The sequence below is a fragment of the Engystomops pustulosus genome, chromosome 6 (genome assembly GCF_040894005.1).
Source record: "Engystomops pustulosus chromosome 6, aEngPut4.maternal, whole genome shotgun sequence".
In the NCBI taxonomy this organism is placed as follows: Eukaryota; Metazoa; Chordata; class Amphibia; order Anura; family Leptodactylidae; genus Engystomops; species Engystomops pustulosus.
Window position 1 is genome coordinate 135,860,514 of NC_092416.1, and position 261,174 is coordinate 136,121,687.

General features: G+C 42.5%; 5 protein-coding genes and 2 long non-coding RNA genes across 19 annotated transcripts; 4 read left to right on the forward strand and 3 right to left on the reverse strand.

Moving 5' to 3' along the window:
- Nucleotides 1–38,018: 38,018 nt before the first annotated feature.
- On the reverse strand, nucleotides 38,019–72,479 carry LOC140064371 (uncharacterized). The gene is made up of 4 exons (XR_011847758.1): nucleotides 72,342–72,479; nucleotides 70,124–70,194; nucleotides 44,005–44,071; nucleotides 38,019–38,153 (listed from the first exon to the last, which is right to left on the reverse strand). It is a non-coding gene; the product is annotated as an uncharacterized lncRNA (long non-coding RNA).
- On the forward strand, nucleotides 46,718–69,766 carry MAP3K14 (mitogen-activated protein kinase kinase kinase 14). 2 transcript variants are annotated; one of them, XM_072111192.1, is made up of 16 exons: nucleotides 46,718–46,909; nucleotides 55,240–55,490; nucleotides 56,905–56,977; nucleotides 57,065–57,236; nucleotides 57,538–57,993; nucleotides 59,310–59,447; nucleotides 60,344–60,473; nucleotides 61,079–61,210; nucleotides 61,684–61,788; nucleotides 62,400–62,563; nucleotides 65,688–65,838; nucleotides 65,996–66,235; nucleotides 67,015–67,112; nucleotides 67,198–67,327; nucleotides 67,643–67,743; nucleotides 68,064–69,766. In XM_072111192.1, the coding sequence occupies exons 2-16, from the start codon at nucleotides 55,256–55,258 to the stop codon at nucleotides 68,280–68,282; spliced, it is 2,544 nt and encodes an 847-aa protein (XP_071967293.1). In that variant the 5' UTR covers nucleotides 46,718–46,909; nucleotides 55,240–55,255; the 3' UTR covers nucleotides 68,283–69,766. The 2 variants fall into 2 exon arrangements, with proteins under 2 accessions (XP_071967293.1, XP_071967294.1); XM_072111193.1 differs by lacking the exon at nucleotides 46,718–46,909 and adding an exon at nucleotides 53,788–53,858.
- On the forward strand, nucleotides 72,397–95,332 carry EFCAB3 (EF-hand calcium binding domain 3). 5 transcript variants are annotated; one of them, XM_072111187.1, is made up of 12 exons: nucleotides 72,397–72,502; nucleotides 77,435–77,514; nucleotides 78,829–80,296; nucleotides 81,094–81,194; nucleotides 84,364–84,620; nucleotides 85,743–85,886; nucleotides 86,549–86,620; nucleotides 88,428–88,551; nucleotides 89,402–89,556; nucleotides 89,645–89,826; nucleotides 91,007–91,126; nucleotides 95,166–95,332. In XM_072111187.1, exons 1-12 carry the CDS (start codon nucleotides 72,485–72,487, stop codon nucleotides 95,268–95,270), a joined length of 2,826 nt encoding a protein of 941 aa, XP_071967288.1. In that variant the 5' UTR covers nucleotides 72,397–72,484; the 3' UTR covers nucleotides 95,271–95,332. The 5 variants fall into 5 exon arrangements, with proteins under 5 accessions (XP_071967288.1, XP_071967290.1, XP_071967291.1 ...); XM_072111189.1 differs by having other exon boundaries at nucleotides 72,438–72,530; XM_072111190.1 differs by having other exon boundaries at nucleotides 72,464–72,521.
- Nucleotides 95,333–108,139: 12,807 nt separating this feature from the next.
- On the forward strand, nucleotides 108,140–153,420 carry LOC140064372 (myosin light chain kinase, smooth muscle-like). 7 transcript variants are annotated; one of them, XM_072111199.1, is made up of 19 exons: nucleotides 108,143–108,294; nucleotides 112,668–112,745; nucleotides 121,750–121,863; nucleotides 123,624–123,791; nucleotides 125,533–125,655; nucleotides 127,733–127,864; nucleotides 134,377–134,412; nucleotides 134,929–135,056; nucleotides 135,644–135,797; nucleotides 137,698–138,003; nucleotides 138,390–138,492; nucleotides 139,383–139,586; nucleotides 139,713–139,930; nucleotides 141,009–141,132; nucleotides 145,531–145,683; nucleotides 146,801–146,921; nucleotides 147,763–147,847; nucleotides 147,939–148,073; nucleotides 149,455–153,420. In XM_072111199.1, the coding sequence occupies exons 3-19, from the start codon at nucleotides 121,779–121,781 to the stop codon at nucleotides 149,703–149,705; spliced, it is 2,526 nt and encodes an 841-aa protein (XP_071967300.1). In that variant the 5' UTR covers nucleotides 108,143–108,294; nucleotides 112,668–112,745; nucleotides 121,750–121,778; the 3' UTR covers nucleotides 149,706–153,420. The 7 variants fall into 7 exon arrangements, with proteins under 7 accessions (XP_071967298.1, XP_071967300.1, XP_071967297.1 ...); XM_072111197.1 differs by lacking the exon at nucleotides 112,668–112,745 and having other exon boundaries at nucleotides 108,140–108,294; XM_072111196.1 differs by lacking the exons at nucleotides 108,143–108,294; nucleotides 112,668–112,745 and adding an exon at nucleotides 109,622–109,697.
- Nucleotides 153,421–154,602: 1,182 nt separating this feature from the next.
- FMNL1 (formin like 1) lies at nucleotides 154,603–208,861 on the forward strand. Of its 2 annotated transcripts, none has more exons than XM_072111204.1 (26): nucleotides 154,603–155,138; nucleotides 173,463–173,546; nucleotides 175,019–175,102; nucleotides 176,890–176,963; nucleotides 178,889–178,972; nucleotides 179,367–179,504; nucleotides 179,642–179,741; nucleotides 180,704–180,780; nucleotides 181,352–181,445; nucleotides 181,520–181,594; nucleotides 182,407–182,517; nucleotides 182,655–182,804; nucleotides 184,487–184,573; nucleotides 184,679–184,880; nucleotides 184,969–185,556; nucleotides 185,642–185,766; nucleotides 185,845–186,047; nucleotides 187,094–187,328; nucleotides 188,571–188,639; nucleotides 188,736–188,816; nucleotides 189,146–189,275; nucleotides 189,820–189,983; nucleotides 203,560–203,661; nucleotides 204,320–204,406; nucleotides 207,662–207,782; nucleotides 208,326–208,861. In XM_072111204.1, the coding sequence occupies exons 1-26, from the start codon at nucleotides 155,007–155,009 to the stop codon at nucleotides 208,424–208,426; spliced, it is 3,498 nt and encodes a 1,165-aa protein (XP_071967305.1). In that variant the 5' UTR covers nucleotides 154,603–155,006; the 3' UTR covers nucleotides 208,427–208,861. The 2 variants fall into 2 exon arrangements, with proteins under 2 accessions (XP_071967305.1, XP_071967304.1); XM_072111203.1 differs by having other exon boundaries at nucleotides 154,604–155,138; nucleotides 184,487–184,588.
- On the reverse strand, nucleotides 182,390–214,622 carry LOC140064375 (uncharacterized). Its single transcript, XR_011847759.1, has 3 exons — nucleotides 214,321–214,622; nucleotides 187,150–187,554; nucleotides 182,390–182,735 (listed from the first exon to the last, which is right to left on the reverse strand). It is a non-coding gene; the product is annotated as an uncharacterized lncRNA (long non-coding RNA).
- A 21,313-nt stretch (nucleotides 214,623–235,935) lies between these two features.
- Nucleotides 235,936–237,574, reverse strand: HEXIM1 (HEXIM P-TEFb complex subunit 1). The gene has a single exon (XM_072111202.1). The coding sequence runs from the start codon at nucleotides 237,159–237,161 to the stop codon at nucleotides 236,256–236,258; it is 906 nt and encodes a 301-aa protein (XP_071967303.1). The 5' UTR covers nucleotides 237,162–237,574; the 3' UTR covers nucleotides 235,936–236,255.
- Nucleotides 237,575–261,174: the final 23,600 nt, after the last annotated feature.

Here is a 261,174-nt window from a genome sequence, read left to right on the forward strand (position 1 = left end):
TTCCTGGAATGAATACGCTGAGAACCGAACAAAGAGAGGGGGACAAACACAAATCACAAGACGTACAAAGTTTTAGACAAATACAGAAAAAATGGAAAACATAGGGAAAAAAAAAAAAAAAGGGAGGGTACTATGGAGTGTATGCTATAGGATGGTAGGAAGGCTCCTGAATTTTCTCACTTCCCATGGCTAGGCTGTTACTGGATCTCAAGAGGATGTATGGAACTCTCACCAGAAACCTAATCCTCAAAGAGAGCCTTAAAGTCTGGAGAGTCCCTAAAGCTCATCCAAGGAGACCATACCAGGAGAAACTTTTCGTGGGCCTCCGGTGTTAATATGGCTAGCTCTTCCATGCGGAACAGGTGAGACATTTCCTTTGCCCATTCAACCATGGAAGGACACGCTGTGGTCCGCCAGTGGCGTGGTATTACCGCTCTAGCTGCAATCAGACAAAACCGTAGGATGTCCTTTTTTTGGGCTCCTATTTGACCCGGGAGAACTGAGAGAAGAGCTATGTCTGGGCATGCGGGCACCGATTTGCCCGAGATTCGCTGATACATGTCAAACACCTGATTCCAAAAAGATTTGAGGGCTTCACAGCTCCACCAGACATGCAACATATCCCCTTTATCGGATCCACAGCGCCAACATACGTCCGAAACCGAAGGAAAAGCCAGATGCAACACTGTCAGCACCCGGTACCACCGTGACACTATCTTATACCCCTTTTCCTGTGCTGCACAAGCAGAGGACATTTTGTGCGTAAAGAGGAACGATTTGTCCCACTCCTCCTGTGATAGCGCGGCACCCAACTCCCGTTCCCAACTTTTGACAAATGGGAGTTCTGGAACTTTAGAGTCACCCGTCAGGATGGTGTAGATTTGGGAAATGGCGTGTGGTGGGGCAGAGTCCAGTCGGAATAATCCCTCAAAGGCAGTAAGGGACTCAGCAAAGGCCGCCGTATCCCCCGACCCTACTATAAAGGACCGTAATTGTGAGTATTCAAACCATGAGCTGCCTGTGTGGCCCTGACGTGGGTTGAAATCCCCATGAAGGGGGAGCGGTGCTCCCTGCAGCAGATCGAACATCCCCAGCCCAGGAAGGATAATCTAGCCATTCCCGGTTGGAATCCCAGATTCCGAAAAATTGGAGTAAGAGGACTAAGCTCGCGGGATAGGGACTTCCTTGCTATCAACGACCTCCACAAACGCAACGCATCCCTAAGCAGGCTTGCCTGAGGAGAAGGAGCCGGGAAAGTTCCCGCAGGAACCCAAGGCAACAATTTAAGAAGTGCCGAGGAGCAACTTTGTTCCAGTGCAACCCATTGTTTAGACACTGTGTTGTATGTCCAGTCAAGCAGTCTGAGAATTATCGAGGCCTGGTGGTACAATCTAAGGTCCGGTAGTCCCGCCCCCCCACAGCCTTTGGTCTGATCAATGTTTTCCAAGCTATTCTCGGGCGCTTGGATCCCCAAATGAACCGCAACATGGCGGACCGTAGAGTACGAAAAAAGCCCAGAGGGGGGAGAATCGGCACGCCCTGAAAGATGTATAAGAAGCGCGGGAGTACGTCCATTTTTAGGACATTAATCCTACCAAACCATGAAAGGCGCTTGCGGTCATATGTTTGAAGGTCCTTCACTGTGCGATCTAGGAGGGGCGAATAATTGAGAGCATATAACTTCGACAGATCAGTTGGTACCATGACTCCCAGGTACTTAAGGGACTCCTGCCTCCACTGGAATGGGAAGTTATCCTTAATGTGACCCACCTCTGACGTGGAGAGGGATATGTTAAGAGCCTCCGTCTTCGAATAGTTAATTTTAAAATCACTAACCGCACTATATCTCTTGAACTCCTGGATGAGAGATGGGAAGGAGATCCTAGGTTGGGATACATACAACAACAGATCATCCGCATACAAAGCAGCCTTGCAATGTCTGGAGCCCATTGTAATCCCGTGGATGTTAGGATTTTTCCGAATGGCAGTAGCCAGGTGCTCCATCACTATGACATATAAAAGGGGGGAGAGAGGGCACCCCTGCCTAGTCCCATTTTTGATGGGGAAGGGCTTGGAGAGATTCCCATTAACCCTTACCCTTGCGGTAGGGTTGGAATATAGGGCCACGATCCTCCCCAAAAACTTAGGCCCCAACCCAATCTGTCGAAGTGCTGCCGCCATGAAACCCCAATGGACCCTGTCGAAGGCCTTCTCTGCGTCTACCGACAGTAAACAAGAGGGTATGCCGCGCGCCTGCGCATGGGACATTAGAAGGAAGGTTTTATTTAAGTTATCTCGCGCCTCTCTCCCAGGGATAAATCCCACCTGGTCTGTGTGTATTACTGTCGGGATGTGGGGAGCCAACCTTTCCGCCAAAACCTTCGAAAACAACTTCACATCCACGTTTATGAGGGATATGAGTCGATAGCTAGCCGGCAGCGAAGGGTCCTTACCCTGTTTGGGCAGCACACTAATGTGAGCCTCCATACCGCCGGGAGAAAAGCCTGAAACTGATGATACAGCCCCGTAAACTTTGGCCAGCAAAGGGGACAATAATTCTCTAAATTGTTTAAAAAAGGCCGGGGTGAACCCGTCAGGCCCGGGACTCTTCCCTGCAGGAGTGTCTTTAATTACAGCAGACACCTCTGCCGCCTCAATATCTTGCTCCAGATTGTCTGTAACCTCCGAGGGTAAGACTGGACGACTTGTCTCCGCTATGTATGAGTCTATGCGGGCGGCCTGGGAGGACAATAATGCAGACCCCTCCTTACCACTAATATCATACAACGAAGTATAAAAGGATGCGAAACTGTCACAGATCTCATCCGGGAGGAAAACCTCTGTTCCCCTGGACCCTTTGATCTTAGGGATGTAAGAGGCCTGAGAGCGGGGGTGTAGTAGTCGGGAAAGTGGTCTACCGCATTTGTCAGCATGATCATATAAGTAGCTCTGAAACCTAGCCCGATGTTGCAAGTGCTTTTGGTCTAATAGAGACCTTAAGGACTCCCTGGCTCCCGTCAGCTCCGCCAGATCGGAAGCGGTCAAGGAGGACTTGTGGCGCCACTCCAGAGTCTGAATCTGGGCCGTAAGGGCCACGATCCGTGCATTGTTATCCGATTTGAGGCGGGCCCCATTACGAACAAAGATATCCCGCAAGTCCCCCTTGAGCCGCTCCCACCGCTGCGGAGGGTGCGTTGGTTCATTCCACTCCGGGTCGTTTACAACTGATGCTAAATGCCCTCTAATCTCCTCTGCACACACGGGGTCCCTGAGGAGGTTGTCATTCAATCTCCACCTCCATGGACTGCGATTATGTCTCTGTAAGGACAGCGTCAAAAAAATGGGGGCATGGTCAGAAAAGAGAATGTTCCCAATTGAAGCTGTGGGATCCCATTTAAGTGCATCGTGACTCAAGAGAAATAAGTCAATTCTGCTGTATGAGCTATGCGCCGGGGAGAAGTAGGAATAGTCCCTATCCCGGGGATGTAGAACCCGCCAGATGTCGACCAGCTGCAAGGCGTGTATGTCTCTCCGTAGGCCGCGGAGGTGACTAAGCGGGACAGACCCCCGCCCCCTTGATGTGTCAACTGAAGGGTCCATAGGAAAGTTAAAGTCGCCCCCCACTATTAGGTGTCCTTCCGCAAAGTCCGACAATGTACTCAGCATTGTCCTACAAGCGGGAACAGGGCCGGTGTTGGGGAGGTACCAGGTGGCGAGAGTAAGCACCAGCCCGAAGGCTCTTACCTTCGCAAACACGTATCTGCCTTCGTCATCTACCTTTGTTTGCAGGACCTCCACTGGCAGTGATTTGTGGAAGGCTATCGACACTCCCCTCGATCTGGCTTCCGGATTGGCGCTGTGGATCCATTGTGTAAAATAATGATCCCGAATGTCGGGCATACTGGTGGTTCTGAAATGAGTCTCCTGTAAGAAAAGGACATTAACTCTCTGTTTATGCATATCATATAGGACCTGTGTCCTTTTCTGTGGGACATTCAGTCCCCTAACATTAAGGGACGCGATTCGTAGAGTATCCATCACGAGTCTAGGACCCTCCTAACCTCACTGAAGGGATAACGGACTATGTCAGGCCCCCTGGAGTTGTAGCAGGAGGAATGGGGAGGGGGGAAGAAAAGGGAAAGGGAAATAAACTAAAACACGACGTTGAGGGACACTACAAACACAAATTAGACTAACAACTGACAGACACACACAAAACCGTGGGGAGACAACACTTATAATACCGCAGACAGGCCCGCTGACTACAGAATCCCCGGTGGGTAGAGTGCTGACTACGGAAGGCTCCCCCTCCCCCCACCCGACAACCGCACCTTACACATTGAATCTGCAACAAAATATCAAACCAATTCCAGCTTCAAAAGAATAACCTGAACGCAAAGAGAAAACAGCATTTAAGTGGCAACACATCAATGAACATTGAACATTTGAGGGGTAGGGAGGACGACTCCAAAGGCACGGGCCCCCAACGGACCCACTGGGTTTTACTATCCATTTAAGCCTCTGGCTGTAATAATGATCTCTAACCTTAGGAGCCCAGTCGACCATCTATAACCCGTCCAGAGGAGCCGTCCCTCCACCCACTCTCATAACCCTGAGGTAGCAAGAATATCTTAAGGCAAACAGTTGAGCTTAATAATACTTAGTCATTCTGGGATCATGGCCCATCTGTGCTCCTCCTCTACCCCGACCCCGCCGGGCCCGGCGTCTAGGGGGTCTTCCTGGCGGGGGAGCAGCCCCATGCAAGGGAGGTAATGGCAGACCCGGCCACTCCGGTAAATCAGGAGCTGGAATATGTAACGCCGCTGCTACGGCGGGTACCTCCCCCGGGTGCCGGATAACAAATCTACGCTCCGCCTGTCGAATCTGGAGGCGAAACGGGAAGCCCCACGTGTAGGGTATGTTTCGTTGTCTCAATTCCTCCAGAAAGGGCTTCAGCGCTCTACGCTTTAGTAGTGTCAGCTTTGATAGATCCGGTAATAGCTGTATATGGGACCTTTGGAAAATAATGTCTCCCGATGTTCTTGCCTTGGACATAATTGCCTCTTTTAGTTGATACCGGTGAACCCGGCAGATAACATCTCTCGGCAGTTCAAGCGCAGCCGGTTTGGGTTGTAATGCTCGATGTGCCCTGTCCAGTTCCACTTGTGTATCTGCTGGCACCTCCAAAATGGAATTAAATAGCTGGCGTAGGGTATCATGGAGACCAGGGTTCTCCACTGTCTCGGGTAAGCCACGAACTCTGATATTGTTGCGCCTTCCCCTGTTCTCTGCATCATCCATTTGATCAGCCAAGAATTGAAGTTGAAAGGAGTGAGAGGCAATAGTAGCAGCTTGTGACTCCAGGCGGGCACTGAGATCATTCTGATTAACCTTTGTAGATGTTACGCGGTTCTCCAGCTGTTGTACTTACTCTCTCACTGTGTGAAGTTCAGCGGTATAAGAATGCTCTAGCCTAGCCACATAGCTTTCCATATCATCCCTGGTGGGTATGGTGCGAAGGTGGGAGCTTAGAGCACGTAATTCTGCCAATGCGCCAAATTCTTGTGACAACAGGACACTCTGAGACTCAAAGACTCCCTCCTGGGAAAGCTCCGTATTAGATGCAATATGGCCAGATAGGACAGTGGCCTGGTGAGGCCTAACTTGTGGCGACTGAGACATAGTCCACATTGGTGAGGGGCATGGAGTATGGGTCGCGGGAGTGGTTGGCCATTCTTCTCCTGACTCCGGCCACAGGACCGGAGAGTGGGGCGCAGATGGAATTGCCTTCCCTTCTCTCCCTCCCATCCCCTCTCTCACTTGTTGCAGGTCCACCTGCTCAGCCCAGGAAGGCTTGTCTCCGCGGGCGGGGGTCAGTGTATCTATCCTGGGCCTCCCAACAGGACGGGGGGTCTCCAGTAGGGCGTTTTCCTTCCCCTTAGCAAGTGATATGGAGACCATGCTTGGGAGCTCACAGAGCCTGGGTGACTGAGGTTGGGGCAGCCCCATCGCCCCCCTCCCAGGTGGGCTTTGTGGGGCCTCGTGTACCTGAGCTACCACCTGGATGGACCTAGATAACTCGCCCCCCGCTCTGGGCCCGACAGTACCTGGTTCGGCCGCCATCTTGACCGCATGGGGTTGCGGGGACATGTTCGTGCCGTTCCCCTGCATGTGGCCCTCTAACCTTCCGTCTGGTTGGCGTCCGGAGGTGACTGGTCCGAGGATGGCTCCCTGTACCTGCTCTCCTTCTGCGGCTGGTGGCCGGATGCTGTCCTGGGCCGCGGCGCTCACCTCTGTGTCGCCCACCGCCATCTTGGCCACGTGCCGCTGAGGGAGCGCAGCCTTCCCGGAGACCTCAGGCTCTGCCGCCTCGTCGTGGATCAGCGGCCGAGAATTCGCGGCAGGTAGGGAGACCGCCGATTCTTCTGCCTCCGGAGCTTCCCGCTGTTCCGGTCCCGGAGCTGCTGGGATGGTTGCCGCGGCTGCGGGCTGTGAGGCGGTCGCCGCCGCCATAAGGAACCGGCCGATTCCGCGGGCCGTGGGGTGCTGCTGGGGTCCGGGTACCCCCTCTCCTCTTTGCTCCCATTTACTGGTGGCTTGGATGCTGGAATTGGGGCTGTTTTGCGGTGTCACAGTAGGGTTCGGGCAGGAGAGGTTCTAGTGTGCGACCATCTCCGTCCGCAGTCAGGCCACGCCCCCCCGTCCCAAAAATTATAATAATGAAAACGCCATCAAAATTCGCAAAAAATGACACTATCCACAGCTCCGTACACCAAAGTATGAAAAAGTTATTTGCGCCAGAAGATGGCAAAATAAAAAAAAAATATTTTGTACAGGAGGTTTTAATTTTTTTAAATGTATGAAAACATTATAAAACCTATACAAATTTGGTATCCACGTGATCGTACCGACCTAAAGAATAAAGTAGACATGTCATTTGGGACGCAGAGTGAAAGCTGTAAAATCCAAGCCCACAAGAAAACGTCACAAATGTGGTTTTTCACCATTTTCACTGCATTTGGAATTTTTTTCCTGCTTCCCAGTACACGCCATAGAATATTAAATACCGTCACTATGAAGTGCAATTTGTTACGCAGAAAATAAGCCATCACACAGCTCTTTATGTGGAAAAATAAAAAAGTTATAGATTTTTGAAGTTGGTGAGTGAAAAATGGAAGTGAAAAAACTAAAAAAGGCCAAGTCGTTAAGGAGTTAATATGCATTTAGAAACTATAAAAGATGCACAAGTCCGTCTGTTTTCAGCACACAGCTGCATTACATGCCTTTTAGAGGATCAGTCCTCAAGGCCCATATCTTATCAGCAGTGGCGTAACAACCGCCGTAGCAGCCATAGCGGTTGTTACGGGGCCCGGGCATCTCAGGGGCCCGGGATGGACGCCGGAGAATTTATCAGTGTGTGCCGTTATCCCTGATGACCGATACAGCAAAGCAGTGACAGGCGCCCCGCTACCCACACTCTCATGGGGTCCTGCCTGCTGTGCTGACCAGGTCCGCCCACTTGTACAGACCGCCGCCCACAAACTTCTTCCGCCGCCGGAAGAGAAACCTTCCTTCCCTCGCGGCCGACAGTGCCGCCAGCGCTCTTCGGCAATTCCAACCGCCCGCGGCCCGCCCTCGCATCAGCCTGACGAAAGAACTACAGGCAATCCTCCCTACCCCAACACAGCTGCCGCCGTCGCTACGGATCCTCAAACTCCCGTCCAAGCCAGCAGTCCCGGCCAATCAAAACACCAGGTAACTTTTTGTATATCTATATCTGTCTATTTTTTGTGATCTATATGTGTATATATATATATATATATATATATATATATACCTGTTAGTATGTGTATATGTGTATATATATAGGCCTGTATGTATGTGTGTGTATATGTGTGTATATATATATATATGCCTGTATGTATGTGTATATATGCCTGTATGTATGTGTATATTTATGTCTGTATGTATGTGTATATGTGTGTGTGTGTATATAATACACTCACCGGCCACTTTATTAGGTACACCTGTCCAACTGCTCGTTAACACTTAATTTCTAATCAGCTAATCACATGGCGGCAACTCAGTGCATTTAGGCATGTAGACATGGTCAAGACAATCTCCTGCAGTTCAAAACGAGCATCAGTATGGGGAAGAAAGGTGATTTGAGTGCCCATCCCTTTATGACCACAATGTACCCAACATCTGATGGCTACTTTCAGCAGGATAATGCGCCATGTCATAAAGCTGGAATCATCTCAGACTGGTTTCTTGAACATGACAATGAGTTCACTGTACTCAAATGGCCTCCACAGTCACCAGATCTCAATCCACTAGAGCATCTTTGGGATGTTGTGGAACGGGAGATTCGCATCATGGATGTGCAGCCGACAAATCTGCGGCAACTGTGTGATGCCATCATGTCAAAATGGACCAAAATCTCTGAGGAATGCTTCCAGCACCTTGTTGAATCTATGCCACGAAGAATTGAGGCAGTTCTGAAGGCAAAAGGGGGTCCAACCCGTTACTAGCATGGTGTACCTAATAAAGTGGCCGGTGACTGTATATTATATATATGCATATATATGTATATGCTTGTATGTGTGTATATATGCCTGTATGTATGGATATGTGTGTATATATGCCTGTATGTATGTGTATATTTATGTCTGTATGTATGTGTGTATATGTATGCCTGTATGTATGTGTATATATTTGTGTGTATGTGTGTATATATATATATATATATATATATATATGTATGTTTGTGTATACATATGCTTATGCTGTATGAGTGTATGTATATGCTGTATATACTGTATTTATGTGGATTTCATTTCTGCATTTCCCCTTCAAAAATATATACATATTTGTACAGACATGATTATAAAATCACATGCATTTACGCAGTCATATATACACACATCATACACACACAGGGGCACATTTAATAAGGGCTGTGTGCCACTTTTCTGTCGGACTTTGCACATTCTTTCTAGTGAAAACTTCTTGCACGGGTATTTAAAAAGTGTCTGCACCACATTTGAGTTGCATGCGACCATTTTTGTGGCGCGGTGCACTAGTCTTCATGCGACACAAATTTCTGCACGGAAGGGGTGCTCAGTCATACAGAGTTCAAAAGAATTGTGTTGCATGTCCCATGTTAAAGGTGCACCAAAAAAGTGGTGCTTTCTGTCAGGGCAGTGCAGTGGGCGCCAGATTCATGAAGAACGTGCACCAGAAATCCTGAATCTGGCGCCCTCTGCACACTAAACAGGTAACTGCACATAGTACACGCTGCACTGTTCTTAGTAAATGTGCCCCTATGTGTGTATAATATATAAAAGTGTGTGTATATATGAGTGCGTAAATGCATGTGATTTTATAATCATGTCTATACAAATATGTATATATTTTTGAAGGAGAAGGGGGGCCCCATGCAGATATCCGCTATGGGGCCCAAGCTCTCCTAGTTACGCCCCTGCTTATCAGACCATGCAACCAATCCGTTACAAAGTAGAGCATGTCCTCTTTGTATTTTTCAAGGATCATTCATAGACTATAGTTTAAGAGGTTCCATGAAAAACTGAAGAAAGTATCAAAAGCAGTGCAAAATGGACTATGTGCAGAGGGTGTGAGATTCAGGAAATGTGTTGCACGTTCTACATGAATCTGGCGCTACTTACACTGCGCCAGCAGAATGCACCATCTTTTTATTGGTGCACCTTAAACATAGGGTGTGCTGCACAATTCTGTTGGACTCTGCTTGATAAATGTGGCACACACCAGAACGCCCATTTCATTGCAGAATTTTGTCTCATGTCGGGCATAGTGCAGCTGCGGAACTTTACAAATAAATGTTCAAGAAGTACATATACATTATAAACACATATAGTATATAAACATAATAGACTTGGACATACAGTACTTATACATACACATACAATATATATATATATATACACATACTGCATATACATACATACATGGGGCATATGCACATACATACAGTATATAGACATCATACATACATAAAGTATATACATACCATACATCATATAGACAAACATCATGCACGCATACATATAGACAGGGCCGCATCTGCCATGAGGGGAGATGAAAATCTCAACTCAGGCGGCAGATTGCAGAGCCCTTTGGGTAGCGTCAAAATTTGCTGCTCTAATGTGGACGATTCAGGTACCCGTTGCCGCCCCAATCGCCCACCAGATAGATAAATTGCACCGGTCTCTTTAAGACACAAGTGTGATTTAAATGTGGAGAGACACAGCACCTATCCGGCTGCCTGGGTCGCTCCATACTATGCAGGAACTGTGCGCTGAGCCGTGGGTGACATAAGAGCCGCGAGAAGAAGAAAGCCATGTGGCGTGGGAGCACACTGCCTGCAGGTGAGTATAAGTTTTGTTATTTTTGCAGCCCAAATATTGCTGTAAGTGAGAGGAAATTGATACAAACAGTATATAAATATGGGGGACAGATACTACTTACACTGGGGGGTAGGCTCTATATATAAATAAGCTTGCGAGGGGGAATATATATGGACTGGAAATAATTTAAATACATTGGAGAAGGCTATTTAGGGGGCTGTATAAAATTGATGTGGGTTGGGGGGGGGGGGCATCTGAATATAATATAACTGATTTGGGGAAATCGATATTTAGGGACCAGGTAGTAATTAAACTGATGGGGGAACTTTATGGGAGGCTGTATAAAATCAAACTGAGGAGGTGGGATATATATTGGGACCAGATAGTAATTCAACAGAGCTGGTGGACTATATTCAGGAGCTGGATTTTAATTAACTTTGTTGTTATCCAAATGATAATGGTGTAGTGGTATTTTTAGGGACGCCGGGTGGAGATGTGCTGCACAGAGCTGAAGATATCTGGCTGTGAATTCAGCATTGATATGTCATGGATGGAAGAAACCAAAATAAAGTATTTTCCATATGGAAGAGATTGTCATCTATAAGGCACTAGATGCAGCCAATGCCTCACACAGTGCCAGTGATCCAGCCTGTCAGAATGTTAACAATTGTTAGTAAAGCTTTCAGCATTTACTGAACAGGATGTGGACACCTTTAAAAGATTTATCAGATTTGTTCCTGTTCCCCTGCCAAATATAGCAGGGGAAAAGAGGTAGGCTACTGAAGGATTGGGCAGGGGGGGGTGGCATTTTAATTTTCGCCTCAGGGTAGTGGCATACATGCCGTTTTGGCTGCATTTGCAAACACAAACACAGACCAAGCCGCACCCACAGGGGCGGGCCGCGGCCCGATCGCATTTGCATTAAATTAACGCGGGGTGGGCGCGGCTTGGTCTGCGTTTGCAAACGCAGCCAAAACGGCACGTGTGCCGCCACCCTCAGGCAGCAAATGTGCTAGAACGGCGAGGCGACCCGAGATGCTGCTCTATCCTGACAGGAAGATAGGGGGGCATAAAATTAATAAACCACAGTCCCTTCTCCCCTGCATTGGGCCCCTGTAATGGACTTGTGTGTAGCGCCACAGTCAGGCCGGGAGCAATTATGGGAGCAATGATCAATTATGAATAGCCTGTGCACCACAGGCCCCTGGACCTTGCGGTCCCCACAGCAGACGCTACGGCTGTAGTTGCGCCCCTGGTCAGACAGGGGCACAAACACTTAAAGGGCACCTACCACCACAAATCTACCTATAAAGGTAGATTGGGTGGTAGGTGGATTAATGGGACGTGAGGATAGACCTTTTAAGGGCTAATCCTCACGTCCCTGCACTTTTTTAATAACTTTAATTTGGTATTTATTCAAATTTACTTATGCGGCTACCGGGGCGTGGAGTAGCCGCATATGAGATTACACGAGGCGGCTACTCCACGCCCCGGTAGCCATTTTACCACTCCTACTCACCCATCTTCGGCGCGCAGCTCCGCGTAGCTGCGCGCCCTCGTCCGGCGATCCTGCCGTCTGCGCATGCGCAGAAGAGCAGGCCCGCGCCTGCGCGGTCACAACTCCGAAACAGGCGCGGGCCTGCTCTTCTGCGCATGCGCAGACGGCAGGATCGCCGGACGAGGGCGCGCAGCTACACGGAGCTGCGCGCCGAAGATGGGTGAGTAGGAGTGGTAAAATGGCTACCGGGGCGTGGAGTAGCCGCCTCGTGTAATCTCATATGCGGCTACTCCACGCCCCGGTAGCCGCATAAGTAAATTTGAATAAATACCAAATTAAAGTTATTAAAAAAGTGCAGGGACGTGAGGATTAGCCCTTAAAAGGTCTATCCTCACGTCCCATTAATCCACCTACCACCCAATCTACCTTTATAGGTAGATTTGTGGTGGTAGGTTCCCTTTAAATAAATGTGGGCCAATGCCAGTTTTCCACAGCTGAGATTCGGCATGTATGTCTGCGGATAGCCTCAGTTTAAAGGAAATCTACCATAAAAATCAAGCATGATAAACCATGCCTTTAGTCATGTTTCATCTATTGTCCTGTGCATCTTGTAATATTATTTTCAGGTAATTGAATAGAGGCAGCAAGATTATGATGCTGCCAACAGCCAAAACTAAGCACATAACATGCCAAGAAGATAACAATGGAGGACATTCAGAAAGACTGCTAATATTTACTATATTCCAGAAGCTGGCAGGATGGAAAATTTCTACACAGGGCCAGGTTATTATTAAAGGGTTAATTGTAGCATTTGTACACCTTTCACACAGCGGTAATCATGTCAGCTTTTGCCCAGTTTCAGACACGCTTTACCGGTATTTAAAGGGATGTCATTTTCACTAAAGACAGGTTACAGTCCCATGGGTTTAGCTTTGGTTTGGATGCATTTCAAAAAACAACATGTGATGTCTGTGCTGCTCACTTCTCAGGTCTCAGCCCCCACTGTTGTGTTCCTCTACAGCTCCTCCCTCTCCCACTAATGTCAGCACACCAGACTGTGACCTATGTGTAGGAATAGGAGGGAGGAGCTGTACAGGAGAACAAAGGTGGGGGTGAGAGCTGAGCAGTCTGCAACACAAAAAAGTCACATGTTGTTTTTTGAAATGCATCCAAACCAAAGCCCAACCCCTGGGACTACACAGAAGATTCTGTCAGGGTGCAAGGTAAGTTATAACACACAACTATATTGTAATACAAATGCTTAGAGAAGGCAGAAAGGCATATTTGCACTGCAGCTGTAGTGGGCTTCTGCAACCTGTCTTTAGTGAAATTGAGGTCCCTGGTGACAGGTTCCCTTTATCTAGTCAATTCATACATTAATCATTGCAAAATCATTTTTTAATTATGTAAATGAGGCTGGTCACATGGTCACAGGCAGTAACCCCTGTTACCCCTCCCCTCTCCTCCCCCTGCACATGTCTGTGTGTAATGTATAGTAAAGCATTGCTATTGTCTGTGTTTTTCCTGCTGACATGTTCTCCCTCCTAATACACATGTGTGAGACACAGACATCAGCTACACATGTACCCAGGGTCGGACTGGGGTGCCTGGGGCCCACCAGAGAAATTGATTCTGGGGGCCCACCATACCGCTGCCTAGAAATATTTGTTATTTTGCAGGAGTTAACTATAACACTTCCACTCCTTTGTATGTTTTCTGCAGCACAAAAGAAGACAAGACACTGACATTATAGGAATAGTCTAGATAGTTAGTCAGTAATTACAGTTATCAGACTCAAAAGTGGATTCAGTACCTCAAGATGCAGGACGACTTCTCCCTTTTTTTTCTTATCACTTGAGAATTTTCTTCATCTCTGTGAGGCACATCTCCACACTGTGCAACTAAAAATATCACCGTCACTACAGCATAATGTCACCTGGATAACAATGTCCCACTCCTAAATAATATTTACCACTCACAACACAACTGACCGCACTGTGCCCCCCCCCCCCCACCAATACAAAATATATGCCCATAACAAGAAACATACTGTGCACTTTCCATAAATGAAATATTACATTGAGCTCCTTAGTGTATTACAATACACACCCCTGAGTAAATAATATGATAAACCTAATAAATTAAATTGGACATCATTCCCTTTAATTACATAATATATCATTTCCAATGGACACAGCACAGTACTACTACTCCTATCCTGTATATATTGGTACAGCACAGTACTACTACTCCTATCCTGTATATATTGGTACAGCACAGTACTACTACTCCTATCCTGTATGTATAGGGGCAGCACAGTACTACTACTCCTATCCTGTATATATGGACACAGCACAGTACTACTACTCCTATCCTGTATACATGGGCACAACACAGTACTACTACTCCTATCCTGTATATATGGGAACAGCACAGTACTACTACTCCTATCCTGTATATATGGGAACAGCACAGTACTACTAGTCATATCTTGAATACATGGGCACAGCACAGTACTACTACTCCTATCCTGTATATATGGACACAGCACAGTACTACTACTCCTATCCTGTATATATGGGCACAGCACAGTACTACTACTCCTATCCTGTATATATGGGCACAGCACTACTACTCCTATCCTGTATATATGGGCACAGCACAGTACTACTACTCCTATCCTGTATATATGGGCACATCACAGTACTACTACTCCTATCCTGTATATGTAGACACAGTACAGTACTACTACTCCTATCCTGTATATATGGACACAGCACAGTACTACTACTCCTATCCTGTATATATTGGTATAGTACAGTACTACTACTCCTATCCTGTATATATTATCACAGTACTACCACTCCTATCCTGTTTATATGGACACAGCACAGTACTACTACTCCTACCCTGTATATATGGACACTGCACAGTACTACTACTCATATCCTGTATATATGGGCCGAGTACTACCACTCCTACTCTGAATATATGGACACAGCACAGTACTACTACTCCTATCCTGTATATATGGACACAGTACTACCACTCCTATCCTGTTTATATGGACACTGCACAGTACTACTACTCCTATCCTGTATATATGGGCCCAGTACTACCACTCCTACCCTGAATATATGGACACAGAACAGTACTACTACTCCTATCCTGTATATATGGTCCCAGTACTACTACTCCTACCCTGTATATATGGACACAGCACAGTACTACTACTCCTATCCTGTATATATGGTCCCAGTACTACTACTCCTACCCTGTATATATGGGCACAGCACAGTACTACTACTCCTATCCTGTATATATGGTCCCAGTACTACTACTCCTACCCTGTATATATGGACACAGCACAGTACTACTACTCCTATCCTGTATATATAGGCACATCACAGTACTACTACTCCTATCCTGTATATATGGGCACAGCACAGTACTACTACTCCTATCCTGTATATATAGGCACATCACAGTACTACTACTCCTATCCTGTATATATAGGCACATCACAGTACTACTACTCCTATCCTGATATATATAGGCACATCACAGCACTACTACTCCTATCCTGTATGTATGGACACAACACATTACTACTCCTTTCCAGTATATAGGTGCAATGCCCTCCCCCCTTATAACATATGGTGCCCCCTTATTATACTGTATATATCTTCTAGTGGCCATTAATTATATTTATTACTTCAATGGGGTCACCTACTACTGTGCCCCCCTATAATAAATATAGTCTGCTAGTTAAAAATAATAAAATTCACTCACCTTTAGCAGCGCTCCCGCGTCCTCGGCGTCTCTTCTCCTGGACCCTGCGCCAGTGGAACTGTCAAGAAGAAGCCGCGCGGCAGCGTGAGTGCATCATCACGCTGCCGCGAATCAAGGGACACAGTGCGACGCGTGCCGGCAAAAAAACGGCCGCGTCGCGCGCACTATTAATAGATATAGTACTTGATGTGGCCGCTTACGGCCGCATCGAGTACCTTTACTGTCACTCACTGGCAGGGGCCTCCGATCGGGATGGAGGCCCCTGCCGTAGCGGAGGTATCGGAGGCCCACTGTGGGCCAGTGTGACCCGGCTGGCAGGGCCCCCAGATGGGGATGGAGGGCCCTGCCATAGCAGAGGTATCGGGGGCCCACCGGAGGATTCACCGGTGCTCCGGCGGGCCAGTCCGAGCCTGCATGTACCTGACATGTTCTGCTACAACATGGCTGCCTGGAGCTGCTGTATCTCTCCTATACACAGACACAGGCTGCAGGGGGCGCCAGCACCAGGAAGCACATCATTATACAGCCTCACATCATTATACAGGCTGTCAGTCATGCACTGGGGGTGTGGTTGTACCTCCCACTCAAGAATAAGCTGGACAGCTTGAATATGATAATGACTTATTGGACTCACAGGTAATTTGCATACAGCTTTAGGACCGCATTGCTTAAGTTAACAGGCAAGTAGAGAGACAATGAAGGGATCGAGGCAATGCTCTCTAATGGCAGCTCATGAAAATATATTTAGTTTAGGGGGTTAATTTGCCTGACGGGTTTTCTTTAAGGATGAGTGTTGCCTCCTGACTTCGGACTCAGAGCATCATAGGTATCTATGCACCGCTTATATGGTTATCTAAAATTCATCATATGATTGACAAAGAGATTTTTCCCAATGCACTTGGAAGAGGTGCAGCATGACTTCCTTGGCTACATCATGTACCTCTTACATCTTGTTTGGACCCCTGTACAGTCTCTATCCTCCCTATGTCCACGGTGCTTATTATTTGCTAATCAGAAGCTATTGTAACACCCATTTGTGTCAATAAAGAGTGAATAGTTAGTGATTACTGTAAAAATCATACCTGCTGATAAGATCAGGGCCCATTGTCTATACATGTTGTCACCAATGCACAATACACATAATGTATGATAATAATCCATACTTTAACCCCTTAGCGCTCCGCGCCGAAGCTGTACTGCGCAGCTTCCGACGATTAGCGCTCAGCGCAGTACAGCTATGGCGCAGAGCCGATGCCGGTTCAGCGCTGCATAGCAGCCGAACCGGCATCGTTAGCCGCAGGATTTCAGCGGTAATTTACCGCTGACATCCCCGGCTAACACCCGCGGTCGGAGTGGGCTCCGATTGCGGGTGTTTAACTTGCCTTTTGGGGGTCTTTACCCCACGATCGCCCCCCCCCCCGCACCGTTTTCGGGGGGGCCGATTGCTGTTTTGGCTCCTCTGGGGTCCGATCGGGACCCCAGAGAAGCCTGGAGGGTTTGCCTTTAAGATGGCGTCTGTGACGTCATCTTAAAGGCAAAGTGTCAGCCTATGCATCTGCATAGGCTGGCACTGATAATACCCTGCAATACATTAGTATTGCAGAGTATTATCAAGAACAAGCAATCAGATGATTGCTTGTTCATATCCCATGGTGGATCATGTAAAAAATGTACAAAATAATGTTTTTCAATAAAAAATTACTTTATAAATCACTAAAAATGCCCATAAGCCCCAAAACATATAAAGAGACATTTAACGCTCAAAAAAGTCTAAATCATAACACAAACCCCACATATATAGTATCACCGCGTCCGTAACAATCCGTAGAATAAAACTAAATAACTATTGAACCCATATGATGAACGCCGTAAAAAAAAAACGTCAAAAACCCGCCAAAAATTATGATTTTTACCTATTATATCCCACTAAAAATGCAATAAAAAGTGATCAACAAAACTTATGTACTCCAGAATGATATTATTGCAAAGAACAACATGTCCCGCAAAAAACAAGCCATCAACCAGCTCTGTAGCCAAAAACGTAACAATGTTATGCCACTTGGAAGACAGCGATGCAAAAATGATAGATTTTTCCCCACATTAGGGTTTTATTTGGCAAATTTAGTAAAACATAAGAAAAAATATTCATGTCTGGTATCCCCGTAATCGTATCGACCCATAGAATAAAGATAACAGGATTATTAGGATATACGGTGAACACGAAAAAAAAAAAAAGTAAAAAATCCAGTACAGAATTGATGCTTTTCTACTCATGACCTCAAAAAAAAGTTCCAAAATTTTCAACAATAGGCGATACCAACCCCAAAATGGTAACACTGGAAAAAGCATCTCGTCCCGCAAAAAAAATTTCGGCACATGGCCCCAATAACGGAAAAGCGAACATTTTATAGCCTTCAAAAGGGGGCAACCAGAAAACTAAAATCCTGGCAGCTGCAGGGTGCTCCTTCCCTTCTGCGCCTCGCTGTGCCCCCATAACACAAGTAATGTCCACATGTGGGGGGTCGCTGCACTCAGGGGAAATTGTAGAACAAATTTTATGGTGAGTTTTCTCTTTTTATCTTTTGGAAATGTGTAAATTTTAGGGCTAAATGAACGTATAACCGACAAAATTTGACCATTCTAAATTTCACCGCCATTTTGATTCAATTACTATGAAGATCTCAAGGGGTTAACAATTTTTGTAAGTGCTGTTTCTGATAGTTTGTGGGGTGCAGATTTGAAAATGGGTTGGTTATATAGGGGGTTTTGTTGCTAAATATGTAAAATTTGATTTCAAACAGTATTTATCCCCAAAATAGTCAATTCCGAAAATACGGAAAATCGCTATTCGATTTGTAGGCCGCGTGACGTCAAAATAAATTATCCAAACATTTCAAAAATTATGAAAATGAAAAGTAGACAAATGGGAAATGTTATTCTGCAAGTTATTTAGGTGGTAAATCTATCTGCCTGAAAACGCGGTGATTTTGAATTTCGAAAATGGCAAATTTTTCTAAAAATTCATCATTTTTTCCTTTTTTTTGTAAATAAACGCAAAACTTATCAGCCAAAATTTACCACTAAAATGAAGTACAACATGTGGGGAAAAAACAATCTCAGAATCGCTGCGAGCCTTAACCTGCAAACAGGCTGCGTCCTTAAGGGGTTAAACATATGATGCTTTACATGGCACAGTGCTTCACAAGTGTTTTTTTTTGTGGAAAACCCGTTTGTAAAAGTGGCAGAAAAAAATTGCACACTGGGGTACACATGATGCTAAAAAATGTAAAGAAGCATTAAAAAGTTGGAAAATGCTGCATGTGAATAGTTCTTACATACAGGGCATACAGTGGATCACTAACCTAGGTGAAATAAGCGCCAATGTCACTTTGAAAACACCACTGTGTTGCAAATGTTTGTCCACTAGAGGGTGCTAGTTTATTATTGAAATCCCCATGATCAGAGAAGAAATAAAATCTCAAACCTTATTTTTTTAATAAGTAATCCATATGATGGGTTTGTACTTGTTCAAATTTAGATATAATATATTATAATGTACTCTATGACAAAGCAAATGACGGGGTTTTACAGAGCTGCCAAAATTTTGCTACAAACTAAGGTGACCAATAGGTGTGACTTTTACACATACAGCAACTATATCATGCATATATATAATGTATGTTCAGACTACATTTATGCTTTCTGTACATGGAGGGTCATTATATACACTTCTCAAAAAAATAAAGGGAACACTTAAATAACTCTAAGTAAATCAAACTTTTGTGAAATCAAGAATAAAATGCAATCTGACCGGAGCTTACAAATCTTCCTTCAATTTTCTTTCTAATCCAATACACACATAAAATTTCATATAACTGGTGAAGATAATCCGACCAAAGACTTCATTGAGAATAAGATGCCATTCAGACACGAAACCACTGCAGTTTTTTCCTCCTCAAATATCCTCTATTGGCATCCTCGTGGATTTATTCATTATATGCATATTTCTATTATATTTATTTTCATTTTGTCACATTTTTATTTTGTCGGATTAGAAAGAAAATCAAAGAAACATTTGACTCCGGTCAGATTGCATTTCTATTCTTGAATATTGTATATTGGATGATTGTTGGATCCATTCAGGACCGTATGTGTAGCTCATGTACTTAAAAGGTGCAACATTCTTACCTTTTTCTTCTGTGAAATCAAATTGTCCACAATTTCACATGCTGTTGTGCAAATAGGAAAAATTGGATGAAAAATTGGTGGAAATTATTGGCAATTAGTAAGGTACACTCAATAAAGGAGTGGTTCTGCAGGTGGGGACCACAGACCACTTCTCAATACATATGCTTTTGTGGTAGCATAAAACATACTCTACGAACCACATAAGTGGCTCTGGTAGTGAAGCTCATCCATGATGGCACATCAATGCGAGCTGTGGCAAGATGGTTTGCTGTCTGTCAGCATAGTGTCCAGAGGCTGGAGGCGCAACCAGGAGACAGGCCGGTACACCAGGAGACGTGAAGGGAACCAAAGGAGGGCAGCAACCCAGCGGGAGGACCATTACCTTCGCTTTTGTGCAAGGAGGAACAGCAAAATGACCTCCAGCACGCCACAAATGTGACAGATGTGAGGCTGAAGAAGCTGTGGAGAGCGATCTGCTGCCTGCAACATCCTTCAGCATGACCAGTTTGCCAGTGGGTCAGTAATGGCGTGGGGTTGCATTTCTTTGGAGGGCCGCACAGACCTCCATGTGCTTGCCAGAGGTAGCCTGACTCCCATTATGTACCGACATGAGATCCTCAGTCCCTTGTAAGACCATATTCTGGTGCAGTAGGCCCAGGTTCCTCCTAATGCAGGACAATGCTAGACCTCATGTGGCTGGAGCGTGTCAGCAGTTCCAACAAGATGGACTGGCCCGCTCGTTCCTCAGACCTGAATCAGATTGTGGACATCTGGGACATTTTGTCTTGCTCCATCCACCAACGTCACGTTGCACCACAGACTGTCCAGGATTTGGCAGATGCTTTAGTCCAGGTCTGAAAGAAGATCACTCAGCAGCCCATCTGCAACCTCATCAGCAGCATCTCGGCGCGTTGCATGGAGGTTACACAGGCACATGGAGGCCACACACAATACTGAGCCTCATTTTTACTTGTTGGATTGCATCAAAGTTGGATCAGTCACTTTAATTTTGTGGGTGACTCCAAATCCAGGCCTGCATTGGTTAATAAATGTGATTTCCCTTGATAATTTTTTGTGATATTGTTGTCAGCACATATAACTTTGAAATATTCTCATTGAATACTTTGTACAATCATTCAGATTTTCTTGAGCAATACACAATTTGACTGCTTTCGCGTAGGCACATGTAGTATTATACACTTCTTTATGTATGAAGACACAAGAGAAGCTATAAACATAACATGTTCACCATTTTATTACTGTGACTGCAATAACTTGCATGTGTCCTTGTCTTTTAGGCATATTTTCCAACTTTTGGGCGAGAGAAAGAGGGAAAAAAGTCCCTCTTCCCCTTTTTCTAAACCAGGGTCATTGCCCTACCCACAAGCATAGTATAATATCGACCGTAATGGCCTCCACACAGTATAATGCCCCCTCACTATTGCCAACCCCCTATGGACCCATCTAATACCCCATAATGCAACTCGGCAACATATAAAACCGCTTTAATTTTATCCTCCCGTTACATTGGGTTTTCCACTTTTATTTTCTCCCCAAACTTATACAGGCAGTCCCCGGGTTACATACAAGATAGGTTCTGTAGGTTTGTTCTGTAAGTTGAATTTGTATGTAATTCGGAACTGTATATTTTATAATTGTGACCCCAGACAAATTTTTTTTTGGTTTCTGTGACAATTGGATTTTAAAAATGTTGGGTTGTCATACGAACCAGGATTAACAATGAAGCTTAATTGCAGACACCTTTGATAACTGTAAGGCTGCATTCACACACATGTATGGGGGATGTATATATGGCCGACGTATACACGGCCGATATACGCCCCCCATACACTTCTATGGACTCACGGCATTTTTACGGGAAAAGATAGGACATGTCCTATCTTTTCCCATATTACGGTGCTGTGGCCCATATGTTCCTATGGAGAGGGGCGGGGTGAGCTGCGCTCATCTCCTCCTCCTCTCCCCGCGCGCCGCCGTGCACGGTGCGGCGGGCAACGGTAGTGTGAGCTGTTTATTGTACAGTATCAAGGACAGTAATTTACCAACATTCATTTGTAACTAGGGGTCATCTGTAAGTCAGATGTACTTAAGTAGGGGACCGCCTGTACATAATAATATATGGTTTCCTACCCTCACCTTACATAGTGCGGCCCCTATTGGCCACCCCCCTTATATTGTGGCCTGTTCTCCATACCCTTCATACTGTGGCCTCTGGTCCTCCATCCTCCACATATTGTGGTTCCTTTCCTCCAGCTTCTCACACTGTGGCCTCCTGTCTTCCATCCATCCTCCTCATTCTGTGGCCTCCTGTCTTCCATCCATCCACCTCATACTGTGGCCTCCTGTCTTCCATCCACCTCATACTGTGGCCTCCTGTCTTCCATCCTCCTCATACTGTGGCCTCCTGTCTTCCATCCTCCTCATACTGTGGCCTCCTGTCTTCCATCCACCTCATACTGTGGCCTCCTGTCTTCCATCCTCCTCATACTGTGGCCTCCTGTCTTTCATCCTCCTCATACTGTGGCCTCCTGTCTTCCATCCACCTCATACTGTGGCCTCCTGTCTTCCATCCTCCTCATACTGTGGCCTCCTGTCTTTCATCCTCCTCATACTGTGGCCTCCTGTCTTCCATCCTCCTCATACTGTGGCCTCCTGTTTTCCATCCTCCTCATACTGTGGCCTCCTATCCTCCAACCTCCTCTTACTGTGCTCCCCTACTGTCCATCCTCCTCATATTGTAGCCTCCTGTCCTCCATCCTTCTCACATTGTGGCCTTCTGTCCTCCACCCTCCTCATACTGTGGCCTCCTGTCTTCCATCCTCCTCATACTGTGGCCTCCTGTCTTCCATCCTCCTCATACTGTGGCCTCCTGTCTTCCATCCTCCTCATACTGTGGCCTCCTGTCTTCCACCCTCCTCATACTGTGGCCTCCTATCCTCCAACCTCCTCTTACTGTGCTCCCCTGCTGTCCATCCTCCTCATATTGTAGCCTCCTGTCCTCCAACCTTCTCACAGTGGCCTCCTGTCCTCCTCATACTGTGGCCTCCTGTCATCCATGCTACTCATACTGTGGCCTCCTGTCTTCCATCCTCCTCATACTGAGGCCTCCTATCCTCCAACCTCCTCTTACTGTGCTCCCCTGCTGTCCATCCTCCTCATATTGTAGCCTCCTGTCCTCCAACCTTCTCACAGTGGCCTCCTGTCCTCCTCATACTGTGGCCTTCTGTCATCCATGCTACTCATACTGTGGCCTCCTGTCTTCCATCCTCCTCATACTGTGGCCTCCTATCCTTCAACCTCCTCATATTGTAGCCTCCTGTCCTCCATCATCCTCACACTGTGGCCTCCTGTTCTCCACCCTCCTCATACTGTGGCCTTCAGTTCCCTTAATGCAACTTATCATTCCACTGCTTGAATTTTATCTCCCCCTTTACCTTTGTTTCCCCATTTTTATTGTGGCCCCCTGTTCTCTCTCCTATTGTTGCCCCTTATTCTCATATTGTGGCTCCCTGTCCGCTTTCACACTGTGGCCCCGTGTCCTTTCTTACACTGTGGACCCCTGTCTCCTATCACACTATGGTTGTCCTCTCTCACACGTGGCCCCCTGTCCTGGGTATTAACCACTTAACAACCAAGGCCTTTGTTTTTGTGTTTTCATGTTTCATTAACCACCTTCAAAAATCCACTTTTTTATTTTTTCATGTAAAGAGCTATGTGATGGTTTGCTTTCTGTATAACAAATTTCATAGTGACGGCATTTAATATTTCATGTTGTATACTGGGAAGCGGAAAAAAATTCCAAAGTGAAATTGGTGGAAAACTGTATTTGCATCGTTTTCTTGTGGGCTTGAATTTTATGGCTCTCTGTGCGCCCCAAATGACATGTGTCCTTTATTCTTTGGGTCGGCATGATCACGGGGATACCAAATTTATATAGATTTTATAATGTTTACATACATTTACAAAATTTAAAACCTCCTGTACAAAAATGTTTTATAAATTTAGAAACTTAAGAATATTGTTGGGGGTTAAAATACATTCATTTAAGCCAAAAAATTCCATTTGTTTTAGTATAAACAACTTTTCAGAGGCATAACTTCTGTTTTTGTCGATAGAGCTGGTTGAGGGCTTATTTTTGTGGAAAGGGTTGTTCTTTTCAGTGGTACTATTTTGGGGCATGTAACTCCTTTTGACCGCTTTTTAGAACATTTTTTGTGAGGGTATTTGATGAAAAATTATATATTACAGGAAGTTTATGTGTATTTTTTTTTTTATTCCGTTCACCATGCGGGTTAAATATTACTTTAGATTTATTATACAGATTGATACAGACGTGGCGATACCAAATATGTATGTTTGTTTGTGTTTTATACACTTTATTTGCTTTTTATATGTAACTGGGGTAATTAGGGGATTTTAATTTTATTTATTTTTTATTATAAAATAATTTTAACTTTTTTTAACTTTAACTTATTACACACTTGGGCTTAAACAAGCCTTCGTCTGTTCGCGTGTTTAAGCCCTTACACCGTAATACACATGTATTGCAGTGTATAATGGGGTCATTAAGGGGTTAAACAAATAAAGACCTTACCTTTCCATTGTTTCCCTGCAGTCCTGTTCCTTCCTCACCCTGGGGCTCTGAGATGACTTGGAGAAAGGGGGCAGGGTCAGGCAGGCAAACAGTTGTCTCTACACATCTCTGCTGTAGAGCACAGTGAGACGAGTGTAAGTAGCAGTAGCTAATCCTGATCCTGCTCCTGAAGCCTCCCTAGTGTGTCAGGACTTGAGCCAGGTGGCGATACAACCCAGGACATGATAGGACATTCTCCCAACCGCCTGGGATGGTGGGAAAGCTCCAAAAAAACAGGACTGTCCTGACGAATCTGGGACAGTTGGGAGTTATGCATTCCTGGTGACAGGTTCGCTGGACAGGTGTGCTAGATATTTTTTTTTTGGGGTGAATGGGACACGGACATGAATTATGTGAGTAAATGATCTTTGTTGATGGCTGCTGCTTTACTTATTTGGTTATCAGTCACTTTTGGTCTTTAGCCCAACTGGAGAAATACAGACCTGAGCTCCAGGAGATGTTTTTCCAGGTCTTTCTTATCTGAACAGATACGGTTGTAGTGTATAGCCTGGCGGTATATGATAAACTGTCTGGTATGTTTGGGGTGGAAGCTGTTATTTCTCAGGTAGGCTGTTCTGTCTGTTGGTTTATGGAATATTGTTGTGGTTAAGCAGCTGTCTTTAATATGTATGGTGGTATCCAGAAAGTGTATCTCCTTATCTGAATAGCAGAATAGTTTCAGATTAATGGTGGGGTGAAAGTTGTTGTAGCCCTCATGAAATTGAATTAGGGCCTCCTCACCTGCAGTCCAAATGATCAGAATATCATCAATATAACGGAGGTAGATCATGGGTTTTGTGGTGCATGTGGATAAGTAAGCACCTTCCAGTTCAGCCATAAAAAGATTGGAATACTGTGGTGTACACCGTGAACCCATTGATGTTCCCATACACTGTCCCTATGTCCCTTCTGGGATGTTTCTTTCTTTTCCCCAGGATTTCAGTTTTCACTTTTTTTCTGAAGTGGTCAATGTACATATCCAGTGTTGAGTTGGTTCCAGATTTGGGGGTCCAGGTAGATCTTTTTGTCGGGTTGCTGTTGAACTGTCCTTTCTCCAAATCTGTGTTGTGAAGAAGAACCAATTGGGGAAGAAGTCTTTTTTGAGCCTAAGCAGCAATGCAGAGCAATGCACTGGCATCATTATGCCACAATTAGTGTGATCTATATAGAACAATTCAGAGTTTATTTTGGTGTTTTGTGGTGACCGGTTCCCTTTTACAAAAACTGTAAATAAAATGAAAGCATGAATGTAAACAGCACAATAAACACAAACTTTTAATATATTTTTTAAACATTTTTAAATATATTTAAAAAAATAACTGGACTGGCATTTCCCAGTTGACTGGGATGGGCACTTGCTGATTACGGGTTGCTAAGCCCTTCATAAAGGAAGACAGAGGTAGTCTACCAGGAGTGCCAGACTCCTTGTCCTGCAGACTCATCTGCAAATGAACCCACCCAAATGAAATACTTGATCAAAAAGCATTGCCCTTATCCCTAAATAGTTCCTTTCCTTGGCTGCAATGTTACAAAAATCAGTATGTAAACTTATATGCAACTCACCTGAAGTGAGTCCATTGCCACTACTTGAGTCCAATGATTCCCTGCATATTCATGAGTTACTTGCATTGCTAGTTACAGGGTAACATCATCTAAGGTCCTGTAGCATTTGCACAGTCTCCCCCACGTATGTATCTGATCACATGAAATCACAGTAGCCTCCATGGAGGATGGGTAGGAGTAGAAGTCCACAAAGGCATGCTGTAATAATGCCATGATGCTGCCATGTGATCAGATATATGCATGGTGTATAGTTTTCTTATGTCAGGAGGCTAAACAACCTTTGATGATATCACCCTGGTCACATGACATGCTGAGAAGAAGCATGTAATCGTGAAAATGTGGTGATATGTTCCCTTTAAGTTAGAACAATCCCACTATCTTAAATGATCCCCATAATTAGAGATGTATGGAGGAACCTATAGTCTGCATTATCCTTATTAGGGTACATTCACACTAATGTGTGCTCACCCAGCGGTAGGGCACTTTGTGCTCAACGTCCCGCTCCATAGACGTCATGCAGCTGGATATGTATCCCCACACAGCTTGTGTGAATGTCAATGGAAGACCTTTAGTCATAGCAATATCAAGCCTCTCCATACAGGGAGGAATAAGAGCCTTATTATACTGTATGTGTGTAATTCCACATGCTAGAGCATGGTGTCAGCACAAGTACATGTATAATAATGGATTTGATGAGACTATTCATAAGATGCAGCCCTGGTCAGCTACTGTATATGTGTTATAGAGGAGCAGGAAGTGTGGGTGGATAAAATGTAGACACATGATGTTACACGCAGACTAAACTTAAAACATATTTAGAATAATTGTATTTTTCCATCTAGATCAAATTTCACTTGAAAGGGAAACTTTGCAGTAAAACTTTTGCTCTGAGTGTCCCATGATATAAATTCCAATGTTGACAGCAGTGCAGTTTGCACTAGTTTTGATAAATGTGGCCCTATGACATACAGTCACATCAAGGTGCAGGAAGGGGTTAAACTACTAGCCTCTTAGGTAGGGTATGAAATGTCCTTTTTGATATCTTCTTTTAGGTGAAATCTCATCATTTTTCCTTTTCAATTTTTTTTCCAAAGCCATGAAAAAACATGAGCAGAGAAGAGTCATATTTTGTCTGCTAAGTTTAGAAGCTGCAGAACAAGTGTAACTTCAAACATCCCAATCTTCACTTCTGTAGCACTATAATATACCGTATATTCCGGCGTATAAGACGACTTTTGAAGACAGAAAAATCTTCTGTCTTCTCTGGGGTCGTCTTATACGCCGGTAATCGGGACCGCCCGGGTCGGGTTGCGCTGCATGGAGAGGGCTCACGGGCTGAGCCCTCTCCATAGCCGGTAAGTCTTTGCTGCATATTGCAGCAAAGGCTTACTGGTAACACCCGCGATCGGTGCTAGCCGCATGGGCGCCGCTATCTTACCTGGGATCGCCGCTCCCCGTGACGTCATCGGGGGCGGCGATCCATCTCCATGGTAGCCTCCGAAGACCCGAGGCTATTTCGTTTTAACCCCTTCATTACAATGTGCTGATAGCACATTGTAATGAATGAGGAAAATCCCCATATACTGCCATACTGTAGTATGACAGTATATGGTAGGATCGATCAGACAACCTAGGGTTAAAGTACCCTAGAGAGTCTGAAAAATAGTATAAATAAAAAAAAGTTAAAAAAAAAAAAATTATAATAAAAAAAACCTAAAATTTCAAATCACCCCCCTTTCCCTAGAACTGACATAAATATAAATAAACAGTAAAAATCATAAACACATCAGGTATCGACGCGTCCGAAAATGCCCAATCTATCAAAATATGATAACGGTTTTTCAATGCGTTTAACCCCGTAACGGAAAATAGCGCCCAAAGGCGAAAATGGTACTTTTTTGCCATTTTGAAAAATATAAAAAATCTATAAAAAGTGATCAAAAGGTCGTACAGTCCTAAAAATGATATAATTGAAAATATTATCAAATTTCGCAAAAAATGACACCACCCACAGCTCCATACACCAAAGTATAAAAAAGTTATTAGCGCCAGAAGTTGGCAAAATCAAAAAAATAATTTTTGTACAGGAGGTTTTCATTTTTGTAAATGTATGAAAACATTATAAAACCTATACAAATTTGGTATCCCCTTAATCGTACCGACCCAAAGAATAAAGTAGACATGTCATTTGGGGCGCTCAGTGAAAGACGTAATATCCAAGCCCACAAGAAAATGGCGCAAATGCGTTTTTTCACCATTTTCATTGCATTTGGAATTTTTTTCCCGCTTCTGAGTACATGGCATGGAATATTTAATAAAATAAAAATTTAAGGTACAGTATGGTAACATTTACAGTAAAATGGACGATGGTAATGTTGTTGTTGTATGCCTTATGTTTATGAGTGACAGTTTTCCTGCTATATACCTGCATGTCATAAGAATTTAAATTAAAAAAGGACCATGTTAAATTCAAATCTGTTTTTTTTTAAATTTTTACCGGTGTTTTGTATGCGTTGGAAAAGGGGTGGTCTTATACGGCGAATATATCTTAAACTCTATATTTTAAACAGGAAAGTAGGGGGGTCGTCTTATACACCAGGTCGTCTTATACGCCGGAATATACGGTACTTTTGCTGTAATATTAAAGATAAGAATCTCAAGCTACAGAATCGGGGATACAGGCCGTAAAAAAAAAGCGGCCATTGGATTTTGATCATCAGCTGGCATTTCCAATCAAGTCTTTAACTGCCTGTATTTCTGGTTATGTAGATCACATTTCTGGGGGCCCTACAATCGAAAATAGGGGCATTTGAAGTGACATTCCCCCTGCAGCCTCTAAACTTGACTTATCTATAAAAAGAAAATGACTCTTCTCTGCTAATTTTCGCATGACTTTGTAAAAGATCTTTTATAGGTAAACAGGCAAGTTTTCACACAAAAGAGGAAACTACATTTCACACCCTACCTGAGGCAGCTGGTAAAATTTGACAACAGAGAAATATATTTACAGGCGGTCCCCTACTTAAGAACACCTGACTTACATACGACCCCTAGTTACAAACGGACCTCTGGATATTGGTAATTTACTGTACTTTATCCTTAGGCTACAATATACAGCTGTAACAGTTATCACAGGTGTCTGTAATGAAGATTTATTGTTATCCTGGTTCTAATGACAATCCAACATTTTTAAAATCCAATTGTCACAGAGACCAAAAAATTTGGCTGGGGGTTACAATGATAAAGTATACAGTTCCGACTTACATACAAATTCAACTTAAGAACAAACCTACAGACCCTATCTTGTATGTAACCCGGGGACTGCCTGTATATAGTTTTCCTACTGTATAATGTGAAGAAGTACTCATGCATATAAAACCACATGATAAGAGCTGACTGCATAGGAGCAGCACAGGCCTCTGTAGCATTGCTTTAACTTTCTATAGTTACAGCAGTTAGTTACTTGTTCACTGCATTACTTCATGGACAAAGATCAGCCCACACAATGACCCTCCACAAAGTGATACTCCACAAAATCACATTGGGGGTCATTTACTAAGGGCCCGATTCGCCTTTTCCCGGCGTGTTACCCAAATATTTCCGATTTGCGCCGATTTTCCCTGTATTGCCCTGGCTTTTTGGCGCACGTGATCGGATTGTGGCGCATCGCGCCGACATGCAAGTGACGGAAATCGTGGGGCGTGGCTGAACGATAACCCAACGGATTCCGAGAAACCGGCGCATTTAAAAAAAAAAAAAAGTGTTACGGGACACGCGCTTATCTTCACCAAGTATAGGATGGTGCACTCCGGCTGACCTCAGGGAACTTCAGCGCAGCAGCGACATCTGGTGGACGTCGGAGGAACTGCCTTAGTGAATCGCCAGAAGACCCGAATCCACCGCACAGAACGCGCCGCTGGATCGCGAATGGGTTGGGTAAGTAAATCTGCCCCATTGTGTTATTGTATTATTACTTTTGTATTGCATAAATAGAACTTAATATATGGTACAGAACCCCTGTGTGTGCAATTACAGATGTCAGGCGTTTCCTTTAATTCTAGACTAAGTTTGCACACACTGCAGCAAGGATTTTGTCGCACTTCCCCTTATAGATCTTGGACATCTTTCAGGTATTGGGATTGTCACTATGCAACATTGGGTTTCACTTTCTGCCAAAGATTTTCAATTAGGGTTCGGGGCTGGGCCACTCCAGGATCTTGAAACACTCTTTAGCTACCCCGTGTGTTTCGGGTCATTGTCATCTTATGATACATGGCCCCATCCTTGACCCATAACCCCCATCATCCCTTCAATACTCTTTGCACACCCATGCTTCATGTTGGGGTGGTGTTCTTGGGATTGTAATCCTTCTCTTTCCTCCAAACATGGCGATTGGAATTGACTCAGCAAACTGTATACACTGTATATTTGAGATGGAGTACAACACAACTGTTACTGGATCTTTGTTATACAGTGTACAGACCATACTAGTGCCAATATACTTTTTTCATTTGTAACTGTCTTTTTCATTCAGAGGTACCCAGATGCCCCCTATATGTTTGACTCTCTAACGCTTAAAGGGGTATTCCCTTTTCAGCAAATTAATGTTATTATTTGTATTATAAAAAGTTATACAACTTTACAATATACTTTCTGTATCAATTTCTCACGGTTTTCTAGATCTCTGCTTGCTGTCATTCTTTAGAAAGCCTGCATAGTTACTTCCAGTGGACAGAAAACTGGTGCACGGCTCATTATAACCCACAGCTCTGATTACTCTCTGCGATACTAACGAGCTGTGCACCTGTGTGACCATGGAGAGATTTCTGTCCACTGGCAGTTAACATAGAAGCTTTCAATACTAGGACAGCAAGCAGAGATGTAGAAAACTGTGAGTAATTGATACAGAAAGTATATTGGAAAACTGTATAACTTTTTATCATAAAACAATTAACATTAATTTGCTGGGACCGTCCCTTTAAATACTTAAAGTATCCTGCGGGAGGAAACTGGATTACCCACATGAAGAACATCCATGCTCCATGATTTTTTTTTTCTCTGGTCAGATTCCAACCCAGAATATCAGTGGTGAATTGATGCTACCTTGCAGCCATAGTGATATTTTATAAGGCCACATATTGTTTCATACAAACAAATATAAACACAATAAGCAAGTGAAAGCATTCAACCTTGAAGGTGAGTTAACTGCATGGCTGACATTATGACTACTCCCCGTAACAACAGATGACTCACAATCCTGCAATGTAGACACATAATGCAACTAAGAAGTTAAACCCTCATAAACAAGGATTCAAGAAACAGGATCTATAATCTACAATCCGAGGGAGAATTGTAGCCTCCTTGTACATGAAGGAAATATAATAGAGAATTCAGCTATCCTACTTGACACAATAATATTGTAAATCAATACATAGTTCAACAATATAGTAAAGTTATTTCACTGTACTAAAATGTTTGGCTACTTGTAATTAATAATACATGTTAGGTCTTCCCTTCCAAGCAGCCCAGCTCTTTAAACAAAATCTACTATTTGTTTTTATGCATTGTGAACCAAACTTGAGAATGCTGTAGCGACACTGATGCAGAAACATATCTTGTTTAATCCCTGAACCGAATGGTTTTGCTAAAAAAACAATTATAAAATTATGATCATGAGCCTCTTACCCTAATTATGCACTCCTCCAGCATGCATAAGGGTGCCTCATCCCGCCATAAACCTCCCCAAGAGGTTGTGACATCATCCAGCTTTCCCAGTATCCTGCAAATCATTATACTGCAATGTCATTCAGGAACTTGGGAAAGCTGGGTGCAGGCTGGATGCCATACTTAAACACATTCATTTCACATACACTGAGCTGCCTGCACTGTCCAGGCAGGACTAATCAACCTGAGCTGGATGACTCATACACAGCAGCTGGGGGATGGTGCAGCGATTGATTACTTCTGCCTGTCAGGGACAACAAAGTGAATACAGTGTTCTCGGCTTATGCTGGGCGGGACAAGCTGTAGCAGTGCATAATTAGGGTAATAGGAGGGCACCCAGTGGCCACAGGAGTGCCAGAGCCTCATTATAATTTTATAATCTTTTTTTAACAAAACCACTCAGTTCAGGGAGTAAACAAGATATGTTTCTGCATCAGTGTAGCTACAGCATTCTCAAGATATGTGCAATGTGTTTACTACTGATCCATTGCCATAGAAAAGTTATCCACATCATCAATCTTTTTTCAAGTGCATTCACACTGAACAAATTCGGACTGAAAACGGATAGGACTTACTGTGCAGATGATAGAACAAGTGATTTTACTTTACCTTGCCAGAATGGTATTTAACATAAAACCTGTGGGACACTGTAGGCCCCCTACGTCTACCTAACCCGTGACCTTTCCCCATTCTCCGATGCGAATGCCATCAGATCAATAAACATGTGCGATGATATTCCAGAAAAATATACCACACTGTTATCATTAAGTGTTATGTATGTATATTTCTCTGGATTTGGGTTTGTGTACCCACTTCTTTGATGGAAAATGTAATTTTTAACTGACCCATCCCTGATCGAACTTTGATGAGACTCTGATTAAACATTGCAACACTTGTGTGGAAAGAGCCTAAGGGTGATGTCAGACGTGGCGCTTTGTCTGCGCTTGCAAACGCAGACAAAGCCGCGCCCCCGGGGCGCCCCGTGATCGGGAACGAGCGCCCGTTGTTTTACGTTAATTTAATGCAAAACTCGTTCCCGATCGCAGGCGTTTCCATAGAAACGCCAATGCGATCGGGCCGTGGGCCGCCCCGGTGCGTTTGCAAGCGCAGACAAAGCGCCACTTCTGACATCACCCTTAGGTTTGGGACCTGTTGATTTATATAAGAGAACCTGCAAAGATTTGGTGGATATTGTGGGTACATTGGAGCTTTCGTTGGACTTTCCTACGTTTTTTGGGGATTGCGCGACTTTGACAGATGTTAAACAGGGGTCTGCTCTCGGATTGTGTCAAACACGATCAGATTGTGGCGCAACTGCGCTGGCTTTCATGCAACAGAAATTGGGGGGCGTGGGATTTAACTTTCAAAATATATCGCAAGAAAATGTACTGCGAAGAAGAAAGTGAACTCTGTTGGACCTGATGGGGGAAGCGACACATGCAGTATATCGGGCGCTTGAACTGAATCACAGCAGAGTGCATTATCGTCGGACAATGCTTTTTCAGGGACCCGGTAGGTAAATGTGCCCCCTTATTTCAATTTCCCATTTGCAGTTAGACCAGGAATCCACAAAAGAAGAAGCTGGTAAACATTACTTAGCTAGTTCCTAAAAATTAAATATGAGTTTGAAGATATAAATGTCAGCACTTTTATATAGTAGTGACCTTTCTGAAGAAACTACTTAGCAGAAGAGAAAGACAGAAAGCTCAAACCTGCCATAATATACAGTATAACTTTCAGTATCGAAGTTACCCCACAAAAAAATAACAGTGGTAATTGGTTGTGCCTGGTATTGCAGTTCTGCTTCGTGAAGAAGATGAAGCTGTTACACCTCACACAATAGGGCTCATTTACTATGGGTCTGCGGAGTGCATTTTCGTTGTGTTTCCCAACGATCTCCGCTTTGCGCCACATTTAACAGGGGATTGTGACGCACGCGATCGGATTTTGGCGCATCGGCACCGGCTTGCACGCGACACAAATCGGGGGATGGGCCGTCTGAAAAACCGACGGATTCAGCAGGATTTAACATTTTGAATTGTGTCGCAAGCAGCAGGAAGACTTACAAGCACCAGGAAGAAGAAGGTGAACTCCGGTGGACCTCGGCCGGGAAGCGACGGATGAAAGAACTCGGGCGCGCGATCTATGTGAATCGCGCCGGACTTCATCTTCGTCAGACCATCCGGATCGGGGATCGCGACAGGACCAGGTAAGTAAATTTGCCCCAATTTGCGGACATACATGGCACTGGAGGAAAGCAGCAATACTTTTCTGATCGTGAACAACATGATCAAACACTTGTAGTCGTTCTGTGAAGAGTTGACCATGCCTGGCCAGATTTCACAGAGAGACCACAGTGCAGAGATGGGGCTCAGAGCATTAAAGTGATACATATCATGCAAGAATCTTCTTCTCTGCAATTGCCCAGCAGTGCCAAACTCTAATCATGTTAATAATAACAGTAGATTGTTATAAGTTATTGACTCCTGACACACACAATTTCTGACACACACAAAAAAATAAATTTAATTTCAATCCCTTTATGTGCTGGCCAGGAGGTGGACTGCATTCTGGAAGGTAAGTTAAGAGTTTCTTTGTTTGTGTGATGGGCTACCTATCTACTGGGGGGGCATGTGCAAGGCTACCTATGTACTGGTGGGCATGCGCAGTGGCTACCTTTCTACTGGGGGGGCATGTGCACGGGTTACTTATATACTGGGGGGCATGTGCAGGGAATACCTATATACTGGAGGTATGTCCTGGGGTTACCTATATAGTGGGGGCATTTACAGGGGTTACCTATTAACTGGGGTCATGTGCAGGGGCTAGCTATATACTGGGGACATGTGCAGGGGCTACCTAAAAACTGGGGACATGTGCAGGGGCTACCAATATACTGTGGGAATCTGCAGGGGCTACCTATATACTGGGTGTATGTTCGAGGGCTACCAATATACTGGAGACTTGTGGAGGGGCTACGTATATACTGGGGGCATGTCAGGAACTACTTTATACTGGGGGTATGTGCATGGGCTACCTATATATGGGGGAATGTACAGGGGTTACATATAAATTGGGGGCATGTGCAGGGTCTGCCTATATACTGGGGCATGTGCAGGGACTACCTGTATATAGGGGACATGTGCGGGGTTACCTTTCTACTGGGGGGCATGTGCAGGGGTTACTTATATACTGGGGGGGCATGTGCAGTGAATACCTATATCCTGGAGACATGAGCAGGGGTTACTTATACACTGGGGGAATGTGGGAATGGGGGCTACCTATATAGTGAGGGAATGTGCAGGGGCTACCTATATACTGAGGACATGTACTGGGCTACCTATGTACTGGGGGCATGCTCCAGGGCTACATATCTACTGGGGGGCATGTGCAGGGGCTACCTATATACTCCGGCATGTGCAGGGACTATCTATATATATAGGACATGGGTGGGGCTACCTATCTACTGGGGGAGTGTGCAGGGGCAACCTATGTACTGGGGGACATGTGCAGGGGTGAACCATTTCCTTCGGGCATGTGCAGGGAGTACCTATATACTTATGGCATGTCAGGGATTACCTATATACTGGTGGCATGAGCAGGGGTTATCTATACACTGGGGGCATGTGCAGGGGCTACCTATATACAGGGGACATGTGCAGAGGCTACCTATATACTGGGGGCATGTGCTGGGCTACCTATCTACTGGGGGCATGTGCAGGGGCAACCTATGTACTGGGGGACATGTGCAAGGGCTAACTATATCCTGGGGGTATGTGCAGGGACTACCTATATACTGGTGGCATTTACAGGGGCTACCTATAAACTGGGGGCATGTATTGGGGCTACTGATATACTGGGGGCTTGTGCAGGAGCTAACTATATACTTGGAAATGTACAGGGACTACCTATATACTGGGGATGTGCCTAGGCTACCTATATACTGGGGGCAAGTGCAGGGACTACCTATATACGGGGGACATGTGCTGGGCTCCCTATCTACTGGGGGGCATGTGCAGGGGTGAACTATATCCTGGGGACATGTTCAGGGGTGAACTATATCCTGGGGACATGTGCAGGGGTGAACTATATCCTGGGGGCATGTGCAGGGACTACCTATATACTGGAGACATGTTCAGGGGTTATCTATATACTGGGGGCATGTGTAGGGACTACCTATATACGGGGCGCGCTTCTGCAGGGCCTACCTATATACTGGGGGCATGTGCAGGGGCTACCTTTTATATCGGGGGCATGTGCAGGGGCCACCTTTATACTGGGAGCATGTGTGAGGACTACTTATATACTTGGGGCCATGTAATGTGACCTATGTGATCTATATACCTGGGGGCATGTGCTGTGCCACACATATACTGGGGGACATGTGCTGTGATTATCTGCTGGGGGGCATGTGCAGGGGCCTCTATCTACTGGGGGGCATAGGTATTTTGCACTTTACATACAGCACCCCCAAATGTATTAATTACGGGTGTGTTCATAAAATCAATTCAGTAAGTGCACTATATATAATAAATTTGGGGTGCTGTACTCGCTATAATTCATTTCAGGGAACCATATATATAAGATAATTATTTTATGAAGGGGGAGGGACCAAAATTCCTAGTGGTAGCCCTGGATGAGATACATAAACTTCATTTTAGTCTTGCCATTTGGCATTAGTATCACTGGCAATATTTATTGGTGAAGACTACAAAGTGTGTGACCCACTTGGATGGCTCATTCCAAGCTAATCATGCTAATAATACTGATTATTCTTGGACAATGCACTAGTCGAACTCCTGATACAGAACCAGTACATGTGGTCATATGACAAAGGCATCCAGTACTACAATGTAGTTATGTTAACATTTACAAAGAAAAACAAGGAACTTCCTACGTGAGTGAAAAAGAGAAGAGACTTGAAGAAAGCAAACGGTTGTCATCTCTTATTCACTGGGGCATTAAGACAAAGAGCTACATTTATTATGTAGTCACTGGGTTTTCCTCTACACTTCAATAACTCACAAGGATGAATATGTACCAGTTCTCCTAACTCACAACTTCACCAATTAGATACAAATTGTTCGACTACATACAATTTCCAAAGAAATCAGAAACTATGGGGGACGAACTATGGGGGACATTAATCATAGCTGCCGCTCGCTGCACATGGTGTATGATAATGGCCTCTCCTACCTGCCGAGGCAGATACATAAAGGGGCTTCACATCCATCCACACCCACAAGTGTAAATTAAACCTAACCCCCCACACACACACCAAAACACATGGTAGCATGAAGCGGGTAGTTCAGCAGAGTTTAGATGTCACCATGAAAATGAAGCGTAAAATACATTCAGTACTTGTTACACCCTTGGTTCGTACTGGAAGACTGAGGAAACATTGAAGTTCTAATTGCCTCACTTTCTTTGGCAGTGTGAACAGTGGTTTAGTTGCTGGGCTATATGAATTCACCACACCCATCTCTCCGCAACCTTGCTGTAGATCAGCAACAGTTAACACACAGTGACAGAATTCTGATCCAATCATCTGGGGTACAGTTCTGGCTGCCTATAAAGATCCTGTGTCCAGGTTCCGGATAAACTTTATCTTGGTCTGCTTTATACCTTGTGATAGAGACTTATGACTGTATTCCTGGCCTATTCTGATCTCGGCTTCTGTCTTCGACCATTCTCTTGTCTCTGTGACTCTGTACCTCATTTGCTATTTCTGTTCTGACCCGAATTGTTTACCACCCCTCATTCTATTTATCTATTTGTCTCGTTTTGTGTTTGGACTGTGGCATGGGGAGGCACTGTCATTGTGGTTGTCCCGTATCACCTAAGATATACTGGAGGAAACAGGCAGGGCTGAAGTTTTAGGATTCGCTGTCCTGTCTGTTGTCCCCAAGTCCAATGTCCCCATTACAGTATGTAATAAAACTGGTGGAGCTGAGCAGATTAATATTTATCGTTTTGTAAAGGAGGATTCTGTACATTTGCCATTCTGTTCTCAGAAGCTTTCATCTAGCCAAATCTCTGTATAAAAAGTCACACATGAAGATGACTAGTTGGCTAATTCATACATTCGGTATAGCTGAGTGACTCAGTAAAACCTAGAGTTCAAAGAATAAAATAACTATAGAATAAATAACAAGTTTAAAATATCAGCAATATTTAAGCATTGTTATGAGTTTCAGGAAATATACAAACAAGATAGTTGCTGGGCACCATCCAGTTCCTATAGAATTCCGGTAGTCATCTGCCTTCCAATAGTGCGTCCTAAGGTACGGTGCCCCAGTAGCCGGACATCATGGTGGTGCTCAGCTATCAGCAGGACAGTCCATATAAACTTGAAATGAAGAAAAGAAGAGCGGCACTCACCATAACGTGCAATAGTCCTTTATTATCGGTGCATAGTACAGGGAAGTAGCGGGGCCTGGCTTCAGGCTCACAATCTAAAGTCTTGTATAATTAGCAGCTTGGTGGACCTTCATGTACAGTAGATGAACGTAAGTTCCTTATCTAGTAATATAGTGTAATATTGTGGGGGAGTCCATACAATTAACACACAACCTCCTTGATTCATCCTATCCATACTGTCTATGTGCAAAATATTCAATGTAATCAGATGTTGCTTAAAATTCTACCTCTCTCCTGCTTGTAAGAGCTGGTGAGCAGTGGCGTAACTAGAAGCTGTTGGGCCCCAGTGCAAAGTCTGTGCCAGGCCCCATAATAAACCATAATAAACCATAATGTATGGTTTATAGTAATAGTCTTCTCATATGGGAAAGTGACACCATAAGGGCCCCCTAAACCTCTTGGCCCAGGTGCGATCGCAACCTCTGCACCCCCTAAAGTTACGCCCCTGCTGGTGAGGGAAACCTTTACCGAGCAGGAGGCATGGAAAAAGGTGTAAGCTGCATCATATATATAACAGCCATTTTTTGTAAATAATTTTTCAATCTTTTCCCTTATATATGATTCAGACAGGTTCAGACAAAAACTTGCATTTTTCTATCATTACACAAAAGACCATAGGCACAGCTCACGTTCATTCACTTGAAACACCAATAAGTTCTGCACAAGCTATAATGTTCATTATAAGTAATTATGCCCCCATTATCATAATGTTAATAATACAAGACCCTGCAAAGATATGGAGGCAGCAGAAGAGTAGATGCAGAGGGGGTAGGTAATATTTCATAAAGTTATTACAGTACTAATAAGACTATGACACATTAGGTCTAGTGAAGTGAGAGCAGTTCTGTCTTTCAACTGGTTAACAGGAAATGCTGTGAAATAAATGTCTCTACTGCAACACACTAAACTCCTGTTCCTCTTCTTAGTTTCTGTTGTTGGCTGCTCCTCCCTTATTCTCGTGCTGCCTCTCCTCCTTCAGCTGTCTTGTTTCCTCCAACCTCTTGCCCACTCTTTATCTTTCTTTCCAGATATCCACCTTCTCATGTAACATCCACCCACACAAGTGTACAGTCACAGAACACTTTTTCTGATCACAGTCCAACACTCCTTCCCTTTGTATTTATCTCCAGTATCTACCCCCCCCCCCCCTCCTATCAAAATGGAGAACAGACAGCTGTTAAGTGGAAGTCCTTTTTATGGGCATGTCTGTAGCTGTACTCCCACGACTGCTGACAATCAGCCAAAGCAAATGAACTGTTCCAGTCCACAGTCTTTGCTGGTGTCTACTTAAAGTGACCCTGTCACCATGAAAATACTGTGTATGTTATAGGGCAAAATGATACAAAGCTTTGTGGGAAAAGACTCACACAAACTTGCACTTAAAGCGGCAAATACGACTCACTCTATCTTTGAATGTTACCATGCATAATGTAAGTCAAAGGAGGCCGTGCGCTGCACAACCAAAATAAATGGTTGTCTGCCTAAGGGCTAATTCACACGACTTTGGGGGACATATATACGGGCGCTGTATATACGTCCCCCATAGGCCGGCAATGGGCACACAGCAACGTACAGAGCGGTACGGTACAGCCAGGGCCGAATTAAGGTTGGTGGGGGCCCCTGGGCACAAAATCTGGAGGGGGCCGCCAATGAGTGTAGTCCAAACAGGGAACAGCAATTGCTATATATTGCCCCCCAGCAATCACCATATACAGCCCCCAGTAATCACTATATACAGACCCCCAGTAATCACTATATATAGCCCCCCCCAGCAATCACTATATACAGCTCCCCCAGAAACCACTATATACAGCTCCCCCAGCAAACACTATGTACAGCTCCCCCAGTAATCACTATATACAGCTCCCCCAGCAATCACTATATACAGCTCCCCCAGCAATCACTATATACAGCTCCCCCAGCAATCACTATATACAGCTCCCCCAGCAATCACTATATACAGCTCCCCCAGCAATCACTATATACAGCTCCCCCAGCAATCACTATATACAGCTTCCCCAGCAATCACTATATACAGCTTCCCCAGCAATCACTATATACAGCTCCCCCTGCAATCACTATATATAGCTCCCCCAGCAATCACTATATACAGCCCCCCAGCAATCACTACATACAGTTGCCCCAGCAATCACTTTATACAGCTCCCACAGTAATCACTGTATACAGCCTACAGTAATCAGGGCCGGTTCTAGACAAAGTGGGGCCCTGGGCAAAACTAAAAGTGGGGCCCCAAAATTAAATTATTTTATGACCAGTCACAGTCAGCAAGAGGCTCCCTTTAGTATGGTAAAACAAACTGTAATTTTGGAGAATTTTATAGGAGATAGATAGCTGATAGGAAGATTGATGGGAAGCACGGTGGCTCAGTGGTTAGCACTACAGCCTTGCAGCGCTGGTCAACATCTGCAAAGAGTTTGTATGTTCTCTCTGTGTCTGCGTGGGTTTCCTCCGGGTCCTCCGGTTTCCGCCCACACTCCAAAAAATTACTGGTAGGCTGATTGGACTTGTGCAGCCCATTGGGAAGAGGGACCGATATTTTCTGAAAGCAGACACTTGCCCCATTTTCAAAATAGCATCAAAGAGTTTATAGACATAGGCGCCTTCATGCAACTTTTATTCGAAATGAAACATTTTACAAAAAAATACTTAAAATTTCACTTTGATGGCAAAAAATGTGCTCCAAACAGAAACTATTTACCTTCACATCTCCTAAATGTAATAGATGGACATGTGTAGAGTTCACAAATGTCCCATATTGATATGTTCACATAAATAAATCATCATAATATCACTAACACTGTAATAACTAGATATCTGCTTTTCAGCTACAAAATTCACACAGATCTATCATTGTATGTTCCTTACACAATGGTCACCCAAATAAATAACTATATATCCATAAACCAAGCTAATGAGATAATAAAGTCACTTTTAGATGTGCACCATTGTATTAGCCGCACAATAACAGAACCCTCCACGCATAAGAATGAGAGTGAGAACGTCATAACATAGGTGTAAATAATGGAGGATGATGGGAAATAAAAACTTTATTCCAGAACGTGTGTGTTTTTGGTGTTACATATAACTTTATGGACATGTTCTGGGTTTGAATGTTCATTGTATCAGTCAATTTTCCCAACAACAAAAAAACTATCACAAAATAAAAGGGAATAGGAGAGAAAGTGTGTTCTTAGATAGTTCTGCATAGAGAAGGGTTAAAAACATGAATATTAGTTGATATTATCCCTTCTCAGAATGTAGTAACATATAAAGTGATTATTTCCATTATCTGTGCGGTGCAGCAGCTCCTGTGTCCAGCAAATGCTCCCTGCAGCCTGATGGCTAAGAATCTGGATTGGGGGGGTTAATTTCAGGGGGCTGTATCTCTGGCTCTGTGACACATAGAACCTCACTTCTTTTTCCTATGAAAGAATAGAGTCTCCTATTTTATATGAATCTAAAATTGTGTTTCTAAGTTTTAGGAAAACGGAGATATTAACTGTTGAACTGCCGTTGGGAGTGATTTTTATATATAAAATGGCACCTGATATTCTCACTTTAAACCTGAATATCTCTGGATCCATGGCACCTAGAATCAAAATACAAGATTCATTTGAAAGAAGAGATTCTCCCCTTTCAGGGGGCCCTGGGCAATTGCCACCTTTGCCTACCCATAGCGCCGGCCCTGACAGTAATAAATATATACAGCCCCCCAGGAATCACTGTATACAGTCGCCCAGCAATAACTATATACAGCCCCCAAACATTACCTACCTACAGCCCCACAGCATTAAAGGAAACCTACAAACATGGATCTACCTATAAAAGGTAGATCAGGTGGTAGGTGCATCTATTAGACGTGAGGATAGCCCTTTTAAGGGTTAATCCTCACGTCCCCGCAATCTTTTAAAAATGTTTATTTCCCTAATATGCAGATTTTCTAAAAAGGCTACTGGGGCGTAGAGTAGCCGGAGAGGAGGCTACACAGTGCGGCTACTCCACGCCCCAGTAGCCTCTTTTATCCTCCTACCAGAAATCTTCGGCGCACGCTGTGTAGCCTCAGCACCGGCTACTCCACGCCCCAGTAGCCTCATTAGAAAATCTGCATAATAGGGAAATAAAAGTTTTAAAAAGATTGCAGGGACCTTAGCCCTTAAAAAGGCTATCCTCACGTCCAATAGCACCTACCACCCGTTTTTCCTTTAACTATATACAGCCCCCTATAACTATATACAGTACCCCTATAATAACTATATACAGTCCTAGGTAAAATAATAAAATTGTACTTAGCTTCCATTGTTCCCCCAAAGTGTACTGACATCCTTTCCTTTCCTCCCGGTGTCAGGATACTAGTGGATGTCGGAGGTGTACCAAAAGGGTGGCGCTCCTGCTGCAGTGACGTCACACGCTGCGCCAGCAGCAGCAGGGCGCTGCCATCATTGTTTACCTCCGATCGTCTATGGAAGAGCAGGGAACTTATTTTACCCTTGCTCTGCCATAGAGTCAAGTCAACTGGATACACCCAAATACACTGTGGGCGATTTGGACGGTTATTCGACCCCCCAAATCGCCCATATTTGGTGGGGGCCCCTTTAAGGGCAAAGTGGTGGGGTCCCCAGGGCACGTGCCCTGTGTGCTCCCCCTATAATCCGGCCCTGGATGCAGCACACGTCCGCCACCGTATCGTTCTGTGCCCGGGAAAAGATAGGACATGTCTTATCTTTTTCCGTAATATGGTGGCATGCGCCATATATCGCTATGGAGAGGAGAGGAGCGAGCAGCGCTCACTCCCTTCTCCTCTCCCGTGTGCAGACATTACGGCGGGCACCCATTTGTCTAAAAGCAGCCTAACGTATATTTTATATAGACATATATATGCCATTTCTAAATCATATCTGTGGATCATATCAGTGATTATCAGGCCTCCATTAATCCTGTGTACAATCTCTAATAGCATCAACTCCTCCTTATCATCTTAGCACAGACATTTAAATATTTAAATGTGGAAAATACTAGTCAGTTATATTTTCCTACAAAAACTATACCAATTTGCTAATTTCCTCCTGCTCTTTTACATGCTGCATTACACTGTAGTATCATGCCGACAGGCTCTCCTTAATTCCCATTTAGAGGCTTTCAAACAGATGTAGAGGAGATTTGCCTAATTACATTGTTGTCAACATTGCGTTTACAGAATGCAACCCTTAACACAGTGTTAACGCATGTGTTAACAAACAGTTAACAGATTCGTTTTGTAAACACAATGTTGACACCAATGTAATTAGGCAAATCTCCTCTTCATCTGTTTGAAAATGCATACGTTAGACGCAAACAAAATGCAATGCGTGACTGCAGCCTTAGGAGTATAGCAGGAGTGCACAGCATGCAGCCTGCAGGCCTCCTGTTATGACTCCTCGCGAGTCATCACCGCCGCTCTGCTCTTGGTCCTAACACCGGCACATCCAACCAGAGACGGGATCCAGGACGCAATGACATACAGATGTAAGAAAAATTTGGAGTGTGGCACTGACAGGAGAAGAGGACTGATGAGAGCGGAGTATTTCTTTTTGTATTAATTTCTTTATTTTTTTGGCTCTCCAATATTATTCTTGTCTGCTCTGGGGTCTCTCCATTATTATTGTCTGCTCTGGGATCTCCATCATTATGATCTAATCTGGGTTCTCCATTCTTATTATTGTATGATAATATCCAATATTGCATTAATGGTTTGCTCTGGTGTTTCTATTAATATTTCTTACCTGCTGTGGGGATAAGTTCTTATCTGAATAGCTGGTGCTTCTAGATTGCTGGTTACTAGTGCAGGCCCTTAAAATTAAAGAAAATCTATCAAAATCAAGCATCAATATTTGTTATCATACTTCCTTCTGAAATCACATCTTAGAATTATGCTTATGAGCCTGAGGGGCTCTGGTGGGTGTTTCCAGATCCCCTGTGTGATTTCTTTTAACTGGTCTCCCCTTCCCCTGCACTTTCCGCTGCTGGTAGCTTAGACAAGCAGAGGGGAGGAGAGAGAGAGCACGGGGAGGGGGAGACATGCTCTGCTTCTTGTAACAGCCTGTGAATCTACAGCAATAAGCGGCTCTGAAAACAACCTCAGAGCCTTTCAGGCTCATTAAAATAATGATAAAAGTAGATTTTTAGAAGGAAGAAGGCAGTGTATAACAAATATAAGAAAAGTTCCATAGTCACAGCACATGGATCTATCAGTAAGTGTTCCTGGTTCATCATGCTTTTTTTAAGCCAATGCAGCCCTCTAGCCAATAAACTTTGTGCACCCCTAGAGTATACAATGTAATGATGCTAACCTACATCTGGCCACATAGTAAACTTTAGAATTACAATGCATAAAGTAGTTTGTTGTGGAATATGTAGGAATTGTTACAGAGGAAGGGGTTTCACATCTTCAGTATCATGATGCCTCATTAGATCACTGTACTACTAGGTCACTGAAGCCCTTTGTTACTTTATAATTTTGAAAGCACATACACTACCACTGATTAATAACAGAATCTAACAATAACAATAACCCTCTGCAATTACTGCCTGTAAAGAACTGACCTTAAAGAGGTCATCATCTCCTCCATCTCTTTACATCACTTAAAGGAAAACTACCATTTGTTTTTGTGCATTGTGAACCAAACATACCTTGAGAATGTTGTAGCGACACTGATCTAGAAACAAATGTTATTTAATCACTGATGCTAGTGATTTAGCTCAATTATAAAATTCAGGACTTTGGGGAAGCTGGGTGCTGCTGGCTGGAGTACATAAACACATTACACAGAGATTCCTGCACTGTCCAGACAGGACTTATCACCCTGAGCTGGATGACTTATACTGTATACAGCAGCTGGGGGATGGTGCAGTGAATAAAATTATTATAATGAGGCTCTAATTGTTTTTTCAGAAAAAACACTGAGTTCAGGGATTAAACAAGATATGTTTCTGCATCAGTGTAGCTACAACATTCTAAAGGGATGTTTGTTTCATAATGCACAAAAGCAAATGCTAGATTTGCTTTAAAGGGAACCTGTCATCATTTTCACTAAAGACAGGTTATAGAAGTCCATTACTGCTGCATTGCAAATATGTATTTCTGTCTTCTCTAAGCGTTTGTATTACAATGTAATTGTGTGTTCTAACTTACCTTGCATCCTGACAGAATCCTCTGTGTAGTCCAAGGGGTTGGGCTTTGGTTTGGAGGCATTTCAAAAACACAACATGTGACTTGTCTGTGCTGCAAACTCCTCAGCTCTCAGCCCGCACCTTTGTGCTCCTGTACAGCTCCTCCTTCCTGCTCTTTCAGGTCACAGCCTGGTGAGATGACAGTGGGAGAGGGATGATCTATACAGGGGCACAAAGGAGGGGGCTGAGAGCTGAGCAGTCTGCAGCACAGGCAAGGCACATGTTGTTTTTTTAAATGCAGCCATGCCAAAGCCCAACCACTGGGACTACACAGACGATTCTGCCAGGGTGCAAAGTAAGTTACAACAAACAATTATATTGTAATGCAAATGCTTAGAGAAAGAAGAAAGTCATTCTTCAATAATGAACTTCTGCAACCTGTCTGTAGTAAAAATGAAGTCCCTGGTGACAGGTTCCCTTTAATAGGTGCAAATCTACAGATCTGCGGCTATTTAAAAAAAAAGTAAATTAAGGTACAGTGACAGCTCCTGGTCGACTTTTTAACATTCCTAGTAGAGCCACAAGTGTGGTGGTCATGGGCAAGCTGTAGCCAATGTGTGGCCTCAGTGGGCCCTGGAGGCATTATTGTTAAATGGCAACAGTACCTTCTTCTGTAACCACTGAAGCCATGAATCAGCTGTAGTGGCCCTATGACCAAAGATACAAATGTATCATCTAACCCACCAACAGCTTCAAAATGGGAGCAGGGTAAGCACACTTCATGTTTTCAAAGGTGGTATTGGAAGGTACGGATAGGCAAGAAAGAATGCGCATGATGATTTCGGAAAGTGAGTTTTTGGTCTATATAAATTATACAGGGGGTACTTCATACATTTTTTTTAAGCAAGGGGAGCAAAACCTGACTTTTGCTATATGACCTCATGTTTTCTATTTAATCTACATGTCTGCTCTGTGGAAAAATACAACAGATGTCTAGATGTAACAAATTGTAATCTTATTGCATCAAAAAATACATTCAGAACCTGTTTTTGTGGTTCCTCCAGTAAAATACTGTACAAGAATCTAGCTCTTGCATCACAAAAGCAGCATACTTATTATGAAGTCTGTCGGAAAAAAAGAATAGATAGCACAGGAGCTGACAGTGTTAGCCGCTAGGGGTGCAAAAGGCACAGAGACCTATTGGTTACTATCTTCTTGGAAGCTGAGCTTTGCCGGGAAATTCCATGAGGCAGTGGACCAATCAGAACACAGTAAGGTCACATCGGGGAGGGCAGGGGAGAGTGAGATCATCACATAGGAGAGGAGGAGGCAAAAGGACTGTGAATCTGTATATGTGACTGAGCGAGGAGAAGAAAAAAAAAGTCTACACTTAGGTTGTCTCCATACTTTTAAGGGGGTGTGAGCAAGAAGAGTATAGACAAGAGACATGTACAGAGTTTGAAGAGTCACAGACAGAAGCGAGTGTCAAGTTCAAAGGAAGAACTATAACAAAAACTGGTAGGTGCATGCAGAAGCTCTTGTGTGTTACGTAGGGGTGTGACTGCAGGTCTGGAGTGTGGGCATGAGAATCAGGGCATGCCAGCTACTTTGTACAGCCTAGGTGCAGTCACATGTAAAAAGTCCATTTTCAACTTTACGTAAGTCACGTTTGTCTGAGGTCTCATGCTCCAACATTACCAGGTAGACCTTGAGCTGCAAGGCGAGGTGAATACATTTGTAGATATTAAACACTGATCATGTCCTTCCAATTCAGTATGCATGCGTGTTCTTTAGTATACATGACCACTGACGTGGTAGCCTTCCCTTTTTAGCACATTAGTATTATGTATTTTTCTTCGCATTTGACATTTTTTGGTGGTATCTATAAGATTGCAATAGCATACATAGTGCTGGCGATGTGAATAGCCGAATTAATTTATGTGTTGTTATCGTCAACTTTTGTTTGGGCAGAATTTATTGAGACAATAGACCGTTTGCTTTTTTTGTTGTTGCAACCTGAGGCTACTTACAGGCTGTATTTTTCAGTGCATTTTTAAAAAAAAAAACGGTCTAGAAAGCTGAGTGACAACACTTTTTGATGTCTTATGTGATCGCTAAGTTTTCACAAACCTTAACAGTATGACCTGTATTCTATATTTATGTCTATTTGAAGGGCAATTGCTATATTAATGCATAATAAGAATTCAGGAATCTGGCAAAGTTGGGTGATCGTTTAAATAGTGCTGTGATTGTGGCTGCTAATTTCCCTGAGGTACAGTCATGTGAGAAAGCTAGTAAAGCCTATTGATATTAGTTTTACATATCAGGAAGTGATAATAAAATATTGGGTCCAATTTTTAACAAACATTAACAACATGTAAAATAAGTATGTGAAAAAGTTAAGTACACCCTCACTGGCCTAGAGCTTCAAGGCGGAAGGACATCAGCAACAATTAGAGAAACAATTAATGCTGCCTGTTCTTCTATGAAGAGTTATAAGGCCCTTTCTAAGAAAAGTCCATCATTAAACAGTGAAGAACAGTGAAAATCATTAAAAATACCTGACAACATTCCCAGGAATGGACATCCAAGCAAATTCACCCCAAGCTACGACCATGCAATGCTCAGAAAAATTACAACTTTTTGAGAGCTACCTCTTAGACACTACGGGCCTCAGATAGCAGGGTAAATGTTAAAGCTTATGAATGTAGCATTAGAAAAAGACTGAAATAGTATTCTTTTTTTGTTAGGGTTACAAGAAGTAAACCTTGTCTAAGTAAAAAACATGAAAACATACTGGCCCAAGATTTATCATTAGTGAGGCACATGTGCAGAGTGCTGCAGGTTATTAAAGACTGACACTCAGTGGCTCATTTACTAAGGGTTGCGGATGACACTTTCGTCAGACTGTTTGCCATTTTCGGCGATTACACGACTTTCACAGGTATTTTACAGGTGTCTGCGCTGGGATTGGGTCGCATGCAATCGTTTTTTGCCGCAACTACACTGGCTTACGTGCGACACAAACTGGAGGGGGGGGGGGGTTGTGCTGTCGGATGGTCCAAGCACGTAGATGCACCATGAAAAAGATGGTGAACTCTGTCGGACCTGAGCAGGGAAGCGACACATGCAGGATATCGGGCGCACGATCTTAGTGAATTGCGGCAATGTACATTATCTTTGGACAATGCATTTTTAGTGAACTTCCGTGGGAATGTAAGTAAATGTGCCCCACGGTCTTCAATACTCTGGTGCTCCCTGCACGCACCAATCGCACTTGAACTGAGTGCACCATTTTTTGGGTGCATCCAGTTTAGTGGGCGAGTGCCACAATTATGTTCGGCACTGGAACGCTTCTTCAGGTGCAGAGTTTTGTGTTTTGGCAAACACAGTGCAGCTTTGATACAACTGGCGCAAACACACCATAAATACATGTGCAAGCCAAAAGCCAGTTAGGATGTGAAAAGTGGAGACTGCAATCCCAGGAGACTTAAATGAAAGGTTTTGTTTACATATACCAGCATGTGCAGTACACTTGCAGGGTTCTGTTCTTCATAGCAGGACAGCCAGAGGCAGGATACAAAATAGGCTACAAAAGTAGTGCAGCAAATTATACAAGTGATCAAAAGATCCCATGTTCAAGATTCTCAACTGTAAAAAGAAAAAGATAAAACTTAAAAATAAGAAAGACTTAAGAGAAAATAAACATTGAGTATTGCCACATCTGTTCCAACCACTTGTGTAAGTGTACCATATTAAGACAAAAAAGCACAAAATGGACCCATTAAAAATTAAACACAACCCACAAAAACAAGCCTTTTTACAGAAATTTTGCAAGAAGTTATGGCTTTTTGAAGGTAATGGTGAGGACTTGTTTTGCAGCCCTTACAACCGTAGCACCTAGTAGTCATTGGGGGAGATTTCCCTGCCTTTCTGGTGTCTGGATACATCAAAAGGCTTAGGCCTCCCAATTAAGCCAGCGGGTGACTTTCCCGAAGGCCAAAACTACGCTACAGTCAAGACCTCAACCAAATGCTGTGACAGGTTAAGAGGGCTGTGCATAAATTGACATGAATAAATACACAAGTCAATCCTGACTATACCAGGTGCCTTCCTAATCTCAGCTCTCAAGCACCGCTCTGGAGTAAGCTACAGAAGACTGAGAGAGACCTACAGTCTGCACCTTTATATGCACCTGCTGCAAGTGGACCTGATTGGGTCCAAAAACCCAAGATGAACCAGGGAAACCTGCCTTCTCTTCACAATTTAGCTCCAGGACCCCTTTATTCTGGCTTTTTACAAGAAGGCAGCCCTGGAAAGTCTCCGATTTTAACTACACACAACATCCCTGGAGCCTAAGACACATAGGATAAAAATCTAAAAATCTAGGGGAACCATATCTGCCATAGATAACCTTCTCCATCACTATATATTAAGGTATAGACTTCATAGATTATAGCATATATATATATATATATATATATATATATATATATATATATTGCTATAACCTATGAAGCCTATACCGTAGTCCCATAAGAATAGAGAAGATGACATCTGCTTTTCATTAAGAAGACTGAATGGAGAAAAAGGTTCAGTCAGAGGCCCCGCCATTCTGAGTCAATTACTCATACGAAGCATATCCTGCTGTCCTGCTGACTAATCTCCATACCACTGGCCCTAGCAATCAAAAGAGATGGTCTACCTCATACTGTGGAGGTGGGATACAGTTACATGAAAGTAAAAAAAAAAACGAAGAGAAGTTTATGGGAAGCGTATATAAAGGCAATAATACCATACCTTATGTTTTCCAATGGTATTACTGCTTCTCTATACCATTCCCGTAAACTTACAACAAAGAGTTGCGCTTAGGACATATCATTGGCTGTATGTGTTTATTTACCTGTCCTCACCCCTAGAGTCACCCGATTTGGGTAAATGGGCCTGCATGGGTTGCCATGTTGCCCACTTTATGGTATGAGCTGCTGTGTAATACTTAGTTGTAAAGGTTCATGTGGACATTTTACAGAAGCTATATCTGCTATGTGATGGCCAGGGGCGGATAAAGACTGCCATGGGTCCTGGACTAAATGAAAATAATAGGCCCCCAGAAGTCTAATCTTTGATGCCCATATAGACACTATTAAAACGAAGTTTCCAGGGAAAGGAGGAGAGGGTCCCTTCTGCCTCCTTTCAGTTCTGCAGTTTAAAGGACATCTACCCCCAGGATAAAGGATAGTAAACCAGGAACACTGACATACAGGTGTGTACCCCTCTGGCAGGACCTGATCTTCTCCTAGCTTCTTATGGCCTCATTTAAAAAAAGGCTTTACAAGTTATGGTAATGAGCCTGAGGGGTTCAGGACCCAATTAACAGCTATGGAGCCCGGAGCCCCTCAAGTTTATTTGCATATATGTTAAAGTCTTTAAAGAAAAAAAAAAGAAAAAAAGGACATAAGATGCTAAAAGAAGATCAGATCCTACCAAATGGAGCACACACCAGTATGTCAGTGTGCTTGGTTTACAATCCTTCATCCTGGTGGTAGATTCCCTTTAAGGACCATTTGAGGACAAGTCCCTGCAAGTCCCTTTCTATTATGTCAGTACAGTATCAAAGTAGGTGGATGAATATCCACCCATATTATAATCCTCTACTGCTGATGCTGTATATGGGTTAAATGTTGTCACCTTGATTATTGCAAACTTTAAGAAGTCTTTAGATACAGTTTTATGAAGATCTTTTGGGTGAGAAAATCAGACTCAAGTAATATCACTATTCATGAAGCTTCACTGCCTCCTGCTTCCTGTTTACTACACAGATACTTTCCAGAATCACAGAAAACATTTCTCAAGAAATGGAGACCTAGCCTAGAAGGCAGAGAGAGGGGGAGGAGGGACGTTTTATGAGGCGTAGTTTAAGCATTTAGTTAACTTCTTCATGCCTCACTTCCAGACGTTACTTGGATAGTGATCGGTTTATATTGCCAAGAGATGTATCATTAGGTAGGCATTAGAGAGCGGATTAGATTTATTATAGTGGCTTTGACTTGTAGATAAATGTGTTAAGGTTTGATGTGTATTTGAAAAGTTAGGTGTAACTAGTTCTAAACTATTTCTCACGTCAGGGGGGACTGATGGGGATCTTGGCATAAATCTGATTGAACATCTGGATTGCTGTGGTAAATCTGATATAAGTAGGAAGAATTGTAAAGCGGAGTAGATAGGAAAAAGTCACACGAAAAGGCAGTGATGCAATATTTCTGCAACAACCAAACTTCAGAAAACTGGCTAAATTACAATGATACATTCACTCCACTGTATGTTAGACTATGGGCTTGCCTGTAGGAAATCTACCAGACGGATGCAGTTATTTTAACCTACACACACTTACATGCTGGCCCGCCCCCACTGAAAAAGGATCTCCTTCTTATTCAAAGGATTTCCGGGAAATAAATAAATATGTAAATTAGCCTTCGGGGCTCCTGTATACTTTATACGAGCCCCTTCTGCCGCCAAAAGCTGTTTCTGGCTTTTTGGCTGGGGAGAAGAGGGCATCTGCTCCAAATGTAGTAGTAATTAATTAGCAGCTGATGGAGCCAGAAGGAGCTCTTGCGACTTAATTAGGAGCCCCTGAGGCTCGTTTGCATATTTTTTAAAGTATTTTTCCCTTTGAAACAAAATCACTAGCTTCAAAATTAAGAGCGGATTGGATTCTTAAGTTAAAAGCACTGCATCCATCTAGTAAATTTCCTTTAAGCAAATTCCCACCTTTAGAGCCATTGAAATGGGGGTAGGGGGTGTAGACAAGCTATTAGCATGCACTTACCTATAGAATTGATCTGTTAAGGCAAAACTTCTTGTAACTCTAGGGTTTATTGCTCCATTGCCAAATTTAAAGAACAATAGGACACATGTATCATAAGTTTTTCTTTTTGGCCCTCATTTTTTTTGGCTTTTCTGCAGGTCAGTTATATATTAGCGGTTTTTCCTCATTGATATATGTGGCGTTTTGTCTTTAGTAAATTTGCAAATTTTAAAACAAATGTCACAGAAAGTTTACAAAAGTCACAATTTGCAACTTTCTCTACCAATAAGGGGCAGCTGTAGAATTGTGCAAAATTTGTAACTTGTTTTTAAAAAAGTTGCACATTTCACATCTGGATTCAGGTGATAACTCAGGCAACTATGACAAAACTAGACAAGGGCGATCTTTGAAGGGAGACTGTCTTATGCACAAAATAGGTCACAAAAGTGCACATATGCCATAAAAAGTCATAAAAGAGAACAAAAGAGCCAAGCAAAAAGTTTGCTACATCTGCCCCAATGTTTTCTTGGTGGCCTGCTATAGTTGACATGTGGGAAATGGATGTGTTCAAGACTGTGGGTACAGATGTCTCCTGCACAGAATAGTGCGGTACAAGATATGCCCTGTTCCCGAGCAGTCCCTCCATCCCAGTCTATCATTCTACAGAACTTTCTCTATCTCTCTGTACCTCATTCTACTCCCTTCCTCCACCTTGTCATCGGCTTGTCATCAGCCCTGTACAGGAAAGCTATTAACCCTTAGTTCTCACACAGCACAAGCTATAGACTTCAAGTAACTGGTTTACTTATGATTTCTTTCACTTATTACATGTTCTCTGCTCCTCCATGTGATGGAAGCTACCAGGCTGTTACCATATACATCCTGTATGTGAACTGTGCAGTACAGTGGATTTACTTGAGGGAAACTAAATGGATTTAATGCTAATTTACTTTGAGAGAGAACACAATGCATCATGGGATCCGTTGGCAAGCTAACTGGCCTCAGCTTGAGGGCATAGACTGACAGAAATTAGTCTCCGCCCACTAGGTAGGTATCGTTCTGTTTGTTTTAAAATAATTTGGTAAAATCCCTATAGCTTTACAGTTACGATTTAAGGCTTTGCTCCACACTGGGTGTTTGTGGATAGAATTGCTCATCTTTTTTTCCTGGAGCATACCCCAACCCTGACTATATGAGCAAGCCACCCATTTTCGGTAGACCCATGTAGTATCTTTAAATCAGTCTATAAACCTTAGCAGTGTTCAAATAAGATCCAGGACTGTGGGAACTTTGTATTTCACTCCACTTTTGAACTGTAATGCAGAACCTGAAAATGGAGACGTAAACCATATTGAAACAAACTGTTGATTTTCCAATATAATAAGTTATCCTGCAAGCAAAGCAAGTGTAGAATCAAAAGGATGGAGGGGTGTGGGGAAAACATAAAAAAGTATGAAAAATAATGGCAGCCAAGAGAGTAAGGGGGGAGGGCGAGAACTAACAGGAAAAGAAGGGGAAGAAAAGAGGAGGAGGTAGGCGAGCATGGAAGAGGGAGGACCTGTTACTGGCACACGTCAATGATATTCTGACAGAAACTGAAAGTAAACTAAACAGCTTTTTAACTCTAGTTTCAAGCACATGGAATAAGCAGACAGCTGCAGGGTAAGTGCATTTGTTTACACCATAAAGGGCTTTGGGCATGGAGGGGTTATCGGTGTCCATTTAAAGCAATTCTAAAAATCAGAAGATGAAAGTCTAATAGTCTATACACCACGTGCATGGTGGCGAGCATTCTTATGTTGTGACTGAGGTGGATAGTTTTTGGGCACCTAGTAGGTTGCATACTGGGGAAGGCGTTTTTTAAGCAACCATACCGCTAGCTATACTTGAGGTGTTATAATCGAAGTATATATAAAGTAGAAAGTATAGCTGTAATGGTAAAAATGGCATTGTGGCAAATGGCGCAAATGATTCTGCCTTAGAATACAATGTAATGCTGTTCCTCTTTTATTTCTCATTTATTAGGGGGGAGGGGATATAAAATGCATCAGAATTTTAGCATAATATTTTAAAAACTAACTTGTTCAGAGACACATTTTCTTAGTGTTTAAAATGCATTTCAAGGAACTTGCCCTCTGAACTTGATATTCAGCTACAAATTGTGAATCGCTGTCTGTATAGGAATTCATGTTGCTTTTGATTGGTCAAATAAAGTCACCTTCTTGAGATTTTCAATGGCTAAGTGAAATATAAGATGTTACAAACAAGCTGTCTATAAAGATAACATGAGATAATGGTTCATCAGAGACTCCAGATTCTTTAAATTAAGAAGCAATAAACCATCACACAGCCCAAGTAATCTAATTAAGGACCTGTTCTCTTATCTTTGTTATTGCTATTGTCCTTTTTTTAAATTTTGTTTGCATTTCTTCTCTGTCCATGGTGTATAAGATCTGTGGCACTTCAGAAAGACTGTCATGCCATGCCTGATGAAGGGATCATGGCTGTCCCGAAAGCTTGCTCATAACAGCTTACATTCCAGTTAGCCATAAAAAGGTATCACAATCTCAAGAAGGTGACTTTATGTAACCTATCAAAAGAAACAGGAATTTCTTCAACTGGCTAACATGGTACAAAATTTTTTTTCATCTGTATAGGAAACATTCATAAATAAAGTGAACACAGCTTATCTTCACACTCTTTGACAGAAGTAAACCCAATTTTGTTAAAACTAGTCCAGCCAGCTCTACCTCTCCATGCTTATTATAGCAATCCTTTCTTAACAACCCAAATTATAATTCTTCAATCTTCCCATAAACCCATGCTGCAACAGCAAAAATACTGAATGTACAGATTCTTGCCTAATTTGCATCAGGTAATTTTCATAATACCTCATATTTTGATTGGCAATTGGCTATTTCTGGACTTCCCTGCATTGTAAAGAGATAATGGGCATGACATAATCCAAGTCAAGTATACTGACACATGTATAAATTACTTGCCCAGAAAAATGCTGCATGACTACACTCTCATTTGTCTTCAGACTATAGATTGCAAAAATGGCTATAGACTGCTTCGAGGTACAAAACCCAATTTCCACCTCCACCCCTGTATACCCTCTCAAACTCTTGAAGCCCATTGAGTCATTAAAATCGACAAAAACAGAAGCCGGAATACCAAGTTCTTATATCCAAAGTACAAGTGGACACTGGGGCATAGTGGCTCTGAAGGGAACAGCCACAGAGACTAAAGAGAGCTCCTCCTTTGGAATCTCCATCATAGCACAACCTGAATGTAAGTATACAGTCTTTGATCCAAATCTCTCATGTCCCATATTACTTGTCACTTTTGAAAAGTTTATTTTTGAATTATTATTAAAGTCCATCACATATAACATCCCCTATATCTGGTCCTATAATTCCCATATAACATCTCTCTATATCTCCTCCTATTTGTCCATATAACATCTCCCTATATCTCCTCCTATTACTCCATATAACATCTCCCTATATCTGGTCCTATAATTCCCATATAACATCTCTCTATATCTCCTCCTATTTGTCCATATAACATCTCCCTATATCTCCTCCTATTACTCCATATAACATCTCCCTATATCTGGTCCTATAATTCCCATATAACATCTCTCTATATCTCCTCCTATTTGTCCATATAACATCTCCCTATATCTCCTCCTATTATTCCATATAACCTCTCCCTATATCTCCTCCTATTACTCCATATAACCTATCCCTATATCTCCTCCTATTATTCCATATAACCTATCCCTATATCTCCTCCTATTATTCCATATAACCTCTCCCTATATCTCCTCCTATTACTCCATATAACCTATCCCTATATCTCCTCCCATTACTCCATATAACATCTCCCTATATCTCCTCCCATTACTCCATATAACCTCTCCCTATATCTCCTCCTATTACTCCATATAACCTTGACCTATATCTCTTCCTATTACTCCATATAACCTATCCCTATATCTCCTCCTATTACTCCATATAACCTATCCCTATATCTCCTCCTATTACTCCATATAACTTCTCCCTATATCTCCTCCTATTACTCCATATAACATCTCCCTATATCTCCTCCTATTACTCCATATAACATCTCCCTATATCTCCTCCTATTACTCCATATAACCTTGACCTATATCTCTTCCTATTACTCCATATAACCTATCCCTATATCTCCTCCTATTACTCCATATAACTTCTCCCTATATCTCCTCCTATCACTCCATATAACCTCTCCCTATATCTCCTCCTATTACTCCATATAACCTCTCCCTATATCTCCTCCTATTACTCCATATAACATCTCCCTATATCTCCTCCTATTACTCCATATAACCTCTCCCTATATCTCCTCCTATTACTCCATATAACCTCTCCCTATATCTCCCCCTATTACTCCATATAACATCTCCCTATATCACCTCCTATTACTCCATATAACCTCTCCCTATATCTCCTCCTATTACTCCATATAACATCTCCCTATATCTCTTCCTATTACGCCATATAACCTCTCCTTATATATCCTCCTATTACTCTACTTTACTCTACTCTACTATCTCCTAAAATTACTGTTTGTGCATGCAGTTGTTTTCCTAAACCTTCCTATCAACCCCCAATCCATTATTACAGACACCTTAAAAAAGATGTTCTTGGTCTTATTTCAGGTGAGAATAACCAAGAAATTTGCCCAACTTCCCCGGAAGGTCCCCTGTATATAACAGATTCTAAGCAGTACAGGTAACAACACTTTTTTTTGCCTTTCAATTGAAACGTTGGGGAATATGCCTGGGAATTGCATCAAATTTTTATTGTATCTTTTTCCAGTTTAATTCAAAACAATGAACACATTCCAAATAATGTTGTAAATGCAACGGAAGGCAAATTAACACAGGCGCAAGGATTTCCAAAAAGCAAGAAGAAGAAACGGAAAAAAAGTCCTGGTAAAAGTAGCCAGACCACCCCAGCACAGGAGACCCGCATCCCAATACCTGTACAGGTAAAGTGTGACTGCCCCAAACTACTGATACTTACCGGTATATCTGAAGCACTAGAGCTGATATATAACAAGAGCGCCATCTTATGGGCATTAAATGCAGATAAATATTCATAATCAGCTTGAACATGCCATGCATTATATATATGTATTACACCCATGGCAATCATCATTTACGGTTTCCTTAAAAAAAAAAAAGTATGATGATTACTATAAGAATGGCTGCAATAAGCTAATTAGGAAAGCTCCACCAGCTAAACAAATTGCTTAATATTGTTTTTGGTGTTATTTTGCTTTGATGTAGGATGAAGAATCTCAGTTAAATGAGTGGCATACAAACAATTTCCAGAATTACAGCTCAATCCAACAAACCTATATACAATTCTCACCACCAAACACACCACCCAGTTGTGATGACATCCCAAAACGGCTCCAAAAGCTTATCAGTCCAAATCAATACTTTTGTCATTTGGGGGTCGGAAAGCTTCAGCCGCCAACCGATCAGTTTGGTGTTCCACATGTGAAAGATGTAGATACTTTTCAGAATTATGAAAAAATTACTCCACCATGGGGTCTCTTCAAGTTTAACAACTCCTTTACGGACTCAGAATCCCAATCTGTGGAAGATGGGATATTGTCTGCTCTGAAGGATAGCGTGAGCTTTGGAGAACCTCACAACTTGTGCATCATAGCCAAATCGTGGAAGAAAGGTGATGACCAGGGTGAAAAGGTGGATAATGAAGGCATCCTACTGAATAAGGTATAACAAATCATTAGACCCATCTTTGTATGAAGTATGTTTTTAATATCTAAACAGGGAATTCTAAAGTTCTCTATTGGGCAAATGGTGTCCCAGACAATATAAAGATATGTCATATGTTAAAGGAAATCTACCATTTTAAAAAAGTAAAAAAAACATCTACATATATTCACCTATGCTCCTCTTCATCTTAATCTGGGTGCTTATCTTCTCAAAGCTTGACACGATGGGATCACCTAGAAAAGAGTTATAAAAAGCAGCACAGAGCGCGTGGACAGCACTCAGGGCTGCTAATTATGCACGCCCCATTTGTGACGTCACCTCCCTCTCCAACATGGTATAAGGAGGCATCTATCACAATGGAGGCGAGTATCCAACCCTGTCACGTGACGTTGCCTCAATCTTCAGTGCTCCCAGCATAAAAGAGGGAGGTGGCAAGGGCGTGCATAATCAGCAGCCTGAAGCTGCGGATATCTTGTCCCTGCGCTCCGTGTTGCTTTTTATAGCTCTCTTTCCTAGGTGATCCCGGCGTGTCAAGCTTAGAGAAGACAAGCCCTGAGATCAAGATGGAGTGGAGCGTATATGAGTATCTGTAGATGTTTTTTACTTTTTTAAAATGGTAGATATTCTTTAAGCAAAGGGGTTAACTAACTATTAACAATGATGAAATCCTTAGTTAATCAACCAGAAATCTGGACCAGGAGAACTGAATAAACTGTTTAATTCATTAAAACAAAACTTTACTATCTCTGTACATGGATGTTTACACATATGGAAAAAATAAGCGACATGTCCTTTATTCTAGGCAGACACCACTGTATAATTTAAAGCAAAATCGGTTTTGAATTGAATTTCCCAATTGAGAAAAAAGTTGTATAAACTATCCAGAAAAAAGAAAACCTGGCAGAATTCCTGACTATTTTAATAAATACCATGTATCCATGTATTACAATAGTAATTCTAGAGCAGTGATGGCAAACTTATTTGAGAGCGATCGCCAAGCGAGCGCACTTATTTATTGTCAAGTGCCAGCACTGCAATTTAAGTAGTTACTTATTGCTGCCTGCGCTTCCATAACTTACTGTATTGGTACCCCAAGTCAACCAATACAGTTGAAAGAGGGAAGAGCAATTGAGATTATCATTGTAGCATCTCTCCATTGTCCCAAGGAAAGGAAGAATGGCGGGTCCTGGATTAGCAGCTCCAATGAGAATCCAATCCCATCCACACCATTTCACTCCCCCACTAGGCCCTGCAACCCATTACTGCTACTACATGGATAATTCCTGTTAATGATATTCCCTAATTCTCTTTAGCAACTTTGTATGGAAGATTATGAGTACAGGCAGGACAACCACTGGACAGCAAGTAAAGACCCACTGGGCCATGGATCCTTTGGAGATGTCTTTTTAGGAAAGGACAATAAAAGTGGATTTGAATTTGCAGCCAAACAAGTAAGTGTGGCCTCTTTAAGTGAGTCCAAAGTGTTAGAAATTCATATATCTGTACACTTTAGATAACTGTTGTCTGTATGCTTATTTACGCAGTCTTCCCCAATGCTCTCTAAGAATAAAATGATCAGGCTTATGTTCAACTTTGTGGGAGAGTGTTGGAAGCATCAAATATTTGCCTAATAAACCACTACCAGTTTATTGTTAAACATCTAGTTTTTATTTCTTTCCTGGTTCAGTGTGATGGCATCATCTAGAAAATCAACTTTGACGTGAGATATAAACTGGTTGTATGAAGACAAGGAGGCCGGAGAGTTTAACAATGAAGATAAGGTGGGGAGCTCGGAACGCTGCCTCCTCTGTGATTGACATCCATCATACATTGGACTTCAGGAGATCTGGCTAGTGATGCCTCTGGATGCAGGACCATCAATTGCAGTAAAGGGGCTTTCTGAGGAAGAGAGAGCTTGACTTCAGTGTTAAAATCTCTGCCTCCTTGATTTTATACAACCAGTTTACATCTCACTTCAAAATTGATTTTCTGGATGATGCCACCACACTGGGCCATAATAGAAACATGATCAGGAAGGTGTTCAGCTGCTTGGAAACATACTGGTAGTGTTATATTAGGTCAATTTCTGCTGACAGGTGCCATTTTAATAGTTGTCAGATTCCGATGAAATTACCAGATTTGGCTGTACTCTACTGTGTTCTTCCCACCTCATAGCCAAAGACCTGCTGTACATTTATCCTACCCTCAACAAGTCTTATCAAACACACATAGCATATAAGAGGTGAAAATACTTGAAATTCTAGACATACCAAACTGTAGATTTTTGCTTGTTTATTGAATTTAATTTCCAACATATGCAATTTTTCCCCTCCTCCTCTTTTTTCAGATACATGTGGATGTATTTCGATCGGAAGAACTGACATGCTGCCTGGCAGTGAAATCTGAAAACATAATTCCAGTGTATGGGGCAGTCCGTGAAGGACCCTGGATCACTGTGTTTATGAAGCACATGGATGGTAAGTTTTATGACTAGTGACACATTACAAGACCTGAAGAAAGTTAATTATTCTAATCAACTACCAGAAATGTAGTATTGTCTGGTTAGTGCTGTGTCTTTGTCAAGCTTTTCTACCAGTGGCCATGACCTCAATGATGCAATAAGGCCCAAGAGTAAAATGTAAACATTTTTTAAAATGTATATATACCTCTTTAATAAATAGTGCCCTACCATACACAATGCAATAACATATGTAAAAAATTTTACTTTTCTATTTTAGCCCTGTTTTGTCTGCAGTTTGAAAGTAAACAATTGCAGCTCAATAATATGAAGCTTCTATGTAGCTCAGCTTTAGCATATAAACCCGACAAAGATAAATGGTCATTGACTATCTGATTAGGTATTCTTTGGCGGATTACATGATGAATCACTGGTGAACACAGTGAATGAGTCAGAGGCCGAGATTAAAGTTTTTTTAAAGGGGCAGAATCAGACCTTTAGGGTTGTTAATATAGCCAGCTGAGTATGATCAGATTTATGCTCCTATATGATGTGGACTTATTTTATAATGATGTATTCTGCTGTAAACGGTTTTGCAAATCTGTAATAAATTATATTTTTCAGGAGGATCTCTGGGACAGCTGATCAGAACACGGGGCTATTTAGAAGAGGATTGGGCCCTACACTACACAGAGCAAGTTCTTCAAGGTCTAAAACATCTTCATGCTGAAAATATACTGCATGGAGACATTAAAGGTCAGTACCACAACATGTATATGGTGATCACTACGTTTTTCTACATTTTTAACATTAGAAATCAATGCCAGCTCATGACCTCTCATTACATATTTATCCTGTCTTGTCTTCAATGACATGTGAGCACATATACCAGTGAATTAGCTTTGAAAGGAGTTTTTCAAGATTGGATTAAATTTCCCTATTTAATAATTTATTCACCTTGTAAATTCCCTTGCTATTTGCTGTTCCTGGTTTTAGAGATATGTTGCTGAAGTTTAGCAGGGCACACCAGAACAGCAGTGCCTGAATTATAGGAGGATTTTTCAAGATTTCTCCATTGTAAAGAACAAGCCTGTAATGCATGTGATACATCCAAAGATTTGTTATGGTGAACCCCTAGTGAGACCAATTGGCAATTCTTAACTGTTATGTGATTTCTTATAAAATCCCATTTCTACACAATTTCTTCCATCTTTCTTTTTTCTTTATAGCGGAAAATGTTCTTCTGTCCGATAATGGGAAAACAGTTTACTTGTGTGATTTTGGGCACGCGGTACATCTCCCTGCTAGTGGTTGTAAGACACGGCTGTTGACAGGTGGGTTACAGAGTTAAAGACAAAGTATAAAATCAACAATTTATCTAATATGCCTGGCCTATTTCTTTGGACACCTACTGCAGCATCTATACTGCCATTATACACCCTATGCCTTCCCAAGCCAAAGGCCTCATGCACATGAATGTTGTTTTTGTATGTGTTCTAAGCCAACTAAGCCACACATTTTTGAGCAGGTACTATTCCTGTCTGTGTTAGCGGCTCGGGCATCGGTGCATGAGCGGATAAGCCGATAACATATGGGTGGCAGACAACAGACCATGGGTCTAATGCTGTACGTGTGCAGGTAGGCTAGAGGTAGAACATGTGGGAGAATTTAATTGGAGGGACAAAGTTTATTTTCAGAAAGTAAAGATTCTATGAAGGAATTCGTTAATGTTGGCGTTTAGTCTTAAAATACCCCCTCCGGCTGTCCGGTGCACAAATTCAGTGAATATGGCCAGAAGCTCCCCCAGAGAATGTAGTATGTGGTGGGCCTGGCATTCACGCCCCAGTGTGCTCTCTTGGGTGCATGGGACATAGAATAATAATGCCTGCTGAAATCATCAAATATCTAGATTGGTCTCTTATTGATCTCTTATTGTATCCCATAGGTGATCACATCCCAGGAACTGAAACACATATGGCACCTGAGATACTCCAAGGGGAACTTTTTGATACTAAAATAGATGTGTGGAGCGCATGTTGCATGCTTCTTCACATGCTGAATGGCTGGCATCCGTGGAGCCGTACACACAAAGGACCATTATATCTAAAGGTGAGTGTATCAGTAACAGGAAAGAAATCACAATAATCAGAATTTCCAGGACAGATATTTATATTAAAGTTAAATTAAAGTTTATTATGGGTGAAGATAGATTGAATTACTTATCTTGTACCAAACCTCTGTAGCCCAGAGCTGCATTCATAACTCTGCTGATTGTCCTTATAAGCACTTGACAAGCTTAGCTTAGCTGAAATTCAGTGATTCCTATAAAGGACCACTGTTTGATGACAACACTTCCAAGAATGCAAATCACCAGAGCAAAGTCTGAATAGACAGCAAAGAATGTGGGAAGTGCAAGTGTAGCTCCAGAGTACAATCAGGGCCAGTTTAAGACAAAGTGGGGCCCTGTGCAAAACTAAAAGTGGGGCCCCTAAATATCTTTTATTATGAACCTTAGGTAAGATGCTCCCTGCAGCCCTGCACAATAATAACACTTTGTGGTTACAAACAGTAGTATGGTAAGGAAATCTGTAATATGGGACTGTAGGAGAATGTTATTGGAGATAGATGATAGGGAGATTGATAATAGAAGATAAATATGAAAGATGATATAGATTTATAGATGCATAAATATAAAGTAGATTATATATAGATAGATGCTAGAAGATAGATAAATACAGTAGAGATGAGATAGAAGATCAATTGATAGATGGATACATAATAGATAACTGATGATAGAAGATATATAGATAAGAAATAAGACAAAGATAAGAGAAAGATAACTAGACAATACATCCTCTAAGCACAAAAGTCCACATCCAGCGGGCCCCTTTATGCCAGGAGGCCCTGGGCAAATGACCAGTTTGCCGCCCCTTAACACTGGCCCTGAGTACAATTCAGGTTATAAACCAGGATTAGCACTTAGGGGCACATTTAGTTACCTGGTCCCTGCGCGATTCCCAATCCGGACGAGGATGAACTCTGCCGTGATTCATGAAGATCGTGCTCCCGATTTCCTGCATGTGTCGATTCCCTGATCAGGTCCGCCGGAATTCACCTTCTTCTTCCTGGTGCATATACACTCACCGGCCACTTTATTAGGTACACCTGTCCAACTACTCGTTAACACTTAATTTCTAATCAGCCAACCACATGGCGGCAACTCAGTGCACTTAGGCATGTAGACATGGTCAAGACAATCTCCTGCAGTTCAAACCGAGCATCAGTATGGGGAAGAAAGGTGATTTGAGTGCCTTTGAACGTGGCATGGTTGTTGGTGCCAGAAGGGCTGGTCTGAGTATTTCAGAAACTGCTGATCTACTGGGATTTTCACCCACAACCATCTCTAGGGTTTACAGAGAATGGTCCGAAAAAGAAAAAACATCCAGTGAGCGGCAGTTCTGTGGGCGGAAATGCCTTGTTGATGCCAGAGGTCAGAGGAGAATGGGCAGACTGGTTTGAGCTGATAGAAAGGCAACAGTGACTCAAATCGCCACCCGTTACAACCAAGGTAGGCAGAAGAGCATCTCTGAACGCACAGTATGTCGAACTTTGAGGCAGATGGGCTACAGCAGCAGAAGACCACACTGGGTGCCACTCCTTTCAGCTAAGAACAGGAAACGGAGGCTACAATTTGCACAAGCTCATCGAAATTGGACAGTAGAAGATTGGAAAAACGTTGCCTGCTCTGATGAGTCTCGATTTCTGCTGCGACATTCGGATGGTAGGGTCAGAATTTGGCGTCAACAACATGAAAGCATGGATCCATCCTGCCTTGTATCAACGGTTCAGGCTGGTGGTGGTGGTGTCATGGTGTGGGGAATATTTTCTTGGCACTCTTTGGGGATCTTGGTACCAATTGAGCATCGTTGCAACGCCACAGCCTACCTGAGTATTGTTGCTGACCATGTCCATCCCTTTATGACCACAATGTACCCAACATCTGATGGCTACTTTCAGCAGGATAATGCGCCATGTCATAAAGCTGGAATCATCTCAGACTGGTTTCTTGAACATGACAATGAGTTCACTGTACTCAAATGGCCTCCACAGTCACCAGATCTCAATCTAATAGAGCATCTTTGGGATGTGGTGGAACTTGAGATTCGCATCATGGATGTGCAGCCGACAAATCTGCGGCAACTGTGTGATGCCATCATGTCAATATGGAACAAAATCTCTGAGGAATGCTTCCAGCACCTTGTTGAATCTATGCCACGAAGAATTGAGGCAGTTCTGAAGGCAAAAGGGGGTCCAACCCGTTACTAGCATGGTGTACCTAATAAAGTGGCCAGTGAGTGTAAGTGCTTGGATTGCGACATAAATTTAAATGTAAAATCCAGCATGTAGTCCGAATCCGTCGGATCGTCTGAAGGCCCCCCGGCGCAATCCCCGAAAAGTCAGAAAAACCAACGTAAATGCGGCTGCGGGACCCTTAGTAAATAAGCCCCTTACTATCTGATGCAGTGTCTTTAAAAACTTAAGCTGACCGTGAACATAAGATGATTATTATTAGCTGGAGTGTCCACATAGGGGCTTATTGACTCTCCCTTTACTGCAGATGTTGGGGAAAATAACTATTTGACATGTTGTTGATCCTAATGACCTGAGGTAGATAAGTTACCAGAAAGCAGACAGTAGCCTTCTTCCTTCTGTCACTTCTGGGTACATGGATGTCAGGATCAAGGGAATCAGGTTAGATACCTCAAGAAAAGCGTTCATATGATAATTATTTTTGTGTATGGTAGGCATTGCTAAGCTTTGTGTCTATATGAATCCTAAACATTTAAAAAGCTTCACAAAGTTGACCTTTCATCACTTCCAACCACTGTTAACAGGTGATAACAATGATTCCATCACAGTTGTAATTTCAATGTAACTACCACCATTTCCAAGAAACTGGTGGTCCAATATGGTAATTAGGCTCTCTACTGGCATTTGGGCGGTTACAGGCTATTTGAGCCAAAACAAAAAAGCATCATTAGTGTACTGGATGCAAAAACAAAGCACTAACTGCCCACGTATACAGGGGGCAACACAAAAATGCTCCTGTATCAGTGCAGCAATACCTAAGTACACAAAGAGGAGTTATTGGAGGCAGTGAAAGGTCTTCTATGAGATGGTTATTGCTTGAGTCATGGTTGTGGAAACAGTTGTGTCCCTCTTATGTTCTTAGATTGCCACAGAACCACCACCGTTGCAAGAAATTCCCCCTAACTGTAGCAATCTGACACACAGTCTCCTAGTGGATGGGCTACAGAAGGATCCTAAAAACAGAGCCGATGTAATGGATCTCATTCAAAAAGTGGGCGTTGCACTTGATAAAAGTAAGCACTGTATTAGTATCCAAAGGAATAGAACAGAGAGCACATGTGTACATGACATATCTGCTGAGAGGCACTATGTCTCTCCTCTCATGTTACTATACAGTACCAATGCCATATACACGGTAAGCATATATTAAATGCACAACTCTCTTTCCAGTTGGAGGTCTGAAATCCTCATATGACACAGAATTCAGAGAACCTCGGACATTTCCTCCAACCTTCAAAGAAGAGGTCCCAGTGGTCTCCAACTCTCAGTTGGAGACTTTTAATGAAAAGGTCAAGGCTGAGCACGGTTACAATTTGCAGCAAATAATAGAAGATGCTTGCTTAAAAAGTCATACAAGAATGGAACAAGCCAATATGCCATTCGAACTGGAGATTGAACGTCTAGAACTAGGTAATGTGTATCATATGGCTTTTTGCCTCCATGCAAAATAACTAAGTTAAAAGGTTTTCCCTTTATTAAAAAGGTATTCTGGGCATATGCACGTCTGATATAAAAAATCCATAGTTAGTAAGTCTTTGCTGTATATCGCAGCAAACATTTACTGATAACACCCGCGATCAGTGCTAGCACTGATCGCTTGTGTAAATCTGCACATTGCTGCCGGGAAAGCTGCCGTTGGCTTCAAAAAGATGTTGACACGTGGGCAATCCCCATGACGTCATCGGGGAGCAGCGATTAGTTGCCATGAAAGCCTCGGGTCTACAGAAGGCCCGAGGCTGTCTGGATTTAATCCATTCATTACTATGTGCTAATTGCACATTGTAATGAATGAGGATGAAAAGTATGGCAGCATATGATAGGATCAATCAGACAACCTAGGGTTAAAGTACCCTAGGCAGTCTGAAAAATACACAAAGGACATGTGGCCAGCGGCCATGTTCCATCCTGTGTCTGCTCCACTTGGACAAAAACGGACTGACTAAAGGGCCAGTGGCATTTTAATTTTTCATCGTCCACAGCATTTTTCACCTAAGGGGAGCAAAATTTTAAAAAACTAATTACATATTGGCTTATATTTTAATGACCCCCACTGATCTAGTATAGAAGGTCTATCCTAAGAAGATGTCATACGTTTCGAAGAACTGAATAACATAATCTATACAAAACTGTATATTGCATGAAGCTGTTGAAGAGCTTCATATACTAACACTTTACTTCTCTATCTACAGATCTCTACATGGAGAACCTCTCCCAACTTTTCCTTCCGGAGGAACATGAAAAAATGTTTCTTAGTGAGCCAAGCGTGGAGTCTTTACTCAGCCACAAGGTACTGATAAAAAAACTATGTTGTAAATACACCACTGGCTTCCAATCCTACCTTTCCATCAAAATCCTTCTTTTTACTCATACAGGATTCCATGACAATTTTAGACACTAAAAGTTCTGGGATCTATTCCCTGGACAGCCAGATGGAGCCCTGGAGTCTGCAAAGTGGTTCAATGTTCAATAGTGGAATTACAACTACACCTAGTTGGTTGACTGGTAAGTTGAAAGATTTCAAGACAATGAGGGGGTGATATACAGTACAACACCAGAGATTCTATAATTAACCAGTTATAGGACTAGCCTTTGGTTCTATCACTTAGGTTTATAAAAATGGTACAGTTGTGAGTGAACTTCAGCCAGTTTTGGACTTCTGTACCCCACATCTTGGCCACTATATATAAAACCAATTATACAACAATATAACAATAATACAGGGACCCAGAACAATACTGCAATGACCAGTTAGGACTGAACCAACTGTTTCACTTGTATACTATTTCGGTACAGCTAACTTTGTTTTACGGATTTCAGGGATAAAAGTTCATCTGAAGTCCTTTGGTGGGGAGACCCTGGATATCTGGGAGTCTGGCAGGACCAAGCTGGGAGACCTTGCGGTTGGAATCAGCAGTCAGGTAAAAAGCTTCATCAAACAACAATTGTGACACAAAACCGTACAGTTTGTGTAACTTAACATTACAGGGAGGGAGAAATATGACACGTTTTTGCACTTTGTAGGGTTATATGGTAGGATGTTCACCATAATGTGAATACAACCTTCATATGAATTACTATAGATACCTACGGGGTACTGTAGCATTGTATTTTACATGCAGGTAATCCACTATATAGAGATAGTAAAACATTTAAAACAAAGGACATAGAGTTACTTTTGACAATTCGTGCTGCTTTCATTCTTATTTTAACATTTCTGTTATATTAATTGGTTCTACAGATTCCTATGAAGTCATTCACAATAGTGAACTCAAACGGAACCCCTATCCCATGGGACACAGACATCGCAGACTGTGGAATTGAGCTACAGTGCTCTGTAGCTCCAGATCGAGGACGATGGCTCTGGAGAGTGAAAAAAGGGAAAATAGAGGAAGGGAATACAGGGGAGGTGTATACAGGTGGAGGGACAGATGCCCTGATATTGTGGACTCCAGAGTGATCTTCTATGCCTAGTGAGTGGCTACACTCCTTACCCACATTTGTGCCTTATAGACTGTCAAGTCTTGAGTCCTATCTGACCTCATAGCAACGCAACTGATCACCTTCTGATGTTCCAAAATGAAGAAACCATACAGCAATAAGAAAGTTTCCTCTACACTGCGAGAATTTGAGAATTGCACACAATGTAGGAAAAAAATGGCTATGAGTCAGTTTCTTGATATTTTGGGCATAATTTGTTTTGTTGAAAGACCGTCAGAGGTGTTGGTCAGGGGCACAAATTATGGCATTTTGCCATGGTTCCTTACCAAAATTTGTCTGTGTGAGAGGTTAAAGTTTAAACCAGCAGGTTATTTTGCAGCAGGTGTATAATAAAAACATCCTCTGCTATGCTGCCAATGAAATATTCTATGAGATAACAAGTGCCCCAGGCTAATGTAGGTGTCAGTGTAAATATAACCCATTTTCTGGCTTCAAAGAGACCAAACACAAATGTCCACATGGATTCTTTTACTTGTATGGTTTTCATGAGGCGGCTCAGGAAGAGCACTTTTTTGGGGTTGTGCATGCATTAATAGCACAAAGCACAGCCCAACCAGCCAGTGCATTAATGCCAATTCTATATTCATATTATACATTCTCCGAAGTAAGACATTTCCCCTGCACAAGTCACTTTTTTCTGTATGTTAATGGAGTTGTGTAAATGTCATGGAATAAGGTTAAGGTTAAAATGTTTCCTGGAAACTCCGGGGTTTTACTTAATAAAGAAGAGGAGGATATAAAGATTTGGACCTCCAGATCGTTTCACATGACTTGTGTGATACAAGATGATGGTTATTTTCTTGTTGTGCTAGACACCTCAGTAGAATATAAAACAAAAAAAGAGACCCCAAAAATGTAAATATGTAAAAATGTGGTGCCAGGGTTTTCCATCCAAGACAGAACGGTCTGTTGCTTCTTCCTCCTTCTATTGCCAAAAACCATCTTCCAATCCAAGTTTTTTCCACCATGCTATTCCTGCTTAGGAATTCTCCCCACTCATTTCACAATAGTACAGAGACACCCAGAGTCCTTATATAATAGTCTTCATAATGCCAATTAAATTGTGTACAAAATTGGAAATTTGTGTATTGAAAGGATTAGGCTTCTAAAAGTATCTATTTACATACAACTCCTAACAATCAAATGTATCAAATCACTGATGCCCATTACATGTACACAGGGGGTGGCTTTTGCTTATTACATTTCTGCTGGTTTCCACCGCAAGTGAATATGGGCAGAGTATTTGGAATGAAGATCAGCCCTCCCTTGGATCCCTCGAGTTGTACTTGCATTGTCCGGCCATTATGTATTAGTAACAGGTTTTATGCCGTGAGCTTTACTAACTGTTATCTGCAAAGTATCTGTAACAAATACAGAAAGACATAGCAATAACTGAATGAATGAATTTGATTGTTTATTTGTGGAACTTCAGCAAAATAAAAATCAAACTATCATGGAAATTCAAAAATAAAAATGTTGTGTATTTTTTACTTACATTTTCCATACATAGGGTAGGGGAAGCTGTTGCATTTCTCATTCTTTCACATAGAGCAGCATTGACATTGATGGGCAAAGCAGTACCGCGTGATATCAAATGCTAGTATTTCTATGCCTCCTCTCCCAGTGTTTCTGTAGGAAATATACATTTATCCACAGGCTGGATGTACATGGCTTCCAGAGATTCTGCTTCTGGCAGTGAGTCTGTACTACAAAGGATCTTCCAGTACATGACCCCTGTACTCCCTAATTTTAACCTATCACTTATGTACGTCTCATGAAGTCTATGTACCATCTACTTACTAGGACTAGGGGTCTCTATCCCCATCTGTGGAAGTGGTGGGTCAGGGCAATCATCCTCTTCACTCCTGTGTCTGTATAAAATGAATATATGCATGACATTTGTATATAAAAGACTTCACAGGTAGCCTTGTTGCTGCTTTCACACTTTTTGATCGAGGGCGCCGTCACACGGTGCTATTTGGTTGCGTTTTCATTGCGTTTCAAAACGCATGACAACAGCTATATAGAGGTGATTTGCCTAATTACATTACTGTTAACATTTGCATTTACAAAACGCAATGTAAATACGATGTTAACGCATGTGTTAACAATGCATTTACATTAGCATTTTGTTAATGCTTTGTTAATGCAGAGGTTTTTGAAAACGCATCAGTTATTGACCTATTTTAATTAAGACAGTTGGTAAAACCGGTCCAAAACGCATGCGTTTTTTAACCCCTTAAGGACGGAGGGTTTTTCGCCTCATTTCTCGCTCTCCAACTTCAAAAATCCATAACTTTTTCATTTTTCCGTGTACAGACCTGTGTGAGGGCTTATTTTGTGCGTAACAAATTTTACTTTCCCGTAATGTTATTTATTTTAACATGCCATGTACTGCAAAGCTGAAAAAAAATTCCAAATGTGGAATTGGACTTGTGGGCTCAGTTTTTACGACTTTCACTCTTCGCTCCAAATAACACGCCTACTTTATTCTTTGGTTCGGTGCGATCGCGGTGATACCAAATTTATACAGGTTTTATTGTGTTTTAATACATTTTCAAAAATTAAACGAATGTGTACAAAAAAGAAAAAAATTTTTTTGCCATCTTCTGATGCTAATAACTTTTTCATACTTTGGCGCACGGAGATGTGTGAGGGGTCATTTTTTGCGAAATGAGGCGACGTTTTCATTGCTACCATTTTGAGGTCTGTGCGACATTTTGATCATTTTTTATTTCATTTTTTATGTTATGTAAAAAGGTGTAAAAGTCGCATTTCGGACATTTGGGCGCCATTTCCCGCCTCGGAGGTCACCGCCGGCCGTAACCGTTTTTATATTTTGATAGATCGGGCATTTTGGGACGCGGCGATACCTAATATGTTTGTGATTTTTACTGTTTGTTATGTTTTATATCCGTTCTAGGGAAAGGGGGGTGATTTGAACTTTTAATATTTTATTAATTTTTTTTATTTTTTAAACTTTTTTTTTTCTTTTTTTTTTCACTATCTTTTAGACCATCTAGGGTACATTAACCCTAGATAGTCAGATCGCTGCTACCATATACTGCAATACTTCTGTATTGCAATATATGGCATTTTTGCAGCACATTCATTACAATGAGCCACTGGCTCATTGTAACGAATATGCAGCTGCCAGATAGCCTCGTGTCAAAAGAAGACACGAGGCTACCATGGCAACTGATCGCCGCCCCCCGATGACGTTCGGGGGCGTGGCGATCGAAAAAAAGATGGCGGCGCCCACGCGCCGCCGTCTTTTAAACGCCGCCGGCGACTTTGCCGGCGGCGTTTAGGGGGTTAATAGCCGCGATCGGTGCAAGCACCGACCGCGGTTATTAGCGGTGGGGGTTTTGTGCAAAATGCAAAAACCCCCACCTCTGTATGAAGAGGACTCAGCCAGTGAGCCCTCTTCATACATCCCTTATACCTCTGCGCCGTAGAGCTACGGCGCAGAGCGTTAAGGGGTTAACAGACTGCTTAAAAATGGCTCCAAAACGGGTTCAAAACGCCGCGCGTGCCACCGGTCTTAGGGTATTAAAAAATATACAGATGGCCTGGAAGGGCTTAAAAAAATAAGCTTGTACTTACCTTCTCCGCAGCTCCGGGGTCCGTCGCTGTCATGCCGTTGTTTGTTTACAGGGGCTCCGACGCCTGGCACGCCCACCCGTCCCACTAGTGCTGTATCAGGTGAGTGCACAGGGGACGGGTTTGACATGAAATACATGAAGTCATTGTAGTGCAAAAAGGCTCTCGGCATACAAGCCCAGCAGACATGATGTGGTAGGTCTAACTACGTTTTCTATTAGATTTTCTTTGTAAATACAGCCTGGCACATGGGGTAAGAGTATGTAACTTACACATGAGGCGATTCCTGCCAGTATAGTGCAAGTTACTATAAATTTGCCCAGTGCCTGGCACAGCTGCACGGCCCAGTCTCTATAAGCGCTGTGAGGTAGCAGTGGGATGACATTGGCTGTATACCGCCACAATATTCACTTACTATCTCTCGGGGAGAGGATGACTTGTCGCAGTCGAGGCGGGCGATCACGTGACGAGGATGTGCGGCGCGTCACCACACAGTGACCCGCACTACACATCTCCGGCCACCAGGGGCGCCGTGTAACGTCTGTATTACGGCGCCTGATGTACCCGAGGAGGAAGGTGGGCGCGGCCGTTCAAGGTTTAAACCGTAGGAAATCTTGCAGACCCTCAAAGTCAATCTTGAAACATAGGACTTGTCTGTAGCAGGGGATAAAACTCTAGTTATCGGCATAGTCTGCTGTGTGCAGTGTGTATATAGAAGTACAGGTTTTTTGAGGTTCTTATATCTCATTGTAAATAAATGCAGGATATAATGAGCCCCTCTTGTCTGCAGATCTGCTTCCTCCTCCATACTGCCTTCAGCTGCCAGGCTGGAGGGGAGCAGACTTCAGACAGCTAGATCTGAACCATGGCACCTAGGAACACAGGGATTATCAGGGTTTCAATGCCATTAAACTTTAATAGAAACCCTGTAATAATCGCAATTGCTAGCAAACCTTCCCGGTGTTTGCACAATCACTGCAGTTTGCGAGCTTTCATTAGTGAAAGTTCGAATTCTGCGTAAATTTCGACACCAGGTAGGTTTATATCACCTGAGCGCCCCCTTGCTCCAGGGGCTGATAATTTATTCAGTAGGTCCTGGCGTGGAAATAAACGCTGCGCAGACCGGCCACGAGAGGGGAGGAGATTCATCATAATCTAGTGCACACATCGATATAAGGGAGAATTTATCATACGTCGGTTCTCGTGTGTATGATAAAGGCCAGCATCTCTGTTGCAGGCAATACATTAAGAATCATAGGCATCTTGATGTATCTGTCAGGCAGCCATACCACTAGCTTAGTTTTATGTAAATACCTGTAAACAAGGTATGCCACATGCCAGTGTGGAGGCATCTTTTCTACAAAAATAATTGCAGTGAGCAAGAAATTGCGATTATTGCAATGCTGCTACTGGAAACTGGTGTAGAAGCACTGGTAAATGCCCACTATAGTTGTTTGTAACTATATATAATTTGTTTTATTTAAATGTACACAATAAAGATAATGTATAACAGAAGTAAGAAGCCAGATCATGTACGCTCAAAGGATCTACATTCTGGCCTTGACCGGCCTCCAGCCTATTTTGTGTTTTAAAGAGGACGTGTCACCAGATTTTGACCCCCTGACAAAGAATGCTTGCAGATAAAGGGTTACAAGTTGTCCCCAAATCACCTAAAATTAGCTGCCAGTGAGGTACTGCACCTTAATTACAGATTTCTGATATGCAGATTAGCTTTACTGACTCTTCAAATCATTGTCCTGCCTCCTTGTACTTAGGGACTGTCTGCTAATATTCAACTACAGACAGATAAAGCTCTATGTACAGATGGGAAATATTGTGTCATGTGACCAGAGTGCCATCATCACAGGTCCTTTAGCCTTCTAACTATAGCAAGTTGTACACCATGTATGTGATCACATGAAATCACAGCAGCCTCCATGGAGGATGAGGAGGAGTAGAAGTCCATGGAGGCTGCTGTGACTTAAAGTGATCAGATGTACAGTTTGCTAATGTTAAGAGGCTAAAAGGCCTGAGATGATGTCACCCTGGTCACGTGACATGAATTGCATGAACTGAATAGTAAGGAGGCATAAGGAGTAGATGGAAGGTGAGCAGGACACTTCTGATGCCAGGGAATATGAGATAAAATGTGATTTTATGTGGATGTAAGGGAAACAATATTAGCTAAAAGAAGGGTGTCAGCTAGTTAATTGGGCTCTATAGGAACCTGTCACTGGCTGTATATGTGAAAATGTGGTGATGGGTTCTCTTTAAAGAGATATGGCAAAATGAGAACCCAGTGACCCTGCAGGGCCGCCAAAAAGGGTCCTCTAGACAAATTGGTAAGGAATAGTTGTTTGTAACTAGAGCTTATTTTCAGAGTAGGTCTTAATTTCAGAGAAACATGGTAGCTGCACATGACTGCTGATTTTGGGTGATTTAGGACACTATACCACAGGTTCATTAGGGTGTATGGATGGTGTGTTCCATATTCACCTAATAGGACCAGAGGTCGCATTAACGCCTCACCACGCGTCTATGACGCATGGTGAGGCACTATTACCCCCCAAAATAATCGCCATGCGTAAAATTACGCTTGGCGATTATCCTCTGTAGCGCGCGGGTCGAGAGGTCCGATGCGCTCATTTGCAGGATTGCGAATCGTGATCATAATGAAGATTGAAACTGCACACCGCTCATCAGTGCGCACAAGACCAATAACAAAGCTCCTTTCACGCTGCTGATGTTAAGCAGCGTCTATGGGGCTTTGTTATTGGCTGCCCGCGTGCCACTCTATTTTATATGACCGCGGGCCCCTCCTGACTGAGCACAGACTGTGGGCGGAGCTTGGAGACGACAGGAGGGACATGTGGAGGAATTGGTTTACGGGGCACAGCAGCTGTAAGGGGGCAGTGGACTGCATAATATTGGCACATGCATCACACTACCTGACAAACTACATCCTGGTGCCTTCTCAGGATATCAAAATGTTGTACAAGAAGATGACATATGTAAAACAATATTTAATTGGCCGTGGACTACTTCTGATGCTTACATTCCCATTGCAGGTAATATAAGAGATGGGCTGAGTCTATTGCTATGCAGCAAGTTATGATGCACTGTATATTCCTAATGTTTTTCATTTCACCACACAAAACTCATCTTAAACACAACTATTTTAACCTCTTGAACCGATATATCAGACGCAGCGCTGATGCCGGTTCAGCTCAAGATCTGAGCCGAACCGGCATCGGGATATATGGGGGTGCTGGCTATAACTAATAGCCAACACCCCAGTGTAACACCCGCGGTCGGAGTGGACTCTGATCGCGGGTGTTTAGCCCATTAAATACCGCAGTCAGCGCGACCGCAGCATTTAACCTGCCTTTGGGGGTCTTTTCCCCACGATCACCCACCCCCCTCACGTTGTCATGACAGCCGTGGGGTCCGATCAGGACCTGTAGGCACTGCCTGAAAGATGGCGTCTATGACCTCATCTTAAAGGCACAGTGTCAGCCTATTCATGTGCATAGGCTGACACTGCTAATACCCTGCAATACATCAGATGATTGCTTGTTTATGTCCAATGGTGGAAAAAGTAAAAAAAAAGTTTATCAATAAAAAATAAAGTAATAAATCATTAAAAATGCCCGTAATCCCATAACATATAAAGAGAAATAACACTAAAAAAAGTCTAAATCATAACACAAACCCCACATATAGTATCACCGCGTCTGTAACAATCCGTAGAATAAAAGTAATTAATTATTGAACCCACACACTGAACGCCGTTAAAAACACGCCAAAAAGTATGATTTATACCCATTGAATCCCACAAAAAATGCAATAAAAAGTGATTTAAAAAAACACATGTACTCCAGAATTATATTAGTGCAAAGTACAACATGTCCCTCAAAAAACAAGCCATCAACCAGCACAATAGCCAAAAAAGTAAAAATGTTATGCCACTTGGAAGACGACAATGGAAAAAATGATAGATTTTTTTTCCCCACTTTAGGTTTTATTTGGCAAAGTTAGTAAAATGTAAGAAAAAATATTCAAGTCTGGTCCCCGTAATCGTATCGACCCATACAATAAAGATAACAATTAAAAAATCCAGTACAGAATTAATGCTTTTCTACTCCTGACCTCAAAATATATTCCAAAATTTTCAACAATAGGGGATACCAACCCCAAAATGGTAACACTGGAAAAAGCATCTCATCCCGCAAAGAAAATGACATCACAAGGCCCCAATAACGAAAAAATGAATTAAATAAATTAAGCAGTGTCAGTCCTGGCCCACTCTGTAGGGGTTTGGGGAATCAACCCACTCTGTGGGTGGCTCTGGGACCAGTGTTGGCGCCGACCCACACTGTGGGGGTTTCTGGGGCCGACATCAGCCCCAGATATTACTATAATTTTCTAAAGTAGCTACAAAAACAGGGGCTGTAACAATTTTCTTCTATAAATAGACGTCTATAATAATGATAATCATATATCATAATTCCGTAGCGCTTTACATATCATAGGGGATATTTACAAATAAAATATAATTATATGGAACAATAGTCTATTAACACTATATACGACTAGGAGTTATATATTTGTATTACTGAAAATTTCGTACTCCTCCTCGGCTGAAATTACTCCTCAAAAATGGTGAGAGGAGTATTATTACCCTTCTGGAGAAATGTAAGTGCGACCTCTGAATAGGACCAATTTGAAGGACATCTGCCATAAGATATACTGATGGTAAACTCCATTGGTTGCCCTCTCTTTTTTATTAAACACTTTATATTACTTTTCATCACAGATGCATTGCTAAAATAAAGAGTTATATTAAATATTGGGGCGGCTCGGTGGCTGAGTGAGTAGCACTTCTGCCTTGCAGCACTGGGGCCCTGGGTTCTCTCCGTGTTTGCGTGCGTTTCCTCCGGTTTTCTCCCACACTCCAAAACATACTGTTAGGTTGTTTAGATTGTGAGCCCCATGGGGACAGGGAACAATTTGACTCGCTTGTGCAGCGCTGCGTAATCTGTGTGCACTACATAAATAAAGAATTATAAATATTCTAATGAGTCAGAGGCGCTTAGGTTTATGTCACCTGAGAGCCTCCTTTCTCCAGGGGCTATTCATTTATTTGCACCCCCTCTATTTTTATTTTAACTGGGTCCCAGCCAGGTATATTCAGACTGCCGGTGACATCACCCGGCAGTCTGAAAGTCTCGCACAAGCATGCCGAGGCTTCCCTTGTGCACCCGGCTCAATAGGAAAGTCTTTTTCCAGTCTATTAGCCCAGGAATGTTTTATGCCAAACTGACACTGCATAGAAAAGACAATGCTGTTATAAAACTATATGTGGTAATATAGTTGTACAGACAAACATTTTAAAGCATAAATCCAGAATATTATTTAATCGTGGGAAAATCAGAAATACATAACAAATGGAATGTGTTCATCTTAAAGGATATGCCGCTCAACATGTTGTGCCCTCTATTCTGGCAGGGTGAGGACATTCTGAAGGCTCCTAGAATTGCTTCTGCAATGGCAACAAGAGGCGCACAAGATACTACTAGTCTTTCAGAGTAAGTGTGTTACAGTGTTTCAGTAAATATTAAAAGATTTCTCTGGGGTTCAACATACAGATCCTCAACTGATCACCTGTTCATTCACATGCGCAGAGGTCACAATAACTTTAAATGCATAATAGATGCCCTTAGAGGGAATTTTGTCTCTAGAAAATAGATACCAATGAGGCCATCTTACATTTAAGGAGCACTGGCGTACAGCTGGAGCAGTGTCTGCTGCATCAAATGATCCTTTGCCCAGGAATGACTTTCTCATATGGCCACGGTCACACATTCCGCTAGGCGTCCGTTCATAACGGGACGCTAGCGTCGCATTATGAACAGACGCCTATAGGCAACGTGTGACCGCGGCCTATGAGTGCTATCCTAGTCTACATTGAACTCCACTCATGGAGAACTCTGACTCATTGATAGTCTATAGTGCTTTGCACGCATAAACTGTTTTTGATGCTCTGGTGATCCGATCCTATATGTGAAAAATGCAGCATGCACTACTCTGTTCTGAGTCATAGTTGAAGTCACTTAGTGTATGAAAATAAATGGACCTGATGTTTTCCTAGTTTGGTCAGTTTTCAATGTGATCTATTTCTTTAATTGCCCATATCCCCAGTTTTGTAGATCACAGAACCACAAGCCTGATGAGATGAGAATTTTGGGGCACATTTACTTACCCGGTCCTGTCACGATCCAGTGGCGCATTCTCTGTCAAGGATTCTGGTCTTCTGGTGATTCACTAAGGTAGTGCGCCTGATGTCCACCAGGTGTCGCTGCTGCGCCGAGGTCTGCTGGAGTTCACCAACCTATCCTGGGTGCATGTTTTTTTTTTTAAAAAAACGTGTTTTTTTTCGATTTCGTTGGGTTTTCCGACGGCCACCCCCCCCCCCCCATTTTTCTGTCGCATGCATGCCGGCGCCGATGCACCACAAAAACGTGCATGCGCCAAAAACCCGAGGCAATTCAGCGCAAACCGGTAATTTTCAGGAAACCCGATAAAAAAGAGCGATTCGGTGCCAGATTCAGAATCTGACCAAAATGTCACAACTTTGATCTGTTCATAATCTCTTCATATTGTGGCCCCCAAGCAGCTACTCTTCATACTGTTCTCCCCTATACTCTCTGCCAGGAAGTCACTTGAGGTCACCTAGGCCTACTTTAAATGTATATCTAAGCTCACAAGTGCTGGCCACAAAAATGTTATCATTAATGTCTGAATTTTTACACGGGATGTGGAGAACTGTATAAAAATACTGTTGTTGGTGGCTGGTTCATTGTGCATTTGTTTACTATGATCCGTTGTTTCTGGAAACATAGGGATACATCCTCCAAACCTCTGAAGCATTTCCTTGGACTATGTGTGCGCAAAACAAGAAAAGAGGAAGCTGAAAAAAATGACTCACTAAAACGAAAACCAAATAAAATCATGCAGTTTCTTTCTCACAAGATAGAGAAGAGAGACAGGGTAACTAAGAAAGTAGAAAAAGATAGCCCAATACATCCAAGTCATGAGGAAAACATCAGCAAAGCTCTTGCTGAGGAGAAACTAAAAAAAGGTCAGGAACTGCTTCATGCCTCCATCTATGAGACCACAGAAAGTCCTTTTATTGAGCAAGAACCTCCTATAGAGAAACATTTCACAGCAGAAAACACAGAAGTGGACACGAGACAAGACATACATTTCTATATAAATGAAAGTGAGTCAGAGACTAAGGACAATATATTATTTGAGAACATCAAAGTGCAAACTGAAGGGAGAAAGACATCAGTTTTAATGTATCAAGAGCAACAGGTAGAAATAACTCTTAAAGATATCCAAGATAACAGCAGCAATCAATTTGTCAGGACCAGTTCAGATAAAGGAATAGAGGCAGACATCTTGGTGAGCTTCACTGGGGACAGGGAACATATGTCCCAAGAGGTTACAAATGACGATTTGGAAGCCCACAATGAGGTCCAGCTAGACAATGGAACCCAGCTGGAAAACGATCCAGGTAAACCTACAGAAACCCAGACCGCAAAAGAGGACAAAAGACAAGACATACATATCTACATTAATGGAAGTGAGTCAGAAACTGAGGACGATATATTATTAGAGAACATCAAAGTGCAATCTGAAGGGAGAAAGACATCTCCATTAATGATCCAAGAGCAAAAGGAAGAAACGATTCTTAAAGATATCCCAGATATCAGCAGAGATCAATATCTAAGGACCAATCCAGATAAAGGCATAAAGGCAGACATGGTAAGCTTTACTGAGGATAGGGAACATATGTCCCAAGAGATTTCAGATAATGATAGGAAAGACCACAATGAGGTCCAGCCAAAAAGTGGAACCCAGATAGAAAATGATCCAAGCAAACCAATAGAAACCCAGAAGACACAAGACCTAGAAATACTAGAAGACCATGTGTTACATCAAGACTCTGAAGCTGGAAGTGAACTGATTCTAAATTCTCGGCCTGAACTGATTTTCGACGAAGACACAAGAATAGAACTTGTACATATTCCAGAGGAAGAACCTGAGCGGGAAAGCATAGAACCTGAAAATAGGGAGTCACATCCCAATATAACAGCTCATATTACAAAAATAGAAACACACATTAAAAAGACTCCGAATCGAGATCTAGAGAAAGGTGAAAGCTTATGGTTACAGCATAAAGAGATTTATATTAAAAATAATAAATTAGACCTGAAAAATGTTAAAGACAAAGACATAAAAGAACCGAAAACACAAGACCTAAAAACTGCACCTTCTGGAATGACTGCTGAAAAGGGAACACAGGTAAAAAAAAAAAAAAGAAAACAGAAACCATGTATAACTTCTTGCACCAGGTCTTTATAAGGCTCCTTATTGTATAGCTCTGTAATACAGCAACCATAGATTTAAGCGGGTTGACACCATATATCAAAGTTCCTTCAGTCCTACACAAGGGCACACAAAACAATTTTCTTAAAGTTTCTAATGCAACATGTAAATATTCCATCATATTCTGCACTACACAGCAATTCTCCTAACACATAATAAATATATTGCACAAGGCACACTTTTAAAAATGAGGAATGGGTACACAAAAAAAAAACAAAAAAAAAACTAGCACACACAACATAATAAATGTTGTCCCTGTTATAAAATTGTAGGTGCTCTGTGACCACTATGTTAACGACTGCAAGGGTGACCTGATTCAAACCGTAGTTGGGGTGGTCACAAGACCGGAAAGCACATTGAGAGGCAGAGAACCACTTCTGCTTCGACCATTCTATGAGATATTCATATTTTTATCTTTGGTAATTTCCTTTCATTCCTCTACAATTTTCTCTTTGACAACAAAATAACAAGACAGGACATAATAAAGAGTTGTAGAAGAATGCCTTCATTTTATATGTAGCATTTCAATAGCTTATTTGTTTTAAAGGAAATCAACCATTTCAAAATAAAAAACAAAAAAAACCTAGAATTACTCACCATCGCTCCTCTTCATCTTGATCTCAGTGCTGTTTTTTTGTTTTTGGAAATGGTTGATTTCCTTTAAGAATTAGAACATGTAAAATAAATGTAATACAAATTTTTATTCTGACAAGGTTAATGACATCATTCTGAGAAATCATAGGATCCCTTCACTGGCATCAGCTATAAGCACACAAGATACTGTTTGTCTTTTAGGAGAAAGAGAAGCAAAACCGTAAGTAAATGGAATTAAATCTGTGTAAGATGTAAAAATAAGTTATTAAGCACCATTTACACCACTACTTACAATTACAGTCCTTATGGTCCCTGACCCAGGCAATATCTGACTGGGGGAAAATGTGGGGAAAGAAAGGAAAAAGACCAACCCCCTAACTAAATAAAACAACACAGACAACTTCTTATAAGTTGGAAGGTGATTGGTCACAGCCTTTATTGAAAACGTGTTTAACAATCTGAAAGACACAAATACAATAATGTGCAAGTTAAAATGATGGAAGAGCAGAGTTCTTGACAACAGACCCAATAATTACCACCAATCCTCTAAACAAGAATTCAACAATTTTCTAGAGCCAAGAAGATGGCTTTCCTTTCTGAGCCCCCTATATATAACCCTCACTACCTCCTCCCCACAGTTTAAAACCACCTATCAACAATCACTTATAATCCACCACCCGCTACTACTCATTACATCATTTTCCTTTCCTCCCAGTCCTGCCTGTCATGGCCGCATCCCCTCACCTCCCATGCCACATGCTACCTCTACTTAGAATGGCGCTACAGCTATGGAAAACATCACACAGTTTAAGGATACCATAGTTGATATGCCCATCTGGCAGATGCAGCACTACCTCAGCTGGAGGAAATGGAAGGTGCACAAAGATGGCAGGATGCAGGTATCCGCTTGCCATCCGATATTTACACAGATATTAAAGTATCTGAAAATTGTATAAAGGACCTAGCACAACCTTCAATGTACACGATCTCTGTCGGCACATATATTACAATGCATAAATATAAAGAAAAGAAAATGTCCCATATGACAGTACAAATACATCTTTATTCAAAAGTCAACACACAAATCACCCAACATAGGGATGATGGACATTATAAAAACATTAAAAAATTTACCAAGTACATATCAGAGCATGCAGTTGTTGCTGCCAGGCAAGGCAGTCCAACAAACCATTTCCTCCACCGACAAAAAATGGGTATAAGAATCACCTCTGGTAGTGTGTTAATAAAAAAGACGGTATATATGTATGAACACAACACAGGCTCTAGTATAAGTATCACAAAAATATAAGTATCACAATGGTATAAGAGAGCAATGTGCTGTCCCTATTGTACTTAATAATAAGTCAAAGAGAGCATGTGTATCTGGTTCCCATACATTACAAGTCAGTGAGACGGGTCAGAAGACTATGTGAAGCGGAGTCCGGTACTGTCCAAAGTCAGGGTGATACAGTCAGTGGATTGGAAAGGGAGGGCTCCCTCACTTCAACCCCTGAGGAAGTCCCCGTCTGGGGACGAAACGCGCGGGGAGCCCTCCCTTTCCAATCCACCGACTGTATCACCCTGACTTTGGACAGTACCAGACTCCGCTTCACATAGACTTTTGACCCGTCTCACTGACTTGTAATGTATGGGAACCAGACACACATGCTCTCTTTGACTTATTATTAAGTACAATAGGGACAGCACATTGCTCTCTTATACCATTGTGATACTTATATTTTTGTGATACTGTGTTGTGTTCATACATATATACCGTCTTTTTTATTAACACACTACCAGAGGTGATTCTTATACCCATTTTTTGTCGGTGGAGGAAATGGTTTGTTGGACTGCCTTACGTGGCAGCACCAACTGCATGTTCTGATATGTACTTGGTACATTTTTAAATGTTTTTATAATGTCCATCATCCCTATGTTGGGTGATTTGTGTGTTGACTTTTGAATAAAGATGTATTTGTACTGTCATATGGCACATTTTCTTTTCTTTATATTTATAGATATTAAAGTATCCCCATCAAACAACAGGATGACACAACTTTACACCAGGCACCAGGCTTATCTAACCCCTATACGTTTACCGTTTACACAAAATGGGACGCACACCCAACGCAGCCTATTCGCGATGCAGCTCCCTGGAAGCCGACTTTTGGCACATGTACTGGTTGTAATCCCCTATTGCACTTTTCTGGGAAAGGGTAACAGTCTTTCTATCAGATTTGCTCTCACTTAAGACTCTTAAATACATTTAGGATAAAAAAATAACATATTCTCTAATTATATTAACAAAAATACAGCATTTCACAGATAAAATTCCTACCTATCCGTATCAGTCCTGGTGTTTGCAAATTGGTTGCCCCTGGATCAGACCGTGAATCTTCTGACTATGGTCGGATTCTTCCCATGAATAGCTTCTCTGGTCTGCATATGCAGTGCTCTTTGCCTCCTGCCCCTCCCCACTGCATTACAAGGCCGACTCTGACACTTCCTGCCAACAAGCAGCAGTGTGCAGAGACTAATTCCACAAGCTACAGGCAAGAAAAGGTCTTTAACCAAGGGAGTAGGATGGAGGCATATATCAGAGTTGACTCTGTGTGTGTTATAGGTGAGTTAGCAGAGCCGAGAGTGTCATTGTGTTTTATATCCATTGCATGGATTTCATCAGCTCTCATGTCTGATCTGTCTCATCTCTCTTTTTCTATGTGTCAGATACTAGTAGAATGTTCAGAAGCTAAATAAAAGTGTTTGAAAAACCTGTAGCCTGATAATCTAAGCAGATTGTCAGAACACAGGGATCATTGAGTGTCTTGTTAGACACACTCTGGAATTTTACACTGACCATCACTGAGTTATAGGAACTAAAAGAGCAATAAAACTAAGTAAAATTGTAATGGGTTAAAAATTATCTTTATTGTGTAAACATTACTAAGGGACTAAAATTTCTTTCATGGGCAAATCCTTTTAACCAGTGCAATAAAATGACTTATAGAAAGTAAAGTGAAGAATTTGTGTAAGTGTAATTACACATAGATCCGTGTTCTGAACATTTAGATTGTTAAAACTGTCTTTTTTACCCATAGAAGTCAATCACTCTACAGCTTTCAATTTTAATGATCTGAATAAAAAATTAAAAGCCCTGATCAGTTGAAATCGGCAAAAAATATAAACTTTTGCTTTCAGGCAATTCCCTTAGTTTTCCCGTAGACTTCTGTTAGCTCATACTGTACCGCCTCGGCCTCAATACAAAATCTGAGAAGTAGATTTCTTCCTGTCATTTTGTGGCATTGATTATACAGATTTTTTTCAGAAACTCTCCAAAGCACTAGAGCCCTTTGTTTTTTTTTAAAATTTGAGTACTATTTATTTTTTAGACGGGCAAAATCATCTTATAAGAACCATTCACAGCTTAGACTGTTGCGACGGATGCACCACGAAAAAACTTGCAACACGAAGGAGTCAACAAGAAGGTGGAAGTGGTGGGAAGTTTCACAGAACAAAAACAATGTGGTTACAGATCATAAAGTTTCAGGAGAACAGACTAGTGTTGCAAAGTCTCCATCTCGAAAGTCACCAGAAATGTTAAAAGAGATACTTCCCAATGTGAATTTGACTTCTGACCTAGTAGAAGGTGAACCTTTTTTTCCCAGTTTTGTGTCTATGTTTTGTTTTTAACTGGTGAATGCTATAGGGGGCCAACCACATTTTGATTAATACAGCTGCTGTATTGTTGTATTCAGTAGAAACTCTATAAATGTGCGGACTGTGGGGTCCCTCTAATGCAGGGGTTCTCAACCTGTGGGTCGCAACCCCCGCAGGGGTTGAACGACCAAAACACAGGGGTCGCCTAAAGCCATCGGAGCCTCGATTTTATCGTGTTTTGGGTGCAAATACAATATTCTTGTATATGGTTTGGGGTCACCACAACATGGGGAACTGTATTGCGGGGTCACAGTATTAGAAAGGTTGAGAACCACTGCTCTAATGGATGCTCCATTTAACAAATACAATATTGTGGATATTATCCTAATGTTCAAAGGTATTAAATTACCTTTAACAATGTAAACACATTAGAGTATTCTCATTTTTATTTCTGCTTGGAATTAAAAAAAAAAATGTTTTATTTAGCTAACGACATTTAGGCTATGTTATACTTTTTTTTACACGTCCAGTGGATATGTCAGGAAAGCTCCCGTCACGCACACAAAACATGTCCATTGACGTATACTGCCAGAGCATCCTTTTGGCCTTCATCTGGGTAGTAGGCGTTTTTACACCCTATTGGTGTATGTAAACAATGTATACATGCACCAAATTGTATTATAGCATATTGGAGATGTGTGCCTCCACGAAATGTACACCTTGGTTGTTCCCTCAGTAATGTGAATGTCCATATACCATATAGAGCTTTACGTCACAAATGAGAAACTCTGAGCACTGGCAAATTACTTCCTCCTGCTTTCAGAGATATGTTACAACCCTTTGTTGTATGTTGGGAATATTCTCAACATATACTTACAGTGGAGCAAAAAAATTAGATGTGACCGTCGCCTTAAAAGCAGTCACATAGATTACATACAAAATTATTGGTCTATATGTATTTTAAAATGTGTGCTATACAGTATAGATATTGACGTGAAATATATAAATAAATCGAAATAATGGTTAGAAAATATGTTTAATATAAAGATTGCTTTACAAAAAATTCATATTTATATTCCTTATTCCTTTTCCATTAACTTTACACGTAAAGCTTTTCAAGATGCATTTGAGTTGTTTCGTAAAGATAAAACAAAGAGGGTGAACATGAATGACCTGCAGTATACACTAAGCACTATGGGAATACATTTATCTCATCAGGACGCCTTTGAGGCATTGAAGAGTGCAGATATTGATGGTAAGTGCTTACTAGCAATATTATTCTAGATTCATTATTACTTGTCTAGTATAGATGACCATACTGGATGGTCGGGTTGGGAGTTCGGCCTGACACTGACATATTGTTGAATTGGCAGCCTAACAGCCAATTCCGCAAATTAGACCCCCCAGAAACCACCCCTGGCTATGATTGGCCAGGGGGATTTTGAGCACCCGAACAGCTAATCCGGCAATATGTTAGGGTCAGGCAACTGAACCCGAGCACCAAACCGGACCATCAGATCAGCTCATTTCTAATCTATAGTAAAATTTGACTGGACTGACTTTATTATGAGGCCTTGGTTGATTTGCAACTTGGTGTATGAACTATTATTTTGAATATTTGCGGACCACGGACTTCAGTAGATGTCAATTTGCCCACAAAAATAAACCATTGACGATGGCACAAAGTTGACATCTGCAACCAAACCAAAATCAGACATTGACACAATACCGACACAAAATGCAATGAAAACATATGCGTTCTATACAGAAGACGATAGATGTCCCTGATAGGTTCCCTTTAATTCTATAATTTGGATAAGGCTAGTTTTAATACTTCTATCTCAATTTTTATGTAGTTTCCAAATATTTATTGGATTGACAAAGAAGCCTGATGCCATTTTCTACTTCCCTCTGCAGGGGACGGGAAGGTGAATTTTTCCGATTTCCTTTTAGTTCTTACAGATGATCAGCGATTTTTTATAACGGTTGGTGAGTCTAAATATATATTGTATAAATATATCTATAAATCTACAGAGTATTGTGTGTAGAGGGAAGGTTGATTTTATTCTTTCAATTATTGATGTTGGAACGCTATCCTCTATCATAGATCTGTTGAGTTGAATTGATACAAATTACTCATCAGCCTGAATTAATTTATGTGTTTTTTATATAATTCATTTTTGTTGAATTACAAAGAAGGAGAACATTAGAAGCAATTAAATTTACAACATACTAACAGATCTGGTACAGGATAACCAATTACACGAATAGCTAAATGAGAAGAACAAGGGTCCGCCACAGTTGTGACCAAAGTTTAAAGGAAACCTACCACTTTGGATAGGGCTTCTAAGCAGCACATGATGTGCACCAGCTCAGGGTGAGCTGGTGCCGGCGCTTATCTTTGTTATGTTTTTAAACATTTTTAAAGCGTTTTAACACTTTATTAATCTTTCTATCCGAACTAGCATCCCCGCACCGTGGTCCACGCTCGGCGCCCCGAGCGCGGACCATGGTGCGGAAGGATTCGCAAGGATTGGCGTCCTCGTGGAGTTATTTGTGATATGCGCATTTTTTATCTACATATGTGAGTAGAACTGGAAATAAAAGTTTGAAAAGTTTGAAACTGTCTACACTATGTCTGGATATGTCTCTTATATACAGTGAGTGGAGGAGACTAGGACAGGAGTGAAAATATTGACGGTTTCTGGTCTGAATGGTGACTTATCCCTGAAAGTGATCCCTTGTGTTTGGTGCACAAATAAGGAGGAAACGTGCATGGATCGTCTTTTTCGTTTTTGAGCTCCGGTCACAAAAGAGTTTTTATTCTACAGTTTTATAGCTTCTATTATCAGCCAAACTGTTTTCAGCTGTGCTAGCATACTTGAACAAGCGTTTTCTAAACATCCTAAAAATCCTAAAAATTGTAGATCCAGACAAAAAAATTTTTGGCCCCAGTGACAATTGCAGTTAAAACATTTTTGGCTGTAATGGGACCAAGGATTATCAATAAAGCTTCATTACAGACACCTTACAGCTGATTATTGCAGTCTGGGACTATAGTAAAGCATTCTGAAAGCTTCACCAGAGGTCAGAGGCGTCTGTCTGTAACTATGGGTTGTCTGTAAGTCGGGTGGTCCTTAAGTAAGGGACCCCCTGTATAGGAAAAGAATAATGAAAATAAAGGAAACCTACCATTTGATTTGATGCATTATGAACCAAACATACCTTGAGAATGCTTGAGAATGCTGTAGCTACACTGATGCAGAATCATATCTTGTTTAATCCCTTTGCCGAGTGGTTTTACTGAAAAAACAATTATAAAATTATGATAATGAAGCTCTGTCACTTCTATGTCTGGGCTCAGCACTTTTCCTTTCACATTAGTTATGCACTGCACCAGAGAATGATGTAATCACTGTTCTCCCTGCCAGGCAGAATAATCAATTACTGCACCATCCCCCAGCAGCTGGTTGCTCAGGTTGATTAGTCATGTCTTGGTTGTTCAGAAAGCTTGTGTGTAATGTGGATCCAGATTTCCCAAGTCCTGAATTTTATAATTGTTTTTTCAACAAAACCACTCTGCACAGGTGTTAACCAAGATATGATCCTGCATCATTGTAGCCACAGCATTCTCAAGGCACGCTTGCTTCATAATACATCAAATCAAATGGTAGATTTTCTTTAAAACGGATATGTGATCTTGTTTGTTTTCATCATTTTGATCCTATAAAGAAACTTCAAGCACACATGTGAATTTGCTTTAGATAACTTTTACCAAAACTGGTTGTTTCTGCAGACAAAAGACGCCGAATGTTGCCAGTATCTGATCAGGAATACTTGGATACAGTTTTATTTGATGCTATCTCTAGACTCTTGAAAAAATGTCATCTTTCCAGAAAATCTGCAGAGCAAATATCAAAGTGAGTAGAAATCATTCAAGTGACTTCATGTGAGTTATGTATATTTATGCATTTATATGTGAAGACAATATAGGGTCACTTTTACTTACCCGTCCTGCGTGCTATCCCCGATCCGGACTGTCCGACGATCCTGCGTTGTGGTGCGATTCACGTAGCTCGTGTGTCCGATTTCCTGCATGTGTCGCTTCCCCGCTGAGGTGCGCCGGAGATCACCCTCTTCTTGCCGATGTAAGTGCTTGCATTGCGACACAATTTGAATTTTAAATCCGGCCCTTAGTCCGAATCAGTTGGGTTGTCCGACGGCAACGCCCCCGATTTGTGTCGCATGAAAGTCGCGTGCGCCAAAACCCCCTGTTAAATGCGGTGCAAATCTCTTTGTTAGCTCCTCTGTGATGAACTTCATCTTAAAGCCTTACAGGGGGTGTGCACAGAACTTATAGGGGCCCAAAGTAAAACGCAGATCCTGTCCACCATAATACATCTTTATTAGGGTTGAACCCTATCCAAGATACAGTTACATGCTAAAATCCTGGGAACACAAAGTTGCCAGTAGGGTAAGTTCATAGCATGTGCATTTTTCCGTATAATATAATGCCAAAATATGTATGCTACAAGTGCCCTCTAGTGGCATCAGGTGGATAACTCACCCTGGCATTTAGGTGCGTTACGTTAGCTTTGATTTTGGGACCATTATATCATGGTCTATAACACAGTGATGGCCAACATTTTGAGGATCTGGATCTGAAGTAATATAATATTGGAATAAATGTCATCTCCACGTGCATTGTAATTGAGTTAGGATTTAGCTACGGTGTCAGTGGCTAAACATTGTTTTCTTCACTCTAAACAGATACTACCAGGAAAAATTTGAAGCTATTCCACAGCTCCCAAAGTTACAGAGGTCAAAGTCTAGTGTAATGGTGGACTTTGCCCGTGGCACACGCATCATGGGCATGACTGACAGGCAGCTGGTGCTCTACCTAGAGGAGATCAAGGCAAATAAAGGTGATTACCTTGTGACAAGTTATTAAAACGCTGTCTGATTTTAGGCTTGAATGTAAATACCTAATAGAGTTCACTCCTTCATGTACAGGTTCATGTATTGGCAGTCCTTATGATGTCATACCTTGTGTACCACTGTGCACCAAGGCAGATAGGAAACTGTCTGGACAAACACATACCCCACGACGGGGGCATTTTTATAAGAGACATGGAGATTCCTCAGACTGGGACCTGCAGAGAGATGTTAGAGGAATGACCCACCGTGGCATTCAGGTGCGTTACCTTAGGTTTGAGTTTGGGACCATTATATCATGGTCTAACATAGTGATGGCCAACATTTTGAGCTTCGTGTGTCAAAATCCTTTAAAAAACGAGCATAACTCGGGTGTCACATTTTGTGATATTTGTAGCTCTAAGAACAAAAAGAGTTCTTCCCCCTGAATTTCTGAGTGGTAACTGTGGTGACTCTCCTATCCAGGGCCACTACTAGGAATTTTGGGGCCCCTGACTGGAAGATTTTTGTGCCCCGCCCCCACCCACTCCGCTCCCACATTGATACATAAAATTATACACATTTTTTTTTACCAAAACATTTTTGAGCCGTGACAAGCTAGACATGACTCTACTCTACTGCACGTGCCCACTCAGTATATAGACAGCCCCTGCACATGCCTACTCAGTATATAGATAGCCCCTGCACGTGCCCACTCAGTATATAGAGAGCCCCTGCACATGCCCACTCTGTATATAGATAGCCCCTGCACATGCCCACTCAGTATATAGAGAGCCCCTGCACATGCCCACTCTGTATATAGATAGCCCCTTCACGTGCCCACTCAGTATATATATATAGCCCATGCACGTGCCCACTCAGTATATATATATAGCCCCTGCACGTGCCCACTCAGTATATATATAGCCCCTGCACGTGCCCACTCAGTATATATATAGCCCCTGCACGTGCCCACTCAGTATATAGATAGTCCCTGCACATGCCCACTCAGTATATAGATAGCCCCTGCACGTGCCCACTCAGTATATAGATAGCCCCTGCACGTGCCCACTCAGTATATAGATAGCCCCTGCACGTGCCCACACAAAATAGTCATCCTAGGATACGACCACCCCAGCCAATAACATGCGTTATTGAACCCTGCCCCACCACCTGGATTCAGGATTCATTGCTACATGCGAGCTGTGGCACATGCAGTAACTCCTGGCCATTTCATATGCCAAAACTATTTGTTTCTTTTGCAATCACTCCAGTCAGTGACAAGATGAGAATTGCCTTTAAGTAATGTAATTCAGCACTTTGTTCACCTTTATTCAGTAGAAGAATTTAGAATTTAGAAATATTTTGGAGCTTTTTGAGGACATACGTGGGTTGAATTCATACATACAATAGGTTTTATCAACTCTGTATGTGTTGTGAATCTTTATCCCTTTTTTTCAGGTGGATATTTTTATTCCAGGATGTAAACATAAATTGAATCCCATTACAACAGACCTCAGTTTGTCCAGCAATAAATTACAAAGGCGAAGCATGAATGACCAGGTCTTTGTTGGACACAAGGTGAGTCACATTTGGGCTTCTACCATGCTAGTAGTATTGCTATTCAGAGAAGAGCTATAACACCAGAAATTTCCCATGGAGGCCCCTAAAAATAAAATGAAAAAAAAAAAAAAACGCAACTGCAGACCATACCAGGCCAGAATCTTCAGCTTCCAGTTTGGCTAAGGGTGAAAGCAGGGGCACGCTTACCATAATGCCAGCCAGCCAGGTCTCCGCAGCGCCAGATACATAAGGGCAGATTTATCAAGCTGTCTGAAAGTCAGAATATTTCTAGTATCCCATGGCAACCAATCACAGCTCAGCTTTATGTATTATATTGTATATGGCGGCACGCTGTATGTATTATATGGTATATTACGGCACACTGTATGTACTATATGGTATATGGCTGCACGCTGTATGTATTATATGGTATATGGCAGCATGCTGTATCTATTTTATACTATATGGCGGCGCACTGTATGTACTATATGGTATATAGCAGCACGCTGTATGTATTGTATACTATATGGCGGCATGCTGTATGTATTATATGGTATATGGCGGCATGCTGTATGTATTAAATGGTATATGGCGGCACGCTGTATGCATTATATGGTATACGGAGGCACGCTCTATGTATTATATGGTATATGGCAGCACGCTGTATCTATTATATGGTATATGGCGGCACACTGTATGTATTATATGGTATATGGGGGCACACTGTATGTATTATATAGTATATGGCGGCACGCTGTATGTATTATATGGTATATGGCGGCACGCTGTATGTATTATATGGTATATGGCGGCACGCTGTATCTATTATATGGTATATGACGGCACACTGTATGTATTATATGGTATGCGTAGGCAAACTGTACGTATTATATACTATGGTGGCACGCTGTATGTATTATATGGTATACGACGGCACGCTGTATGTATTATATGGTATGCGTAGGCAAACTGTACGTATTATATACTATGGTGGCACGCTGTATGTATTATATGGTATATGGCGGCACGCTGTATGTATTGTATGGTATATGGCGGCACGCTGTATGTATTATATGGTATATGGCGGCACGCTGTATGTATTATATGGTATACGGCGGCACGCTGTATGTATTATATGGTATATGGCGGCATGCTGTATGTATTAAATGGTATATGGCGGCACGCTGTATGTATTATATGGTATATGGCGGCACTCTGTATGTATTATATGGTGGCACGCTGTATGTATTATAGGGTATACAGCGGCATGCTGTATGTATTATATGGTATACGGAGGCACGCTGTATGTATTAAATGGTATATGGCGGCACGCTGTATGTATTATATGGTATCTGGCGACACTCTGTATGTATTATATGGTATCTGGCGGCACTCTGTATGTATTACATGGAGACACGCTGTATATATTATATGGTATATGGTGGCACACTGTATGTATAATATGATATATGGCGGCCCACTGTATGTATTACATGGTATATGGCAGCACACTGTATGTATTATATGGTATATGGCGGCCCACTGTATGTATTATATGGCAGCACGCTGTTTGTATTATATGTTATATGGTGGAACACTGTATGTATTATATGGTATATGGCGGCACGCTGTATGTATTATATGGTATATGGCGGCACTCTGTATGTATTATATGGTGGCACGCTGTATGTATTATAGGGTATACAGCGGCATGCTGTATGTATTATATGGTATACGGAGGCACGCTGTATGTATTAAATGGTATATGGCGGCACGCTGTATGTATTATATGGTATCTGGCGACACTCTGTATGTATTATATGGTATCTGGCGGCACTCTGTATGTATTACATGGAGACACGCTGTATATATTATATGGTATATGGTGGCACACTGTATGTATAATATGATATATGGCGGCCCACTGTATGTATTACATGGTATATGGCAGCACACTGTATGTATTATATGGTATATGGCGGCCCACTGTATGTATTATATGGCAGCACGCTGTTTGTATTATATGTTATATGGTGGAACACTGTATGTATTATATGGTATATGGCGGCACGCTGTATGTATTATATGGTATATGGCAGCACGCTGTATGTATTATATGGTGTATGGTGGCACGCTGTATGTATAATATGGTATATGGTGGCACGCTGTATGTATTATATGGTATATGGGGGCACGCTGTATGTATAATATGGTATACGGCGGCACGCTGTATGTAGTATACGGTATATGGCGGCACGCTGTATGTATTATATGGTGTATGGTGGCACACTGTATATATTATATGGTGGCACGCTGTTTGTATTATATGGTATACGGCGGCACGCTGTATGTATTATATGGTATATGGCGGCACTCTGTATGTATTAAATGGTATATGGCGGCACGCTGTATGTATTATATGGTATATGGCGGCACTCTGTATGTATTAAATGGTATATGGCGGCACGCTGTATGTATTATATGGTATATGGCGGCACTCTGTATGTATTATATGGTGGCACGCTGTATGTATTATATGGTATACAGCGGCATGCTGTATGTATTATATGGTATATGGAGGCACACTGTATGTATTAAATGGTATATGGCGGCACGCTGTATGTATTATATGGTATCTGGCGGCACTCTGTATGTATTATATGGTATATGGTGGCACACTGTATGTATAATATGATATATGGCGGCCCACTCTATGTATTATATGGTATATGGGGGCACACTGTATGTATTATATGGTATATGGTGGCACGCTGTATGTATAATATGGTATATGGTGGCACGCTGTATGTATTATATGGTATATGGTGGAACACTGTATGTATTATATGGTATATGGTGGCACGCTGTATGTATAATATGGTATATGGTGGCACGCTGTATGTATTATACGGTATATGGCGGCACGCTGTATGTATTATATGGTATATGGCAGAACGCTGTATGTATTATATGGTGTATGGTGGCACACTGTATATATTATATGGTGGCACGCTGTTTGTATTATATGGTATACGGCGGCACGCTGTATGTATTATATGGTATATGGCGGCATGCTGTATGTATTATATGGTATATGGCACCACGCTGTATGTATTATATGGTATATGGCGGCATGCTGTATGTATTAAATGGTATATGGTGGAACACTGTATGTATAATATGGTATATGGTGGCACGCTGTATGTATTATACGGTATATGGCGGCGCGCTGTATGTATTATATGGTGTATGGTGGCACACTGTATATATTATATGGTGGCACGCTGTTTGTATTATATGGTATATGGTGGCACGATGTATGTATTATATGGTATATAAGGGGCACGCTGTATGTAGTATGTACTATAAGGCGGCACGCTTTATGTATTGTATGGTATATGGCGGCACGCTGTATGTATTATGTGGTATATGGCGGCACACTGTATATATTCTATGGTATATGGCGGCACACTGTATATATTATATGATATATGGCGGCACGCTGTATGTATTATATGGTATATAAGGGGCACGCTGTATGTAGTATGTACTATATGGCGGCACACTTTATGTATTGTATGGTATATGGCGGCACGCTGTATGTATTATATAGTATATGGCGGCACACTGTATATATTCTATGGTATATGGCGGCACACTGTATATATTATATGATATATGGCGGCACACTGTATTGATTTTATATTATATGGCGGATTGCAGTATGCATTTTGTTCTTTGTGGTAGCTCACTTAGTTTATTATAATACATGGATTGATGCTCTATGTATATTACATTGCTTTATTTTCAAATCAAACCAATGTGATTGGGGCTGGTCCTGACACTTCTTGATATATTACATATTTGAAGTGGGAGGGGGGCGTCTTTCTATAGCTCGCCTCAGGAAGCAGAAAGGCTAGGTTCACCCCTGGGTGAAAGGAAAGTGGTGAGCAGCCCTGGGCGAGTGCCCCATGTGCCCACTCCTTAATTTGTCCCTGGCCACACCTATAGCTTCCGTTGGTTGTCCTGACAAATATCTCTCCTTCCTGATGTACAGGTGGATGAGCAGTGCACTGAAGTTATCCATGATTTTTCCAAGGACCTGCCAGAGAATCCAAATGAAGAGCAAGAAGCTGAGATAGAAGACTTAGCACATGAGTGAACAAACCAACCTTATATCTGCCTACAATTTCAGTTTAATAAAAAAGTGCAAACAACGAAAAATGTTAAGGTTTTCTCTGCATTAAGGTTTCAGAAGTCAATTATGTGGTTGTATACAGATATTGTTACCTTTAAAGGTTTATATTTAAATAAAAGCCCTGCTCCATGAGACCCTCCATCAGATGCTGAATGCACAAAGCCATCCTCCAATTAACCCCTTAAGGTCCAGTCTCCTCCACTTTTCCGTTTGCGTTTTCTCGCCACCTTCCAACAGTTCTCCTTTGCAACGGCTCCTTTTAATATTCTGTGCAATGTATTGGAAAGCTGGAAACAATATCCAAATGCAGTGCAATTGTGCCATTTTGTAGCAGGCTTTGCTTTTGTGGAGTACAGTGCAATCCATTATATTGTGTCAGGTTTAGGGGTAGTGGACCCACTGTACCACCTTGAGCAATGACGTAAACCGACACCTGGGAGCAGAGTCTAAGTGGCACCCAGTTTTTACCAGAGACTGCCGCAAAGCGGTTTGGTACTAGCAGGTCGCTCCTCAGACGCCACTTTGCTCACAGTGGTGGCCAAGGCGAAGTACAAAGTCGTTGAGCAGAATCATGGTCGGGGACAGACAGAAGATCACTTGTTCAAGCTAAGATGTCAGTAACTGTAAAAAAAGTAAAAAAAATAAATAAAGCTTTTTTTAAAATAAAAATAAATAATAAAAGAAAGTGAAAGTCCCCCCAAACACCACATTTCCCTGTACACAAGTAATAAAGTATAAAAAACACTAAATCACAAAAAAAAACCACTTATTTGGTATTGCTGCGTCCGTAACAATCTGTACAATAAATCCTAATCATAATTGGACCCGCTCGGTGAACGTGGTAAAAAAAAAACCCCAAAAACTTGCCAAAAATTTAAACTTTTTATCAAATTGCTTTACAAAAAATGTTCTAAAAAGGGATCCGAAAAAGTTACAATCACCAAAATGATACCAATGAAAAGAACATCTTGTCACGCAAAAAATAAGCTTACAACCAGCTCCGTCAACCAAAAAGTACTATAGTTATGCCGCTATAAGGATGGCAATACTAAAACAAATGCAATTTTTTCTATTCTAGTTTTCCTTCAATAAAATTGGACAAATATAAAATAAACTATATAAATGAGGTATCACCGTAATCGTAGTGATCCGTAGAATAAAGATAATATATTATTGCTATGCTACAGTGAACACCCCCCCCAAAAAAATGCTAAAAATCCAAAACAAGAATTAATGATTTTATTTTCCTCCACATGTAAAAAGTTAATAAAATTGCTTCAATAAGCTAAAAACCCACTAAAATGAAGTTTTTTTTACAGTGCATCTCATCTCGCAAAAAATAAGCCCTTATTTGTCTAAATTGCTTAAAAAATAAAGATTGTCCCGAGCCCCGCCCCCTGTGCGCAAGCGTCGTGTTATGAACGTGACGCTAGCGGAACGTGTGAACGCGCCCAGAGGGATCCTTGACCCGGGCATTACATTAACGCAAAACACCGGCGGCTCGTTCCCGATTGCAGGCGTTACCATAGAAACGCCACTGCAATCCTCCCGCGGCCCGCCCCTGTGGGTGCTGCTTTGTCTGCGTTTGCAACTACTAACATCACCCTTAGGGTGAAGACACACGTGGCATTTTTAGGCCGTTTTTCAGCCGTTTTTAGTTAGTGCGTTTTCAGATCGTAAAAAACGCATACGTTTTTTGAAAACGCATGTGTTTTTGACAGGTTTGACCAATTATCTTAATTCAAACTGGTCAAAAACGCATGCGTTTTCAAAAAACGCATGCATTTTTTAACGCATTCGTTTTTAACGATCTGAAAACGCACTAAAAACGGCCTAAAAACGCCATGTGTGTCTTCACCCTTAGGCTGGTGCCACACGTAGCAGGTTTGAAAACCCAGACAAAGCCGCGCCCACTGGCCGATCGCATCAGCGTTTCTATGGAAATGCCTGCGATGGGGAACGAGCCGCCGGTGTTTTGCGTTAAATTAACACAAAACACCGGCGGCTCGTTCCCCATCGCAGGGGTTTCCATAGAATCGCCGATGCGATCGGGCCGAGGCCTTAGGGCACGTTCACACGTTGCGTTTTGACCTGCGTTTTCATTGCGTTTGAAATGCATATACAACAGCTGAGGAGGGGTGATTTGCCTAATTACATCACTGTTAACATTTCGTTTACAAAACGCATCGTAAACGATGTTAACAACACGTTAACGCATGTGTTTTGTTAACACAGGCGTTAACATCGCGTTTACAAACGTAAACGGTACTGTAATTAGGCAAATCACCTCTCATCAGCTGTTGTATATGTGTTTGAAACGTAATGAAAACGCAACCAAAACGCGATGTGTGAACACGCCCTTAGGGTGATGCCACACATGGCGTTTTGAACCAGTTTTTGATCCGTTTTTAAGCAGTCCATTAAAAAACGCATGCGTTAAAAAAATGCATCAGTTTTAAAAACGCAGGTGTTTTTTGAAAACGCATCAATTTTTTACCATTTTTAATTAATGGCAAAACCTGTCAAAAACGGATGCATTTTCAAAAAACGCATGCGTTTTTACATCTAGGCGTCCGTTCATAACGCAAACAAGGGGGGGGGCGGTTCTCGGCCCAAACGCACATGCGATTCCAGAGAAATGCATGCGATCGGCTTATCAATCACATGTATTTCCCTGGATGCGTTTTGTAAACGGAAATGTTAACAGTGATGTAATTAGGCAAATCACCTCTCCTCAGCTGTTGTATATGCGTTAATTAAAACTGGTCAAAAATTAATGCATTTTTAACCCCTTCCCGACATTTGACGTAATAGTACTGCTTGGCGGGAGGTGCGTTCCCGCAAAATGCAGTACTATTGCGTCAAGCTTCTGGCACCGGCTCCTGAACGGAGCCGGCGCCAGAAGCTGCGGGTGTTGGCTATATATTATAGCCGACACCCGCCTCTAACACACGCTCCTCCGATCGCAGCCCCGGGACTGCCGGTGCCCGGGGCTGCGCGATCTTCATCCAGAAGCCGGGTCCCTGCCTTCTTGCAGGACCCGGCTGTAAGATACTGGGCATGCGCAGCATGCTCAGTGTCTTACATTACACAGTGCAATACATCTGTATTGCACTGTGTAACCTGTAAAAGAGCTTGAACAAGTGATCAGAAGATCACTTGTTCAAGCTAAGATGTCAGTAACTGTAAAAAAAAGTAAAAAAAATAAATAAAGCTTTTTTTAAAATAAAAATAAATAATAAAAGAAAGTGAAAGTCCCCCCAAACACCACATTTCCCTGTACACAAGTAATAAAGTATAAAAAACACTAAATCACAAAAAAAACCCACTTATTTGGTATTGCTGCGTCCGTAACAATCTGTACAATAAATCCTAATCAGAATTGGAACCGCTCGGTGAACGTGGTAAAAAAAAAAACCCCAAAACTTGCCAAAAATTTAAACTTTTTATCAAATTGCTTTACAAAAAATGTTCTAAAAAGGGATCCGAAAAAGTTACAATCACCAAAATGATACCAATGAAAAGAACATCTTGTCACGCAAAAAATAAGCTTACAACCAGCTCCGTCAACCAAAAAGTACTATAGTTATGCTGCTATAAGGATGGCAATACTAAAACAAATGCAATTTTTTCTATTCTAGTTTTCCTTCAATAAAATTGGACAAATATAAAATAAACTATATAAATGAGGTATCACCGTAATCGTGGTGATCCGTAGAATAAAGATAATATATTATTGCTATGCTACAGTGAACACCCCCCCCAAAAAAATGCTAAAAATCCAAAACAAGAATTAATGATTTGATTTTCCTCCACATGTAAAAAGTTAATAAAATTGCTTCAATAAGCTAAAAACCCACTAAAATGAAGTTTTTTTTACAGTGCATCTCATCTCGCAAAAAATAAGCCCTTATTTGTCTAAATTGCTTAAAAAATAAAGATTGTAGACACGGTGATCGGGGCAGGGTGGCGGCTGTTCCTGACAGCCACCAATTGTGCCTTGCGGGCCAGAGGGGTTTTGTTTCCCCCCTCTGTCCATGTTTGCCACTTTGGTCTATTTGGTCCAGCCAAAAGCAGCAGTATTCGTCACAATGGGCATCGCTAGGGTGAATAAGAGCAACACTTGGCGATAATTTCCTTACGAAAAACGAAGATTTGGTACAAAAGCGCTGGCCGTGCACATTGTACAGATTATGCTGTACAACTTTTACGTGCTGTTGAAATGTGCAGGTCCTGCCGTATCATTACTCCGTTTTCAAGAGAAACATATTAGGAAACTAATATTGGGACAAGAAGGACGGGGCCCCAGTGCCTCTGGATTAGATGTTCCTGTGTTTTGCCAGGACAGCATTTTCCCAGTGAATTCTGCTGCTTCTAATGGTAGGACTCAATAAAGAGCCTGTTCCAAAAGAGGAGTTAAGATGGACACGATATACTACTAAGAGACCTGCGACAACTCCAGAGTGACAAAAGTTTAGTTGGTCCCCTGGTATATTCTATGTTAGGATCAGTGGATCCTCTGGACCACCGCGGGAGATGTAACTAGCCAACACCCGGAACCGGAGCCTAGCGGCACCTGGTATTCACCAGAGCCCGTCATAAAGCGGGTTGGACTTGCTGCGGCAGGATACCACTAGGTCTTTCCCAGGTGTGACTAGTCCACGGTGGCAGCCGAGGTCGAGGTACCTTAGCGGATGACAATCTCATAGACAGGTCCAGGCACAGGGTCAGGGCAGGCGGCAGAGATGCAACGTCAGGTCCAAGTCCGGGGTCAGCAACAGGAGGTCCAGGCAGGTGGGAACGGGAACACAGGCACACGGAACACAGCAACACCGAGGAACTCAGGTAACACAGGACTCAGGAGCGGGAACATACTGGAATACACGGGAACGCAGGAATACTCGCTTGGAAGCTTTCTCTAAGGCTATGAGGCACAAAGATCCGGCAAGGAACACAGGAAGAGGCAGGATTCTTAAAGGTGAGGTGTTCAGCCAGTGCACCAATTAGCGGTGTGCTGGCCCTTTAAATTTTCGGCAGGGGACGCGCGCGAACGGAAGTCTGAGGAAGCGCAGGAGCCGGGAGAGGTAAGAGAGACCGGGCAGCAGCGGGGGAACATGAAGGAGCACAGATGCGCCCACGATCCGTGACAGGGATCGCGGGAGCACCCGTGACAGTACACCCCCCTTCAGCCTCCCTCTCTTCTTGGGCCTGAGAAAACGTTGGAGCAGGCTCTTGTCCAGGATGTTATCCTCTGGCTCCCAGGATCTCTCCTCAGGACCAAATCCTTTCCAGTCTACCAGAAACAACCGCCTACCTCTCACAGTCTTAGTATCCAGGATCTCTTTCACCTCGAAGACATCGGTGGAATCAGCTTGTGGTGCCGGAGGAGGAGTAATTTGTCGGTTGAAGCGGTTGAAGATGACTGGCTTAAGGAGAGAAACGTGGAAAGAATTAGGAATGCGCATGCTGGGAGGCAGACGCAACTTGTAAGCCACCGGGTTGATGCGGCCGAGAATTTCAAATGGACCCAAGAACCGGGGTCCCAATTTATAGCTCGGGATCTTCAGCCGAACATACTTGGCGGACAGCCAGACCCTGTCACCAGGAGCTAAAACAGGAAATGGTCGGCGTCTTTTGTCTGCTTGACGCTTGGTCTGGGCTGTTGCTCGGAGCAATGAGGTGTGGACTTGCTCCCAGATGGCTTTCAGATCACGTACCAGGTCCTCCACAGCAGGAACATCTGCAGACGTGGGTAACGGAAGAGGAGGCCGAGGATGCAGTCCGTAGTTAATAAAAAAGGGAGCAGAACCGGCAGAAGTGGAGTCCAGGGAATTGTAAGAGAACTCCGCCCATGGTAGAAGAGATGCCCAGTCGTCCTGACGGGCAGAGACGAAGTGGCGGAGATAGCAACCTAAAGTCTGATTCACCCTTTCCACTTGGCCGTTAGTCTGTGGGTGATAGGCGGAAGAGAAGTCCAAGTTCACCTGCAACTGGTTGCACAGAGATCTCCAGAATTTGGACACAAACTGAACTCCTCGATCCGAGACGATGTGCTGAGGGAGACCATGTAGCCGGAAAATATGCTGGAAGAAGAGGCTGGCGAGACGTGGAGCAGAAGGCAAACCTGGTAGAGGGACAAAGTGAGACATCTTCGAAAAGCAGTCAGTCACCACCCAGATAACGGTGTTGCCAGAAGATGGCGGTAGATCCGTAACAAAGTCCATAGCCACATGAGACCATGGGCTGGTAGGCACGGGTAACGGCAACAGAAGACTAGCAGGTTTTAGTCGTGAAGGCTTGTTGCGGGCACAAGAGGCACAGGAACCCACAAAATCCCGAACGTCCTTGACCAAATCAGGCCACCAGTAGAATCGGGAAATTAAGGCCACAGAGCGCTGCACCCCAGGGTGCCCAGCCACACGAGAAGAATGTCCCCAGGTCAGAATCCTCTTTCGGAGACCAGGTCGCACATAAGTCTTGCCGGGAGGCAGCTGCCGGAGGTCCACCGGCGCGGCAAGCACAAGTCTCTCTGGAGGAACAATATGCCTCGGAGCAGAGTCCTCCCCCATAACATCAGAAGCACGGGACAAGGCGTCAGCCTTGATGTTTTTCTCTGCAGGGCGAAAATGGATTCGGAATTCAAAGCGAGAAAAGAAGAGGGACCACCGGGCTTGACGTGGATTCAAACGCTGAGCCGTCTGAAGGTACTGAAGGTTTTTGTGGTCCGTGAAAATGCTGACTGGAAATCGGGCTCCCTCCAGCAGATGACGCCACTCTTCCAAAGCCAGCTTGATGGCTAGAAGCTCCCGAGCTCCAATGGAATAATTTCTCTCCGCGGAGGAGAAGGTTTTGGAGAAGAAACCACAAGTGAGTGTTCGTCCCCTGGGACCCTTCTGGGTAAGGACTGCCCCAGCACCCACGGAGGAGGCATCAACCTCCACCAGGAACGGCTTTTCAGTATCCGGTCGGGTAAGAACTGAAGCGGAGGAAAAAGCAGTTTTTAATTTCGTGAAGGCTTCTTCTGCTGCTGGTGGCCAGACACGGGGATTAGCACCCTTTTTCGTAAGCGCCACCATCGGCGCGACCAAAGATGAGAAGTGTGGGATAAATTGTCTATAATAATTAGCAAAGCCCAGAAATCTTTGTATAGCTCGCAGTCCCACTGGGCGTGGCCACTGAAGAACCGCAGATAACTTGGCAGGATCCATCTGCAAACCTTTATCAGAAATTATGTAGCCGAGGAATGGAAGGCTCCTCTGATGAAAGTGGCACTTCTCCAGCTTGGCATAGAGGTGGTTTGTCCTGAGGAGGCTGAGAACTTGCCGTACATGAGACTGGTGGGACTCCAGATTGGAAGAATACACAAGGATGTCATCCAGGTACACCACAACACAACTGTACAATAAGTCCCGGAAAATATCATTTACAAATTCCTGGAAAACGGCTGGCGCATTACAAAGTCCGAAGGGCATAACTAGATATTCAAAATGCCCATCACGGGTGTTAAAGGCGGTCTTCCACTCGTCACCCTTCCTGATGCGGATAAGGTTGTAGGCCCCACGAAGATCCAATTTGGATAAAATTCTTGCACCCCGCAGACGATCAAATAGCTCCGTGATAAGCGGCAGAGGATAGCGGTTCCTAACGGTGACCTTGTTAAGACCGTGATAGTCTATACAGGGGCGGAGAGAGCCATCCTTTTTTGTGACAAAAAAGAAACCAGCGCCAGCTGGCGAGGAGGATTTGCGGATGAAACCTCTTTGCAGATTTTCCTTAACATATTCCGACATAGCAGCAGTCTCAGGAACCGAGAGCGGATACACCCGACCCCGTGGTGGAGAAGATCCTGGCAGTAGGTCAATGGGGCAATCATAGGGACGATGTGGAGGAAGGATCTCGGCTTGTTTTTTAGAAAACACGTCTGCAAAGTCCCGGTACGAAGCTGGAAGTCCCTCCAGAGGCTTGGGAGACAAGGTAGCAGTCCTGACAGGGAGCGGATGTGGAACCGTCATGCAGCGTGAGGAGCAATCTGGACCCCAACGGAGAATCTCCCCAGAAGACCAGTCCAGAACAGGGGCATGATGCTGCAACCAGGGGAGACCCAGCAGGAGAGTGGAAGTGCACTGTGGCAGCACAAAAAAGGAGAGTCTCTCTTTATGTAATGCACCAACTTGAAGGAGCAGGGGTTCAGTGCGAAACCAGATAGGCACGGAGAGAATCTGGCCACTGACAGAGGCAATGGACAAGGGCTTCTCAAGACGAACCACCGGGAAGTGATGCAGGGCGACCAGTGCAGCATCTACAAAGTTTGCTGTGGAGCCCGAATCCAGGAAAGCGGAAACCTGGACCGGAGTACCGGTGCCAATGCTGAGGAGCACAGGGAGAATCAAGCGTGGAGAAGCTTTATTCACACCTAGGGACGCTTCTCCTTCGAACATCAATTCGAGTGGCCAAGGTGATGAGGTCACTCAGAGTAGATGGAAGGTCCCGAGCTGCCAGTGCGTCCTTAACCTGCGCAGAGAGCCCTTTCTTAAATGTAGCGATGAGGGCTGCATCGTTCCAAGCAAGTTCAGAAGCCAGGGTGCGGAATTGAACTGCGTACTCTCCCACCGATGAGTTGCCCTGACGCAAGTTCAACAATGCAGACTCCGCAGAGGAGGCTCGTGCTGGTTCCTCGAAGACTGACCGGAACTCTGACAGAAACGCAGTGAGGCTAGACACAACCGGGTCATCTCTGTCCCAAAGCGGGGTAGCCCAGGCCAGGGCTTTCCCGGAAAGAAGGCTGAGGACAAATGCCACCTTGGACCGCTCTGTGGCAAATTGCGACGGCATGAGTTCTATGTGCAAGGAGCACTGGGTTATGAAGCCCCTGTACATCTTGGCATCTCCATCATACTTGCCGGGCAAAGAGAGGCGTAGCCTGGGTTCAGCAGCAGGAAGATAAGCCGGGGTAGCAGGGGTCGCAGCGGCCGCTTCAGGAGACTGTTGCTGATGTTGGGTAGCTAGTAGTTGTTGTAGCATGGCGGTGCTTGCTCTAGCTGATTCCGCTGTGCTGCAATCTGCCGGGACTGGTGGATCACGATGGTGGCGAGATCAGGCTGACTGGGAGAAGGATCTTACTGTTAGGATCAGTGGATCCTCTGGACCACCGCGGGAGATGTAACTAGCCAACACCCGGAACCGGAGCCTAGCGGCACCTTGTATTCACCAGAGCCCGCCGCAAAGCGGGTTGGACTTGCTGCGGCAGGATACCACTAGGTCGTTCCCAGGTGTGACTAGTCCACGGTGGCAGCCGAGGTCGAGGTACCTTAGCGGATGACAATCTCATAGACAGGTCCAGGCACAGGGTCAGGGCAGGCGGCAGAGATGCAACGTCAGGTCCAAGTCCGGGGTCAGCAACAGGAGGTCCAGGCAGGTGGGAACGGGAACACAGGCACACGGAACACAGCAACACGGAGGAACTCAGGTAACACAGGACTCAGGAGCGGGAACACACGGGAACACAGGAATACGCTGGAATACACGGGAACGCAGGGATACTCGCTTGGAAGCTTTCTCTAAGGCTATGAGGCACAAAGATCCGGCAAGGAACACAGGAAGAGGCAGGATTCTTAAAGGTGAGGTGTTCAGCCAGTGCACCAATTAGCGGTGCGCTGGCCCTTTAAATTTTCGGCCGGAGCCGCGCGCACGGCAGTCCGAGGAAGCGCAGGAGCCGGGAGAGGTAAGAGAGACCGGGCAGCAGCGGGGGCACATGAAGGAGCACGGATGCGCCCGCGATCCGTGACAGGGATCGCGGGAGCACCCGTGACATTCTACCTCCTTATACGCAAGACATTCACAATTCACGTCCAACCTGTTGTGAATTCATTTCAGTAAAATGAATAATTGTAACAACTGTTATGTCCCGTTACTCCCTATACCCCTCCATTATTTCATAACGGGCGCCACATAATGGGCACTGAACTTTCCAAAAATAATTGCAATTTCCATCTTGGACTCCATTGCACATCATATTTGGAAACCACCTATATGTTCAAAATGCTCATTTCACCACATGTATTACCCTACACCACATATTACACCTTGCTAAATTCCCCAAGGGGTGTATATTAAACAATTAGGGTCACTTTTCGGGTTTTCCTTTGTTTTGGTACCACTACGGCTCTCCAAATGTATCCTGACACATGTGAAGGATTTCTGTCAAATTTGGCCTCTAAAAGACAAACATCCCTCTTTTCCTCTACTGTGCGCCCATAAAGTATTTTATTTGCACATGTGGGGTACTTCTACACTCGGGAGTAATTTAATATATTTTTACGGGGTTATTTAATATATTATCCCTTGTGGCTTACAAAAATTAGGGGTAAAGTGACATTTATAGGAAAATTTTCACCTTTTTAATGTTTAGGGCCTAATTGGATCATTTACCTGTAGGGGAAAATACATATATAACACATTGCAAAATTCTCTAAGGGGTGTGCATTCAAAAATTAGGGACACTTTTCGGATTCTAATCTGTTTTATACCACTAGGGTTCTCCAAATGCATGTCAAACATTTCTGTCAAATTTGGCTTCTAAAAGGCAAACATCCCCCTTTCCTTTTACTGTGCGCCCATACAACATTTTATATACACATGTGGGGTACTTCTACACTCGAGAGAAATAGTTTACACATTTTGGGGGGTTAGTACATTTTTTTTATCCCTTGTGGCTATAAAAAATTAGGAGTAAAATGACCTTTATAGGAAAATTTTTACCTTTTTCCTATTTAAGTCCTAATGAAATCAAACACCTTTACGGACAAATACACATATTACACCTTGCTAAATTCTCTAAGGGGTGTGCTTTCCAAAATGGTGATACTTGTTGGGGTTCCGCTCTGTTTTGGTACCACTACGGCTCTCTAAATGCATCCTGACACATGTAAAGGATGTCTGTCAAATTTGGCTTCTAAAAGGCCAACGCCCCTCTTTCCCTTCTGAGCTTCACTGCGTACCCATACAACATTTTATTTGCATGTGTGGGGCAATTTTATACTCGGGAGAAATGCTAGTACACATTTTTTGGGGTTGTTTCATCTTTAATGCCTTATGGGATACAAAAATTAGCCGTAAAAGTGACTTTTATGGGAAAATGTTCATCTTTTTCCTTTTAGGGACCTAATTGAAGCAAACACCTGTAGGGGAAAATACACATATTACACCTTGCTAAATTTTCCAAAGGGTGCACTTTCCAAAATGGTGACACTTGTTGGGGTTCCCCTCTGTTTTGGTACCACTAGGGCTTTCCAAATGCATCCTGACACATGTAAAGGATGATTGTCAAATCTGGCTTCTAAAAGGCCAACGCCCCTCTTTCCCTTCTGAGCTTCACTGCGTACCCATACAACACTTTATATGCAAAAGTGGTGCAGTTCTGTGCTTAGGAGAAATAGTTTTACACATTTATGGGGGGTGTTTCATCTTTTATCCCTTGTGGCTTACAAAAATTTGGGGTAAAAGTGACTTTTTTGAGAAAATTTTCACCTTTTTTCCCTTTTGGGGTCTAATTGAATCAAACACCTGTTGGGGCAAATACACAAATTACACCTTGCTAAACTTTCCAAGGGGTGTACTTTCCAAAATGGTGTCTCATGTTGGGGCTTTCCTCTGTTTTGGTACCATTAGGGCTCTCCAAATGCATCCTGACACATGTAAACTTTTTCAGCCATATTTGCCCTCCAAAAACGAAACAACGCTCTTTCCATTCCAAGTGCCCCCCTGTGCCCGTACAGCAGGGTACAGTGACAAAATGGGTATTGGCATGATCAGGAGGAATTTCCCTAAACATTGTAAAATGCATTTTCCTTTTTAACCCATTGTGAAGGTGCAAATTTTAGTGTTCAATGAATCTATAGTAAGATAAAATTACATTTCTGTAATTTCACTTTCATTTATCTTTCACCCTCATGAAACGCTCATAGGGTTAACAAAATTCCCAAAGGTTGTTTTGAATATTTTGATGGGTGTAGTTTCTAAAATGGTGTCATTTGTGGGGTTTTCCTGTCATGTGGGCCTTATAAAGTCACTTCTAACTAAATTGACCCTCCAAAAGTAGGTTTTGATGACTTTCGTGAAAATCTGAAAAATTGCACCTAAAGTTATAAGCCTCCTAACATCCTAAAAAAAGGAAAAGATGTTTGAAAAATGATGCCAAGTTAAAGCAGACATATGGAAAATGTTAGTTATCAAGTTATTTTAGTGATATGACCAACTTTCCAAAAAGTAGAAAATTTTGAATTTGGAAAACATTGTTTTTTTCAAAATTTTTGCCAAATTTCCATGTATTTCATAAATAAATACTAAACATATTGTTTAAATTTCTTAACCAACATGAAGTACAATGTGTCACGAAAAAACAATCTCAAAATCAACTGGATATGTTAAAGCGTTCCAAAGTTATAACCACTTAAATAGACACATGTCAGATTTTAAAAAATGGGCCGTGTCAGGAAGGTGAAAAGTGGCTTCAGCGTTAAGGGGTTAACGGACTGCTTAAAAACAGACTAAAAACGGGTTCAAAACGCCATGATGCCACCCTAAAGACTTTTCTCTGTTATCACTCAGGATTCAAAAAAATTCCTTCCAATATGGCGCCACCTCTGCCCATAGGTTGTACATGGTATTGCAGCTACATTGAAGTGAATAGCTGATCTGTAGTACCAGGCACTACCTGTATACAACTGTGTCATTGTTGGAGGAAGGCAGACATGTTTTTAAATCATAGACCACCCCTCTTCTACCTCAAAAATCAGGTGTGACATCAATTCAATTATACTTGGGGACTATTGCTATATACAAGGGGAGAGGTAACACACGTATACAGCAGCATAGTGACATTGTTCTCTTATTAGATACTTGCTCGTCTATTGGTCTCAGCTGGTTAGTCCTCTCATAGGTTTCCCTGTAGACAGATCTCAGGCCTATTCTCCCTGGGATTTCCATCCTGGTAAGTAGTTATCAGTTACATGGCTATGTACTTATTACTCTCATATTCACAGCAGGAACAAGCTATATGGCAGTGATGGCGAACCTATGACACGCATAGCCATTTTCAGTGACACGTGGCCACCAGAGGGTGAAGACACACACGGCGTTTTTGGGCAGTTTTTGGGCCGTTTTTACTAAGTGCGTTTTCAGATCGTTAAAAAACGCATCTGTTTTTAAAAAACGCATGCGTTTTTTAACACATGCGTTTTTAACGATCTAAAAATTGTCATTGCGCAATTTCGGAAAAACGGACAAAAACGGATGCGTTTTTAAAAACGCATGCGTTTTTAACGATCTGAAAACACACTTAGTAAAAACGGCCCAAAAACGGCCCAAAAACGCCATGTGTGTCTTCACCCTAAGGCCGGCACCACACGTGGCGCTTTGTCTGCGCTTGCAAACGCAGACAAAGTCGCGCCCACCGGGGCTGGCCTCGGCCCGATCGCATCGGCGTTTCTATGGAAACGCCTGCGATCGGGAATGAGCCGCCGGTGTTTCGCGCTAAATTAACGCAAAACACCGGCGGCTCGTTCCCGACTTTGTTTGCGTTTGCAAGCGCAGACAAAGCGCTACGTGTGGCACCGGCCTTAGCTGGTCCAAAACTTGCCATTTTGTCTGCGTTTGCAAACACAGACAAAGCCGCACCCACCGGGGCGGCCCGATCGCATTGGTGTTTCTATGGAAACGCCTGCGATTGGGAATGAACCCGTTTTTGGTCCGCTTTTAAGCGGTCCATTAAAAAAAGCATCCGTTTTTTTAAAACGCATCAGTTTTACCAATTATCTTAATTAAAACTGGTCAAAAACGGATGCGTTTAAAAAAACGGATGCGTTTTTTAACGGACTGCTTAAAAACGTCCCAAAAACGGGTTAAAAACGCTGTGTGTGCATTTAAGGGTGCGTTCATTGCGTTTTCAAATGCAACGCAAATCCCCAGGTTGGTCCTCGACCAAATCACATCAACGTTTCCAGTGAAATGCATGTGATCAGTAACCGACCCCGTCTTTTACATGTACACAATGCGCCATCCTCGACAATGAATTGGAAGCTGCACATGTGAATGCACCCTGATAGTAAAAAATAGGTTAAAAACTTTATTCAAGCGAAAAATGGTGCATATAAACGTATGTCACTGTATCCATGCCGTATCCGTTTAAAATGCTGTGGGCCACCTAATGGTGGCTGGCTGACTATTGGTTGGCTGACAGAATGCACCTCCCACTGGTTCTGGTAAATCCGTCCTGCACACGGAACTAACTCCTTTGTGAGCTGCCAGCCTAAACCCAAACCATGGATATGAAACCCGTGGAGCTGCCGGCTGTAACGCAATTATGACTTTCAGCATGTCCCATGAATCATCAGTGTATACATAGATATTATATAATACATCGATGCACTAGAACAAGTTACCTTTATTTGATGTGTTTAATATACTCATTGTTCAATTCTGGCTTTGTTTTTCAGTGGTGCTTTTAATGATGAAGCATCAACCTGAGAAAACAAATCTAAAAAGCTATAGTTGGCTATGAGAGTTGAATACACCTGCACAGAATAACACAGAACTCGTGTGTGGGCCTGATACTGGCGTGCGGGTATAATGTACTGATGACAATATTGTGCTAGGGACATGATGTGCTACCATGGTAGTTTTGTAAATGCAAAAAATGTTAACGGTAATGTAATTAGTAAAATCAGCTCCCCTCTGTAGAAATGAATTTTCATGCCAATGCATATGTGATTGTCCGCAGGCCGCCCCAGTATGTTTTTAATTCCGTTACAAAATAGGAACGTGTGGCATCACCCTTAGGCCGGCGACACGTGTGCCGCTGGTCGTAGGGTGATGCAACACATGGCATTTTTGGTCCGTTTTTAATCACATATTTTCAGTCTGTAAACGTTTACCATGCATTTGGCTGCTTACAACCTGTTTATCTATTAATATTATTGGGTAAAACGGTCAAATACACATGCGTTTTCAAAAATGCATTCGCTTTTAAACGGACTGGAAACACATTCTTAAAAACTGACTAAAACCACCATGTGTGCAGTCTGTTAAAAAAAATGCATTCTTTGAAAAACGTGTGTGTTTTTAAAACGCATCCTTTTTCTGAAAATGCAGTAGTTTTTCCAATTACCATAATTATCATAATTGGGGGAAAAACAGAAAAAAATTATGCGTTTTCAAAAAATGTATGAGTTATCAAAAATGCATGCGGTTTTTAACGGACTGCTTAAAAACGGCCCCAAAAAAGCTCCATATGTGCCCCTGGAGTTAGGGTTATGCCACACGTGGCGTTTTGAACACGTTTTTTGTTTTATTTTGCGGTGCAGCTGCACTAGCCATCATGCGACACAAATCGGGAGGTGTTCCGGCGCTCAGCACTTTTAGTGCAGTTTCCCACATTCTTGGTAAATGTGCCCCCATGTCTGTGAAATGTCAATCTCCCAACACCACTGGTTTTCTAAAATTCCAGCATTCCAAACATTGTTTTGGATTGGAATTCAATGTCCATCAAGAAATAGGTCCTGCTGAAAACTGCGGCTTCCCGTTTAAATTAACGAAAAGAAGGTTTAGGTGCATCACACTTATTTTGAAATGCAATTTAACATCTGTGTAGAGGAGATTTGCCTAAATACATTGTGATAATATTGCGTTCACATAAACACAATGCAGTTGGGCAAATCTCCTCCCGTCAGCTGTAGTAATGTGCTTCAAAACGTAATGTAAACAAAATCTGTGAACATGCCTGCGTTGCGTTTTTTAATGCGTTTTTGACGCATTCAAAGGGCTTCAGCCTTGATCACATGCTGACGTTACATTGCGTTTCCACTGCATCTTCTAAAAGACAATGTAAGTTTAGCATGTGATCAAGACTGAAGCCTTTTAAATGTGTCAAAAACGCATCAAAAAACAAGACGCAACGCATCGTGTGAAAGCGCCCTCAGTGTGCTTTACACGTTGTGTTTTCATTTTGTTTTGAAACGCATTGCAACAGCTGAGGAGCGGTAATTTACCTAATCACATTACTTTTAACATTTGTGTTTATATGTGTTAATGTGTGTGTATTAACATTGTGTTAACAAATGTAAACAGTAATGTAATCTCCTCAGCTGTTGTAATGCGTTTCAAACGCAATTAAAAAGCAGGCCAAAATGCTACGTGAACGCGTCCACGTGTGAACATGGCGTTTTGAACCTGTTTTTGGGCCGTTTTAAGCAGTCCGTTTAAAAAATGCATCCTTTTTTTTTTTTTTTTTTTTTCCGGTTTGTCAGTTTTTCCCAATTATGATAATTATGATAAGTGGGAAAAAACGCATGTTTTTTCCCTGGAAACGCATGTGCGTTCGGGCCAAGGACCGCCCCATATGTGCTAGCGTTGTGTTATGAACGGACGCCTAGAGGAACCTGTGGCCGCGGCCTAAGCAAGTTGAGAGGCAGGTTTTTAGCTCCTAGACAGTAAGGCTACATTCACACTACAGTATGGGGGACGTATATACGGCCGACGTATATGCGGCCGATATACGTCCCCCATACACTTCTATGGGCTCACGGCCCTGTACAGGAGCGGTACAGTGCAGCACATGTGCGGCACCGTACCGCTCCGTAGCCCGGGGAAAGATAGGACATGTCCTATCTTTCCCCGTATTACAGCGCCGTGCGCCATCACTTCCTATGGAGAGGGGCGGGGGTGAGCTGTGCTCGCCTCCTCCTCCTCTCCCCGCGCTGCCGTGAGCCCGCCGTGCTACGGTGCGGCGGGCTCACGTCAGTGTGAATGTAGCCGAAGGGTGATGCCACACATGGCGTTTTGAAACCGTTTTTGGTCCGTTTTTAAGCACTCCAATAAAAACGCATGCTGATATCCTGAAAAATGGATGTTTTCCATATCTATGATGACACACAGCCAGGATTGTATTTATACATATCTACTTGTCCCAGTAACCCTTTAGGCCGCAGGCACACATTCCGCTAGCGCCGTGTTCATAATGCGACACTAGCGGAGCGTGTGACTGTAGCCTAGCGCACAGGGGGCGTGCCTCTCCCCGATCACACATGCGGTTCCCGGGAAACGCGTGCGATTGATACATTTCCCCGATCACATTCGTTTCTCTGAAAAGGCATTTTCTCTGGAAACACATATGCGATCGAGCCGAGGCCTGCCCTCTGTGCGCTAGTGTTATGAAAGCAACGCTATCTGAATGTGTGACCGCGGCCTTAGTGGGCAGCTTCTCTACACGTTAGTTTATTTCTGGAGCTCTCTTTTGGGTGAAATTGCTTGTGTGCATTGATGTTATTCCCTTTTTTTTGTGTGTATTTGTTTGTTTCTTTTTCTTAGTGGTTGTGTAGTTCCATGCCTGGAGTTCATGGTATCAAAATATCCTCACTTTGATAAAGAGAGCAATTTAGAAAACAGGTAACTTAATGAGTGATGTTACATGATGCCAAACCATGTCCTTGTGCACCAGTACAGCAGGTGAGATATGCGCACACATGCCAGACTCAAGACCTGAATGCCACAGGTAAAAAATTAACAACTATTAGCTTTAAACTCTGTAACTAATGGGTTGTGTGTGTCTGTAGTCTAATACTGGTAAGAAGCGCTGCTAAAACGTGTCTCCATTTCACTCAGATCCATATCTGAATCAATTTCATTGTATTTGTACCAGTTCAAGCAATGGTATACTTTAAACTTTCCAAATTCCAAAGGGAAGCAATCCCAAAAATATAAACACAAATGTTTAGGTGACCACTAAACCCCAGCTGCGTGTAGTGACTGTGACCCAGCACATCATCTGCACCAAAAACAGAAGCCGGCTCTCGGCTGTTTTTTTTTGTGTTGCTTCCAGCAGCAGATTCTCTCTGGGACTCGCACTGATCTAATATTGGATATGATTACGTCATCAATATGTAAGTTGGAAACTCCAAAAGGGCTTTATGGCTATTTTAACTACTGAAGACCTATCCATAGTAGCTATTCAAAGGCTGTCTGGAGGAGCTTGGCCTGAGCAAATGGCACTGATCTCCATGCGTTTTGCTATATGTGGAAAGGGAAAACCTATACTGGCATGTTATTGGCAGTGGGCTAAATGGATTAGGAGTTGAAATCCAACTTCCACATCTTTATCTTTCCTTATGTGTATTGGATCCTCCTGCCTTTTACATAAGTCCTATCCACAGAAATCAGGATTTTTGGCTACAATATTTGTTATCTGCATGGCCAGCTATAATGCATGCGTCACATGCTAGAAGATGAGTAAATTTATCTCTAAATTATAAACCACATTTTTGATGGACTCCTGTCTTACAGGAGTCAGTAAGGAGAGAAGATAACAATAGAATAAAATGTATATATCCATAACAATCAGTCAGACCCGTGTAGTGCCAGGGTAGATGTGCCAACCGTAGAGATTCCCTGATTACATAGTGTTCAGCCCTGATTCCCATGCGAGTCTCGGTAGTGTAGGGTTTCTGGTCTCCTGGGGTAAATGAAACAGGAGTGCCCAGTTCTGCTTCTTCTTCAAAGCGTGCCCCTTTGTTATTGTTTGTGTTTGCTTTGAGAGTTGAGAGATGCAAATAAGCCCTCTGCAATGTAGAATGTAGCTTTTGAAGTCCATCTACTGCATTAATAATGTGGTTCAGTGATGGCTTTCCAAGAGCTACATGGACCTCCTGTGTACATATTGTAGCTGGAAGCCTCAGTGGTGCCATTGTGTTCTGATGCAGGGGCAGGATAGAAGGTGCCCCCTCCCTCCCTTCCCGGAGTGGGATAACATAGTGTACAGCAGACTGGTATCTGGTTCCTTTGACTACAGTAAAAATAAGGGGATGTAGCTGTTATCACTGTGACAATAGCTACTGTGGTATTTCCTTATTTGCTTCCCTACTTCATAAAAAGCCCCTAATAAGTAGTAATGAAATGGTCGTCTCTCCCTGTGAATGAGAGGCTTCACTTTAGTTTCTGTGTAGACCAGGTTCATGCACGCAGCCATATTATAGATCTGTAAGTATAGAAAACAGATGGATGGATCATGCCCACTCAGTAATGCTAGGTGGGTGCAAGGTATAACACCCCCTCAGTATAGGTGAGGGGTAGATTGGGAACAGATTCTAATTTGATATGATTTGCCATACATTGGTATTCGAGAGATTAGTCAAATAAAAATTATGGGGAAGATTTATCATTGTTCTGTGCAGGCTTTCTGGCGTGGAAGCGCTGAAATCATCACAATTTCTTGTGCACTGCAGGATAAATTTCGATAAAAGTACATTCTTGTGTATGTTGTCAATACAGGCAGTCCCAGGGTTATGTACAAGATAGGTTCTTAAGTTGAATTTGTATGTAAGGCGGAACTGTATATTTGATAATTGTACCACAAGCCAAATTTGTTTTGGTCTCGGTGACAATTGGATTTTAAAAATGTTGATTTGTCATAAGAACCAGGATTAACACTTAAAGGGGTATTCTCGTCTGGCCATTCACATTCAGTTTCATTAATCTTCCATGTATAAACATTTCTTCAATTGGATGTTATTAAAAAAAATGTTTCTGTATGAAGATAATTTCCCAAAAATGTAGTCATTCTGTCCCTTAGAAACAAGATGGCTTCCTCGGTTACGTCCACCCTACACTCTGGCAGCGGTGGCCAGACATGCGATATTTAGTCCTGCCTGACCTCCTGGATTAAACGCTCATTACTACAGTGAGGCTGTGGTACCTGCAGTAACTTCCGGATATTTTTTTATATACAAAAACTTTTTGTTTATTTGTGCAATCCCTCCAGCAGAGGTGGTCGTATCAGAGGAAGCTATCTCGTTTCTAAGGAACAATATGACTACATTTATGGGAAATTATCTTCACACAGGAACATTTTTTTTTTAATAAACTCTAATTGAAGAAATGTTTATATATGGCAGATTAATCAAACTGAATGTGAATGCCCAGACGAGAATACCCCGTTAAGTTTCATTACAGACTCCTGTGATAACTGTTACAGCTGTTTATTGTAGCCTAAGGCTAAAGTACAGTAAATTACCAATATCCAGAGGTCCGTTTGTAACCAGGGGGCGGGTTTAAGTCGGGTGTTCTTAAGTAGGGGACCGCCTGTATGGGTGACTGATGTTGCATAATGTACACTACAGACACAGTACAAAATAAAGCATGTGACCAAGATGAGAGGATAAAAGCACTAATCGGTGTCTTTGGACAGCAGGGTGCAGGCCACAACCCGGGGCTCTGTGGGTTGTTCACCAATCCTTTACCAAATAAAACATGATGTTGTTATCGGTGCACATCACCGTTCTTATCCCACCCGGATTAGTGCTGGTGGAGACGCACACAAATCGACACATGCAACTAAAACTCCACTTGTGAATGGCTAGGCCAGTGACACACGTGTCATTTTTTTTCGTTGCGTTTTTGCATCCTTGAAAAACGCATCATATTTGCATATTGGCTTTTTCAATGGGTTTTAGTGTCTTAACTTGGCGTTTCTTTCACCCGGCGTTTTGCATTGTGTTTGTTAACCGCTGGGGGCGGAAACGCACATGTGATCCAGTTGAACCCCGCCTCTGGGCGTTTGGCTTGCGTTTGTAAACACGTGGGAAGCATTTAAAAATGCAACCAAAAACGCCATGTGTTAATGCATTCTTGTTTTGTAATCACATGTGTGCGTTTTTTGATTTATTTGGTTTATTATTTGGCTTTGAACATGTGGCTGTAAATTGTGCCAAATAGAAATCGGTGTAATGTGTCACTCGTACAAGGTAGCCTGGCACTTGTGTGTGTACAAGGTTTAATCCATTAATGATTTTATAACCCTGTATAAAAGCTGCTGCATTTGTAGTATCCCAGAGGTTGGTGCTGGGCTATGACAACATGTGTAGCAGGGCTAGCCCCTGGGGATGAAGCTAGTGAGTAGCTCAGCCCAGTTTCAGCTGCTGTGTGTGCATTGATTGGTGGGGAGAGAGTTCCCAGTCACTGTGCCCACATAACTAGTTCCTAAGAGACTTGTAGTGACACTCCAGGCAGACAGGAGCTCTCTGCAAAATGAGTTATACATCCACACTGAGGATCCAGCTGGGGAAGCCTCCCTTACAGGTCAGCAAAGAGGGGCAGCCAAACCTGGCAGAGAATGGCTGTAGAGGTCTGCAGCACATAGGTATGTAGGAGAGGTTTTAAGAAGTGATGTAACGTAATAGTAGACTGCTGTAGATGGTTTTTTGCATCTGTCTCTCTTGGGAAAAAAAAATATGAGCTTATAATCACTATATTTAATGATAAAGCATGTCTTTATGTTGCCTTCACTTGTGGGACTTGGGTGATTGTAGCTACCAGATGTGCTCTGTGAGTTTATGAAATTCTCAACTTCTATTCTATTTTCATTCTATTTTTTTTTTTTGTTGTAATTATGCAGCGGTTCTCAAGGGATGTGTGAAAATTACAGTATCTGCAAACTGATTTGACAATGAAGGGGCATTGTCCCCAGACTGTTTTGAATATGGTGAATTGTGTATAGTAGTTTATCGAATATCCTAGAAGACTTACTTAAAAAAAAGCAAAAGCATTAAAAAGTGTGCTTTAAGTATTTATTTTTTTCCTATAAAGAATTTTAAGACCATAAAAAATGAAAACAATTGAGCAATGAAAAAAAATAATATGGAATCATAACGGGCACCAAACCAAAAGAATGTGAGACCTATAGACTTCAATGCATCCATTGCACAATATAGAGAACTTCGTTATCCGCAAAAACTTAGCACAAAAACGCTTGATTGACAGAAGCCTTAATGTCACATACGTATTTTCTAGTTGTAGAAAACATCTTTACCATTGTGAAGCAGATGTGTCTTGTAGCTGGGTTGTTTCTTTCCAGTTATATGTTAGCTGTGATTACCAGAATAACTATTTCACATTATTCTGTTGCCCTGGGGGTTGCGTTTATCTTGTACACAACAAATATTATAGTTTGAAACTGTCTAGCTTTGGTGTCAACCCCTCCCCCTTGTATCCTACATGTCCAGATGTGACAGAAAAGACCTAAAGTTTGAGTTCTTTGATAGAATTGCATTCTTGTGAGCTCTATGAAGTGCTTATATCTCATAATACCTCGGTGATGAACGGTTGCTTGTTTTGAAACTTGGGTTTGACAATTTTCTAGTCATTATATAAATACCACTGTAGCTGCCATAATGGCTGTTGTGGGGCCAAAATTGTCAGAGGGGCCTGGCAACCCAGAGTAGTCAGGACACAATAGTGAAAGGTTGTACAACATGAATGTATGTAGGACATCCTTCACAATCTTTTAGGGTGGTCTGGGAGACTCTTATGTAGATTTCCCCATACCTCCTTCTGGTGTCCGTACACACTGCATCCATGTGGAGGTAAAGACCTGTGGACTATCTCTGATTGCCCTGCGGCACCTATACTTTCTATAGTTTGCATGGCGGCTACGGCCTGACACTTGGTGGTAATTCCTATGAATTTTCCTCCACAAGGATGAGATGTGTGTAGCCACCCATAGGCTGCAGATATGCATGGATGTGCATTTCAGCTGTGATGTTAATGGAGGGGGGGGGGCCTAACTAGGAGATTTTTGCATGGGGGGGCCCCCAAACGCACCCATTTATGTGCTTGTATATAAATGTATACACTAATACAGTGATGGCTTACCTTTTAGAGCCTGAGTGCCCAAACTTCAACCAAAAGCCACTTATTTATTGCAAAGTGCCAGCACAGCAATTTAAGCAGTAATTTATTTCTCCTGGTTCATTGACAACTTTCAATCCTTCAGCCTCCCAAGGACACCAACACAAGTGAAAGTAGGAGGGCAAATTCACCTATCATTGTAGGAAGGTTCTGCAGGAAGATTCTTTGAGTTCTGTCTGGTGAACTTCATGCTTGGGTGATTGCCTGGGAGCCCACAGAGAGGGCTCCGAGTGCCGCCTCTGGCACCAATGCCATAGGTTCACCACCACTGCACTAATACATGGAGTATACAGGCAGTACAAGATAGGTTCCATAGGTTTGTTCTTAAGTTGAATTTGTATGCAAGTCAAAATTGTATATTTTATTATTGGAGTTTCAAAGTTTTTTGCTGTAATGGGACCAAGGATTATCAATAAAGCTTCATAATGGACACCTTACAGCTGATCATTGCAGTCTGGAACTAAAAAAAAAAAAAAACATCCAGAGAGCTTCACCAGATGTCACAGTGGGCAGAAGGGTCCTTCTTTTAACTAGGGGTCGGGTGTCCTTAAGTAGGGGACCGCTTGTATATAGTCGTACAGTATACACATACAGTTTGCATACACATTATATAAATACATAATGTGTATATGTGAATATAATCAAATACTTACAGTATACACACACATATATATATATATATATATATATATAATTTTACACTCGCACCATGTTCACATATTGCATTTACATATAGTGTATACAGCAAATACACATATACATACACCATATACACTCATACAGCATATACAAACACACATACAGCATGTTATATAGTGTGTATGTAGGGCTTGCAGGCCTTAGGTATTACCATCCAGGGGAAGCGGAGTAGATACAAGTATATAGTTTTAGGGCAACGATAAAATGTGTTTTCACAGGGACAGGTTTCCTTGCATTCTTTACCTTTGTGTAGCTCTTCAGAATATGTGGGCTTTATATTAACAGTAGAAAATACACATTACCGTATAACTTTTTTTTTTGAGGATAATGTTTCTGGGACAGACATGCAAATGAAACAATAGGCACAAATATTAAAAAAAAAAAACCTGTTTAACAGGCGGGTGACCCCCCCCCCCCCTTCCCTTCTTGAGTGACACCAGCCTGTAATTAAGGGGCTTCCTGCTGGTCCTTAGGGTTTCTCAGGAAACTTGTTATAAACTCCTCTTCCCAGTGATGAGGATCTGGGCAGTTTGTATGGAATGTTGAATCATTATTTTGACTGGAAAGGAATGCTTGAGCAGTTTCCCCCGAATATGATCCCACCATTAAAGGCATGAGGGCGCATTGGACATCGTGGCCACATGTATTTGCTTGTAAATAAAGATGTCTCTGTATTCTGGGACAGCTATTTAGTTTGTATAGAATTCTATAGTTTTTTTTTTTTTTTAAATGTAAAATTATAAGATCCATGGTTCAGTGCACTAACCGTATGTTTTTAGGGCTTCATGGTGGTTACGACAATGAGATGCCTCTCAACCTCCACTTTCAGCTAGTTAATATTTGTGGGCTGATGTTTTCTTTTCCTTTGATTTATTGCAGCTAACAAGGTATAGATAAATACAGTTCAGAGAACAAGAGATCTTTGATGTGCTGCTGTACACTGTACATTGTGTTCAGATGGTTTTGGTTGGGCAACTAATTCATATCTTAGAATGGAGACACAATGGATGAATGCACTGCAGTATGTCCATAAGATATTGAAAAACAGTGCCTGCTTGTGTCATTGCTGTCGGCCATAACTTGAGGTGCCGTCACACGGTGCATTCTTGAACCGCTTTTAAACGCACTGAAAATGCATGCGCTTTTGTATGTCTATCGTGAGTTTGGCTGGTTTTAATCCATTTCACAGCTACTTTCACTTCTAGAAATTAAGATAAATGGGTTCAAACCAGCCAAACACATGGTAAACATACAAAAAAGCATGCATTTTCTGTGCGTTTAAAAAAAGGTTCAAGAACTGTCCAAGAACGCACTGTGTGACGGCACCCTTACCTGAGGAATGGGAGAATGAAGTTCCGCACTAAGAATCTGCATCTTCATTCCTGGGATGGACCATGAATGCTCAAAGCACAGAACCTGAACCAATAATCAGTATAAAGGGTCAACATGGTTATTGAGGTTGGAATAAAGTACCAGCTCTACAGATATGCTTGCCTTGATGAGCCGCAGTCCAGGGGTAACTGAACATGTAGAGGAATGGCTACAGAATCTACCCAGTGACAACTCTGTAGCCATAGGAACTAGTTGCATGCACTGCTTTTTGATGCTTTTGTTTTATGGTGCCTCGTGCTGCGGCGGGGAAGTTTAATTCAACTTTTGACAATGCTAGTACTATATTATGCTGCAAATTTTCCATGTTAGAATCTGTGCATAACGGTGGTTTAAAATATACATGATGAACCCATGATCATTGATCATGCCGGGTCTATGACCATATTGCAGAGGACGGGATCCCTTGCATCATATATCTATGATGCAAGTAGTCCCTGCTTCCCCACTAAACTGCAGCACCAATAATTTTATTGATTACATTGTTGCTGCTGTTTAGTGGGGAAGCAGGGATTGAGCTATCCAATCCCCAAATGTGTGGCCTGTGATCAGGAGGTTGATCATGACCCACCCTTATAAACACCATATGAACACAGCCTAATGCTGCTATTTGGCTCTTGTCCCGCAGCTCTGATGGTTAACAAAAACTCATCTGATGGTCTAGTGTGAGTGAGTTAAGAGTAATCCCATCTCAGGCCATTAGAGGTGCGGCCATTCATGGTATCTTTTTCGATCCAACTCTGTGAGGGTTATGGAAATGGCTAGTTGGCTGCCACTTAACCTCTAAATATGTGATAAATATCTAAGATACTCGTCCTGGTGACTTGATGTATGTTTTTCTTTTGTAAAATCCTGTCCTTTACAGCTTGCTTTCAGAAACAGAAGAGTAAAGGAAGTTCTATTAGTATGTGCAACTAATATTCCTTTAATCCATGGAATGTTGCCATTTTCAGAGGGAGACAAAAAACTCTACTTGAGAGGAGGAAAAAAAATAACCATTCAGTGACTGGCCCTGTTTAAAAGTCAATGTCCAAGCACTTTTTGTCTTATTTTCATCCTCCCCTTCCAAGCCATAACTTTTTTTAAATAAAGCTTGTTTAAAGGAAATCTGCCATCAAAATAAAGCATGACCTCCTGCCTTCTAAAAATCAGCACTGCTCACCCCGCCCCTCTCCATAGGGACATATGACACAGGGCGCCGTATACCGAGAAAAGATAGGACATGTCCTATCTTTTCACGGCTACGGAACGGTATGGTACTGCTCTATACGGCACCGCGTGCCCATTGCCGCCCTATGGGGGATGTATAATATACGAAGTATATAATATAGAAGTTGTTCCTGGCTGATTGGATCTGTTATTTGAGTCATACGTCCTGTTTAACTTCTAGCGCTTTATTCTCTACTGAAACTGTTCTCACTCAGCATCTATCCTCACATTCTGAATATGGTCCTAAAATACTACTGTTCAATTTGTGCCTGTTACAATGTTGCAGCTCATCTTAACATAGGGTAATGACAGGTATAACCTATTGTGCATAAGTATATATTGTACTGCACTCCATGTATCAGTTATTTTTTTTGCAGATATTATTTTCATTTGTTTTTATTTTTTTTTTTTATAGATATCTTTTGCACAGAGAAATCCAAAAGCATGGTCTTGCCAGAAGAGCTGCACATGAAAATGGAAAAAAATTGGGAAAGTAATGTTGTAAAAACTGCCAATGACACTGGAAAAGGTATTGGATGGGTTAATCGGGAAAAATTGGTTAATATATTAAAAAAATCAGAGCTGCAGCTTATGTTTAAGTTTCTCTAACAGGGGAAAGAGGTTTAGGCTCTCATCACTCAAATTACAGAATCCCCAGACTTTTGAAGGTAAAGACAATGCCTAACCCTGCCCCAACACAATTTGTATCAATTTAGCAAGGGGGCAAAAGGTAAACTGCATAATAGTACTGCATGGTGGTAGGTGCATTCCCGCATTTTGCAGTACTATTACGTCAAGTTTATGGCGCGGGAGCCGGCTGTTTATTACATTTTATCCACTGAGAATGTGTACATTTTATGAAAAACACATTCATTTGGCCAAAAAAAAAATTTAATTGCATACGATTTTTTAAATTATTTTTTTTTTTGGTTTTTACCCCTGTAAAATAAAGGGTTAACAAACTTCATTAAAGTGATTTTGCGTACGATTAGGGGTGTAGTTTATGGGGTAATTTATGGGGTTTTACTGTTATTTAGGCCTCTTAAAGTGACTTGAAACCTGAGCCGGTCCCTCAATAGCAGGATTTTGCATTTTTTATGGAAAATCGCACATGACGTTCAAAGCCCCATAACATTTTACAAAAATGAGAGTATGCATAAAAAACATAGTAGACATTTGCTGTTATGACTATGTGTGGAAAAAGCAGAACATTTAGAATTTTGAAAATCGAGAAGTTTTCACAAAATATCTGATTTTCTTATATTTTTCAACTAACATGAAGTAGAAAGTGTCAAGAGAAAACAGTTTCAAAACCACTTGGATTTGGTAAAGCGTTTCAAAGTTATAACCACTAATAGCGAGACATGTCAGATTTTAAAAAATGGCCAGTGTCAGGAAGGTAGAAAAGTGGCTTCTGCGTTAAGGAGTTAAAGAGCATTGTCCTTCTCCCTAAATGGTCCCTTTCCATGACTGCAATGTTACAAAAATCATTTAAACTTCTATGCAAATCACCTGAGTGATGCACACTAATAGAGTCCAGCATATTAAAATTTAATTGTATTGCCCTGCCTCGTTCCAGATTTGACAGGCAATATATTCTGTTTGGACAGCTTATTGGGCACTTAGATGATGTCATACCGGTCACATGACTTTAAGGTCCTGTAACATTTACAATATCTACCCCTTGTATGTATAGCATGCCTCCATGGAGGATGGGGAGAGGTAGAAGTTCATGAAGGCCGTTATTTCATGTGATCATGCTTAGTGTACAGTTTACTAATGTTAGGAAGCTAAAGGACCTGTGACAATGTCACCATGGTCACATGACATGCTGAGAATAGATGTGTAGATGGGAGGGGCTGGTGGAGCAGGACAAGCCTTCTCTGATGCCAGGGAATATAACATAAATTTGATTTTTGGGGATCTGAGGGAAACAATTTTTTAGCTAAAAGAAGGATGTCCGTTAATAGGAACTTGTCACTAGCTGTATATGTGAGAACGTGTTGACCGGTTCTCTGACTTCTGTGCTTGCCAGCAAGGATTTTGCCAACAGGTATTTTCAAATACTTATTTCTGACTGCAGAATTTAAGTTATAATTTATTTATACAATATAAGGTAGGTTAATTTTAATATTGAGAGGTAGTAATATCAAAAATAAAATCCAGAAAATCAAACACTGCACTTGTTTTTGTCAGTGGGCAAACGTACAAAATCAGCGAGAGATCAAATAATGATTCCCTTCGCCATGTGCAGAAACGTGTCTGAACTACCTGCCATCTTATTTTCAGTGTCTGACATGAACATGACCTCAGGAAAGATACCCTGTAACCTCCAAGTGGTGAAAACCTCTGACAAATTCCTGACTGTCATGTTTGAGCTTTGCCCTCAGAATGGAGGAGAATTATGTGTACGACGGGTCAAGTCTCCAGTGCCAATTCTTACCTCTTCCCCCAATGGTGAGAATATAGTCAGACATTTTTTCAAACAGTTCATTCTAAGGTGTGATGCAGAGTTTTGTTTACTTGTTACCAGTCAATGATGGTTAGTTTCCGTGTATGTTTTGATAAAGAGATCTTTAAAGGAAACCTGCCACCACGGATCTACCTATTAAGGTAAATCCGGTGCCAGGTTCCTCTAATGTAGAGTAGTATAGCCCTTTTTAGGGCTATTTCTTTTGTGGCCCGTAACTTTAGTAAAGTTTTTAAGTCACCCAATATGCAAATATTCTAAAGAGGCTACTGGGGCGTGGAGTAGCCGGAGCTGAGGGTACACGGTGCAGCTACTCCACTCCCCAGTGGCCTCTTGCGTTCCGCCTACCCTGACATCTTCAGTGCGGGTCGTCTTCAGTGGGGTCGGCTCCAGGTTTCAGTAGGTCCCTGGGTGACAAAGCCTCAGTGGGCCCCTTTGCAGTGGAGGCATTAAAAATTCTGAAACTAAAACAGTCTCCTGTTCCCTTAAATATTCCCTATTTTATCATCCCAAACAGCCCCCTCATGGTTATTTTATGTACAGCCCCCCCCCCCACTCATGGTTATTTTATGTACAGCCCCCCCCCCCTCATGGTTATTTTATGTACAGCCCCCCCCCCCACTCATATTTACTAAGAACATCTTCCAAATTGTGTTTGTGTAACTGTTTTTCTGAATACCTTTAAATGGCCCAGAAAAGGTTGACCACATTAATCTCTTCTTTACTTTAAAAATGTTGTCCATTGAAAAGCCTGTCTGTTTTCTTCCAAATAACAGCCCCTTTCTGAAAATGGGTAGTGCATGGTATTGCAATTAAAGGAAATCTACCATCAAATCAAGCATGCTAAACCAAGGATAGATCCATGCACTGTGACAGTGGAAATCTTTTTCTATTTATTATCCATGGCCTCCTTCCTTCTAAAATCACCTTTTAAAATCATGCTAATGAGTCAGAAGGGCTCCCGGGGCTATTGCCAATGACCCTCTGTGCTGCAGCTTCAATAGTTGTCAGATGTAATCTTTCTGCAGCAGAAGACAAAGCACATGTGAGTGTGCTCTTTGCACACTGCAACACCTGTGAATCTGCAGCACGGAGGGGCTCCGGTAACAACCCCAGGAGCCTAATTTTAAAAGTTGATTTTAGAAGGAAGGAGGCCATCGATAACAAATATGAGAAATCATAGTGCCTGGATCTACGAGTAAGTGTCCCTGTTTTATCATGATCGATATTGAAGGAAGATTTCCTTTGTTTCATTTCTATACATCTGGGCTGCAGTACCGGCACAAACTATCATCTGGTGTAGAAATGTTTTTGGAAGTAAGTAGTCATGTTTTTAAATTCTTTTAATGATCTTTCTCGCCATATTATGGGAAATGTGAAGTACACAAATAGCAGAACGTTTTATTTGAGCTTTCTCCATATGTTTGATTCTTTTATAATAACTACCGGAATGAAAAACGGAACCTCACGTGGTTTCTTATTGTTATAGAGACTTTGACCTCACCAGCAAGTTATGTCACTTGCTTTATAGTTACTGTTTGCTTTTCTTCTCTCCTTACTAACCCCCCCACCCTTAAGAATTTCCTTTTTTTCGGGACATGCAGGTTAGTTGCATGTACTAACCCATGAGGGCAGATGCATATTAGTGTCAATCCCTTGTACTTGACTGGGTGCACCACACTTTACCCTTTGAACTCCCAGAATCTGACTTCTAGTGGTTTTGTGCAGCTACTAAAAGACTGGTTAAAGACGGACCGCTCCCCACTGTTAAAGAGGCATCTGAACCAGAAAGCTGCTGCTCTGCTACTACCACCCCTGAGATTGAAAGGGTTAAAGCCACAACTACAAAAGGTAATGTTTTTAAGTCGGTGTTTTCTTTCTTCATTGCATCTATATATCTCACCATAAGCTTTTATGCGTTTATAATAAACCACCTTTACTGCCTTATAATCCTAATAATAACCTAAGATCTAGATTTTATATGGTAATAACCATTGCTGATATGTTTATCTCTTGTAGTTCTAGGTTGTAAGACATCCATGCTGCATCCCTATGTAAAATTATTTATGTAGTGTGAAGGTATTAGAGAGATTGTCACCACTCACACCCTGTGACTGACTTTATTGGGGGACAGATTTTTATTTCCATCTCAACACTTACTCTAGGAATCCAAGTGAGCTATACATGGAGTAAGGAAACCGAGCAGCAAGAGGATGGAACATAAACTTCATGTTATATTTCATCTCAGTACTCCAGTACTGCCTGGACCCTGTCCTAACCACTGAGCCGCCTTGCTATGCTTTCTATTGATATCCACCCAAATTGTATGTGTCAAAGTGCACACACTACATATTAGAGTAATACAGGGAAGGACTTTTATAGGGTCAGGAAGTAAGAGTTCTCCTTTATAGAGAGTTTACCAATTAAGGCCGCCTTCTAGGCGTGTGGAGGCTTATAGCCATTGATGCTCAACTAGGGGATTCTGGGAATTATGCAAGTTTGTTTTCCAAGGTGGGAAAAGGAAAACAATGCCTCTTTGCTACCTTGAAAAGCAGCTTCCTTAAGGGGGTTTTCCAACGAAAGAAGTTTGGCCGTATCCATAGGATAGTGCCTTATTTGCTGATTGGTGGAAAAGATCAGGAGAAAGAGGGGGAGGATGGGTTCCCAGGTACTTCCATCGGACTACTCGTCGCTCCCTGAGATTAATGGAGCAGAAGGCCGTGCAAGACCACTCGCCCTTCATTGATCTCTACGGAGCTGACGGAGATCACAAGAATGTGAATTCTTGTTCATGGGGAAAATAAGACCTCCCCTGAGAATAAGGCCTAGTGCCTTAGCGATAATTAATATAAGACACTGTCTTATTTTCGGGGAAACATGGTAAGTGTCGGTATAGATTTTGCTGCATCTGTACTTAAAGGAAACCTACCATTTAGAATGGCAGGGGTAAGCTGTAAGTACCGAGCACCAGCCCAGGGTGAGCTGGTGCCGGTACTTACTTTCCTTAGTGTTATAAACCGCGGTATCGCGGTTTCAACACTTTTTAAACTTTAGAGCAGGAGAGGCTTCGGCGCTGCGCGCGACCGTGCGCGCGCAGCATTTCCGCTATTTCCTATGTAGGTGTGCGCACGATCGTGTGCACGCAACGCCGAAGCCTGTTCTGGTCTAGAGTTTAAAAAGTGTTGATACCGCAGTTTATAACACTAACGAAAGTAAGTACCGGCACCAGCTCACCCTGAGCTGGTTCTCGGTACTTACAGCTTACCCCTGCCATTCTAAGTGGTAGGTTTCCTTTAACGCATAGGTTTTCTTTATGGAACCAAACATATATTGAGAATGCTGTATCTACACTGATGCAGAATCCTACATTGTATAATTCCTGAGCTCAGTGCTCAGGAAAATGAGGTAATCGCTGCCAGGCAGAAGTAATCAATCGCTGCACCATCACCCAGCTGCTATGTATTAGTGATACAGCTCAGGTTGATTAGTCCTGTCTGGAACAGTGCAGACAGCTCCTGTGTAATGTGTTTATGTACTGCAAGAAGCATGCAATCCAGCTTTCCCAAGGTCTTGATTGTCATAATTGTTTTTAAAGAGAAACCACTGCTGTTGCATCAGTAAAGCTACAGCATTCTCAAGGTATGTTTGGTTTATAATGCATGAAATCAAATGGTAGATTTCCTATAAATTGTTCTAATTAACGTAAAATATTGCAATCTCCCGTTTCAGACTGGTATTTTTGGGAATTCACATGGCTGTTTGAGAATTTTAGGTGCTTGAGGTATTTAATGTACTTGTACCGTTTGCTTTGCATTTACAGTGATGTGAAAGGTCTGTTACCAGCCTCAAATAATAGACGATTCTTGTACACTATACATAAGGACACTATGTTTTATCGCTTGTCTATTGACTTTCTTTGTTTTCATAGTTTGGGAGAACCGAGAACGTGAAGGAAAGAGATTGTCTTCTACTTCACTTGAATCCCCTCATAAAAAGTGCAGTCTTGGTAATTCTCGGTCGGTGTCCTTCAGCTCTGAGCCCCCTCTCAGCAGTCCTAAAGGTAACTGCTTATAGTAAAAATACAGTTTATTAGGCATGTGGTATTTACCTTCACTAAGGGAAAGGTTTACAATAAACTGCATAGACTGAAAGAAATAACCGTTTTATGAAGCAGGGTGTATCTCTGTTGAAATGAAAATAAATTCCATAGAACTAAAGAAACTCTCAAATAAACTTGGAAAAAGGTAAATGAGGTAAATTGGATGAATTGATCAAGGGCCTTTACTTTTAGGCCTTTTATCAAGACAAAGTCTAATGGGTATGTTAATACAGAAAGTCATTCTGAACTGTAGTTCGGATTGACACTGCCTCTATTTCGGGTACTGTACCAGCCTGTATTACTTTTATCTAGCAGTGTACCCTTTATGATTCTCTTGGATCAGCTGTGTTGTAAAGATCTATTTTCTTTGTAGTCTGTTCTATTGCCACTTCTGTTGTATTTTATGGAGAATTAATAAATCTGCCCAACCTAAGCATCTCAACACTTCCAAAGCTACCCCTTTTACTGAGAAGCTCATTTATATAGTGTACTAAACGGTGATTTAGCCTTCTTTTAGAAACCTATATTACGCCCCAAAAATATTTGTGTGTGTATATAATAGGTAGGATGAGCAAGTAAGCGGGACAGCAGAGGCTACTGGGACATGGAGTAGGTTTTTGCTCCCACAGCGCAGACTATCTGCTACAAGGCCTAGTAGCCTCCTCTGACCATTTGCACATTAAGTAAAAGTTTGGGCGGAAGGAAGAAACTACCATTTGATTTGCCTTTTAATAGGTAGATTCCTGAAGTTAGGTTTCCTTAAAAACATAAATAAATAAGATTGGTAGAAAATGTCCTGCAGTTTTAAATGAACCATGTGGAGATCTATTCCTATTGCCGCCCTCTGAGGAGCAATCAGATCCCCTACCTGACACACAGGGTCTAAAGTGTAGAAAGGAAGTAATTTTTTTTTCATTCACTTTGAAGCTCTTAGGATTCAATAGTGAACGTGACCTCCTGTTAACACAATGGGTTGGGGGGAATGTAACAATGTGTCTCAGGTTCCGTCATTCTGTAGCTTTGATGATGAATTATGGTTCACTAGAATTGTGGCGCAAATTCGTTAATTCCCCCCCATTCTGTGAACTTCTGTGAACCAATTGCTTCTCATATGACAAAGTGGGAAACAGTTTATAAATCAGTTTTACAATTAAATGAATGATCAATTGGAAACATAGTATAGACAGAGCTATAGCAATAGCCCCACCAAGTAATTTTGTAGGCAAGACTTATCTGCAAAATCAAAAGACCTCTAGGTGCCACCGGATGATGTGGTCATGGACGCATGCAGATGTCGCATTGTCTGACGGTAAGGTTATAGCCTACGTATGAAAATTTGTAAAAATTAGTAACAACAGAGAATCCAGTGGCTACGGGTGGAGAGCATTGATTCATAAAGAACTGCTCTGGAGGTTGCATTGAAAGTTTCCATGCTGTCTGCTGGGTACTCGTACACCATTCCCACGTTTTCGCATAGCCCTTCGTCGTATTTATAATAAACATTTAGTCCCCTTAGGGCTGTAAGGCTGCCATGTTTGTTATGTGACATGTTTTCATTTAATTACAGAATACTTATTTATTTGGGAGTTAATTATATTGTTTTAGGGTGTCGCACCCTGATAAAGAACAATAAACACTTCTCATGCAGAGATACAATGATGTCATATTCTCTTCTCCGTATAAGATTTGCGGCTCATTTAGCATGTAGTTATTATTCAAAGACCAACATCTAATCATTATACTGAGAGATTTCTTCAATAAACACACTGGAATGTGGGCTGATGCCATATCACTGCTTAATTACAGGTTAGATGGATTCTTTACAAATGTCTGTCTAAAAGGACTAAGAGGGAACCTGTCATCAAAAATTGGCCTAATTAACCACTACCATTATGTTAAGCAGCTGAGCAGCTTCTATATGATGTTTCCTTTATGGCCTAGTGTAGTTGCATCATCCAGAGAATCAACTTTGAAGCGAGATGTAAATTGGCTTTATAAAGTCAAGGAGGCGGAAGGTTTAACACTGAAGTGAAGCTTTCCCTGCCTTAGAACTCCTCCTTTACTGTAATTAAAGGTTCTGTGTCCAGGGACATCATTTACTGGACTTCATTAGAGCAATGATGTCAATAATGTGGGAAGAGGTGTTCAGAGGCAGGGAGAGCTTTCTGGATGATGTCACCAAGCTGGGCCATGAAAGAAACCTGATCTAGAAGATGTTCAACTTCTTGACAACATACTGGTTGTGGTTTATTAGGTCATTTTCTAATGACAGGTTCTCTTTAAAAGCCTATTTTTACCCAACTATTTTATACAAAATCTGTCCAATTTACTTAAATCAATCAAATTATATCTGAGCTGCATGTAAAATTCTTGTTTCTACTTGAATCTGTGGGAGGGAGTCAAAATCGATGGTTCTGAACATGTTTTTTTCTTTGAACTATATGTTTGCTTTAGCTATCCTCGGATTCCAATGCAATCTGCTTTAGCATGTTGTAGATTTACTTGTTCACATCATTCTTTATCGTGTAAACACACTTGTCTGAATGTAAATCTGCAGAACATGCTCTACATGGATACTTAACACAAGGGTTTCTAGGGCAAGTCAGGTAAATATCTTGTAAAATGGTGATGACCAATAGTTGGAAAATGTTCTACTTATCCCAGGTATAATAAAAGAAGTCTTGAGGAACTTCTTACTAGGAGACATATACCATAACTACACTGATGGTAGGGTCCTTTAAAAAGCTGGCAGGAAATTATCTTCTAAATAATGTTCGGGATGCAAAAGCAATCTGTGGCAAAAAGTTAAAGTGAACCGGTCAGCAGAAATTGACCTAATAATCCTCTACCGGCGTGTTGCCAAGCAGCTTAAAACCTTTCAGATTTTGTTTCTTTCATGGCCCAGTGCAGTGGAATCATCCAAAAAATCTACATTGAAGTCCAATGTAAATTGATTGTATAAAGTCAAGAAGGTGCAGAAAGCCGCCTATGCTGTAATTGATGGACCTGCATCCAGAGACCTCACTAACCAGATCTCCTGAAGTTCGATGCATGATGTCAATCACAGAGGAGGCGGCATTCGGAGCTCCCCACCTTGACTTCGGTGTTAAACTCTCCTCCTCTTTGATTTTATACAACCAATTTGCATTTCCCTTCAAAGTTAATTTTCTATATGATGCCATCACTCTGGACATTGAAAGAAACAAAAACTAGAAGATGTTGCACTGTTTGACAATATATAGTCATGGCCATAAGTTTTGAGTGACACAAATATTATATTTTCACATGATCTGTTGCCCTCTGGATTTTATGTGTGTTTGTCAGATGTTACAAAGAGTTAATGCAGCAAGTCAATATTTGCAGCGTTGACCCTTCTTCTTCAGGACCTCTGCAATTCTCCCTGGTAGCTCTCAATCAACTTGTGGACCAAATCCTGACTGATAGCCGTCCATTCTTGCACAATCAATGCTTGCATTTTGTCACAATTCGTTGGTTTTTGTTTGTCCACCCGTCTCTTGATGATTGACTATAAGTTCTCAATGGGTTTAAGATCTGGGGAGTTTCCAGGCCATGGACCCAAAATCTGTTTAGTTCCCTGAGCCATTAAGTTATCACCTTTGCTTTATGGCAAGGTGCTCCATCATGCTGGAAAAGGCATTGTTGATCACCAAACTGCTCTTGGACGGTTGGGAGAAGTTGCTCTTGGAGGAAATTCTGGTACCATTCTTTATTCATGGAGGTGTTTTTAGGCAAGACTGTGAGAGAGCCGATTCCCTTGGCTGAGAAGCCGCCCCACACATGGATGTTTGCAGGATGCTTTACAGTTTGCATGAGACAAGACTGGTGGTATCACTCACCTTTTCTTCTCCGAACAAGCTGTTTTCCAGATGTTCCAAACAATCGGAAAGGGGATTCATCAGAGAAAATGACTTTACCCCAGTCCTCAGCGGTCCGCTCCCTGTACCTTTTGCAGAATATCAGTCTGTCACTGATGTTTTTCTGTGAGAAGTGGCTTCCTGGCTGCCCTCCTTGACACCAGGCCTTGCTCCAAGAGTCTCCGCAGTCTCACAGCGCAGGTCACACCTGCCTGCTGCCATTCCTGAGCAAGCTCTGCACTGCTGGTAGCCCAATAGAGAAGCTGAAACACTTTTAAGAGATGGCTCTGGTGCTTTCTGGTCCTTCTTGGGCGCCCTGAAGCCTTTTTGGCAACAATGGAACCTCTCTCCTTGAATTCCTTGAGGATGCGATAGATTGTTGACTGAGGTGCAATCTTTCTAGCAGCTGCACAAAACTGTTAGGCCAGTTTTGTGCAGTGCAATGATGACTGCACATGTTTCTTTAGAGATGACCATGGTTAACAGAAGAGAAACAAGCACCAGCCTCCTTTTAAAGTGTCCAGTGGTGTGATTCTTACTTGATAAGGACAGCGCTGGAGATCAATCTGTCATGATTAACACCCACACCTGTGTTAATGGATCAATCACTGAAACCATGTTAGCTGCTCCTTTTAAGGCAGGCCCGCATTGAAGTTGAAATGTGTTTTGGGGGGAAAAAGTTCATTTTCTAGGCAAATGTTGACTTTGCAATTAATTGCTGTTAAGCTGATCACTCTTTATAACATTTCTGGAGTATATACAAATTGCCATTATAAAACCTGATGCAGTAGACTGCATTAACATTTGTATCATTCTCAAAACTTTTATGGCCATGACTGTACTGGTAGTGGTTTTATTAGGTTCCCTTTAAGGTCCTTTTTGTTTGCAAATATCTTGCATTGTATGTCCCAATAGTAAAAAAAATATGCTGCACAGTTTGGGGTCAAGTCTATGGCTATTTGAAAGCAACCTAACCGTGAAAACATTGCACTATAGCCAAACCTATGCTTGATAATGGTCATCATATTTTTTTTCTGCATGGAGTAGATGGTGACCTGCTTCCCATCGGAAAAGACTTGAGTTTTGTCAATCATACCAATAGTTACCTTTCGCCACTAGTCCCTGGACAACTATAAAGAGACATTTGCCCACATTTATTAAAGCATTTGCGTCCGTTAACTGCAAACTGCTTTCACATGTAGTTATAAAGTGTCTGTGCCAGTGTTGTGTTGCGGCTGCATTGTGTCCAAAAAAAAAAATTTTCACCTGAAGGGGTGTGTTCGTGCTTGATCGGAGTTTGCGACACATTTATTATTGACCATGCGCCACAATTCTGTCTGAAGTGCACCACAAAACTGCAGCATGAAGAAATTGGACCAAAAAAGAGCAGCGCAGGAGGTGCCAGATTCATGGAGAATCTGGTGCACTCTGTACTATGTGCAGTTTGCCTGTAAATTGTGGAGACGGCTTTAGTTTTAATAAATGCGAGCCATTGACCCAGCTATATGAAACTGGTGCAATTTCCCTCACTAATTTGCACTTTGAGCCCCAATTTAACGTGTTGTATTCTCTTAATAAATCTGGTCTGTTTTCAGGATGTGCACAAAGTTGCTCTTACCCCCCCCCCCCCCACCTCCCCTTTATTAGTGCACTTTTAATCAAATCCGTGTGACACAATTGTAGACATAAATGTGTCTCAAACTAGGAATAAGCAATACCATGGCCCTTTAGGGAAATAGAGGGGCAGATTTATCAAGCTGTCTGAAGGTCAAAATATTCCTAGTTGCCCATGGCAGCTTAGCTTTCATTTTACCAGTGCTCATGAATATTTTAAAGGGGGCTGTGATTGGTTGCCATGGGCAACTGAGAATATACAGATTTTCTGACGGCTTGATAAATCTTCCTTAATGTATCAGACAAAATGCAACCTCGACACAGTTGTGCCGCAAACACATAATAAATACACGTGCAGGCCCCAAACGCAGACGTAAAGGCCCACATTCGTAACTCTGGCGCTCCATGAACACTCTGCAGGCACCTAGAGGAGTTTGCACTGTTTTTGATAAATGTGGGACAATAATATTTCTGGCCCATGGTTTCTTTTGGACTTTAAACTTTTTGGACTTTGAGCAATGAATGATTGATATGTTTGTTTCGAAATGACTGGTTTGTATTAACAGAAAGCAAAAATGTCCTTGTTGTCCAGTTATATTCGTACACAGATATTTTAAATAAAGGGTACAAACCACTCCTGTGTTCTTGACTTAAATCTTTACCTGTTCCTGATTTTTATGGAATGTAAGCGTTGGGTCACCTCTACCAAGTATTGCATGTAGATACAAGGTATGAGTATGATGAGAGGTTGGTAATCTAGGGATATTGAGGTGATCTTGCCAGTCAGAACCCTGGGATCGTACACTTATATCATTACCTAAGGCTGATTGACCTGTCATTTCATTCTGTATTAATTTGCGAAGATGAATGGAAAGATCTGCATGATGACTAAAGATATCAGCTCACATTGAGTCCTCATCTGGTTACTTTTTGTTCTGTGTTTGTTGCTGCTTTAAAATAACTTTTTTGTTTTTTCCTTTTTAGAGCCAGTATCTCCAAAGAAAAAGCCTCACAGATCTGGTAAGGTCCCATTTAGTGTAATGGTGGCATAGTATTACCATTATAATAACTCCTACACACAATCTAGAAATTCACATGTCCCTGCATACTTATTTCATACAGAAAGCATAGTGGTAGCATCACATGCTCTTCAGCTATTAAGTAGCATCACATTCCTCATACAGGACAGATCTTATCTAAGAGGAAGGTCTAGGTGTCCTAACAATCCTGGTTCACTAGTCATTTTGGTGAAAAGCCTTTTTTAAAAAAAAAAAAAAATACAGTCAAATAGTTTGGATGGAGAAAAGTTTTTGATGCCTCCCCTTTACTATGGTCTTTAAAATTTCATAAACAGAAGGAAAATCACATGATAAATATATTTAAAAAAAAAAAAAAGTTTATGAAGGGTTGTGATGATGGGAATGTATGTGTTTATGTTGGGAAAGGTGGAGTAAATATAATACCATCCTCCACAGTAAACACTAGATACAATTGTTATACACATAGTCCTAAACCTAATGTCTGTATCTTTTACAGGTGATAGTCTGAGGATCCTGGATGGGCTGTCCAATGTAGAAGTTAAAAAAGGAGAACAGGCAGAATTGCGCTGTTCAATCCAGGGAACACCCCCACTGGCAGCCTCATGGGTACGGAATAAGAAACCGGTATGTATAGCTGAAGGTGTGATTTGGCTCTAAACTATAGAGGACTTTACATAACATAAGTATTCCGGTGACAATGGAACATATTCTTTAATATGAGAACCCCTTTAAGGGCCAGTTATATGGATAATAATTGGCCAAATGTTTTTGAACATTGCCCAGGAGCTGGAGCTGTGTGACTAGAGATCATAAGGATTGAGTTCTGTTTCATTTCGACATTTTTTTTTAATGAAATACCATAGATCACTTTTTTAAGGGATTTCTCTGTGAGAATGGTCTTTACATGATTGATTTTATGTTTTCCTTGGTATTGTGGACTGCACTTGTCTGTTTAATAAAATTGGACTGGTCAGTCATTTCATATATTTAATTCTATTCCTGTAATTGTAATTATTTCTTTATGCTCTAAATATTTTCTTTACATCAAAACTGTGATGAGCTCTTCAAGGGAAATGACACTTGGCAGAAGTGTTAATCTGCTTTCCTCTCTCACATACACACAGGACATTGTGTATAGCTAGATTAGGGAAGCTCAAAGATAAGTCTGCACAGTTTTCTATTCTCATAAGACTTTACTTTGAATTTTTGAGGTCGTTGATGGCGCTCGAATTTCTGTACGGACATCGGAGACTGAGAGCTGCCTGATGATACGACAAGTATCAGAAGAAGACAGCGGAAGTTACACCCTGTGTGTTCAAGATCAGACTGGGAGTATACAGCATCACAGTAGCCTCGCAGTGGTGGGTAAGTAGGCGGTGGGGCAGCATCAGAAGACCTACTGTAGACATACTCTTGATGTCCCTAAAACAGGTCCATAAAATCTAAGATTCGTTCCAGTATATTTCAAAGAGGTATAGCAGTTCAGACAAAAATAATGGAATGGGGTGTGGGGGTTACTCCCTCTAGCTGCCACAGGTTTTATATTTCATTTTAATGATTTCTTTAATGAAAATGTTAGGGATTTTTATGCAGGGCCCCAACAGCCCTCTTGACTTTTGTAAGGTGAGTCCTAATTAACCCTTTCATGATTGAACATAAGACCAAGACATACGTCAATCTCTTAGTCAAGATCTTCTACCGTTTAATAATCAAAATGCATAATATATATCAGACAGAAGAGTCATCAAAGGGGTGTGAATAGTATACTGCAAAGCTATTGGACATCAGCATATTCTGGGAAAAAAAGTGAATTAATTGTGCTCAGTTCTCAGAGACCTTGTACACAGATATTGTTTATACTAGTTTGCTGAGAAGGAGATGATAAGTGGCTCCAGAATCACAATATAATGCAGCTTCGAGGACAGACTGGCTTCTCATTAAATGTCAAAGGGTATTAGCTGACAGGCAAGCAAACAGGTTACATAAAATGAAGTTTGAATCATGACATTAACTTGACAATGGTCAGGGAACATGGCCGCTGTATCTAAGATGGCGGACAGTAGTCAAGGTGGCGTCCGAAACCAGTGCGACCTCCTTAACAAAAAAGACACATACCATGGAACATTATAAACAAGGCTTAAAGGTTCAAAGGTAAACCCTGCAATTTCAGGACAGTTGGACAAACTATCTTTCTGTATGGTAATTCTCAATTGTCGCCCAGAGGCAGATATTTTGGGAAAAGGAGATATCTGTCTGTTGTAATTTAACATGGTTGATCCTTTAGATTTTAAACATTCTAACATGGTTAGCTTCTGTATGGATGGCTTGGAAAAATAAGTTTTATGTTTTAGTAAGGCACAAAAATTTTGTGAGGCTATGGTTGATGTTTCTGGGAGGAGATCCCTGCCTGTGGGGCATTGTGAGGTGTGAGTTGTGGTGATGATGGTTGATCAAAGGTTTTACAATGCACTTCTAAATGACTCCTTTGTATCAGTCTTTTACTATCTCACCACCATGGTTTGCTTTTATGTTTACACCTCTGCAGACTGATGATATATATTGCCGCCTCCTCACATTCCTTTCAGGTTCTTGTTTATTGCCTCACTTTTTATCTGATGGATTGCACATCAATTTTTATCAAACACTGTCATAAAAGTGTTTATAAACGTCAATTTCTTAGAACCTCAAACTATGCATGGGTTTATTGTAAATTGCCATTCAGACACATATACGGATATTACATTAGTAATTAGCGGTGGCTAATATACTCATATAGACAAGTATAAACGCCCTATAAGGACCTATGCGAGGCTTAGTCTCCCAAACCAAATCCAAGATGCAGCTGGTAGAAGTCAGATATGCACTGTTCATACTAAAGACAGGAAGTGTGTATGAGCACAGAGACTGTATAGTGGAATATTGGTACACCTGGGTTGGGGGGGCACTTGGGTTGGCTTGTACCCCCTATGTTTGGCCCCTAGTTTCTCCGCTTGGTCGAACCCCCTTAGAGAATATGGGTCTCCTGATCCACAATTTTCTGTGGGTCACGGTGAGCACACTGCTGTTTTGAAAACTCACTTCTTGTAGAGAGAATTCACAAATATACCTCCTGCGTTCTGTCCACAAATAGGGATTGTGGGTTCCACAATGTTGACAAGTGTAGTGGTCCCATAGGTAAGACCTTCACCATACTTAGATTTTTCAACACTTTTAATTGTTCTCATTCGACTAAGTTTAAGCTAAAGTTTTATTTTTTTTCATGCAGATCATCCATCTCCACCCTCTGGGAAACCCCTTGTCTCGGCCGTGGTGCAGTCTTCTCTCACCCTTTCCTGGTCAGGGCCCTGTTATGATGGTGGTAGTGCAGTTCTGAGATACAGTATAGAAGTAAAGCCTGTTGGACGAGACAGTTGGAAGCTACTGACAGATACTTGTACTAGCACCTCTTTTCATGTGAAGGAAGGACTTGTGCCAGGAGAACAGTACCAGTTTCGAGTGAGAGCCACCAATGCTTATGGAGTAAGTGAACCTGGTGCAGAATCTGACATTGTTGTCATGGCTTCTAGTAGAGGTGAGTTAATGACAAACTTCAAGGCTATAGGCACAGATTGCTCTTCCATTAAGTATGTTGGGCTAAAATTGACCCTGAATATGTCTTTAAAGAGGATGGCCACTTATGCTAAACTTTAACAGGGTAATTAAAGCCCCTAACAGGGTCACCCATATTGTACTTACCGTCTTTAAAAATTTCCAGGAGCCAATGTCAGTGGTTGGAGTGGCATGCCACGGACATCCACACGCCACTTTGGAATTGGTTATGCAAGTTTTTCATTTATATGTGCATTTGTGGCAGTTTTGTAATATTAAATATATATAATATATGTAATATTTTGCAATTGTAAACTAGCAGTGCTTGCTTGACTGTTACAATGATCTGCATGTCATATCTCTTCACAGATGAAGACCCCGAGTGTGAGGAACCTGTTGAATATACAGAAGTCACTGTAAACACCACTGATCGAGTGGATAACTTGTATATTAAACTGGAGAAGTTAGGAATGTGAGTGAACGCTTATCATTTGTGATACAGATTTGATACCAATTCCCCTTATAAGTTGGAATGTCCTTATTGGGAGCTGCAGGGTTCAAGTTACAACAATGACTTGGTACTGGAGTCAAACCAACAGCCACACTGCTTTTTTTTTTTTTTTCAAGAAGTCTCCTGTCATGGGTATTTTTATGTGGTCTTGAAGGGGGTCTAAAATTAACACACCCATTAAGGAACCCATACTTTCCTATCTCTCTCTCCGGTGCTGCTCCGGTCCAGCCCAGTGTTGTCCATCATCATCATCTCAATGGAAGCGTTACTCTGATGGCGATGGTCTTTGTTAGATTTTTATTTTTTTAATAAAAAAGAGCACCTAACACCCAACCAAACTATTAGTAATATAACATATTAGTGTTTTCCTCCAAAACATAACCTACCGAATTCTTTAAAATTATTGTAAACCACCTCAGCGAGCCATTTACACTCCATACATTGACCTTTCCAACATTTGTCAATATAGCGGTAGGGTGTCATTTATGTTTTATGGTAGTCCCCAACCATATTCAGTGGACTACACTATACCCATCCTATGCTGCATTAGTGTCCTGTAGTGTTGATGCATAAAGCACACAGTCTCATTTCTGCATTAGACACCTATATTTTACAGGCCCGGGAACATATAATGTGGGTTTATGACAAATATTGTTGTTTTTTTTCGTGCTGTACATTCTGTAGATGTGCGTTTTGACACCAGTGATTATGCACAAGAAAAGTGTCCAAAGACAGTTGTCCTGTAACCCCCCTAGTGCCTATATGTCAGGCTTAGAACTGTTCATTGTATTTTGCTATATTACAGTACTATGTTGTTTCTTTACTTTCTTATTCTCCTACATGTGTTTCAGGGGGAAATTTGGCCAAGTCTACAAGCTACAGGAAAAGAGAACTGGAAAAATCCGCGCTGGGAAGTTCTCCAAGGCACGGCTACAAAAAGATATAGCAAATGCTCGGTCAGAAGTTGAGTTGATGAATAAACTCCATCACCCACGTCTGGTGCACTGTGTAGCTGCTTTCCAAGAACCTGGCTGGGTGATCCTGGTGCTAGAGTAGTAAGTCCTATCCCATTGGTCCTAAGGAGGATTTATGTAACTACTCATTAGTACAATGTATTATTATTTTTGTCTTCCCTTTTTTATGTCCTTCCCAATTTTTAAGCTGTATTGTTTGTCTTCCAGTATTGCAGGCGGCGAGCTATTTGAGAGGATTGTAGCAGATGACTTTGAGCACACAGAGATAACAAGTGTTGACTATATGTCACAGATTCTCAGCGGAGTGGGATACATGCACCAACAGGGCATTGTCCACCTGGACCTTAAACCTGAGAACATTGTCTGTGTAAGCAAAGTCGACACACGTGTCAAAATCATTGACTTTGGTCTGGCCAGGAAACTAGGTGAGATTTGGACACTATGTGAACCTACAAAATATCACACACATTCATTTCATTAGTAGATACTGATTGTATCTAAGTTCAGCTATTCTCATGTGATCATCCGCACAGACATCATTAAAGACTTGGAGGAAGTTGCTTCTAATTGGTTTGTCATTATGTATGACCGACCATAACAGGTGCAAGTCTTTCCACATGTTAAACACATGTTCCATTGTAACTCATGCCTAAGATCTATGGCGGCCTACAACTTATGTGGTGGTTATTGACCATCTTGTTGGTCATCAATCAGAAGGGCTCCAGATATACTAGCTTATTTGTGGGATGTTATATATCATGATCTACAGTACTGACTCAAACCACATATGTGAACAAAATTCCATGTTTATTGTGTAACTTGTAACAGTAATTTGTTGGCACTTTCTTCACCAGTCTTGTTTTTTTATGTTTTGTAATCTTTTGCCTTCCAATAAATCATATTATGAAAAAAAAAATGAATTGGCCGAATACAAATATTATATATATAGTTTATCTCTATCGCTAGAACCAGGTCCGTACAGAAATGCACCACCAGAACTTGGCAACTTGCGTAAATACACCACCAGAACTGGAATTAAACCAGTGCAATTGGGTTACCTACAGAAATAAAACACCAGAACAAAGCACAGTACATACTGTACATATCTAGTATCCCAAAAGTGTTAAATGTGTCCAGATAGGCTGCTAGTAACCCACTGTGCTTATCTGGTAGAGCGTGGTTTGCTGTTCTTGGTATTGAAGCTCAGCTTCATTCACCTGAATGGGACCAAACTACAAACTGGGCATGTGATGAATAGATGTGATTAATTTGTGAAGTTGCAGCTATTAAATGCTACGACTGCTTCAAACAGCTTATCGTGAGGGTGTCAGAGCCTCGTCATTTTAAATTGTATGACCTATCCCATAAATAGCTGATCAAAATATTCCTGTATACCCATTTTAACATTTAGAAACAAACTTCCATATCCAGCTTTTGTTTGAATTGATAAAATGGATACATTGCTTGTTGGATGTTCTGAATATACTGTATTTGTGCTTTTAGAACCTGGAGTGCCAGTGAAGGTGTTGCAAGGCACAGCAGAGTTTGTGGCACCTGAAGTTATCGCATATGAACCAGTTGGGTTTACCACTGATATGTGGAGTCTTGGAGTAATATGCTTCATCTTGTAAGTGCATGTCATTTATCCATATTTCACTCAATCTTTTCAATGGCTTTTATTTGATGTGTTGGGCAAACACAATGGGAAAGGTGCTCCAAAAACAGTAGGTTTTTGCATTAAAATAGATTCATGATTCAAAAGGACCTACGCGTTTTGGACATCACAAATTCTGTTACTACTCGTGGTCTACCATGAGTCTACCATAGCTCAAAAAATTTTTTGTATACTAATTGGAGAGGTCCCCCATCTAATGCAGGGGTCCCCAAACTACCCCCCTTGGGCCACATGCGGCATAGCCCCCGCGGCCTTCGGCAGTCGGACAGGAGCCTCCGTCCGAACAGGAAGCTCCTGCCCGTCACTGTATAGTGCTCGATGCGGCCGGAAACGGCTGCTCGAGCACTATGTATTATGGTAGGTGGAGCGATGTGGACGTAAGACAATCCCGGTGCACATAGTCTTTGAACTTGGGTACACGGCCGCGTGATGATGTCATCATGCGGCCGTGCAACCCTTCCTATCTGGCAGCAGCCAAAAGAAAGAAGACGTGGGAGCCACTGCCAGAGGTGGCCCAATTCATTAATCGGGCCAATATATAAAATCATTTACAAGGGGGTGCAGTATATTAAATAATTAATTTTTAAACTTTAGCCCGGGCCCCCAAGGGTCTGAGAGGGACAGTGAATGGCCCCCTATGTAAATAGTTTGGGGACCCCTGATCTAATGTCTATAGCAAGGGAAGGCTTTCCAGTGTTCCCTTGTGGTAGAGTTTGATGCATTTAGGTTAATTAAATGTGCAACACCCCTGCCAATGTATAGGCAAGGGAGTAGTACCGAATAGAGCCCTCTACCTGTTAGGATCCATCTGGTGAACCTGCGCAACTCACCCAAGGAATAATGCAAGGAAGTCTCAATGTGGGGGTAAGTTATTGACCAATTATGTTGCTGCAATGTAAACTGGAGTGTTATTGGAGAGGTTCTACCACCTGCCCAGGAGCATAAAACCCCTGAGCAGGGAGGATTATGGCCTCTTGGACCTCATGCTCCTTCTCAGGAGTCTGCTTTTAGACTATGCAGTCTAGAGGCCGTAGTCTGTCTACAGAGTGAACAGAAAGAGACAGTGGGGCTGATTTACTTACCCGGTTCTGTCGCGATCCCGGAGGTGCGTTCTCCGATGAGGATGAAGTCCGGCGCAATTCTTCAAGTTTGTGCGTCCATTTTCCTGCATGTGTCGCTTCCCTGCTTGGGTCCGCCGGAGTTCACCTTCTTCTTCATGGTGTATGTGAGTGCTTTGTCTTGCGACACAATTTTGAATTGTAAATCCTGCGCTTAGTCGGGTCGTCCGTCGGCCACGACCCCGATTTGTAAGTTAGCACGATTGTGTCAAAATCTGATCGCGTGCGCCAAAAACCACACTTAAATGCGGTGCAAATCAGAAATAGTCGGGGAACCCGATGAAAATGCACCACGTGGACCCTTAGTAAATGTGCCCCACTGTGTATTACACCTTCAGTACTGACACTTAACCTAATTCCAGGACCAGAATCGGGAGACTCAAATCCAGAGCTGCAGCTTCCACAGCTTGGACACAGCTCCATCCCAGCCTGCATCTATTACCAGTCTGGTGCAGTATACCCAGGGCCGATTCTAGCATATTTGCTGCCTGAGGCGAATATTAAAATGCTGCCAAGCCTCCCCCCCCCCCCCCCTGGTTCCCGGTTTAGTAAATGCTGAAAACTACTAACAATCAACATCCCCACAGGAAGCTTACTGACACTGTGTGACAGACAACAGCCATTAGTGGCATCTAGTACCTTATAGAGGACAATCTCTTCCATCAGGAGGTCTTTATTCCTGCTTCTCTGACGTATCACTGCTGAATTCACGGCCAGATATCTTCGGCTCCGTGCAGCATCTCCACCCTGCGTCCCTAAAAATATCAGTCACTTACAGTATAAAGTCTCCTGGATAACAACACTGTGCTCCTAAATAATATATACCCCTCACAACACAACTGACCACACTCTCCTCCACATATAAAACATCCCTTCATAATATATATATATATTATAAATAATGAATTCTACAGGAATTCTAGCATGCACATCAATCTATATACAACACTCCCAATTTATTAATACAGACCCCCCCCCCCCAACATTTGTTTAACATGATGCAAAGTAATCAATCCTATCACTAATATATCCCACCCTGTTATTATGTTACATATGATTTTACATACAGTGCTCAGTGCTCCCCTGACCAATGTAAATATATAGCACACCATAATGAATATATATATATACAGTGTGTGTAATATAAATATATATATATGCAGTCCCCAGGTTACATACCAGATAGGTTCTGTAGGTTTGTTCTTAAGTTGAATTTGTATGTAAGTCGGAACTGTATATTTTATAACGGTAAGCCCAGCCAAATTTATTTTTGTCCCTGTGACAATTGTATTTTAAAAATGTTGGATTGTCATAAGAACCAGGATTAACAATAAAACCTAATTACAGACACCCGTGATAACTGTTATGACCAATTATTGTAGTCTAGCACTAAAGTACAGTAAATTACCAATTACTACCAGGGGACCATTTGTAACTAGGGGAACTAGGGGTCGTCTGTAAGTCTTATGTAGGGGTGTTCTTATGTAGGGGACTAATATATATATATATATATATATATATATATATATATATATATATATATATATATATATATATATATATATATATATATATACTCGAGTATAAGCCGAGGCCCCTAATTGTACCACAAAAACCTGGTGAAACTTATATTTTTTTACTCGAGTATAAGCCGAGTTTGGGTTTTCAGCATATTTTTTTTGTGCTGAAAAACTAGGCTTATACTGGAGTATATATGGTATATATATATTTAAAGTCCTTGTTATTCAACCCCCCCCCCCCCAATTAAATCATATACGGCTCACATATACATCTTAAATAAAATCTGGCCCCACATATACAGCCCCCAGCTTAGTAATATACTGTATCCCATATACAGCTCCCTCCCAGCTTGGTAATATACTGTATCCCATATACAGCCACCCCCCCAGCTTAGTAATATATTGTATACCCCCAGCTGAAATCTGGACCCATATAATATATACAGTCCCCCCCCAAAGTATAAAACGATTCTGGCCCCTTATGGAATAAACAGCACCCCACCCCCCAGTATAAAATGATATATAAAATACACAGCACCCCAGCACCCCCCTACCCCCACCATATAAAAGGATTCTGGCCCCTTATAGAATACACAGCACCCCCCCCCCCATTATAGAGGGATTCTGGCCCCTTATAGAATATGCAGCAAGACATCCCTCCCCCCCCCCCCCCCAGTATAAAGCGTTCCGGCCAAAATAATATAAATATATACAGGTGCATTCCCACCCTACCCTGTTATATTAGTATTTGCCCCTAATAAGCAATATTTTATAAAGAGGTGTACATAAAAAAAATAATAATCCTACTCGCCTGCAGGCATGGTGCTCCCGCGGCGTTCGGCTCCCGTCTCCTCTCTGCACCTCACAGTGACACAGGCGGCGTGACGTCATCATCCGCCCCTGTGTCGCTGCATAGTACGGAGCGACGCCAGCAGCCAGATAGGCGATGCATGCCTCCGCATATAAATTGCGTCTGTCTTAAAGAGACAGGCACGATTTTATGAAGCTAGTGGGCGATTCGGGCATTAACGGGCGCCCAAATCGCCCAAATTGGAGCTGCAAATTTCGCCGCTCTTTAAGAGGCTCCGCATTCTGCCGCCTGAGGCAAGATTTTCATCTCGCCTCATGGCAGATGCGGCCCTGAGGACCCCTACCACGATCACTCCAGTATCAGATTCTGCTGTTGACCGTTTAGGCCTGTTGCCTGCTACCTGTACAATAAAGAACCGTGAGTTAATTTGCACAACGTTGCCTCAGTCTGATCCCTGGATACGCCTGTCTACCACCACAGGCTTCCCCATCCATTACCCAGGGACTTATCTTACAGATACTCAGGGGTTGCCCCAGGGAGAACCAGTACATCAGCCTCTCCCTCCTTATTTCTTGCACATACGACCTGCTGGAGACATCAGCGTGCCCTAGGCCACACTAGCCAGCCACACCGGTATTCTGGGCCCCCGGCTGCCTCAGGCCCCAAGAAAAGGCTAGGCCCCGGTGGGGGATGCTGCAAGTGTACCAATCCGATCCTTTAGTTTTTGGGGAGAATCTGTTAACAACATCCTTTCCATACTTCAGCCCGCACAGCAAAGTGTGAATGTGTGTAGGAAGTGGCAGATTAGTAGTAAATATTGACAGAACATCTGCAAAGATGCTGGTTGGTTTTCATTGGACTAGAAAACGTTCTGACTTTTATATTTGGTCTCTCACTGCAGGTTGAGTGGAGAGTCTCCTTTCCAGGGTGAGAATGACACAGAGACCTTGCAGAACATAACGTCTGGGAACTGGGAATTTGATGAGGAAACGGATGCTGTATTGTCTGACTCAGCCAAAGACTTCATCCGACGACTACTGCAGAAGAACATGAAGTAGGCAATGTTGTCATATCACTTGGATAAGAGATGGGGATAACAGCAGTAAGGCCAAAACTTGGTACATAAAGAAAATATAGATCTCTGTACTGATGGGTCAAAATGCAGGTCTTGAAATGGCATAACCAGTCTAAGGTTGTATGATGCCCAGTGTAGTATCTTGGTGCTTCTCAACCTCTTCTATAGCACCCAAATGATACTGTACTCAAAACCTCATACTTTACAGCAGTGATGGCGAACCTTTTAGAGACCGAGTGCCCAAACTACAACTGAAATCCACTTATTTACTGTGAAGTGCCAACATGAAATTTTAAGCAGTAACTTACTGCTACCTGTACTTTCACATCTTTCAATTATATTGGTGGTTTGAGGCCAACAATTAAAAGGAGGGCAAATTCAGATTATCATTGTAGCATCTTTCCAGGGTCTCTCTGTAGAGGAAGAATGGACGTGTCCAGAGGACCTCCAAAGATAATGCAGTTCTGTCAAAACCTTCTCTCTTTTCCCGCAGTTCCAAACAGCCAATAAAGTGTCGAAAAGCACTGAGAGCAGCATGTCTTAATTTGCCTGGGACTGCAGGAAAATTCAGTGTTTGGTGAACTCTGTCCTGGAGTGATGGCCTAAGTGCCCATAGAGGGCTCTGAGTGCCACCTCTGGCACCCGTGCCATAGGTTCGCCACCACTGCTCTACAGTGATGAAAGACGAAGATAAGTTTCTTTAGTCTGGCAACTAACAATCTGTTAGGAATTAGATACATTAGCTGAAGGTCCATATGCTGAGATGCCATGTATTTGAAGTTATAAAGATGCCCTCAAATCCTGCTTGTGCATGAAACTCCATAGCGTATGTTTGAACAGTACTCCTTTCACTTTAATGGAGTTGTAGGGAAGGAGATCTTGCCCCATAGAAGTAAATTGAGTGCCAGTTACAAGTACACACTTTCACATGTTAACTTTTGCTCTCCTATTTTTGTGCTCATTAGGGGCTCCAGTGCTTAGATTACCAGCAATCCTAACAGACTAGGGGCTTAGGTGTCTTTTTATAGAAAAACTTTTTTTTTCTTTGGTACACGATATTATATTATTATAATATTCATTTTGTGACGTTCTCTAGGTCTCGTCTTACAGCTGAACAAGCCGTAAATCACCCATGGATCAAAGACAAAGCTATTTCCAGCACAAAGACCTTGTCAAAGGAAAAAATTAAGAAGTTTTTGGCCCGGCAAAAATGGCAGGTAGGAAGTACCAATGACTAAGCGCAGGTAATCATGGAAGAGAAACATGAGTGAAACATGAGCCTTGTGTGTAATTATAATGTTGCTTAACTTTTAACACCCTGTATGCAGGTAGTTCTGATGATAATATGTGCAATATTCCACAAAAAGATGTATATTCTATTATTGAAAGTATTAATTTTAACAAAACAATGACCACATATATAGTCCTCTTTAAAGCTGTAATATATATATAAACTTTAAATGGATGGCATTGCAGCTTTTGTACTGAACTTGGGTTACAACCTATACAACACTGTATTCACTTATTCTGTATTTTAGGCCCATATAATCCACTACAATTCTGCTTCCACAATGTACTCACTATGGCAAATTTACATATGGATAATTATTTGTAGTATGCCACTTCTTCCTAATTACTCTGCTTAGAAAAGCTGTAGATTAGCTATATGTGTATTCTTTTGTTTTTGCACATATATGCAAAAACAAGTAATTGCAGCTGATGTCCCACAGCAACGTCCAGTCTATGCATAGGGGAGGAGAAATCTATAAATCTCATTCAGATCCTGCATTAAAGTTCCACGGTGTAAAATGATTTTAGGTTGCTGGTTTTGAAACCATAGAATATCCGTTATTACTCTGAAATGCAAAGGTTTCACATCACTGCAGGCGCCCATTCCCCATTGTCTTCTGCTTTTTGCCTTGGCCAGAATTGATGTATGTAGTCCACAGCAGATATTTGTGTCTCCAGTCTAACGCTGAGCAATGATAGTCCTGTTTCCGCATGTGGCGTTGTAGCATTTCCATGATTTGTGAATACAGGTTTTTTTTTGTCCTTTAGAAAACTGGTAAAGCCGTCCTGGCTCTGAAGAGGATGGCAATGCTTAGTCACAAATCCGATTCTAACTCCTCCCCAACCACAGACAGTAAGTTTTTTTGATCACAGTCAAGAGTATGTAACATTGTCTCGCTGTTTTTGGTGGGTTTTTTTCATCAATACCTCTAATGCTTGTATAGCAGATGACTCTGAAAGTAAGAAAGTGTTCAGCTTCCTGCAGGAACAGCTCCAAAGGCCTCCCGTCTTTTCTTCTCCCCTAAAGGACCAAGCAGAGGTTTCAGGAAGTTCAGCGCGGTTTCATTGTCATATTGAAGGCAAGTTGAAGGCTGCTGGGTGTAAAAAATAAAAAACCAGAATGGCTATGGACTCTATGTGTATCTCACACCTGTAATAGTTTAAACCCTTTCCTATATCTCCATACCATGGCAGTTCAATTTTTCCAGTACCATGCAACCTTGCTTTACTGCACTGCAGTACTGTATTGCATTTTTAGATGATTAGGTCCTGAGCAACACATACAGTTGCAAATTATTTATTAATGGTTCACATAATCGGCAAAGATTTTAAGATTTTTATCCAAATGTCTGCTTTGCTCCAATGGCCACAAAATACACCATAAAGCATCTAAATAATGCCACCATACATTGCCAGCATACATAAGAGGTTAATGTTGGGTCAGAAGGAAGTCGCCCCCTAAAAATGGCTATCTTTATTGGTTAGTATTTATTTTACAGAAATAGTAGGTCATTTGGTGTGTGTTTTTTTTAATCAAGTCACTGATTTTCAAGTCTTATTTACACTTTAGACATTTATGGAATATCAATATAATACACCATAAATATCTTGAGGATGCAGGTCCCTGCATATATCTCTAGGTCCGAGGCCCCTGAACCCACCCTGCTACATCCAGGCCTGTATTCCTGCGGGTGGGATGATTTTTGAAACCCAACAATTTCTTTTAGCAATGCAGATCCTGTAAGGTTACATACATTCCATGTTTTTGCCTCTGTGCCGGGTGGATCCCTATAGTGTCCTTAAAACTGGGGAAAACAGAGGGCTCTGCTATATACATGGTCCTGCTCCTCCCCCTCCTCCTAGAAAGCAGCAGGATGAGGAGTGAATAATTGCTGGCTGCTGCCAATGTTCAGGGACAAATGATGTCACTATGGGCAGTGACCTCACTGGGGACCTCCCAGAGTATACTCTGTGGAGGCTGGGGAGGGATGCAATACTTTACACCCATCTCACTTTGCCCCCAGTGACCTCGGCCTAGCGTACACCTCCCTCAGCAGGAGGGAGCAGAATGGAAATACATAGCCTAACACACATTTTAAATACCTTGTATTTCTGACCAGTATACATTGCATACTGTGGGGAAACCATCAGCTAAAAGGATTCCCCTGTCTACCAGTATATGTCAGTATATGTCTATATGTCTATGGATATGTTTAGAATATATACCAGGAGCTTTCCTTGTGTATATAAGCTGAGTGTATCCTAAAAACATGATGGATGTAGCCTAACTCTTGATAAGCGGGTTGGCGTTCTATGTGCTGCTGATTTTGTAATTCCCAAGCCCTGATGCAAATTGGACCAACCTCCTACAGTATAGCATACTCACCGTATCTATTGATCTATGCTTCCATTTTTTTTTCTTGTCCACTATGTCATCTTTTCTCTTTTGCTTTCATTTAGGTTTCCCAGATCCTGAAGTCTTATGGTTTTTCTCTGGTTCCCCAATCCAGGAATCTAAGCGATTTGAAATTGAGTATGAGGATTCGGGCAGCTGTACCCTTATTATATCTGATGTTTTGCCCAGTGATGCTGGGGTATACATGTGTCAGGCCTCAAATTCCCATGGACAGGCAGAAACATCAGCAAGATTGACTGTCCACTGTCTACGAGCGGAGCGTTCAATAAGGGATGGGACTGTAAAGACTGTCTGATGGGACTGTAGGAACTGCTGGATGACACATGCATATTGGAACCAACGGTCTAGCTACTATCTGGGTCTGACCCAAATACTGGGCACTAGGAGGTTAATGCTCATATGTATTTAGGTAAAACCTTTACAAAGACTTATTCAATAGGTATGCTTTAATTTGTATCCCGCAGGTATCTCGGGGCATTGCTGTGCACTGCATATAAAAAGCACTCATTCCATAATGTTATATGATGGTTTTTCTACACAGTTTCTTTGTTAAATGTATGTTGAACAATGTATATATTTAAATGTCTACATTAATACTTCCAGACTGCTCTTCTCTGTAGCCCAAGACTCTGCAGGAGAAATAAGAGGAGCCTGGAATGTCCTGTATACTTCTTCTTCTTTTTCTTTTTTTTTCTCCATTAATCTTGTCCGTGTACTCTGTATGGTTTAGCAACCACTTGCCACTTCAATGGAGACAAGTGGCAATAAAGACAGAGCCCATGGATAGGAGTGGCACATCTGAGGGTAGAGAAGGGGTCTTGGGTATAATTTCTGCAGTTCCTTCGAAGTAACAAAATGTGCCAAATGTTTTGTCATCATTTGTGAGCAGTTGTGTGATTTCTAACTGAACGGGCAATATTAGTTTTGTGTGGACTATCTGTTGCGTTTCCTGTAGTATGAATGTTTATGACAGTGGTGGCGAACCTATGGCATGGGTGCCAGAGGTGGCACTCAGAGCCCTCTCCATGGGCACCCTCGCCATCACCCCAGGGCAGGGTTCACCAGACAGAACTCAAGATCTCTTGCAGTCCCAGGCAGCCCAGGACCCTAGAAGGAAGCTACAATGATAACCAAAGCTTTTTCTCCTTCTTTCTACTGTATTGGTGTCCTCAGGTGCCTATACAATTTAAACATGTGACAGAGCAGGGAGTAATAAGTTACTGCTTAAATTGTCGCATCGGCACTTTGCAAAAAATATGTGGGTTTTGTATGTAGTTTGGGCACTCGGCGGCTAAAAGGTTTGCCATCACTGGTCTATGATTTTAAAGTATTTTAAGTCACAGTAACATTTACTTAATAAAACTAACCATTGAAATGTGTTTTTTTTTTTTCTTCTCACCAATGAAAGCAGATTCTCTACATTGATGACTACATACCATTGGCCCTATAATGCTCTTTATTATAATATTATAATTATTATAATATTATATTATTATAATGCTACATTTATTATTCTACCTCAGATTGCCATACAATACTCCACACATATATTTCTACTAAATCCTAATAATGTAATGCTCCTGCCCTCTAGTGGTAAGGATGTGCAAGGGTCATGAAACCACTCAGACTATCTGTATGTTGGATAGCAAGTAAGCAGAATCTGGGATGCCAAAAATAACAATTTCAAAATATGGAGCACACAAAAATATTTGCCACAATAGGTGGTTCCTTATTCTGGTAGTTGCACATACGTGATAACATTAAAAAATTGAAACAAACTGTTAGCCTAAGGGCCACCACTTGGCCAGTAATGTATCTGTACATGTTGCGGAGTGTCATGTGGAATAACCTCATGAAAATCTGTGGTTTTTATGTGTGGATTTGTCTAATTGTGTTTGAGTATTTAAATGCAGATTTTCCTCATGCATTTTTTTTTATGTTATGTGTCTCCTGGTGTGAAAAATATGCATCAAATCCACATCATGTGGATTTACAATACAATAATAACGATAACAAACTTTATTCTTTTGTACAGTGTGTTCAGGCATAGTGTTTCATACATTGAAGGATAGGTTACAGTAGCATACATACTTTGTAAGAGGCAGTTGACTTATTACTAGTTACATGGGTACAACATGATACATTACATACAGTTACCAATTACAGTACATGAACATGGGACGAGGAAGGAAATGCGGTTTGACAAAATACAATGGATGCAAGCTACTCAAATATGTTACGTGCCAGCTACCTACACTAGATATGGCGCTGCAGCTAACAGTGTTGTGGATGGGCAGTGGTGCACTACTGCTGGTTTCAGCGGGATGGAAACTGAACGCAACTCAGATGGCGTTCGGTACCAGCACTTGAGAAGCCAGGTACCTATTGCCAGCAAGCCCAGATACTATGTTCCCTCCGATTTTTGTTGCAAGATGGTTGCTGTGACTGGCGCTCTTGGCTGCCTGGATCCGGCACTCTGTACCTAGTGAAGCAACATGGAGTTGCCCGCGGTAGGTGATGTGCAATGGAATCACTGCTTGTTTGTGTTTGCAGGGTTTGGGGGGAGGGGGGTCTGTGTGGTTCTCCGGGGCTCTCTACGGTGGTGGTCAGGCCTGTATTTTGTCTGATCTGAGGCAAATTTGTTGCAGATTTTCACTTTCCCAGAGACTTCAATGTTAAAAATACGAATGCAAAATCTGTGAGGACACACAAGAAAAGTAACTTGATCATTATTTTAATTTCTGCAATGAGCAACACATTGTATACATTAAATTTTCCAAATCGCATTCACTTTAATTCTAGTGCATTACGTGGCAGATTTTCCACATTAAAATCTGTGTGTAAAATCTATGCAGAATCCCTAACGTGCAGATAGTCTTAGGCTACACAGAACTGTGTGCTAAAAACCAGTGGAAGTTTGCGTCCAGTTTGGGGTTTGGTGGAGATTGGGGGGGTTGAGTGCTTCTTACCCATTCAATATCTTTCAACTTTGGGCAGGAATAGGACCTTCTCTATGCACTGTGACTGAGCAGGGAGGATGTGCCAGTGATATGCAGTATGCTTACAGTACTATGATCATGTATAGAAGTCAACGGCGGCCATCAACTAGGCTAGGTCGTGGCAGCCATTTATGGTCGTGTGCATGAGGTTTAAGTATAAAGCCTCCTGAAATTTTGTTATGAAAGATATAATACCATGCTTATGATGCTTTGTTGAATGCTAAAAATAATAAGTGTTTAAACCTTTTGGCCCACATTTATCACTGTGCGGTTTGGATGAATCTGGCACACCCTGCACATTATTGAAGCAAACTACCACATAGTCTTCCTAAAACTGGCGCCCCCTGCTCTGGAATTGTACACTTTTTTTTTCTGGTTCCTACAACCGTGTCTTTGTGTGACACAGAAAAGGTGAACCAATGGACTCTACATGCCGGGTTCTCACCTCAAAAAAAGGAGGAGGGGTGATGGTGTCAGGTTGATTTGCTGGTGACAGCATGGTTACCACAGCATCTCGCAGTGGCATGCTATTCCATTCGGTTTGCGTTTAGTTGGACCATCATTTATTTTTCAACAGGACAATGATCCCAAACACACCTTCAGGCTGTGTAAGGGTGATTTGACCAAGGAGAGTGATGGGGTGCTATGCCAGATGACCTGGCCTCCACAGTCGCCAGACCTGACCCCATCGAGATGGTTTGGGGTGAACTGGACTGCAGAGTAAAGGAGAAAGTGTTAACAAGTACTAAGCATCTCTGGGAACTCCTTCAAGACCATTTCAGGGAACTACCTCTTGAAGTTCATCAAGAGAATGCCAAGAGTGTGCAAAGCAGTAATCGAAGCAGAAGGTGGCTACCTTGAAGAACATAGCATATAAGACATATTTTCAGCTTTTTCACTCTTTTTGTTAAGTATATAATTCCACATGTGTTAATTCATTGTTTTGATGCCTTCAGTGTGAATCTACAATTGTTATAGTCTGGAAAATACAATAAACTCTTTGAATGAGAAGGTGTGTCCAATCTTTTGGTTTGTTCTGTATGTTACTTGTAAACCAGTACAAAAGACACAACTAAAGTGAACTGATACAAGTTTAAGAAGGACCTTGCCCAATAGATCCCCCCCCCCCCACATGAAGTGGGTTTACTGTGTATTGTAAACAGTTTTATTTCAATATTTTCTAATTTCCCAGCATGTATTACCTAATGGATGTATATGTGAGAAACCTATGTGTTTGTTAAAAAGAGCATTTATTACATGTCCACTGTGTCAAATGGCACTGCAACAAGGTCATTTTTTTTGCTGAAGTCCCAGTGATGCCGTTGATCGAGTCGTGTTCTGTCAGCATGATAATCCCACTGGGATCCTATGCTCAGTTTTTGTTCCAGAAATAGCCATTGTATGTCCATGAGCAAACTGTGTGCACTGCCTCTCTCTGTACCCCTCTGAGCATCCACATCTGGGTCCTCCAAGATGAGTGACTGCATCACGACATTCATAAACCACTTCCCTCACAAACACTTCCATTGGGCCTACTCTTCTTGGTATGGTGTACATGAAAAAAGCCAAGTTTTGTTTCTCACTAGTGACAGATGATGTTTACATCTTCTTCATCCTTGTCAGGTAAAGTGTTCAATTGCAGAACACGGTTACTCTGCAATTTTCTATATTTGGACCTATAATATATATGACTGGTATTGAATTTTTTTAAAATTATTATTATTATTATATTCATGTTTCTCCCAATGTTAATGACCCCCAAACTTTGTCTTGTTGTGACGCAGACTCTGTGATGGTCTCAATTTTTGTTGTACTACATTGTTAGTTTCGCATAGCTAAGGCCTTGATTAAAAATGTGCCTGAATAATATGAGACCTCAAGCTTTTCTAGCAGTTCAGCTTGTAGGGTTAACAGATCCTGAATATTAAAGGTACAGGGATCCTATAACATGTGGAGGTATTTGGTTTCAGCACAAGCACCTTGCCTCTCTATCATTGTATACACAATTCTGTGTTTCCACCTCACTAACTATGAGAAACCTCTCCTCCTGTATACAACCATTCCAATACAATTCTTAGACGGCATCCATTACACTTAGAAGGTCTAGGAAGGCTTTGCTATCTCCTCCTCCTTCTGAACATCTACATCTGATTTTGAAACTTTACTTCCTTCTGCCTTGTGGTCTACTGCATTGTACGTCTTCCCACTACACGTCCAATGAAGCACGAGCAAAGAGCAGCAAGAGCAAATTCTAGCAACTGGACAAGAAGTGAATCTTGAAGCTAGTGCACATCAGGAGAAAGGAGAAGAGAGATACTTAGGATGTTATTTCTGCTCTAGTGTAAATCATTCTTTTTTACGTGTACATATGTATTGCCACACCTTCCTTCCTTCTGCGTGTACCCCTTGGTTGCTGTGGCAAGCATGTGATGTATAGAACAAGACCACGTAATCGGAAATTGGGTGTGTCTCCATCAAACCTTACTTTTGAAGTAAGTTTTGCATCTTCACGGCTTGAAGTCTTCATTGCCCCCCCACCCCAACCATAAATATCAAGCCTGGATCAAGGAGTATTGAAACGTGGAACAGCTTGGATTATGGGGAACGCAGCCGGCTCCCTGGATATGTTCCAGGGCCGGGATTCAAGGATACAACCAAAAAATGGGACATCATCTAAGCCTCAGAGACCAAATTCATGTGAATTGGAGGAAAGATTTAATGTAGTACTGGTGAGTAGATCGTAAGTTACAGCTTATTGCATGCATAGATTTAGAACTGGTGACATTATATGTAGTATGCTGGCCTTGGAGTATCTGTGGCATCATATTTACTGAGTGTCAGTTTAAATCTCCATCTATGTTACAGTATAACTATATGAAGCATTTTTATTCTGAAAGCATGATTACATCTGTGATCTACTCAATGGGGCACACATACATTTGTTTCGGGTTTGCTTTTTCTTCTTTTTATGCAATTTATTGTAACGTATGTTACATTTGCAACTTTTTTTTGTGCCCAAGACAACTTTGCGGTTGTCTAGTTTTTGTTTTTGGGGGGTTTTTTTTGCAGTATTTTCTGAGTTGTGTTAAAGTTGCTACTTTTTGTAAAAATCACTAAAAACCGTAACTCCTAAGACCAGCAGAAAACGAAGAAAAAAAAGCCAGGAATACGAAGCCAAAAACATAGATACATGTGGCCCAATGTGTTCTCATGTTTCTGTACATGAGAATGGCACAATGTTATGGTTTCTCAACTTCCACCCATTGTCACATCCTGCTGCTTATTTTCACAATAGTTGCTGTGTGATATACATTGCACCATCTTGTCTAGATCTTGGAGGGACTTTTATAGGATCAATTTTACCATTAATGTTCCAGAACTGTGGTCTTCAACATGTGACTCTCTGTGTGACTCTTGTTGGAGAGGAATGTTCTAAAGGTGTCCATACACCAGCTGTCACATACAGTTATTCTTAAGTCTGTGCGTATTTTAAGTCGAGGGGGAGAGAAAAGGATCACTATTTGGGTATTCTGATAAGCCTGGTACTCCTTTCCTTTGTATACCACAAATTCAGGACATCACAGTAAATAAGTGCCTCTGTATCAAATACAGTTGTGGCATAGGAAATGTCCTCATAGGTCAGTTATGATTTGGACTAGGTGGCTGGAGATCCCCTTGTAGAAGCACCTGTGTGAGGGGGATAGTAATTGGGATAACTGAGGACACCAAGTTATAATTTGTCAATTGGATATTTATCTACTCCAATGTATGTGAAACCACTAATATTCTAGTTTTCTTTATCCATATAACCTACTGCCATACTGTTTTTTTTCTGTGGTTCTTGTTTATTGTTCAATTTTCTTGAATGAAATGGAATTAATCATCAAGAAACGGTTTGCAGTCAGTTTTGATGGAAACTGTGTTGACTTCAGAATGCGCCAAATTTATTTTATATTTGATAGATATATCAAATATTAAATAAATATGGCCCATTTGGAAGTCAACCCAATTTCCATGGCTGACTCCAAACAGTTGCTTTATGATAAATTTAATCTTTACAGAATAAATAAACCTTTTTAATTTATATGTTTCTTTTTATTTCATAAGTGAATAGTGCAGGTCATAATACTAAACTTTTTTAAGGTACTTCATTAAAAAAAAAGCTTCGCTGTCCCATTTTGCTCTTGCAGTGAGCAGTGTTTCTGAAAGCCTTCTTAAAGGGAAACTGATTCCACATTTTAACCCATTAAACTTCTAACCCCTCCACTCCCCTGTACGAAATTAAATACAGGCAGTCCCCATAGGTTTGTTCTTAAATTGAATTTGTATGTAAGTCGAAACTGTATATTTTATAATTGTAGATACAGACAAAATGTTTTTTTTTTCCCCAGTGACAATTGGAGTTTCAAATTTTTTTTTTTGCTTTTTTTTGGACCAAGGATTAGCAATAAAGCTTCATTACAGACACCTTGCAGCTGATTATTGTAGTCTGGGACTATAAACACCTACTCAATTTGTATAAAGAAAATAAGATACCTAAAAGTAACAAAATTCAACATACTTTAGTAGATGACTAAAGCTTCCCGTAGGGATAAAAATGGATAACACAAGGACAACAACAGACTAACATACAATGCACAAAACCCGGATATAAAACATTATTATCAATGGTATTATCACTAAAAATTAATCTATGCTGTAAACGGAGACCTTAGTCAGTAAAAAATATTTCATCACACCAAACCTCATAATGGAGTATAGCAACATCCTATGCCCTAGATGCCCCAATTGTCTGAGGAACTAACAGGGATAAAATAATGATGTCAATGGATAAACCACTAGTGTAAAATATACAGACCACGTGGTTTATCCATTGACATCATTATTTTATCCCTATTAATTCCTCAATTGGGGAATCTAGGGCATAGGATGTTGCTATACTCCATTATGAGGTTTGGTGTGATGAAATATTTTTTACTGACTAAGGTCTCCGTTTACAGCATAGATTAATTTTTAGTGATAATACCATTGATAATAATGTTTTATATCCGGGTTTTGTGCACTGTATGTTAGGCTAAATTCACACTGCCGTGAGCCCGCCGCACCGTAGCACGGCGGGCACACGGCAGCGCGGGGAGAGGAGGAGGAGGTGAGCGCAGCTCACCCCCGCCCCTCTCCATAGGAATTAATGGCGCACGTGTGCTGCACCGTACCGCTCCCGTACAGGGCCGTGAGCCTATAGAAGTGTATGGGGGATGTATATCGGCCGTATATACGTCCCCCATACTGTAGTGTGAATGTAGCCTGTTGTTGTCCTTGTGTTGTCCTTGTGTTATCCAATTTTATCCCTACGGGAAGCTTTAGTCATCTAATAAAGTATATTGAATTTTGTTACTTTTTGGTATCTTATTTTCTTTATACAAATTGAGTAGGTGTTCATATTCAAGGAAGCGGGGTGGTTGGTTTTGCCCAAATAACCATCTCCACATATTTTTGGTGTATTAGTCTGGGACTATAGTAACTTCCAGAGAGCTTCACCAGAGGTCACAGTGGGCAGAGGGGTCCATCTGTAACTAGGGGCCGTCTGTAAGTCGGGTGTCCTCAAGTAGGGGACCACCTGTATCCTAGAATATTCTAGAAATATTTAGAATTCCCTCTTTTATATACATTCCCTACTTACCTATAAACAAATATCAAATCATGTGAAAATGAGGAAAGAGTCATATTTTGCATGAGATGAGTATAGTTTAAAGGCTGTAAAGGGAATGTCTGTCTCCTATCTTTAGGTTCTTTAGCACCTGGAAACATGTTTTTAGTGTCATGTTAAGAATCTCATATTTCTGTATAGGACAAAGTATGTCTTTAACTGTCTGTATATGAAATATGATATTCTTATATTATGCCACCATATTTGGTGGTATAGAACCAAAAATAGGGGCATTTTAAGTAATACTTCCCCTGCAGCTTCTAAACTCATATCAGGTAATTGTGACATTTCTCTGCTCTTTTTCACATGACATTGGTGGAGAATTTTTGGGGTCATGAGCTGGACATACAAACGTACAGTTCACTGCCCCCATAAACTTGCATTGTACACAGGCACAGTGCACAGACATATACTATTACTGTGCTGGGGTACATGGCAACAAATATAGAAAATGTCCTACTCCCACCTGCATTGTGGCTTTGCCACTCACTTCCTATGGACATCCACGGGGGTAGCATTTCCTTCCCCACCAATGTCCACCGGTTGAATGGACATCCACGGGGGTAGCATTTCCTTCCCCACCAATGTCCACCGGCTGAAACCACCAAAGTCTGTACACAGAAGACTGATAAGAAGAATATTTTAAAGCTGAACTCTTTACACATCAACAGAATATTTAATTGATAATTCAGTTCTGTCAGGTCATTCTCCAAGCTCCACAACAGTCCTAACACATAAAGATGGAGCGTCATCAATAACCGCCACCTAGACCCCCCCACCATTCCCCCATATGTATCCCATGCAAGAACCATGATAGTCGAGTACATTCCTCCTGCCCATCACATGCTAGGGGTGAGAGGAGGATTTTAATACTGGGGCTGGTCTGGTGAGAAGAGAATGGTACTGCCAATGGGGGGAAATGGGGTAGAGGAGGATACTGCCTGTGGGAGGAAACATTACATGGATAAAAAGGAAATGTTACGGCCACTGAAGTGGGGTTTCAGTTGAGAGGAGAGTGTAATCTTATAGTAACAGTCAGACCAATGAAGACCACCATACGTTTGATGTGGCCCCTGGTGAAAATGAGTTTGACAACCATATGTTAGATTACAATCAATGTATAGGTTTAAGTCATAAACTTTACCAGATCAGCTGTCTGTATAAGTAACATAACGATAACATAACATAGTGATAAAAACAGAAATAAATTCCCTGCCTAGTGTCCTAGCTCAGAATGAACCCTATTGTGGCCTTTAGCGACCCACATACAACAACACTGTGACATTAAAGGGGTATGATATGATCCAAAATCATGACTGCTTGCTGATGGCGTCTTCCTCACACACAATTTTTTACCTACGTTACCATGTTACCTTACGGAATTACAATCTCTTGGGATATAAAGTTTACATGACTAAGACTGAGACCCGTCCTCTAAAGGTGCCTGCTGACTCTAGTCGCAGGATTTCTAATGCCACTGACAGCCAAGGTCACTGAAATATCTGGGGGTTTGCCCTCTTCTGCATAGTCCCTACAGATGAAAATAATTTTCCTTCTCTCTTTTAGACCTTAGAAAATTGATTGACAGATTTTACTGTAAAAGTTACGCTTTAAGTGTGTCCTGAGATGTTACTTGACATACAACGCCCTCTTTACTGAAGTGAGATAGCAGCAGTTTTTCATGGTTTTTACATTTCCCAGCCTTGTTTTACAACTGGAATGAGTGGTATAAACATGCAGAAATTTGCAGCAAAAGTGAGCTCAAAAAGCAAAAATTTTGCAACCTTTTGTTGCCAAAATTCTGGATTGCAAGAATACTAAATTCCCCTCCATTGTCCAAGGGGGAGTACCACTGTCAGGTTCAGAAGAAATGAGAAAATTGGTCACTAATCTGGTGTCAAGTATTCTTTAAGGCAGTCTTTGTACCTTGCATTGTCCTAGGGATAGCACCTTATTTTGTGTTTGACATGTTGTCATCATGATTGTTTTTGGCTGAACATGGAAACCACATATTTCATGGTGTTTGGACCATGTGATGTAAATCTACCCTCAAAACACTCACTCACTGACCAATTGGGTTTGCAAACACTTGTAAACATTTGGTTGTCTGTCAGAAGGTCCTAAAGAGGCACAAACCTTTTTTATGGGTCAGATACAGAAAGAAAGATACTTTTATATTTGTTATTGGTGTATCCTTCTTTATGAATACAAGAGAGTAGTTATTTAATGCCTTGATTTGTAGAACGCTACGGAATTTGATGGCGATATATGAAGATTATTATCATTATTTGTCTTATTTCTCCTTACAGACTACAAATCCTAATTTTTGATTTGCACTAGTTTACAATAATACCATGAGTTGTCTTAATTTCATCAATTTGTTTAAGAGATTTGAGGGTTGGTTTTGGCATCATAGCAGAAATACATAGTTACACAGACAATGGGTGTGACAATTGTTAACACCACAGACAGATTGTTATGTCAGCTGTGTGATATGTCATGCACCATATTGCAGCTGTTGTTGATCACTTTCCTGCCTGCTGGATACCACATGAGTGTTAATGATGCTAAATATCAGTAATAAGCCTAACTAATACATACATAGTTCCAGTGAAATATAAGGACACTTGATAAAGCATTGATTAAAACAAATCTAGAAACATCACAAACATTTCTATGATACTCCATACCTAAAACACTACACCAGCCAAAATGATTGGTGCTGAGTAATTGAAACCTTACCAAGAGTGAGATGTTTGACTCATGGACCTGCTCAAGGATGGCACAGGGACATGGTCAAACACATCAAGTTAACCAAACAGAACCTTAGTAATGTTTGTTTTATGAGGTTACACTATTTCTAATTTTGAACACTCACAAAGGCTTCACTTTGTTGTAGTACCGTCTTTCTCAGATGGCTCACTGCACCCCCATACCACATAGGATATTGGGGCACATTTACGAAGGGCCGCGCTGTGCACTTTAGCCGGACTGAGCACGTTCTCCATGGCTAAAACGTCTTGCACAAGTATTTAAGAAGTGTCTGCACTGCGATTTGTGTTGCTCATGACTCTTTTGTGGCTCAGCTGCTTCAGCTTCCATGCGACACAAATCAGGGAGCGTGCGGTCAGACAGTCCAACTGATTTGGACAGAACTCAATATTTAACTTTCAAATTGTGTCGCATGCCCTATGTTAAAGGTGCAACAACAAAAAAGATGGTGAACTCTAACGGACCTGTGCGGGGAAACGATACATTCATGATTTCTGGCGCATGGTTTTAGTGAATCGCCTCACCCAGCATTATACACAGACAATGCACTTTTAGTGAACTCCAGCGACCTTGTAGGTAAATGTGCCCCATTGTCTCTTATCAAGGGCACCCAGCAACTGATTTCTCAACAAGTAACACACCACTTTGGACTCTTCAGTATGTCACCAATAGATAACAAAGGTACAGGGGGAGGCAATACCCAGTACCTAATTCTACAAAAGTACCCCAATATAAAAGCGAAAGTGACCAATAAACCAAACCATAGTAAGAAAATAGAAATATTATACAAATATTTATTAATACAAATAAATACAAATAGAACACACACAAAGCATGATGTAGCAGGCAAAACTGGAGTTCATGCTTTGTTTCAAGTACAGGCGGTCCCCTACTTAAGAACACTCGACTTACATACGACCCCTAGTTACAAACGGACCTCTGGTAATTGGTAATTTTCTCTACTTTAGTCCTAGGCTACAATAAACAACTGTAACAGTTATCACATGTGTCTGTAATGAGGCTTTATTGTTAATCTTGATTCTTATGACAACCCAACATTTTTAAAATCCAATTGTCACAGAGACCAAAAAAAGTTCTGTTTGGGATTACAATGATAAAATATACAGTTCCGACTTACATACAAATTCAACTTAAGAACAAACCTACAGACCCTATCTTGTATGTAACCCGGGGACTGCCTGTACATCTGTTGCCACAGGACATCACTAGTCTCATACACTGCTCTGGTGTGATTTTGGTCCACTCTCCTTCCAGTGCCTTCAAGGGTTTCTTCTATTACTGTTGTGGGTTTCTTGGTCATAACTTTGTGACCAAGGATTTTCCAGAAGTTTTCTATTGGATTTAGATCAGGACTCTGGGCTGGTCTTTTTATTGTTTAATGTTTCCTGTTTCAAGGAAATGCTTTACCCGTTTTGCTATGTGACAGGGGGCATTGTCCAGAATGAAAAGTGCTGGCTGATTGAGTAAAGAACGCCAGAAAAGAAGCATGTGTTGTTGAAGAAGGTTCTGATATACACTTGCATTCACTCTATCATGGTTTTGTATGGGAGGTCCAACTCCTGCTCCAAAAACATTCCCCAAACCATGACACCTCCTCCACCACCTTTTAATTACTAGTTTACACACTTTGGGTACAGTCTTTCCCCAGTTTGTCAACGAACATAATGATTCAAATAAATCAAACTTGCCTTCATCACTAAAATGAGCTGTGGACCACTTCTCCTCCACACAACATGCTCCACAGTAAAGGTGAGTCTAGTCTTGTGATTTTTGCTGCTAATGACAGGTTTGGTCACTGCAGAATGGGCTTTCAGTCCAAATGCTCTTTAATGTCTAGACACTGTATGACAAGACAGATCCTTACCCTGCTCAGCGCTGAACTGGCAAGCAATTCCAGCTGCAGTGTTGAAACAATTAACCATGGAGATTCTCCGCATTATCTTGTCCGCTCTTGCATTTGTCTTTTGAGGGCAACCAACCTTCTTAGGGGACTTGAGTTTCTGATGTTTTAACCCCTTAAGGACCAGGCCCTTTTTCGTTTTTGCGTTTTTATTTTTCACTCCCCACCTTCAAAAATCTATAACTTTTTTATTTTTCCATGTGAAGAGCTGCGTGATAGCTTATTTTCTGCGTAACAAATTGCACTTCATAGTGATAGTATTAAATATTCCATGCCGTGTACTGGGAAGCGGGAAAAAAATTCTAAATGCAGTGAAAATGATGAAAAAACACATTTGCGCCATTTCTTGTGGGCTTGGTTTTTACAGCGCCCCAAATGACAGGTCTATTTCATTCATTGGGTCAATACGATCACGGGGATACCACATTGATATAGGTTTTATAATGTTTTCATACATTTACAAAAATTAAAACCTCCTGTACAGAAAAAAAATTCTTCATTTTGCCGTGTTCTTACGCTAATTACTTTTTCATACTTTAGTGTACTGAGCTGTGAGTGGTGTAATTTTTTTGCGACTTCTGATGACTTTTTCAGTGCTTTTATTTTTAGGACTGTGCGACCTTTTGATCACTTTTTATAGAATTTTTTCTATTTTTCAAAAAGGCAAAAAAATGCCATTTGCGACTTCAGGTGCTATTTTCCGCTACGGGGATAAACGCAGTGAAAAACGGTTATTATATTTTGATAGATCGGGCATTTTTGGACACGGCGATACCTAATGTGTTTATGATTTTTACTGTTTATTTATATTTATATCAGTTCTAGGGAAAGGGGGGTGATTCGAATTTTTATGTTTTTTTTTACATAATTTTTTTTTTCACTTTTTTTTTATTTATTTTTTTGCTAATGACAGGTCTGATTGATCCTACCATATACTGCCATACTACAGTATGGCTGTATATGGGGATTTTGCATACCATACCAGCAGATCGCACATTGTAATAGATAGCCTCGATCATGATAGCCTCGGACCTTTGTGTGATCCGAGGCTGTCATGACAACGCCACTCCCAGGTGACGTCACGGGGAGCGGCGATCGCAGCCAAGATGGCGGCGCCCACCCGCCGCCGGCTCTTTAATGCCGCTGGCGGCAAGCACCGATCGCTGGTGTTAGCGACGGGCGTTTGCTTCATTATGAAGCAAATGCCCGGTGAGTATGAAGAGGGCTCAGCCCGTGAGCCCTCTTCATACTCCCCCATGCGCAGCAAGACGTAAGGGTACGTCTTATTGCGCTATGGGGTTAAAGATACAATATTATGGACATCACAGAGTCGGAACATTGTGGTCATCACTTTGCCTTCATCTGGACAACCTGCTGCCAAAGTGTTTCAGTCCCTTTGGAACAGCACATAATTTTTTCAAAGTCGGTGAAAACTGGAATGTTAGCTGCCAGTTAAAAAGAATTTACAGGTACCTGAAAATGTTCTATAATTTTAATTAGTGTTCTTTTGCAATTATCTCATTTACATTTTTATTCTGTTCTTTAGAATAAATACAATTTATTAAATAAGCTTGAATACTTCTATTGTACTCATAGTCACATAGGACTACACAATCACCTTGACATTTAGAAAATTGTGTGGTGTTCTCTAATTTTGAGAGAATACGAATAATATCTAACCTGAGGCCTGATATTGCTCCTACTCAAAGCAGTAGGGAGGGGCTGTGCTGGGTTCAGTGAAGAGATCTCACACAATAGTGCACCCAGTCTGGCTACAATCCTAGAATATACATTTTATCATTGCCCTGCTGCTAATAAGAACACACACAAAGGAATGGTTTCTTAGATATTTGGGACCATAACCTAAAAATTAATAATAATTCCTTTATTTATAAAGCGCACATAGCTTACCCAGCGCTGCACAGAGCTTGCCAAATCAATCCCTGTCCCCATGGGGCTCACAATCTAATCAACCTACCAGTATGTTTTGGAGTGTGGGAGGAAACCGGAGGACCTGGAGGAAACCCAAGCAACCTTGGTTAAAACTGCTGGTAGTCTCCTTGAAGGGATTTAAAGGGCCAAGAAAGAGAGGGGGCAGGGGAAGTATTTTACAATGGGGTTCTAGGATCTTGAAGTTGTGCCTCTGTTGCTACAGACATTATTACAACATGACAGAGTTTCAGCAGTAACACTTCCTATAGAGGTTTGGCCTATGAACTGACACTAGATATGGAGGTTAGGGTGAGGTCACATAGAAATGGCCCATAAATAATTCATGCTGTCATTCATCTGCTGCTTTCTATTCTGCTGAGACTGGGGTGTGTACAGCATGTAGAAGGCAGGGTGTCCAGGCTTTACTGTGCTTAATACAATCTGCTATTCGCTTAATAGGCATGCTCTGCTATTGAGCAAGTCATGAAAACTAAAACCTGACGGCAGTCTGTATGCTGGTTGTTTCTAGACCAAAGGCGGCTATGAAATTAAAAATATTGTTTTACATTAGTTGGCTAGATTGCCAAATGTATTTGTTGTAAATTTTCAAGAAGTCTCCGAGAAGGGAACCTGTCAGCAGAAATTAACATTATATTACCGTAATCTTTATAAAGTGCCATCATATTCAGTGGCGCTTTATAAATCATATGGGTACCCTTCGGGCCCCTCTCATAATAAACCACTACCAAAATGCTGTAAAGCAGCTTAAAATGTAGCTGTCATTTTTCTAATATACTTCATTAACAAACTCTGCTTAGTTTGTAAAAATAGTCAAGCTAATCCCTCCCATAGAGATGCATATTCCAGCCTGTACAGTGAGTGTCTTTGCATGAGCTCACATCTAATCTCCCTGTGTCTGTTTAAACTGCGCTCGGCTTTCAGCTTAATGTTTGAATACAGTGCTCATAGCATACTACAACTTGAAAAAGAGCAACTCTGAAAACAATAGATGAAAGGAGAGAGACCCTCTTCAATCCTCTAGACCAGTGGTGGCGAACCTATGGCACTGGTGCCAGAGATGACACTCGGAGACCTCTCTGTGGGCACTCGGGCTGTCTCCCAGGCACAGAGTTTGCCAGACATGGCACTTTCCTGCAGTCTCAGGCAGTCCAAGTAGTGCCCTGATATTTTAAAGTGACCCATCCTGTGCTGCTTCGTCCTGTCCGAAGAGTGAGAAGGTGTGGACAGGGTGGAATTGGAGCTCAAAGATTCTGGTAGCAATAAGTTTGTTACTGCCTAAATTGCCGTGTTGGCACTTTGGGAAAAGCTGGTGTGTTTTGGGTCTTATTTTGGGCACTCGATCTCTAAAAGGTTCACCATCACTGCTCTAGACTAAGCGGCACTTAGCAGTCTCTTTACAGACTAAGAAGAATTTCTTAATAAAGTATATTGCCAAAATGTTCACACTCCCATCCTCACAATATCAAAAATCATCTGAAATGGTGGTTACACTTTAACAACTTCAAAATCATGATTCTTTAATGGCCTTTCATGGAGGCATAATCCAGAAATTTGACAGTGAAGTGAGGTGTAAAATGATTGTATAAAGGAAGAGGAGAGTTTAGCACTGAAGTCAAGTTTTCCCTGATCAAGAACGCCCAATATGCTCTAATTGAGGTCCCTGTGCCTAGGGACATCAGCTACCAGCACTGCTGACATCTGGGACATGATGCAAATCACAGCAGAGGGGGTGTTCTGAGGTGAGGAGAGCTTGACTTTAGCACTGCATCCTCCGCCTCCATAACTTTATACTACCAATTTACTTACTTCAAAGTTGATTTTCTGGGTGCTAGAACACTGGAAGTAACATGGTTTGTAGTGTGTTAAGCTGCTTGACAACAAACTGTTGATTTATTTTTTTACAATTTCTGATCACAAGTTTCTAAGAACTGAAAGGGAACCTATAAACACTCAGCTCACCGTTTGGTACCATGGATGGAAATTTGTCTCCAGAGATCTTGAATTAGATCTGTTTAATCTCGAGAATTTAGGGGTGGGCATGATTTATTTATTTATATAAATATAGATACATATGCAAATTATGGTGGAAAGTTGTTCCAGGTTAAATCACATCAAAAAACAAGGGACACTGTCTGTGTCTGGATAAAAAAAAGTTTAATCACTAGAAGAGATCAGGCTTCTTTACTGTAAGAACTGTGGATCTGTGGAATAGCCAAGCTGGTCAGCTGCAGAGAGTGTAGGGAGCTTCAAAAAGGGTCAAGATGCCTTCTTAAAGCAAAATAACAAAGGGGGTTGTATGATTATAAAGAATTGTATGTGAAGTATAATAGAATGGTTACAATGTATATGTATTATTTTAAATATGACTGGGAAATGTGTTCATGGCTAATGGCTCATATGCTCGGCAATAAATGCTCCTCGTAGCCGGTCCAGGTATCTAATCTCAGCAAACATCTCCAAGGGCCATAGCAGAAGAGGGGACAGAAAGCTTTGTTGGCCCTGGTGCCACAGGCCCTTTAGGCCCAAGGTCAGCTACACCCTGTGCCTCAATACTGCAGTTACAATGGTTATATTGCTATATATTTTTGCTATATATATTCTTTTTACCCATTTGACTTACTTAGAGATTCCCAAATATAACTTTCCTGATACTCTCTCACAGCAGCTGGAGAGTCGCAGGTAGTGGACATCTGACCTACAGACACATAACATCTAGATGGGCATTATACATTACCTTGCAGCAATGTAATTGCATACACATCTATAGGAGGTCATAGGACATGGCTAAGAAAGAGACAGAAACTGTCTACATGCGAATTGGACAACATTTCCTTCCTGTTTTAGTGACTCATTAAATCTTGCGCCAGGCACTGAATCTCAAGATTAAATTAAACAGAGATCATTGAACAACTCGTGAATATAGATGATATGTAATATAGAGATGTGGGTAGAGCAATGTTATATCTCACCATATAGAGTAAGCAAAATAGGAGAAGAAATATCCTCCTATAAGTCAATTGTACAAAATATATTGTAATTAAAACAGATCAGACAAGATCAGTTATGGATCAGTGGCTGCGCTCCTATATAATATATATAGTGTACGGCCCATGGACATGTTTCACCAGATGTTCTGCTCCATAAGCTGCAGTACCAAGTTTTTCTACTTCTGGACATTCGTGGTTAAATCCCTTTAAGGCTTTTTTGCCATTGTATATGTGTACAGGCGGTCCCCTACTTAAGGACACCCGACTTACAGACAACCCCTAGTTACAGACGGATCCCTCTGCCCACTGTGACCTCTGGTGAAATCTCTGGATGTTACTATAGTCCCAGACTGCAATGATCAGCTGTAAGGTGTCTGTGATGAAGCTTTATTGATAATCCTTGGTCCCATTACAGCAAAAAATTTTGAAACTCCAATTGTCACTGTGGCAAAAAAAAATTTGTCTGGAACTACAATTATAAAATACACAGTTTCAACTTACATACAAATTCAATTTAAGAACAAACCTATAGACGCTATCTTGTACGTAACCCGGGGACTGCCTGTATACATATATTATACATTTATGTCAAAGTTGCTTGTATCTTCAGTTTCTGCTGTATCGGTGACCAGCCTTTCCCTTTCCTGTTGAGTATGTGTTGGGTTTGTGCTTCCATAAAGCAATTAATCAGAGCAGGGCCAGAATATCTTGCCTTATCTTGGCCACTACTGTTCTTACTAATAATGAGAGGGACAGCTGCCCATTATGGATATCGGCGTAGAGCTCAGCCCCTGGAAGCTGCTTCTTTTGTTGACATTCTTCTATTTTCTGCATTTCACTACTTACACTTCAGCCCTTCCCCTTTCACATTGCTCAGCCACAGGAAGATGATGCTTTTAGGCTATGAAGCAGGAAACCCACAAGGCGGAGACTTCAACTGACACCTGCTTCAGAAAACTCTGCTAAAAATGACCTGAAATAAAACCTGTGCAAAGTACTAAGACCCTTCTATAGACTAGCACAATAGGCAGTCATCTCTATATGCAGTGGCATTACTAAAGTCCTGTGGGCCCCGGGGCAATGTTTATAACTGGGCCCGCCACCATAGACTTGCATACTTTGCATTCTTTGGCTATAATAGTAATAATAAAAGTCTGTGTTTTTACATTATAATAGTGAAAGAATGACAAAAGGGACTCTTCAATGCATATACGTCTATTGTAAATGATGGCTAATGGAAGTGCTTCCATTTAACAAAAGTATTTGATTTCTGCTATTCTCCCTCAGTTCAAGAGAATAATCAAAATCAAAAAGGGAGAGTTGTACTGTGTCTAGATGCTGCTAGTCTGTCCTACCCCACCCATCAGAGTGCACAATACAAATTACCATTGTACTGCTCTTATAATCAGAGGTGCCGATTCCTAGCGGTGCCGTTTCATTTAATATAATATTAAAGGTGGCGCCGCTTCAGTATTCTAGTACTCCACGCGGCCTGTTCTGGCCACATGGTGTACTACAATGACGGGTCTCGGCGCTGAGGTGAGGGAGCCCTGGATTGAGCCCCCGTTTCTTAGTGCTGTGACCAGAGACCGCACAGGAAGAGTGCCAATGCAGGTCCTCCCCCCAACGGGCCTGGTCGCACCATCCGGGACTGCAATTGTTTCACCCCTGTCTATATGTCCCCTACCCACACTCAAGTCCCACCATGAAACATACTGTACATGTAGCCAAAACAGAAAGCACAGATTCTGCTCTTTATCAAGAGTGATCGATGACCACTGTGCTTATGATGCACTGAAACTATGATATAAATTAGGATAATAGTCTAACTTAAAGGGAACCTGTCACCAGGAGACCCATTTTTAGCACTCCCCCAGTCCCCACAGAGCATAGTACATACACTGCCAAAGTGTTTTTGTATTAAAAATTGGTTTTACAGAAAAAAAGATATGTTATATTGTACCTTTCATTAGCATCTGCTGTGTGACTAGGCAGTTGCCAATTGGGAGGGGCTGGAAAGGAGCAGTTCCCCCCCCCCACCCTTGGGGAACAGCTTCTCCATGTGACCTTTTCAAATATATGAAAACACCCATCACTGGGCTAAGCGATGCCCCCTGCTCCTCTACAGCCAATCCCGAGTGTTGGGAGTTATTCATATATTTGAAAAGGTCACATGTTTACCAAGGGTGGGGGGGAAACTGCTCCTTTCCAGCTCCTCCCAAAAGGCAACTGCCTAGTCACACAGCAGATGCTAATGAAAGGTACAATATAACATATTTTTTTTCTGTAAAAACCAATTTTTAATACAAAAACACTTTGGCAGAGTATGTACTATGCTCTGTGGGGACTGGGAGGTGTTAAAAATGGCTCTCCTGGTGACAGGTTCCCTTTAAACTTTTAAGCATTATTCTTATAATTGCAAAAATTAAAGGGGTATTCCGGAAATATGAACATCTGATACAAAAATCCATGATCCTATAAATAAATGAATTTAACAAAACTAAATGTTAATAGTCACAAAATGGAGCTTAAAGAGAACCTGTCATGCAAAATAACCCCCCTAAACTAAATATATTTTCATAAACTGCCATTAGAGAGCATTGCCTCTATCCCTTCATTGTCCCTCTATATGGCTGTAAACCTAAGCAATGAGGTCCTAAAGCTGTATGCAAATGACCTGTGAAATGTCCAATGAAGCATTAGCATATTCAAGCTGTCCACTCTATTCATGGGTGGGAGCACAGCCACACCCCCAGTGCTTGACTGACAGCCTGTATAATGATGTGAGGCTGTATAATGATGTGAGGCTGTATAATGATGTGAGGCTGTATAATGATGTGCTTCCTGGTGCTGGTGGCCACGCCCCCTGTAGCCTGTGTGTGTGTATAGGAGAGATACAGCAGCTCCATGCAGCCATGTTATAGCAGAACATGTCAGATTCATGTGTAGCTGATGTCTGTGTCTCTCACCTGTATATTAGGAGGATGCAGCATGTCAGCAGATGCAGCACACACACTAGCCATGCTTTACTATACATTACACACAGACATGAGCAGGGGGAGGAGAGGGGAGGGGGAACAGGGGTGACATCACTGCCTCTGACCATGTGACCAGCCTCATTTATATGATAAAGAATAGATGATTTTACAATAATTAAATGTATGAAATGACTAGATAAAGGCTGGGATGGGATCCTTGTGAGCTGCTCTAACAGGTAGAGGTGACAGGACTAGTGGCAGAGACCTGATGACAGGTGTCCTTTAAATAGTTTGATTTTGTCATTCAAACTTTTATGGTCTTTCTAAAGTATCACCAAGATAACTGCCAGTGGAAACTACAAGTCCCATGATCCTTTAGTGCTCAGTTACTCCTCCTTCCTCTTATGCTCTGCTCCCAGTGATGATACAACAGGTCTCGTTGCTCTGTTACCATAGTAATGATGTGTAACTGCCATCACCAAAACACTGGCCATACTGGATGCACTGCAACCAACCAACTACAGCCAAACATAGTGGTGATCACAGGACCTGCGCAGGCAGGTGCAGGACATGTGATGTGGTCATGTAACCAGCAGCCATCTTCTTTCCTGTGTCTTCTCCGCACGGAGGAAATTAACTAACTGATTAAAGGGCCAGTAGCATTTGAATAATTCATTATAGTCTATGCCAACAGCATTTTCTGCTAAGGAGAGCAACCAATTGCATATAAGCTTTAATAAAGCAGTTGATCATAGTATTATAGACTTCATTCTATACTTTATTAAGTAATTAACCTTTTTCTGCTTATTTCTCCTGCACTGAGCAGTAGATCTAAAGCCTTCTGATGTCTTCCTCAGACATGTAAGGAGACTAATGATATTCTCTAAATTTGGAAAGAGATTATTTCTCCTTATTGACACTTTGCCAATAAAGGCCACCCTGCATGCGTGTGGTGACTTAATGCCATTAATGCTCCACTATGGGATTCCAGGAAACATGCAAATAAGTTTTCCAGGATGGGATAAGAAAAACAGTGCCTTCAGAAAGCCTAATGACATTATGCAGGATTAGTCAAACCAGTATACCTATTCCAGAAGGAACATATTCCCAAGTGTAAACAGTACTGTGGATGCATCTCTTTAGTACATGGTAGGGAACTGGTTTAGCTGTGATACTAGGGTCGGGAAGTAAGAGATTTCCTTACAGATACTTTGCCAATTAAGGCTGTCCTGCTGGCGTGTGGAGTATTATAGCCATTGATGCTCCTCTAGGGGATTCTGGGAAATATGTATGTCTGTTTTCCAGGATGACATGGAAAACATTGGGGCACATTTACGGAGGCGTTCTTTTAGGTGCAAACTGCTTGCACAGGTATTTGTGGCGCAGCTGCACTAGCCACCATGCAACACAAATTAGGGGGCTTTCTGATGCCCAGTGATGTACTCTACTGCAGTAGTGCAGGGGGCGCCAGATTCATGAAGAACGTGTGCCAGAAATCCTGAATAAGGTGCAGCCTGCACTATACACTTAACTGCTTAAACTGCTTTATTAAACTACTTAAATAAAGAAGAAAGGCACGGAGAAAAAAGGACACAGGAACATATTTCTTTAATAAAGTATATTACAATGTTTACTATTATCAGCTACACTATTGTTTTATTCAATTTTGTTGATGGTTGAGTTCATGTTAAGCTTTCAATGGAACTCCATAAAATTTTACCTCATTAAACTACTAGCCCTCTCAGTAAGAAGATGATATATCCATTCTAGAATTCCCTCTTTTATTTGAAATGTCAGCCATTTACATACAAAAAAATCTCCTCTAAAGTCAAGTGAAAATGAACAGAGAAGAGTCATATTTTGCCTGAAATATGTTTAGAGGCTGCAGGAGGGGTGTCACTTCAGACTTCCCTATATTCCGTTCAATATTACCTTTAAACATCAAAGGCTTCCACCAGATAACAGTACTTCTATGGCCTGTCCAGTCCCAATATTTATCACCAAACAAGTATTCATGGGACTAACTGGGAAACTAGATGCAACAATCTATATGAATTTGCTGGATCTATAGGTCCCCATGAAACATCTTTGGGCAACTGAGATGCAGGATACCATACAGTGTATGGTCTTCCACAATAATCAGTCATTCATTCTTATATTGTAATCGCTTACAGGGGCGTAACTTGAGGTGGTGCAGAGGGTGCGATCGCAACCGGGCCCAGGAGGTTTAGGGGACACTTTCCAATATGAGAAGACTACTACTATAAACCATACATTATAGTCGGGGGGCCTGGCACAGACTTTGCACTGGGGCCCATCAGCTTCAAGTTACACCACTGATCGCTTATATATATCATCGTCAATTCCACAACCCCTTCTTAGTGCATTTATTTTTTTTTGCCAATGTGTGTATATATGTAATGTTCCTGGCTCTTTACAACTAAAATAAATGTCATTTACTAATGTTGCCATAGCTGGCAATGTACAGTAGTTTTCACAAGAATTATATGATGGTTAGAATATATCTGACCTTTTGGAAAAATTATTTGACACCCTGTGGCACACGCCGGGACTTTAGGATTGCATTGAAGACATGTTGGACTTGTAATAGGTACTACACAGGGTACAGTCATAGCATTTGGGTAAATAGGCTGATAAAATAAGCCACACTGGATAACAACCTTTCTTCTTTGTGTTGGATGCATGTGTCTAAAATTTCTGTTCCCTTTATGCAGAACGCCATGAACCTTCCACCAGATAAGATAAGTGTACTCCGGCAATATGACCAAGACAAGAAATGGGAGTTGGTATGTGATCAGGTGAGTAAAGTATTGAATCAGGGGATACTGAACCAATATAAATTAAGAAGACTTGTACTGTCATGCAGTGTAATCCACCAACTTCTACCATCCTTTAAAAGGTATCTCACCATTAATACTTGGAGTTTCGTTTTCTTGGAGTCCTAGAAAACTCTCTGGTGTGCGTAGCCTCCGTTTTTTAGAGTTGTGGCTGTGTTTTTTAGCTTAGCTTTACATGTGACGGTTCATTGTCTTCTAAGGCCACAGATTGACGTGCGTTGCATGTCCTCCAGCACTTCCAGCTGAGCTGTCAGTGCTGATGACCACAGCGATGCCGGGACCAGTTGCCAGAGTGGGTCAGTACACTTTCTTTTTTAGTCACCTCTACAAGGGATTTGCCTGGATTCCTAGAAAAGGTCACAGGCTCTTCTGAAGCATCAGTCATACACTAATTTACAAACAAATATTTGTCCCACCCATATGATAACTAGTACAGACAAACAACAGCCATAAATCTTCCTTTACCCGTCACATTTATCAACTGATTTCTTAAAACTGAATTCCACAAAGGAAGAGTGAGTAGTGAATTCACTAAGCCCAATAGCTACACTGTGTTCTCCTGTCACGTAATGCAAGCCAATACTCTACAAATGCATTTGGTGACACCTATACTAGCAGCTAGTGGGGGTCATTTACTAAGGGTCCGATTCGCACATTTTTGTCGGGTTTCCCGTATTTTTCCGATTTGTGGCGTCTTTCCCTGAATTGCCCCAGGATTTTAGCGCACGTGATCGGATTGTGACGCATCGGCGCCAGCTTTCACGCGACAGAAATTGGGGGGGGTGTGGCCGTCGGAAAACCCGATGGATTTGGCAAAGCCGTGGAATTAAAAAAAAAAAGTGTCACTTGACACGCGCTTACCTACACCCAGGATAGGAATGTGAACTCCTGCAAACTCCAGCGCAGCAGCGACACCTAGTGGACATCGGGCGCACTACCTTAGTGAATCACCGAAAGACCCAAATCATCGACAGAGAACGTGCCACTGGATCGCGACAGGACCGGGTAAGTAAATCTGCCCCAATGTGTCCCAGGTGCATCATTTTCTTTTAATTGAAAGAAAATCAAGTCTTTTTACTTTTTTAAAACATTTTTAAGAGGTGCAAATCCTTTATAAATCACTTACAAGAGATGTTTCATTTTTTAGGGAAAAATTTTGTAAAAATATGGTGGACACATGAGCATCTGGTAGCTACTTATATAGAATCTGCCATCTACAAGAGAACCAGATCTCTATGTCTATAGATTCTTAGACTGATCAGACAATTTGTATGGACATAGCCTATTTACAAGGAATATGGTTATACCTAGTTGTCAATTTATTTACACTAAAATGACAGAGGATCAGGAAAAAACTGATCTAATTATATTCCATATTTCCAGTTCATATCAATTATGGTCTTAAAGTAATTCTCCAATGTTCTCTCTTTCAGGAGAAATTCCAGGTGAAGAACCCGCCAACTACTTATACACATAAACTGAGAACTTATGCGGATCGAGGAGGGATCAGTGTGAAGGTATGATACAGGCCATCACACAATGATCAGTATAATCCAATTTTATCTGTAGATCTTAACCAGCAGAAGAGGTACAAATCTTTCTATTACAATTTTCATTGTCGGATCCTAGTCCTGACCATGTGGAAGTGGTGTTATATATAGGCCTCTTGCCTATACCACGAACCTTATTGAAAATCGTTTGACTTGAATCAGTAAAAATTGTGCAATTTTGATTAGATTTTGGTCGGAGTGTCTTCAGAGTTTTTCATCGTTCAGTCCGGATGCAATGCAACAATGTGTTTTTTTTTGTAGCACAAAATCACCTTTGCCCTGTGTCAGATTCTCTCTCCTCTCCTACTACTTCTATGACACTAGTTAGATCCTAAGGCCTCTTGCACACTAGCGTTGCGTTTCACGTCAGGGTGCAATGCGTGAAAAACTGACGTTTTGGCTGCGTTTTTGTTCCATTTTTCCTTGGAGTAATTTGCGTTTTTTTTGCGTTTTCGGCGCATTTTTGACGCGCGATTCAATGGGAGACTCGAGCATATTTCAAAGGGACCATGGTTTGGGATTAAAATGTGTTATTTAATTGAAAAATAATGTCTTCTGATAATTTGCAAACATCGGCGATCTATTCTTCACTGTTCCGCGCGTATATTATCTCCCGACAATTTAGCAGATGTGAAGAACAGTGAAGAATAGAATAAAAACATTGTACACAGTGAACACAGTGAACACAGGATCATTTAAGATAAAAACACAGTGCAGAACACAGTGCAGAATAGATTACAGATGTTCGGCACATCTGCTTACTTGTCGGGAGATACGCGCGGAACGGCGCGAACAAAATAGCATGTGAAGAACAATATATATGTGTGTGAAGAACAAATTGCAGATGTTTAAATACATCTGCAATGTGTTCTTCACACATATATATTGTTCTTCACATGCTATTTTGTTCGCACCGTTCCGCGCGTATCTCCCGACAAGTAAGCAGATGTGCCGAACATCTGTAATCTATTCTGCACTGTGTTCTGCACTGTGTTTTTATCTTAAATGATCCTGTGGTCACTGTGTTCACTGTGTACAATGATTTTATTCTATTCTTCACTGTTCTTCATTGTGTTTTTTTAATTAAATGCTCGATCGCGAGCAGGGGAAATAATGTTATTCTGGTCACCTAGCAACCCTTACGTTTAAAACGCATTGCACTCGCATTGCACTTGCAATGATTGCGAGTGCAATGCGTTCTTGATGCATCTCCATAGACTTGAATGGGGCGTGAAAAACGCGCGTGACCCGCAAAAATAGAGCATGCTGCGATTTTGACGCGCGTGCAAACGAACGCAAGCACGCGCGTTAAAAACCACGCTAATGGAGAAAGACCCATTGAATACAATGGGACAGAGTGCAATGCGAGTTCTGAGCGTCAAATGCACGCGCAGAACTCGCGCGTGAAAAACGCCAGTGGAGAAGGGGCCTAATGCTGTTTTTTTTCACGGACCCATAAACTTCAATGGGTGTTTTTTTTTCATCTAACTCACATCAAAGCTGAACATGTCCTAATTTTGACGCATCACAATAGAGATGCACATTAAGAAAAAAACGAATATGTGAAAAAATTGAACAGCTACGTGTCAGAGTTTAGTGCATCACATTAGATCACATTGGATTTACACAAGACAAACACTTGTGAGCAAGGTGCCTTAAAGGCGCTAGAGAGAGGGTCTTTTTTTGTAATTATTTTAGAATAAAACATCATACTTCATACAGGTACTATATAATTATACATCTCTTTATTAAAGCTTAGGAAGCGGGACCAGGAAACCACCACAGTTCTCAGAGAACTGGAGATCTCCCTAAGGACCAATCACATTGGGTAAGTTTTATTGTGATAAAGAAGTTTCAGCTTGTTCTTTGGTCATTTTTCCCATAAAGGGGTTATCCAAGGGTATAGAAAAACACATTGGTGGCCGGGATGGGGTGGCAGCGCAGCTTCCGTGCCCCTGTCTGTTTACATGGGACACGGGCTGTAGAGATCGCACGGTTGGATAGCCCCTTTAACAAACAGGGACACACTTGTCTTCTTATTGCACAGAAAGCATATTTGGTGCTCATAATGAGTGACTGAAACAAAATGGACATTTCCTTTAAGGAAGTGGGTCTATTTAACACTGTGGAACTAGCACAGGTATACACTGTTTTGAGGATGTAAGTAAAGTGGAAATAAGTAATTTTAGAAATTGCCTAGGTTACTACTATTTTTAGAAATTCACCTCACTAGGTTATCATGCTCACATCCTTTTAGTGTGTATAAAATCAACTAAAATGAAGACTCTAAGAACCTTAAAAACCAAAGGGGAGGGCAATAGAAATGTGGCCTGGGATCTGTAAAATGTGAATTCAGTGTGCTTAATAACTGGAATCTATCATTGCCTCACATTATATCTCAGATGTATTTTAGTCTGCACTGAGGGGATCCATTATCTTATTTTTCTTACTAAGGAGCCTTTCGGAGCCTTCTTCTTAGTACATTTTGTAGTTGGGTTTGTATAAACATTCTGTCTCTCTGAGAACAAGGCCTCTGGGAGAAATGGTGCATAGTTCATCAACATTTTGGGAAAATGGCTTTAAGAGGAGCTTCTGGTATATTCAAGATAACTTACAGTATTTTATCACCTTTTCACGCCGTGTGTAAAGCTTTTTTCTGTTTCTATATACATAACTGCTCAAGAATAAAGGCATTGATTTGAGTACATCTTTTGACTGTGTATGTTGTCATCCTCTGTGCCCATATCCCAGCGCTGGAAACAAAGATTACCTTACAATTGTAGAAGGGCTGTTTGAGCGCTAGATAAAATTCATTAACAGGCATCTGCCACAAAATTTCTGACAATACACTAAGTAAAGGTCAGTCCACCTCAACGAAAATGTGCTTAGAACAGCAATGAGACCTACTGAAAACCCTCATTCTGGAAATCAGTGGTGACCAAGGATACACGTGGAAATCCATCTTACTTTAATTTCCATTTGGGTAGACAAAGGATTAAAATTTTAGATCAAACGAAATACAATTTAAAGGAATGAACCGTTTGTTTTTTTACAAAAAATACACTTCTTTTCTATGCTGTGTAAATACCATGTGATGATATTGTGTAACTTAGAAAACTACAGTCACATGGGGATAACACACATTGCATGCTGTAATCTTTAAGGAATGAATCAGTGTACTATGGTTCAGAGAACTATGAACTACACTATGGAGAAGTGTACTATGGTTCAGAGAAGGCTTTACATCATTTATATGTGTATAGTTATATGTATATGCTAAATACAAAACTTAGAAACTATGTAAATAAATTTTATTACATATCTGTTTGATTTGCTTTTATTTACTTCTTTTATATAGTTTTCTCTAAAATGTGTCCCTAGTGTATCAAAATTATTTTTGGTTTATTGGAAGGCAGAACGCAAATAGAAAATAACTATAAACATTTAGAAATAGATGGGTAATAAACGGTAAGAATCAGCTGCAGCATGGAGGTGCTCCTGTAACACCCATGAGAGCCCTTTTTGCTCATTAGCACAAGTTTATATTAGAAAGAAGGAGGCCATGGATAACAAATATAAGAAGATTACCACAATCACAGTGCCTGGATCTATCCTTGGTTTGCCATGCTTGATTTTGATTGTAGCTTTCCTTTAACAGTGAAAATATGCTGTAAGTAAGAGTAAGTGAGATGCAAATAAGTTGTAGGACAATTTTCTATATATAAATTGTAAAAATTGTGTTCCTGTTCATAGGTGGGTAGAAGAATTTCTCAGCAAAAGTGTTGGTGGTCTGGATGCTCTTGTGGAATACCTATCCTACGCACAGGGCTCCTTTCCGTAAGTTACAAACATTGTGAACTGTATTTGCATTCTGAGTGTATTTATTTTGGATGAAGTAATACTGATCTTGATTTGGAAAACATTGTCTCTTTTGGCTACTTGTAAGGCAGCTCCCTTACCATCAAGCACGTTTAGCAGTTTCTCTGGCGTCTCCTGACTGCGTCCCCAGCTCTGACTCCCAGCTAGTAGTGACATCTAGTGGTCACAAGTTACATTGCAGTAAAATAGAAATACAATATTAAAGAATCCATAAATACAATGAAAATGGGAAAACCAACTCTAGGGGGTAGGGAGGTATTGTGTGGCAGGTATACACAATCCTTAAAAGTATATGAATATTTGGATGTAGCATTTAAGTTACCAATTGTTTATAAGCCTTTTACTCTTTTAGGTGCAACATGGATAACTCTGATAACGGAACACCTGAGAAACCCAAAACCTTACAGGGATCCCTGGAGGATATTAACAAGGGAAGCACATCTTCTTCCCCTTCAACCACTCCTTCAAGAGCACGAAATCTGACTTCCAAGTAATGCTTATTGCCATACAATTATTTTGCTAAATTACACTGCTAGGATGGTTTGCTCTCATACTTTACCAGATATAGTTGTCTATGATCAATAATGCTGTAATATTATCCCTCATTAGTAATTTATGACCCAACAGGTATAACTTCCGCGCCACAATAAGAAATTCCAAACATCCGAATATGACGGATGATGTGCATGTATGCATCATGTGTTTGCGAGCAATCATGAACTACCAGGTAAGAACTATTTATATACAGTGGTGGTTGTACGGAGGGGTGAATGAAAAATTATTGGGTTTATTTACACAAAAAAGTTTTCACTTTATTTTTTTCTGTTGTGGTGATTGGGGTTAGCTTGGCGTTCTTATAAACAGGCACATCCTGCTGCTCCATTCACTACTATAGAAGTGCAAGAAATTGCACAGGGTTTGACTATTTTCGCCCTTTTCATATACTATCTATGTGAGTGTCAGAGATAGTAGAGCTCTGTGATCAGATACATCCATAGTATTGAATGGAGCACCAGGAAGTTTACTTCAACTGCAGCTTCATTCAGTCAGTGAGAACGGTTCTAGTGAATTGTGGTATCATCTTGTGGCTAGGCAATAACAACAATACTTGGTGTAATCCCCTTAAAGGGAGTCTACATCCTACCCAGCTATATACAACTACCAGTACTATATAAATAGATTCCCCTACATCCCAAACATACGTTTCTTACTTGTAGATAGTCCAGCCATTAATGAGAAATATACGTTTGTAGCTATATGTACAGTAAATTACCTAGTTCTTGCACCAAAAGTTGACAGGAACAGAAAACTGGCGGACAAGACTTAGTAAATGCTCCCCTTTGTCTCTAGCTTTCATAATCCTCTCTGATCTGCTAGGTGGAGACTTTGCTTCTCTGACTCCATGCTCCCCTCTCCTTCAGAGTGTTTCTATGTTATGTCACACCTCTGTGAATTATTGTCTTGCTTGCATGCAGCGTGGATTTCAGCTTAGGTGGAGGAAAGAAAAGCCAAAATAAGTGGAGTAGGAAGAAATTTGCTCTGATAAGATTTATTACAAAATGTGTTGTAGTAATTTGCACTACTGATTTGTGGGTAATTTTATTTGTGCAAATAAAGAGATTGAAAAATCAGTCTCTTAGTTATATTGTAACAAATTGGCCTCATAGCCTCATTCTTCTTCATTTACAGTTAGGATTCAGCATGGTTATGTCACATTCATCCTGTGTCAACCAGATTACCCTCAGCCTTACAAACAAGAATGCTCGGTGAGTACAGTCAAAAACTACTTAGCTCAATTCCTATACAGTAGGTGTAGCTTTGACTTTTAAATCGAGGGACACATCTAAGGACACTGTCATTAGCTTTTACCCCACTTAACTACAGTACTAGCAATCTCAGGCAGCGTATTAACTCCTCTGGGATCAAGCTTATTGTAGAATGGAGGATGTGTATTTTCTGCCTGCATTCAATTTGCGATTTTGGGACCTTTGAACAACCTACAAAGGTCCCAAAATGACATTGTGTACATGTGTATTGAGAGCAAGAACAGATATACAAAGATTCATGGGTGAAGGTCCTTATCAGCATAAAATTTGGGGGGTCTCCTTGAAGGCTTGGGCCCCAGCCTACTGTCCAAACAACACATATTATAATCCATTACTGCTCATTGAGCTTTTAAATATTTTAAAATATGTTTTTTTGGCCAGCATGTATGTTCTTCCGAATTTTTGTTCTGCATTTTGGCCCAAACATAGTATAGAACATAGAACAACGTATACTACATATAAATATCATGTTCTGTTACTACCAAATGACCACGATCTGTTTTGGTTATAGTACTAAGGCTCTGGTTTTGGAGCTGCTGGCTGCAGTGTGTCTAGTCCGTGGGGGACATGAGTTAATCCTCTCGGCTTTCAATTACTTCAAGGAGGTAGGAAACAGAGACACTGTACTCCCACAATGTAATATCTTCTGTACAGCACATTTATATATTTGTGTGTGCAGGTATGTGGGGAAAGCTCCAGATTTGAAAAGTTGATGGAATATTTCCGCACGGAAGACAGCAACATTGATTTCATGGTGAGATTGAATTCTCCATAGTAAAAATAAAATTATGCTTTTCCAAAGTGATTGTGTCCCATCCCTTGAGTACATTTTAAATTGTTGCAGATGTGGAGAGCACATTACTGGGCAGGTTATCATCAAGAATAAAAAATGGCAAGACTGCCTTCATATTCCTCACCCCACAACCAGTGTTGCGCCCTTTATTAACTTATAAAGCTAATAAATAATATTTTATCTTTATTCTCTGGTTCACAAGGATTGTGGGGATACCTTACTTATATAGTTTTTCTTATATTTTCTTAATTTTACTGAGCAAAACCAATATTGGAGAAAATCGCATTGTTTTTACTATCAACAACTTTTCAGGGCCATAACTGCGCATGCTCAGTTACTTACAGCCAGGTCCTTCCAGGATGCGAAACCCAGCGAGAAGAGGAGCCAGCAGCCACGGGGCACTCGCGTCAGAAGAAGTACCCTTAATGACCGCCGTAAAAAGCCAATAGGGCGGTCATTAAGGGGTTAAACACTTACAACAAATAACTTCTACTCATAGAGTAACACTGTTAAATCTTAAACAGATAAACATGAGCACCTGTATGCCAGTCTTTTAGAGGACACAAACCCGTTCAAAAACTGTGAGCTGTGACATTAGATACAAATTACAAAAAAAGGGAGGGCAGGAAGATTCCCAGGAAAGAGGGTAAGCTCCCCCCACCAACCCATTTTTAACTATGTTAGCCCACACCCTGGGCCCTGAGCATATGCAATAGATGTGATTTAAATGTAGCCAAAGAAGTTTTGTTTCAGACATTTTATTATTTTTTCAGGTGGCCTGCATGCAGTTTATTAACATTGTGGTGCATTCTGTGAAAAACATGAATTTTCGGGTTTTCCTGCAGTATGAATTCACACTGCTTGGACTGGATGAGTACCTTGAGGTAGGTTCCTGTGTATCTAAAGGCAAATAACTACATCCACTGCATATATAAAAATTGATATCAGTTGTATACAGGAATAAGGAAAGGAGATTTGTCTGGAAAATCCTTATTAATTTCATCTTCTGGTGCTCCTTAAGGTTCTGAAGCATACTGAGAGTGAAAGGCTCCAGGTCCAAATCCAGGCTTATCTTGATAATATATTTGATGTGAACAACCTCCTGGAAGATACAGAGAACAAACATGAGATGTTGGAGCATGTAGAGGACCTCCAGGGACATTTAGTACATGTAAGTAATTTTAATAAAAACATACACTCAGTGGGGGACATTTATCATATTATGTTAGCCCTGCCCTCAGGAGGCTCCAACCTGGCAGGACAATACTACACCAGGTTCTCCCAGGCATAGAATTGTGCTATAGCCTGCAAACTTACAGGCCTAAATGTTGACAGGCTATAGCTAGAGTGCAGATGTGAGGCACTAATGCCCTGCACTGCCCCACTCTGCCACCGGCCTTACCCACTTACGCCATTCCATGCCCACATGAAGAAATAATTGCAATCACCGGGGCTATGGGCTTAACTAATAGAGCTGGGCCCCATAGCATATTCCTGCATGGGGCTGCCCTTCCCCTTAAAAAATATAGACATATTTGTACACACACATCTATTTATAAAATCACACACATTTATACACTCTTGCACACATACGCACATGTACACACTCATGACCACACATTTCTGCACTCATTTATACATTTAAACACTCATCATATATACACAGGGGAAGATTAATCAGAAGTTTCTCAGGTAAAACTGTTTTAGTTGCCCATTGCGCCAGGCAAGAATTTGCGATTAAGGTAGCGACTATGCCACCTCCATGACATGTGGGCGTGAAGGGGGCATAGAAGGGCACGGCAGCCATCAGACTAGGCGGGCACGGGGAGTTCTGACACTTGCCTGTGTCATTTTGAAAAACCTTTGAACTTTCGTTCACTTGTTTTTAGGCAAAACTACGCGAAATTGGACCTGCCTTAGTCTTGCCTGGCGGCCAGGCCGCCCTCTGGGTTCATCAAGAGGCCTAAGTTCCTTGATGAATCCAGCGTGACATAGGGGCATGACCGCTATCACGGGGGTGTGGCCGCTATGATAAATCTCCCCCATATTATACATATAGTATATATAAACATATACAGCTTATACACACATACAGCATTTACAAACATATACAGCATACACACACAGCATTGACATAAACATATAAATCCAACATATTCACACATACAGCATATACACTCATCATATACACACACACAGACAGTATATAAACAGCATACACACATATACAGCATATAAACACATACATACAGTATATGCAGTATATAGACACATATACACTCTTATAAAGCATATGCAAACAAGTTCAGCATACACATCATAAAAACACATACAGCATAAATACACACATATACATTTATACACTCATACAAACATCCCAGGGTCCATGCTGACCACATGTGGGAAGTAGATGGCTGGAAGTCCCCGTCCCTCTACCCCGACATTTTGTATCTGAGCTGTGTACTGAGGAAGATGTGCACTGCTATATAAATGTTATGCTGTACATTGTACAATATAATATGTATTTAACAGTTCACCTCCTCCAATTCTTTCAACTGGCAGTTCAGGGGCCGGGCCCCCTGACACTCTGGGCCTCCTAGTAGATGCTATTGCTGCTCCCCCTGTTATTCTGCACCTGACTGGGGGAAAAACTGGCATACAAGTCCTGATAAATGTGCCCCAGTAAGAACATATGCAGTGAAAACAAAACTTTATTATTCAGCATGGAGATGAACTAAAATTCTAGACACTAACCACGGACAATGTAGAACTATTTTACATTTTACACTTTCATTCACAAACCATAAGCATTCATGTGGTGTCAATGGTCAATATCTTCTCCTCCAACTATAGCTGACAGAGAAGTTACAGCAAACAGAAAATGAGTACATGAGAAGAGTGGCAGAGCTTGAGAAACAATTGGACCAGACTCGAAAGGAGGTGAATACAATAAAGGTACCTGTAGATATTACTCCAGAATGGTCATATGAGTTCATCTGGAAGACTAGGCCATCAAATGTAAGATGACGCCTCTGTTTTTTCTAGGAGAAGTCTATATCACAACCCTCACATATAATCCATCAAAACCTCCCAAACGGCCAAGGAGTAGTCTGGGTAGAACCTGTAGGGGACACTTGCACAGAGGAACTTTTTTCTGTCGATGGATACATAGAATCTCCTTCTAGTGTCACTAATGTCCGCCCAGCTTCACCATCAGCCATCAATCTGTCTATAGTATCAGAACCAGGTAACTCATAAGTATGACACATGCATTGTTAGCATTCATATTTTTCAAAACAAGATGTGAGTTGATAACGGCATGTGTTCTGTTGCAGATATCTCTACTCATGAAACAGACATATCACCTGACACTCATGCATCTGAATTACCTCTATTGTCAATACTTGATTCAAATATCCAAACTGTGCCACCTGCTCCTCTGCTTCAAGGACCAGAGGGTAATATTATCTCAGCTTCACAGCCACATAAAGTATCATGGTCTACTACAAAACCTGATGACTCTCTACTCCCTGGAACTAAGAATGATCATAGTATATGCAATCAACTGGAATCAGTGCTACCCCAGGTTGAGCAGTCTGGTGAATCTTGTATTCCTTCTCCACCTCCTCCTCCACCACTTCCACCTCTTGATCTTCAAGGCTCACTAGCACCATCACCACCATGTGGACCTCCTGCTCCACCTCCACTACCAGGTGCCCCACCTGCTCCACCTCCACCACCAGGTGCCCCACCTGCTCCACTTCCACCACCAGGTGCCCCACCTGCTCCACCTCCACCACCTGGTGCCCCTCCACCCCTTGGTGGCCCTCCTGCTCCACCACCACCCCCAGGTGGTCCTCCTGCTCCACCACCACCAGGTGGTCCTTTTGTACCACCACCACCTGGCTCCACTGCACCATCTGGTAAGCATAAGAAGAGATATTATTTCTCATATTTTCAATACAAATCACAGTATCATGTCTCTTATGTTCCTTTGTTATTCTTAAGGAGTCAGCATAAAAAAGACAATCCAGCCAAAATACAGAATGCCTGTTCTCAACTGGGTAGCTCTGAAACCCACACAGATCACTGGAACAGTATTCACACAGCTGAATGATGAGAAGGTGCTTCAGGTACTGGAACTTCTAAAAGCCATATTTTGATACAAAGAAGCTATAAAAGATCATTGCAGTCACTTTTCCCCCTAACAGGAACTTGACATGAGTGAGTTTGAGAACCAGTTTAAAACCAAAGCCCAAGATCAAGGCCAAAGCAAGTTTTTCAAAAAAGTGGGTTCTTCACAAAACCAGCCAAGCAAAGTTTCTCTGATTGATCCAAATCGAGCCAAGAACCTTGCTATTACTCTTAAGAAAGGAGGTCTGACTCCAGAAGCCATTACTGCTGCCATCCAGTCGTAAGTAGTGATAAAAAGATGCAGCAAATGTTTGCGCAAAAGGGATATGTCAAGACCTTTTTTATTTGATCATGTATCTTTACAATTAGTCATCAATGTCAGAATGGCAGGGCCCATAACCTGGCAACTCCACTATTTAAAGGAAACCTACCACCAAGATAAAGGATTGTAAACCAAGCACACTGACATACGCGTCCCCTCTGTCAGGATCTGCTCTTCTATTACCATCTTATGCGCTTGTTTTAACAAAAAAAAGGCTTTAATAATCATGCAAATTATCCTGAGGGGCTTTGGGTTCTATAGTTAATTGAGCCAAGAGCCCCTCTGCCTCATTTGCATCATTTTGAAAGCCTTTTTTCATAAAAACAAGGGCATAAGGAGCTAAAAGAAGAGCAGATCCTGCCAGAGGGTGCGCACACCAGAAAGTAAGTATGCTTGTCTTACAATCCTTGATCCTCATGGTAGATTTCCTTTAAAGCATTGGCAGAACTCTAGTGAGTAACCTGTTTTTAGATCAGACCAACTCAATTGAATTGGGCTGAGCTACAATACCAAGCACAGCCACATTACAATGTACAGAGCTGTGTTTTGTAAACTGAGAAGAAGCAGCATTTTTCCGGGACACTTACTTAAAGATCCAGGCACTGTGACTGTGGTAATCTTCTTATATTTGTTATTTATGTTATTCCTTCCTTCAAAAATCAACTTATAACATTATGCTAATGAGTATGTTATCAGAACCCCTCTGTGCTGCAGATTCTCAGGCTGTTACTGCTAATTATGCAGTGTAACAACAGCTTGGGAAGCTACAGCCAAGAGGGTTTCTATAACATACCCATAGCCCTTTGCGCTAATTAGCATAAAAGTTATGGATAACAAAAAGAAGATTACCACAGTCACAGGGCCTGGATCTATGAGTTCCCAGGTTTAGCAGACTTGACTTTGATGGTATATTTTTTTAAGGATAATTGACCAACAAACACAAAATACTGAAATACAACTTTAACATTTTCCTACTTTTTAAATGAATATTCCTTTTATTGCAGTTATGATATGGAGGCCCTAAATGTGGACTTTCTGGAGCTCCTTTCCAGGTTCTTACCAACAGATTGGGATAGACAGCAAATTTCTCGATACTTGAAGGACCAGAAGCCCCTTGACCAATTGGGTGCAGAAGACAGATTCATGGTTCATCTTTGCTCCATACATAGGCTCTCAGAGAAAGTTAACACTATGATCTTTATCTCCAGTTTTCCTGAAACCACTGCTCGCCTTACGCCAGTGAGTTCATACATGTGTTACTATGTAGAAGAATATTTTGTTGAATGTGATATCCGGTTTATGCTTCTAATAAGACTGTCCATAGAAAATAAGCTCTTTCTAGGCTAGTTCAGATGGCAGATTTTGCTGCAGATTTTCTGTTGGAAAAATATGAGGTAAAATCCCTCTTCCATTGAAATCAATGGGACACTGGCAAGACCATTCTCTGCGATAATGGATGATGCTCCTGTAAAAAAAGAAGAAACATAGAAACTGTTGGTATAAAGGACATGTCAGTCAGATATGAACACTATGATGGCTAAAATTGAGAGGTGCTACCTATAGTTATGTCTTTAGTCTTAGGCAAGGACAGCTCTGTGCAATATGCTGATGTGATACCACACAAAAATGCATATCTATTCAGCTCCTCCTGCTCTATAACATGCTGGCTAAAGATAGGGCACTATGTACAATCTGCTGATATCCACCTGCTCTATGACATGCTGCCTGCACATAGGACATTATGTACAATCTTCTGATATCCACCTGCTCTATGACATGCTGCCTGCACATAGGAAATTATGTACAATCTGCTAAGATCCTCCTGCGCTATAGCATGCTGCCTGCATATAGGACAATATGTACAATCTACTCAGCTCCTCCTGCTCTATAACCTGTTGCCTGAAGATAGAATACTAAGTGCTATCTATCCAGCTCATCCTGCTATATAACATGCTGCCGGAAAATTGGGAATTATGTACAATCTGCTCAGTTCCTCCTGCTATATAACATGCTGCCTGAAAATAGAATACTAGGTGCTATCTACCCAGCTCCTCCTGATATATAACATGCTGCCTGAAGATTGGGCACTATGTACAATCTGTTCATATCCTCCTGCTCTGTAAGATGTTGTCTGCGCATAGGAAATTATGTACAATCTGCTCAGTTCCTCCTGCTCTATAACATTCTGCATGAAGATAGGACACTGTACAATCTGCTCACCTCCTCCTGCTCAAGAACATGCTGCCTGCACATAGGATATTATGTACAACATACTCAGCTCCTCCTACTCTATATTATGCTGCTTGCACATAGGATATTATGTACAATCTGCTCAGCATTTCCTACTCTATATTATGCTGCCTGCAGATTAAACGCCATGTTGTACGTGATATGTTCCTTTATTGGCTCACAGCTTTACACCTGTAGAAATGTCTATGTTAAAATAAGATTTATGAGGTTCAAATTTTGCTTTTTTTCTAGCAATTAAATGCCCTGATTGCTGCATCAATTTCAGTAAAATCTTCAGAGAAATTAAAAGGGATCCTGGAGGTAACAATTTTTATATTCCTGTCACCTTTACAAGTCAATACTTAGACTTATTAATATTTCTTCATTAATAACTGTGTCCTATTACTTTTTGGGCAGCTGGTTCTGGCATTTGGCAATTTCATGAACAGCAGTAAGAGAGGTGCAGCGTATGGATTCCGGCTCCAGTCTCTGGATGTGGTGGGTACTTATACTAGTTAGCAATTCTTACAATTATGCTGTATGAACATTTCTGTCTTTTGGGCAATGTCATATGGGAATAATGCCAATGACAACATTTAAGCCATCCTTATGTTTTTGTGGATGAGGAATGAAAATAGTGACAAAATAGGTGCAAAACACAATAAAAAAATGGACAAAACCCCTGTTAGTATGAAAGGGGCTTAATAGTAGCATCCTTGGATTGACATTGAGAATATAAAGTGCCGAAAAGTTTCCCTTGTTAAGATAACTTATTAATTTAATGGGTTATATTCATGACTAAAATATCTTTCTCCTTCTCTGGCCAGCTTCTAGAAACCAAATCCACGGATAGAAAGCAGACATTGCTGCATTACCTGGTGCGAACGATCAGTGAGAAATACCCAAATTTGGCCGATTTTCAGTCAGAATTGCACTTTTTGGAAAAGGCTGCCACAGGTATCTAAGATAAAAAGTTCCTGAAGATCTGGTGCTATAAACTTATTACTGTCATCCAAAGACCATACGTATGTCACTTTGCTTATTGTTACATGTTCATTTTAGGCATGTATTTATAGGTAATATTTTGGGGCTATATGGTATATTTTTTCAGCTAAGATCAAGGAAACATTTTCTTTCTGTGGCAGCAAGAGATTCTGGTGCGTCCCACGCGTCCTTGACATCTTGCTGCATTAGTGGCTGTGCAGCCAATGCAGCAAATTGACCCCCCTAACTACTGGTCATGGCTGTGATTGGCTAGGTGTGTTCCACTGACCAATCACAGCTATGGCAAGTAGCTCAAGACCTCAGATTGCCGGATTGGAGGCACGGCCACCAATAAGGCAAAATGTCCAGGACAAGCGGGGCACACGTGCACCCTGGACCCAAACTTAAAGTTCGTATCTGCTCTTCTATAGTGGCAGCCATTTGAATAGTCAAGTGTGTATCTGGAAGATATCCAAAGCACGTCCAGCCAACCTCTAACTATGTGTTCATTCCTTAGTCTCTCTAGATGCAGTATTGTCCGATGTCCGCTCACTCCAGACTGGGATGGAACAGGCCCAGAAAGAATTTACAAAACAGGATGATAGTGTCACCCTCAAGGAGTTTCTAAAATCCAGTATGGATGTCATGACAAGGCTTGCAGCTGATGCCAAGACTGCACAGGTGACTTTTCAGGCTATTTCTCTGCTCACACATTTGATGATAGCAATAATAATTGCAATAATAAATTCTATAGCGCCATCAGAATGCACAATGCATAACAAATCCTCGGGACGTATACAATCAAAATAAGACTTTAAAGGGGCCGACCTGAGCGCAGAGTCCATGCCCCTGTAAACAAATAGGGGCACAGACCAGGTGAGGCGGTGGCGCGGGACATCAGAGGGACCACAGAGGTAAGTAGAGGTTTGGTTTTTTAAGCAGCCCCCTCTCAGCCACAAAGAAGTCTCAGTGTCTTTGAAAAGTCTCAGTGAAACTTTTGGAACAGTCTCAGAGATATCTTGGTCATATGAAACAAAATGAGTGAGGGCCTTGCTTGCAAGGGCTTACAATCTATGAGGGAGAAGGGGTAATTGAATATAAGGGTATGACTTATTATAGATAGAGAACATAAAGCCCTAAAGAGACAGAGGGCATGGCTGTACTTGGTGAGAACCTGTGCTGCACTCATGATTTACTACACTGTTGAAGGTCATGGGTGTGAAGGGAAAATAAACCTAACAAATAAAGCCAAATCTATTCCTTTAACAATATGCAATTACAATATCCTAGCCTCAAGGTAAATAAGACAAAAGCAAAGGACTAGCCACTTGAAACTAAACTTTTACTAGTATAAATAATTTAAAAATCATCACTTCCAGAAGTCATCTATAAACACAAGCATAAACCAAATTTAAAATTAAAAAATGGAGCACTCTTGCCAGGTCGGGTGTCAGGCTTCAGGATGTGTATTCCTGTGATGGACCTGGGAGGGGGATATTTGTATATACTCGCCCTCAACACTGTACGGTCCCTACAAACATTTTTGAGTGATACACCTGGTTAGTGAGTGGGCTCTCTAGCCAGGTATATCAATTAGAAATGGATAAATCTAATTTACTCTGGGGGAACAACCATGGAAGGCCTGTGTGTGACCTTAATACAGGATTCTAAAGTTTTCTCAGTTATGTTTGTTTTTTTCTCCCTCCTTGGATTTCTTCTAGTCCTAACTAGTCCCCTGATGATTCACCTCGACTGGTGATGAAACGCATAGGGAAGGGAAGGATTGGGAGCACTCTTTTGATATACTCAAAGGGCAATCCAGTGCACTTGTCTAGGGATGACATGGGTACTGTCCTTGTCAGGACGGGAGCAGTTGGGGCTGTAGGGACCGTATAGTGTTGAGGGCAAGTATATACAAATATCCCCCTCCTAGGTCCATCACAGGAATACACATCCTAAAGCTTAACAACCGACCTGGTAAGACTGCTCCATTTTTTAATTTTAAATTTGGTTTATGCTCGTGTTTATAGATGACTTCAGGAAAATAAACCTTTGACCAAAATTTCCTTGGTGGCCCTCATATGCAAGTAGGTAATAAAGGTTCATGGCTATGCTACAACCAGTTGTCCAAATTGTGTTATGCTCTGTTCTGGCATTGTGTAAATACAGCAGCAGGACCTTTTGAGGTTACTTGACCCTCATGAAATTTCAGATAATGTTAATGTCAGCTGAGAGGACCCATCCTTTGCAGTTCTCCACGAGGAAGAAGATGAACATAAGAGTGAGATGGGGCTCTCAGCATTATGAAACAATGTTGTATGTATTTATTTGCATTCTATATCCACATGCTTGTAATTTGAGTAATCCTACTTGCAGCATCTTGCAGAAGAAAGAATCATTTATTACATACAGTTTTCTTGTCTCTGGGTGTTATCACCACTGCCCCACATCCTCACAATAACGCTATTGTATATGTACCGCATGCTGAGACAATCATATACTTCCTACTTTCAGCTCATACAAGAATTGCAAGAAAGTTAGCAGAAATGCATGATAGGCTCTGCGTTGCCCACAATTTTATTTTTAACAGACTCATGAGAATTTATATATGTGATATTTTTGTAACGGATAACACAAATAAGCAACATATTAGCTACATTTCCTGTAAACTATAAAAAAATAAGCGCTCTTCACACTACCCTTCGCGCTGCAGCAGTCACAGCACTGCACCTCATCCTTATTTCTCATATACCTAGCAATCCGTGCCTGATGAAGGTTTGAATTAAGACCGAAACGTTGCACAAACTGTTATTGGATTGCTTTTCTCGTTAAACACTGGAATGAAAATAAAATAAGAATTTCCTATTTTACCAAAAACAAGGAGTGCCAAGTTTTTCTTTACCTATCCTATGGATAGGGCCTAACTTGTTTTTTGGGGAAAACCCCTTTAAACTCTCATGAAAAAGAAATGCACCTACCAAGAGACCTGACTTTAAAAAAAAAAACTTTCCATTAATTTTACAGTATGACAGGTTTTTTTTTTTGTAGGCAAAGTTGCGGTGTTTAACTGTGTAGTACACTTATCTCACTGATTTACTTTTAAAAACTGTTTCCCGAGGTAATAAAAAATAACAGAAATTTTAATATTGACTTTTTGCAATTTAAATATGATACTATTCACATTGTTGCTTAAAAGCATAATGAAGTCCATGTGACAATGGCAAATATAATTTTTTTTTTTTTTTTACAGTAAAAAAAGTTTTTTTCATTTTTTTTGTGCATTGTTGCTTTTCAAGACCTCAAGACCACAATTTTTAGAATATATTCATGAATTTTAAAAATATTTTTCACAGTAAACTGCCGGCAGACTTGGGGGCTTCCATGTCATAACACTTACCCCCCTCACATTCACATTTGTGGGGTGCAAAATCTATACAGAGGGTCCCCCTTCCCTCCAATACACGTTAGATGCCATGATCAATTCTTCCCCTTGTAAAGACCTGTGTTTCATTAGGGTACATTCATACAGCCTCATGCCCGCCTGGCCGCAGCCGGGTGCGCAAACAACTGTGTGCTGGGGAGAAGGAGGAGGTGACCCCTCCGTCCTCCATAGAAAAAAGTGTAGCACGGCCGCAGACACAGGGAAAGATAGAGCATGCTCTATCTTTTCCTTGTGTGCAGTACGGATCGGCACCGTACCGTCACTGGGCCGACACTGCCGTCTATGGGGATGGCGTATATGCGATGAGTACATACTTAAAGGGGTATTCCCACAAAGACAATATTTATAAATATACTCAGGATAACAAATTAACCCATTGGGGTAGATTTATCAAGCTGTCAGAAAAGTCAGAATATTTCTAGTTGCCCATGGCAACCAATTACAGCTCAGCTTTTATTTTACCAGTGCTCATGAATATTTTAAAGGGGAGCTGTGATTGGTTGCCATGGGCAACTAGAAATATTCTGACTTTCAGACAGCTTGATAAATCTACCCCATTCTCTGTTATTAATAAAAAATACAGCATTTCACAGTTATACAGTGCCTCGCGAAAGTATTTGACCCCCTTGAACTTTTCTACCTTTTGCCACATCTCAGGCTTCAAACAAAGATATGAAATTTTTAAAATTTTTCGGGTGAAGAATCAACAAGTGGGCCACAATTATGAAGTGGGATGAAAATAATAAACTTAAAAGTGGGGGGTGCAATATTATTCGGTCCCCTTAAGTTAATACCAGCTGTGTAGGCAAATAATATTACCCAAGGGGCTGTCCTTTTTCAATTACTTGCCTTAGTGAGCTTCGAAAATTAGCATCTTGCAATAGTAGACTCTTAAAATATATGTAATACACACAACAAACACACAAAAAGCGATGGTGGTTAGTTACTAATACAGTCAGCCATCCCAATAGACATGTAAGTAGAGATGAGCGAGCACTAAAATGCTCGGGTACTCGTTATTCGAGACGAACTTTTCCCGATGCTCGAGTGCTCGTTTCGAGTAACGAGCCCCATTGAAGTCAATGGGAGACTCGAGCATTTTTCAAGGGGACCAAGGCTCTGCACAGGGAAGCTTGGCCAAACACCTGGGAACCTCAGAAAAGGATGGAAACACCACGGAAATGGACAGGAAACAGCAGGGGCAGCATGCATGGATGCCTCTGAGGCTGCTTAATCGCACCATTATGCCAAAATTATGGGCAACAGCATGGCCATGACAGAGTGACCGAATGAGGCTAGATAGCATCTAAAACATCCAATAATTGACCCTGACACTATAGGGGATGGCATGCAGAGGCAGCGGCAGCAGCGGCAGGCTAGAGAGTGTCATGGCAACATACCCTAAATGGACTCAGGCTTCAAACCAATGGGTGGCAGAGAGGAACCAAAGGAGGTGAGCAAGAAGCGCTCAAATAATATCGGTACATGATAAAAGTTTGCCAGTATATTTTGTGGATTACACAGCAGGGTGGCGACAAAGTTAACATGGAAGCCATGAAAACAATCCAAAATTCTGCCTGACACAGCTCGTTTGATAAGGGGAACATGTATGGAGGCAGTGAACTAGTAGTAGATTAAAGGTGCTGCAGTTAAAACTATGTTAGTTGGACCTTGGCATGGAGCTGGCGCTCCGCTGCCAGGCAAGCTTTCGCCAATCCAAGCCCCTGTCTCTAGGCTACTCCCCAAACAGCACTTCTAAGAACCTTTTGTATAAGATCAAGTGTAGTAGCGTTCTTATAAGTTTGGGATATGGAGGGTGAGGGGAATGTAAACAGATGCGCAAGAAGCGCTGAAATAATATCGGTAAATGATAAAAGTTTGCCAGTATATTTTGTGGATTACACAGCAGGGTGGCGACAAAGTTAACAAGTTTGATGTGGAATGCCCTGTAATAGCTCTTGGGCGGTGTGCCTTTTATCGCCTAGGCTCAGCAGTTTGAGCACCGCCTGCTGTCGCTTAGCGACGGCACTGCTGCTGTGCCTAGAGCTACCGACTGATGGCGCCATGCCCACGGATGGTAATTCGGAGGAGGAGGAGGAGGTGGAGGAGGGGTGGGAGGAGGAAGAGGTATAGTAGGCCTTTTTTAGACCTGGACCGAGGTAGGCCCCGCAATCCTCTGCGTCGGCAGTATATGACCAGCCCCAGGGTCAGACTCGGTCCCAGCCTGCACCAAGTTAAGTGTAGTAGCGTTCTTATAAGTTTGGGATATGGCGGGTGAAGGGAATGTAAACAGATGCGCAAGAAGCGCATGATGCGCATGGAGCTGGCGCTCCGCTGCCAGGCGAGCTTTCGCCAATCCAAGCCCCTGTCTCTAGGCTACTCCCCAAACAGCACTTCTAAGAACCTTTTGTATAAGATCAAGTGTAGTAGCGTTCTTATAAGTTTGGGATATGGCGGTGAGGGGAATGTAAACAGATGCGCAAGAAGCGCATGATGCGCATGGAGCTGGCGCTCCGCTGCCAGGCGAGCTTTCGCCAATCCAAGCCCCTGTCTCTAGGCTACTCCCCAAACAGCACTTCTAAGAACCTTTTGTATAAGATCAAGTGTAGTAGCGTTCTTATAAGTTTGGGATATGGCGGTGAGGGGAATGTAAACAGATGCGCAAGAAGCGCATGATGCGCATGGAGCTGGCGCTCCGCTGCCAGGCGAGCTTTCGCCAATCCAAGCCCCTGTCTCTAGGCTACTCCCCAAACAGCACTTCTAAGAACCTTTTGTATAAGATCAAGTGTAGTAGCGTTCTTATAAGTTTGGGATATGGCGGGTGAGGGGAATGTAAACAGATGCGCAAGAAGCGCATGATGCGCATGGAGCTGGCGCTCCGCTGCCAGGCGAGCTTTCGCCAATCCAAGCCCCTGTCTCTAGGCTACTCCCCAAACAGCACTTCTAAGAACCTTTTGTATAAGATCAAGTGTAGTAGCGTTCTTATAAGTTTAGGATATGGCGGGTGAGGGGAATGTAAACAGATGCGCAAGAAGCGCATGATGCGCATGGAGCTGGCGCTCCGCTGCCAGGCGAGCTTTCGCCAATCCAAGCCCCTGTCTCTAGGCTACTCCCCAAACAGCACTTCTAAGAACCTTTTGTATAAGATCAAGTGTAGTAGCGTTCTTATAAGTTTAGGATATGGCGGGTGAGGGGAATGTAAACAGATGCGCAAGAAGCGCTGAAATAATATCCGTAAATGGTAAAAGTTTGCCAGTGTATTTTGTGGATAACACAGCAGGGTGGCGACAAGGTTAACAACTTTGATGTGGAATCCATGAAAACAACCCAAATTTCGGCCTGACACACCTCGTTTGATAAAGGGACGATGTATGGAGGCAGCTATATAAACGACTTTTGGAGGTAGCAATGGAGACAACGTGTGGAGGCTGCTATGGAGACAATTCAATTTGGATAGTGCCTGTATGTGGCAGTCCAAAAAAGTTTTCAAACCAGAGGAGCAGGTAGGTGGCCCTCCAGAAAAATGGAATAGATTGAGTGCCTGTATGTGGCAGTCCAAAAAAGTTTTCAAACCAGAGGAGCAGGTAGGTGGCCCTCCAGAAAAATGGAATAGATTGAGTGCCTGTATGTGGCAGTCCAAAAAAGTTTTCAAACCAGAGGAGCAGGTAGGTGACCCTCCAGAAAAATGGAATAGATTGAGTGCCTGTATGTGGCAGTCCAAAAAATTGTTTAAAACAGAGGACCGGGTCGGTGGCCCTCCAGAAAAATTAAATGCATAAAGTACTATAGGTAGAGCCAGTGGGCCCTGTCAAAAAATAGCCAGTTTCCTCTGCTTTACTGTACAAAGAGCAGGAGAAGGAGGAAAATGAGGAGGAGGAGGAGGAGTGGATAAATTATTCAGGTTGAGCTTCCTTCACCTGCTGGAGATTGGAAATTAGGAGAAATCCATGCTTTATTCATCTTGATAAGCATCAGCCTGTCAGCGCTGTCAGTCGACAGGCGTGTACGCTTATCGGTGATGATGCCACCAGCTGCACTGAAAACCCGCTCGGACAAGACGCTAGCGGCAGGGCAGGCAAGAACCTCCAAGGCGTACAGCGCCAGTTCGTGCCACATGTCCAGCTTTGAAACCCAGTAGTTGTAGGGAGCTGTGTGATCATTTAGGACGATGGTATGGTCAGCTACGTACTCCCTCACCATCTTTCTGTAAAGATCAGCCCTACTCTGCCGAGACTGGGGACAGGTGACAGTGTCTTGCTGGGGTGACATAAAGCTGGCAAAAGCCTTGTAAAGCGTACCCTTGCCAGTGCTGGACAAGCTGCCTGCTCGCCTACTCTCCCTCGCTACTTGTCCCGCAGCACTACGCACTCTGCCGCTAGCGCTGTCAGAAGGGAAATACTGTTTCAGCTTGAGCACCAGGGCCTGCTGGTATTCATGCATTCTCACACTCCTTTCCTCTCCAGGGATGAGAGTGGAAAGATTTTGCTTGTACCGTGGGTCCAGGAGAGTGAACACCCAGTAATCGGTGCTGGAATAAATTCTTTGAACGCGAGGGTCACGGGATAGGCAGCCTAGCATGAAATCTGCCATATGCGCCAGAGTACCAACGCGTAAGAATTCGCTCCCCTCACTGGCCTGACTGTCCATTTCCTCCTCCTCCAACTCCTCCAATTCCTCTTCTTCTGCCCATACACGCTCAACAGTGAAGGACTCAACAATGGTCCCCTCTTGTGTCTCGCCAACATTCTCCTCCTCTTCCTCCTCCACCTCCACCTCCTCCGATATGCGCTGAGAAACAGACCTAAGGGTGCTTTGGCTATCAACAAGGGAATCTTCTTCCCCCGTCTCTTGTGAGGAGCGCAAAGCTTCCAACTTCATGCTGACCAGAGAGTTTTTCAACAGGCCAAGCAGCGGGATGGTGAGGCTGATGATGGCGGCACCGCCACTGACCATCTGTGTTGACTCCTCAAAGTTACTCAGCACCTGACAGATATCAAACATCCACGTCCACTCCTCATTGTAGACTTGAGGAAGCTGACTGACCTGACTACCAGTTCTGGTGGAAGTTGACATCTGGCAGTCTACAATCGCTCGGCGCTGCTGGTAAACTCTGGATAACATGGTCAGTGTTGAATTCCACCTCGTGGGCACGTCGCACAACAGTCGGTGAGCGGGCAGTTGGAGGCGGCGCTGCGCTGCCCTGAGAGTGGCAGCATCTGTGCTGGACTTCCTGAAATGCGCACAGATGCGGCGCACCTTCGTGAGCAAATCAGACAGATTGGGGTATGTCTTGAGGAAACGCTGAACTATCAGATTTAACACATGGGCCAGGCATGGCACATGTGTCAGTCTGCCGAGTTGCAGAGCCGCCACCAGGTTACGGCCGTTGTCACACACAACCATGCCTGGCTTCAGGTTCAGCGGTGCCAGCCACAGATCAGTCTGCGCCGTGATGCCCTGTAATAGTTCTTGGGCGGTGTGCCTTTTATCGCCTAGGCTCAGCAGTTTGAGCACCGCCTGCTGTCGCTTAGCGACGGCACTGCTGCTGTGCCTAGAGCTACCGACTGATGGCGCCATGCCCACGGATGGTCGTTCGGAGGAGGAGGTGGATGAGGGGTGGGAGGAGGAGGAGGCATAGTAGGCCTCAAACACCTGGACCGAGGTAGGCCCCGCAATCCTCGGCGTCGGCAGTATATGACCAGCCGCAGGGTCACACTCGGTCCCAGCCTCCACCAAGTTAACCCAATGTGCCATCAGAGATATATAGTGGCCCTGCCCGGCAGCACTCGTCCACGTGTCCGTGGTCAGGTGGACCTTGTCAGAAACGGCGTTGGTCAGGGCACGGATTATGTTGTCTGACACGTGCTGGTGCAGGGCTGGGACGGCACATCGGGAAAAGTAGTGGCGGCTGGGGACCGAATACCGAGGGGCGGCCCCCGTCATGAGGCTGCGAAAGGCCTCGGTCTCTACTAGCCTATAGGGCAGCATCTCCAGGCTTAGCAATCTGGAGATGTGCACATTAAGGGCTTGGGCGTGCGGGTGGGTTGCACTATATTTGCGTTTCCGCTCCAGCGTCTGGGGTATGGAGAGCTGAACGCTGGTGGATGCTGTGGAGGATCGTGGAGGCGACGATGGGGTTTTTGTGGCAGGGTCCTGGGCAGGGGGCTGACTATCAGCTGACACAGGGGAAGGAGCAGTGGTGTGCACGGCCGGAGGTGAACGCGCTTGTTGCCACTGAGTGGGGTGTTTAGCATTCATATGCCTGCGCATACTGGTGGTAGTTAAGCTAGTAGTGGTGGAACCCCTGCTGATCCTGGTTTGGCAAATGTGGCACACCACAGTCCGTCGGTCATCCGGTGTTTCCTTAAAGAACCTCCAGACTTCTGAAAATCTAGCCCTCGCCGCAGGAGCCCTTGCCACGGGAGCTTCACTAGTTGACACATTTGGCGCTGATGCACCAGCTCTGGCCCTGCCTCTCCGTCTGGCCCCACCACTGCCTCTTCCAACCTGTTCTGGTCGAGGACTCTCCTCCGTCTCAGAAGCACTGTGTTCACCCGGCCTCTCAACCCAGCTTGGGTCTGTCACCTCATCATCCTCCGATCCCTCAGTCTGCTCCCCCCTCGGACTTCCTGCCCTGACAACAACTTCCCCACTGTCTGACAACCGTGTCTCCTCATCGTCGGACACCTCTTTACACACTTCTTCCAGTACGTCAACAAGGTCATCATCACCCACAGACTGCGACTGGTGGAAAACCTGGGCATCGGAAAATTGCTCATCAGCAACCGGACAAGTGGTTTGTGACTGTGGGAATGGTCCAGAAAACAGTTCCTCAGAGTATGCCGGTTCAAATGGCAAATTTTGCTGGGAGGGGGCAGACTGGGGGGGAGGAGGCTGAGGTGCAGGAGCTGGAGGAGTGCCGATTTCGGTGACATGGGTGGACTGCGTGGAAGACTGACTGGTGGACAAATTGCTCGAAGCATTGTCGGCAATCCACGACATCACCTGTTCGCACTGTTCTGGCCTCAACAGTGCTCTACCACGATTCCCAGTAACTTCAGACATGAACCTAGGGAGTGTAGCTCTGCGGCGTTCCCCTGCTCCCTCATAAGCAGGTGGTGTCTCACCCCGCCCAGGACCACGGCCTCTGACCCCTGCAGTAGTTGGACGCCCACGTCCCCGCCCTCGTCCTCTACCCCTAGTCCTCGGGTTAAACATTTTGAAAATGAGAGTTATAACTTCAATTTTTTTTTTAACTTTTTTTTTTTTTTTGTTTTTTTTTGTGTTTTTTAGTTTTTAAAAACCAAACGATGCTATCCTATTGCTATGGCTATTTTATAGCCAAGTATGAAAGCACACTGCTATGCCAGATGAGATGACGCTGAGTTATGAAAAAAATAAACGTAAAATAAAAAAGGAAATGGCAGACTGTGCCTAATTGAAATACAACCCCGGGCCCTAATAAATTTTCCCACTTCGGTCTTTGCGATGGATATGTGCGTCACTAAAACACAGTGGTCGCAAGTCTGACTCCAAATTGCTCACAATTTACTAGTAGATGCACTGCAACAACTACAGCCACCAGCAGATCAACCAGAAATCAAATATATATAACGCTACTGTAGGCGTAATTAAGCCGTTTGTATTCTCCTATGGCTATTTTCTAGCCAAGTATTACAGCACACTACTATGCCAGATGAGATGACGCTGAGTTATGAAAAAAATAAACGTAAAATAAAAAAGGAAATGGCAGACTGTGCCTAATTGAAATACAACCCCGGGCCCTAATAAATTTTCCCACTTCGGTCTTTGCGATGGATATGTGCGTCACTAAAACACAGTGGTCGCAAGTCTGACTCCAAATTGCTCACAATTTACTAGTAGATGCACTGCAACAACTACAGCCACCAGCAGATCAACCAGAAATCAAATATATATAACGCTACTGTAGGCGTAATTAAGCCGTTTGTATTCTCCTATGGCTATTTTCTAGCCAAGTATTACAGCACACTGCTATGCCAGATGAGATGACGCTGAGTTATGAAAAAAATAAACGTAAAATAAAAAAGGAAATGGCAGACTGTGCCTAATTGAAATACAACCCCGGGCCCTAATAAATTTTCCCACTTCGGTCTTTGCGATGGATATGTGCGTCACTAAAACACAGTGGTCGCAAGTCTGACTCCAAATTGCTCACAATTTACTAGTAGATGCACTGCAACAACTACAGCCACCAGCAGATCAACCAGAAATCAAATATATATAACGCTACTGTAGGCGTAATTAAGCCGTTTGTATTCTCCTATGGCTATTTTCTAGCCAAGTATTACAGCACACTACTATGCCAGATGAGATGACGCTGAGTTATGAAAAAAATAAACGTAAAATAAAAAAGGAAATGGCAGACTGTGCCTAATTGAAATACAACCCCGGGCCCTAATAAATTTTCCCACTTCGGTCTTTGCGATGGATATGTGCGTCACTAAAACACAGTGGTCGCAAGTCTGACTCCAAATTGCTCACAATTTACTAGTAGATGCACTGCAACAACTACAGCCACCAGCAGATCAACCAGAAATCAAATATATATAACGCTACTGTAGGCGTAATTAAGCCGTTTGTATTCTCCTATGGCTATTTTCTAGCCAAGTATTACAGCACACTACTATGCCAGATGAGATGACGCTGAGTTATGAAAAAAATAAACGTAAAATAAAAAAGGAAATGGCAGACTGTGCCTAATTGAAATACAACCCCGGGCCCTAATAAATTTTCCCACTTCGGTCTTTGCGATGGATATGTGCGTCACTAAAACACAGTGGTCGCAAGTCTGACTCCAAATTGCTCACAATTTACTAGTAGATGCACTGCAACAACTACAGCCACCAGCAGATCAACCAGAAATCAAATATATATAACGCTACTGTAGGCGTAATTAAGCCGTTTGTATTCTCCTATGGCTATTTTCTAGCCAAGTATTACAGCACACTACTATGCCAGATGAGATGACGCTGAGTTATGAAAAAAATAAACGTAAAATAAAAAAGGAAATGGCAGACTGTGCCTAATTGAAATACAACCCCGGGCCCTAATAAATTTTCCCACTTCGGTCTTTGCGATGGATATGTGCGTCACTAAAACACAGTGGTCGCAAGTCTGACTCCAAATTGCTCACAATTTACTAGTAGATGCACTGCAACAACTACAGCCACCAGCAGATCAACCAGAAAACAAATATATATAACGCTACTGTAGGCGTAATTAAGCCGTTTGTATTCTCCTATGGCTATTTTCTAGCCAAGTATTACAGCACACTACTATGCCAGATGAGATGACACTGAGTTATTAAAACAATAAACGTAAAATAAAAAGAAACTGGCAGACTGTGCCTAATTCTACTCAAACCCCTAATAAATTTTCCCACTTTGGTGTTTGAGGTGGATATGTGTGTCACTAAGAGCTAAACACAACGGTAGCAAGTCCCCCTGCTAATTCCTCACAATATGGTACTAGCTGCAAATAAAAAAAAAATAAAATTATAACGTTATTGTAGCCCTAAGAAGGGCTGTTGGGTTCTTTTAGAATCACTCCTGCCTAACAGTAAGCTAATAGAACACCCTAACGCTTTCCCTGACCAGCAGCAGCTCTCTCCCTAGCGGCATCCAGACAGAGAATGATCCGAGCAGCGCGGGCAGCGGCTAGTCTATCCCAGGGTCACCTGATCTGGCCAGCCAACCACTGCTATCTACGTGTAAGGGTACCACGTCATGCTGGGTGGAGTGCAGAGTCTCCTGGCTTGTGATTGGCTCTGTTTCTGGCCGCCAAAAAGCAAAACGGCGGGAGCTGCCATTTTCTCGAGCGGGCGAAATACTCGTCCGAGCAACGAGCAGTTACGAGTACACTAATGCTCGATCGAGCATCAAGCTCGGACGAGTATGTTCGCTCATCTCTACATGTAAGCGAATCTTAAGAGAGCACAGTGTGTATATATATATATATATATATATATATATACATACAGGAACCAAACAGTATCATTGCCCCTTTTTTTGGAGGCAATGATACTGTTTGGTTCCTGTGTGTATATATATATATATATATATGCAAGAATAGAAGGACGGATGGCACTCACCAAAGGTAGAAAAGTCTTCTTTATTGATTCAGGATAAAATACAGGGAGGCACGCAGTGCCGCTATGCCGACGGGCCGTTTAGCGCCGTTCGGCGCTTTCTCCAGGCAGTTTTGCATCTATTTGGACTGTTGTACCTTTTCGGATAAGAGCACCACTCCGGTGGAGTCAATGCCTTCACACCCCCTGTCCACTTCATCGTGCTGCCTTGTTTTGTATTAGGTGTCGGCTGTGCCCACACACTTCCTCTACTATCGTTCTATATATATATATATACAGTATATATACACACTGTGCTCTCTTAAGATTCGCTTACATGTCTATTGGGACGACTGACTGTATTATTAACTAACCACCATCGCTTTTTGTGTGTTTGTTGTGTGTTTTACGTGATGATTTTAAAATTTTTTGTCTTTTTGATTACCATGTGGATATAAAGATTAAAGGTTTTTTATTGTATTGGCTATTTGGCTGTGACTTCTATATTGTAGTCTTATATACTGTTATTGGTATTCATTTTGTAGATAGTATAGGGACTGGTTATTTGCTACTCTATTGTAGTGGTTATCTCTATTGGTATTCATTCTTAAAATATATGTGTAATATGCAATACAAAAATGGATTTACCGCAACATTCTTCACCTTTACTATTCAGTGTCCTTATTTAATCATCGTTTTGGTTTCAGGAAGCATATGAGACAGTTGTGGGGTATTTTGGCGAGAACAGCAAGACCACGGCTCCATCTGCTTTTTTCCCCATATTTGTGCGCTTTGGAAGAGCTTTTAAGGTAAGAATATTTTCTGTCTTGAAAACATTTGTAATATTATCTTGTCTATGGACCATGTCTGGTATTACAGCTCAGCTCTGATCAAGAAAATAGGGCAGAGCAGTGATACCGCATCCAGCCTACGGCCCAAAGTATTGGTGTTTAGTTTTGTAAAAATCCAGATAGTGATGCCAGATATTTGGGAAGTAGCTTTGTTGTATCTCTTTTGCTCCACTTTGAGCACATGTATCGTTTTGGCTTTGTCCGTCAGTTTTTTTTTCTTGGCTTTTCTGCAGGTCAGATGTATATTGCCAGTTTTTCTTTATTGATATATGAGGCATTCGACTTTTAGTGAATTTGCAACTTTTTAAAACAAAAGTCTCCAAAAGTCACAATCAGTTCTAATTACGCCTGGTCAGGGGCAGCCATAGACGTGCACCAAAAGTTGAGACTTTGTCACGTCTGGATTCTGTTAATGACTCAGGGAACACTAAGGAAAACGAGACAATGGCGAACTCTGAAAGAAGACGTTTTTAGGTGCAAAAAAAAGTAGCAAATAAGCACAAGCACCATGAAAAGTCTTAAAAATTAAAGAAAAAGGCAAGCCAAATGTTTGATACATGTGTCTCACTATCTCATGATAGCATATTTAATTTTCTAAATTTCTTTTTTTTATTAGAAAGCTGAACAGGATCTGGAGATGTGGAAGAAGGAGGAAGCAGCAGCCGCTGAAGAGAAGCCGCCATCTCTAGAAAAACCATCCCTGGTGTGTATTTCAATAGGTTCTAGATTAATCACTATATGTCACACTCATAAAGACTGTGGTCAGAGTGGCATACTTCCAATGAATGTATGCAGTCTATATACCTCCAACCTGTAGCTCTACATCCTTTATGTGACTACAACAAGCAGGTTATGAGCAGGGACATAACTAGGAGAGGCTGGGCAGACTTCTGCATCGGGCTACACTTCCCCTGTATAAAAAAAAGTCTTAACAATAACACACATTTATGCACTTTTACAAATATAAATACATGCATACGGTTATACGTACACATTTATACTATGTAGGGTTTGGGGGTAACTTAGCATCAAAGGTAGAAGCTTCGGGACCTTACAGGCGACTTTTGTGGTGCTGAGCACCAAAAACAATAACGTAGGAGCTTGTAGCAATCCAAAAGCTTTAAAACATTTACAGGAACAAAAATAACAAACAGCTTAGCCTCTACATACGGCACTACCTCACTTCTTGAACCCTAGCTCCCTTCTAGGTTCAAGGAACACTGCTGGGGTTCCTCCTCAGCGCTCTGGCTCTCAGTGAGCTCAAACAAATAATGCCCTTACTGAATTCCAGTCCTCTTGGGACAAACCACCTGTCTGTCTCCAACTGGTCCAAAGTCCTCCTGCTGACTGCAGGACACACAGCACTGGCTTGCTGTGAGCTCTGCCTCTGGAGTTGGCCAGGGATGGGAGTGGTCAAGGTCCTTTTCAACCTTGGTTGTGGTTCGCTCTCCAGAGCCTCCTAGGTTCACACTCTTACAACTCTTACATACAGTATATACGCATTGTATATATACTGTACAGACCAAATGTTTGGACAATCTTCTCATTCAGATTTTTCTATATTTTCCTGTCTATAACATTTTTAGATTCACACTAAAGGCATCAAAAATATGAATTAACACATGTGGAATGATATACTTAAAAAAGTGTGAAACAACTGAAAATATGACTTATATTCTAGGTTCTTCAAAGTAGCCATCTTTTGGTTTGATTACTGCTTTGCACACTCTCTGCATTCTGTGATGATCTTCAAGAGGTAGTCACCAAAAAAGGTTTTCAAGTTTAATAAGTGGGATTTCTTGCCTTATACATGGGGTTGGGACCATAAATTGTGCAGAAGTCAGATAGATACACAGCGTATAGTCCTACTGAATAGACCGTTAGAACTTGTAACAAGTGGCCATTACTCTAAGAAATAAAGATCAGTCACTGCAAAAAATTGGGAAAACTTTGAAAGTATCCCCAAGTGTAGTTATAAAAACCATTAAGCACTACAAGGAAAAAGCTCACTTAAGGACCCCCCAGGAAAGGAAAACCAAGAGTCACCTCTGAGTCACCAGCTTCAGAAATCGCAGGTTAACAGCAGCTCAGATTAGAGACCAGGTCACAGCCACACAGAGGTCTAGCAGCAGACACATCTCTACAACAACTATTAAGAGGAGACTGTGTGCAGCAGCCTTCATGGTAAAATAGCTGCTAGGAAACCACTGCTAAGGACAGGCAACAAGCACAAGAAAACACAAGGAATGGACATTAGACCAGTGGAAATCTTTGCCTTTGTCTGAAGAGTCCAAACTTGAGATCTATGATTCTAACCACAGTATCTTTGTGCGATGCAGAAAAGGTGAACAAATGGACTCTACATGCTGGTTCCAACCTTGAAGCATGGAGGAGGAGGTGTGATAATGTTTGGGGGGGGGGCTTTGCTGGTGACACTGTTGGGGATTTATTCAAAATTAAAGGTATACTGAACCAGCATGGTTACCACAGCATCTTGCAGTGGCATGCTATTCCATCAGGTTTGCGTTTAGTTGGACCATCATTTATTTTTCAACAGGACAATGACCCAAATCACACCTCCAGGGCTATTTGTCCAAGAAGGACAGTGATGGGGTGCTATGCCACCACAATCACCAGACCTAAACCCAATCGAGATGCTTAGGGATTTCTGGTGACTACCTCTTGAAGCACACCAAGAGTGTGCAAAGCAGTAATCAAAGCAAAAGGTGGCTACTTTGAAGAACCTACAATATAAGACATATTTTCAGTTGTTTCCCACTTTTTTTGTTAAGTATATAATTCCACATGTGTTAATTCATAGTTTTGAGGCCTTGTGTGATTCTACAATTTTTAGAGTCGTGAAAATACAGAAAACTCTTTGAATGAGAAGATGTGTCCAAACTTTTGTTGTGTACTGGTACACACCATATAAACACATACTGCATATAAATATAGCATAAACACCCATACATACTTACAGAATATACAGAATATGGGGGAGACTTAGGCATTAGGTATTAAATCACTGAAATAATCGCAAATTCAAGGCTGCCAGTGGAGTGGAGTTACTCTCGTGCCTGCACTCTTCTTATGCAAAACAATGTAGTTTTTCCTCAGCAGCCACACAGTCCAACAGATACTTCAAGAGGCCCAAGCCTCCTGATGTATCTTCTGGGACACGAGGTAACGTGGCCTTTATCATACGTCGGTGTATAATAAATTCTCCCCATATACACATACAGCATATACACACATACATATTATGTACACACACACATTTATTCACTTGTACACACTTGTACTGTCAGGCAGTCTTCTTTTCCTAGGGTTGTCAAAAGACATAGATCTGACTTTATGCAGCTCAGAAGCTTCTGACCACATGGAGGAAATCAGGGTCAGATTTCTACATGGGGCCACCCTTCCCCTTAAAAAAAAAATTTACATATTTAGGGTGCATTCACATAAACGTGCAGGATCTCATGCAAAAAAATGGAGCTTTACATATACACAACATACCTGACGTTTCATAGGCCTATATCAAGCACTAAAGAATGGCCCATGTGACGATTAGTAATTACAGTAGTTGGATTTTTTGCTTAAAATGCTGGCAGGGTATCTATTTTACTTTTATTTTCAGACTCATAATATGGAGCTTGGTTGTCTGTCATGAATCCAAGGGGAAGACCTCCTGAAGTTGGTGTAGCTGACCTTTTTTGACTTTGGTGCCTTACTATCATGACACCTGCATCCCGAGTTCACCCTGTGAGTGTCTAAAAGTACATTCACAGGGAAAACTTTGGGATGTTAGGGGGTAACATGGGAAAACCCCATTTTATTTAATTAGTACATCTGCCCCAATTTCACCAGCTGATCTTGAAAAGGAATTTTTTATGCCAACACTTTTGTAACAAAAAATATGACTTGCATTCTCCTATGTTATGAATGTTATGCATTGCAGTCTCCTCCAACCAAATCCATGAAACCACAGATCAATCTGATGGCAGAGCTCAACAAGAAGTTGCAGACAAAAGAGCCGCGAGTGTATGAGGAAAACTGGGCTATAGAAGATATTATAACAGGTGAATATATTGGGAGGTTATTATCCAGGCTTTTGAGTGTGGTTCTGTAATACAGCCAGGACCGCCACTAGAAAGTTCGGGGCCCCTGTGTCATCCTCCCCTGTGTACACAGTTAGTTCACTGCACCTGGAAAGGGAGGAGGGTTTGTGACTAAGGGCCTCTTCTTCTCCCTGAGGCCCCCTGAACAAAGTCACACTAAACACCCCCTGTTGGCTGCCCTAAATAGAACATCTGATGGACCAAGGTAAAATTCATTTGAATAGTTACAGTACAGTTATAAAAGTCATACATAACAAAAAGCCAAGAACCTGGGGGGAGATTTATTATGGCTCCCTGTCCCCACCACTTTTCGGGTTTCCTTGACATGCACACCACTATGGACTGCCAGTGGGTGGAATTTTAAGAATGGCGTTCTAAGCGCGTAGATGGTGTGTTACGGGCAGCTGAAGTGTGGTAGAGCGGCCAGTGTGGGCTACATACCATCTAGCTATTTAATAGTTTGGAGCTTTAATCCCGTTTCCACTCTTTTGCCTTTAAAAACAGATCTAAGAAATCAGCCGTACAGAAGAACAGACATTGCCCGAAGAAGTGGGAAGAAGCAAAACAGTGGGTCAGCAGTGACCACCGCAGACATACAAGTATAAGACTTTGGGGGCTTCCTCATTTTGGACAGACGTGCTTGGTGCATTTTTGTACCTTAACTCTTGGAACGTTTTAAACAGCCAAAATGATAATTTAGAAACACTGATCTGATGATATGGAACTTGTTACTTTAAGGATAAGCCAAAGCTAATCTATCAAAGTGGGAAAGGAGTAAGACATCTCTGGAACAAAGGGTTAGAAGAACAGCTGTCGGACACTGGTGCAATAGAGGGGGGTACTGGAGTGTCTGTTCTCTGGAACAGAGGGTTGCAGAAATAGGGAAACAGTTGGATCAATCAAAAAATGAATTGATGTTAATCTGGATTTCTGCACCTCAACCAGACTGTAAGGAAGGTCTGTTGACATATATAAAGCAATGTTTTTAACCAACTGAGAGCAATTTTAATCTTTAGAATAAAGTATTTTAAGATACAGTTTATTATGATCTACTCTATATAGCCAAGAATTGTTAAAGGACACCTGTCATCAGGTCTCTGTAACTAATTCCTTCACTTCTACCTGTTAGAGCAGCTCACAAGGATCCCATCCCAGCCTTTATCTAGTCAATTCATACATTAATCATTATAAAATCATCTTTTCTTTATTATGTAAATTAGGCAGGTCACATGGTCAGAGGCAGTGATGTCACACCTGTTACCCCTCCCCTTCCCTCTCCCTGCTCGTGTCTGTGTGTAATGTATAGTAAAGCATTGCTAGTGTCTGTGCTTTATCTGCTGACATGTTGCATCCTCCCATACACATGTGAGATACAGACATCAGCTACACAAGTACCTGACATGTTCTGCTATAACATGGCTGCCTGGAGCCTGTATCTCTCCTATACACACACAGGCTCTAGGGGCATAGCCGCCAGCACCAGGAAGCACATGGAGGAGACATTACACCATTATACCTCACATCATTATACAGGCTGTCGGTCAATCTGGGGGTGTGGCTGTGCCTCCCACTCATGAATACGCTGGACAGCTTAAATATGCTAATGACTCATTGGACACCTCACAGGTCATTTGCATAAATCTTTAGGACCTCATTGATTAAGTTTACAGGCATGTAGAGGGACAATGAAGGGATAGAGTCAATGCTCTCTAATGGCAGTTTATGAAAATATATTTAGACTAGGGGGTTAATTTGCCTGACGGGTTCCCTTTCAAGGACATCTATCACCAGATCAAGGATTGTAAACAAAGCACACCAACATACTGGTTTGCGCCCCAATGACCAGAAAAAAGTATTTAAAAACACCCCATTAAAAGAAATACACATAAAAAACAACAGACAGTGTGATAATATCTGGACTGGGAGTTATCATATATCAAATCTGTAACAAGGTTCTGGTAACACATCATAAATATCACAGCAGCAATTTCACATTTTAGAGACAGAAGGTTAAATACAGAGTCTAATACTCTAAATCACCCCAAATTATTTTAATCCAACTATGACACAACCATAATACCAACCAGAGGCCATACACAATGTGCCACAGAACCATTTAAAGACCATATACAGGTGGAGATAATTACCAGAAAGGGCTTGTTTTGTTGGGCATTCACACGATGCGTTGCGTAGCTTTGTGCGTTGCGTTTTTGATGCAATCCACTGGCTTTGGCCTTGATTACATGCTAAGGTTACACTGCGTTTTAGCAGATGCAGTGGAAACGCAATGTAACCTTAGCATGTGATCAAGGCTGAAGCCAGTGGAATGCGTCAAAAGACTCATTTTAACATATCCTTTATACCACACACAATGGGGGACATTTACTATGGCGTTTCCGCCAGTTTTGTGGCGCTCTCACCACATGTTCTGCTCTCCTACCTATTTATTAGCTGTCGGGGACAGAAAAAATTACTTTTTCCGTCTGCTCCGACTCTTCTCCGAAAAGGGGCGTGGCTTTGGCGGAGTGGAAACTCAGACAGAATTAATATGTGTCACAGTCATTTTTGGGCGCTGTAAACTGGCGGAAAGTAGACCAAAAGAAAACTGGTCTAGCAGGGACTGTTGGACACATTTCTGGTGCTTGGGACAGAAAATGGGCTCGGGGACAGAAAATGGGCTCGGGGACAGAAATGTCTCTGCACAGCTCTACAATATTAAATGTGTGTCTTCTTACCGAGAGCAGGTCGGTAACAAAGCCAATGCAGACACCGACACTCTAAGTAAATGTCCCCCAATTAGTTTCTTTTAACAAGGTAAATCAGGGTGACTCTTGTTGATGCAAGACACTTATAGCTGAAAACATATGATTTCACTATGTGAAGGTTCATATTATTATATCACCATTTCAAAAATAGACGCTGCAAACAGTAAATAAATGATATACACTCACCGGCCACTTTATTAGGTACACCATGCTAATAACGGGTTGGACCCCCTTTTGCCTTCAGAACTGCCTCAATTCTTCGTGGCATAGATTTAACAAGGTGCTGGAAGCATTCCTCATAGATATTGGTCCATATTGACATGATGGCATCACACAGTTGCCGCAGATTTGTCGGCTGCACATCCATGATGCGAATCTCCCGTTCCACCACATCCCAAAGATGCTCTATTGGATTGAGATCTGGTGACTGTGGAGGCCATTTCAGTCCAGTGACCTCATTGTCATGTTCAAGAAACCAGTCTGAGATGATTCCAGCTTTATGACATGGCGCATTATCCTGCTGAAAGTAGCCATCAGATGTTGGGTACATTGTGGTCATAAAGGGATGGACATGGTCAGAAACAATACTCAGGTAGGCTGTGGCATTGCAACAATGCTCAATTGGTACCAAGGGGCCCAAAGAGTGCCAAGAAAATATTCCCCACACCATGACACCACCACCACCAGCCTGAACCGTTGATACAAGGCAGGATTGATCCATGCTTTCATGTTGTTGATGCCAAATTCTGACCCTACCATCCGAATGTCGCAGCAGAAATCGAGACTCATCAGACCAGGCAACGTTTTTCCAATCTTCTACTGTCCAATTTCGATGAGCTTGTGCAAATTGTAGCCTCAGTTTCCTGTTCTTAGCTGAAAGGAGTGGCACCCGGTGTGGTCTTCTGCTGCTGTAGCCCATCTGCCTCAAAGTTCGACGTACTTTGCGTTCAGAGATGCTCTTCTGCCAACCTTGGTTGTAACGGGTGGCGATTTGAGTCACTGTTGCCTTTCTATCAGCTCAAACCAGTCTGCCCATTCTCCTCTGACCTCTGGCATCAACAAGGCATTTCCGACCACAGAACTGCCGCTCACTGGATGTTTTTTCTTTTTCGGACCATTCTCTGTAAACCCTAGAGATGGTTATGCGTGAAATTCCCAGTAGATCAGCAGTTTCTGAAATACTTAGACCAGCCCTTCTGGCACCAACAACCATGTCACGTTCAAAGGCACTCAAATCACCTTTCTTCCCCATACTGATGCTCGGTTTGAACTGCAGGAGATTGTCTTGACCATGTCTACATGCCTAAATGCACTGAGTTGCCGCCATGTGATTGGCTGATTAGAAATTAAGTGTTAACGAGCAGTTGGACAGGTGTACCTAATAAAGTGGCCGGTGAGTATACAAGAAAGTGTAAAAATATGAAAAAAGTGCTATGAGCCTAAAGTGCATTGTGCAAGGAAAAAAAAACTATTTCTTCTTTTTTTTTTTTTATTCTTCCCTTCCCTTTCCCTTTCTTTCCTTTCCTTTTTAAAGGGATATTGGTCCAATTGTAAGTGACTAATTCTATTATGGTTCACTCCTGTCATGGACTCGGCCCATTAGAGCGAACAAAAAATAAAGTTCTGCAAAAGTGAGACAAACACACACATCAAAACAAACACAGAAATGCACACACATGACAGTGTATAGTGTACACATAAACATCCACTGTAATATAGCGTGTATGCAGCAACAGACAAAACAAATAGATTAGTACTACAGCAAAAGGTCTCATTTAAGTTTAGTATCCTCCATGATAAATTTGATGCAGATTTAATCCAATATGAACCCGTCCGATGAGGTAGAATGGTATAATCTCAGACGTCTTTTTTATCATCACTACTAGAGTCACTCCAACGCCCTTTCTCAGATATAAGCCACCAAAACCTGTAACCTACAAAATGAATACAATATCGCAATTATGGTCCAATCAATAATCACAATATATAATACATCCATGGCACAATCAAAAAAAGGAGGAGTTAATGGAGCCTGGAGCCCCTCAGGCTCATTTGCATCATTTTTAAAGCCCCCTTTTTTCTTACAAGCTAAAAGAACAGCAGACCCTGCCAGAGTGGGCATAAACCAGTATGTCTGTATGTTCGGTTTACAATCCTTGATCTTCTATCTGATGATAGATGTCCTTTAAGTCTGATCTAATTTGTGATGGAGCCGCAGATCACATGATAATCCTCCACTTCTATAAAGGTTAACACATCTGATGGAAGTGTATTATGTATATATAGAACATTGGCCCATATTTGCATATTCTAACTCTGATCCTACAAGGTAATGATTGTAAACAACTAGTGGCTAGAGATTAACAGGTCAAACATTCCCAGTACAAGGTACAGTACATGACAAAATGAAACAGTTCCTTGTAGTGATAGGTTTAAAGGAGAGTGTGCTGCCTGCAATCACCAGCAGGGGACACCATAATGAAGTATTAAGAATAAATCGGCTCAGAGTTTTGTATTTGAATTGGATAAAGCAATGAAAGGGAACCTGTCACCAGGGACCTCATTTTCACTAAAGACAGGTTGCAGAAGTCCATTACAGCTGCAGTGCACATTTGCCTTTCTGCCTTTTCTTAGCATTTGTATCACAATATAATTGTGTGTTTTAACTTACCTTGCACACTGACAGAATACTGTTTTGGGTCCCAGGCTTGTTCTTGTTTTGATGCCTTAAAAAAAAACACATGACTTTTCTATGCTGCTCAATCACTACTCAGCTCTCAGCCCCCACCTTTGTGCTCCTGTACAGCTACTCCCTCCCCCACTGATGTCAGCTCACCAGGCTGTGACCTCTGTCCTTGTGTGAGTAAAGGTGCAGGAGGGACGAGTTGTACACGAGCACAGAGGCGGGGGCTGAGAGCTGAGAAGTGATTGAGCAGCACAGACAAGACAAGCACAAGATTCTTGCAGGGTGCAAGGTAAGTTAAAACACACAATTATATTTCATATGCAAAAATGATTTGTTTCTTTGCACGATCACTCCAGCAGGTTGTATCGAAGGACAGATATCCTCCACCTCTAAGGGACCATATGACTACATTTATGTGAAATTATCTTCATATAATCAAATTAAATGTGAATGTTCGGATGACAATACCCCTTTAAATATGTAACTTGGGGCAGGTAATAATAGTCTCTACTCAATATGCTATACACAAAGAAGCAGAGCCACACAGTATCATAATGGAAAGAGACTATCACACCGTTGTTGCAATCTCACATCCTGCCAGCAGGGCTACAAGTGATGGATTTCTGTTAGCAGTCTAGCATTTTGATGAGTGCACAAGTGAATCAAACTGCAGCATATGTGCTCTGATTCACCAAGCTCCTGATCTTTCCATTTGTCATGAAGATCAAGCCTGCTGTAAATCAGAGAGTGTGCATAATGGCTTATTCACATGATATCACTCGACTATACTTTTTAATGGATCAATCCATGCATGTGTCACTGTATAACAGGAGATATGGCACCTGCAATATACAAACAGCTTGGGAATCATAAATTTCAACACTCCTACTTATCAGTCAGGTCATGTAAAAGACCCTTTAAATTGACTAAACACCCTTCTAGGAAGCAGCTATCTGTATCCTCTGACACTTTTAGGTATAGGCCTTTTGCAGTTCTCTTTAAAGGGAACCTGTCACTAGCCGCACGGCTGTTAAACCCCCAAACATACCTTATAAATGTGTAGTAAATGTTGTCCAGGCATGACCTTATAATGATTGTGTGCCGGCCTCACCCTGAAATAACAACTTATATTCACAGACAGCTAGCAGTCAGCGGGGTGGGGTTCAAGGTAGAGAAGGCAAGCGTTCAACAATCCTCCAGGCAGCTTCGTCATGAAAACTCCTCCTACCTCCTGCCCTGCCTCCCGTGGCCTCCCCATCCTCTCGTTTGAAGTCTTTGACATGCACAGTGCGTTTATTATCTCCTCTCCGGCCCTGCCTGTATCCGGAGGTAGAAATGCTCAATGCGCATGCGACGCCGAAGTGCACAGCCGCCTGTGAATATAAGTTGATATTTCAGCGTGAGGTCGGCAAACAATCATTATAAAGACATGCCTTGACAACATTTACTACACCTTATTAGGTATGTTTGGGGGTTTAACAGTTGTGGCTGGTGACAGGTTCCCTTTAAGCTGCACTTGTAGCTGGACACACAAAGCTTTTATACCACTCACATCTGATGAACTCAATCCTGAATGGGATCTATGTACAGGCGGTCCCCTACTTAAGAACACCTGACTTACAGACGACGCCTAGTTACAAACAGACCTCTGGATGTTGGTAATTTACTTTACTTTAGCCCTAGTCTACAATGATCAGCTGTAACAATTATCAAAGGTGTCTGTAGTTAATCTTTATTGTTAATCCTTGTTCTGACAACCCAACATTTTTTAAATCCAATAGTCACAGAGACCAAAAAAATTTTGGCTGGGGTTACAATTATAAAATATACAGTTCTGACTTACATACAAGCTCAACTTAAGAACAAACATGCAGAACCTATCTTGTACGTAACCTGGTGACTGCCTGTAGTTTATTATTCCAATACCACCCATTATGCTTCAGCTTAAGAGTCATCTTCTACTTCTTGTATATCAGCTGCGTGTCACATATTATCTTTTGTACTGTGTAACATTCTCTATGTTAATACAATAAAAAAAATTGCAATTTAAAAGGAGGCATTATGAATAAAACCACAAGTGTAATACCTTCATTACTGTGGTCCTATTCTCAAGATGGAAAGTACAGGGTGGAAAAACTAAAAATTCCATTTTTATGTGATGACATCATCTATAAAGGCCAGAGGAAGGTGTGGGTGGTAGATCACAGGAGCCTGAAATTATGGTGTTACTCTGTCAATGCATATATAACGTCATGGAAGCATAAATCATACACAAAGGCAGCTCACTGCTGGGCAGGTTTATTACTGTAGATATTCTATTTATAATAGCAGGTGCAGGTTTTACAATGAAATTGTCATAATTGCAGTCCACTACCTACAAGGCTTCCATAGAGATGCATGAGCCCTCTACCTATGGAATCAGAGGCATACATGAGGAGAGCTTTGTTTAGTCGATTCAGGATAAATCCAACAGAAAATTTGATGGCATGCTCCATTAGATTCTTTGTATCACAATGCTGAAAATACTTGTAAGACTGCATGCATGACCATGTACCCCAGCCTTTACCAACCCCTTGTCCCCTTTAACTAAAAACACAGACACAGGTATTATATTTAAACTTGTGGAGTGACGTCAGGGAGTCCGCCACAGCTTTATTAAAATTATTAAACCATTTAACTCCTACTTATAGAGTAGCAACTTTATTAACTCTTCAACATTAAGAACAGATTAAGGGCACATGAAATGCCAGCCTCATTAGAGGGCATGTAGGTCCTTACCCACTTCTAGACAACCGCCACAGAGGACATGTATCCCTACTTGTCCCTCCGACCCCCACTAGAAGGGACATGGCCCTCTCAATCCCATCCTGAAGACCAGATAGGAAGATATCCAAGCCTATTTCTGTTAGATGGACATCATAGGGCAATAATAGGCCCTGATTGTCCCCTTCCAACTCCCTGTGCCTGACCACCACTCCACCCCTCGCACAAAGCAGGACACCTTGGTATTTAACGACCTTCTGCTTCTCTCGATGCCTGCCTCATCTCTGGCCCCCTTCCAAATTGCCCTGTGGATGATTTCAGACTAAACAAGTACAAACCTCAAGAAGAAGGAAGAGAACCTCTCCAGGTCGGACTAGATCAGTGGGATTAGTTCCGCCAAATGCACCGAACATAGGTCATTACCACCGAGATGTAAGACAAGTATCAAAGGTGACTCAGAGTAACGGCCGATGTCCGCCAGGTCTGGCAAAGCTTGCAGCCAACGCAAGCCCCTAATTCCTCGCCAATGGACATCAGCCCGCTGCTCGGCCCAGTAGATGAACGAATGTCCCAGGATCCATATTAATTAATAAGTAAATTGTGACTAATATAACCAGCAAAACATTCAGATCTCCAACGCCCATTTCTCTTCAGCATCAGGAAGACCCAGCTCGCTTGCAATGGTCGCCGCGCCTATCCTGAATATGAATGGGTGCCAAACTGGCCAGGAGGGAGGCCAGCAGCAGCCAGCGCTTTCTTAAAAATTACCGTAAATTGGAAACGAGTGAGCGGGGATCTATCAGCATGCACCAGAAATGTAACCCTACCCACCCTTATTGCCAAGTATCGCTCCACCACCAATACTGGGCACGCCAACCCTCCTACCAGACACAAGGACACCCAGCAGCCCCGCCCGAAGACATCTGTCTTTGAACGTTGAATCCGAAAACGCAGTCCCCCAGCTGACACAGAAACATCCTCAAACAGAAGCCCACCAGGTTTAGCTGCACTCAGAGGGACCAACTCAGAAATCCGAAGGGCCTCCTAAGAACACTAAGACGAAGGCTGCATGAAATAAGATGACCTTAAAATCATCCCGACACACAGTTTCCAAAAGAGGTAATAGGCACATCAGGACCGAGTAGGAAATGGGGCGACGGGACTCCCGCAGCACTGAATCCTTCTTTCAACCCCTAATAGCTTGCCTAATGAAAAAACTCTGTGTCACATCTGCCCACCCGTGGAGCTCGAAGAAAAAGGCTATTCCCGCCAACCGCCACTGAACCCACAACCTTGACACCCCTTGCTCCCTTAAGCCTCCCAGATGGCGCAGGTTAATATCCAATTATGCCAATTATAACGGAAAAGAGCATCAGTAACTCTGTTCTCGTGGCTCTGAAAGAAATATTAAACTGAAGACAACGCAACACAAAACGACGCAACAAACAGAGAACTGGGAGGGAAGAGGACGAAAGACTGTTCACGGCCTGCACCACACTCATATTGTCAGTCCAGAACACCACCGACTTATTCGCCATCCGACGATCCCATAGTTCCAATCACAATGGGAAAGAGCTCTAACAGCGTTAAGTTCCTACACCACGTTGAGCCCAGCAGCATGCCGAAACCCACCCCTCCAGCGGCATCAGAGAACAACTTCAAATCAGGACTAGCTATCTCAGCCTCCCGCAAACAGGTACGCCCATTATAATCCGACAAAAAGACATCCCAGACCCACAGGTCTTCTTTGATCCCTTTAGTTAAACCTATACGGTGATGGGGGCCCAGACTCCAGCAGTAGCCAAGGAGAGCCAGCGGAAAAGACCTGGCCTATGGGCATAATGCGAGATGCGAAGACCAACAACCCCAACAATGACTGAACCTGCTGTAGGGAAGCTTTCTGAACCACCAGGCAAGCCGCTAAAGCTATGCGCAACATGACTAGCTTCTCTAGCGGGAGCCGGAACTCCATCGCAACCGAGTCTATTTTTATTCCCATATTCCCAAGAAGGACAGAACAGTGCACAGAGGTACACAGAGGTACCTGCACAAGGAAACCAGCAAATAGGAACAGCGACCCGAATCCCAGGGCCCCACAAATAAAAAATGATCCAAATAATGCATTACCAGCAAGGAGGACATTTCATACTTGAGGACCCACTCCAAAAAGGTGCTGAACACCTTGAAATAATAGCAAGAAAAGGAACAGCACATTGGCAAACACTTGTCATAATAAGCCTAAAGGCAGACTTTATATCCGATTTGGTCATAAGGGCCCCCTGGCCAGCTGTCCAGACCAAAGGAAACATAAGAAACAGATACCAGATCTTTATTAAAGGGAACCTGTCACCAGGAGACCCATTTTTAGCATTCCCCCAGTCCCCACAGAGCATAGTACATACCCTGCCAAAGTGTTTTTGTATTAAAAATTGGTTTTACAGAAAAAAAGATATGTTATATTGTACCTTTCATTAGCATGTGCTGTGTGACTAGGCAGTTTCCAAATGGGAGGGTCTGGAAAGGAGCAGTCCCCCCCCACCCTTGGGTAACAGCTACTTCATGTGACCTTTTCAAATATATGAAAACACCCATCACTGGGCTTAGCGACGCCCCCTGCTCCTCTACAGCCAATCCCGTGTGTGGGGAGTTATTCATATATTTGAAAAGGTCACATGTTTCCAAAGGGTGGGGGGGAACTGCTCCTTTCCAGACCCTCCTATTGGGCAACTGCCTAGTCACACAGCAGATGCTAATGAAAGGTACAATATAACATATCTTTTTTTCTGTAAAAGCAATTTTTTTTATACAAAAACACTTTGTCAGTATATGTACTATGCTCTGTGGGGACAGGTTCCCTTTAATGCCATCATTTACTGACAATCCTTGTGGGTGGGACAAGTGATGAATGAGCCTGAATTTTCCCATTTTTAAATTTTTGCAAAAACAAGGAAGTCCCTGGGAATGATTGGGATAAAGAAACCAAACGAAAAACCTGTTCTAAGTAGCGCTGCCTCCACCCTCTTGGGCTACAGGGCGAGCCACGGCAGCATTGCTTGTACGCAAACCGGCATCCTCTGGCCTACCACCACCCTGAGGGCGGGGGAGAGTGACCGCAGGACGGGAACAGCGTCCCTCACAGTTGGAGCATTCACGTCTGAATTTACAGGCTCCATAGAAACGACAGTGGTCGTTATTACATATACAGCAAGTTTCCAACCTTCGGACCACCCCTGGCCCAGGGGAACCCGCTGGGGCTGAGGATGACGAGGAGGAGGCGGCCGCTGGAAAGGGCTTAGGGTTCATCATGATTCTGAGCCACACATTCGTGGCTTTAGTATCGCAACCAACTTGCGGCCTTTGAGGCAGTGGCCTCCTGAATTCCTCGTCATACCTCCACCAAGCGGTACCGCCATGAGACCGGAAAGCATTAAAAATGACATCCACATATACAAACAGCTGAGGCGCCTTGTCAGGTGACTTCTGCGTTCAGACGTAGCCCAGAAGATGTCTGAATCCAATTATGGAACATTTTTGCCACTTTCGGATTTCTTTCCACACCTCGTTGAAATCGCCTTTCCCTATTCACCGTCACCGAATCCACCAACACCAAATACCAGATATTCACATAATCATTGTGGAAAATCTTGTCCTTCGTGTCCTCGGAAAGATGAGAGCCGAGAGTGGAAACCCCGCAAAAATAGGTATCCCTAAAAGCGAGTACCGATGGGGTGAACATAGATGTGGATGCTTCTGCCGTGGCTTTTTCATGAGAGGTCAGCTGCTGGATAACAGGAACCGCCCCAGCCGTAAACCCCAATAGGGATCTAATAGATGTTAACAGGGCAGGATTTGGACCCCCCCATCCCAAGCCTGCAAGCAGGCAGACTCACTAACCGCTGGAGAAGGCTGAGGGATCGCTGTCATTGTCTCAGGCTTAGCCGCTGATGTCATTGCTGGAGGCGCAGGAGCCAATTCCCTGCGGGAGCAGTGGGAGCCGGACGAGCCCCACCGAGAGACCTGCTCCTGCCATGTTGCCGTTTCGGTAAAGGGGTCCTGGAGGAGTCTGAAGAGTCGCGAACGGAGGAGCGGGAGAACACCGGTCTGGATGAGGACTGATGATCTCAGGAACGACGCTGCTAGTCCCATCCAGACCGTGAGTGGGTGACCGCCCGACGCTTGAATGATGCGGAGCGTTGACTGTAGCTGGAACTGGCCTTGGACAGCATGGAAGAGGCCAGTAGGGAACCTTGGGTCAGCACATACCCAGGGCCAAGATCCTTGGCCATCATAGGGGCCACCAGGAGGGCCGGAATCACCAGTGTGTTTGGATCAAGCGGCGTGAGGTCGGCTCCCAGGAGTTCATCCTCTGAGGCGGCGGCAAAGTCAGCCATCCCTAGAGGAATGAGGGGGATTAAACTGTAAGGCAGCAGGGAGCTAGCCTGGAAGGAAGGTTAATGGCCATGGCTGGGAGCTGGGTAGGCGGTGGTAAACCAGCTGCCCGCAGGCCTGGCATGTTAACTAGGGCCGGGACTGAGGAGGAGGCGGGGCCGTGATACATCCTGTCTCTAGCTGCGGTGCTTGAAGCTATGCAGCTCGAGCCAGCAACGCGGGAGAGAGAGGAGTTAACCCCTCGTTTCCCAACACCTCGCCTCCTGACCGGGCCCGATGCTTACCAGAACAGCGCACGTCTGTTGCCTCTGGAGTGACCGACCGGGGGGGGGGGGGGGGGAGGGGTCTGGCTGGATGGTTATGTCATAGATTTAAAAAAAGCCCCACTGTTGCAACAAGGGCTGCTGTCTCTTCTATAGATAGGTTCACAGTACGGACAGACAAGACAGAAAACAAGGCAAGGTCAAACAAATGGGGTCTAAACCACGATAGAGAAGAGGTACTAAATCATGGGACAAGCAGTTGAGCTACAGACACAAGTCAAAATATCAGCAGAATATCGCAAAGAATCACAGAGGGCAAGTATACACAATGAGCGTGCAGTCATATGTTCTGCTTCTATTGCATTTTGAAACCCAATGCAACCAGGATGGGGAGGGGCTTGTGTCGATTGCAACTGCGTTTCCACTTTCTTGATATAAACTGTAAATTGAAACCTCCTGTCTTTTACCTCATCAGCCAGAAATTCCTGACCATAAAATGGCTGTAGGTGATCTCTGTCCATGAACAATCACCCTGATTATAGTATGCATGATATAAGATTAAGTTCCTGGCAGGGTGATTGTTCATGGATAGATAGAGATCACATGACCCTCCATCTGCAGCCATTTTATATTGGTAAATTACCGGATAGTCTGCTTCCCCCAATTATACAGACATTAGACAAATCATGAGGTAGTGTCAAACCCCTATAGGGGTTAAGCAACCTCTTGCCTATGCCTTCTCTGGACTGGAGGCTATTTGTGCAAAGATTTGCGACTTTTTCAGATGTGCAATCGGCCCGAGGCCTACCCCCATGCGATAGAGTTGCGTTTGTAAACATAGCACACATGAATGACACCATCACATCACTACACACAGCAGCACCAGAGTCATAGTGATAATGCAGAGAGCTGATGGACTGGGACAGCGGGACAGACCCTGAATTCAGGGACTGTTAGCTGGATTCGGGACGGTTGAGAGGAATGCATTGCGATTCCCTTTTACAAACACGATGGAAACGCAATGTTACCTCAGTAAGTGATCACAGGTGAAACCTATAGGCCGGCGGCACACGTGGCGTTTGAACGCGTTTTTGGGCCGTTTTAAAGCAGTCCGTCAAAAACCTCTTGTGTTTTTTGAAAACGCATCCGTGTTTGACAAGTTTGAATTAATATAATTGGTCAAATCTGTCAAAAACAGATGCGTTTTCAAAAACCGCATGCGTTTTTTGAAAATGCATCCGTTTTTGACCAGTTTGAATTAAGATAATCGGTCAAACCTGTCAAAAACGGATGCATTTTTTTGACGGACTGCTTAAAATGCAATCAATAGGCACTGCGTTCACATGTTGTGATGATTCTTTGGAAATTCATGCGTTAACGTAAACAAAACGCAACAGCTGAGATTTGCCTAAATATATTGCTGTCAACATTGTGTTAACAAAACGCATATGATAACACAATGTTGACAAATGCCTGTGTTTACATCTCGTTGACGTAAACGCAATGTTGACAGAAACGTAATTAAGCAAATCTCCTCTCTCTGATGCATTTGAAAACACATGCGTTAACGGACCATTTTTGACAAAGAAATTCGGCCTTAGGGTTCTTTTGTTTTTACACACCTCTTTCCTCATTCAAATCCTTTCTTGAAGAAAATAAATGGATAATGAGGTTATATAGACCTGTAAATAAATCCTTGCAGTCTTTGCTGCAGTGATCTGATTTCCACTAGGTGGCGCCAGACTATTACAAATGCTTTGATGCACAGCTGCTTCCACAAGGAGGGTCACATTTTTTGCCAGATATATCAGGGCCTTTTTATGCCAGTGTATTATTATACAGCTTATATTTTTAGGCTTACATGGCAGAGGGCTGAAAGGGGGGATTTGAGGACAGGTATACTAGAAAATAATAGGCGCACCCTTTGGGTGAGGAAACAAACAGGATCTGTATTGATAAAATAAAGTAGAATATTCTGTTTCATCCTATCGCAGTAGTCTGTAGAATCAGTATTCCGTGGCCGAGCTGTAACATGCAGTCTTTATGTTTAGTTTCCCTAATAGCAGAGATATCCTTTCATATCTACAACAAAAGGGATGTAAAATATATATTTAGTGGCTCCTTTAAAGGCGGGGGTTACTGGCTTTCAGAATATCTATGGGAAGGCTTCACTCAGCCTTCACATCATGTGTTGTGCTCCAGGGCTTTCAGATGTTCACAACATTGATGAAATAGGTAAAAGTGGTTCCATCTAGTGGCCAATTGCCAATATTACATTAACCCTGTCCTACACTTGATGGGTTGTACAGCTCAGCCACCATCATTTCCAATGATAAAGAAGACAGCTGAAGATATCGCTATTCATACTCAATGGTCAGGAACAGACTAGACAATTGTCAAAGATGACTTTCATAGAAAATTGTTCTCCTATCTGTAGCACACAAGGGCCTTTGTTACATGCTGTTGACTTGAGGCACTTGATCTCTCAGTGTGGGAACATGCACAGATAATGCAAAATATACAGTTCGCTGGGGGGGGGGGGATGTAGAATTGTAAAAATAAATGTTAACCTGCAATGGATTGGACTCAATTATCTAAATACCTGAGGCCGCGTTCACATGCAGTACATTGCAAGCACGATCAGTTGAAGGTTACATTGCGCTTACGTAACACAATTTAAAGGCACTGTAAATGCAACACAATAAGATGGGGAGCTGCTGGGGGACTAAATAGAAGGGGGTGCTGTTGGGAGGCAAATTAAAAGGGCAACTGCTGGGGGTGTATAGTATCAGAGGAGCTACAATGTGACAGGGAGCTAGGGGAAACAATGTTAGGGGGAGATTGGGGACACTAAGGGTGAAATTATAGTTCCTTGAAACAGAACCAATGAAATGGCCCACCCCAAATCCTAATCTAAACACAATACAAAACCTCTGGTGAAAAAGTTATGGCCAAGAAACCCACAACAGTCACAGAAATGTGGACGAGACTGGAAGATGAGTGGACCAAAATCCCGCCAGAACAGTGTGATGTCCTGTGGCTGCAGATGTCTTGGAAAGGCCTGTCCACATCCTACTGATTTGTGACCAAAAGGAATAGAATAAGCCAACTCCCCCCTTCCTTGCATCGATAATATGTACTCAATCCAGGTAACAGCCGGTGCTTGAAGACATCGTCTGAAGTCCACGGACCGACAATATTAGAAACGTGAAGGAAAATTAGCCACACTGAGATTTCAAACGTACAATCTTCTTCTTTATTCAATAAAAGCACATGCTGACAGATATGCAGGTACAATCAGATCAATGCATTTCAACACGGAATGCCTTACTCATAATTACTCAGAAAATGTCATAATAATCTATTTCTGTGCTACAGTCACTGCTGTTTAATTATGATCATCATAGCCTCCCAACTATAGCTATCCTAGCCTCCCAAACAGCTGATCGTCTCCCCTGTAGTGATCTACTACTAACTGTGTTTTTAAGTGACGGAGTGTGAAGAGGTTCTCCAGAGGCCACCTGGGTGGCAAATTCTGCAGAGTTAAGTCACAGCCTGGAGAAGTTTCCATGACGTCTCTACCTGATAGAAAAGGATTGGAACCGGACCAATACTGACATAGAAGGAGACAACATCAGCCTAACATTAAGTGATGCCTGTGCCCGATTGCAGCCCAGATGTGCAGTATATTAAATGCTGGTATATATTGATGTCTATAGCAAAGCAAATACATTTTTGGTCTATATTTAAAAGTGCAGTTGGCCACTTAGATTTCATTTTTCCCTTTAGGATCAGACCTAATTTGGGAAAGTGGGGGGGGCAATTTTGCATGCCTGGCTAGGGCAAGAAAAATGCCTCGTCACGGGCCTGAATCCACATGTTGATCAGTTTTCTGAAGAAAATCAAGTAGTCATACAGTGTATATTGTTACCCAATATGCTACCCCCATGCTTACACATGCATTACAAAAAAAATATGAGGTAAAGTGGCCAACAAATTTAACACAGAGAGTCCCTGGATAGTCTTATCTCCTTACAGAGATGGATTATCAAGTAAAACGTTCCTTATTTCTATTCTGTGTATGTGATTATAAATACACTGTCACTACAGGAGAAAAAAGCTGAAAAAAGGCAAAGAGAAGCTGCTTTACAGAGGTTGCATTATATGAAAATAGTAGTGGGGACTGAATATAATGAAAATGGGGAGGGTGGAATCTTTATATGGGGGTATGAAACTGGAGGGGGGATCTACATATGGAGGCTGTATATAATGAAACTGGGGGCATCTGTAAATGGAGAGCTGTTTATGTATGGAGTATGTATGGTGGTTGCATATTAATTAAACTAGGGGGGCTGTATATGGAGGGCTGTAGATAATTAAACTGAGGGAGCTGTATATTGAGACCTTTAAATAAATAAGAGGGGATTGTATATAAACAAGTAATTAAGTGAGAGGGCTGTATATATATTCATAAGTCAGGATGCTCATATATAACATCATTTGGAGGGCTGTATGTAAAATAATGGGGCTTAAAATATTATTAATGTTTCCCTAAGATGTTGCATTTGCATTGTGTACCTGATATTCTCCGTAGGTGAGAGATGGAAGATTTGGGTGACGCTCTTGAGGAATAGACTTCACCCGAGCCACATAAAAGGGTTAATGGGTTCTTTATTAATAAGCAATGCGTTTTATTAATAAAGAACCCGTTAACCCTTTTATGTGAATCAGGTGAAGTCTATTCCTCAACAACCCCATTCAAATCTTCCATCTCTCACCTACGGAGGAAATTAGGTATATTTATCTTCTAAACTATCCACCACATCCCCAGGACAAGGGAGCATACAGAACTAGAGGATCGTCCGCCAGGAATTTTACTATATGCCCGAACATTTGTGCAGTCAGGTGAGAGTCCACCTATATTTTATACACCTTTTTGAATAGTGACGACTGTACATCCCAAAGAGAGCGCATCCTTTCTCTGTCTTTTTTATCCTCTCCTATGCCGGAGGCTAGCATTTTGGAGCTGTTAGCTCCTCTGCCTCTTTTCCCTGGCTATTCATCATCATGTGAACACGAACTGTAGTGGAGCTCTATATTAATTAGGGGAAGCTGTATGCCCTCAGTTCAGGGCGCTGTACGTACTATTTATTCTTGGGGAATATAGGGGATAAAGTGGTCAGTTGTGTTGTGAGGGGCAGAGGTCGCGGTAAAGCCTGTACATGACAATCTATGACAATTATAACAGCAATTTTGCTCCTTAAAAAAGTCCAAATTTGGCTAGGTTTGCATCTTGTTTCACTAGGTATCCCACCGTAAGACTATGCCTCTGTCTGGGCACACTTACATTTCCATTGTAAATATCTGCACATGCCCTTAGACCGGGGACATCTAGGATATAATTGCAGCTGGTTGGAGTCAGACCTGCAGCAATATACAGTAATAGCACGCTTATGCTATCAACATGATACAGGAGAAATCTGCATTAGGAAATTATTTTTCTGAAGGTTTAAAATACTCAGCATGTTAAAGGATTTTTGCATTCAACTATTAATGACATGATCCACAGAATATGTGATAAGTACACAATAGGTGCAGGTCATACCTCTTGGACCCACACCTGTCTTGGGAATGGTGGCCCGCTGACCCATTCAGCCCACTCTCCATTCAGCCCTGCCTCAGAAAGGGGTCAGCCACCACCATTACCAAAAATGGTGTAGGTCCCAGAGGAAGACCTCCGGAAACAGATATAGGGGAGTACTGTAGTGAAGCACGGGTCTAGGCTTAATTAGGAGGTGAGAACAGAACAAAGGTGAGTATGAGTGTTTTTATTATTATACATTGTGAGGAGGAAGCACATTAAGGAGGCTGTGCGGACATAACTAACTGGGGGGCATCACTTGCTCGGGCTGTGGGTGACATTACTTGCGGAGGACAGTGGGGGCATTAGTTAGGCTTTGGGGGACATTATAAGCTGGAGGCTGTAAATGGACAGTACAATGTGTGGGAACATTACTTATTTAGTTTAGGGGCACTATTCAGAATGGGCTTATTTTTAGTGGGGAGGGAATTATTTAATGTGGCTATTATTAGATGGGTGGCATTATTCAGTGCAACTCACATGTTAGGCCACATTTGGGGGAACATTATTTAGCCTGTGTTTTATGTAGCTGAAAATGATAAGCACAGTTGTTTTTGATAGACTGTAAGCTCTTGTGAGCAGGGCCCTCGCGCCTATTGTTTCATAGGGCTGCTGGTACTCTGTAAGGTAGTATTTTATTTGTGTTTGTTCCCTATGATTTGTAAAGCGCTATGGAATATGATGCCGTGATATAAAGATTATTATTATTTTTGGAGCAAGCATGTGTCAGGGGGGTTATGTACAGGAGAGAACACAATGAAAATTTGGTACATTTGCACTGGGGCCCATGTTCTGGATCTACCCTGTCCACAGGATAGGCTTGCTACCTTAATTTCTGCAGGTTAATGTGAAATTCTTCCCCCAGACCCTACAGTGAAGAAAATAATTATTTGATCCTGGGTTTTATTTGTAAGTTTAATTTTAACACAGAGAGACAAAATATTAAAAGAATAGGGAAAAATTACATTTATTTCCATTTTGCTGAGAGAAGTAAGTATTTGGAGAAATGATGACTATGACCCAAAGATCACCATCCCCAATGTTAAGCATGGAGTTGGAAACATTAAGTTTTGGGGGTTGTTTCCCTACTACTGCACCGCATCAATGAAAGAATGGAGGGAGCTATGTACCGTAAAATCCTGAGTGACAACCTCCTTCCCTCCAGGATATTAAAATGGGTTGTGGCTGGGTTCTCCACCAAGACAATGACCCAAAACATACAGCCAAGACAACAAAGGAGTGGCTCAGAAAGAAGCTCATTAAGGTCATGAGGTGGCCTAGCCAGTCTCCATACGTTAATTCCACAGAAAACTTATGGAGGGAGCTGAAGCTCCGAGTAACCAAGCGAAAACCTCAAAATCTTGATTTAGAGATGATTTGCAAAGAGGAGTGTAGTGGAGGAGTTTTACCACCAAGTATTAAGTCTTGTTTGCCAGGATTATTAAATCCTTATTTCTCACTGCAAAATGCTAATAACAATAATCATCTTTATTTTTATAGGTCCATCAAATTCTGTAGCGCTTTACAGATTCCGGGGAAAATATTAACATAAAATAAGACATTATAGAGTAATAACAGTCATATGGAACTATGGGAGTGAGGGTCTTGCTCACAAGAGCTTACAGATGAGGGGGTAATACAAGAGGTAAAATGACTTATGTAATGCTCCAGCCATTTTTATAAGGGAATGGAATAAAAATAACTTGATAAATAAAAATGCTGCTGCTTGAACCAGCCATCAGCCGCCATCTTATATACAAAGTCCATAGTCAGTGGGACTGCAGAGAAGCAGACCGGGAGAGTACCCAGAATTGGCTGGGTAATAGTCTGATAGACTGGGGTAGGGCATTCCAGAAAATTGGTGCAGCTCTGGAAGAGTCCTGGAGACAGAGTGGGAAATTCGAGTTAAGGAAGAGAATAATCCAAGATCACTGGCGGATCGAGGAGCACGTGTTGGACGATTGACTGAGATGAGAGAGGAGAGGTAGATGGTGTAACATTATGAAGAGTCTTGTGGATGAAGGTAATTCAGAACCAACCAACCAATGCAGTGATTGGCAAAGACTGGAAGCATCTGTGTAGCATTTGTGCTGAAAGATAAGCCTGGCTGCTGTATTATTATAATAATAATAATTCTTTATTTATATAGCGCACACAGATTACGCAGCGCTGCACAAGCATGTCAAATTGGTCCCTGTCCCCATGGGGCTCACAATCTAATCAACCTATCAGTATGTTTTTGAAGTTTGGGAGGAAACCAGAGGACCAGGAGGAAACCCACGCAAACACGGAGAGAACAAACAAACTCTTTGCAGATGTTGACCTGGGTGGGTTTGTTGACCAAGGCAGACCAAGGCAGAAGTGCTACTCACTCAACCACCGTGCCACCCTATTATTGAGAATGTATTGTAGAGGAGAGAGTTTAGTAACTGGAAGACAGATTAGTACGGAGTTACAGTAGTCTAGAAGAGAATGAATCAGAGCGACAATTAGTGTTTTAGAGGTTTCAATTGTAAGAAATGGATGGATTCTGGAGATGTTTTTAAGGTGGATCTGACAAGAGCGAGCAAGAGATTTAATACACAGTGCAAAGGAGTGGTAGGTGTCCAGCACAACCCCAAGACAGTGGGCCTGCTGCCTTGGTGCTACAGTGATCCCAGTGACCGAGATGGAGAAATCATGGTTGGGTCGTATAGTAGACGGTAGGAAAGTCAAGAAATTCAGTTTTGTAATGATTATGTTTCAAGAAGGGAGAGGACATGATTTAAGAGACAGCAGAGAGAGAGTCAATGGTGTTCTACAGTAAGGCAGGAGTGATATTACGTGCAGACTTATATAGCTGGGTATCATCAACATAAAGATGATACTAAAAAAAACAAATCATCTGGTTTTTTTTTTCAATGGACGAGGACCTAGGACTGAGGAACACGGACAGGGAGAGGAAGAGGAGAAGAGAGAGATCCAAAGAAGGAGACACTGAACGTGTGGTCCTAGAGATAGGAAGAAAACCAGTGCAGTGTCCTTTAGGCCCATGGAGCAAAACATCCTGAGGATGACCTGGTGGTCCACAGTATCTAATAATAATAATAATAATCTTTATTTATATAGCGCCATCATATTACGTAGCGCTTTACAAATCATAGGAAACAAATACAAATATAATATAACATGACAGAGCATAACATTTGTATGGAACAACAGGAGTGAGGTCCCTGCTCGCCAGAGCTTACGGTTTATGAGGATGATGGGGTAACACGAGGTAAAAGAATATTTAATGGTCAAGCCATTCTTCTTAGGGAATAGAACAAAATATAATAAATGGAATTGCTGTCGCTTGACCCACTCAGCCGTCATCTTATATACCAGGTCCAGGGTGAATGGGACTGCAGAGAAGTCTGGTGCCTGTTGGTTGCTGGATAACAGATGGGAGGACGACACAGGACGGGTTAGTAGAAGAGTTAAAACTTCATGCAGTTAATGAGTGTTATAGGCTTGCCTAAAGAAATGGGTTTTAAGAGCACGTTTGAAACTTTGGAGGTTAGGTATTAGTCTGATAGTCCGGGGCAGAGCATTCCATAGAATTGGTGCAGCTCTAGAGAAGTCTTGGAGACGCGAGTGGGAGGTCCGCACTAGGGTAGAGGTTAATCTAAGATCACTGGCGGATCTAAGAGCACGGGTTGGGCGATAGACTGAGATAAGAGAGGAGAGGTAGGGGGGTGCAGCATTATACAGAGCTTTATGGATGAGGGTTATTATTTTAAACTGTAAGGCTGCCGAGAGAATTAGAAGAACAGAGAGAATAGTCACCTTTGGATTTAGCAGTGAGAAGATCATTGGAAACTTTAGAAAGAGCATGGAGTGGAGTGCATGGAGCGGAAACCAGATTGTAGGGGATCAGGGAAGGAGCTAGCTGAGAAATAGCGGCTTAGTTGAGGATAGACCAGGCGTTCCAGGAGTTTGGAGATGAAAGGGAGAGAGGCTGGATAGTTAGCAGCACTGGATGGTTTCAGGGAAGCTTTATGGGGTGACCAAAGGATGTTTGAAGGAAGAGGGAACAACACCAGAAGAGAGAGGTTGATGTGACACATTTATATAAATGTATACAATATGATTCTCTGGATTCTTTTTTTCAATATTCTCTCTATGTTAATTAACCTACACTTAAAATTTTAGAAAGCATCAAATAATTATTTCCTTTATTGTACATGTTATCCATTTGATTTACTATATATTTCTTACTCCCCCTCTGCTGTAAAATTAGTATTTTACTGTCAGAAACAATACATTCGATCTCTGGTGAGGGATATATATTATTTAAGAGCACAGTGTTGATATCCAGGTGAATTATTTTTACGGACACAGTGTGGAGATATGCTGCATGAAGCAGAAGAAATCTGGAGGTGAATTCTGGTGGTGTGACAAAGTCCTCCTCCTGATGGAGCTGATCATCATCTATAAGGCACTAGATGCTACTAAATAACTGTTTCTGTCTAATTTACTAATGTGAGCTCTCAGGATGTGTAGTGTCAGCGGTAAATAATAGGGGATCAAGGGTGGGCTTAAATTGTCCCTTTCTAATTACTGTCTGGCAACCAAAGATCCATGAGCCACCCTGCAATATCTTAGGCAATTTAAGAGAATGGGGTTGCATTGCATTGTATGTTCTCTCAGTATTTGCGTTGGTTTCCTCTGAGTTCTCCAGTTTCCTCCCACACTCCAAAACATACTGGTAGGGTGAGTAGATTGTGAGCCCCATTAGGAACAGGGACTAATTTGGCAAGTTCTGTGTAGCGCTAAGTAATCGGTGTGCGCTATATAAATAAAGGAATTATTATTACCTGCAAAGCTAAGCAAAATTAGCACGGAGTTCTTTCTGTGGACTCAATTCACTTGCATAATTTCAACTGTTGCAGAGACACACAACTAGCTTTGGTCATGTAACAGAATTCATGAACAAATTTACTAAGTAGTCCAAGGTCATGTTCACACAATGCACTTGGGGTGTCTTGCAACATGCTGAAAGCACATCATCTGAAACCCCTCCTCATACACATGTGTGTAACGGTGTTGGCGCTGCAGTTGATCCATCAGACAGGGAGCTCTTGCATCGTATTGTTGTGTGCTGAAAGGTCTGCCATCCTGTGCAATGTGCTCAGTCCGTGGGATCAGATCAGCACACGGTTATGTTTCCACAGGCTGCACATGTTTGTCTGCAAGGGCCTGGGGGTGTTGAGTGTTAGCAGCAGCCACCTTGAACAATCACAATATACTGTTGCTTGCCGAAGCAATGTGTAAGAGCACTTTCATTGTCCAGCAAATCAGTGGAACCAGAGTGTTTGCTGGCCATACAAAGCACAGCAAAATAGAAGAAAGATGCTGGAAGGATATCTTCTCAGAAGTGCTAGTCAATGGTGCTCAGATTTTCTTTCTTTACTCAATGTCAGTGAAGGGTAGCACATGTTAATATGGTAGAAACTTACTATGAACATGTAAACAAACACGCTGCCCTCTGCTGGGAGGATTTTGAGTACAGGCCACAACCTGCCATAAGAATTTCATTAGTGTCTGTACATCCTCTTGGAAGAGATTGGCATCTACACTATATTACTCCGCTCACATACAAGTTATTCAAGCCGAATCCCAGTTTTTAAATACTTGATGATGACCCATGCTCAGAATAGATGATTCATTTATGATTTGCAGGGTCCAACAAGCGCTGCCTCTGCTTCATAGACCAATGTCACATCTGTCACATCACCTGTGGGCAGCTCAGGCACATTCAAGTAAATGAGACTTATCTGCAACACTTTTCGCTCTACACTAACACAGCACGAGTGTTAATAAAAATCAGTCTCCTTTCCACGTTCTTTGATTCCTCCAGGCAACAGCTGATCACATGAGGTTCCATCATTTCCTATTAGGCTCTTCATCTTGCACGTCCCCTGTTTGACTGTTGCATAATAAGGGGAGGTTAAACCACTAGGGTCAACTACACAGATACCCGCCCATGTGTCTAATACCACAGGTTATCACCAAAATTGCTGGGCGTGAAGGAATCCCTAAAAAGCTCCAAGTTCTTATCCAGGTGGGAATTCTCTCCCCAGGTGCCAACCTACTTAAACCCCACAACCCCAGAAAGTGGACTTGGAAGTGGGTACACTTACTTCCCACCGATTTAACTCCAAACAGGTTTTTAGCGCTTTGGTTTTTTGGTGAACCTTCATAAATTTATTATTAAATGGTTAGAGTTTAGTGGAGGAGACCACACTAAAACTATACACTCCTAGGCACACAGTTTCTATACCCCCAAATTAACTGTGGTAGGTGACTGATGACTGATGTATATGCAGGGAAGATTTGTACAAGAGTGGCAGGTATTAAAGGGATATGCTGGACTCTTTTGGTTGAGGACATCCCAGCATTCTTCCCTTCAGACCAAGCAGTGTAATTCATGGTACCGCAACTCTGGGTTTTGAAGCTCAGCATCATTTACTTAAAGGGGTATTCTTGTCACTACAAGTTATCCTGTATCCACTGATTTCAGTGGCAAGACCCCAAAATGAATAGAGTATCTACACATGCCCTACAGCACAGAGGTAGACATGTCAGACAGTGAAAGGAGCGGCAGCAGCACTCACTCACCTTCTGCTCTGGGAGAACCTCCGGCTGGCCCCATGATTCTCTGTGTACAGAGGGACACTGAAAAGAGGCTACAATTATGCAAATTTTCCATCTTTTTTTCTTCTATGTTGGTGTTCTCAGGAGGCCAGTATGATTGGACGTTGTTGAAGAACAGGTTACAATAAGTTACTGCTTTATGGGGGGCTTTTGGGTTGCAGTTTGGGCACTGGGTCCCTAAAAGGTTCGCCATCACTGCCCTATGATTTGTAAAGTGCTATGGCATATGATGGCTTTTTATAAAGATTATTATCAACAAGGTCTGGTGTGTATGTATAAGAAGCACTTCATTTTAATAAAAGTTTGAGTATAAATAAAATAATCTTAAAGTTTTGCCACTTTATTAGAGTGATACACTAGGTTATTGCTAATCTTCACCGTTTTGCTTGTCCCATTCTGGAAAACATACCCGTATATACTAGAGTATAAGCCGAGGACCCTAATTTTACCACAAAATACTGGGAAAACATATTGACTCGAGTATAAGCCGAGGGTGGGAAATGCATTGGTCACAGCTTCCCCAGTATATAGCCAGCCAGCCCCTGCCCCAGTGTATATAGCCTGCCGCCACTGCCGAACAGATCGCACAGAAGATATACAGGGGTTGCCGGAAAGGTGAGTTTAGATATATTTATTTTTTTTGACTCGAGTATAAGCAGAGTTTGGGTTTTTCAGCACATTTTTTGTGCTGAAAAACTAGGCTTATATAAGGTATTTGCATATTGCTGCAACTGTCATCTTTTAAAGTTATATATATTATTTTTTAATACCGTACTTTTAACTAATTTATTTTAAAACAGTTTCTATGTATTGCTGATGTCTTCATTGATACCATTTTGGCATTTTTTTATTGCAAGGCCGTATGATAAATGGACATGAAGTCATGGTCCTGTAAAGCAGAACGCACTTATGCTCCACGACTGCTTCAAGCGGATGTGCAATGTGGTGGTTGTTGGGGCGGGGGGTAAGGGAGGTGCAGGTCAGACCTATACAAAAGTGATTATAGAATTCCTGGATGATCCCTTTATTTGTTTGAGGGGTCTCAGGTGATTGTTTGCCCAAGATGTAAATCAACAATAATAACAAACATTTCATCCCACATTCCTAAAAATGATAGAAATTAAAACTTCTCAGCAATTAAGTAATTAATATGCTTTTGAATATTTTAGCAACTCTGCTTGCTGTCAGATAGGACTTTCTCTACTTTCAAATCATCCTTAGCTAGACAATAGGGGATAATTTATTGACCGGTGTAGGGGTGATCACAAGAATGGGGTCCCTTACACCTCTATGTATAATTGTGTTGCTTGTCGTACATGCAAAGGTTGTCCCTTAAATATATAACAGGAATACACCTGCAATAGGAACACACTCATATTCCGAAAATATTTCCTCCCGTTCTCAAATTGTATCCAATCCAGACTGGCTTCTGTTACCAAAAAGGATATTATATTTCTATGCCCTGTCAGAAAGGGTAATACGTCTCCACCTAGAGCACACACACTGTATATTATCTAAACCAGATGTAATTGTAACAAACCCTCAACTGTTGAGCATTGATATGAACAAGAATATATTCATTTGCTGACACCTAGAAGAAACTATGACAATAAAGACGTACTTTGCTAAACTATATTACATTTTGTGGTGGAGGGGTTTATTTGCACAAAGCCCCAAATTAACACCTTTACCTATAGCTGCCGGAGTGTCTTAAAAAAAAAAACTTGCCCTCTCACCAAGTTAGGAGAATGGATACAAATCTATCCACGTATACAGGTTTACACAAGTAGCATCAACCTGTGGCTGCCGTCAGTCATACGAATAAGGAGTTGCAGTTTTGCAACAGCTGGAAAGCAACAGGCTGTAGATCCCGGATGTAAACAATACAGAACATTCATGAAATCCTTTGGACTTAAGAGTTGGTCCCACAGTTCAGGAGCAGAAGTCAGATCACCATGAAGACGCCTGAAAGCTGGCAGAGGAAGGAAACTATCTTTAGAGACAGGTCCGATGCTTGCAGCAACCTCACATTCATCTGCAGTAACATGTGGGCTATAGTATGTGATTAAATACATTAGGCAGCCATCTTGTATAAAGCTTCAGGTCTTTTTTGGATTGACCTGGAAGTCGACAAGTGAAGAGCAGCTGATGAAGCAGCCATTTTATATCTGTTTTCATCAAAATGTACACAACATGGCAAATATTAAGAGCCCCATAACAAGGGATTTTGTTGGGGGGGGGGGGGGTGCATTTATGAATTCAGTGTGGGCCATTTATCAAGTGTGTTGCACAAAAACTGTTGGCATTTGGCAAATTATATACGCTTAATTAATGATAAATTGACTAGGCCTAGCGAACCTTTCTACAAGATTTTAGACACATTTATCAATTACGCCTTCTTGAAATTGTGCAAAGCCAACAAAATTTGCCATAGTGTGACTTTTCTTAAAATTGGAGCAAAATCCTGTGTATTTGCACAAAATTAACACACACCTTTTCGATACCAACTACCAGAGCGCAACAATGGGTGACATGTAAAAAAATAAAACACAATAATTTAGAAATTCTGCAAGTTCTACCCGAGCTGTACAAGCCTAGTGGACAAAAATGGCATGGACTGTGTAAATTGATAGCATAGATAAACTTCAGAAGACCACCCTCTTACCTAGGTAAAATTTCTTGAGACATTCTTAATTTAGCCATATTATAAGCATAGTGAGACCGCCATACAACTATGTAATATAAGGTGCTGATTTTGCAAGGATTTCAATATAACACTAAAATCAGGTCCAGCATCTCATAACCTGTTAACCATTTATAGTCAACCACAGTTGCAAAACATATTTAAGTTACTTACCTCAATCATTACCACAAAAGATATTAAATAAAATGAACAAGTTTCTATCGATTTTAACATTTATTAAAAAAAAAAAAAAAAAAAATTTACAAGTAAGTTAGAAGAAGGCAAAAAGAAGAGGGGGGGGGATAAAAGACCGGAGTAATAAGGACACAAGATCTTTGTAACAAAAACATATAGAGCTATACAGACACCATAAAAGTCATAGTCTGTCACTGGCACTCGGTCAAACACCATAGTCTGGTGAACTGATCTACGAAGTCAAGTTGGGATGACACTGCCTTTATAACACCGGATCAAAAGGTTGGGAGTCTTTATGGCTCTCAAAAGATGGTCACAAGGAAAACAGTCAACACTGAAGTGCAGGTTCCTGCAATGGCATCTAGAGGGAATCAGAGTCCTGAAGGATCAGCCACCACCTGCTCCCTTTCCCGCAGTAGCCGATGGTTTTCCTCTTTAAGCTTCTCCACTTCCATCTCCAGTTCCCGGATTCTTGACTCCTGGGTGCCGGCCACTTGCATGGTGGTGATGTCTTTGAGCCTCAAGCGGTTGGTCTCCTCCTCCATACGACTCAAGCATTTCTCCAGCTCCAGGTACTCCCGGACAAGCTCCTGTTTGCTCATGTCCTGCAAGCTTTCTGCATGATATTTTTCATAAGTCTCTGAAAAGTCCTTTTGTAAAAACTCTGCCCCATCATCACTTCCCATGCCATCACTACCAGTCCCATCATCTTCTTCCTCCAAATCCTCCTCTGTGCTATCCTCTTTGGAGAAAGAATTGGCATGAAGGGATGGAAGTGATGCAACCCCTCGCCGTGGAGGGGGACACAAGTCTGGTTCCTCCTGATCATGATCCTCCATCAGGAACTGTGTGGTGTTATAAGGTGCCACCGGCTGCCCTTTGGCAAACATTTCAGCCCTCATTCTGGACGCCCTCTGGGACTCGCGCTCCTCCAGACGCTTCTTCTCCTCCCAGGTCAGCTTGTTGTAAGGCTTCCACCTCCTCTTCTTTTTGGATGGTCGCCTCCGATGCCTCTTCTTGCCCAGCTCCTTCCACTCTTCCTCCTGCTGCGATTTGCCACGGGCGAGCTGTCCGGGCTTATGATAGTCACCCACCTTGCCGTCGTGGTCCTCTTTTGCTGGGCAGGACAGGGTGGAGGGATCTGTCCTCTGGCACTCCCCTCCCTCCTCCTCTGCTATTGGTTGCCACCCACTATCTTCTTGGCTGGCCAGCAGGGATCCCCCACCTGCCAAACTTTTGCAGGGCAGGGTTGGCTCCTGAACTCCCACTTCAGCCATGGCACCCCAACAATAGCAATTTGGGGTGCAGCAAAGGATGGAAGCTAAGTGTCTCCTGGATGCAAGGATTTGCACTTAAGAGCTGCAAAGTTCACTGTCAAAATGAAAAGTGTCCATGGAGATCTAGGAGCAGAGAAATTAACTTGCCTGAAGGCTGCATCCACCTTGCATGACAGCTGCTGTGTCTTGATAGTAGCTCTGCTAGCAGCAATGTGTTCTTCCCACTTCACAGACAAGCGTGTTGACTAGAGGCTGCACTGGAATGCAGTGGTTGTGCACTGCCACCAACAGGCGGCTGCTGCTACGACACACAAGAGCAGCAGTCAAGCCCCCTCCTCCTCCCTTCTCTCCTTCGCCTTAACTCGCACACTCGCCAACCAACCTCCGACTGCTACTGCCCAGCCTGGGACGCCAGCTTTTATAAAGAACCCGGCCCCCTTTTCTTAGCGCATGCGCTTAATTCAGCATGCAGCTGAACCCTGGGAATTGTAGTCCAGGTTTATAGTCGCTGATAAGGGGTCAGCGTCTATTTGACTACCACTCCCACAAGACCTCTGATGTCACTTACCCGCCGACCAATGAACGCTGCCAAAGCCACAGCGGCTTATTCTGTGAAGCGATTGGCTAAGAGTTGGACGGGCTGTTGCTAAGCTATAACAAAAATACTATTGGCCTACCTTGCTGTCCATCAAGGATTTTTAACCAAATCGGAGAGGGTGGGCCGTACCATTTGGACGAGTGAGTGGGTGTAATCTGATATTTTTGTAGTGTAGACTTTTTTTAGTCAGTAGTATATGAGTTGCGTGCACATTTTAACATTTTTAATACAAAAAGAGCTGACTCAAATGTGAAATATATTAACTTATTTGAAATATATACAGTTAAATATTATACGCCCCCTCCACATAAAGCAAACCGAACAGCTGGGAGCAAAATAGTTCCTTAGCAAAACGTGATTGTTGGACCTCCTCAGTGGAGGACGAAAGGAACAATTGTGGCCGTAATTTACTCGGTATCCGAGAATACAATGATGAAGCACTGGAATGGGCTCAGGCGGGTTTTATTTTAGCTAGCAATCGAGTATAAGCGGAGCAATACATGCAACCAGTCTGTAACAATGAGTGTGTGTATCACTCCGCAGAGGTCCGTGTAAACATACGCTGCATATAGGTCCGTCTTAAAGCGGAAATGACTCTTAGAGTCTCCAACAGGAAGTGTTTGTTTTGCCCTGCACATGGTTATGAATACTATGAGACCATGTCACTTTATGTCAGGCTCATAACAGTTATGACCAACTTGTGCAAAATGAAATCCACAAGATATAGAAGTACAAGTGTAGGATTCAAGGAATGTTTATACATAGTAGGTTTGCTGCTGACTTTGTACTGTAGAACTGACTGCATAAAATATGCAGCTTATTACAGTATTAGGAAAGTGACTGAGGTTTAATGAAATATAAAATCAAAGTGTTTGCCTTCTCAGCATAACCACTTTACCAACCTATCCCAGGAATATGTAATAAGATTAATAGAAAATCCCTTTAAGGCCAGTTATCATCAAGTAGTACGATTATGGTCAGTGAAAATCATATACTTATTTCAGTCCTATAATGATCTCTGTTTGTCTGCTATGTGTCTGCTCCACGTAGAGAAAAGCAATGGACTGATTAAAGGGCCAGTAACATTTTAATTCTTCATTACACTCTGTTTGTATCTCAAAAGGACAGGAAAACTGAAGGAACATTATGTACATATTATTGGATTTACAATTGTGATAGCAGACGAGGCTCTTCAGAATTCTTCATCCACCGGGCGCCGGTCCTCCATCTGCCTATACCACGGGATTACGCACGTCTATTTATATAGCACCATTGTATTCTGTAGCGCTTTATAAATCATAGGGGACACATACAAATGTAAAATTAGATTACAGAGTATACACAGTCATATGGAACAATAGGAGTGAGGGCCCTGCTCACACTGGATTCTTGACGTGTCCTTAAAACGTATGACTAGGATGTATCCCACTGTATGCTCATATGCCACTATGCCCCCTCCAACCCCCTGAATGTGGGAGGAGGAGTGAATATAGGCAGCACCATTGACCATTTACAGGGCATTAATCTAGTGATGTCACTGTCCTTACATGGACAGGGACATCACTAGGGGACCTAACTGAGCATACTCTCAGCGGAGGTCAGGGGATGATGAACAGCTGGATGGAAAACATAGCTTTCTGAGTATTTCTATCCTGCTTATTGAACAGAATGGGATAAACAATGCTAGTGTCTGCCTCTATAAACCTATGTATATGCCAGGGGTATACGCCAGGAGCTTTCATGGTATATATACTTAGCATATGCATAAAATGTGGGTCACCCTAGCCTTATTTCTCCTCTGACCCTTCAGGCCCAGACAAGGGTGTCAACAAGGAAAGGTGGAACAAGTTAAAAACTTATTTTATTTGGACTTTCCCCTTTTTCAGACACCATTAGAGGTTTTCAGAAGGCTCCTACTGGCCCACCATTTACCGGTCAATCCACAGAATCCACCTCTGCTGTTTGAAGCATAAGCTGTAATATTATGACGTAAAGGTGTGTAAAGCTTATAAAAAGTGGAGGAGGAGAGGGGGCTAGAGTATGAGGGTAGCTGGGGGAGGCACAACATGAGGGGGTAATGGGGGCCACAATGTGGGAGAGAGAAGGTACACAAAGGGAGGGCAGTTTAAAGGAAATAAAAGTATGATAAACCTGGGACACTTACTCATATCTCCAGGCACAGTGACTGTGGTAATCTTCTTATATTTGTTATCCATGGCCTCCTTCCTTCTAAACTCAACTTAACATTATGCTAATGAACCTGAGTGGCAGTGGCGTAACTAGGAATGAGTGGGCCCCACAGCAAACTTTTGCCTGGGGCCACCCTCCCAAATATATACACGTGGGTGTATGTATATAAATATATATACGTGGGTATGTGTGTGTATGTATGTATATAAATATTAGTGTGTGTGTCAATGCTGCAGACCTCTCCTGATTTGGTGGACTACATCCATGGCCTGGATAATTTTCTTTTAACGCAAAACTCGCCTTACACCCATTACTAGGACTGTGGCCTAGTGTGGCCATATGTGTGGCAATGTACCGCTGCCAGGCTGCATTGCCATCTATGGCGAAATATGTGAACGTACACATATATGTATGTATGTATATATATATATAAATATATATATATATATACACACACACACACACACATACATGCAGCATATAAATATATATACATATATCTACATGCACACATCATGTATATATACATATACACACACACATATATATATAAATATACATACACACATATATGTATACACACCTTACCCAGAGAAGTTGAGTTTGGCTTCTTAAAAATGGTGGCGGGAGCATACAGGTCCTCTAGGCTCCAAGCGCGCCGGGTCACGTCACGTGACCAGAAGGTAGCCATAAGACTGGATGTGGGCGCACATGGAAGACGTCGTTGGAGGAGTTGGAGGAGGAGGGCGGGCGGACAGAAGTCTTGTGCCTGGACATCACATTGCCGTCTTTGGCACGGGGGGGGGGGCGTGGCTGTGATGCGGCCGTTCAAAGCGACGGCAGTGAACCCCATGGGCGGGGTTTTGACATCGGCGGTTGTGTAACGGGAAGGTGGGTCTGGAGTGGTCTGGGCATTACTAGAGCTCCTCTTTGCAGTAACTTCACAGGTTATACTGTGCAGGAGCACCCAGCTCTCTGTGTCTGCTGTAAATTCACACCTTAAAGGGGTTTTCCCACGAAAGAAAATTCACAAATCTCAATACCCAAGTGATGTTTACACAATAAAGATCATTTTAACCCCCTTACTTTACAATTTTGACTCAGTTTTATTGCTGTTTTAGCTCCTATCACTCCCTAGGCTGGTCAGTGTAAGATTCCAGAGTGTGGAGTCTGACATTATACTAACACACTGACACATAGAGAGAGATGAGACAGATCAGAGATGATAAGATGCCTAGTACACAGAGGCATGACAGACAGAGGCTGACAGACTTTTAGACTGTCAGCTCTGCTACCTCTCTGATCTCACAGATATGTGCCTGCCTTTCCCTGGATAACTTATCTTCTTGTAGTTTACATCTTCTCTTTCCTCACAATGGGAACCAATTGCAGCTCAGCTTTCATTTTACCAGTGCTCATGAATATTTCAAAGGAGAGCTGTGATTGGTTGCCATGGGCAACTAGAAATATTCTGACTTTCAGACAGCTTGATAAATCTGCCCCAATGTGTTTGCTGGCAGAAAGTGAGGGAGTGTCAGTCTGCACTCCGTGCTGTACTGCAGGGGGACGGGGCTAGAGGCAGAGAGAGAAACTCAGAAGCACGGAGTCACACAGGAATCCAAGATGGCAGCCCGAAACTAAGTCAGAAGTTACAGGGTCCTGTCTAGAGGCAACTAAAATTGTGTACCAGCAGGACTGATAGATTTGGATTTATGTCTGTGAAATGCTGGATTTTTGTTAATAACTGAGTGGATTAGACAATGTGTTATTTTGTTATCCTGAGTCTTTGTGGTAATACCCCTTTAAGAGGAGGGAAGTGCTCCTGCACACTGTAACAGTCTTTGACGCTACAGCACAGAGGGACTCTGATTACATTGTTTTTTTGTACATATCCAAAATACCGTAATATGCAGACTATTGACAGTATGCGGACATACAACTCACTGATGGATTACACACTGATGACACACGGACCAGATATCTCATAGAGTGTAAGCTCTTGGGAGCAGGGCCCTCATTCCTTTATATATGAGCATGTTATTGCACTAAAATGTTATTTTGTTTCTTTCAGTACCCAACAATCTATAAAGCACTGCCAAACATGATGGCACTAAAAATAAAAATATATTATTACTGCAAACATTTTTTTGCTGCAGGTATAGGGAAGAATTTGACAGACAATCTGTGTGAACAAGGCCTCAGTACACATTCCAGCTTCATCAACCCTTGGAAAATGAGGCACCTGATAAGCTGCTATGAACAAGTCTCCACTTTTTTTTCCACAAAAGTTCTGATAAATCTTTCAACATTCACTTTCGGCATTGTCTTTTTTTTTTACTAACAAACTGCCCTTACCCACACTTGAGAGTTTTTTTTTACAGCTATAACAGCTTGACATATTCTTCAGAGCTCAGTAGATCTGCAGCATGAATCTCCTTTAGTGGTAGATTGCTACAGTGTATCAATGTAGGCTCTTACTGGGGTCCAATGTGCAATTTTGTTATCTTTGTACAGCGCCATGGAATCCCGTGCACAAGGTACAGATAATGTGGATCCATTCCGCATCCAAATACAGATGTAAATCTTATGTGAATTGACATGTAATTGGGGGGCGTATATATATGAGGAAAACTACTGCCATATAGCAAGGAACAATACCCACATACAGTGAGGGACACTACCGCCATAAACTGAGGAACACTACCCCCATACAGTGAGGGACACTACCGCCATAAACTGAGGAACACTACCCCCATACAGTGAGGAACACTACCCCCATACAGTGAGGAATACTACCGCCATAAACTGAGGAACACTACCCCCATACAGTGAGGAACACTACTGCCATACAGTGCGGAACACTACCGCCATACAGTGAGGAGCACTACCCCCATACAGTGAGGAATACTACCGCCATAAACTGAGGAACACTACCCCCATACAGTGAGGAACACTACTGCCATACAGTGCGGAACACTACCGCCATACAGTGAGGAACACTACCCCCATACAGTGAGGAACACTACCTCCATACAGTGAGGAACACTACCTCCATACAGTGAGGAACACTACCTCCATACAGTGAGGGACACTGCCGCCATACAGTGAGGAACACTACCTCCATACAGTGAGGAGACTACCTCCATCCAGTGAGGAACACTACCCCCATCCAGTGAGGAACACTACTGCCATACAGTAAGGAAAACTACCCCCATACAGTGCTGAACACTACCTCCATACAGTGAGGAACACTACCTCCATACAGTAAGGAAAACTACCCCCATACAGTGCTGAACACTACCTCCATACAGTGAGGAACACTACCTCCATACAGTGAGGAACACTACCTCCATCCAGTGAGGAACACTACCCCCATCCAGTGAGGAACACTACCCCCATCCAGTGAGGAACACTACTGCCATACAGTGAGGAACACTACCCCCATACAGTGAGGAACACTGCTGCCATACAGTGAGGAACACTACCCCCATACAGTGAGGAACACTACCTCCATACAGTGAGGAACACTACCCCCATACAGTGAGGAATACTACCGCCATACAGTGAGGGACACTACCCCCATACAGTGCGGAACACTACCCCCATACAGTGAGGAATACTACCGCCATACAGTGAGGAACACTACCGCCATACAGTGAGGAACACTACCCCCATACAGTGCGGAACACTACCCCCATACAGTGAGGAACACTACCACCATACAGTGAGGAACATTACCTCCATACAGTGAGGAACACTACCTCCATACAGTGAGGAACACTACCGCCATACAGCGAGAAACACTACCACCATACAGTGAGGAACACTACCTCCATACAGTGAGGAACAATACCGCCATACAGCGAGGAACACCCCCCCCCCATACAGTGAGGAACACTACCACCATACAGTGTGGAACACTACCCCTATACAGTGAGGAACACTACCGCCATACAGTGAGGAACACTACCGCCATACAGTGAGGAACAATACCCCCATACAGTGAGGAACACTACCACCATACAGTGAGGAACACTACCCCCATACAGTGAGGAACACTACCTCCATACAGTGAGGAACAATACCGCCATACAGCGAGGAACACCACCCCCATACAGTGAGGAACACTACCACCATACAGTGTGGAACACTACCCCCATACAGTGAGGAACACTACCGCCATACAGTGAGGAACACTACCTCCATACAGTGAGGAACAATACCCCCATACAGTGAGGGACGCTACCGCCATACAGTGAGGAATACTACCCTCATACAGTGAGGAACACTACCCCCATACAGTGAGGAACACCACCCCCATACAGTGAGGAACACTACCTCCATACAGTGAGGAACACCACCCCATACAGTGAGGAACACTACCTCCATACAGTGAGGAACACTTCCCCCATACAGTGAGGAACACTACCTCCATACAGTGAGGAACACCACCCCCATACAGTGAGGAACACTACCGCCATACAGTGAGGCACACTACCCCCATACAGTGAGGAACACTACCTCCATACAGTGAGGAACACTACCCCCATACAGTGAGGAACACTACCCCCATACAGTGAGGAACACTACCCCCATCCAGTGAGGGACACTACCGCCATACAGTGAGGAACACTACCGCCATACAGTGAGGAACACTACCGCCATACAGCGAGGAACACTGCAGCCATACACTGAGGAACACTACCGCCATACAGTGAGGAACAATACCCCCATACACTGAGGAACACTACCGCCATACAGTGAGGGATACTACCGCCACACAGTGAGGAACACTACCGCCATACAGTGAGGGATACTACCGCCACACAGTGAGGAACAATACCCCTATACAGTGAGGAACAATACCCCCATACAGTGAGGAACACTACCCGCATACAGTGAGGAACACTACCTCCATACAGTGAGGAATAATACCCCCATACAGTGAGGAACAATACCGCCATACACTGAGGAACACTACCCCCATACAGTGAGGAACACAACCCCCATACAGTGAGGAACACTACCGCCATACAGTGAGGAACACTACCTCCATGCAGTGAGGGACACTACCGCCACACAGTGAGGGACACTACCGCCACACAGTGCGGAACACTACCTCCATACAGTGAGGAACACTACCGCCATACAGTGTGGAACACTACCGCCATACAGTGTGGAACACTACCCCCATACAGTGAGGGACATTACCGCCATACAGTGAGGGACACTACCGCCATACAGTGAGGAACACTGCCACCATACAGTGAGGGACACTACCCCCACACAGTGGGGAACACTACCCCCATACAGTGAGGAACACTACCTCCATACAGTGAGGAACACTGCCACCATACAGTGCGGAACACTACCCCCATACAGTGCGGAACACTACCTCCATACAGTGTGGAACACTACCCCCATACAGTGAGGAACACTACCCCCATACAGTGAGGAACACTACCTCCATACAGTGAGGAACACTGCCACCATACAGTGAGGAACACTACCCCCATACAGTGCGGAACACTACCTCCATACAGTGAGGAACACTACCGCCATACAGTGAGGAACACTACCCCCATACAGTGAGGAACACTACCTCCATACAGTGAGGAACACTGCCACCATACAGTGAGAAACACTACCCCCATACAGTGCGGAACACTACCGCCATACAGTGAGGAACACTACCACCACACAGTGAGGAACACTACCACCATACAGTGAGGAACACTACCTCCATACAGTGAGGAACACTACCGCCATACAGTGAGGAACACTACCTCCATACAGTGAGGAACACTACCGCCATACAGTGTGGAACACTACCGCCATACAGTGTGGAACACTACTGCCATACAGTGGGGAACACTACCTCCATGTTCCTCCATGTTCCTTTCTTCCTCCCAGAGTTCTCTGCCCCATGTAACACGTTGTGTTCGTGGCCATTTTGTTAATAAATCTTCGGATTTGTGACAAAGTAGAGTTTTCCTGAAATTCTAAACGAATTTAGAATTGTTAGAATCGATTTACCCATCTCTAAAACACATGTTAACAGCAATGTAATTAGGCAAATCTGCTCTCCTCAGCTGTTGGATTGCATTTCAAAATGCAATGTAAACGCCACATGTGAATGCAGCCTCAGGCAGCATTCATATCATGCGCTTAGATTGCACTTTGAAAAGCATTGCAAACCCATCGGTTAAAAGACCTCCTCAGACATAAATGTATTTTGACCAAAATGATGACGTTGAGTACCGTATATACTTGAGTAAAAGCCCAGTTTTTCCGCCCAAAAAAATGTTATATACTGGGGACGGGCTTGCTAGCTATATACTGGAGGCTGTGACCAATGCATTTAAAGTTTTTTAATCATGTGCTATAAGGCTACATGCACACAAATGTACATGAACGCTTTAACCCCCTCTCCTCTGTGCAAGTCTTCTGTCTCATTTTGGCATGACACAAAGGGGGGAATTTATTAATAACTTTATGCCAGTTTCAGGTGGTGGCACACGTGTTGTTTTGAACTCGTTTTTGGGCCGTTTTTTTTTTAAACACATCAGTTTTTTACTGTTTTTCCCAATTACCGTAATTATCATAATTAGGGAAAAACAGACAAAAACGGATGTGTTTTAAAAAAACGCATGCGTTTTTTAACGGACTGCTTATAAACGGCCCAGAAACAGGTTCAAAACACCACGTGTGCTGCCCGCCTTTTTGTTTGTTTTTTTTTTCCTTACTGCTTCTTGTGCGGCACATTTTTGAAGTGTCGGGGCAGAATATCGCTGCTATTCCGGCACTCACACATTTTCACGTTTGCTCAATTTGGGCACAAATTTGGAATTCCAACACTCAATTGCTCAATTTTTGCCGATAAATTAGACAAGCTAAAAACTGGTCTACCAAGTTCTATTTTACCTTCATGAATGTGGAGTCAGTTAGAACCTTTTCAGCCATGCACCAATTTATTAATCCCTTGCACCACAATTTGGTCGCCAAAAAAAAAAATCTGCCACCACAATTTATCAATGGATGGCATTTATTTTTGGTTTTGTGCCAGTCTAATGGGGGATATTTTATTTTTGTTACTGCGCCTTAAGCACCATATTTTTAATATGTTGGTGCCACATTTTTGTTTCTTTTCTGACAGTCACACCTTTTCCTTTGCACAAAATTAGACCAACAAAAAAGAAGCGTACCAACTTCTAAACCCCTTCTTGAATGTGGTTTGACATTTCTGATGCTCATTTGTTCTTCTTACGTTACATCATAGTGCAAATCACTGCTAAAATAGGGCGCCAAAAAAATACTAGTGCCAAAAATAATGAATGTCCACCAATGTCTGCTGACCATATATGACTTCCCTCTCGCTTTAGAACCAACTGATGAAATGTACCTCTGTGGTCCTTTACTGTCCCCACAGATGGTGTCACACTTTTATGTATAAATTTCACCTTCTTCTCTCTCTTCAGATACAGATAATGCATATCTTTTAACTTTTATGTTGTAGAAAGAGGCACAAAAAGTGTGGTGTGCGCAAAACACTTTTTCATAAGCCATGCCCCTTACCAACTCCCTAGTGTTCCCATACGGTATTAGGCTGGTTGTACACAGATATGTGTTGGCTGTGGAAACTGTTGGTCTGATCCCTCGGTCGGCGCACATCGCACAGGACTGGAGTCCTTGTATCATACAGAAATATGGCGCAAGGGGTTCCTGGTTGCCAGCTGAACTGCAACACCAGTACTATAAGAATTGTTACAGTGCTGATGCTGCAGTTCGATCTGCAGACTGGGAGTCCTTGCATCATATTCCTGTATAATACAAGGACTCCTGTCCTATGATGTGCGCAGACCATGGGATTGAACCAACATGCATGCAGGTAGCCTAATACCCAGGTTAGTGGCCCCGGCACTACTCCCCTATGATAATTTCATAAAGCTGTAGGTGCCCACTTGTCCTATTCCTATAGAGCACACTGTCATCCTTCTCTGGCTCCCATAGACTTATGTGGTTAGTCCCGGAATCATGTGTGGTTCCCGATGTGCAACTTGTTTTTTTGGCCTTTGACCAATTAGTGGAAGGAAGTGACATCCCGGGGTCCACTGATTGGGCAAAGTAGGTATCATGACCACTAAGAACAGGAGGGCAGTTGCAACACTGAAACTGGGGACAGGAACACAGCACAGGGACAATCCTGAAAAGTACCTAATTCTGTTGCACTGGTCTCTATCTTTTCACTCTTTGTAAAGAAGGGTTTTCGAATATGTTGATTCCACCATACACATTATTCTGCTTGCATGGGATTTAGCACTCGTCTCTGTTTTGCTCTGCTTATAATAACCGCCATTATTTACTTCTCCCCTTTACGTAATCTTTCACCAACTGAACCCATTATACAGTTTACTTAGCATCAGCATAAATTCTTGTAAAATCCGGTGACTGTCTCATGCAGATTTACTTATAATATTGATTAGAAAATGGCTGGAATATTTGACAAACTCTGTCACCTCGTGTGAACCCCTTCTTCTATGAAGATTGTAAGCAGGACCCTCATTTCATATGCCCATGACAATGTATTGTCTTGTTTTGTTTGTATGTGTACCCCGTATCAATAAAGCTTCATTATTATTATTATTATTATTATTTTGTGATAGTAAAACGATGAGTGCCACCTGTAAACCATTATACTGTATAATCTGTGTCACGCTCCACTAATCAGAACCGATATCCCATTGTCCCCGTGCTGACACAACACATGTGCCTATTATGTTCCAGGCTGAACATGATAGTGATAATATATGGGAGTGTCCTGTTTATCTGATTTGTGCTTGTTAGGAAGTGGAATCGCCCTTTTAAATTCCTCTCAATTCTTCCTGTAGTATGGCACATGATAAGGGGCAGAACTAAACAGTCTGCAAGTGATTGACAACTCCCTGGGCCAGTCACCACTGCTTCAGTTGCTTCATGTGTACTTAACCTTTCATGTGCCACATAGGCCTTTATTGTCAGCCGAGCTGTACACAGAGATGGCCACATTGCACGTATTAAGTATCCGTCTATTAAAGGGGTTGTCCGAAGGGAAATGTTCTAAAAAGAAAAAAAAGGGATAAATCCACAATTGCTCTAATGTAAACAATCTGGACGGTGCTTCTTTTTTTTAGTCATTTCCCTCCAGTGACATGTAGTGTATGTGTCCTACATTAATATGACTGCTCAGCAGTCTCATGCCGTACCTGCTAGTATTTCTGCAAATCCAGTTATTTTCTGTAATGGGCGCGTGGATATGAGATACGTCATTGATCCTGGAAAGTGAAGAATTTTCAGGGTTTTGTTTCCAGTGGCTTCCATCATTGTCTTTCGAGCCCCCTGTCCACTGCATAGTTCTGTAGGACAGCAGTTCAGTTTGGCACGGTTTGATTTATATATTGGGGCTCATTTACTAAGGGTCCGGGGAGCGCATTTTCGTTGGTTTTACCGACGATTTCCATTTCGCGCCGCATTTAATAGGGGATTTTGGCGCATGAAACGCACTTACAAGCACCGGGAAGAAGAAGGTAAACTCCGGCGGACCTCAGCGGGGTAGCGACGGATGCAGGAACTCAGGTGCATGAGCTTCGTGAATCGGACTTCATCTTCGACGGGCCGTCCGGATAGGGGATCGCCACATGACCGGGTAAGTAAATTTGCCCCATTGAGTCCACCATTCCACTGCAGAAAGCACCCGTGTCTCTCTTTGAGGACAAAGTGTTAAACATGTGAAATGAGGATGTGTGACACAATATTAACACTGGGTAATAGAAGAGCCCTGTTTATAGTTTATGATACTTTTTGGCAGTGAAAAATCGACCAAAGTAGTTAGAAATTAACCAAATCACGAGTCCTAATAAAATGGACTAACTCTGACTCAACAAACATATAATGGTTTATAACATTTTTGAAATTTACTTTAAAGGGAACCTGTCAGGAGGAGAGCCATTTTTAGCACTCCCCCCCCCCCCTATTTTTGTATAAAAAATAGGTTTTACAGAAAAAAAGATCTGTTATATTGTACCTTTCATTAGCATCTGCTGTGTGACTAGGCAGTTGCCCAATGGGAGGGGCTGGAAAGGAGCAGTCCCCCCCCCCCCCCCCACTGGCTCTGGCATGTTAATCACTCCCACCAGATGAAGCCTATCGTGCGAAACACGTGTCGGGGTGGTACACACGCTCTTGGTCTGTATTGCATATTTGTTTTCCCTATGCCTCCACTTTGTATTTATGTTATTTTACTGCGGATTTAGGTGTGGGTGACGTTATTTGTGTCCACCATTTACTTTCCGTAGCCATACTTACCTGGGAACACTTAGTGTCTATTGTTACCTTGATTGAACTGTGTGTACTCTTTTTTGTCTGTCTGTCCCTTTACACTGCCTGCAGATTTACTGTATTTTATGTAACATTGATTATCAGTAATAAAGTTTACCATGTTTTATTGTATATTTTTATTCTGATTTATTGGCTTTGCGGATGAAGTCATTAGGTGTTTGGGCTGTTAATCTGTTAATAGAACCTTGAGCACTTCAGGCTCATTTGCATAATGGAAGCTTTTTAATGTAAAGAAAAGGGCATAAGAAACTAATAGAAGAGCAGATCCTGTCCTGCCAGGGGGGCACACACCAGTATGTCCGTGTGCTTGGTTTACAATCCTTCATCGTGGTAGATACAATCACCTCCTCCGTTAATGTTATTTAGTTTACCAGCATGTGGGAATGTTGTGTATTTATATGTAAATGCACACGTCACACCTAAGGAATCCTTTCTGGATAAAACAGAATTCAAACGGTTTAATATCTGTGTAAAGACTAAGAGACAGAATAGTGCCTTTTTTTTTTTTTTTTAGACACACAGCGTACATTATTAATTTTTAAAATTTTACCAAATGTAGGCTCTACTTCAGGCATAGGCAAATGTCTATAAACAATATCATTCCCCAGTTTTCGTGAAACCCAAAAATGTAATAAACAAAAACAAATCTCACTATTTCTACAAGATGTAAAGCAAACCATAAAGAAATATGTGATATTGTATAAAGACATTTCTAACAGAAGGTAGAAAAAGAAGGTTTCTCCTGCACTCCAATACACTTAAAAATTCTATGTTTTATTGATTATATTAAAAACAGCATAATCTCAAAAAAGTGCATGGATGGTACACAGACCAACGCGTTTCGAACATATAAAATATCTCTCGGTTCTAAGTCATGGCCCAGACCACGACTAAGACCATGACTGAACTGAGAGATATTTTATATGTGCGAAATGCGTTGGCCTGTGTACCATCCATGCACTTTTTTGAGATGCTGTTTTTAATGTAATCAATAAAACATAGAATTTTTAAGTGGATTGGAGTGCCGGAGAAACCTTCTTTTTCTACCCTCTGTTACCATTGTCATTGGCCAATACCGACACGGCTTTGATGGATCCAGGAATGCTCGCATTCATTTTCCTCCCTCTCCTGAGCACCGAAGGCTACATGGTGGTTACTATACATTAGGTGAACTGACCATTTTTTTTTTTTTTTGCTGGGTATCATAAAGACACTTAGTGTCTATTGTTAAAGTAGACCCTACATATAATGTACATATAATGTATGCTATGTCTCTAAAAAAGACAATCGGTAATATTCCGCCTCCTGCACTGTATGGAGAAAAGAAACAGAATAAAATCTGGTTCGCCCAGAAAGGATTTTCTCCATGTAATGGTAACAGGTGTAACATAAGTGTGTTTACACATAAATACACAACATTCACACATGATGTTAACTTAAATGACATTTACTAAACTGTGAAGGGTCTACAGTCATGGCCAAAAGTTTTGAGAATGATACAAATGTTAATTTTTACAAAGTCTACTGCGTCAGGTTTTATAATGGAAATTTGCATATACTCCAGAATGTTATAAACAGTGATCAGCTTAATAGCAATTAATTGCAAAGTCAATATTTGCCTAGAAAATTAACTTTTTCCCCAAAAACATTTCAACCTCATTGCAGGCCTGCCTTAACCCCTTACCAACATGTGACCTAATAGTACATCACATGTCGGGTCCCGATGCATGGAGAGGGCTCGCGGGCCGAGCCCTCTCCATAGCCGGTAAGTCTTTGCTACATATTGCAGCAAAGGCTTACCGGTAACACCCGCGATCAGTGTCGGCACCGTGGGCACCGCCATCTTTCTGAGGATCGTCGCTCCCCGTGACGTCATCGGGGAGCGGCGATCCGTCGCTATGGTAGCTTCGGGTCTCACGAAGACCCGAAGCTACTTCGGGTTAACCCATTTATTACAATGTGCTATCAGCAGAGTAGTAAAATACACATATACTGCCATACTGTGGTATGGCAGTATATGATAGTATCGTACAGACACCCTAGGGTTAAAGTACCCTAGGGAGTCTGAAAAATAGTAAAAATTAAAAAAAAGTTAAAAAAAAAGAATTATAATAAAAAAAACCCTAAAAATTCAAATCACCCCCCTTTCCCTAGAAAGTCAAAATATGATAACGGTTTTTCACTGCGTTTAACCCCGTAACGGAAAATCGCGCCCAAAGTCGAAAATGGCACTTTTTTGCCATTAAAAAAAGTAAAAAATTCTATAAAAAGTGATCAAAAGGTCGTACAATCCTAAAAATGATAACATTGTAAACGTCATCAAAATCCGCAAAAAATGGCCCCACCCACAGCTCCATACACCAAAATATGAAAAAGTTATTTCCCCCAAAAAAATTTTGTACAGGAGGTTTTAATTTTTTTAAATGTATGAAAACATTATAAAACCTATACAAATTTGGTATCCCCGTAATCGTACCGACCCAAAGAATAAAGTACACATGTCATTTGGGGCGCACAGTGAAATCTGTAAAATCCAAGCCCACAAGAATACGGCAAAAATGCGTTTTTTTTACCAATTTCACTGCATTTGGAATTTTTTTCCCGCTTCCCAGTACACGGCATGGAATATTAAATAGTGTAAATATTGAAGTGTAATTTGTTACGCAGAAAATAAGCCGTCACACAGCTCTGTACATGGAAAAATAAAAAAGTTACAGATTTTTGAATGTGGGGAGTGAAAAATGAAAAAGCAAAAACGAAAAAGGGCTGCGGTGGGAAGGGGTTAAAAGTAGCAACTAACATCGTTTCAGTGATTGCTCCAGTAACACAGGTGTGGGTGTTGATGAGGACAGGGCTGGAGATCAATCTGTCATGATTAAGAATCACACCACTGGACACTTTAAAAGGAGGCTGGTGCTTGGCATCATTGTTTTTGTTAAGGCTTGAGAAAGCGTGTGCGAATCGGCCCATCGCCTTGGGGATGCAGCTCCTCACACTGTCCTGTCACCTCTGCCACAATAAAAAGAAGTTTGTCCTACATTACTCCGGTGAGTGCCGCATTTTCCTTTTTTTCTGCTCCGTTGCTTAAAAGGGTTTCAGCTTGGGGATCGGGCTGCCAGCAGTGCAGAGCTTGCTCAGGAATGGCAGCAGGCAGGTGTGAGTGCATCTGCACACACTGTGAGACTGCGGAGACTCTTGGAACAAGGCCTGGTGTCAAGGAGGGCAGCAAAGAAGCCACTTCTCTCCAGAACAAACATCAGGGACAGACTGATATTCTGCAAAAGGTACAGGGAGTGGACTGCTGAGGACTGGGGTAAAGTCATTTTCTCTGATGAATCCCCTTTCCGATTGTTTGGAACATCTGGAAAACAGCTTGTTCGGAGAAGACAAGGTGAGCGATACCACCAGGGCTGGATTAAGGTTGGTGGGGGCCCCTGGGCACAAGATCTGGTGGAGGCCCCCACTGAGTGTAGCGTACATACACATCCTGCTGCTCACTATCCCTGCAGTAACACTGCTACATACAGCCGCCTCGCCCCCAGTAACACCGCTACATACAACCGCCTCACCCCCAGTAACACCGCTATATACAGCCGCCTCGCCCCCAGTAACACCGCTACATACAACCGCCTCACCCCCAGTAACACCGCTATATACAGCCACCTCGCCCCCAGTAACACCGCTATATACAGCCGCCTCTCCCCCAGTAACACAGTTACATACAGCCGCCTCACCCCCAGTAACACATCTACATACAGCCGCCTCGCCCGCAGTAACACATCTACATACAGCCGCCTCATCCCCAGTAACACATCTACATACAGCCACCTCTCCCCCAGTAACACATCTACATACAGCCACCTCTCCCCCAGTAACACAGCTACGTACAGCCGCCTCGCCCCCAGTAACACATCTACATACAGCCGCCTCGCCCCCAGTAACACATCTACATACAGCCGCCTCATCCCCAGTAACACAGCTACATACAGCCACCTCTCCCCCAGTAACACATCTACATACAGCCACCTCTCCCCCAGTAACACAGCTACATACAGCCGCCTCGCCCCCAGTAACACATCTACATACAGCCACCTCTCCCCCAGTAACACAGCTACATACAGCCGCCTCGCCCCCAGTAACACATCTACATACAGCCGCCTCGCCCCCAGTAACACATCTACATACAGCCGCCTCCCCCCCAGTAACACATCTACATACAGCCACCTCTCCCCCAGTAACACCGCTACATACAACCGCCTCACCCCCAGTAACACCGCTATATACAGCCGCCTCGCCCCCAGTAACACATCTACATACAGCCACCTCACCCCCAGTAACACAGCTACATACAGCCGCCTCCCCCTCAGTAACACAGCTACATACAGCCCCCTCGCCCCCAGTAACACAGCCCCCTCGCTCCCAGTAACACAGCTACATACCGCGGCCTCATCACCAGTAACACAGCTACATACAGCCGCCTCGCCCCCAGTAACACATCTACATACAGCCACCTCTCCCCCAGTAACACAGCTACATACAGCCGCCTCGTCCCCCAGTAACACAGCTACATACAGCCGCCTCACCCCCAGTAACACCGCTACATACAGCCGCCTCACCCCCAGTAACACTGCTACATACAGCCGCCTCATCCCCAGTAACACAGCTACATACAGCCGCCTCACCCCCAGTAACACAGCTACATACAGCCGCAACGCCCCCAGTAACACCGCTACATACAGCCGCCTCGCCCCCAGTAACACAGCTTCATACAGCCGCCCCCCCCCCCCAGTAACACAGCTACATACCGCGGCCTCATCACCAGTAACACAGCTACATACAGCCGCCTCGCCCCCAGTAACACAGCTATATACAGCCGCCTCATCCCCAGTAACACAGCTACATACCGCGGCCTCATCCCCAGTAACACAGCTACATACCGCGGCCTCATCCCCAGTAACACAGCTACATACAGCCCCCTCGCCCCCAGTAACACAGCTACATACAGCCGCCTCGCCCCCAGTAACACATCTACATACAGCCGCCTCGCCCCCAGTAACACATCTACATACAGCCGCCTCATCCCCAGTAACACAGCTACATACAGCCACCTCTCCCCCAGTAACACATCTACATACAGCCGCCTCTCCCCCAGTAACACAGCTATATACAGCCGCCTCGCCCCCAGTAACACATCTACATACAGCCACCTCTCCCCCAGTAACACAGCTACATACAGCCGCCTCGCCCCCAGTAACACATCTACATACAGCCGCCTCCCCCCCAGTAACACATCTACATACAGCCACCTCTCCCCCAGTAACACATCTACATACAGCCACCTCTCCCCCAGTAACACCGCTACATACAACCGCCTCACCCCCAGTAACACATCTACATACAGCCCCCTCGCCCCCAGTAACACAGCCCCCTCGCTCCCAGTAACACAGCTACATACCGCGGCCTCATCACCAGTAACACAGCTATATACAGCCGCCTCGTCCCCCAGTAACACAGCTACATACAGCCGCCTCGTCCCCCAGTAACACAGCTACATACAGCCGCCTCACCCCCAGTAACACCGCTACATACAGCCGCCTCACCCCCAGTAACACTGCTACATACAGCCGCCTCATCCCCAGTAACACAGCTACATACAGCCGCCTCACCCCCAGTAACACAGCTACATACAGCCGCAACGCCCCCAGTAACACCGCTACATACAGCCGCCTCCCCCCCAGTAACACAGCTACATACCGCGGCCTCATCACCAGTAACACATCTACATACAGCCGCCTCATCCCCAGTAACACAGCTACATACAGCCGCCTCACCCCCAGTAACACAGCTACATACAGCCGCCTCATCCCCAGTAACACAGCTACATACAGCCACCTCCTCACCAGTAACACAGCTACATACAGCCGCCTCATCCCCAGTACCACAGCTACATACAGCCGCCTCATCACCAGTAACACAGCTACATACAGCCGCCTCGCCCCCAATAACACAGCTTCATACAGCCCCCTCGCCCCCAGTAACACAGCTACATACAGCCGCCTCGCCCCCAATAACACAGCTTCATACAGTCCCCTCGCCCCCAGTAACACAGCTCCATACAGTCCCATGTAACATACACCTCAGCCTGCACCAGCCATGCAGTCCCATGTACTATCCACCTCCGCCACAGTCCCATGTACCATCCACCTCCGCCACAGTCCCAAGTAACATACATATCAGCCTGCACCAGACACGCAGTGCCATGTAACATACACCTCAGCCCCTACCCCCCAGTCCCATGTAACATACACCTCAGCCACACCAGCCATGCAGTCCCATGTAACATAAGCCTCAGCCCCTACCCCCCAGTCCCATGTAACATAAGCCTCAGCCACGCCAGCCATGCAGTCACATGTAACATAAGCCTCAGCCCCTACCCCCCAATCCCATGTAACATAAGCCTCAGCCACACCAGCCATGCAGTCCCATGTAACATAAGCCTCAGCCACACCAGCCATGCAGTCCCATGTAACATACGCCTCAGCCACACCAGCCATGCAGTCCCATGTAACATACGCCTCAGTCACACCAGCCATGCAGTCCCATGTAACATACGCCTCAGTCACACCAGCCATGCAGTCCCATGTAACATAAGCCTCAGCCACACCAGCCATGCAGTCCCATGTAACATAAGCCTCAGCCACACCAGCCATGCAGTCCCATGTAAACATGTATACAGCTACACCAGCCATGCAGTCCCATGTAAACATGTATACAGCCACACCAGCCATGCAGTCCCACGTAAACATGCATACAGCCACACCAGCCATGCAGTCCCATGTAAACAAGTATACAGCCACTTACCCTTCTCCACGTGTAGTTTGTTGACACAGCACAGCTCCTCTAGTTCCTGCACTGAGATGAAGCTTCGCCCCTTCTCGTGACATCTTGTTTCCCACAGGTCTGGGGAAGGGGGGGGGGGTACGGGAGAAGTTGGTGGGGGTGTCGCGATCGCGGGGGGGGGGGGGGGGAATCGCGGGGGCGGGGGAAGTTGGGGGGGGGGGTCGCGATCGCGCGGGGGGGGATCCCAGTCAGTGTCAGTGCCCCCTCCCCCACATACACTTAAAGTTTTACAGATATAGATCACAATTGTTTGATTTTTCATACATTACCCTGCTGCTGTGAGAGTTGCTCCCGCCTCTGGCTGCCTCCATGCTGTTCATTTCCATTGGTCCTGGGCGCAGCACATACTATGTGCTGACACTCCTCCACGCTACACAGGTGGACCTATGTAGCTGCAGGACACACAGGCGCAGAAGCTGCAGCCCACTGGGGGAATTGCCAAGTCCTCCCCTGCTAAGAGGGAGCGATGCTCTGCAGCTCGGGTTCACAGTAACAGCTGACTGTGGTTTAGGACATGAGCGGGTGGCCACAAGTGCTGGCCGGCGGCACGTCACCGCCGCTGAATCGCGCATTGTCAGCTTACTGTCCCTGCGTAGGAGCGATGTGCTGCAGACCCGCCGCTGCGCAACGCTCTTAGAGAGTGACAGCGGCGGGTCTGCAGTGCATCGCTCGCAGGGACAGTAAGCTGACAGGAAGCCTTGGCGCCGCATATCAAACTACCGGGACCCGACCAGCTGGTGGGGGCCCCCTGCGGGGGCGAGATGGTGGGGGCCCCGGGGCTCGCGCCCCTGGAGCCCCGCCTATGATCCGGCCCTGGATACCACCAGTCTTGTCTCATGCCACCTGTAAAGCATCCTGCAACCTTTTCCAGCATGATGGAGCACCTTTCCATAAAGCAAAGATGATAACTAAATGGCTCAGGGAACAAAACAGAGATTTTGGGTCCATGGCCTGGACACTCCCCAGATCTTAAACCCATTGAGAACTTGTGGTCAATCATCAAGAGACAAACAAAAACCAACAAATTGTGACAAAATACAAGCATTGATTGTGAATGGACTGCTATTAGTCAGGAATTGGTCCAGAAGGTGATTGAGAGCTGCCAGGGATAATTGCAGAGGTCCTGAAGAAGAAGGGTCAACACTGCTAATATTGACTTGCTGCAGTAACTCATTCTAACTGTCAATAAAAGCTTTTATTACTCATAATATGATTGCACTTGTATTTCTGTATGTGATAAAACATCTGACAAACCAGAGGGCAACAGATCATGTGAAAATATAATATTTGTGTCATTCTCAAAACTTTTGGCCATGACTATAGATGCCTTTTTACACCTAAATAACATTGATGTTTATGTTTTATAGAACTGTTTCCCATAGTTCTCTTCCTCACCCAATCCCTTCCCTTCCTTGGTTGAACTTGATGGACATGTTTATTTTTTTCAACCGTATAAACTATCATACAGATTTTTTGTTATAAAAATATGTCAGGTGCACAAAAATAAAGATTAGAGAACATATTTCCGATATTGGTAAAAGATGACTGGTGTCTCTGGGGCAGCAAAGCATTATGCAATTCACTAAGATCGTGCGCCCGATATCCTGCATGTGTCGCTTCCCTGCTCGGGTCCGACAAAGTTTGCCTTCTTCTGGTGCATGCAAGTGCATTCTCTTGCGATACAATTTGAAAGGTAAATTCCACACTCAGTCGAAATCAGTCGGATCGTCCGCCGGCACGCCCCCCGATTTCTGTTGCATAAAAGCCAAAAAAACTTATGTGCCACAATCCCAGCACAGACACCTGTTAAATACCCATAACAGCCATGCAAAAACGAAAACATCGGAAAGTCTGACTAAAGTGCATGCGCGGATCCTTAGTAAATAAGCCCCATAATGAGGGTACAGACCTCCTGATGCCAGGTCGGATCTGGCGTTCATTTGAGTAAAAATCTGGGAACATTCACCGGTGAACAGTGCGCAGCTTTCTGGATTATGCAGTTGAACACCGGGTTCCACTCAGGAATGGATTTTAGCGAAGATCTCATTAATACAGATTACCCTATTGTACATGTAATAGAACAGAAAGTCATGTCATCGTAATCACCGGACTTGCATCGCTCTGCACGTTTTTCTCTTCAAATAGAGTTTGTTGAACCAATTAGTAGTTGAGGGGCCTTTGGTTGTTTTCCATGGCTTGAGCATCAAGCTATGTGCGGCTATCCCAGGAGAGAGCGCTTGGCGTTCCAGATTTGTGTAGGTAGCATGGAAAGAAGTAGTGTGGCTGGGTCATTGTCCATAGGGTGACCTGTCAGATCAGTGCTTAGTCTGCAAACTTGGATCCAGAATGTTTGATTGATGGGACATTCCCACCATATGTGCATTATTGTGCCTGGTGCTGGTTTGCACCGCCAGCATTTATCTGGGTATGAATTGTAGATCATGTGGAGTGTAGGGGGTACCCAGTACCATCTGGAAATCATTTTGTAATTTGTTTCTTGGGACTTCTCTTTCTACATACATTTTACATTACTTGGTCATCTGCTTTCCATCCATCCCCCATACACTTTAACGCTCCTTCTTTCTTCATTGTTTGACATCATACACTACATACATATTACACCTCTTATTGATCCTCCCTTAATCTCATGTGCAATGGCACGTCTGACGGAGGAGTTGTTAATGTGCTCAGTATGACACTTAAGGCATATTTTATGAGGAATCTCTCAAGCTCTCAATGTTTTTTTTGGGAACCCTGCTTTTCTGGGTATCTCTCCGTTGCTGAGCTTATGGGCAGAAAACAAATTCTTGTGCCTCCCTAAAAAACATCTGTGGTGAAAACACATCCACGTCTAGCAAATCCTATAGATACATATAGGAGTCACAATTGCCGACCCTAAGAGAAGTCAGTTGGAATTTCCATAGGAACCACAACAAAAACTTTGCCCTTCTCAACCGAAATGTAAATGTAAACAAAAAGCGGCTGCAGACTTCAGCTGTAGGCCTGAGGGGAGGACAGGTGGAAGTGCTGACACTTGTGTGACGGATAAGATCACTTTAGAGCGGTTGCCCCAGGAAGAATATAAGACACTGGCCCTTTTAATACTTATCTACTAGTGATCTACAGTACAGCTTATTCTTATTAAAGGGCAGGGCATTTAGGTTTTAACAAACATCTTATTTTTCCAGGACGTTATAAAGGGTGGTTGTCACAAACAATACATGTAACCTGTTGGGCTGCAATGTATGAATACATGGAGCATGTCCTACTACATATAGCCTCATTAGTGACTTAAAAACGCCACTCTTGTGCATGGACCATGTCTGGTATTGCAGCTCAATGCCTTTCAACTTAATACAGACAGGGTTGTATTTCCTATTAGGCACAAAAATTAGGTTTCATCCTTGGCCATACTGCTGCACTTGAGCAGGCATAGTGCCTAGGGCAACATGAGCAGTAAATATGACCACAAACACAGCAATAGCCTGAATTGCCCATAAGAGTGGGGCTCTTTCTAGGCAAGGAGGAGACAAACACATAAGACTGTATGGTGTACACTGAACCTAAAAATATTTTTTAGGGCTGGATTCAGATGCATGTGCAGCATGCCCCACCAGGGCCTAGCCTTTTCTTGGCGTTTATATTGCATTTTGTAAACAAAAATGTTAACAGTAATGAAATAAGGCAAATCACCTCCCCTCAGCTGTTGTAATTAGTTTTGAAATTCATTATAAATGCAATTAAACTGTTATGCGTGACCTCACGCTTAGAAGTAACCAATAAAAATTTTCTTTTAAAAAATGCAAAAATTTTACAATTTTGACAAAAGAGGTTACTGTGCAAAATGTTAAACAGTTAAAGCATGTGAAATAATTCCAATTTACATGTTAAAATCGGGTCCATGAAAAAAAAAATTCCTTTGCACCTGCCCTGGACCAGGTGCAGAATTGC

Excerpts from the sequence above, each read along its gene's own strand:
- MAP3K14 (XM_072111192.1), top strand. The coding sequence starts at position 55,256 with ATGGCTATAGACTGCTTCGAGGTACAAAACCCAATTTCCACCTCCACC. Across the intron at positions 56,978-57,064 it reads ACAGATTCTAAGCAGTACAG|TTTAATTCAAAACAATGAAC; the intron begins GTAACAACACTT and ends ATCTTTTTCCAG. Across the intron at positions 66,236-67,014 it reads GATTGAACGTCTAGAACTAG|ATCTCTACATGGAGAACCTC; the intron begins GTAATGTGTATC and ends CTCTATCTACAG.
- EFCAB3 (XM_072111186.1), top strand. The coding sequence starts at position 74,914 with ATGTTGTACAAGAAGATGACATATGTAAAACAATATTTAATTGGCCGT. Across the intron at positions 77,515-78,828 it reads GATACTACTAGTCTTTCAGA|GGATACATCCTCCAAACCTC; the intron begins GTAAGTGTGTTA and ends CTGGAAACATAG. Across the intron at positions 84,621-85,742 it reads GACTTCTGACCTAGTAGAAG|CTTTTCAAGATGCATTTGAG; the intron begins GTGAACCTTTTT and ends TTACACGTAAAG.
- LOC140064372 (XM_072111194.1), top strand. The coding sequence starts at position 116,379 with ATGAGTTATACATCCACACTGAGGATCCAGCTGGGGAAGCCTCCCTTA. Across the intron at positions 135,057-135,643 it reads GGGTACGGAATAAGAAACCG|GTCGTTGATGGCGCTCGAAT; the intron begins GTATGTATAGCT and ends TGAATTTTTGAG. Across the intron at positions 135,798-137,697 it reads CAGTAGCCTCGCAGTGGTGG|ATCATCCATCTCCACCCTCT; the intron begins GTAAGTAGGCGG and ends TTTTTCATGCAG.
- FMNL1 (XM_072111203.1), top strand. The coding sequence starts at position 155,007 with ATGGGGAACGCAGCCGGCTCCCTGGATATGTTCCAGGGCCGGGATTCA. Across the intron at positions 184,589-184,678 it reads AGGAGGTGAATACAATAAAG|GAGAAGTCTATATCACAACC; the intron begins GTACCTGTAGAT and ends TGTTTTTTCTAG. Across the intron at positions 187,329-188,570 it reads CCACTGCTCGCCTTACGCCA|CAATTAAATGCCCTGATTGC; the intron begins GTGAGTTCATAC and ends CTTTTTTTCTAG.
- HEXIM1 (XM_072111202.1), bottom strand. The coding sequence starts at position 237,161 with ATGGCTGAAGTGGGAGTTCAGGAGCCAACCCTGCCCTGCAAAAGTTTG.